General features: G+C 53.9%; 6 protein-coding genes across 13 annotated transcripts; 4 read left to right on the top strand and 2 right to left on the bottom strand.

Annotated features, from left to right (window-relative positions):
- Window positions 1-9,132: 9,132 nt before the first annotated feature.
- Window positions 9,133-23,534, top strand: LOC117022990 (ubiquitin-like protein 7). Of its 7 annotated transcripts, XM_033107339.1 has the most exons (12): window positions 9,173-9,224; window positions 10,377-10,382; window positions 10,670-10,882; window positions 12,606-12,725; window positions 16,922-17,004; window positions 18,025-18,109; window positions 18,636-18,693; window positions 19,436-19,569; window positions 19,825-19,874; window positions 20,082-20,249; window positions 20,833-20,955; window positions 23,289-23,527. In XM_033107339.1, the coding sequence occupies exons 3-12, from the start codon at window positions 10,699-10,701 to the stop codon at window positions 23,424-23,426; spliced, it is 1,143 nt and encodes a 380-aa protein (XP_032963230.1). In that variant the 5' UTR covers window positions 9,173-9,224; window positions 10,377-10,382; window positions 10,670-10,698; the 3' UTR covers window positions 23,427-23,527. The 7 variants fall into 7 exon arrangements, with proteins under 7 accessions (XP_032963228.1, XP_032963227.1, XP_032963230.1 ...); XM_033107337.1 differs by lacking the exon at window positions 10,377-10,382 and having other exon boundaries at window positions 9,133-9,224; XM_033107336.1 differs by lacking the exon at window positions 10,377-10,382 and having other exon boundaries at window positions 9,149-9,174.
- Window positions 23,535-34,084: 10,550 nt separating this feature from the next.
- LOC117022989 (semaphorin-7A) lies at window positions 34,085-56,444 on the top strand. The gene is made up of 14 exons (XM_033107334.1): window positions 34,085-34,324; window positions 47,974-48,125; window positions 48,590-48,631; window positions 48,863-48,955; window positions 49,109-49,193; window positions 49,341-49,451; window positions 50,027-50,166; window positions 50,718-50,902; window positions 51,797-51,905; window positions 51,981-52,179; window positions 54,621-54,748; window positions 54,934-55,088; window positions 55,299-55,360; window positions 55,680-56,444. The coding sequence occupies exons 1-14, from the start codon at window positions 34,153-34,155 to the stop codon at window positions 56,039-56,041; spliced, it is 1,995 nt and encodes a 664-aa protein (XP_032963225.1). The 5' UTR covers window positions 34,085-34,152; the 3' UTR covers window positions 56,042-56,444.
- A 23,477-nt stretch (window positions 56,445-79,921) lies between these two features.
- On the top strand, window positions 79,922-119,499 carry LOC117022918 (cholesterol side-chain cleavage enzyme, mitochondrial). Of its 2 annotated transcripts, none has more exons than XM_033107145.1 (9): window positions 79,922-80,111; window positions 110,630-110,785; window positions 112,685-112,884; window positions 113,884-114,087; window positions 114,840-114,997; window positions 117,609-117,775; window positions 118,065-118,143; window positions 118,631-118,828; window positions 119,203-119,499. In XM_033107145.1, exons 1-9 carry the CDS (start codon window positions 80,044-80,046, stop codon window positions 119,332-119,334), a joined length of 1,362 nt encoding a protein of 453 aa, XP_032963036.1. In that variant the 5' UTR covers window positions 79,922-80,043; the 3' UTR covers window positions 119,335-119,499. The 2 variants fall into 2 exon arrangements, with proteins under 2 accessions (XP_032963036.1, XP_032963035.1); XM_033107144.1 differs by lacking the exon at window positions 79,922-80,111 and adding an exon at window positions 105,957-106,247.
- A 1,164-nt stretch (window positions 119,500-120,663) lies between these two features.
- Window positions 120,664-224,492, bottom strand: CCDC33 (coiled-coil domain containing 33). Its single transcript, XM_033108774.1, is given in 21 exon segments — window positions 120,664-121,275; window positions 122,082-122,195; window positions 122,755-122,841; window positions 123,874-124,040; window positions 125,022-125,112; window positions 125,207-125,338; window positions 125,560-125,648; window positions 125,905-126,070; window positions 158,466-158,660; window positions 170,661-170,732; window positions 171,660-171,793; window positions 172,351-172,480; window positions 177,787-177,898; window positions 179,083-179,183; window positions 182,272-182,388; window positions 183,898-184,007; window positions 188,144-188,277; window positions 201,458-201,605; window positions 222,988-223,316; window positions 224,186-224,282; window positions 224,285-224,492. Coding segments are annotated over 21 exon segments (2,841 nt in total). The 3' UTR covers window positions 120,664-121,167.
- A 7,176-nt stretch (window positions 224,493-231,668) lies between these two features.
- On the top strand, window positions 231,669-258,355 carry STRA6 (signaling receptor and transporter of retinol STRA6). Its single transcript, XM_033107659.1, has 19 exons — window positions 231,669-231,794; window positions 237,523-237,697; window positions 241,923-241,989; window positions 242,317-242,402; window positions 243,504-243,643; window positions 244,273-244,296; window positions 244,477-244,643; window positions 245,996-246,118; window positions 248,246-248,313; window positions 248,462-248,538; window positions 248,812-248,873; window positions 249,800-249,962; window positions 253,455-253,530; window positions 254,139-254,272; window positions 255,287-255,404; window positions 255,487-255,588; window positions 256,290-256,453; window positions 256,657-256,857; window positions 257,516-258,355. The coding sequence occupies exons 1-19, from the start codon at window positions 231,779-231,781 to the stop codon at window positions 257,683-257,685; spliced, it is 2,133 nt and encodes a 710-aa protein (XP_032963550.1). The 5' UTR covers window positions 231,669-231,778; the 3' UTR covers window positions 257,686-258,355.
- Window positions 258,356-260,733: 2,378 nt separating this feature from the next.
- Window positions 260,734-263,776, bottom strand: ISLR (immunoglobulin superfamily containing leucine rich repeat). The gene is made up of 2 exons (XM_033107037.1): window positions 263,526-263,776; window positions 260,734-262,712 (listed from the first exon to the last, which is right to left on the bottom strand). The coding sequence occupies exon 2, from the start codon at window positions 262,702-262,704 to the stop codon at window positions 261,415-261,417; it is 1,290 nt and encodes a 429-aa protein (XP_032962928.1). The 5' UTR covers window positions 262,705-262,712; window positions 263,526-263,776; the 3' UTR covers window positions 260,734-261,414.
- Window positions 263,777-280,598: the final 16,822 nt, after the last annotated feature.

Below are 280,598 nucleotides of genomic sequence, written 5' to 3'. Positions count from 1 at the left end.
TTTTTGCTTCTGTTGCCCTTGCCCAAAGAGATTTTTTTTTTAATGTAAAAATTTGTAGCTCTAAAATTTCCCTTTAGCATCACTTTTGCTGCAGCCCATAAGTTTTGGTATGTTGTGTTTTTGTTTCATTTGTCTCTAAGTATTTTCTAATTTCCCTTGTGATTTTTTTCTTTCATCCACTCGTTTGAAAGTGGTTTAATTTCCACAATTTTGTGCATTTTCCATTTTTGCTTGTTAATTGATTTCTAACTTCATCCCATTGAGGTCAGAGAAGATACTTTGTATGATACTAATTTTTAAAAATCTACTGAGAATTTGTGGCCTAACATACATTTTATCCTGGGAAAATATCCCATGTGCATTTGAGAAAAATATCTATACTATTGTTATTGGGTAGAGTGTTCTGTGCATACCTATTAGTTGGTTTATTCTGTTTTTGTATTTATTAACCAAATTTGTTGGTTTATTATGTTAAGTCCTCTATTTTCTTACTCATATTTTGTATGGATGTGAGAGTCAGATATTGAAGTCTCCAACTATGACTGTAGAGCTGTCTATTTCTCCCTTTGATTTTGTCAACTTTTCTTATATTTTGATAGTCTGCCATTGGATACGTAAATGTTTACAGTAATCATATGTTCTTGTTGGTTGGCCCTTTTATTAATTTATAATGTTCTTCTTTTGTGTCTTGTAAACTTTTTAAATTTAAAGTCTATTTTGCCTGATATTAGTATAGCCATGCCTGTTCCCTTTTGGTTTCTATTTGCATGCATTGTTTTTCTATCCTTTCACTTTAAATCTATTTGTGTCTTTGGACCTAAAATGGATCTCTTGTAGATAGTATATGGTTGGATTCTACCAATTTCTGTCTTTTGATTGGAGAGTTTAATCCACGTACATTTAATTACTGATATGAGGGGCCTGTCATTTTATGTTTTTATAGTCCTTATAACTTTTTTCCCCTCAGTTACTGCTTTATTGTTTTCTGTTTAGTTGATTTTTTGTAGTGAAACATTTAAGTTCTTTCTCATTTCCTTTAAAAATATTCTGTAGCTATTTTCTTTGTGGTTAACTTGAATTTATAGCAGCTTAACTTCAATAACATACAAAAACTCTGCTCCTTTATAGCCCTTCCCCACTCCTTTGTTGACGTCACAAGTTTACATCTTTATATCTTCTGTGCTCCAAAATATAAATCTTTAAAATGCATTAGTCTCTTAAATCATGTAGATAACAACAGGTAAGTTACAAACCAAAGTTATAACTACTAGTTTTTAATCTAATGATTTATAAAAATTAAGTCTCTTAAATTATGTGGAAAACAAAAAGTGGAGTTATAACTACTGTTACTATAATACTAGCTTTTATAATTGCCCATGTATTAAGCTTTACTGAGATCTTAGCATTTCCTGAAGGGCGGGTCTAGGGGTAACAAACTCTCTTGGAATGTCTTAATTTCTTTCTCACTTTTGAAGGACAGTTTTACTGAATATGGGATTCTTGGTTGACAGCTGTTTTCTTTTAGCAGTTTGAATATATTGGCCCACTGCCTTCTGGCCTCCAAAGTTTCTATTGAGAAATCTGCTGATAATCTTATTGAGTACCTCTAGTTTGTGATGACTTGTTTCTCTTACTCTTTTGAAAATTCCTTTATCTTTCAGTTTTGAAAATTTGATTATAACACATCTTCCTGTGGGTCTCTTTTGAAATAATCTCATTTGGAGTTAGTTGAGCTTCTTGGATGTTTATATTCATGTATTTAATCAAATTTGGGACGTTTTCAGCTGTTGTTTCTTCAAGTATTCTCTCTGCCCCTTTCTCTCTTCTCCTCTGGGTCTCCCACAATGTGCATGTTGTTTCTCTTAATGGTGTCCCACAGGTCCCTTAGGCTCTGTTTGCTTCAATCTTTTTTCTTTTTGTTCCTTGGATGTGATAGGTTGTCTCTTTGACAACACTTAACCTGAAGTGTAGGATTAAGATCTTTCATTTTCCTATTTTCAAGTTTGTTGATTCTTTTGCACCCTCAAATCTGCTTTCGAATCCCTGTAGTGACTTTTCTTTTTTTTCAATTTCAGTTATTGTACTTTTGAGCTCCAGAATTTCTCTTGGGTTTTTTTCAGGTTTTCTATCTCTTTATTGGTACTTCTATTTTCATCATATATTGTTTTCTTGATTTTCTTTACAGATTCCTCAGTTCTTTAAACATCTTTGACAGTTGTTTTTAAAGTCTTTGTCTAGTAGATTGGCCACCTTGTCTTTTTTCAGGGAATTTCTGTTGATGCATTTTTTTCCTTTGAATGGGCCATACATTCCTGTTTTTATATGCCTCATGATTTTCTTTGTTGAAATTTGGAAGTTTGAGTCTAATAATGTGGTATCTCTTCAAATCAGATTCTCCCCCTTTTGTACCACTTGCTGTTTTATTGTTATTGTTATTTTTTATTCTTGTCGGTTGTTTCTTTGCCAATGCGTAACCTGAAATGTAAGATTAAGATCTTTTCAGTTGTTTTCCAATCTTGTGCCTTTCCTTGGACATACATGGTCACTTTCTATTTTCCTTACATATGCAGTTGCTTTTGAATGTCATCGTCTTTAATGTCTGGCTCCCAAGAGGGGAAAAAAGAAAAAATCGAGGAAGGAGGGAAAGGGCGCTGGCATTTATTTATTTATTTATTTACTTTATGAGGGAAGGGGAACAGGACTTGATTGGGGAACAGTGTACACCTCCAGGATTTTTTCCAAGTCAAGTTGTTGTCCTTTCAGTCTTAGTTGTGGAGGGTGCAGCTCAGCTCCAGGTCCAGTTGCTGTTGTTAGTTGCAGGGGGCGCAGCCCACCATCCCTTGCAGGAGTCAAGGAGTCAAACCGGCAACCTTGTGGTTGAGAGCCCACTGGCCCATGTGGGAATCAAACCAGCAGCCTCTGGCGTTAGGAGCACAGAGCTCCAACTGCCTGAGCCACTGGGCCGGCCCCAGGGTGCTGGCTTTTAAAATCCTCTGAAAGTCAGTCACTTCAGCCAGAAGCTGAAGGACTTGCAACAATGGGAGTGGCTGTCCTCCTTGCCTGTACTTATGTAATCAGAAGAAACAATCAGTGATCGGAACACAGATCCCCAATACTTGTAGCACAGCGTCCTTTTAGCCCACCCTGGCTCCAGCAAGCTGTGTGCAAGCTGCTCCTGGAATACATGCACAGCTGCCTGCCAAGGGGCCATGCGTGGGGCCATGCGTTCAGCTCTACTGTGCTAAGAGCTGAACTTCACTCATATAAACTGAAATTTGCCACCCCAGCCTCCTTGTTGAACTTGCTAGCCTTTAATACACTTCAGAGTTCATAACAGTTATGTCAGACAAATTCGGCCAGTGCAATTGTCTTGGTGGAGACAAATTCCTGGCTCTTCCTACTTTACGATCTTCTTGAAATTCTCCACACCTCCTTTTAAAAGTTCAGGAAAAGTAATTCCATGCAAAAATGAACAACAGAAAAAAAAAACAAAGTCAAATCTCATATAAGGAAGGTTATTATGAAAAAAAAGAGAATAAGGAGAATTACATTCCTATAGACAATAAAAGCATAAGAATAAGACATGAGCAAGAAAGAGATAAAACTATAAGCATTTATTTCAAATGAATGAAAAGATTTTAAGAAAATGGTGTAAGACTTGAAAGCACAACATCAATTAGAACTAGGAAAATTCAGAAATGAGGTGACAGGACTGAGGATAGAAAATTACAAAAATAATATACAAAATGAAGTCTAAACCAAAAGAAGGAATCAATACAACAGATAATGGTAGAAGAGAAATATAAGGTGAAAAGGAGGAACATTTTTTTGTTTAAAAACTTTTTAAAAATTAGTTTCAGGTGTACCAAACAACATAGTGATTAGACATTTATACACCTCACATAGTGATAACCCCAGTAAGTCTATTACCCATCTGACAACATACATAGTTTTGACTATGAATATTCCCTATGTTGTACTTTATATCCCCATGATTATTTTTTTAATAGTTGACATTCAGTATTATTTTATATATTTCAGGAGTAACATCTAAAAGATAAAAAGCCTATTAATTAGACATTTATATAATTAAGTGATCCCCCGATGAGTCTAGTACTCATCAGTTGCCACGCAGCACCTTAACATCCCCACGCAACAGCTTAACCGTTTGTTTCCTTGAACCTGCCCCCCAAAGAAAGGAGAGTCTGTAAGACAGATCCTTTCAGGGACTTTGCTAAACCTTTGTGTTTGCACCTTATGCCTCCCTGTTTGGTCCCAGAAAGATGACTGGACAGTCAATGACGAGGAAGATTCCTCACGGAAGGAACAACTCAAGCCAGACGCAGTCGCGTGGTGACCAACAGGAGAACCCACGGGGTTCACAGAGGTGGGCACAGCCCCCTACCTTCCTCAGGCTAAGGAAAGTCTCAGCCTGTGTGGCTGCATTCCTTCCCAAAACCTGCAAGGGAAGTGATTCAATGAGGTGTTTCCCATCTATTCATATGCATATAGGTTTTGTCCCTTGGGGAAGTTGAGACTTATGGTCCAGCTGCCTGCAGGCAAAGGTGATTGACTCCAATCAATCCGTTTTCTATCATGATGTATAGGATTCAGAGATTTTGAGATTAACAAGCTTTATCTCCTTTACTTCCCCACCAAACTAATAAAAGCTATTGCACAGGCCTGATTAGGTGCCACAGCCCAGACCTTGAGGCTGCTGGTCCCTTGGCCTCCACACTTAAACTCTATTCATGACTACTGTCTTTTCTTAACCCTGCGCCGCCCTCCTCGCTCCCCAGAACTCTTGTCGCACGTGGGACGCGACAATCAGATATGATAGTTTTTGCAATATTGTTGACTATATTCTCCATACTGTACTGTACACCCCCGTGACTATTTTGTGACTACCAATTGTATTTCTTAATCCCTTCACTGTTCTCACCCAGCCCCCCAAATCCCTTCCCTCTAGTAACCATCAATTTGTTCTCTGTATCTATTAGTCTGTTTCTGTTGTGTTTATTTTGTTCTTTAGATTCCACATATAAGTGAGATCATATGGTATTTGTCTTTCTCGGTCTGACTTATTTCCCTTAGCATAAAACCTTTAGGTCCACACATGTTGTTGTACAGAAGGAACATCTAAAAGATAAAAAAGAAATGAAGAGAGAAGAGACTTGAGAAAAAGTGACAAATATTAAAAAGAAACAATTAAGATCCAATATATGACTAGCAAGAGTACTCTTAAGAAGCAAACCAAAGCAAGAGAACACAAAAGCTTTCCTGAAATAAAAAAGAATTGAACCTGTATTTTGAAAGAGCACACTACATGCCTGAGACTACTGAATTAGAACAAACAACACCAAGGAATAATCTGGTAAAATTACTGGACTTTATTAAAAAAAATTTTTTTTTTGGTAACTAGGCAAAAAAAGCAAGTAACTTGTAAGGGGAAAAATAGGTTTTGATCATCAGAAGAAAATGAAAAAAATCTCAAGGAAAGAAAATCTGAGCGAAGGATTTTATATTTAGAAAACTGATTTTCAAGTGTAAAGACCACAAACTGCTATTAATATGGAATATTTTTAGGAAATATTCTAGCCCTTTCTGAGAAATCTAGTAGAGAATTGGTATCAATTATTAAAAAACTAGTGGTGAGCATTAATACAGGATTCTTTGGAGAATTCAAAGGGTTAAAAAGAAGAAAGTAATAGGGTATAGATTCAGATAATGTGTAATATATCTGTTAAAAATGGAAAGTAGAGGGGGTAGAATGAGAAGAATAATATGAAAAAAATTTAAATTCTTCTCAATAGTTATACTGGTGATAGTGGTATTAGTATTGTGATTCTGGAGAATGTTGTGTAGTTAATGTGGAATAAAGTAAATGAGTACTTGTGGAATTTTCAAATTCCGTCATTGCCTATGTTCTTGAGAACTAAGATTCTCAGTGTGGAAGGAAATAAACATGTAAATATCAAAGGTTACATAAACCCCTATAGTCTTGAATTTGAAGTAGCAGTATAAATTATCTCTATTTCTATCTCCATGGACATAGATCTAGATCTCTCCCTAGTTCGTCCACTAAAGCACCTTAGAAATAATGATCAGTCCAGTAACATTCATCAACAAGGATCTTTAGTGCCCAGATTGTGGTCGTGAAATACAATTTCCCACTAAAAACCATGTGAGCTTCTTGAAGAAATGGCTCATTCTTGTGTCTGGGGTGGGAAATGTAAAAGATGATCCTGGAACACTTGTCATGCCAGATAGTAAGGAAACGTATAGGGTTATACAAGTGTGATAAAAAAATATGGTGAATGTTAAAAAAAAAATTTATTACAGTAAAAGACACATTGCCATCAATCCCCCTCAAAATACTCCCCCTCGCTTGGAACACACTCATCCCATTGTTCTTGCCACTTTCTGAAGCAGTTCTGAAAGTCCTCTTTCCTGAGTGTCCTTACCTGTGCTGCTGTGGCTGCCTCAATGCCCAGAATCATTTTGACTTTGGGGTATAGCCAGAAGTCATATGGTGCCAGATCTGGTGAATAAGGTGGATGAGGACACACCGTATATTTTTATTTGACAGAAATTGCCCTACCAGAAGCGATGTGTGACACGGAGAGTTGTCATGATGGAGGATGATTTACGGCACACTTTAAAACACACCTCCTCTCAACTATAGCTCAGACCCTACAGACAGCACCAAAGAAGTTGAAACTTGTTACTTAGGTTCCACGCGCCGCTTCCCGTATTGAAGATCCCTGCCTTTCTGTTGGATGGCACTCGGCAGCAGCATTCACCGTAGTTTTTGATCACAACTGAAAGGCTTCATGTGACACATTGCTTCTGGTATAGCAATTTCTGTCAAATAAAAACATTACAGTGTGTCCTCATCCACCTTATTCACCGGATCTGGCCCCATGCAACTTCTGGCTCTTCAAAATGACCATGAAAGGTAAAAATTTTGAATTGATTTGTTTTGAATAGTCAGTTTCGATTTCTGAGGGGCCCAGCCAGTGCTTTTGGTGTTAAAGACAAAAATCTCCACGCAAGGTTTCCAGGACCACTAATCTCTCTGGAGAGGTTTTCATCAGCTTTCAAGATCACTGCTTTTTTCCAATTATCCCTTCATTTCTGGCATCTGAGGGGTTCTCATTTTTCCTGTGACCACAGCTATATGATTTTTTTTATATGATTTTTAAGACATGTATTATTTTATACATTTGTTTGTAGCAGGAATATTTACAGGTGATTTTCATTTGTTATCTTGTAAGACCCAGATATCTACATATTTTATTAACAGAAAAAAGTTATTTAAAAAATGAAAATGTGCATTCTTATAATTTGTTTTCCAGTGGTTACTTATTGGCCTGAATAATCTCTTGAAGGTTTCGTGCATAATTGTCCACCACTGTCTCATAGCAAGTTGGTGAGAGTATCAATGTGTCCAAATGTGGACTGGCTAAAGAACAGGGCCTGGCCACTTTTCTTCTTACCACCTCTCTGGTCATCCATCTTTGTCTTGTGTCCAGGCTTCTAGTTTTCTATAGAATCTGACCCTTGCTCTGGGCACAGCACCTGCTTGGTAACTTGGTGCTCAAAGAACCTATTTGATACTGAGTTATTCCTTCCTTCATTTGCTCATTTAGTAATTTATCATCACAATGTTTCTGAACATTATAATGATTCAGAATTTAGACTTACCTGCTCTCCTGGGAGCAACAAGTTATACAGTAAGACAGCCACATTTGGTCGATAGCTTTGACCTGAATTATTCATTCAACACATTTATTACTCACATACCACTATGTGCCTGGTCCTGGTGAACTGCTGAAGATGGAGTACAAGATAGTCATTGCCCATTCTCCTACAGAGATTATAACAAAATCAATCAAAACAAGAAATCATGAACACCTAGTATTTCAGATCCACTTCAAGGAGAATGAAATGAAGACAGGGTCCCTGCTTTTTCCTGGAGGCAGTTAAGGCACAATATTGAACAGTTGAACAAAACACTAAACTATGTGGTTCAGGTTGCCAGTACCTTAGTAGATAGGAGAGCAGGGAGCCTAAAGAGGGCTGGATAGTTAGGAAGGATTTCTGAAAGGGAGGGTACACCTGAAGGTTTTAGGTGGGGAAGGGGGCACTTTGAGGACAGCCATGAGGTACCTGGACGTGAGCCAGGTACCAGCCCTTGTGAAACTCTCCACATAGTATAACAGCAGAGGGGTGATTGGCATCCAGTGTTAGGTCCCCTGAGACCTGCAGTTTGTCTGCGCTCCTCAGTCAAGCTCTCCTGCTTAGGTGCTGCTCAGTCCCAGGTGGTACACTGAGATGTTCCTGAATTACACTTTTACTTTTGCACACACAGGATCAGCCTTTAGCTGCAGCGATCTACTTCATTATTTTCTCATATTCCCGCTTTGTCTTTCTTTCCTTGAATTAATTCTGTGAGTAGAGTTCAATCAGAAGTAGCCCCTCTTCAACATTTTAGCGAATCCTAACTTCTCTGCAAACATAATCCAATTCTAACCAGGCAGCTAAAATTGATATGTAGTTTCAGAGGAAATCCCCCTCCCCAAACTGACTGTATGAATGACTGTTACATAGACATCACCACCCGACTTATAACTCCCCTCAATGAACCCAGTTTTGGAGGGAGTCATCCTTTGGTTCCTGATCTGCCCCATAGGTGGGTTCTCCGCGAGAAGTCTGTGGCGAGGAGACAAGAGGCTGACTTCACCCGAAGGCACCCGATTTCCTGGTGAGGATCGCAGGGAACATTGGGGCGTGTCTGGAGAAGCCGCCAGGGAAAGGGCACTCAAGGACAGAAGGGTAGGAGCGGGAGGGGTAGGGTCCGCGGTCTGGCCAAGGGCCCCGCAGCCCGCGTTCCCACCCGGCGTGACCGACCGACTCTCCACGCTTCCCAGGACGGCGCGGAAGTCACAGGGCTGTACATGGTGGAACACGTCCAGGAAATAGGACTCAACGGCGACTGCAACCCGGAACGCGCGTAATTTCAAATAGCCCACAAACCACGCCCTCCCAGGAACCGGAAGTTTGCGGCTAGCGCCACTTGCTGGCCGACTATTTATCAGGGGCGGGGGACTGCGGGAACTGCAACTCCCAGAATGCAGAGCGGAGCTTCCGGTTTCCGGCAACAGGACCGGAGTGAGTGTTTACACCGGCGGCTCTGCGGCCGGGTTCCTTCCGCGGGACGGGTGAGGGCGCTGGGCCCCGGGCTTTGCGGGCTCGACTCGTGTCCACTACTTAGCTGGTCCCATGGGAGTGGTGGGGTCGTCGCCAAAGAGGTAGTGTCCCTCCCCACTACGAGCTGTCTGTGACCCTGGGCCAGTGACGTCACCTTTCTGAGTCTCGGTTCCCTGGTGTGTCATGTGTGCGTGATCATGCCGGCCTTAGGGAACGATTGTGAGGATTAAATGAGATGTGGTATATTAAAAGACGTATTCCTTCCCCTGTCATGGACCTGGGCGTGGGCGTTACCTTGAGGGTGGCTAGGGTCCATTGGGCAGCCTCTCAACTTCACAACCTTTTCTGTCTTTGTCCCTACGAGAGGCCTCTTTGGAAGCAAGGGCTTGATTATAACAAGGGCTTGCCTTACAAGATTCTTCCACCCTCAGAATTTCTGATTCATTTTTTGGGCACCCACTGGGAACAAAGGCAAAAAATTCTAGTCTGTGCTTTCAAGAGCTTCCAAGAATGGGATGGGTTGAGATTGGAAAGTCAATAGTTACTTGTAATCCTTTGCCCTGAAGGAATGTGGGAACAACAAAGGGAGGGACCAGAGGAAGTGGTATTTGGGTTGGTTTTGGTAGGAGTTTGCTAAATTTTGCTAGGAGGCCAATGAGTGAAGAGGAATTACAAGCAGAGTTAGATGAGCAGGAGTGTAAACTGGGGGAGCTTTGTTTTGAATGGAGGCTTAGTGGGGCGGATTTAAGTATTGGGGAGGGTGGGACAGAGTTCTTTTGGCAGGAAGGCTGGCAGAGGGAACAGACGTGAATGTATTTGTGAGCCAGGTTGTGTTTAGACTTTTTCGTAGAGGTGGTTTCGAGTTATTGGAGGAGTTCTAAGCAGAGAAGTGACTTGATCAATCTGTGTTTTAAAATGATGAGTTGGGTGGCAGCATGGCTGTTTGATAGGGAAAGGCAAGAGTCAGGAAACTTGTTATAAAGCTTTTGTAATAGTTCAGGCAAGAGTTGATGAAGACAATCAGAAATGGAGAGTGTACAGAAGGGAGGGGGTGGATAATCTCATTTGAACCTCACAACATTCCTATTAGCTGGATGGTATTTTTATGTCTATTTTTTTTCAGATTTTTATTAAAATGTAGCTAACATACAATATTATATTAGTTTCAGGTGTACATCATAGTCATTCAACAGTACCCATCTGGCACTAACAGAGTTATCACCATATTTATGTCTACTTTAAAGATGGGGAAACTGAGGCCTAAAGAGCTGAAGCTCCTTCCTGTCCATCATTGGATGAGTAAAGAGAGGACCCCAGATTGTAGTTCTGGGGCCTGATGCGGCATCCTGTGCTTTTCCTGAAGAGTCACACTGAAGTCATTCAGCCCCTTGGTGGGGTGGGGGTGGAGTAGGGTGGTGATCTATCTTTTAACCACTAAGGCTCTGTTGCTTTACAGGGAGAAAGAGAGAGCGCGAAAGAGAGAGGATGTCTCTCTCAGATTGGCACCTGGCGGTGAAACTGGCGGACCAGCCACTTGCCCCAAAGTCTATTCTTCGTTTGCCCGAGACAGAGCTGGGAGAGTCCTCGCTGGGGGGCTATAGTATTTCATTTCTGAAGCAGCTCATTGCTGGCCAACTCCAGGAATCAGTTCCGGACCCGGAGCTGATTGGTGAGCCTGTGTGCACGGGGATGGGCTGCTGCTCTGACCTCTTTTGGGGGAGGATGCATCTGGAATTACAAGGGTAACTTAAGCATTTGGGATTTGTTGCCCTAATGTTAACACTCCAGGGAAGTGAGTGGTGGTGATGAAAAGAAACACAGATCGTGTAGAACTATTGGTTGCCATTTCAGTTGTGCGTTACATTGAACTGCTTTATCACAGAGTTTCTTAACTGTGACGTTGTTGATTTCTTTTTCTGAAAGAGCAAGAATTTGGGGTGGGATAGGGAAGGAGGAGCTGGTCCAGGAAAGCCCCGCAAGTATATCGCATTTTGAGGTGGACCTTAAGGGATGATTAAACGGATTTTTGGTTGGTTGGTTAGAGGGAAGGCAGGAAAAAAGGAAAGGAAGATGGCAAGGGCATTCTAGGTGGAGGAAGAAGGAATTAAATATAACAAATTATATTATAAAGGTAATTTATAATAGCTAAGGTATCCAACTGGCAAAAAGTGTGTTTTCATTCATAACACTGAGTTCGTCCTTTCTTGTCGTTGTATTTTCCCTTTCATTTAAATTGATCAGTCTTCACAATACGAAGGTGTAGAGCTTTCTTGTACATAGATTCTGTATTTTATGAGTTAGTACTTGCTAACAGTTGTTATTAAAATGTATTAAATAAGAGTGCTTTTTAAAGCATGTATTGTTCTGGCATGGAATTAACCCCTGGTCGTTCGCAAAAGGTGAAAGCATTCACAGACGCTACAAAGTAGGAGAGCGAAGGACATTTTTATTAAAGTTAGGGCAGAGAGAAAATGCCCGTGGCAGTGTCCAAAGATGGCCGCAGCTGTGGGTTGTAAGGCGAGAAATACCGGGTGTGTGTGTGTGTGTTTTTTTTTGCAGGGCAGAGTCCAGAGTCTTAGAGTGGACAGCTGCCCCTAACTACAGGTTAGCTTTTACTTATATAGGAAAGGGGAGTTGGTCAGGCAGGTCTGGGGGCTGACATCCATCCTGGGGTCTGGTCTGTTTGAAGACGATGTTATCTCTAGACTTAGACTCGGTCACCGAGGGCTGGGACTACTGTGTTTCCAAAAAATAAGACTGGGTCTTATATTAATTATTGCTCCAAAAGAGGCATTAGGGCATATTTTCAGGGGATGTCTTATTTTTTCATGTACAACAATCTACATTTATTCAAATACAGTCATGTCATCTTCCTCTGGAATATACTTACTAAATGCGTCATAACTTACTAAATGCGTCATCTGACTCTCTTAACTGGGGCTTATTTTCGGAGAAACACGGTATGTGTCACCAGTAAAAACTGCAAGGGAGTTAGTTGTAAATTGGATTCCGGTGTCCGGGCGTCTGAGGATTAAGAAATTGCTCTTTTCAGGTTAAGATGTTGTTAATTACCGAGGTATGGGTAGCCTTTAGAAAGGGAACAGAGTTCTTCAGTTAGTCAGTGAGGGGAGAAGCAAAGAGAAAACTGAGTATCAGGGTGGATCAAACTGCAAACAAACTTAAGTCTAATTACAGGTGGCTAGATAGTGAGCTGTGCGGTGAGTCAGACTGCAAACTAGCTAAGTATAACCGCGTTATTGATTCCCTGAATTTCACCCTTACATGTATCATTCTCCAGCTATCTGTCCAATCAAAATAAGGTTCCTAGGGGACAGAAACCATCTAAATTATTTTGAGGAGCAAACTATCAACGGCCAGTTCTTTCTTTTTAGATCTGATCTACTGTGGCCGGAAGCTGAAAGATGACCAGACCCTGGACTTCTATGGCATTCAGCCTGGATCCACAGTCTATGTTCTACGCAAGTCCTGGCCCGAGCCCGACCAGAAACCAGGCAAGTGAGGCTTGGCCCGGAGTCAGACAGGCAGAGCTTCTGTAGTACCTGTGAGGGACGGGTCTGCGGGTGTTTGAGGTACAGGCTTGGATGGATGGGACAAGGGAGTGATTTACTGAGTGGTAACAGAGGATATCTTTATTACTCACTGGGTTAGACCACATTGATAATGTAATTTTGATCTTCTCACTGCCAACACCACTAAGGGAAGGGAACTTTTCCCCTCTACTTTTTTTTTTTTTAAATTAAAAAAATTTATTGTAGTAAAAGATATATTGCCATTAATCCCCCTCAATATACTCCCTCTCACTTTGAACACATTTATCCCACAATTCTTGCCACTTTCTGAAGCAGTTCCAGAAGTCCTCTTTCGTGAGTGTCTTTAGTTGCGCTGTCATGGCTTCCTCTATGTCCTGAATCATTTTGACTTTGGGGAAGAGCCAGAAGTTGCAGGGTGTCAGATCTGGTGAATAAGGTGGATGAAGACACACTGTAATGTTTTTTTTTTTTTTTTTTAATTTATTTTTAATTTATTGGGGTGACAATTGTTAGTAAAATTACATAGATTTCAGGTGTGCAATTCTGTATCACATCATCCATAAATCACACTGTGTGTTCACCACCCAGAGTCAGCTTCCCTTCCATCACCATACATTTGATCCCCCTCACCCTCATCCCCCACCCCCCAACCCCTTTACCTTCTGGTAACCACCAAATTACGTTCCCCAGATTAATTTTCAAGCCCGTGGCCATCCTATGTCCCCTCTACTTTTTAAGTTCATTATCCACTGTTTTAATGGGGTGGGAACTGTGTGTCTACTTAAACTCCTTTAGGTTAACAGTTTATTTCTCAGTGAACTTTGTATCTTTTTGTTATTCTCATTAGGGAAAAAAAGCTGCAAACTCCTTGCAGTCCTCTAATGCTGTAGTTCTTGTTTACAAATCTTCCGGGCGAACTGCCTCAGGTGGTGACTTGTTCAGTCAACTCATTCCTCCTGCTCTACAGGTGATTTATTCTCCTGGAGCTTGAAAGTATTCGAACAGGATTAAAGTAGCTCTTGGAGAAAACATACAAAGCCTCTAATGCCTTTTGGATTTATTGGTAAAAGGTGCTGCTTGGAATTCATAATGTAAATTTTGCATCTGTGTTTTAAAAGCCTCCCCAAGGGTAAAGCTAGGCTATATAAAAAAGATTAGCTTTGTCGAACTGGCAGTTTGACATTTTTATAATGTTAATGATTGCTATGACTGATTATCAGCTTACAATTTATCCTCTTTTCAATTCTAAACATAACAAAAAGATCTTTTGTACTCTGATGAGAAGTGAGAAAGAGAAACCCCGATATCCAGGAGTTGGCTTGGCCCTCAGCTTGGCCTTGGAACATGCACAGTTTCACACATCACCATCTACAAGGCCACTCAGAGACCATAATGAATCAAGACAAAAACCACAGAGCCCTCTCATTTCCAAACAGAGAAAAAACCCTGAACATTGTCCAAACCACAAGAAAGACCAAGTATTCCTCTCTCCTGGCTATTATGAGTGCTGCTTCTTTCCAATTACACCTTTGCCTTGCTCTAGTTTTCCTTCCTTCTAGGTGGAATTATTAAGACACCCAATCATAAAATCACCTCCACTTCCTGACAGCATCCAATCCAAAGCAAAACCCCACTTCCTTAAACTTCCCCCCAAATCACCCAGCCGAAGCCCAAATCCTATAATAAATCCTTTCTAACATCCTCTTATTGAGATGCCCTGCTAAATCTGTGGTGTGTGTTCTCCTCTAAGGAGCAGGAAATCCAACTTGTGCACCTGCACATGAGCCCCTCTGGTCTTTGGCTGGAGGGCACTGACAGAAGGGAAGTAACATTTGTGGCTTCTTGCAGCCAGATTGTTTCTCCTTGATATCTCATTTAGTCATGAGAGTGGCCCTGCAGGATAGGTAACAACATTAGCATTTTATAGATGAAGGAAAAGAGGGTTTAGAAAGGTATTTATTCAAGGTCACCTACCACCTACTTAGAAAATGAATGCAAGGGCTGGGATACGAATCCAGGTTTTCCTGGCTCAAGAGCCCATGTTTTTTTCCCTGGGCTGGCTGCCTCCCACTTCCAAAGCGTGAGATGAGCTCAGAGACGATATAGACACAACAATAACTCTTAGCTGATGATCGGCTAAGAATCCTTTTCCTCCCCTCTTCTTCCTGGACATTTATTTTTGAAACAAATGTATGTTTTATTGGGAGGTAAAAATAAACTTTGAGATATTTTGTCCTTGAGTGCTCTTCCAAAGGAAGCACATTTCTTTTTATTTTTTTTTATTGGGAAATATTGAGGAATAGTGTGTTTTTCCAGGACCCATCAGCTCCAAGTCAAGTCATTGTTTTCAATCTAGTTGTGGAGGGTACAGCTCACTGGCCCATGTGGGAATTGAACTGGCGACTTTGGTGTTATGAGCACTGAGCTCTAACCAATTGAGCCAACCGGTTGCCCAGGAAGCATATTTCTTGACCACACTAGATTAGCGCCTGTAGAAGGAGAATCTGTCAACTTCCCTTCCCACCTGGATCCCTTGGTGGTTCTCCGTGGAGCATTGCAAATCCCTTCAGGTCTCCCAAAGCCTGCAATTTGAGCAGGGGTGTGTACCCCAAGCTCCAGCCACAAAAAACACTTGCTGTTCCTTTCAAGCACCTCATTTTATTCTATGCTTTTACACATGTTCTCTCATAAGCTTCTCTCCCTAATAAACATCTACTCTCCCTTAAATACTGTCTCAAATGGTCTCCCCGGGAGACAGCTCTGTGTCCTAACCGTCCCTTTCAGTAATGGCTGTCTGCCTCCTGTTCCTGTCGCTCTAGCTGGGGTCCACGCCTCTGCTGAGGGCCTCAGGAGGGTATTTTGGAATCCTATGGTTTGTATGTGGTCTAGTCTTGTTTCTCCTGCTGTCCTAAGAGTTCCTTGATGTCAGGGAATCATTTTGTACATTCCTGTGCCTTGACCCAAATCAGGCATGGAGTAAATGCTTAGTACATGTTTGTTGACTGGATAAATTTGGTAACTTGCTTAACATAAATATTTTTCAAGAGCCCACCCTCACAATGAGAACTGCTGGTAAGGATGTGGTTCCATATGGAGCCACAGGGGTCCGTTGACTGCTTTGGGAATGACGCTCCTGGCTGTGGGCAGTATGCAGTGGGCATAATCACAAGTGGCTGTCTGAGGTGGGGGTGACCCAGGGGAACTTCCTGCTTACTCCCACTTCGTTTACCCGCATTTCTTCACCTATGAAATGGGCCGATGTCCTAAGTAGTAAAGCAACCAAGTCAAACTAAGACAACTGTTAAACTTTCCCATATGTACAAATCAGTGTCCAAAGATGAAAAAGAAACTTTGAATCTCATTGAAATACTTGCGACCAAGCATGTGACGAAAATTTGTTAAGAACCCTAAAAGTACAGTGTGTGTTTTTATTGGTCCCTCTCATATTTTTTTTTTTTTATAATTCAAAATAATATTAAGGAAGCCTGAAAGAAAATATCAAGCATGTGACAAAAGTTTGTTAAGAACCCTAAAAGTACAGTGTGTGTTTTTATTGGTCCCTCTCATATTTTTTTTTTTTTATAATTCAAAATAATATTAAGGAAGCCTGAAAGAAAATATCAAAGACAAGCAGTTAACCCAGATCCTGTCGCCCTACCAAGTGCTGTTCTTTCCCTTGCCCTGGACCACATGCACGCTGACACGTTTTGTGTAGTTTCACTAGAGAAAGTGCATACAACGTTGTGTTCTGCTTCTCTTAACATACTGTGGCAATGTAGCTCCATATTTTTCAGACGGCTTGCAGCACTTAGTATTTTAAATTACTGCATAAAAATCAACAGAGTTGGTTTTATGTTCCTTCTTTTCAAATGTAAGAAGTCTAGAATTCCTGCAGTGGGAGATTGATCCGAGCAGTCTCTTGCATGTGGTAAGATTCCCCTCTGCTGGCACTTGACTTTGATTATCTGTTGAGGACGCTTAAGAGTGCAGTTTTCACATCTGTATCATGAAGGGGTTTTTCTGAATGGCGCTCACTTTCTCAGGGTGATGAGGGAGGGGAACCTGCACACCAAGCTGCCCCTGGACATGTGCTGAAATGATATTCTGCATCTGTGTGAGGGGCAGGGCTCCGAGGTAACTGAGTGTCTTGTCCGCAGAACCTGTGGACAAAGTGGCCGCCCTGAGGGAGTTCCGGGTCCTGCACACTGCCCTGCACAGCAGCTCCTCCTACAGGGAGGCGGTGAGTGTGTGCTGCGGCCCCTGCCCAAGATTCTGGCCAGGTCTGCAAGAGTGAGTGTGAACGCTGCAGGGTGGTGTAGAGGAGGAGCAGGGAGCCCGTTGCCATGGCTACCAAGAGTTCCTCAGGGAGCTTTTGTCATGCCTGTGGGTCTCCCCCCAAAGAGGCTGTATCAGCTAGGTATTGTTGATTTTCCTCTAACGATAATGATACAACCTCTCCTGATATATCCTGACCTCACAGAATGAATATGATTACAGCCAAAGAGCCCATACAGTGTTTCTGCTGGGCTTCATTCTTTAAGTTTGGCTGACCTGCCTGCCTGCCCACTGCTCCTTACCTAGAGTTCCTCACTGGGAAATGCACTGATGTCTTTCTATAGGAGAGTTGACAAGCAAAATTAACACAGCTGTGAACTTCCCAGTATACAGAGGATGCCAACAAAATGTATACACATTTTAAGAAAGGAAGAAATATTAAAATTGTAATACTCGATATATACCAATAACAGAAGATGAATACAAGTCACGTTTGACTTCTCCAATTACAAGAGGTGCTCAAAGTGGTTCCCATCAGCGTCCAGATACTTCTGATTATGGTGAACTACTGCTTGGGAATGTTGACCATCTCTTAAAATGTGTATACATTTGTTTGGCACCCCTGGTATATGAATATGAAATGATAATTGTATGGAGATTGAAAAGGACTTCTGGGATCTAGAGAAACCTTTGTTATTGGCTTGTAATGAGAGCTTTTATTTTGGAAGCATTAGAACTGGGGAAAGGACCAGAGATTGAAGGTTTCGTGTGATATTGCTCTTTTTTGTTTTTAAGTTGTTTGTTTCCCCTCCAGTAAGCCCTGACCTCAGTGAAGAAAGAGGTTCATCTGTTTCCTGGGGCTTTTGTCCCACTGTGGAGCTATATGTGCAGGCACTTAGAGGGGGGACGTACTTGAGCAGAATGTGGGTACTTTTTGAGTGGATCGAGCTGCTTGGATGTTCGGCCCTCCTCATTTCTCCTGCAGGTCTTTAAGATGCTCAGCAATAAGGAATCTTTGGATCAGATCATTGTGGCCACCCCAGGCCTCAGCAGTGACCCCATTGCTCTTGGTAAGTGCAGGACTGAACTGGAGGAAATAGTAAGCATTGGAGAAGGAGAATCCAGAAGAAGGCGATCCTAAAGAAACTGACCACCTTTTGAAGAATTGTAGGGGAAGGGAGAACCAAGATATGTTCCACTTACCCAGCTTTCCAAGAGCTGAAAACTCGTGGCCTACTAACATCATAAATGAGACTGAGGGTGTCCGGTGAGGGCAGCGATTAGCCCAAACCACAACAATCAGGGAAGATTTCCTGCACTCTTTGAGAGATAAGGGAAGAACCCAGAGCTAGAGGGAAAGGCTGGCATGCTGGTACATAGTATGTGACTGACTTGCATGGTGAAATGGCGAGCAGGGGACAAAATGGAGAGCACGTGGTGCTGCTGCTTGGTGCTTTGCTTCCTCTGCTTTTCACAAGGGCTGCTTTGTGGTCCTGTGTCCCTGTTGAGCCGGTTGCTCTGAGGTCTAAAGCTTAGCTCTTCTCTCTTCTGGATGTGGCTAGATTTCCAGTCTAAGGTGAGCTCTGTTCTCCTTAGGGGTTCTCCAGGACAAGGACCTCTTCTCTGTCTTCGCTGATCCCAACATGCTTGATACGTAAGTATGCCCATCTTATTAAAGGGGCCCCTATCTCTCCTCCTGTGGTCGGGCCAGAAGCCTAATGGTCACCCTGGATTCTGCTCTTGGAGCCAAAGTCCTGCCTTCCCCAAGTCTACCTTTTAAATATGTCAGGAGGTGAGAAAGCAGGGTGCTGTGGGGGAACGACAAGCCCAAGGGCAGGGGCACGCGGAGCTGTGGAGGTGAAGCAGGGCCTGAGGGAGGTGGCTTTGCCTGCCCGGCTCAGCTCAGCTCTCGTTCAGTAGCTGTGAAGGAGCCTTGGAAAGATGTGAAGATGGGGAAGGAAGCAGGTGTCCAGATCCCTATGGATTAGAGCCGGAAGGGACAGCTCTAGTAAGAGGTTATAGCTGTTTTGCATGTGAAGAACACAGTTTGCCCCCCGGGAAGGGACCTGTCAGAGGTGGTCCCCAAATAGTGCCGGAGGCCAGACCAGACCTCTGAGCCTCCCATCATGCCGAGGGGGACGTGAGGCGTCCTCAGCAGATCCCAGAGGGGCAGGTCAGGCATCACCAGTAGATCCAAGAACGGGTGGCCTTGCCAATGTTGCTGGGGGCCGAACAGCAAGAGGACAAAGCCCACTGGAGGGAGGTGCTGAACACTGAGGGATTTAAGGGCAGTCGCTGGTGGCTTGATAGTTGCGAGGGGCACCCAGGCTCCTGTCATGGTGAGGGCGCCCTTTCCTTCTTGTTCACCCTTGGGTTTCTTCCTGCCCGTGTCCCAGGTTGGTACCTGCTCACCCAGCCCTAGTCAATGCCATTGTCCTGGTTCTGCACTCGGTGGCAGGCAGCACTCCACTACCGGGGACTGAGTCCTCTTCCCGAAGCATGCCCTCCAGCTCGTACCGGGACATGCCAGGTGAGTCCCAAGAGAGCGTAATGCAGGTCCCTCAGGACCCAGCATGGCCCAGGAAATGCTTTGCTCAGCAGCTATGTATAGCGCTGGCAGAGTGTGTTCCTCTGAAACTCAGTTTGAGTCAGGGAGTGAGTGCATCTGTCCTGTAATTTTCCAAGGGGAGAGATGAAAATATGAATTTGGAGAGTGAGCTGAGATTCTGGAGCTCCGCCTGTGCCTTTCCGTTCCTCCTCCTGAAATCTGTTCTCCCTCCTCCAGGTGGCTTCCTGTTTGAGGGGCTCTCTGATGAAGAGGATGACTTTCACCCAGTAAGCGGCCTGGCTGCCTGCCCTTTGGGGACACGGTGCCAGGGACGAGCCCCACCCGGGGCCCTGGCGTGCCCAAGCTGGGAGGTGGTCACAGGCCGTGTCACACTATTGCTGTCGGGACCTGGCAAGAACTGTACCCGGGTGGGGGTGAGGCCATCTGGGTCCATCAAAGGCCGCTTCCCTGATTCTGGGGCCTCCCTTCTCCAGAGCACCAGGTCCACGCCCTCTAGCAGCACACCCAGCTCCCGCCCAGCCTCCCTGGGGTACAGTGGAGCTGCCGGACCCAGGCCCATCACCCAGAGCGAACTGGCCACCGCCCTGGCCCTGGCCAGCACTCCTGAGAGCAGCTCTCACACCCCCACCCCTGGCACCCAGGTATGGAGACAGGGTGGGAAGGCGGTTCTGGGCCCCCAGGGGAGAAGCCCCCCAGCGGTGGAGTGGGTTTCCCTGTCGACCCCGGTGCTAGATCTGGTTTGAGCTGAACTCTGCCTGGGCCCTGCTGGGTCTCTCCCTGCGGCGGGGCTGGGGCGCCCCCTCTTATTTGCCTCCAGGGCTCAGAAGTCCGGGTGCAGCACTGTCCTGATTGATTCCGGCCCTAGTAGTTCAGGAGAACCCCACGTCACATAACGTGCGCGTCCTCCTCCCCGACAGGGCCCAGCCCTCACTGGCTGAAGTATTCCTCGTGACGGCCACTAGCTTCCGAGGCGGTGGCCCCCGGTGCTGGGGTCCTCGTCTAGGTGGGGGGCTCCATTCCACTTCCCTGATGCAGAGGAGAATGGGGCCTTTCCTGCCCACGTAGTGAGCTTTTAGGAACCTCTGTGTGGTTGACTCACGCAGGCCCCTGTGGGAGGCAGTAGCGGGGCCCCCGGGAGCACCGTGGGGCGATGTGACAGCAGTGGGTGTGTGCTGGGAGACTGAGGTGGCTCTGCGGTAGCCCTGACCACTGGTTTGTCTCCAGGGCCATTCGTCAGGGACCTCCCCAATGTCCTCCGGCATGCAGTCAGGGACTCCCATCACCAATGATCTCTTCAGCCAAGCCCTGCAGCATGCCCTACAGGCCTCTGGACAGCCCAGCCTGCAGGTCAGTCTTGCCCACTGCTGGTATCTGTGCGGCTTTCCTGGTTACTCGGGATACGGAGCCTTTTTCTGCTCTCTGAGGGCCTTCCCACTTGGCATGTTCAGTCCTGGAACAGCAGGATGCCCCCCACCTGCACCCGCCGCAAGGGCAGCTGTCCCTGTGGCTTCCACTCCTGCACGCCGTGACCATGGCCTGACTCCACTGACTGCCTGGCTTGGGTACCTGTGGCAGCTTGGCTCAGTTCATTCATTCCGTGAGCGCTGACTGAGCACTGAGCATGTATATACCGGGCTGGGTCCGGGGCCTGAGGTAGAGACAAGCCGCCCTCATTCCTGCCACAGACGGGCATCAGGCAGTCACTGAACTGGGGGAGCGACAGGGCGAGAAGCCCTGGCCAGGCTTGAGGGAAGGGCCTAGGTCAGGCCAAACCCCTTCTGAAGAAGGGGTGTTTACGCTGACCGGCACAGAATTCGTTAGAGGTTATTCAGGCAGGGAGGCGGGTGAGCGGGCTGGGAGTGGGGGATCCAGGGAGAGGCCTACCTGTTTGAGCGAATGTGTAGAGGGACATGGGACGTAGTCAGAACCACAAGGCCCGAAGGAGTGTCCTCATGAAGGAGATCCCGAGATGGAGCCAGAGAAAAGGGGGCAGGAGCCTGAGTGTGAGGGCCAAGCGTGCCTGGGTGAGGAGATTAGACTTGATCCAGCAGTCAGTTGGGAGCCATGGGAGGTTCCAAGCAGGGAGAGTGGCACCTCTGGTCACCTTAGCAGCTAAGTGGAAGGCCCAGGGATCAGGTTTCAGAGCGTCTCTGCGCACAGCTTTCTGCCTCACTGTGTCCTCTGCTCCTCACAGGGAGCCTGAGGGCAGCGTCGTTTCTGGAACGCGTTCAGGGTCAGTAAGCCAGTGCGTGGTAGAGATGGGGGTCAAGCCTTGTGGCTCTGTGTACCCCATATGGCCCCCATGGACAGTGAGGGGGCGGGAGCAGGACCCGTGGACGGCTTGTCTTTTCTGCTCCTCTATGTCCCCAGCTAGGAGCCTGCCTGTTCCCCCTGCTGTACAGGTCAGGAGCTTTCCCTCACTCCACCTGGCCTGTAAACTGAGTCCCAGTTGGTTCGTGTGGTTTTTCCAGCCCGCCCCAGCCTCACCCTTGCCGCTTGCCTCTGTGCATTTGCCTCCTTCCCACTGCCTTCCCCTCCCACAGTGTGAACACATGACTCCATAAGTTGTGCACTTACCTCCTTCCTGAGAGAGAGGTATTAATGAAGCTTTGAATGTACTAAGAGAAAATGTGGGTTAAGTTCTTTAAACCCTGCCAGTTGAAAAGGCCTTTTATAACTGAAATTCAAAATCCAGGAGCCATTATATAACGAGCAATGCATTTTGAGTTCATAAAAGTGAAAATTTATGCTTACCAAACCAAACAAAAAAAATCAGGCAAAGTCTGCATGCTAACAACAAACTGGGAAAAAATCTGTAACATATCAGACCACGGGAAAAACGTCCCTAATGTAGAGGTTTTAGTAACTTAGGACCAACAACTCCATAGAAATATGAGCGCAGGCCATGAACAGACTATTCATGGAAAGGAAGTACAGATGGCCCCTAAGCCATGTAATTCCTCAGTCCCACTTCTCGGAATTTATCCTGGAGATGTATATGTGTGAAGAAAGTGACATTTGTACAGTCAGTTCCTGCAGCGTTGTTCCAACAGCAAAAGATTGAAAATAGCCCAATTATGGTACATTTCAGGACTTCCCCTTGTTGGAATATTACATGGTTATTAAAAATGTCTTTATGTCCTGGCATAGATAGATCTCCAGGATGCACTGAGCATGTTAAAAAAAGAAGAGAGGGGTGGATATAGACGGGAATAAGGAAAAGGTAAAGATAGGAGTACGTGTGTGTCTCGGAATGAAGTCGGTTATCTGGGGTGAGGATGAGAGTGGATGAAAGGAAGACTCTCCACTATTTGTTATGCTAAAAAACAAAACTAACATTAAAATTTATCCCTCTCGCCCCTTTTGTGTGTGTATGTCTGTACATATAGCAGGAGAAAGAAAGAAACTTAATGTTTTGAACTTTAGACATTGACTAATATGTGTTTGTTTTTTTTATCCTTATGTTAAAAATTTCCTGTTTTTATTGGATAAACTTTTAATGTGGTCTCTAAATCTCCCGCCTTCTTGTAGTCCTCCTGGAAGCCCTGTGTTCTGTGGAGCTTCACATCTGTGGCTTTGCTGTAGGAACCCGCCTTTTTTTCTCCCCAGAAAGGACAGAGCTAAGCGAGTCTTGGTAGGATCTCAACTAACAGCTTCTGCCTGGTCCTGTCTTTCTGCAGAGCCAGTGGCAGCCCCAGCTGCAGCAGCTGCGTGACATGGGCATTCAGGACGATGAGCTGAGCCTGCGGGCCCTGCAGGCCACTGGGGGGGACATCCAAGCGGCCCTGGAGCTCATCTTTGCCGGGGGAGCCCCATGAACTCCCTGCTGCTCCCGAAAGCCCAGCAGACTGCCAAGGCGGCTGCCCCAGGAGGCGCCCGAAAGGCGCCCCATCTCCTCTCCCAATACACCTGATTGGTCGATGTCACTTGGTTCAGTGCTTGGCCTTTTTGGCTGACCCGCGTGGTGGAGGCAATGGGGCGAGCATGGTGGGTGGGTCTTGCTTGGTGCTGTGACCTCAGAGCACAGCTGGGTTTGCTTCTGGGCCTGGGGGGAGAATTTCAGACACACATTCTCTTGCGGGAGAAGTTTCCAGTGATAGTCCCCAGAGCCCTTGGTGCTTTGGGGTGTGGCATCCTCAGGACATGCCCAAGGCTGGAGCAAGACTGCTGGGTCCCAATTATGGCCAGAAGCGGCTTCAGGTGGACTTTGAGAAGAGCAGGTAGGGGCACTTCCCTTCCACATGTTCCCTCCCCGAAGGCTTCCAAAAGGCTCCTTGTCCCTCCCCCAGCCCAGTCTCACTGGCATTCTTTGAAGCCTATTCTGTCATTTAGGTGCCAGGATCGAAGCCTCAGAGCTGTGCCAGGAGGCACGGCCCTCTTCTCTGTCCGAAGGCGTAAAATACAAGAGCAGTTAAATAACAATCCTAAACAGCACCAACAGGAACAGGGCTCAGCTTTCATATTGAAGAGAGGGCAGCAACCCCAAGCTGCTGCTCCATCTGCCCGAGCTCTCGTTCGCCTTGGCACGGCGCTCCCTGCCGCGGTGCAGACGTGTCCAAGTTGAGCGAGTGGGTTTCCTGTGCCTTGAATATTCTGTCAGGAGACAAATCCTTCCCTTCAGATGGTTTCAGTAGAGAGGTGCTCAGCGGTCTGCCCTGTGCTGTGTTTTGGGCAGATGTTCCATCCCAGCATCTGCAGTCGTGGTCATTTGGCCTCTGCTTGTCCCCTGGGACCAAAGGTTGGCCACTTCTGAGGACTGCCACTCTGCCCTTTGTTGGCCAGCCCCTTGCTGGCCGTGGGAGCACACAGAGCGAGCCTGCTCCCTTTGTCCCACTAGCCCAGCTTCAGTTACGGAGGCGAGTGTGAGGTGCTTGCCCTGGACCTGTCATCTGGTTTTGGTCCCCGCACACCCTGGGCTTCTCTCTGGATGACCTCCAGCGTATCAGTGACACTCCTAAAGGGAGCTGCTCAGGAGGAACCACTATTCCAGAAATGGCCCGAACCGCACAGTGTTCTTTCCTTCCTCCAGAAAATGGGGAGTCTCCACATTTCCCTGTCAATCCCAGAATTAACGTCGAGAGGGGTTTGCACTGGCTGAGAAGACTCAGACTGAACCCACCATGTTTCTTGGGGCCAGGCCTCAGCAGCTCCCTGGAGCCCAGCTGCCTCCATATGGTTGGGGCAAGGACCGGAAGCCCTGTCTTTGAAGCCCAAGTCCCTGGCTCGGTGGTGGTGGGAACAGGCCGGTTCCATCTTCCCCTTCTTGTTCCACAGCCCTTCTTGTGCCCACGGTACTGCCGGCCTAGAGCCGGTTTCCATTCCGGGGCAACTCCCACCGGCCCCAGGGACTGCCTTCAAAGGCATGGGCTCCTTAGCTCTCCCACCCCATTGCGCTTGGAACATTTGGGTAACCCTGCCCTGTCCCTGGAACTGGCCCCCAAATAGCAGTTACACTGCTTCCCAGAATTGAGCCGTTCCTACGATTTCCCTTTCCCTTCTTTGTCAGCTCTTTCCTCCAGGGTCTTAGCAAGTTGACTTTGCTTCCTGTGACCAGGTTGTAAATAATATATGTTGAGTCCGATACGTGCCCCACTGAGCCTGGGGCTTTCCAGGGGCCAAGGACGCCTTCCCCACCATTGTCTCCTTCACTCTCTCAACAAACACTGAGCCTGTGCTCTGTGCCAGGTAAACATGTTGGGTCCCTGCTCTCACAGAACCATGTTATTGTTCAGGCAGACAAACCGATGTGTATGCTCCCTGCTGAGACCGACCAGGCACACCCAGTGGGCGGGGGGCTCAGAGGGAGGGGGGCTAACTTGGGTTGAGGTGGGGGTATGTGTGTGTGTGAAGGAGAGCTTGGAGAAAGCGGTATCTAAGCTGAGGCCTGAAGCGTGAGCAGGGATTGGGCAGGAAGGTGTATGTGCTGGCCGGTCTGCGTGGGGACAGCACGGCCTCTGCAGCCCGGTGTCAGGCTGGGGCGCCAGGTAGACAGAGGCTGGATCATTAGAAGCCATGGAAGGAGTTTGGGCTTACCCTAAGGACAGTGGGGAGCCACAGGAGAATTGAAATGAGGGAGAGAGTCAGGTTTACACTTTAGAAAGGTCACTGGCTGCTGTGTGAATAGATGGGGAGTGGGCCAAGTCTGAGGGAGGGAGACCAGTGAAGAAGCTGTGATCCACTGGAACCGATGGTGGGCTGACCTGGCCGTGTGGGAGGAGAGAGACTGGGGATCAGCGATGTCACGTCTTGGGGAAGCTGTGTACTGTTAGCTCCATTTATCAGATGGGGATGCTGAGGTGGAGAGGTGAGATCACCTGTCTGCAGTCTCATGGTCACGCGTGAACAAGTAGGCCTTAGAAACTCAGGTCTGTCTTAGGCCAAAGCCGGTACGCTTCCCATTGCTGCCCATGGCCTCGGAGTGTGTGTGTGGGGGGGGGGGCGGGGGGGGCCGGGGGGGTGGTACAGGGTCTGATCAGGCTGAGGAGCTTGGGCTTTGTCTTGAGGGCAAAGAGCACCCCATGATGGCTTTAGGCATGGCAGCGGGGGACCAGACGCATGTGTGAGACAATCTGACAGCTGTGTGGAGGCTGGATTTGTGGGAGGTGAGGCAGGGAGGCTAGCTAGGATGCTCGCTGCCTCCAGATGGGGCATGGTTGGACCCTGGGCTAGAGCTGCAGCAGGGGAGCTGGGAGGAGGGGAGGAGGGTGGGATGTGAGATGTGAAAGACACACTAGATCTGGGGGGAGAGGGAAAGGGAGGAGGCAGGCAAGATGTGAGTGGGTAGATGGTGCAGCAAGAGCAAGGGACGGCTGGGAATTTGGAATGCAACCCCAGTTTTGGACACATTGAGCTTGAAGTGCTGTGGACAGCCATGTGGGGTGCCTTGTAGACAGTTGGATGTTTCTAGGCTGGAGATAATGATCAGGAAGTTTTAAATTGAAGACTGGGCCCATGTCATGTGGGAAGGGAATTCAACTTTTCAGGGAAAGGTAAAGGAAAAGGGACGCCCACTAAGGAGTTAGGCTTTATAGGAAATGGTGAGTGATGGACATGGAAAACGGGAGGGGGTGGGATCTGCTGCCTCCGGGAAGGCAAGAGCAGGAGTCATCTAAGCTGACGGAGCGGAAGGAACTGGACAGAGGACATGGTCAGTGGTGTGAGATGCCACAGGGAAACCTAGTAATAGAAGGTTTGACCTTGGACTCGCTGACTTGAGCCATGGTGACCTTGGAGAGATGCTGCTGTGGAACCAGAGCCCAACTGTAGGGGTTGAGGCCTGAATAGGTGGGGGCAGGGAGTGTTGAGAACTGGAGAAGCTCGCTGGTGAGAGGGCGGGTGGAGGGAGATGGTAGTTGGAAGAGGGGGGACTGAGGGAGCTTTCGTGGTTAAGCAGAGGTGAAGTTGGAATTGATCACGAGAACTTTCCTAGGAAGCTAAGGGGAAAAAAAGGAAGAGACCCCGAAATAGAATATGCAAATATGTAGAGACTGGTGAGTTTTCTGAACAGATCCCTTCTCTTGATATAACTCAAATTTGGCTGGGCTGGCACAGCTTGTTAGGCACATGGGCCCGAGTTCTGCTCCTTGCCTCAGCCTCATCTGGCCTGGGCCCCAGACCAAGCTCTCAGAGCTCTGCTCGGAGGTGGCCTCTTCGTGCCTCTGCCACAGGCCTTGGCAGTAACTGTTCAGTGAGGGTGTTGGGGGGTGGGGGGTATTATTTAGGCCTCCCTCTGCTTATCCAGCCTCTCCAAGCCCCCTCTAGCCCTGGTCTGGGGTTAGGTCAGCTTGGCCGTGCCCCTCGCTTCCCAGGGCCCAGCCTTATCTGGCTCCTGTGGCTCTGCAGTTGCCGGTAACAGGATTGAGCTTCCTCTGTGCTTGAAATGCCTTTTGCAGAGACCCAGGCACTGCGCTGCTCTACCTTGGCAAAGTGGCTAGCAGCAGTGCAGTCGGTACGCAAGTGCTCATTTATCAGGCACCCTCTCTGTGCCAGTCGAGCCAGGTGCTCACATACGCCATCTCCGTGGATCCTGAGAAGTAGATACTGTTATTTCCATTTACAGTGAGTGCTGCCCGTTAACAGGACGTGGCTGCCGGGAAACTGACCTTTCCAGGACTTGGGGGGTGGGGGTGGGGACGGTATCAGCACAGCCCCATCAGGGCACCCACCTGGGGCCTGGGGCTGGCAGGCAGGCCTGGGAGCCACTCAGGGCCTGGAGGGTCTGCTCTCCACTCATCCTCCTGAAGTGGCAGCTTGGGTCTTAGTGGGGAATCAGGCTGCTGCATCTGACTGAGGTTTAGGTCACTTCCATACACAGCCTGACCTCTTGGAGCCTCAGTTGGGTCCTGTTTGAAATTTCCCTCAACTTACATAAGTGGATATTGATCATTTTTACACCAAAGATGCCAGGGCACTCAGAGCTGGACTGGTGAATGTTCTAGAAGACCGACAGGATCCTGACAATGAGGCCGCCCTAATGAGGGCCAGGAACAGGGACAATCCAAGGTCCTGTGATGGGATCAGAAAACCACTTGCTCTCACGCAGGGTGGGGTCTCATTTCTTCTCCTGGGCCCAGATTCAAACTCACCGTCTTTCTCAACCAGTATCCCAGAAAGCCACTACTGATGGGTGGCAGTTGGCCCAAGGATGACCCTGGGCTAAGAGATCAGGATTTAAGAGCCTGTTATCTCAGCTCAGTGAGGCAGTGCGTGGGGGGTTGTCATCAGGAGCAAGGCCTGTCATTCCAGCCCTTCACTGTTCTGCCTCTCCTCTGGGTGTTACACTCTGAGCTGGCACCAGGCCTGGAAGGAGGTGCCTGGAAAGCTGAATGCCTGGCACCTCGGAGGGCCTCAGTGGAAGTTGAAGTGGCTGACTGAGGTCCTAGGGATCAACCAGGAGCAGTGAGACCCAGCAGAGCCCCACGAGGGCCCTAGTTGAACCGGGTATTTACCCTGAAAAAGTACATTTAGAAGGGCATGAAATAAATCCCTGAAGGGCTCCATTCCAGGAAGCGGGATTAGACATGGTCTGTGGCCTTGGAGGACAGCTTTAGGACCACCGGGATGGGGGTGTGTGTGTGTGGGGGGGGTGAGGTCTTCCCCTGGCGGGGGAGAGGCTTTGTGTCAGCGCTAAACAAGATGGGTAAGGCTCTCGTGGGGAGAGCTCATCATCAGCAGGAGTATGTAAGCAGAGGCTGCGTGACTGCCGTAAAGCTGTTGTAACGGGCTCCCAGGTTGGACTGAATGACTTCTGAGACTTCTAATATCAAGAATTGGGCTTCTTGTATCACTGTATCCATGAAAGAAAGATATTTGTGGGAGACTGCATGCATTTATCGTCTCACTCCGGCCCCAGCAGGCCCCAGGATTACATCAGCGCTGGAGAGCCCTGGGACACCTTCTGTCCTGCGGAGATAGTTTTCAAAGCATATTTATTTCAACCTCCAAACAAGGAAATGCAGGAGGTAGAAGGAGAAAGCTTTGTCTGTTTCTGGTCTAGGTAGAGGAGATAGATCGGAAGGACTGTTTCAGCTCCTCTTTCTCAGTTTGTAAACACGAAGTGGAGGCCTGGGCTGGGGCAGGGCCTTGCTTCACTTGGGTCAGCCAAGCTGGAACTGCATTTCTGGCCTCCCAGCCATAACTAGTCAGGAGACTTGGTTCGTCTAGATGGGCTCCACGTGAGTCCCACAAGATCCTGCTCTGCCTCAGGCCTTGGGCACTGAAAATGAAGGCTCAGAGATGGATTTGGGGGGTGGGGGTGAGGGTGCAGAGGGAGGAGTGTCTACAGAACGGCTTGGGAGTATGTATGCCTGTATGGTACAGCTACACTCTGCTAAGACGCTGCGCTGTATGGAGTGGCCACCAGGTGGCGCTTCTGCCACGAGCTCATTGTCAGGTGGGCCGAGTTTTGGGGCTGAGGATGCTGGACTGCCCTTGGAAGCCATGGGTGGACCTGTCTTGTTTTTAGGTGAGCTGAGTGCCCTGATGGAAGGTGCAAAGGGCTGTCTCTTCTCTGCCAATCTTCTGTCTATCACTGAATATCCTCCTTTGGATTTTTACTTTTTGTCTCCCACCTTGGCTGGCCAGGCTCCAATCTTAGCAATTTTAGGGTAGGGCCAATGAAATAATGCATCTAGAATGACCAGGGCAGACAGCAGAGAGATGCAGGAATGGGGTGCTGCTGGGAAGTGTTGACCCTCAGGGCTAAGAGGGGGGTGGAAATTCTGAGAAGTTTTCCGTTTAGGGTAGGTATTGGGAGGTGGTGGCTCAGAGCTGGCCCAGAAGGAAGAGGCAGGTGTGGATAGATGGCGAGGGCAGGCACTCGAGGGGAACCTCCTCAGAGGTTTAGGGGTGGGCAGTGCACTGCGGGAAGGCAGTACCAGGGCTGCGCAGGCCAAGGAGGTGTCAATGTAAGAAACGTCCAAATCTGTCGAGAGTTTTTATGCATTTACTTGAGCCATACTGATGACAATTGCTGGGAAGCAAAATCTCAACTGATTTAAGAAAATGCTCTGGGGAATGGCAGCTTTGCAGCTTATTTTAAACATTAAAATCAAAGGAGGAGGGTTACATGAAATCCATGGGTGGTAGATTAAGGGGGTGGGAGAAAGCAAAGCTGGGAAATCTCTGGGATTGGATAAAAAGTCAAATGGAGACACTTCTTTTACATTGGTGGGTACAGGATAGTTAATAACATTTACAGTACAGAGAGATGGTGTTTGGGGAACAAGATAACAATGAGGGGTTCTGCAGTCTGGGGCTCCGGTGTAGTGGAAGGTTTCCTGACGGGTCTGGAAAAAGGGGATGGGATGACTGACGTTTCAAAGGTATGTTATCTTAGATGTAAAAAGACAGCAGACAGGCTCACTTAAGGTAAAGATTGATTGATCTTTGTCAAGGAAGCTACAGGCCAAGGACGTGACTACCGGCCATGACCCACTTTTAGGAATTTCATGTTCAGACCATCCTGCGTGGTTACGTTCGGTCTCTGAGTTTGTAGGGCCTGCCATGCTGTCTCCCCTGAGCTCGTCAGCTTCAGTCTGTGGCCCCTTCTTCGTCCACAGGGTTTCCTCTGTGTGCCTGCGCCCTGATGTGACATCCAAGTGCAGTGGTAGCGAAGGGCGCCGTGGCCATGCGTGTGCCTGTGAGACAGTCCAGTGAGCACGTGGTGAGGTGGGACTCCCAGATGTGGCCCGTACACCCACAAACATCTTACTTTTGGTTATTTGCCTGTATTTTAAAACTGGGAATTTCCACAAAAGCTCAATTTTCAGTTTCTCTTGAAAAGTCAACTACCTGTCACACTGGGTATACTTTTCATGGCCCCCGTGGGCTGGAGCTGAGTAGCAGCTGCCCTGTAGATAGGGCTGTGCCCTCCCAGAGCTCTGCAGCCATACCCACCTGCTTCACTAGTCTCCAGACCTCCCCGTCTCTGCCACTGCAGTGGCAGGGGGGCAGTGTTCATTGCTGTTGGCAGTAGCCAGAAGGCCTTGGTGGGCACCAAGCTCTGGGGCCTCACAGCAGGGATGGATGTAGCAGGAAGGGCTGCGCGGGCTTGGGCTCCTTACCTCCATCCTTCCCCCTCCCACAGGCCTCTTGTTAGGGGTGGGTCACTCCTTTGAAGACCAAGTGCAGCCATGGAATCAGGGCTGAGCAGGAGTCAGAGGGGGCTTGGGGAGTGGAGGAAGTCTCTGAAGAGGGCCCTGGAAGCCTTTGCTTGGAAGGCTGGGGAGGGCTCCCAGGGCCTCTGCTGCTGCCTCGGGGCTGTGTGTGTCCGTCTCTCAGATTCCCCGCGGCGCCTTGCATTTGGCTGCGCCTTAGCTGCCCTACAGGGAAGACCCCCCGCAAGGCGTTCTTCTCATAGGAGCCCCCACATCTTTTCGCTCAGTCTCCTTGCTGCACTCCCCCGTGTGTGGAATTACGGGGGAGGGGAGGACAGGAATGTGTCTCCCCCCAGGCCTGTGAGCATCCACATCTGTTGCTTCCTCTCCTGGTCCCCTTCCTGTCATTGTCTGTGAATGGGGATTGTGCCCTGTCCTCCGATGAGGCAGTGTCCTGTCACCACTGGCACCGTTCTTATGTGATTTCCCTGTGCCGCCTCAGCCCGGGAGTCCACACCCAAACACTGGTCCTGTGCTCTGCCCACTCCGTAGGGGGGTACCGCTCCCCCTATGCCCAGAGTCTAGCTGTCTCTCTCTCTGTGAAGCAACTGCCCAAATCGTGCGCCTGGTTCTCACCTCCCCTGGCTGCCATCTGGCCCTGGCCCTTTGCCCCTAGCTTGGCTGGCTCGGGGGTGCCTGTTGGTGGTGAAGCAGGTGCTGAGCCGGGCGTGGAGGAGTCCAGCCAGAGGCCCACCCTGGGACACGAGGTGGGATGGTCTTTAGCACTAGCCCCTCACCCCTGGCATCTGCCCCAGTTTCCATATGCTACCCTGTTGCTGAGCCTAGCCCCTGGCCTGCCCTCCTGCCCAACACCCGGTAACCTGGGCCCTGTCTGAGTCTTTCCGGGGATCATTCTGATCCAGACGCCAGCCTATAGGAGGCAGCAGCAAAAGGGTGCATTGCATTGAGAGCATTGTGATGTAGAAGGTAAAGTGTAGGCCCCAGAGACACTGCCTGAGCTTTAATCCCAGCCCTTCTCTAGCGAGCTGTGACCTTGGGGACATCACATTCCCTCTCTGTACCTTGGTTTCCTTGTTTGCAAAAGGAGCCAAATAGTAGCACCTCCCTCTAAGATAAGTGAAAATGAAGCTATGAAATGTGCACAGCACCTAGTAACCTCAGGGTTAGCTGTTACCATCGGAGTCAGAAAACACACGCTCCCAGCTTGGCTCCACCAGCTGACCAAGAGCAGATCCCTCTCCCTCCCTGTGCCTCCGTGTCCATCTCTAATATGGGGTTATGCTCTCACTGAGGGAGGGAATGTAGGCGGAAGTGGGTTCTGTGCTGTGAGTTGCTGTGCACACTGACGGTATTATCATTAATTCTGAACTCTCAATTCTTAAAGGCCGGGGCAGGCGACTTCTTAATGTGCTTACCTTTGCAGAGGGCAAACACTACAGTTCAGCAGAGGAGACCCTGCGCTGGAAACTGTCAGTCTTGGAGGCTAGCCTAGGTCAGGACATGCTGCTGGCTTCAGGGCCACGGTGTGGGTGCAGGCCTGGGAGGGGCTCTTGGGCTGTCCGTTGCCTCCTTTACTTTGGGGCAGTGTACCTCTGCGCACCATGGAGCTCTAGCCCCACAGTGTCTGCCAGGAGCCTGGTCCTGCACTCTCTGGAGGCATCTTGATTTCACCTTTGGGCCTGTTGGGGTATCTTGGGACTCACAGGGAAGAAGGAGAGGGTAGCTGGAAACAAAACTTGGAATAATAAAGCAAAACTTCCTGGTAACAATACCTTTTTGGCTGTGGATCAGGGTGGAGGGCCAGGCAGACGGCCCCCTATCTTAGCTGGTGTCTGCAGTGTGTGAATCAAGTCCAGCGAGGTGTGTGGGCTCTGGATGCCCACATGCATCTCTGCCACCTCCTCCCCCCCGTCTCAGTGCAGTCCACCTGGGGGGAGGCATCCCATAAGCGCCGGATAAGTGGATTTCCCATCCACAGCTCCCTCAGGCACAAGCCACGGCGGAGGGGCTGGCCCTCGGGCAGAGCAGAGGGACTGGACCTAGATCCTGCACGGGGTCACACAGGGTCACCAGGTCGCCTGCAGGAGCTCAGTCCTGTGCACCTGATGGGCAGAGACCTCCTAAAGCTGGTGTGACCTGGCCTCGGCACAGTGAGTCCTGGGCACGCAGGAGGCTTCCCTCTTTCTGCTTGGGTAAGGGGCCTTCTTAATTATATCCCCCTCCACTCACGTGGAAATGAGTTTGGATTTTCTGAGCACACACCAGCTGGCTGGGGGGAGGCAGCCCAGAAGGCTGGGGAAGGGGGAGAAGAGAGAAGGGAGGGGAGGGAGCCAGGCCAAGAGGAAAAATTATCAGTGTTCCCACAGCAGAGCAATGACGGGGCTCTCAGTGCTCCCCACAGCCTACCCTCTGCCCCACTTCTCCCTTGAGAGAAAACACCTTGCCCTTGCTTATAGGCTGGGAGTGGTCACCACTCAGGCCAGCCTGTCCTCTGAGAACCACAGCCTCCATGGTCCAAACCCCTGAGCTGGCCATTAGTGAGGTTGCTTAACGGTAGACTTGTTGGCACCCTCTGAGGGGTCCTCCCGGACTCCTAGGCCAACCCTCATGGGCTGGGTGGAGTGGAGTGGGTCTGAGGCTCTGAGAGGGGACCGGGACCGCCGCGGATGACAGAAGACCACCAGGCGGCCTTGTGCCTGTCCGCCCGGGTTCCCCCGTGGAATTGCCCGGGAAGGGATGGCGAAGGTTCCCCTTGCGGCGGGCACTGCGCCCCCCTTGGGCAGCCAGGAGGCGAGAGGCTGCGAGGGGCGGGGGAGGGGCGGGGTGGGGTCAGGCGTTTGACTCCGCCTCTTCGTGCTGGTATCAACCCCGCGGTCGGTGCTGGCTCAGTCTCTGCTGCTCGCCGCTGTCGCTCCGGGGCTGCGGGATGACACCGCCTCCGCCTGGATGCGCCGCCCTCGGCATCCCGCGCGCCCGCGTACCCAGCCCGCCGGCTCGTTCTGGGCTCCTGCTGCGGCTGCTACTGCTGCTGCTCGGGGTGGCCGCCACCACCCAAGGCCACCCGAGGAACGGACCTCGTATCTCCACTGTCTGGAAAGGTAGGTGGCGCCGCGCAGCTGGCGGGGCGCGGAGCGGGTGCGGAGTGTGGGGCACCGGAGGGAGTGCGTGCGAGCGGCTCTGGGGGTCCCGGGCTGTCCTTGCAAGACGCGTGCGGGTCTGGGTGAGTGTGAGCGTGCGCCCTGGCACGCGGAGCGGCTGGAACGCTGCGGGGAGCGAGCGCGGGGCCGGAGCCCCGGCTAAGTCGCTTCAAGTCCGCCCGCAGCCGGGAGCCGCAGCGCTGGGGTGCAGGGAAGGGAGCGGGCCCCTCTCTCCACCCAGAGGCGCTCTCGGTCCTCCGGCGCCAGGTTCCTCCGTACAGGACCCTGTCTCCCGCCGGGACCCCTATCCACAGCCCCCTTCCTGAGCTGTGGGCTCCGTTGTAGCGCGGGGCGCAGCCTGGGCCGGAGAGGGGGGCGCGGACCTCTTGCCGCCGCTGCTGCGCTCGGGCTGCGGGAACAAAGACCCCGCTGCCTGCCCCCGCCCCCGCCCCAGCCCAGAGCACGGGCCGGGTAAGGGGTGGGCACCCTGTGGCGAGCTGGGACTTGGTACAGTGCGGAGGCTTGGGGCACCTGGGCGCTGCCTCTGCAATGCCGGTACCGGCCGCTCCCCCCTCCCCCCCCCCGGTCCGCACGTGGCAGTTTTCACCAGGAATCGGCGCCAGCGTGGGGGGCAGTGCCCGTTGGGTGGGGCGCGGCGGTTGGGACGCCCCCCGCCCTGCGGGTGGCGGATCTGGGGCGGAGGTGCAGCTTTTAGGATGTGCATCTGTGAAGGACCGAAGTCTCCCCCAGGGTCACCTCAGTTTAAATCCCTGTACAATGGGTCAGAAAGCCGGCAAGGTGGGGTTTGAAGCTTTCTGCGGCGAGGGACTGAGCTCCCCTCCCCTACATTGCACACAAATGCTTCCCGCCCCCTGGGACTGGTTTGTTTCCCAAAATTTGGTGGCGCTGCAGCCCCCTGTGGTGGTGGTGGACTCGCGGTGGGGGTTGGGGGGACTTGTCTGTCCCTGCAGGAGCCCTTTGATGCCTGAGGCGGTTTGCAGGGATTGCCAGAGCCTGAGCATATCTGGGGCAGGTATTCTTAGCAGAGAGGGAGAGGGAGAGAGAGAGAGAGAACCCACACAAAACCAGTGGCCCCCGAACTGCAGCTGCACTGGAGGGAATATGACTCTCCCAAGGTCACTGGGCAGTGTGTGAGCTCACAGTGCAGACAGGACTCAGTTCTGGCAGAGGACCAGTGCGGGTACTGGGTGAGGGAGGGGAGAAGGATTTCGGCAGTTTCTTGGCCTTGAAGGAGGACTTGGGAGCTGACTCTGTTCCCCAGCCCCTGGCGTTCCTGGTGGGAGTGGAGGAGGCAGCTGGGCCCACTGGTGCACCCCTCCAGCCCAGGCTTCCACCTTCCCAGCGTTTTTTGCCTTGCCTCCACCCCTCCCTTGGCTGTCCTGGACAGCACAGCATTGGGGCCTCCGAAGGGGACAAATGGCCATATCTGAGTGTTCTAGAGTCTCCTCCTGCACCAAACCCCTTGCATTTGGTTCTGTTTGCCCCCACCCCACAAGTCTTCCCAAGACTCCTCCCCCACCTGCTCAGTGCACACCCATTTCTAGCACTTAATGTGTACCTCCCCGGCACTTAGTCTCCACCCTGAGGCTGTTTAAAGCTGCTTGCAGTTCTTGTACCCACTTTTCAAAGCTCGCTGCCCAGCTCCACCTCTCTTTCGCCTGCATGCGGTTTACTCCTGCCTCCACGCTGGCTGTGCCCTCTGCTTGGAAGACTAATGACTCCTGCTGGGGTCCGCCAGCCCCTCGCCTGTCTTGTCCAAGGGCAGTCTGTAGTCTTCTTCACTAGTGCCAGACACCCCCCCCCCCCCCGGGCTAGACAGCCCCTGCCATCCGCCTGTCCCCCAGGACCACCAGCTGGTGATGGTATGCCTGGCTGACAGCTGCCTTGTATTTCCTGTGGGGTGACACATGGCAATCGGGTAGGAATGGGCTTGGCAGGGCAAACCCAAGAGTGGGGTGAGAGGACCACCCTCCCGGCCTTACTGTAGCTAGTGTAGGCCTAGGTCCCTGTCACCAGTGGGTGGGGGAAGTGCGGGTGGCCTTCAGGAACAACTAGATCAAGGATGGGGGTGCTTCTGGAATCACTTCTCTAATGAGGCCCAGGTCGGGCTTTTAGTTTTAAGCTAAGACAGGTGCGGGCACTGAAATCGGTATGGAAGGTTCTTCTTCGTCACTTGTTTTCTGCTTCTTGGATCCCTACACCCTAGGGAAACATTAGATCAGGGAGTCCTGGGAAGGTCCCCGCCTGCACTTGTCTGGGGAGGTTGAGGCTTCTTCAGCCTGTTGAGTCCTGGCCCAGAGCAGCTGTGAGCGTAGAAGGATGTGCCAGCACTGACCTGCTGGGTGCCCTTGAGGTCCGCACCTGTCTCTGGCTCTCAGAGCTTGCCAGAGCTTGAAGGGCTCTGGAGATTGTCCGCTGAGGGCCGTCACTGACACATGGGCCAGTCAAGGATGTAACGGCCTGACCCCCCGCAAGCAGGGGTTGGAGAGGAGTGGGTTACTGGTGAAGCAGGAGGTTGGCATGCCTGGAAGCTGTGCACAGTTCCCATTCCATCCTCGGTTGGAGGAGATAGAGAAGCTCAGGGAGGTCCTGACCCCCAAGGTCAGAGGTGAGTCAGCCTGTCCCCATGAGAAACAGCCCTGTCTTTCGTCTCCACCTGCCCAGCCTGTTCTGCTTCTCCCTTGTCCAATTAGACACCAGGATGTTGTTGTTGACTTGGAGGCTGCTGGGGGAGCCCTTATGGAGCTGCTCCCCAAGGCTGGGGTGTTGTCACCTCCTCCAGGGGATGAGGTCACTGCTGGGGCTCCCTCAGCATCAGCATTTCCAGTGGAAATCCTTGCCCTGTGGGGACTTGGATGTGCTCCTCACCTTCAAGGTGAACCCCCTCGCAGAACAGGGGCGGCAATTCCCAGGAGGAGAGGGGGTGTCCTCAGCTGGGAGGGATGAGAGAGATGCTCGGTGACATCACCGGCAGCTTCTTGCCAAGCTCCTGGCCCCTCTGTCCTGGACAGTGAAGGTTCTGAGAGCTGGCTGGGCTGGGTGGGTGCTGGCACGGGCCCAGGATGGCCGTGGTCTGGGGGAAAGATGGCAGGCTGGGAGCCTGTTTCTAGTCCCAGCACTGGCCTGAGTTTCTGTGTGATCTGGACAAGGCCTTCCTTTTTTTGAGCCTTAGTTTCCTCAAATGTCTAAACGGGCTGGAGGGAGGAGTTTATACTTATCACAGTACGAATCCGCTGGAATTGCTACCTCTCTGGCATTGGCAGCGGGTGTGGTGGCCCATTCAAGTCTTAGCTGTGAGGAGAAACTGGAGACCTGGAAAGTTAGGGGAAATCTTTGAGTTTCGTGTTCTTTTCTATCTTGGTCTTTCATGAGCCGAAGGCTGAGAATCAGCAGGAGGAAGTGGCTTATTAGTCTGTGGCCTCAAGGGTGGACATAGTAATTCAGCATTTTTGACATTTGCTGTGGCCAACCTTGTACTGGTCCTGGGGCTGTGCTTGGGGGTCCAGGGATGAGAAATTAGACAAGTCTGTAGACTTCTTAGTATAGATGGGGATACCAGCAGGTCAACCTGCCGTTACAGTGAAATGTGGCAGATCCTATAAGAGAGGGCAGCTGGGGGCGTTGAGGAGGTTCTTAACCCAGTCAGGAAGGGCTTCCTGGAAGAGGTGGTAAGCCAGGATGGCAAGAGCAGCAGGAGCCAGCTGGGGGAGAGGAGGGAACAGGAAGAAGCACCTGATTTGACAGGATTTCAGACCCAAAAACTTGCGATTAGGACCAGGGAGAGGAGGCGGCAGTGAGTGGGGAACCCCAAGAGGGGGAGGCATTGAGTCCGCTTTGGCCCCCAGGTTCCAGGAAGGTTTCTTGTAGGAGGGGACACTTGAACTCGGCCACCTGACCTTCCACAACCAGCCCAGCATTGGGAGGAAGGATCATGGCTGTCAGGGAAGGCCAGTGTCCCAGCGCCCTGATGGGAAGCTGGAGCTGGGTCTGGGAGACCAGGGCTTGCAGTGGCGCCTGACTCCTGACCGTGGGGGTTCTCCAGGTGAGGAGGCCTGTTCCTCAGAGATTCTATGTGAGAGTGGAGCGCCAGCCGGCCCTGCTGGAGGGAGGCGGGCAGAAGCATTCCTCTGACCAGGTTCCCCTTCCAGGAACCTCCACCTCCTTCGTGGGGGCAGATCACTCTCCGGGCTGGGAGGAGGAGGGAGAGCTGGGCATCCTAGGAGGAGGCCCGGTCTTTAATGGGCAGATGGAAGCAGAGGCTCCGCCCACTTTCCCTGGGTCCAGCCGCCAGCAGGGAGCAGTGGTGGGAGTGAGGGGCCCTCAGGTTGACAGCTGGGTCCCCAGCTGACTTCCTGTTTCCCTTTAACCTCATGTCACTCATTTTAGCCACTGCAGGGCCTCTGGCTATGTCACAGGAGAATGACCCACTTCCCTGCTCTGGTTGGCAGCTCTGGGGCTGGAAAGCTTCCCCTCTTGGTTTCCTTTTTTGGACATGGCCTGGCTGCCTCAGAAGCCTCCTCTCTTTCAGGGTGGAGGAGGAAGGGGTCTTCCTAGAGCATAGAGGACTGTGTCCCCTTGTTGGTGCCCTGCTCAGAGAATCTGAGCGGCCCCCTTTCCTAGCCAGCCCAGGCCCTGAGGGACCAGGAGATCCGACCCTCCAGCCCGCCCCCCCTGCCGTCAGCCTCCAAGCTCTTTCCTGCCCCCCTTGGCTCTGGCCCTGCTTTGTCTCCAGGACTGTGCCCTGGTCTCTGTGAGGCCCCCATCCCTCTGCGTCACCGTCACCGTATTGAGCGTTCCTCCTAGGACACACTGCGACAGAGAGATAAGGTGGGCTGGCCCCCCTTCTGCCTTATCGCCCACACTTCTTCCCTCACCACTCGCCAGCTCCCCATGTTCCCCTTTTCAGGGCCGTTGTCCTGCTCACCATTCCTCCCCGCTTCCCATTCACCCTCTTTTCTGCCCGTGCGGTCGCACTCCTCCAGGAAACTTCTTGGATAACTTCAACCCACATAGCCTGATGGGACAGAGTTTAGGACAGCAGAAAAAAATGTCAGCGATCAGCTGGTCCAACCAGATGGGGAAACAAGGACTGGCCCCGGTCACCCAGTAAGACAGGCACAGCGGGGCGGAGCTGTGTCTCCCCGAGCCTGCTCCTGGCCTCAGCCTGCCCTCCCTCCATGCGTCTGCCTTCATGCTCTGCCCCCAGGCGTGGGGCTCCCTGAGCCCAATCCTCCTCGGACAGATCAGCTGAGCCCAGACTCTTCCTGCCTCGACCTGTCTATTCCCAGGAGCCCCACTGGCCATGACCTTCCTCCCTTCAGGACCTTAGATTTGGGCCAGCTTGACACTTCTCTTCTGGCTTTTTCCTCAGGGCAGCTGGGCCTCGGGGGTCTCGGGGGCAGGTTGATCTGTCCATGGCTTGGGCTAATCTGGGTTTAACCCTCGTGGCAGCCTGGGATTAGGCTGATCCTGTGTGCCTCCTGTACCGCCTGCTTCTAGCACCCCCAGGGCAGCCCTCATTTTGGAGGCAGCTAGCCCCTGCCTCTGTGCCGGGGACTGCCCCAGAGGAGCACACAGGTGTCCGGAGAGGTGGACCTGCCGCCTAGGACTAGAGAGGCACCTGGGGAGGTGAGGAAGGACAAGTAGGTACAGCCAAGCACTGTGATGGGTTAAGAGCAGGAAAGGTCAGTGTGGGGTCATCCAACTGGGGAGACCTCCTGGGAGAGGGCGAAGAGCCAGGCCGGGGCCGGGCGCCCGGGCGTGGGGAGGGGGCAGGTGGCACAGAGAGCTGCTCTTGTTTGTCTGCTCGGCCTGGGTGAGGAAGGGAGGTCACATGATGAGCTCAGCACCCTGTCTTAAGGTGTCTCCTCATTGGACAGGGGGCTTTGGCCTGCCCCTCCCTGCTATCTCATCGCTGTCACTTGGCCAGCGCTGGCCTTGGCTTGGCCTGGGACCGTGGCGTGAGAAGAGACCCGGCCTCACCTTCAGGTCTCCACACACGACATTGTGATCTGAAAGAAGATGGTGTGTGCCAGCCAGGTGGTGTAGCAAGCACAAGGTCAGATGGGGCACGGAGCAGTGAGGGGTGGAGTGGTCTAGAACTTCCTGGAGCCAGGAGGACTGAGACTAGATCTGGACAGGTAAGACCACATGCACAGGCAGAAGGGGAGAGGGCAATGAGGGGAAGAAAGGACACGAGCACAGGTGTGGAGACGGGAAGGAGCGTGGCAGGGGTGAGCAGACGTGGGTGGGCCTCGACTGCCAGCTAGAGGAGCTGGGTCCTGCCGGTGCGGGCAGTTGGGAGCCGCAGTGGGGTCTTGAGCTGACGAGCCAGGGGTGGAGGCAAGTGTTGTGTGGTTTTTTTAAATATTTTTAATTTTAAAATGTTTGCAATTATAGTTGACGTTCAATATTACATTAGTTTCAGGTGTACAGCGTAGTGCTTAGACATTTATGTAATTTACGAAGTGATTGCCCCGAGAAGTCTAGTGCCCACCTACACCGTACAGCGTTATTACCATGTCATTGACTGTACTCCCCGTGCGGTACTTCACATCCCGCGACTGTTTTGTAACTGCCCATCTGTGCTTCTGAATCCCGTCACCTTTTCCACCCATCCCATCCCCCCAACCTGCCTACCATCTGACAACCATGAGTTTGCTCGTTGGAGTTTCTTTCTGTTGTATTTGTTCATCTCTTTTGTTTTTTAGATTCCATATATAAATGAAATGGTATGGTATTTGTCTTTCTCAGTCTGACTTATTTCACTGAGCATAATACCCTCTAGGTCCATCCATGTTGTTGCAAATGGTAAGATTTCATTCTTTTTATGGCAGAGTAATACTCCATTGTGTATGTGTACTACATCTTCTTTATCCATTTGGCTATCAGTGAATGCTTAGGTTGCTTCCATATCTTCACTATTGTAAATAGTGCTGCAATAAACATAGGGGTGTATATATCTTTCTGAATTAGTGATTTGGGTTTTTTCGGATAAATACCTAGAAGTGGGATTGCTCGGTCACATGGTAGTTCTATTTTTAATGTTTTGAGGAACCTCCATACTGTTTTCCACAGTGGCTGCACCAGTTTGCAATCCCACCAGCAGTGCGCGAGGGTTCCCTTTCCCCCACATCCAGGAGGTCAGTGTCTGAGTGTTTTGGTCCATTTGCTGGCTGGGTAGGAACCTTGTGGGGTGGATGTTAAAGAAGGGCTTTCAGTACCTCCTGCCCGTCCGTCACTGCGGCCTGCCCCAGACCACAGAGTGCGTTCTATTTCTGGGCAGAGACCTTGTAAGACTTCTCTTCCCGGTTAGTCATGCTGCTTGGCACTCAGGGCTGCGCCGCACGCCACGTCGGGCCTGCACACCCACGCTTCCTCACACACACTCCTTAGGGCATCATGGATAGAGGTCAGGCCTCTCTCCAGCCTGTCATTTGTGTGGGAGGGGCAGCCTGGAAGCTTCTAAGGGCCCATCTATGGAGCATTACAAGCAGATCCCAGAATCAGCCTGCCTGAGAGTCAGCCTTCACTCCACCCCTTCAAAGCTGTGTGGTCCTGGGCAGGTAACTCACCGTCTCTGCGTCTCACTGCCCTCATCTGTAAAGTGAGGACAGTGAGAGAACCCACCTCACGAGAGCGCAGTGATGATTAAGTGAGTTAATATACCCACAAATCACTGAGAATCGTGCCCGGCACACAGTAAGCGCCATGGAACCAGTAGGGGGTAGGGTGCCAGTGTCGGCATCGTCCTCCTCGTCCTCGGCAGCTCTGACTTCTGAGATGCAGCCCTGGCAGCCCGGCCCCTGCCAGCTCCCTGGCTGCCCTTGTACTGCCCTCCCCCCGCCCCCGCGGCCCAGGCTAAGGCTGAGCTGCGGAACCTTCTGTTCCTCACCAGTCTTCCCATCCTGCCTCTCTCCCTGCACCTGGGGTGGTCTGGCGTCTTCTGTCCTCTCCCCCACCCCTACCCTGGCTCTGGGCCCAAGGCAGGCCCGCCATCTCTGTCCATCCTTTCAAGGAACCACCAGCCGACCTTGGCCTCACTCTGGGGCTTTTAGAACCTGCTGGGCTGAGGAATGGGTGGAAGGTGGACCTGCCATGATGTTCCTCCTGGGTTTCCTGCCTGCCCTGGGCCTAGAGCCTCCTCTCTGCGCCAGCTGGGCCTCTGTGCCAGCCTTCCCTTCCTGAGCCCTGGCGTGGTTCAGTCCCCCACAGCTTGCTCTCCGGCTGCCCCTTTCCCCCAAGCCTTTGCTGGTCTCCCCACCAGCCAAGCCTTCTGGTCCTTTGAGCACAGTGGCTCAGTGCAGAGAACACACAACCCTTGTTGGCTTGGAAGGGCCTTAGTTTTCCTGTTTATAAAATGGGGATGCAGACCCTTGTCCTGCCTCCTTTACAAGGTGGTTAGGGAATTTGTTGGGTGAGTTCATGGAGGCAGATGAGGATGTGACTTCTGCTGCTGCCTCCACCTCCAAATAGCCATCCCTGACTTGGCTAGCCCTCCCAATCCCTTTCCAACAATGACTCATGACCTTAACCCTGATAGTTTTGTGATTTGTTCCGAGAACCATGGTGGGTCATAAAACCTACACCTTAGCAAGTACCAGCCCCTCCAATCCACAGAGTAGGAAACAGCTCCAGAAGGCGCAGCCCGTGGTCACAGTCACAGCTAACCAGCCAGCTGCCCAGCTGCCAGATGGAGCACAAGGCTTCTCGGAGTCAGGGCTGAGCCTACTCGTGAGATATGCTCCCCACCAACAGCTGACCTTGGTGGGCGGGAGCAAACGCCCCTCAGCCCGGCACACAGCTCCCTGTTCCCTGAGTGATAAAGAGAGGCAGACCTCTCAGTCCCCTTGAGCTAAGTACTGTATCAAGGGCCCACCATGTGCCCAGCGCATGGCTCTGCCCCTGCCAGGCAGCTACCTGGAACCCTGTCCTGTCGCATGTCATTGGCACCTCAGCAGCCCCTCCTTAGCACAGGCCGGTGCCACCTGGAAACTTGCTTCTGGGTATGAGTCATGGCTTCTCACACCCTTGAGCCTGTATTGATGCATTTGTTCCTTTGCCTCCACCCCAGTGGAAAGGTTTCCCATGACACATCGTTGAGTTGTACCGTTAGTCAGTCCTTTGGATGTGAGACCCTTGCAGATGAGGGCCCCACCTGGAAGGTAGGTGGGTAGGTGATTCCCATCGGTTATCAGGTTAGTGACTTACCACCTAGTAGGGAGCAGGAGGGTGGAGAGCAGATGACACAGGGAAGTGGAGAGAAGGTGATATACAACATTTTGCAAACCTAGAGGCTCTCAAATAAGTGTAGGCTGTGGTCCCAGAGGGCTGGAGCTGGGTGCTTGGGTACCAGAAACCTTGAGCTGTGGCCTGGCCCTGCCCCCGTCTCCTTTGCTGTGTGCCTTGGGCCGGGGCACAGCCTCTCTGGCCGCCATGCCCCCGTAGTTCAATGACTGTTCAGATCCCCTCCCTACCACCTTGACCTGTGGGTGTGGGTTCCAAAGGGTAGAGAGGCTACTGATTCCTGGACCTCACATGGGCCCCCCCTCTTCAGTCTGCCAGCTGTGTGGGAGGCGAGCGTGGGAGGCGGGCCTGGTGGTTCAGGGTGGGGTGCTGCTGTGAGAGAAGGCGCCTGCCTGTGCCCGGCCTCTCTGACCGCCTGACTCAGGCATTCCCTGCTGGGAATGCTGGCTATCCAAATGCCTGCCATTCTCAGAGCCCGCCTCAGTGCCCACTGTCAAAGGACGCCTAGAGGTTAGCATTCAAGGCCTGTTGGGTCAGTGGGTCAGGTTGGAAGCCTCTCCCTGCCCTGACCAGGCCACGGGGGCCAGTCCTTTGTTACTCTCTTCAGGGACAACAACAACCCGCCCCCTAATTCCAGCCCACTCCACCCTCCCCTTGGGCTGCCCTCTTTCATAAGCAATGAGAATGTGGGGACAGCAGTGACCCGACAGAGACAGCACCCAGAGAATCTGAGGAGGACCGGTGTCATACCAGGTGGCCTGCTTTGGAGAATCTCCCTGTGGAAGCCCAGACTGGCCTCGGGCACTTGTCCTCTGGACAGTGGTGGGAGGGTGGGGGGCACGAAAGGAATCAGCTTTGGTTGGTTCCAACAGGATCAGAGTCCCGTGGAGCCCAACTGGGGGGCTGTGCCTGAGGGTGACCCTCCCACACCCGCCAGGCTCCTGACCCTCATCCCGGCCTGATGCTGTGGGGAGGGCGGGGCCTCAGACAGGGCCCTGGAGGCCTGCAGGGAACCAGCCGCCTGCGTGTGCTCTTCCCTGGTCCAGAAGGAGCGAGGATTGGCTCAGAATTACATGGGGCTGTGGGGAGAGGTCTCATGCCAAGCTGCCTCTGGGGCCATGCCTGCCCGTGTGCCCCTAGCCCCCTCCCCTGCCTGAACCCCTGGTTATTCTGGGAGCTTTTAGCTGCCACTTAGTCAGCCACTAATGCGTCAGGCTGGGGAGTGAGGGGGAGACACGGTGCCAGACGGTGCTCCTTTTAGAAATCCAGGATGGGAGCAGAGGGGGCTGGGCCCGCAGGGAGCAGGGAGGAGCGGGTGCTGGCCCTGCTCCTAGGAGGAGGGGCAGCACTGCAGAGGATGGGCAGCGGGTCAGTGCATCCCTGGGTGGCAGCACCTCCCCTCCCCCTCGTGCAGGGCCTCAGACTACCTTCCCGACCTGTAGTTAGGGCTCTGTCCCAGCACACAGTTAGCTTTCCCACCTTTGCTGGGGCTCTTTGCCCTACCTGGAATTCTCTGCCTGCCTGTTCCTGACCTATCTAGCTTTGATCTGTCTCCCCCATCTCTTTGGACTCATAAGGAAGCAAAAACACACATTTAGGTATGTTGCACTTACTCCCATGGCAGGGCCTTTTTAGGGGCAGACCCTGGCCTTGCTCAGCCCCTGCATGGGCAGAGCCGTAACGGTCACCCCCTCCTGCCTGGCCTGTCTCTTTCTGTTTTGGGGCCACAGATTCTGGCCCTGAGGCTTGGTGGTGCTCCAGGCAGCCCTCCTGCCCCGGAGCCCCCAGCCCCCCACTCCTGCTGACCTGAACAAAGCTTCCTTTCATGTATTCATCGAGCTGCCGCTCAGACACTTCCCCTGCACAATCAGGCTCTTTGAGGGTGTGGGAGCAGGGCTGGGGCTGGGGTGGAGAATGGGCCAAGGCCAGGTCCTGGGGCTGGGCTGGTGCCACCCCCTCATCCACACCACCAGGCGCAGAGCCCCGAGGGGCAGGACCTGGGGGGTCAGGGGAGGCAATGCTCCTGGCTCCTGTTTGTTCTTCTGCAAAATGGGGCCAGCAGTCCTTGCCTGCCCCGCACCCAGGCACCTGCAGCCAGGATTTGCGGGGCATGGGGCTCAGGCTTGCAATTCTGTGCAGGACTGTCCTAGCCTTGGTGTGGCAGCCCCACCCTCCCTGCCCTCTCAGAAATTACTTGTGAGCAGCCCTGGGGCTGCCCCGACGCAGTTGTACTGAGCATTGTGGAGGTTTCCTTCCACGTGGCTGTCGTACTCTGCTGACTGGATTCAGGGGTAGGATGGTGTCCCCCTCACACCTTGTTCTCAGGCCAGGCCACTGCCTCTCCCATAGGCTTGACGCCCCAGGCAGGACTGCGACCCCTAGACAGGGTCTCCGTCAGCCCCCTCCGGGCTCCTTCCCAGGCACTCTGCACTGGCGGTGGCTTCTTGCTGGGGTGCTGGTGAGGTGACCAGTGGAGGTAGCCAGTATGCTTGAGGGCTGGGGCTCCTGCCCTTTGGCCTCGGGGGAGGGTTCAGATCTCTTGCCCAGCCGGCATCTCCAGGTGCACAGCTTTTCCTGGCCCCTGGCTGCCTGACGGCGTGGGAGGGGGCAGGCACTGCTGCCTGGAGCCCGGGCTGTGGGTGAAAGGGGAGCTGTGGAAGCTGAGTCAGGAAGGCCTGTGTCTTCGGGCTGCTGACCCCAGCACTCCAATTTTGCCCCAGCTGGAAAGGAGGGGGAACTGGGGCCCCAGCCTTGACCATCACCCCTACCGCCAGCACCCAGCACAGAGCTGGGCCCCTGCCCTGCACAGCTGGGGCTGAAGGGCAGTGAGCCTCGGGGTGCAGGGAGAGTACTTGGGCTGCTCGTGGGGCACCCGAGGAGAGCCAGGTAAACCGGGCAGTGAGCTCAGCACTTCTCTGGGTCTCACCGTGCTGGCGTCTCCCTGAATGCTCCTGAGAACCAGTACTCACTCTGGACGAGGCAGTCTGTCCTGCCTCCTAGTGTGACCTTGGGCTGGCATGTTCCCCAGGGGCCCTCAGTTTCCACCTCTGCAGTGAAGCAGGCCACAGCTGAGGTGAAGACTGCGATACCCCACTTCCGGGGTGACTTGGCCATTCAGGGCTTATCTTAAGGAAAGGGAAAGAAGGTGTGGGTTGCACAGTGTCGTGCTCCTTGCCCTGCTAAATGCAGAATCAGTAGGAATGGCTCAAATGGCAGCAAGAGGGATTTGGGGCAGACTCAGGAAATGGCAGTTCTTTTCTGTCTGGGCTGGAGTGTGTCCTGCCTGGGTGTCACTGCTAAACTGGCTGGCCCTGAGTTTGCTGCAGCTGAGTAAACAGTGGTCAGGCTGAGTTTTGGGTGCGGCCCAGGCTGGTCAGATGTAGGAAGATGGAGCTGCTGTGGGTGATTGCTGGGGGCGTAGCCACAGACTGTCCGTCCCTGTAATTGAGTCCTGCCACTGGGACAACCTCAGCAATGTCACCGGAGATGAGACATCTTCTCTCTGGAGGCGGTGACTGCAGGCAGTTTCCTTTTTGGGTAAAATTGTCCGGGTCAGCCTTTCTGTTTCAAGGCCCAGACTGTGCTCTGTGAAGAGCTCTGTGTTCTGGAGTTGCTGGTGGGAGGAACCGACCAGAGTGGGCCAGGCAGGAGTCCAGTTGCGGCAGGAGCTTGGGCTCTGGTTCAGGGCCTGCTGCTGACCGTGTGACCTTGTACTGCCCCTCTTTGGACCTTTGTTTTCCCATCTGTGAAATGGGAGAGAATGGACCTTTAGATTTCTTTCCAGCTCTGATTTAAGCTGACCTGCTCACTGAGGGGCTGGGTGGACCAGGAGGGGTTGGAGAGGGCTTCCTGAAGGAGACGATGGGGTCCTGAGCAAAGTAATTCCTAAGAACTTGGACTCAAAGTGGGGCGCTTAGAGGGCTTGCTACCTGCAGGAGATGGAGGTGGCCACTTGCTCCGTCCTGGGCAGCAGAGAGCCTGACAGAGCAGGGCTGTAGGCCCTGGTCCCTCCTGCCTGAGCCCAGCCCTTTAGAAAAGCTGTGTGTGTGTGTGTGTGTGTGTGTGTCGGGGGGGTGCTGTTCTCCTCAGGGGTCCCTAAATCATGCCCCCACCCTGAAGTGACACATACTATAGGGTAGGGGACATGGCTTTGGGGCGAGGACAGCTGTTTGCTGTACTCTACCAGGGGACCCCTTACTTCTGTCCACGGCTCTCAGTCCTGGCACTGGCCCCAGCCCAGGCCCCAGCTCTGGTTGCCAGGCAGGTGCAGGTGTGCTTGAGAGTGGGGGCACAATCTTCGTGCCCAGGACCCAGCTTCAAGTTTCTGCCAATTGCCTCCTCAGGTCGCACAGGAAAGGACCAGGTGGACTTTGGCTTGGCAGAGCCTCACACTGTGCTTTTCCATGAGCCAGGCAGCGATTTTGTCTGGGTGGGTGGACGTGGCAAGGTCTATCTGTTCAGCTTCCCCGAAGGCCAGAACGCTTCTGTGCACACGGTGAGCCTGGGGTGCACCCCGCCGTCCCTCCATGTCTCTCCTTACCTCTCCTCTGGCCGTGGTGAGGGAACCCGGGGAACCTGGGGCAGGGTGCTGGCATCTCTTCCTAAACTGACCCACCCCTCATTGTATCCCGTAAATGGTCCCTGGGGGAGGCGCCCTAAAGGTAGTCCAGATGGGCCAGGTGGGTAGTGCTGACGGGGGCGGTCCGCTCAGGAAGCGGGGCTCCAGAACCCCATGGCCCCGGTCTTCTGAGATCTCCAGGCTGGCCCCTGAGCTCTGCGCTTGGTCTGGGTATCAGAGCAGCCTGTGTGATCTTGGGTGAATCACTCACCCTCTCAGAGCCCTAGTCACTCACATACAATATAAAATGAGGTTGTCCTGAGGTAGCATAGAAAGCACTTACGGGGCATCTGGCCTCCGGCAGAGTGGACTGAGGCTTCCCCTTCCCTCCTTCCCCCCAGGTGAATATTGGCTCCACGAAGGGGTCCTGCGTGGACAAGCGGGTGAGTGGGGAGAGGGGGTGCAGAGGGGAGGCTGGGCTCCTTGGAAAAGGGATGGGAGTACCTGAGAGTCTGAGGAAGGAGGTGTGACCCTGCTTTGGGGTTCCCAGTCTGAGGGGAGACACAGTCCTTCTTCTGTTCCTGGGGGGTTGGATCAGCGGCACCCTTTCTGGGCTCTCCTTGGAGGCTGCCTCCGTGCTCAGCCTCCTGAGGCCTTTTTCCCCTTCTGGGCAGGACTGTGAGAACTACATCACGCTCCTGGAGAAGCAGGGCCAGGGCCTGCTGGTCTGCGGCACCAATGCCCGGCGCCCCAGCTGCTGGACCCTGGTGAGAAGGCCCTTCCCATGTGCCCGGTCTGGGTGGACTTCTGCCCCCCCAGGTGGGATGGAGGTGGGGGGAACTCAAAGGCTGGGGGATGTGGTCCCTGGCTGGGAAGCTGGCGCCCATGGGAGGCTGTCTGAACCCCTTGGTGTCCCACAGGTGAATGGCACTGTGGAGTCGCTTGGTGAGAGGAGAGGCTATGCCCCCTTCAGCCCGGATGAGAACTCCCTGGTTCTGTTCGATGGTAGGGCTATAGCTGGAGCAGGAAGGGCCCCGGAGGCTGCTGCCCTGGGCTGGGGGAGGGGGTCAGCTCCATGGCCAGTGGCCCAGGCTCGGGGGGGGGGCTTCCAGGAGCTGTCTGCCTTACCCATGCCTCTCCCACTGTGCCCAGGGGAAGAGGTGTACTCCACAATCCGGAAGCAGGAGTACAACGGAAAGATACCTCGTTTCCGCCGCATCCAGGGTGAGATCGAGCTGTACACCAGTGACACTGTCATGCAGAGTGAGTCAGGCTCCAGCGGGGCTGGGCTGGGCCGGGGGCTGTGGATGCCCAGGGCGGCAGCGGAGCCTCATGTTCCCTGAGAGGCTCCCAGGGCTGCTGGGGGCATCGTCCAGCCAGGACAGTGGGAGCTGGGGACAGGCCTGAGCAGCCAGAGCTGGGAAGGTTGGCCTGGCAGGAAGCAGGGGAACAGCAGAGGCAGGATGGGCCCAACACACTCTGGGAACCAAACCGAGGAAACCCCAGACCCAGAGTGGGGTCCCCTGGAGCCATGGGAGCTACACCGCCTCCCTCCTCATTAGGACTCTGCCAATTAGGCAGCAGGGACATAAAGGTCCCCAGACACCTTCCACCAGTCCCCAGGCATGAAGTCATTGCTCCTGGGGCCATGACATCTTTGTAGGGGGAGAGCAGCACAGGTGTGGGTGGGGGTGCAGTCGCAGGTCCCTTGGGGTGTTAGGCCTGACATTTTGAGTTTATTCCAGGTTTGATTTGCCCTGGGTTTGTTTGTGCAGACTTGGGGGGTCGCCCTGAGCAGGCTCCCCGGCCTCACCCCAATTTCAATGTGCCCCTGCCAGACCCGCAGTTCATTAAGGCCACCATTGTGCGCCAGGACCGGAGCTACGATGACAAGATCTACTACTTCTTCCGGGAGGACAATCCCGACAAGAATCCTGAGGCGCCTCTCAACGTGTCCCGCGTGGCCCAGCTGTGCAGGGTGAGGCGTGTGGGCCTGTGTGCGGCCCCGCGTGGCCCAGCTGTGCTGGATGAGGCATGCGTGCCTGTGTGTGGCGTGTGTGAGACGTGCGTGTAAACCGGGTGTAGGACTGTGGGAGTCAGCGTGTGCACAGGAGTGTGCTTGTGTCTGCAAATGGGATGGTGTTTGGGCTCGTGCACAGGTGTGTGTCATCATGGGAGAGTGTGTCTGGGTGTGTGTGTGTGTATGAAAGTGTTGGCCTGTGCGTTTCACCGCCGTGACGGTGCCAGGGTGTGTGCGTGTGCTACCTGTTGAGTATGCATGTGTGAGCATGAGCGCGCACATGTGTGTCGGCCCACATGCTCTGTGAGGACAGCCTGTGGGTCCCCACCCTTCGCCCCAGGCCTTTTGATGGGAGCCCGGCCTCAGTCACGGGACGCCCCTGCCTGGGCCCCTCACAGGACCCGCTCCTTTCAGAGCTTCCTTTCCTCTTCTGAAGCCTGGGTGGTGGCATTCCTGGCAGCAGGTGCCTGTGGGTGCTGAGGGGCCTCGTCTGCTCTCCACCCTTCCAGGGGGACCAGGGCGGTGAGAGTTCGCTGTCCGTCTCCAAGTGGAACACCTTCCTGAAGGCCATGCTGGTGTGCAGTGACCCCACCACCAACAGGAACTTCAACAGGCTGCAGGACGTCTTCCTGCTCCCCGACCCCAGTGGCCAGTGGAGGGACACGAGGGTCTATGGCGTTTTCTCCAACCCCTGGTGAGCGACCCTCGTTCTGGGCTGGGGCTGCCATTGCTTACATGTCCAGTAGGGATTGGCGGTTTGAGCCCTGCTGAGGGGACGGCTGATGTGGCATGAGCAGAGGCTCCAGGCTCAAGGGACAGGGCTGTGGCTGGGCCTGGGCGGGGGACAGCCGTGCTCAGGGGGATGTATGTGCTGGTGTGTCTGGGAGTCTGTGTACACAGCTGTGAATGCGTGTACAACGTGCACGCTCATGGCAGTGCCTGTGCCTGTGTGTCCACCAGCTTTGTGCCCAGAGTGGGTGCTGGGCTTGGGAAAAGTGCCCCTGAGGCCTCTGGGACACTGGGTGTGGGGTGTTGTCACACTTGCTCAGGCACTGCCTGCGCCTGATAATTCACACCTCTAATCACTCTCACTGATTGAAAACAAGGCAGGTGAAAGTACTGGGGGGGTGTGCGGAGAGGAGGGGGACGGTGAGGAAGCCAAGACCCTGCTCTTGGTCCTGTGTGGGTGAGTCCAGCTGGGCTGGGGAGGGGACGGGTCTGGCCTCCTGGGGTACCAGCATCCGGCAGCTGTGCCCAGAGCTGCGGGAGAATTGCCACAGGGATGCACGTGGGGGGGTCCTCCTGCCCGGGGCTGGCCTCCGAACTCAGTGATTCCGTGAAGAGCACAGGCTGTAGATTGCAGCAGGAAGAAATGAGGTGGAACTTCCCTGCCCTCAGTGGTAGCTGACAACTCTTATTTTAGGCACTGGGCTTGGCCCCCAGGATAGCCCCGCCTTCATGGAGCTCACAGGCCGGGGAGCTTGATTGGAAGGCGGTGGTTGTGCCGTGTGTGGTGCTGGGCTGGCCTGGGTGAGTGGAGGCGGGTGGGTCCTGGGCCCCCCACTGAAGTGGTTTCTGTGACCCCCAGGAACTACTCAGCTGTCTGTGTGTATTCCCTCGGCGACATTGACAAGGTCTTCCGTACTTCTTCGCTCAAGGGCTACCACACAGGCCTTCCCACCCCTCGGCCTGGCAAGGTGAGCCCACGCCCGAGCCTTCCCCTCCCCCTGCCTCCTAGCTACCCCCTGACCTGGGCCTGCTCTCCTTGCCAGTGCCTCCCAGACCGGCAGCCGATACCCACGGAGACCTTCCAGGTGGCCGACAGTCACCCTGAGGTGGCGCAGAGGGTGGAGCCCACAGGACCTCAGAAGACACCGCTATTTCACTCTAAATCCCACTACCAGAAAGTAGTTGTCCATCGCATGAACTCCAGCCACGGGGAGACTTTCCACGTGCTTTACCTAACCACAGGTGAGGGGCTACCCCGCGACCCCCTTGGCCTGCTTTGTAAAAGTGGGTATGAAAGGTATAAAGAAGAAAAATGTAATTAACATCTGGTCGGATATTTTCCCTGGAAGGAAGAATTGAGTGACTAAGAGCTGTCTGAGGTTAGTTTGTGTAGCTGTAGAAGAGTCAGGCAGGGAGGGCTCTCTGGAGGAGGTAGGGGCAGAGGGAGGAGGGGAAGTCATCCTAGGATGGGAGAGGAGCAGGTCTCAGGACTGAGAGGCAGAAATGCGGTGAGTCTGAGCAAAGCCAGGTGCAGCTTTGGTCCAGTGGTCTGACTCATGAAGGGGGTAGGAAGAGATGTGTAAGTCAGGAGGATCTGGGCACTGGGTATCCTGTGGATGAGGAAACCGGACCCTCTCCCTGTCTTTGGGATTATGCAGGTGAGAGGAAACATTTGACATGGGATGCAAAGAATTTAGTCCGACGACTAAATTGCTGACTTCCAGACAGCAGAGCTTTTGGAGTCTTGCAGAGGACTAAGGGCACCTCCTCTTCCCTGGAGGGGACTCCTCTGGGGAGCAAGGTCTTGCTGGCCCCAGAAGCTGGCAGAATGCCCTGGGAGATGCCCCTGCATTTCAGGAAGCCACTGGCCATGGAGGAGCCAGCCCTGAACTGGGTTTGTGGCAGTTTCGTGGTGCCAGCTATGGGCAAAGCGGGGTTCCTGGGAGCAGGTGTGGAGACCAGTGTGGGCGAGACATAGGTTTTTCTTGACATCGGGCAGTGGTGCCATCAGAAAGGGCAGTGTCTCCCTCAGATGCCTGGCACCTCTGGGGCCACGCAGCCCGGGCCTCAGGTACCCACCCTTCCGCCATGGGACTTCCTGCTATTGCTTCACCTTGAGGTTATCTCAGGGCCACGGCAGCCTCATCAGTTTCCACAGCACAGGGCCTGGTTTCTGGGTCCCAAAGCCATACTCCTTCATCCTCCATTCATCCTGGCCACACCCATGGGCCCCTGTCCTTGCTCTGTCCCAGCAGTGGCTGGCCTAGCTGTTGCAGTCAGCCAGGGGACAGCAGGGCACTGGGGTGCAGGAGAGGGGGCCCACATGAAGGGGAACTGGGAGCAGGAGTTAGGACAGGGCACCGTGGGCCCCCTTCCTGCAAACCTTGGAGGCGAGCACATTTGAATGAGGAGGGCAGTTGTCTCTTCTCCCTGGGGGCCTTTGGAGAGACACCATTTGGGAGCATGCAGCAGGAAGAATTGGGGCCAGATAAGAAACAGAGCTTTCTGAGCCCTCTGCAGAGAATGGAGGCTCTCACAGCTGAGATAAGCTGTGGGCAGCGTCAGCAGACTGCTGTGGAAGGAGGTGAAGGGCAGTGACGGGCAGGCAGCTTGTCAGGCCAGAGAAGCAGCGGCCCCGTCCCAGAGCCTGGGGGGTGTCATAGAATCAAAGGCAACATCCTAGGCAGGCGACCAGACCATCATCCGACTGGGTTTTTGGGGCAAGCGATACCCCGGGGAACTGGGAAGAAGGGACAGGGAGGTAAGTTATTATAGAAACTGGGACAGTGGGTGATGTGGGGTTGGAAGGACAGGGTCAGGGTGCCCGTTAGTCCCCAGAAGGTGTGAATGGAGGGAGCATTGGCCTTGGAAGCAGGCAACCTCATATGTGACCTTGGGAATCCCTATGTGGAATCTAAGGTTCTTTTCAGATCTAAGATTTTATAAAAAATTAAAAATCCCCATAGACTAATTGCAATGTGGAGTCCTGGATTGGATCTTGGGTCAGACAATGGACACTAGTGGAAAAACCCATGCAATCCCAGTAAAGTCTGCTCAGTTGTGACAAATGTGCCAGTTACATAAGATGGTACCATTAGGGGAAACTGGGTGAAGGGTGTACGGGAACTCTCTGTGCTATCTTTGCATTTTTCTGTAAATCTGAAATTATTACAAAAGAAGTTTATTTAAAGAAAGCATATCCCTGCAGAGTCCTGGAGCCAGGGGGTTTATGGAAGAAGCTGAGGGAGGGGTGGGGTTCTGATAGCTCTGGGTGGCAGTCACCAGCTGTGTGACCTTGAACAGGTTGCTTAGTCTTTCTGAGCCTCATGTCCTTATCTGCGAAGTGGGGGAGACACCACCCACAAGCGGGGCTGTGGAGGATGGAAGGAGGAGCTGGTTTGGTGCAGCACTTGGGCACTGCTCCTTCCGTGCTTCACGATGCAGCTTCCGCGGAGCCGCGCAGAGTCCTGGGCCAGTCTGGAAACTTCCTGGCTGCCCTTCGGTGCCCACGACCCTCCCAGGCACCCTCTCCTTGCCCACTTCTCCCAGTCCTGTGACCCTCGCCCGGGCCATGACTTCCCAGCCCTCCCCGACCCATGTCCTCCCTGGTTGGTCCAGCCTCAAGGGATGCTGCCTGGCTCCAAGGTGGGACCCTGCCCGCTAACCCTCTGCCTACCATCCAGACAGGGGCACCATCCACAAGGTGGTAGAGTCAAGGGAGGTGGAACACAGCCTCGTTTTCAACATCATAGAGATCCAACCCTTCCGCCGTGCGGCCACCATCCAAGCCATGTCACTGGACGCTGAGCGGGTGAGCCTCCCCACCCCACCCCTGCCCTATGGGGCTACCCCGTGATGGCCAGCTGGGGACAGGCCTCCTTTGCATGCTATTCGCCTGTCCTTTGCAGAGCCTGTAGCCAGTGGCCAGGGCCTGGGGGCTAGAACGTAGTGTTGGGGGTGGGGGCCCTGCCTGACCTAGTTCTTCTCTCCTTCCAGCGGAAACTGTATGTGAGCTCCCAGTGGGAGGTGAGCCAGGTGCCCCTGGACCTGTGTGACGTCTATGTGGGGGGCTGCCATGGCTGCCTCATGGCCCGAGACCCCTACTGTGGCTGGGACCAGGGCCACTGTGTTTCCATCTACAGCTCCCCGAGGTATGTTGTTGCCAGGGTTCCCTGTCCCTGGGAGAAGGTGGGCACGGGAATTGGGGTGGTGTGGATGGGCTGCTGGAGGCGTTGGTGCTGGGTGCTGGGTGCTGGGTGCTGGGTGCTGGGCCGCTCTGGTGGATGCTGGGAGGGGGATGAGGGCAGGGAAGGGCCGGGTCTTTGATCTGGTGTACTTAGCTGCTGTCCTCCCAACTCTAGGCAAGTGCTGCAGTCCATTCGCCCAACCGAGCCACACACACAGTGCCCCAGCCCAAAGCCAGGTATGGAGTCTGGCCCTGCCTGAGGCCCTAGTTCGATGAGGGTTGTACGGCCATCCCCCCACCGCCCTGCCTGGGGGAAATATGGTCTGGTACCAGGGCCCCAGGCCGATGGGGCAGGACGGTCCTGGGGAGGGAGCCTCTTGGTGCGCGGGAGGTTGTGAGGGGTAGGGTGGGGGGGGCAGGGGAGAGGAAGGCGGCTGGGCCCCATTTCCCCTTGTTCACTGGGAGCCCTGGCCGTGCAGGCCTGGGGAGTGGGGGCGGGCACAGCTTGCCCTGGGAGCCCGAGGCCCTCCTCACGGGGCCTTTCCATCCCCCCCAGAGGAGGCCCCTGTGCAGAAGGTCTCCCTGGCCCGGAACTCTCGCTACTACCTGAGCTGCCCCATGGAGTCCCGCCACGCCACCTACTGGTGGCGCCACGGGCAGAAGGTGGAGCAGAGGTGCGAGCCCGGCCACCAGAGCCCCAACTGCATCCTGTTCATCGAGAACCTCACGGACGGCCACTACGGCCACTATTACTGCGAGGCCCAGGAGGGCTCCTACCTCCGCAAGGCTCAGCACTGGCAGCTGCTGTCCGAGGCCGAGGCCAAGGCCGAGCTCCTGCTGGGCCACGCCCACGCCCACGCGGCCTCCCTCTGGCTGGGGGTCCTGCCCACACTCACTCTGGGCCTGCTGGTCCATTAGGGCCCCCGGGACTGGGGAAGTCCCCCGCAGAGCCGCCGGCCCGGGACTTCTATGCCTGCCGCTGCCCCCAGGGGGCCTGCACAGCCCCGTGGGGGACACCAGGCCCGGAGGTGGGCAGGAGCAGGCAGCTTTTGGGCCCGGGAGGGGCGAGGGCAGCGGAGGCTGGAGAATGAAGGCGTCGACTGTGAAACGGGCATCAGTGACCCAAGACTTTACCGTCTGTAGACTTATTTTTCAAAAATCCCTCCTCAAACTTGACTAAGTGCAGTAATGCTCCCGGCCCAAGAGGCTGTGGGCCTGAGGAGGGTGGGAAAGGAGGGCTGGCTCCGTCTCCCGACCCTCAGGCTCAGGTCTGAGTCTTTTCTGGGTTCTCTGTATCCAAACTGCCCCTCAGCCGCCCTCCCGCAGGCCCAGGGCTGCCGTCTGTGGGCCCCTCACCAGCCCTGGGTCCCACTGAGGCAGCCCCCTTGCATGTTTATTGAAGGATGTTTGCTTTCCGGACGGAAGGACGGAAAAAGCTCTATTTTTATGTTAGGCTTATTTCATGTATAGCTATTTCCGACTGCATCTGTATGAAAATACCAAAACTACATGCTGGGGGTGGGGTGGGGTGGGGTGGGGTGGGGTGGGAGGTGCCGGGGAGACATGGGTTGTATGGGGTCCCAGTCTGAGGCTCCGGGGATGGAATGAGACCAGGGACGTGGTGGCGTGAGTTCAAGGAGATGGCATGAGCTGGCTCTGCCCTGGGAGCTCAGGCTGAGGGGGACATTGTCCAGCCCCCTGTGTGTGGGGGGTGGTAATGGGAGGGGGTGGGGAGGGGGAGACAGGGGAGAATGAAGGAGAAAACTGAGCCCTAGTTTCACACATTCACTTAGAAGGAGTTGGGTCCTCAGGGGAGGTTCCAGGCCTCTGCCCTTGGCATTGGGGGTGGGGGTGGGGGTGCTGTCCCCTCCTCCAGGCCCCTCCCCCAGGGGCTGTGCTTCCATGCTCCTAGCCTCCCACCTTCAGCTCAGGACATGTTATAACTTAGGCTAAACTGTGAATTCCAGTGGGGACAAGCTCTCCAGGTGGGTGGCTCTGCCCCCACCCTGTCCGTGGATTTCAGCAGAGAGCTGGGCCTTCTCTGGCATGTCTGGCCAGCCCAGGGCAGGGCCTGCAGCCAGCGGCCTTCCAGCTTTGGCCCCTGCATCTCTTCTCAATGCACTTTAATGACGTAATATATTACTAATAAACAACCTATTTATTTACTTGTGCCTGTTCCTTCCCTTCAAAGCCGTTCTGGTCAGGGGAGGAGGGTGCGGGCCCCTGTTTATGACTCCACTTCCTGCCCGTGTGAGCATCACGCATCCTCTCACTGGCCCTGTCCTTAGAGCCTTGGAGAGGAGGACATGCTCAGCAGGGCGCCCTGCTCCTGAGGCAGGAGTGGGGTCTGAACCCATAGCTGCCCGCCCAGACAGCTCCTGCACCCCACCTCCTCTCCTCACTCTCTCTCCTCACCTCCTGCTGGCCTTCCCCGTCCCAGCCTCCGCCTCCCATACTTCCCTGGAGGCTTGGCCTGGTGTGGCCATGCTAGGAACAGCCTTACGCCTCCCTGCCTTCAAGGGGCCCGTTCTGGGGGGAGAGCTAATCAAATAAGACCCCATGGGGTAGACCTGTGGGGATAGAAGTGTGTACAGGAGGCTAGAGGGCCATGGCAGGGGGTGCCGTACCCCAGGTGGGTCCCAGCAGGCAGGGCAGAGCAGACAGCCGCAGGGTTTGTGTGTTAGCCTGGAGCTTGGCCTTTCCACCCCAGGGCAGTGACAGGTCTGGAGTGGGATGTGTGCCTTAGAAACTCTTGCATTCTCTCAAATATAAAGCAAATAGATTTGAGAACCCAGAAGGATGTGTGAAAAGGGACCCCTGAAGCTGGGGTGGGAGGTGGGGAGGGCAGTTAGAGGCTGTCCCGGGGAGATGGGTGGGCAGGACTAGGGATGAAGGGTGGGGCCAGTGGGGAAATGTGGAGAGGAACCCAGATGTCCCCAGAAGCCTCCCCCATCTACTCCCCTTCCCTTCTCACCTGCGCTTATCCCCTTCTTGCAGCAGGGACCCATGCCTTTTGAGGTTTGCTGGGAGATTTTCCTGAGCAGTAACTGCTGGACAGTGGAACTCGGGACAGCCCCCCTCTCTGAGTCTGAGCCCAGCTCCTGAGCAGCTCTGGCAGATCCCAGAATGCAGGAGCAGCCCCCACCCACTGCATTCCCCTGGGCCAGCCCCATGCTGAAGATTCTGCCTGGTTTTTTCTCACATCCAGCCTTCCTAGGGTGACTAAGGTGGCAGCAGGCGCTGGGCCAGGACTCGGGAGTTTGGGGGACCCAAATGAGCTCTGGGCTGGGGGCAGAGACTCTGGGCGACCACCACCTTTCGTGATCCTGGGCAGACCTCACCTTTGCTGAGCCTTATTCTCATGTATGTGAAAGAGGAAGGCGCTAGACCAGGGCTTCTGGGTGGCCCCTGCTTGCACACTGTTCTGGGTTCTAAGACCAACTGGCTTTGTCTTGGAAGGAGCTCAGAGTCCATGTCTTGGCCACACTTGTCTGTTTTCCCAGCTCATAGCCAAGCAGCAGAGCAGCAGCACAGGGCTTCCCGGGCTCCCCCCACCCTCTGCAGCCAGCCCCTCAAAAGAGAAAGGGCAGAAGAAGTGGGTTCTAAGAGCAGTTAGTGGAGAAAGTGTGGGCTCAAGCCCTTGGCCCACATAGATTGCTGGGCTACCTCCTGTGAGGTACCAGCCTTCTCTGGACCTCAGCAGGCCCCCTCTTTCCTGAGGGGATGCTCTTGGTGCCCCATGGCCCTATGGCAGAGGACTTGAGGGATGGTACACACTCCTTTGTCTCTACGGAAGCATGAGAAGGGCAGATGGGCAAGAAGCCGTGTGCGTGGAGGCACGCAATGCGCCCATGTAAATGCATATAAATGAGCTGGTGAGAAAAGCAGGCCAGAGGCACAAGCCTCTCTCCCTCTGGCTTTCCCCTGATGGACAAGCAGCACAGCAGGCTTTGGGCAGTGTTGGGTGCAGGACCTTTAGGCTGGGCCCTGGGGACATGGAGATCTAGACAATATGGCACCAATACCAGTTTCTTGGGGGCCAGGCTGGGGCCAGGGTCCAGGCCCAGCCTTCTGCCCTCTGGCTTGTGTCTCCTCCCCAGGGAGGAGTGAGTGTGGAAAAGGAGCAAGACTGTGAAAAACTAAAGCTCAGCTCTCCTGGGCAAGTCGTCAGGGACTGGGGGCCTCCTTTAGGTCTCCCTGCCCCTCATGAATCAAAAGGGCCTGTGAGGTTTACCTAGGCTAGGCCCATGTCCTGCCATCCTAGCTTCCCTGGGGAAAGCCACAGCCTTCTCTCTCTCCCCACTGTGTGAAACCTTCCAACAGTTCCCTCCACGTGTGGACCTAATGTCCTGATCCAGCAATGACAGCCCTGCACACCCCGACTTCTCCATCCTGTCCGCCTCACTCCTCCACCTACCTTTGCTGGAAACACTGTGCCCTTGTTCCTGTGAATCTTTCCCCTGGAATGCCAGGAGTAGGATGATCCCAGGGAGAGGTTCCAGATGACCTCGAATCTTCAGAGGAGTCCTGGATCCCGCCACCCACCCCCCATGTCTCTCCGGCTCAGTCCTGAGCTGGGGGCAGATGGAGCTTTAGGGCTGGTGCACTTGGATTCAGGCCCTGGGGTCCTGGCAAGGGTGAGCACGGCCCCTGCCCTCAAGACCCTCACAGCCTGGTGGGGGGCAGGTGTGGGGCTGTATGGCAGCCATCTGTGTGGGGATCCTAGGTGCGAGGGTACCTCAGGGTAGGTCAGGGCAAGCTCTGGTGGGCTTTGCAGGGTGGGTAGAAATCCCCAGGTGGGGAACTCACTGAGCATAGCAGAGGGAATAGCAATGCCAAGGCCGGGAGGGGTGTTGGGGCTCGGCCGGCCAGGGCAGTGTGAGCTGGAGAACAGCAGATTCTCTTCAGTTTGGTCACAGCTGCATGTCCAGCACAGAGAACAGTGCCTGCAACACATTCTCGTTGAATGAATGAATACGATGAAAGAAGGGAGAGTATCTGGAAGTGCAACCTGAACACGTCTGTCCGTGCCAGCTTCTGGCAACTGAGGCCCTGCATTTTTTTATCCTGCAGGTTCTAGGGAGCCATTGAAGAGTTTTGAGCAGCAGGTGGGTGATGGCGGTGATAATGACAATAAGAGTGAGGGCGTCTGAAATCCAGTTCTTCTCACACCTCATCCCGCCGGTCTCACTCCAAACTCACCCCTCCCGCCATCCCCAGACACTTCCGGCTGCCTGCAGAACCCGCTTTTAGCCTCATTGTCTGGAAAAACAAGTGGAGAGTCTGGGCTGGGTCATCCCAGCCAGGAGGTCTGCGGATGTGGGCTGGTGGAATGGGGCTGGAAAGGCTAACTTGAGGCTCAGGAAACACTTTTATGTTGTTATTGGTTAACTTTGGGAGGAAGAGGCCTTGGGAGAAAAACAAAAACAAAGCCCACATTCCCAGGGGGGAAGGAAAGAACACAGGACCACACCCAGGAGGCACTCGCCCTGTTAGTGAGGTGACTTTCTGGAGGGTGGGGCCAAGGCCTGAACGCTGGACCCTACCTGATTAAAGTCCCAGAAGTCAGATGGGCTGCTTTTTCAGGCTGAGCAAAATGAACCTCAATAGTGCCTGGCACAGAGTCGGTATTCAGTAAGTATTTGTGGAATAAGTGGATAAATCCTCATCAACACTGCTCTCCAGGGAGTCCCCACCAACGGGTCAAATGGACCGTATTTGCTACCCTGAGACTAAGCGGTAGCTCCTGCCTGGTGCTAAGATTGCCCCACGGTGCTTGCTGATTTTCGAGGTGGTATCACCCTCTTGGGACTCTCCCGATACCCAGGAAGGGCAGCTGCAGGTGGACGCAGGTGAACGCTCTGCTTCCCTGGGGGTCCTCTGAAAGGGAACTTTCTGTTCCTTCTGATGAGGAAGCAGGGCAGTGTGCAAATGATATGGAAATGCCCTCTCACGGCCTTTGCATAGCTGATGGAACTGGGGGTGCTTCCAGGTCACATCCTGACCCCACCCCTGGTGCCGAGTGACAAACGAGGAGGCTCTGGAGACCTTGAGCTCCAGAGGGAACCAAGGCCACCTTCGTTTTTCCTCAGTGCGCACGGGTTGTAGCCCAGAGCATCCCTGTGTCTCCCATCCAGCAGGAGCCTAAAACAGTCTGCAGCGCCAGCCTCCTCCACTGCTGCCCTCGCCAAGCCGGGCCCTGTGCCGCCAGCTCCTCCGCAGCCCAGACTGTCTGCATGGTCCGCCCCCGCCACTGACCGCCGACTCCAAGCCCTCTGTCCCCTCCTGGTCCCTGGGGACCCTGAGCTCAGCGCTCCTGCTGTCAGGCCTGCTGAGGGTCAGCTTACTGCCCGGCTTTCCCAAGCAGGCTGGGCCCTGACCCCCTGGACCCGCAAACCCCATTTTCTTCCTACTACCCATTCTTGGTGCGATGCTAGCCAGACAGGGAGGGAGGGTGAAGGAGTTCCAGGCAGCGGAGCCAGTACATGCCAAACCACGGGTGGTGACAGACCACAGCATGTGGGACAGGGGGAGCAGTCTGAAAGGCTGCTTGAACAAGATGGAGTGGTAGGGCCAGGCACAGGCTGAAGGCAGCAGGTCTGCTGGCTCCCATCCCACACAGGGGCCCTCCACAGGTCCCTGTGCTGCCTCACAGGGAGGGGCTGCCCCTTTCAGATCTGCCCCAACTCTCAGGCTGTGGCCATTCTATCCACACCGTGTGTGGAGCCCAGGGGGAGCTCTCAGGGCCAGGGCTCCCCGGTTTGGGCCTTCCACAGCTCTGGCCTGTGGGAAGCCCTGCTTGCAGATCTGAACTTTGGGGCTTCCTGTCTGCTCATCAGAGTGGTGCGGGTGTGGGGGGGCAGGGCAGGCAGGCAGGCAGGGCTCCCCACTGAGGCCCAGAGAGAGAAAGTCCTCAAGGCAACACAGAGCTTCTGGCAGAGGTGGGTCCAGAACCTCTAAATCCCAGCCCATCTGGGACCCATCCCCCACCCAGAGGGGGGGCACATCCTGGTCTGAGCGAAGAATGAGGTTTAGGGGCCCACGCTGTGGAGGGCCTTCCTGGTGGCAAGAGTGAGTGTGCAGGTGACACTGTTGGCCCATGACGGTTTTCCCACTCTGAGCTGAGCAGGGTCCCAGCTGCAGAAGTGGGGGCAGCGGAAGTCACACTTTCGTCTTCTGAGGGGCGACTTTGGAGGAAATGCTGAGCTCATGGGTGGTTCTTTCCACAGCTGGTGCTGGGAATCCTCTTATCAAAGCCCCTTCTGGCCGCAGCATCTCCTGGTAGCCTGGTTAGAGCTCTTGGGGGCAGAGTGCCTTATTGTCCCCCAGCAGACAGAAGGGGGATGAGGCCAGGGTGGGGGAGCTTCTTGCCCAGAGCCACCTGGCCCATTGGAGCTTAGCCCAGAGCCAGGACCCTTGCCTCTTTCCGCCCCCACAGAGCACCCTCCCCCAAGGAAGCACGGGTGGCTTCTCGGTGGACGTGGAGGTGTTCGGGGAGGTTTGTAGACTCGAGGTTTTTCTCACCCTCGTTTCCCAGCAGAGGGGAGCTCTCCTCAGTGTGCACGTTGGCCACGTGAGGTGTAGGTCTCACCTCAGCCAAGACATTGGTGTCTGGCTCTGGGCCTGTCAGAGGTGCTCCTCTCCCCAGCCACCTAAAAGCTCAGAGGCACCTAGAGCTCTCTGTACCCTGGATAACACCCTTGTGAACCTAGACTCATTTCTCAGCTTGAGAGAACTCCAGCCCTTGGAGAAAAGCCAGACTGGCCCCGTGAGTGAGGAGGTGTGGGGGGCCTGTTGACATCCTCGACCTGACCGAGCTCCACCTGCTCCTTACTTACCTCCTCTGGAGACCCATCCCAAGCATGAATAGAAACAGTGGAATGACGGGACAGCCCTAAGTCCTGGCAGCCCGCACCAGGGAAGAGGGAATTGCGGGGTTCTCTCTGTGTCTCAGTCTCATTCCTTCTCTGTTGGTTTCCCTGTCTGTCCATGTCCCTCCTGATTCTGTTGGTGAATTGTTCTCTTGCGTTCACTCCCATAGAATAAGCATGTATACACATGGCATGCAGGCACATGGGACCACACACATGACCTGCTCACACATACATACATGCAGACATGCATGTCTGTAGACATGTGCACCCATCCTCGAGTCCTGTCCACATACTCAGAAAAGAGGGGCCACGAAACTCTCTTGTCCTGTGTGCACAGACTCAGGGCAAACCCACAGCTGATGTCCAGACTGTCCCTGCCTCTCTGGCACTGGGAACTTGAAGACCTAACTGGGAGCCCCACTGATCTCTGGGGAATCTAGTGAGGTCACTGGGCCAACATGGCCTACAGAGAGAGAGAAAAAGTCCCTGCAAGTGAGCAGAGAGCGGGAGCATGGGGAAGGATGTGGAGTTAGTGCCGCACTGGCGCAGAGGATCTCCAGCCCGTCCCATCTGCTGCCCATTCCCTGTGGTCCTGCTGAGATGCCCCATGACTCACCTGGGAGCTGGGACAGGACAACGAGGCCACGGAAAGCCCCAGGGTGAGGTGGCTGCAGGGAGGAAGTCTGAGCGAACATGAACCCCACCCACAGAGAGCTGGGGGCTCCATGTCCCTGGGGGAGGTCATGGTGACAGAGGCCTGTTTCTGTCCTTTCAGGACAATGGGCCGGATGAAGCCCCATCAGGTGCCTGGATTTCCTGGAATGCCCAACCTTCCTGGTTTCCCAGGGTCAGTGATTCCCACTGGGACAGGGGGGTGGGGTTGTGCAGGCAGGAAGCCCCTGGAGTCACCTCACCAAGGAGCTGCCTTGCCCTGACATCTGGGCTCGGTGGTCCCAGAGCCCACCCTTAGCTCTCTGTCCAGATCAGGCCGTTTACTGAGCACCTATTAAGTGTAGGTTCTGCGTGGAGGATGCTTGAGATGGGCAGAAGGAGCCAGGGCTGGGCACCTGGGAAAGGGGCACCTCTCACGGCTGGGGCAGAAGCTAAAGCCCCTCCAGGGACTGAGGCTGACCCAGCAGGAGCCGAGATCTTTCTGGAAGGTGTCACTTATCTCCACCTTCTTTGCCAGAGGAGGGGGCATTGATCAGCCTGGCTCTGCTTCAGTAGGCAAGGTGCCTGTACTGCGTGTGTCACCTGCATGCTGGGACTCTTCTAGATGTTTGACATGGATTATTTTGGTTAATTTCCTCACCAGCCCTATGAGGTTGTTACTTTTCCTTTTATAGTTAAAGAAACTGAAGCCCAGAGAGCCTAATCCGTTTACCAAAATTTTGCCGCAAAAAGATACATCTAATCTCTGTCCTCAAGAAATGGGCATGTGGGGCTGTTGCATCTGATCACACTCACTCATTCTGCGGTTCTCTATGAAGCACCTCCTCTTTGCTGGGTTCACGGTTTACAGCTGGGGGGATATATGTACATAGCAGAGCTGAGCAGATGGCAGGGGCACTCTGGCAAAATGAAAACGGTTGGGCGTGGGGCTCCTCACACACCATCCACTTGGACCTCATGCTCAGACCTCAGAGGAAGATGATGGGATCACCCGTTCCAAGAGGCTGAGACAGGGTAGGGCCGCCTGCCAATCAATCCTCTTAGTGATCTGAGGCTGGTTGGGAAGCCCCTCTGCTCTGGCTGGATGGCGGGGGTGGGGGTGCGGGGGGGTGGAGGGGCGGGGAGAGTGGAGGCGGCCTTGTCCTTCCCTGGCTCCTACTAGAACTGTCTCAGAGAGCAGATGTTTTGTGGGTTGGAGGGAACCCACATCCTGCTCCATCACCATGAAGCAAGCATCTAAGAGTGAGGACGCCCATGGGGGCCTGAAGCTGAGTAAGGCTGAATCAGGCTGATGCTGTGGAAGCTTCAGCCCACCACTGTCTCCAGACCAGATACTGGAGTCAGAGCAAAGGAAGAGTTTCCCAACTGTTGGTCCATATACTGCTAGAATGCTTGGGAGAGCACCCCAGTTCCCAGGCTCTGTGAGACACACTGCTGATGGAGAAACTGAAGGAGGGGATAGGACCTGTGCCAGAGCCGAGATCACAGACGGACCTCAAGTCCCCTGGTCATGGGGGCACCTGCCCTGAAGCTGGGGATAAAAAGGGAGGCTTCACCCCTCTCCAAGGCCCACTGGGTTTCTTTGGGGGCCCCTCCCCTCCCACATATTCCTCACAGGCTGACTCTGGAAGCAGGACTGGGACCTCCCCAGGACAAACAACAATGGCCTGTGTAGGGTGGTGTTTTCAGAGAAACAGAAAGATAAGCAAACCAACCGGCAAGATGGGTTTGGCCTTCCAACTCTTCCCTCGAGGGAGGTAGTTTTTCTTTCTTTATTGAGATAAAAATCACCATTTTAAAGTGTACAGTCCAGTGGTATTGAGTATATGCTCAGTCACCACTATCTCATTACAGAACATTCTATCCCCAGAAGAAACTCCGTACCTGTTAGCGGTCACACGCTCTTCCCTCTGTCCCCACAAATTTACTTTCTTCTCTATGGATTTGCCCATTCTGGCACCTTACCCCCCCACCCAGGGACATAGGTGCTGAGAAGGGGGCAAGGGCAGGGACTGGGGACCACAGTGGCTTTTGTGTCTGGTTTTCTTTCACTTACCGTAATGTTTCCAAGGTTGATCCATGTTGGAGCATGTCAGTTCTTCCAGGTTTATTGCAGAATAACATTCCATTGTGTGGATACGCCGTATTTTGTTTACCCACTCACCGTTCATGGACACTGGGGTTGTTTTCACATTTTGGCTCCTGTGAATAATGCTGTATAAACATGGTGCACATATTTTTGTGTGGACATGTTTTTTCAATTCTGTTGGGTATGTATCTACCTGGGAGTGGAATTGTGGACTCATATGGTAATTTTACACTTAATTCTGGAGGAACCACCACACTGCTTTCCACAGTGGTCGTATCGTTTGACATTTCCACCACTGAGCACGTGGTTCCAATTTCTCCACCTCTTCACCAACACTTGTTATTTTCTGAGCCTTTATTCTTTCACCACACATTTTGTTGAGTACCTACTTGGTTCAAGGCCCGTGCTTGGGGCTAAGACTAAAACTCAGGCTGCTCTGGCAGGGTCAGGGGACGCAGGCAGGCAACAGTGGCAGCTGGTGATGAGTGGAGTGAAGGATGGCTGACGGGGGTCCTCCCCGACAGGGATGCAAAGCAGGTTTCAGAGGAAGCACCATTTATGCTGTGGTCCCCAGTCCCTGCCCTTGCCCCCTTCTCAGCACCTATGTCCCTGGGTGGGGGGGTAAGGTGCCAAATGTTGCCATCTGAGAAGTCCCATCCTTGCCCGAAATCCACGCATTAGAGCCTGTTCCTTTGTGCTGAGTCCTCACCTCCAGATCACATGCCAGCAGCCAAGCCAGACGAGGAAACAGGCTCAGCGGGGGAATGATTTGCCAAAGGTCACTCTAGAAGGCCGCAGCCCGGATTGCCGGACCCCAGCCTGGGTCCTTTTAATTCTGATGGGTGAGGCCTGGGGTAGCATGAGTCTGGGATAGCATGAATGGGAGGTAGCAGGAGGCTAAAAGGGGGGTCCAGGTAGGAGGAAGACAAGCTTCAAAGATTTTCCCAGGCCTAGGGGAAGGGGCTCTGGGCAGGGTGTATGTGGGGGAGGGGTGAGCAGTAGAGGTCCCTGGGGCCTGCTGGCCAATTTCTCTTCTTCCAGTTTCAGTTCTGCCTCACTTGCCCCCTGAGACCCTGGGGGTAGGAGTCGGTTCGGTGGGGGTGGGATGACTCGCAGTCAAACCCATCTTGATCCCTAGGGGGTAGGTGTGGGGAGACGAGCCCAATACCAGTCAATGAGCCACCTCCTTCAGCCTGCACTGCTGTTCCCGCCAGGTCCCGCAGTCTGAGGGAGGAGGCTAGAGGCCTGCAGGGCCCGTCCGCAGTGGATGGGGGTGAGCTAAGAGCCTGGCCGGCCGGCAATGTCGATGGCCTTTCCTGCTTTCGTTTCTCAGAGCTTGGAGCTTCCAGCGAGTGGTGACTGGCCACGAAAGGAGGCTTGGGGAGTGTTTGTTCAATGAACTCATAGTTTATCGCACTAGTTGAAATGTGCTCACCCCCTTACTCACACTCTGTGAGTGATTCACAGGGCCCCAGGGTAAGTCCCTGGCCAAATCAGGTGCTATGCTGTGTAGGGACAGGATGTGGATACAGCCACGTCCTCCTGGACAGTAGAGGGGCCCTGGTCTACCTGTGACCCGTGTGCTCAGGGTACTGGACAAGATAGTGGCGCTGGCGCCAGTGGGGGTACAGAGAGCAGGGAGAAAACTGGGCTGGGTGCTCAGGGGGTGGCTGGCAGCCCCAGGCCCTGCCTGAGCCTGGAAAGATACTTATCTAACCATGGGACGTGAGCTCAGAGATTTACCAAAGATGGTCCCAATTCGAGGCCTTGGACCACCTTTGGGCTCGTCAGGGGCCTTTGTGGCCCTGTGGGGGAGGTGTCTGGGGCTGCTTCCGTGTCTTTGGTTCTCTCCAGGATTGGGGTATATCCTTCAGGGGCTCTGGACACTGGCAGAGAGACCTCAGGCCTGCCTTGGTCTCTCCCCTTGCCCACCCTTGCCCAGGAGGCTCCTTCTAGGGGCCCTGGCAGGTCGATGGCTCTGGGAGCCACACGTCTCGCAAGCCCGCCCCGCCCTCCTGTCTCCCACCTCCCCCATCTCCTCATCTCCTCATCTCAGGGCTCAGCTCACTCGGGCTGACGTTATTTCTGACCTTGCTCCCTGGCAGCCCCCAGGCCTGTCCCAGCAGCTGCTGGGAAGAAACGCGAGTAAAACTGGAGTGTGGATGGGTACAGAGGGTGTTTCCTGGGGGAAGCCCAGGACAGAGTCCTCGGAATGCCTCGTGCCACCATGGTCTCCCACAGTCCTCACTTCCCCATCACGGAGCTCCCGTGGGGCTTTGGGGCGCAATTTTTAGATCTTTAGCAAAGGACGTCTGAGGGACTGGCTTTTCCTTGGGGCTGCCCTGGTGCTGTGACAGTGCAGGGTGGGGGATTTTGGCAACACCAGGGGCTCAGTATGGCTGAAACTCCCTGGGACAGCTTAGTTGCCGAAGTATAAGCCACTGTGCTGTCCCAGCCAGCCCGGCCTGTGCCACTGTGAGGACAGACATCAGGACATCGTCCATACCTTTGGGATGAAGCCAGGGAGGGTGGCATTAAAACCAATGAGGTACTGTTAGTACAGCAGGTACTGCCTTAGCTGGCCAAAGGGGTTCTTGCATTCCGTCTTTGTGAGGAAGTAGGAGCTAGCTGAGCAAAGAAGGGGGCAAGGGAGACTGCATGGTCAGAGGCACAGAGGTAGGGGAACCGCAAGTGTTTCCGTATGCCTGACTGGAGAGCAGAGGATGGGCAGAGCGGCTCACAACGCACTCGGAGGGCTCAGGCAAGGAGCAAGAACTTCCCTGAAGCCTGCCGTGGGGTGGGGAGCTGGGACCCTCCTGAGCCCCGAACATCTGTGCCTCCTGCACAAAGCTAGCGTAGGCAGCTCCCCAGCCCCGCCAGAGCCTGATGGCAGCTGACCCAGCTCTGCCTCTGTAAGGGCTGGTAGGAGGCAGCCCTCATGAGCCATTGTGCAGCGGTGGAACCTGGGCTGGCTCCTTGGGGCTTCCCCTGGCCCCTCCACAGGCTCGGGCCCTATTTCTGAGGGAGGCAGGTTGGGCGTGGATTTGGAGTCCCCCAGCCCTGGGTCCAGATCCTGACTGCTGGGGCGCACACCTGGTCGGCGAGGCCGTGGGAAGCGGCACACACCGTGCTCGTTACCATAGACCCTGTAACCCCACTTCTGGGTGTCTGCCCTACAGCGACACTGCATGCATGTGACATATGTACAAGATTATTCACAGCTGTGACAGCAAAGCCTGGAAACACCCTCTGTAGTCACCCGCACGGGGCTGGCTTCATCTATGGTATGTCCCCGTAATGAAACGCTACCCAGCAGTAAAAAAGAATGTGGAAACTTTCTATGTATGAATGAGCAAAAAGCTCTGGGGTTTTTGTCAAGTCAAAAAGCAAGAACAAGTCACAAAAAGCAGAGTGTGGCTCATGCCCAGACCAGTTCGGAGCCGCGTGATGTGCTCAATACCCGGGAGAGTTAAGTGACTGGAACGAAGGAACAGGCCAGGTGAGTAAGATAGAGACCAGCTCGGGAGGGGCCTTGGGCTCACAGAAGAAACTGAAAACTACCGGGACCAAGTGACAGTGTTTAGCAGGTGTTGATCCACTTTGCGTGGTCACAGAATCCGGCAACTGTAAAGCCATAGCCACATGTATACTACACTTGATGTGTGTTGTCTCATTAATGCTCTCAACAACTCCAAACCCAGTGAGGGAGGTGCTTTCATCATCCTGAATTTACAAATGAGGGAATGGAGCACAGAGAGGTTAGGGAACCAGTACAAAGTCACACAGCTGGTAAATGGAGGAGCCAGAGAAAATGCATCTGAATCCACACCTCAATCACTTTGCTCTCCTGCCTTTCAGGTGGTGCCTGGAGGCGGGTATCCTAGAGAGGCCAGCTGGAGGCAAGGGGATAACAGGAGACTTACAACAACCCAGACAAGAAGTAATGTGGGCCCGAAGGGAAAGCAGTGGCTTCCAGGATGAGGGAGGACTCCAGTGTGGAAGCGACAGCTCTTAAGGAGGTGGAAACAAGCCCTGGTGGGCAGTGGGGAGTGGCTGCTATACAGGAGAGGAGCCCTAGATCCATTCATGCATGCAAGCTTTCACTCAGGTAGCAAAATCCCTGAGGGCCTGCTGGACGCCACACACTGTTCCAGGACCTGGGCTCACCTCAGTCACCAAGACAGACAGAAATCTCTGCCCTTCAGGAGCTTCTATTCTAGCTGGTGGAGACAGACAATAAATAAACACAATAGATATGTAAATTACCTAGCCTGTTAGAACTGTAGAAACAAACTAAAGGTAAGAATGATTGGGGGTCCTGGTCATGGAGCCTCTTAAGTTTCCAACAGGGTGGTCAGGGTAAGCTTCACCAGGAAGGTGACTGAGTGAAGACCGGAAGGCGAGGGGTGACTCTTGCAGGTGCTTGGGAAGGGCATTCAGGCCGTGGAGCAGGAGCTGGAGCATCTGAAGTATTTGTGAGATGTTAGGGGAAGAGCGGCCAGCTGAGGAGAGGGGCTGGCAAGGTGCATGTTTGGGTGTTGACAGTATAGAAGGCATTTAATGCCTTGAGACTGGTGAGATCGGGAGGGAGAGAGTGAAAGGTGGTGCTTAGTTTCAGCATCTGGGCCCACGATGAGGGAGAGAAAAGGGAGGGCAGTTTTTTGGGAGGTGACAAGTTGAGTGCCCAAGGGTCACCTTGGAGGTGGTGTCCAGCAGGTGCAAAGATTCTCTGGTCTGGAGCTCAGGAGAGGAACCAGAGGGCTGGAGCCTTGAGGACACAGGACGAGGGAAAGCTGGCGGTGGGAGAGGCGTGTCTCCCTGGGAAGACGGGAGCCAAAGGAAAAGACTCAGGACAGAGCTCTGGGTGAGGGCTCATTGAAGGTGGCGTCAGGAGGAGGAGCGAGAACCAAGAAGGGCTAGTAGGAGGGGCAGTCAGGGAAGTAGGTGGAAGTCTGGGTCTGAGCATCGGGAGCCTGGAGGGCATGTTTTAGGAAGAGAGAGTGAGGGGTCAGTGGTATGGCACAATGCTGAGGAGTTGTGTCACATGTGGGCAGAGCAGTGCCCCAGAGGAGAAGTACCAACAGAGAGCTTGGTGGAGTGTTGGGCGGTAGTCAGATCTCAGAAGTTAAGGGGAGGTGGGTGGTGATGGAGGCAGTGAGTGGAGGCGATGCTTTCAAGAGCTGCTGGGCAGAGGCTGGAGGTGGGGGTACGGGGCTGCCGGGAGGCGTCCTGCAGGATGGGACGGGCGACAGCAGCAGTGGCGCTGACGCTATGAGGCAGAAGCAGGAGGCTGGGACGCAGGAGGTGAGACGGGACGAACGTCACCAAGTTGCCCGGAACCTCTCTGGGACCAGGCTGAGGTGACCTCCGCCTGCCCCACTCTGGCTCGAGTCCTGAGGAGGGAAGGGGGACAACTGGAGGGGAACAAGGCCAGAGTGAAGGGAGGGGCGAAGGCAGAGTGGACAGAAGTTATCTTTTACAGATAACATGACGGTTGTTTCCACTGTGGTAAGACCATAAAGAAAATCTGCGAGGGCAGGGGTGTCTTTTGAAAAAATTTCCCGAACATGAGGGGGCAGGCCTCTCTCCCACCCTGGCCCTGACTTCAGGCCTAAACCCGGGTGCCCTCGGAAAGCCCCCAAACAGAACGGCTTCCAGGAGGGGCAACCCTGCAGAAACAGAGGTGGGAGAAGGAGGGTGGGTAGGGCAGAAGGGCAGCCTAGGCAGACAAGGTGGCAGGAAGCCTTGTGTTATCTGGGACCAGCTGACCACGTAGGAGCTCTCGGCGCTGCTCAGCATGCTGTGCGTGAGCTGACCCGAGATGGCCCCTGCTTGGGGGGGCCTCCAGGTGCTCAGTGCCCTCTCCAGGGCCTGGGTCAAGGTCCAGGAGGGAACGGACGTCTGGAGTGGAGGCAGAGGTGGGGCCAGGGGTGGAGGGCCCAGAATTCAGGGGACAGGTGCTGGTTTTGATAGCTCCAGTCTAGTCACTCCTTCCCTTTCTGGGTATATGTGGACCTCACCTACTGAATCATTAGAGCTAGATACTCGTGTGGGGGTGGACCTTCCCCTCTGGTCTAGTTTCTCAGGAATCCACCTAACTTCCTCTTTCCTGAATAGAAACTACCTTTGTTAAATTCAGGAACTAACTTTTGTTGATCGCTCTCCCTCTCCCCCAACCCCCATACAAGGTGTGAGCAAGTGCCAGGCCCAGAGCTGGTCCTTCCCCACCTGGTGTGACCCTCATAAAGCCTCACGGAGAGGATACTGTTGTCCCCACTGAACAAGTAGGAAAGCTGAGGCTGTGGGAAGCGCAGTGACTCACCCAACACTAGGCTGTGTGGTGAGTGTAGTGAGCTCACTGATACGAGCCGGCCGTGGAGCGGCTTACTGATGGCATCAGGCCGGAGCACAGGGCTGGCCAATGCCCCATGGGGCTGGGTGAACTCCTGATCTTCTGCATGGCTCAGTGCTCATTCCCTGGATGCCTGGCGCTCACAGACGTGAGAGCTCCTCCATCTGTGGGGACAGGCACTCAGGGCCTGAGAGGCTCCAAGGGGACACTCAGTCCGCAGTCGCTTCCCAGTCCCTAGGGCACCCCACTGAGAAGGCTGGCAGCCGGAGCATGGGGTCCATGCATGGTGGCTGGACCTGGTCCCCCGGCTGTGACCCCCAGAGTCCTGCTCCCTGCTTGTCCCCAGCCTGCCGCAAATGCCCCACACTTCTTTCTGACTGCTCAAGTGCAAAGAGCACAGGCTCTGGGCTCAGAGATGAGGCTTCAAAACCACCTGTGTGAGCTTGGGCAGGTCCTATAAATTCACCTGCAAATCAGGGGTGCTAGCAATAACACTGTCCCCAGAGGGTTCCTGAGAACCAGGGGAGACTGTTAGAGCCTGGCTCACAGGAGGTGCTCAGAAAGTATTACTTCCTTTCCCTCAGGTCCCCAACCTCCTGGGACCACCCCCACTATCAGCTGTTTGGTGTCAGGACTGCCAGCTCCGAAAGGAACTGGGGACTGAAGTTTTAGGACTCGGCCCCTGATTCAGGGAGCTGATGGTCCAGTCTGGGTGCTTTGGGGTTCATGTCCCTTCCAGGGCCTCATGGAGGAAGGAAGCCACAAACTTCAGAGCAAAAATGAGACAGCACTTGTGGGGTGGGGCCCTGTATCAGGTGCTTCTGAGAGGCTCACCCCTAACACTTGTGAGGCTCAGGAGACGTACAACTGGGGGCCCACACACGAGGGCTGACAATGAAGTTCCCGAACTTGGTGCAACGATGTTGCTAACCTTTTTGATATCAGAGGGATTATTCATTATGAATTTGTACCAAGTGGACAAACAGTTAGCCAAGTTTACTATTTGGAAATGCTGAAAAGGCTGCGTGAAAAAGTTAGACGAAAACAACCTGAACGTTTCGCCAATTCATGGCTCTTGCATCACAACAATGCACCAGCTCACACGACACTGTGTGTGAGGGAGTTTTTAGCCAGTAAACAAATCACTGTATTGCAACACCCTCCCTGCTCACCTGATCTGGCCCCCAATGACTTCTTTCTTTACCCGAAGATAAAGGAAATATTGAAAGGAAGACATTTTGATGACATTCAGGACATCAAGGGTAATACGATGACAGCTCTGATGGCCATTCCAGAAAAAGAGTTCCAAAATTGCTTTGAAGGGTGGACTAGGCACTGGCATCGGTGCATAGCTTCCCAAGGGGAGGACTTCGAAGGTGACCGTAGTGATATTCAGCAATGAGGTATGGAGCACTTTTTCTAGGATGAGTTTGCGAACTTAACTGTCCGATCCTCGTAGCACATGTCTAAATATTTAAGTTATAGATCAAGCTAGTAAACTGCTAAATAAAATATGTTCTAGCCTCCTACGTTGACAAATACACGTTCACAAAACCTAGAAGGCCAGTTGCATTTAGAACTCTTGGTCTTCTGGAGTCTGGTGCTGGAACGTGTCCCCTTCCCTAGCCCCAACCTTGGGAAGCGTATGTGGCCATCCTAGGCCATCGCCCATGGTTCACCCACATCCTTGCAACAGCCGCCCTTGGCCACCCCGTAGCCTGGGGTGTGCACACCAGCCACAGGCCCAAGCAGACTGAGGAACTGGGCTCTGGGCCTATGGGCAGGGAATTCTGAGGTCCGGCCCGGGCCTGGGTGGGCATGTCCCCTTGGCTCATGAACTTTTAGCCACTCTGTGGGAGGGGATGAGGCCAGAGAAGGGCCAGAGAGGGTTGCTCCAGAGTGCGGGGCCCAGGGCAGGGGCCCGTCTTTCCTGGGTCTAAGTTCCATGCTGCCCTTGGGGTACTGCCAGGACCTGCCTGGTTCCAGGGTGAATGTCCCCACCCTGCTATCCTGGCACTTGAGCCCGACTTGGCCCTGGTGACGCAGGCCACATGCCTTGCTGAGCTCACAGTCTGAGGAGTTAGATCTCCCTCTCCTCCTCTCCAGCACCAGCCCCTCCCTTCCTACCCAGCGCCCCCCTTTCCTCAGGCAGGATGGGGGAGGGTGCCTGCTGTCACCTGCCCGCCCCTCTCTGGGACCCTGATATTACACTGCCTAGTCTGACTCTGTGGAGGGGCCGTGGCCAGCCCACCCTAGCTCGTGCCAGGAAAGTGGGGCACCAACTCTCGTTTAGCCAATGTTTCTCGCTCACTTGGCTGAAAAGCTACAGCTTCCTAACCCTCAGGCTCCCACCCCTCATGGGGTGCTGAAGCTGTGTGACAGGCCGACGCCACGGTTCCTGCACCTGCCCTGCTACTGCCCTCCCTCATGCATGGGGGCAGAACATCTGCCGCAAGGCTATCCGTGTCTACAAGCCCTCCTCATTTCTGGGCTCCCTGTTACCACCCTGGGGCTGGGGAGGGCCAAGGGCGGTGGGGATGGTGAGCAGACCGTGCTGTCAGGGTTGAGAGGGAATTCAGAGACCGTTTCCATTGAGACAGGAGGGCCCCGGGCCCTGGGTTGGGGGGTGACAGGGATTTCCGGGGAAGGCTGAAGTGTGCCCCAAGCTTGGGCCTTGACGGGGGCTGTACCACTATGTGATCAGGAACATTCTGGACTGAACACCCAGGACAAGATGACCTGCCTCCTCCCTCAGCCACAAGCTGTGGTGCAGGCGGCCCTCAGGACCGGCTCCTGCCGACGCTTCCCCTGCCTCTCTGCTCACCAAGGGCCTCCTTCTTGCTGTGTCAGCAACACTGCTGTCTTCTGTCAGGTGTGGCCACTGTCTTTCAGCCACCACAGATTTGCCTGGGGTGGGGGCTCCCTGTTGGTGGGGACCAGGTCTGGGACACAGTGAGGGGGTGCCCACCACGTCCTGCCAGGTAAAAGGAGGGAGAGCACCTGTCACCCTCTGGGAAGCAGACCACCCTGGGTGGCCTCTCCTACTCCTTCCTCATTGGACAGTCCTCGTCTCCATCCTGGCAAGCTGCCCCCAACCCCCATGGCCCAACAGGGAGCAGTAGCCCGACTTCGCTGTCAGTGAAGAGACTCTGGGACTGGGGGCAGTGCCCAGGGCAGTAACCACATGCGGGGGCCCATTCAGGCCAAACCTGTGGCAGGCCCCCAGCCCAGGCTCGTCCCCTGTGGATCAGCCTACCCGGCTGGGGTGGGACAGGCCAGGGTACTGATCCACAGGACACTGCGGAGCTCCTCCCCCAACACCCTTGCACATGCTGTGCCCACCGACCGCAATGCTGTTTTCCCTCCTCACTGCCCCGAGCACCACCCCCAGGCCCCTTTCTGAGAAGCCCTCCCAGCTCCCCAGCCAGGGTCTGGGGGGAGGACCCAGCACAGGTCTTTGTGAGTTCAGACTCCTGGGAAGTGGCCCAGGTACCCCCTGGTCTTACCCTACCACCCTCCTTGGCAGGCGCTGGGCCTGTGGGGCTTGGCGCAGGTCCTTTAGAGAGGTGAAGGGCTCATGCTGCCCCAGCACTCAGGCCTGTGCCTCAGTGGCCCACTGAGCACCAGGAGCTCTGTCACACCCTGCCCCGCCCTGCCCTGTCCCTGACACAACAGCCCAGCTGCTTCCTAATGGGAAGTACCTCCCTCCTCTGGGAAGGGCTCAGGAAGCAATCGAGGATCTGACCTCATGTTTGTGTCTGTCTGGCTCTGTTGGTGCCACCAGATATCCCAGAAGCTTCCAGGGAGGGGGCAGGGGGCAGGAGATGGGGCTGCAGGATGGAGGCTGGACCTGGCCCAAGCCTCTCCTGGGATGAAGCGACCTTCCATTCTAACTGGGGTCCCGAGTGGAGGGGCTGCCCAGGCTACACAGCTAGGCTGCCAGGCCCCCTGGTCAGAACTGCCCTGGCACGTGCTGGAGACTTGCAGGGAAAAGCACCAGCACATACCGGGCCTCGAGGCCGCCTGGGGCTCAGGGGCTGCAAGTGGCAGGCTTGCGGCTGTCGGGGACACGGAGGGGCCAGAGGCTGATTTCAGCTTGGTGGGGTGGGGGGCCCTTTGAGGAAAGCACACCACCTGAGTGAGAGGCTGGAGCCAGGCCCCGGAGGGGAGCCTCTGGGACACTGTCCCTCTGGAATGTTGCTGAGCTGCGAGGTGCTGGAGACGCGTCACTTCCTCTCTCTGGATCATACCCTTGAGTGACAGCACCTCCTACATCACGGCTTGGCCACCTGGCTGTTGCAGGATCAAATAAGGTGATGAAGAGACTACAAAGCATAAAGGTGGTATTATTAGCAGGAATCATATTTGACTTGCTAATCAGCTCCCTAAAAATAGCCACGCTTATTGTAGTGCAGGGAGAACCCTAAACTGAAGCCTGTTCCCTGGATTCTTGGGGTGGCTCTCTGGCAATCTTGCTGTGTGAATGTGGGCTGGGCCCTGATCCTCTCTGGGCCTCTGGTTCCAGCTGGAGCCTGGATAGCCCCTGAGGACCACCAGCTCCGAGTGAAACAGTAGTCAGACGCCAACTCAGGGAGGGCGCCTCCTGTCTGGCACTGGTTTCTGGAGGCCTGGCCTCCTCTGAGTCACTAGGTCAGAGCAATTGGTGTCACTGAGGCGATCCTTGGCACCTGCTAGGGCATTTATAGCCGTCTTGAGTCTGGCCTTGATCTTGGAGTCTGGGGGCAGGCTGCGCACATCCCACCAGAGCCCAGCCATTAGCAGGCTCCAGAGACTGCAGATAAGAAGGCTCACAGAGAGGAGTGGGCCTGGCGGGCCGGGGCTGAGGGCCAGGAGGAGTGGGGCTGCAGACCCACAGTGGGACGTCCAGTCGGCTGGGGAATCCTTTCCCTCAGTGCACGTGTATTGCGCACTTACTATGTGCCAGCTACTGTGCCACATGCTTTGGAGACAATGGAGGGCAAATTAGATCCGGTTCCAGTCTAGTGGGGGGGGGCAGGCACTCATGACTAAGCATGCCACAAAATGAATACAACTGTGACAAGGGCATGCACGGTGCCAGGGGCACAGGCAATGGGGGATTTGACTGAATGGGGAGGTCAGGGAAGGCCTCCTGGAGGAAGTGATGTGGGGTGGAACCTTAAGGATGAGTAGGCACTGCCTACGCCAAGAAGGAGGTGAGAGGGGAATTCCAGGCGGAGGGAACAGGCATAGCAGGTGGTGAGCAGGTGGGTAGAAGGGGCCGAGGCAGCGCTGAGGAAGGGCTGGGGTGGCTGGAGCAGAGACAGGGCCCCAGGAGCCTGCTTTACTTTCACAGGATGAAAGCCCCAGCAGAGGGAGGAGACACACCACTAGAAGAAGCCTTACCAGGGTGGTGGTGGGGATGGGACAGGGTGGGGACTCAGACTGTAAGACCGAGAGCACTCGAACAGAACCACACTCAGATGTCAGAGGGAGGCAGCGAGAGGGGCCATGTTGACTCAGAAATGCTGACCTGGAAACACACCTGGGAGGACAGACACGCAGGATGGAATATTCCTCCCTCCCTCGCTTCCCTGTCTGGTTTCACTGTTGGGAGGAAATGCCTCCTCTGTTGGTTCTCGTGAGTCATCAGCACCAGCCCCAAACCCTTCAGGATGCCGTTCTACCTATGTCTCCATCTCCTTGTCTCTTTGTCCCCAGGGTGCCTGCTCTTACTCCCCAGCCCTCTGCCGCCCACCTCTGCTCTCTGGCACGAGGAGCCAGGCAGTTGTGAGAATTGAAGGGTTAATTGGGACAACTGGCCCTTACAGAAGACTGTCCCACAGACGGTGCCTGGACTTTGGTTTATGCTGACATCGATGGGAACCCAAGGAGCGTGAAGAAAGGGGCCCCTGGGAGACCATCTTGTTCGGCCCCCAGGGGGTACATTCAGGCCGGGTGCTAAGGACTAGGGAGGGTAGGACTTACCACAGCAGAACACAGCGCACCTGCATGACGACCCTGCTCTCCTGGGCATTTCCAATATTTGGAGAGGCAGGGCTGGGGGGTGTTTCTGGCCTGGGGCCCCCAATATCCTCAATGCCCCAGATCTTGCACTGCCTCTTGCCCTGGGACTTCTGCCTCTAGAAGTTGGCCTTCTGGGACTTTGAAGAGAGGCCTGTGGAGACAGTGAGTTCCTAGTCAGAGCAAGGACACCCCCTGGGGCCAGATTCTAGAAGACTGGTTACAGGAAACCTCACCAGTGGGCAGGCTCTTAGGGATCTGGGGGTGACATGGAGCCCCCCACCTTCGGAGGCCAGCTTCCCTGTACTGGGACGTTTCCTGGGGCCTGGAGGAACGTTCCTGGGACGTTTCCTTGGCGGTCCTGGGAAAAATTCTCTCCCCTCTCTCCTAATGGAGGTGCGAGGTAACAGGAGACATCCAGCCCCTCTCACCCACGCAGCCTGACCATCCTCTTAGGCCAAAGGACCATCCCGATCCATCAGGGACACTCAGTGTGAAGACGTCAGGGAGTTTCTGTGCAGGGCTGCAGCCTAGGATGCAATCTCTTTTCTAGCCCACAGAGGTTCGATGGTCATTTCCCAAATGTCCTCTAAGCTGCTGGGCATGTAAGGAGCGGGTAAGGGCTTGTTTCCTCCAGTGCTCAGGTGGGGAAACTGGACCCTGAGGGAAGAGGGAACTGGCCTCAGGACAGGGCCCGGGAGTCCTGCGTGCTCCTTCCTCCCCTTCCCCATACCTTCAGTACCGCCCCCCACGCACCTGGGAGTTGGGTGTCATTATGTATTTTACTATGGGCAGGGCAAACTGAATGTTGTGGGCCCATTACATAGCCATCAGGAGGGTTAGTGCCTGGGTGGGAAGAAGGATGAGGGCTGCTCCTTAAACCAGCTGGGCCAGCCAGGACCACTGCAGAATGGGGACCAAATGTGGAGCTCCTGAAGGCGGGAGGAAGGTCAGAGAGAGGTGGAGGGAGTGTGGGTGTGCTTCTAGTGAGGTCTTCCAGAGCTGGGGCTGCCAAACACCCCGGAGAGAGAGGTTACGAGGGGCCAGGAGAACAGGGATGGGCCGAGAGTCAGCCCGAGAGAGGGCTGCGAAGCTGAGCCCCACCCCCCATCCCTGGACCTTGGGATACACCCTCAGGGAGTGGTAAGGTGGGGCACTTTCCCTCCTTGGCAGCACTGCTCCCTGATGGCCACCCAGAGGGGCTAGAAGTTTCATCTGGTCCCCACTGGTCAGCCCAGTGTGCCCCGGGACCCGGCCTCAGCCTGGCCTCCATGTCCATCAGGACATACTGACAGTGGACATCGAGCCTTGGAACACGTGCCAGCTTGGCCTCTGGCGGGCGGAGCAACTTTAGGCGAGTTTCTATTCCTGCATGGGTCTGTTTCCCCGTCTGTACAATGAGCAGGGTGACTCAGGGAGGCTTCGCCCAGACCTCAGCTTCGCAGCCCTCTCTCGGGCTGACTCTCGGCCCATCCCTGTTCTCCTGGCCCCTCGTAACCTCTCTCTCTGGGGTGTTTGGCAGCCCCAGCTCTGGAAGACCTCACTAGAAGCACACCCACACTCCCTCCACCTCTCTCTGACCTTCCTCCCGCCTTCAGGAGCTTCACATTTGGTCCCCATTCTGCAGTGGTCCTGGCTGGCCCAGCTGGTTTAAGGAGCAGCCCTCATCCTTCTTCCCACCCAGGCACTAACCCTTCTGAGCAGGCTCCTGATGGCTATGTAATGGGCCCACAACATTCAGTTTGCCCTGCCCGTAGTAAAATACATAATGACACCCAACTCCCACAGCTGTTATGAGGATTAAACAAGCTAATAACATATTTGCGAAAGAGCTTTGCATGTGGTGGGTCTGTGTCAGACGAGGGGTGGGAACTTGTAGAGGCCTCAGCTGCTGGTCCCTGAGGCCACCCAGACCCCTGCCTGCAGGACCATGCCAGCACAAGTGGCACTCGCGGGCCAAGCCAGTGCCTGGCCAAGCCCATCTGACCTGGAATTCAGGTCAGACCTTGCTTGTTCAGTCCTGGTCCCCTGTGGTGAGAGGTCTGCAGTGTTGTGAGATAAGAGGACAGCTCCTTTACCTACTGGGACTAGAACGGATGTGGGGGCTAGTGGGGGTTGGAGCCAGGCTCCCCTGTACCGGGAAAAGCCTTGGGAACTGCAAATCAGGGGCCGCTCAGACACTGTGGGGACTGAGGAAACAGACAAGGTGCGGGGGCCTGACGCCTGCCTGGGAGAGGAGCAGTGAGCAGCAGGGTCCCCCCACTGGTGCCCCCAGGACAGAGGGAACAGTAGCCCCAGAAGGCTGAGATGAGACCTGTGGGTCGGGGTTACATAGAGGGAGGCTTCTCTTGGGTTGAGGAAGAACTTTGTCATAAATGGAGCCTCCAAAGATAATATAGGCTTTTTCTTGGGATCCTAAGCTCATGTCCCAGGGGCTATGAGACAGGCTGGGTGGCCCCTCTGTGGCGGAGGCGCTGGGGCTGAAGGGATTTTTGCAGTGAGTGGTGATAGGCCAGAGAACCTGCACCTAGTGTGGGTCAGGTGGAGGGGGGACAGCATTGCTTCCTAAACATTGAACAGCACCCCGTTCCTTGTTCCTTGGCTGCCCAACATACCTGCTCTGTAAATAGAGGCCCACGGCCTCCCCAGAGAAAGACCCTCCCCAGGTCGCAAGCCTCTCTTCTTGGGGCACTTCCCCTGCCTCCCTTCACCCTGTGCCCACTCCAGGGCAGGTCTCAGAACAAGGGACTCGGGCCTGGCTGGTCTCCTGCGAGCTGGGAGGCTCAGCAGCCGCAGCCAGGCCCCTCCCCCAACACACAACATTCTGGTTGGCCTGGGGGCTGCAGCTGACAGGCTGGCCCTGGGGAAGGGTTCCTAAGATGTTTCCTTATTCATGTAATTGGAATTGCATGGCTTCGTAATTAGGAGAGATAGCACACTGTTCTATAAAGGACTGCAATTACAGCTACTTTCTACCGCCAAACCAGGAGTTTCGGGGATCACCTGGGGGAACTGGGTGAAAGGCGGAGGGGAAGAGAGGTGAAGACGTGGAGGTCTGCTGTGGGCTCTACTAGACTCATTAGACCCTCCACAGACACCTGGTGGCTGGAACTCCAACAGGCCTGGAGACCGTCTGACAGAAGGGAGATGCCTGCAGAAGGGAGAGCACTTGTCCCAAGAGACAGAGGCATCGACAGCATAACCTGCACTGGGACTCAGCCTTCCCCTCAGCCGCACTGAGTCTGGGCGACGCAGTCTGGTTTTGGGTCCACGCCACGCGCTTTCTCCTTTCATGGTCTTTCCCCAGCGCTCCCTTCAGCCTTAGCCTTGCACACTCCCTACCTGCTCTCTGGGATACTTTTATTCTTCCCTCAGTCTGTGTAACACCACCTCCTCCAGGAAGCCTTCCTGGAACCTCTGGGTAGGTCAAGGTCTCCTCAGGGTCTCCATGGCCCCAGTGTTGTCCTTCTGTCCCCTACCGATGACTCCACTCTGCATGGGCCTTAGAGAGTGTAGTCTTGAGGTCATGGACCACATTCAATTCCCAGTGGGGGCTGGCGCTGGCTTGTACGGGCGTGCAGAACAGACGGTTACATGTGCAGGAATTCTGTGAACTTGGTGTTAAGTGCAGCCATCGTTAACAATCAAATTACATAAATTTACAATTAACTATATTTTATTAACAAAGGAAACGCACACTAAAAACTCATCACTTCCTAATTATTTTACTGTTACCTATGTCATAAGGTTATTTATATTTATGGGAGCTGGTCTGACAATGAAGTTCGTGCACTTGTTGCAACAATGTTGCTAACCTCTTTTGATATCAGAGGGATTATTCATTATGAATTTGTACCGGGGAACAAACAAGTTAACCAAGTTTACTACTTGGAAGTGCTGAAAAGTCTGCGTGAAAAAGTTAGATGACCTGAACTTTTCGCCAACAATTCATGGCTCTTGCATCACGACAATGCTCCAGCTCACACGGCACTGTCTGTGAAGGAGTTTTTAGCCAGGAAACAAATAATTGTGTTGGAACACCCTCCCTACTCACCTGATCTTGCCCCCAATGGCTTCTTTCTTCACCCAAAGATAAAGGAAATATTGAAAGGAAGACATTTTGATGACATTCAGCACATCAGGGGTAATACGATGAGAGGTCTGATGGCCATTCCAGAAAAAGAGTTCCAAAATTGCTTTGAAGGGTGGACTAGGTGCTGGCATGGGTGCATAATAGCTTCCCAAGGGGAGCACTTGGAAGGTGACCATAGTGATATTCAGCAATGAGGTACGTAGCACTTTTTCTAGGATGAGTTCGCGGTCTTAATTGTCATACCCTCGTATAATGGTGTGAACCAACTCAGCATTCACGGACATCACACTGGTGGCTTAAACTTGCCATGGTAGGAATACTGACACCACAGAAATGGGCAAATGCCACAAATCAGGGCTCCTTACTGCATCCCGGAGAGCTGGTTGCTAAACACTTTTCAGCGTACCACTAAATGCAGGCATTGCCTTGGGAAGTGGGGTTATCTGTTATCTGCTGGTCGGGCCCCTGCCCACTTTTCCCAGTTCTCAGTGGGGCATAGGTAAGGCCGATGGCTGGGGTTTGTGTCTGCAGGCACTGGGGTGGAGGGGAGCCACCTTTCCCAGGCCAGAACTGAGGGGCCCCAGAGAGTCGGCAGATGTAGGCGGCCTTGGCAGGGCGCACAGGGAGCTGGGCCCAGGAGGCCCTGCCGTTTCCTCTCCCATGGCAGTGTGCTATCTTCCTGCACCTCCCACAGCCTGGCCACAGTAGGAGGGTGGGCAGAAAGGCCATTGGCCTTGGCTGGCTTCAGAAAGGGTGCCTAAAGGCCCCCCTCATAGATCTTTGGGTGAAAAATGGCCCTTTCAAGTTCTTCCCTCTTGTGGGTAGCAGATCCTACACAATCCCAGAAGTTCAGGGCTAAGAAAGGAGAGGGAGGCTGAGCACTTTCTACCCAATGCCTCATTTAACAGTCACCACGCACAAGGCAACCTTGCTCTCCCTTCATTCTACAGAGGGCCACACTGGTGAACTTTCAGTTCCCCTAGCGCAGGGGGTCCCTACAGCTCGTTTACAATGGTTCACAACCAGGGGTAAAACTGGCAATGTCCTGAGACAGGCTTTTATTGTCACAACTAGAAGGGGGTGCTAGTAGGTATGCAGTGTATGTGTGTGTGTCTCACTGTATGTAGTACGTGTCTCGCTGTGTGCAGTGCGTGTGTCTCACTGTGTGCAGTGTCTCACTGTGTGCAGTGTCTTACTGTGAGCAGTGTGTGACTGTATGCAGTGTGTGTCTCTCACTGCACACTGCCTACAGTGAGACACACTGCCTACAGTGAGGCACACACGCACCACACACAGTGAGGCACACTGCACACAGTGAGACATGCACTGCAAACAGCGAGACACACTCTGCATAGTGGGACACACACTGCATACAGTGAGACACACACTGCATAGTGGGACACACACTGCATACAGTGGAACAAACACTGCATACAGTGAGACACACTCTGCATACAGTGGCACACTCACACACTCTGCATACAGTGGCACACTCACACACACTGCATACAGTGGCACACTCACACACACTGCATACAGTGAGACACATACACTGCATACAGTGAGACACACGCACGCACACAATTTCAGTGCCGAGTTGAGAGTGCCTGGTTTCGAACCTCTTAATCTACAGAAGACGCACTGTGGGCAGGGGAGGCCCTTGCTTGTTCAGGGTCACCCGGCAAGGCCTCCTCGCCCCCAGTGCCATCAGCAGAGTGCCGGCAGAGTGCCAGAGGAAACCAAGACAAGACTGGGCTCTGACCGGAACCTCCTTTCCAAGTTTCCCTGGACGGGATCCCCACCAATGTCCTCTTGGTCCTCATGGGACCCCAACCTCTCAGCAGCAGTAGCTGCTCCTGACTAGCCCCAGTGAGGGGGAGGAGGCTGGGGGCTGCCTCGTGGTCAAGGGAGAGGGTGGGTTGAAGCCAACTCCACACATTTAAGCCAGAAAGGCCACAATGGTTGGAAGGATACACCATGGCAGTGGGCACCCAGGGGCACCAGAGGGCTGGGTCCAGTTCCAGGTGGTGATGGCGTGCCACCTCCCCATGGCCATATCCCTACTAGGTGTGTGGGGTGTATTTGCAGGAAGCTCCGATTTTCTGACCTTCCTTGACAGATGACCCAAGGTCCTTGATTAGCTAGAAAACCTTGTCTGGTACCTGCTTTCAGAACTGGCCTTGGAGAGCCCACCAGGGTTATGTCTGTGGGGACCTCAACTGCCTCCTCCATTCTCTATCCTTCTTGCCCTCTTCATAGGAAGCAGAATTGCATATAGTGAGCCACGCAGACTCTACAGCTCTACTCCAGGATTCATATCCGGGATTTATTTTGTACTAGCTGTGTGACCTTAGGCAAGTTACTCAACCTCTCTGTTTCATCATCTGTGGAATGGGGTTAACATAATTGTACCCACCTCATAGGGTTGGTGGGAGGATCAAATTAGGTAATTTTTAATAAAGCACTTAGAAGGATTCCTGGCCTAGAGTAATCACTCAATAAATATGAACTATTATTGCTATTGTTTTTACTGGGCTCCTCACACCCTCTGGGGGGAGTGGGAACTAACCAAGGCTCTTCCAGCATCTCTCTGCTTCCCTCTAGTGGACCCTGGCTGCACTGTCCTGAGGACACACAGTTAACTTTTGTCCACAGAGGTAATTTCTTTCTTTAGGTTTTAAAGGAAGTTTGCCATTTAAGGAAAACTTAGGGTTGATTTTTGGATAGAATCAAACAACTAATTTTTCTCCCTTCTGCCCAAACAGAACTCACTTGTGGGTTGGCATTTGCATATTGGTTTTCTTGAAGCAGCACCCTGCTATAGTGGAAAGACAAGAAGGGGGCAATTTTTCTTTTTGACATTCATGATAATTGACCATTTTCAGTTTTTACAGGTGCAATGACCTTTAACCCCAACAAATTCCTGCAAACCTCTTTACCTCCCGTTTAAGCCAAACGTTGCCCATTCACAGTCCCAGCGTGGGGGTAACTTGCCAGTTTCCTCAACTTCTGTCTTTCTCCCTCTTAGTACTACTGTTTGGTGTGAAAACTGGTAACAGCAGAGATTGTTGTCTGTTTTGCTTCCAGCTCTGTCGCTGGTGCCCATCATTGGGTCTGGCACTGTGGGGACAGAGCCAGGAGTGCAGTTTCCAGGCTCTCGGCCTCACGTGGAAAGGTGCTCACTCGGGTAGTAAATGGCCATCAGCTGTGATTGGATGGCCATCAGCTGTGGCTAGTTGGCCGTCAGCTGTAACCAGTGAGCCGTTGGCCACTGATATAACTGCTGTGGCTACGCTAGCAGCAAATGGGGGCTAGCAAGAAGGTGGTGGCTGAGCTAGCAAGCGCGGATTGCAGTTAGCACTGCGGGTTGCGGACAGTGTGGCTCCTGCTGCTTGTGTCTCCAACCCAGCCGCCAGCAAGACTATAGTGGTACGACTCCCCCATCTATGGCTCCCTTGGTGTTCCTATTTGGTCTCACCGTGTCCTGCGTTCTTATGTGCGGAGTGGGACCAGAGACCCTGCCTGACACCCTGCATGACAGGCACATAGTAGGTTAGGTGCTCCATACATGGCTTTGGAATGAGTGCTGCACTCCGAGCATCCAGGTGGCCATGTGGCCCTGTCCTCCCCTCTACAGACAATAAGAAGTGAAAGGACAACCACCGCAGAAGGGGGAGGGGCATCTACTGAGGCAGTGCTGGGTGGGGGCTTTGTGCTGAACACTGGCTGTGCAAAGCTAAGTGTGATGCAACGTGGACTCTGGGAGAGAGTTTTGAAAAGGGAAAGATCAAGGTGGGGGGGGTATGGCTGCTGGTAAGAAGGGGTGGGCAGGACTGGAGAAAGTCTGGACGCCTACCTGGTTCCTCTGCTGGGAGGTCAAAGAGAGCACGGGGCGGGGCAGGCCAGGGTCCTGGATTCACATTGTACCGGGCCCTCGGACTGGGGACACTGAGTTCTGGCAGTGATAAGGCTACCTGAGGGAGCTTGGGGCTTCATCTGTCGCCGCTCACCTGTGCCTAGGACAACAGGGCTGATGCTCACCCCAGATGCCCGGTCCGCTAGCTCAGGCCCTGGCTTCCAAGAGACGCGCGAAGTCTGCGCCTCCTCCGCATACTTCCTTTTTCCAGGTTTTCACGGCTCTCAGCCCCGCTCTTGGTCCCGCCCTCTCTGCCTTAGCCAATCCGAGAATCCCAGCAACCCTCACGTCCAATGCGGAGCTTCTGGGCCCGCCCCCACCTGCAGCCGCGGCGGGAGGACGCTTTAGGATTGCGGTCACCTGCGCTGTTTGGCCGGAGTTGCGACCTGCACCCCGCCCTGCGCCCCCTCTGCTGGTGCAGGAGGGGACGTCAGCCCCGACGCTGTGCGGGTCGTAGGCCGGGGGGCCAAGCGTGTACCCGGCAGTACCCGCTCCCGGGATCACCCCTTCTGGAGGCGGCACCTTCTTCACATGCGCCCTCTTGGGCAGGGCCTGGGTTCCTTGAGTGGTGAGAAGGAGCCGTGGTGCCTTGCTCTGGCCTCCGCCCTGTCCTGGCTCCCCTTCACCCCCTCGCAGGGCGTCAGGCTCCTCATCTGATAAATGGGGGTTTGCGGCTGCCGGGGTCCGCTCTGGGGCCATTTAGCCTTTTCTGCTAGGGCAGACAGAATAGACCTTGTAGGCCAAGTAAGTCCACATTGGGCTGGGGCTGAGTGTCCCAGCCCCTTCCCGGGCCTCTCGGTAGGGCCAGACTGGGCCCCTCTTCCCCAGTAAGCTGCCTCCCATTCTCCTAAACCCCAGGCGGCCGGGGAGACCCAGCCTGCCGCTGTTGCCATGGGCTTTGGCTCCACCTAGTGGCACATGCTCTGGCTGAGGCTCTGGGCTAGGCAGTGGATGCAGTGGATACCTGGTACCTCAGAGAGATCGGAGCAAGGACAAAGTGGCGGTTCTCTGCCTCAGCCCACCCGCTCTCTCTGATTCTAAGGGAGGCTGGGGTAATGCGGGTGGGAGTGGGGGTTGCTACCAAGCACAGATGCCCCTCCAGACCCCTCTGCCTCTGCCTCCAGAAGGCTGAAGTGACATCACAAGGACTCTCAGAGGAACTAGTGCCCCTGCTAGTCCCCGCCACCCCCACCCCTGGCCTGGCCTGACACCCTGCTGCTGCTGCTGTCCAAGGGCCACCACAACCCTGGGAAATCTAGTTTCCCTTCCCCTATGTACTGGAACACAAACCGGCTCTCTCCCCGCCTTTCTCCTGCCCTCACTCAAGCTGCTTTTCAGCTACTTGCTTTCCCTACCCCCTTCCTCTTCTCTTAGCACCACCACCCCCTCTTCTGTCTGACTGTATGTCTGTCTGTGTCTCTGTGTCACCCATTCCATGTCCTCCTCTCCTCCTCATGGGGCACTGCCCTGGTGCCACAGAGAAGCCTCTCACAGCCCTCTAGCCCTGAGGTCCACCTGCCTGGAAGATAGAGGTTGTAACCCCCCCACCCCCCAAATAGGTTCAGGAAGATGCTCTGTGGCTGACTGTGAAAAGCAGGGCAAGTGGTACCCACCTTGCCCAAGAGGGAAGACGTGCCCATGCCAACCTCGGAAGCTGGCTTGTATCAGCCTCTGTGCCCTTAGCAGTTCCAGCCACTGTTTGTAGTAAGGAAGCCCTTTCGGACATGACATGAGATGAGATGACATGACATGACATGCTTCCATCCCTGCTTTTAAGTGGCCCCACCGTCTTCCTCATCTGGAGTTAGACTCTGCCTCCACAGTCCAGCCACGATGATGTTTTGGCTGTGTTTGTGTGTTTGTGTGTGTACAGAGGTGTACAAGCTCAGACAATTAACCTTGCGAACTCCTCCTAGAAAAACTTCTACATACCTCATTGATGAATATCACTACGGTCACCTTCGAAGTCCTCCCCTTGGGAAGCTATGCACCGACGCCAACACCTAGTCCACCCTTCAAAGCCATTTTGGAACTCTTTTTCTGGAATGGCCATCAGAGCTGTCATCTTATTACCCTTAATGTCCTGAATGTCATCAAAATGTCTTCCTTTCAATATTTCCTTTATCTTCGGGTAAAGAAAGAAGTCATTGGGGGCCAGATCAGGAGCAGGGAGGGTGTTCCAATACAGTTATTTGTTTACTGGCTAAAAACACCCTCACAGACAGTGCCGTGTGAGCTGGTGCATTGTCGTGATGCAAGAGCCATGAATTGTTGGCGTAAAGTTCAGGTCGTCTAAGGTTTTCACGCAGCCTTTTCAACACTTCCAAATAGTAAACTTGGTTAACTGTGTGTCCAGTTGGCACAAATTCATAATGAATAATCCCTCTGATATTAAAAAAAGGTTAGCAATATTGTTGCTACAAGTTCATGAACTTAATTGTCAGACTTGTATGTTTTGTGAGGAGGGTAGGGAAGACCTATTGGCCCAGGTTACTTACGTGTTGCCCACTGGAGAAGCCCGTGGCTGGGGGGCCTCCATAGGGACCCATTTGAACATTTGACAGCTGAAAAAAGAATTACTGGCTCTAAAATAAGAATACTGCAGAATCGAATCAATAAATTCTTAATAAAATGTCAACTGTAACATTATATCAACCTCATTAATTGTTAAATTTAGTATTCATAAAAATTTCATTACATTTGAAAGAATGTGTGGGCTAGGTTTTTCTCATTTTACAAGAATTCCCCATTGTAATTTAAATCAGTACCCCTAGCCCAATGGTTTCAAGAGCAAAATTATAAATATCCTTTCAAAAATTTTACAGCAGATTTTTAATATTTTAGTATGTTTGCACTGATGTGGGGTAAAGCTGTCAAAAATATAATTGCCAGGGCTTACAGAGGTCCTAAAGCAGCCCTTTGTCTCAGGGTGCGGCAGAAGCAGGAATCACTGAGGCTGCTGGGATGGGGTGGGAGATGGGACACAGATGTGTCTCAAGGGACAGGTGGGGACAGTGGTGGTGATAGGGAGTGCTCTGGGCTACTCAGTCACCCCTCAAGTGGGGGTTCAGGGGCTCTTTTGGACTTGGGTATGGAAGATAAAAGGGTTCTACGGAAAGTAACCTCAGGGTGATCTGATCATAAATTCCTAACTGGGCAGGTCACGGTGGGGAGTCGTGCCTGAGACATATAACTTCTTTAGGTTTATCTTTTGCCTTAAGCAAGTCCTGCCCGTTGTTTCTGTGCATCTCATAGGTTAACATACCTTTGAAATGCCTCTTTTTAGACCCCTCAGAAGAGAAACCACCCTCAAGAGAGCATATAATCTTAACCGTCCTGTAATCCAATCCCTGCCTTGCTTTTTCCCACCTCCATGTAATCTTCCTTATGTTCCCTGCTTAATTTCAAATGCATGAAAGAAACTGCAAAACTGTTATTCTCTGGAACATTTGAGATGGCATATGTCATCAGTTTGGCTGAAATAAACTCATAAAAATTCTGTTTCTTACATTGCCATTTACTTGGTGTAGTTTGGCAGGCTTCTGAAGAGGCCTACCCAGGATCAGCCACCCTGTGGATTCAGACCCCATGATAGGTACAGACAAGGGCCCATTGTGCACCATTGGCTTCCTGCTTCACATCGGTGAACTTGGATTAGTTTTCTTTCAGAATTCTGGGCCTCCTCACTTTATGTAGCAGGCCATTTGAGCTGTTCTTAGAAAATTCTTGAAGTGGATTAGGGTTCAGATAACCCAGGAAAAGGAAAACAAAAAGGGGTTGCATTGCTGCTTTTAATTGGATTGTTTACGGAGAGTCTGAACAAAATGTTTGCTGGTTAAATGAGAGACTGAACTCTCTTTAGTTCCGAAAGAGAAAGGACGCTTGCTTCCGCCACCTGAATCATCAGTGGAATGACTACAGTGGTGCAGATTCCCCAATGTGGAGCAGCAGAGATGGGCATCGAGAGGCATCCAGAGTGGTAGTGCAGCCAGTCCTGGAGAAATCAGTGGGAGCCCCAGGGAGAAGGGCAGAAATGGGTTTACCCCGAGAGAGGTGCTTGAGAGAGGGGCCCATGCCTTGAGAAGCGTCCAGGTTCCAGCAGTATCCGGTAAGCTCTCGCTGGCCTTTGCTCAGATATTCTTAGGTAACTAAGAATGTAGGATTACTGAGGAAAAATTTCCTATAGGATGTGAAGCAGTCCTATAAAGACATCCACGGCATTTGGTTCATCTAGAGACATGCATGTAAAGGCTGGTTTTCTCTAGAAGTTTCTTCAGACTCCACAGACCTCAAAATTAACATGGAACACCATGTCTCGCAGGCTGACAAGACCCATGAAGTGACAGCCTCCCATTAATACTCAGGCAAGAAGATGGCTGAGACAAAGGTCTTTTGATACTTCTAAATTAATCTTTTGCCCTCAGAGTTAAGAAAGCTGTCTATGAAATTAGGCAGAATGAATGTAAAGAAAATTATTAGAGACTGTTTCAGAACTTAAAAAGGCCTTCTCTCCTAAGCTAAAATGAAACTACGTAAAAGGATTTACAAGGGAAAAAAGAGAGAGATAAAGTGTTTAGATAAATGGATCAACTTACGAGTTTAGGTGTCAACCCAATTCTTTGAGGTATTAAAAATGGCTGTCCTTATATTACAAGAGGAAGGTCATTTGGAACTTGACTTGTCAAGGACAGATATAAATTGTAAATTCCTTCTAAACAAAAATTGGATCTACCTGTGCTCTATTTGTCTGTTTGTGTATGTCTATATGTTGTAATTGTGAGATAATTTTCTACCTCTTGATGGTATTATTAAAATTAATTTAAAGGAAAGCACTTGTAAGGCTTGGGCATTCTAAAATTCTCAGAAATATAAAAACGAACTCAAATGCTTTTCAAGTTCACGTGATCTAAGGTTAATCCTTAGTAAATAAAAGCTAGCTTAAGTTTGTTGGTTTAAATAAAACAGACAGGTTTCTAGGTTACCTAGCTTTTACAAAAATAAGTCCATGTTAATAATTGACTTTGATGTAGATGAAGTATGTTTCTAGAGGTTATAAATGTCTTCATAAATTTGCCACGCTAAAGAATGCTAATGGCTTACTTCTTAGTTTTCACTAGAAATTGCAGTTTTAAGGGTTAAAAATCTCAGTATATATAGGAATAACTTTGTGGTATTCTAGAAGGGCCTCTAGAACATCTCAAAAGACTGTCTTTTATGTTAAATTGCATGGGAAGCGTTGTAAAATTAGTGATGAAAAACTTCAGGGGTACATTGTGTGTGTAAACAGTGGTTGTAAATTAAACGAATAGTTGGGGTTATGGGAAAACCAGGATGGCGCTTGGTTTTCCCCAGCTCCCTGGCATCATCACAGCGCATTTAAGTTGAACTTAGATGAAGGAAATTATGAGCTGACGCAATTGACAGGAGACGTCTTAGACTATGGCCAAGGTTTGATAAAGTCACTTCAAGAAAATGTCAAATAAGTAACTGCTTTCACAGCGAACTCCCAGGAGACAAAGGCTTCAGTTTTGTTTACTGGAAAGGACATCAAATAAAAGACTTTCCAACCTCATTGGTAGAGACCTTATCAGGTGCCTATCATAAGTGGACATCTACCCCTGTTTCTGACACTCGCTTCTGTCTACAGTGGACATCAAAGACTCCTCAAGGACAAGAAGCTGCTATCCCAAGGCCTCATCGTGGCCTGTATGCCTGTGAGTTAATGTTTAACTCAGAAACCAATTGTGTGATTGTCTTTATCTCTCTGCTAATGACATTGGTCATAAAAATAGTTATTCTTTGGGTTTTTCTATATAGTCTAACTGTTTATGGTTACTAAAGATGTATAAGATAGCTATTAATACTCTTTCTGTGGATTATGTACATGTTCTACATGCCAAATACAGAAAAATGAGACAGACGACAAAACTTAGGTCATGATAGTTCACAGGATAGAAATGATCCAGAGTGGGTTTTTTTTTTTTTTTTTTGCAATGAAGGCCATAAGACCTGACTGCCTTCCATTTACCTGCCCTTCCCTTTCTGGGAAAATTCGGACTGAACTCAGCTCCCATGGTTACAGTATTGCCACATCCCCAGTAGTCCTCTGTGTCAGCAAGATGATGTCAATACTGAGACTTCCTGAAAATGAGCCTTATGAGACCACACTGTCCAACCAAAAGGCTGGTCATCAATGCATCCTTCAGACGGATTTATGACCAAAAGGTGGAAACTGCGGACAAAGAAAAGGGGGCTATGGAAAGTAACCTCACATTTATGGTCTGATCATAAATTCCTCACTGGGCAGGTCATGGTGGGTAGACATGCCCCAAGCATATAACTTCTTTGGTGAAAGGCTTATATTTGCCTTAAGCAAGTCCTGTCCACTGTTTCTGTGCATTTAGGTTAACACACCTTTGAAATACCTCTTTTTAGACCCCTCAGAATCAAACCACCCTCAAGAGAACACATAACTATCCTGTAATCCAATCCCCACCTTGCTTTTCCCCACCTCCATGTAATCTTCCTTACATTCAATCCTCCTTAATTCCAAATGCATAAAAGAAACAGCAAAACTCATTCTCTGGAGCATTTGAGATGTTCCCTGGCATCCTATGTCTTCAGTTTGGCTCAAACTCTTACAACATTTCTCTCTGTTTCTTACTTCGACAAAGGTGGAAGGGGCCCACGGGGTAACTGAGTGAAGATGAGATGTGGGGCTTGTTCTTACCCCATGGGAAAGTCTGGCCCAAGTGGAGTACGTTCTCATAGGAGGGCTTCATGGCTGGGGCCTGGAGCCAGCCCTCAGAACTGCCTTTTGCAGGGGCCACCAAACCTGAAGGCTTGGGGGGGCCCTTGGCTTCCAGGTCCCACGTTCTCCCCTCCCCCACCCCGTTTTACTTCCTCCCCAAAAGTTCTGTCAACTCTGTCCCATATTTCCCTTCATTTCACTCTCTGGCCAGAAGGAATAGCCCAGGATCCATTACAAGAAACAGTTTCCAAAGCGGGGTCCCCTTTCCTCCAGGATACAAGCATTCAGTCTTTACAAACCTTGGATATAGGTAGGAAGGAAAGTCTCCCGACCTTTAAAGGGCCACATGACCCCTCTCAGCGCTCCCACTAGCCCCCAAAAGAAAGAAAAGAACAATGAACAGCAAAAGGAATTTAGTGTTAATTTAATAATAATAAAAATGTTTTAAGAGTCACACTCTGTTACTTACGATTAGAAATGTCACAACCTTGAGGCTTGTCTCCAGAGCTGGTTTCTCTCTCCAAACATCCCTGGGTCCTTCCCAAGCCCCAACCCAGATTCTTTAAACTCTTAAGAGTCAGGTGAGATGAGAACACAGAAGAAACCCACTCTGAGGAAGGAATAGGGGAGGAACGGGATTGCAGTTTGACTTAGTGACAGTATAACACAGCCTGGAGTTAGCTGTGCCTGTAAGAAGAAACAGGAAAAGAAACACATAATTTTCATATGTGGTATATACACAAGAGGGTGGTAGAATGGTATTAAATGAAGTGAAGTTAGGAATTTTCTAAGTGCTTTATTATTTTACTTAATCTTTGCCACAATCCTGAAAAACAGGTGCGATTACTCTCATTTTAAAGATGAAAACATTGAGCCTCCAGTAGCTCACCCAAGGCCAATGACGACGCATTGCATGACCCAGGACTTGAACCCACGTCCATCTGGCTCCAAAGCCTTTGCTTGTTTCACAAGGCAAAACTGTATTATTACGTCTTTGGTCTGCACAGTACCTCCCTGCATTTGGAGACCGCCTTTCCCCCATCCTGTGGTTCCGGAGGTCCCATCCATCACAGGGGCTGCTAGTCCCTGGCTGCAGGGCTGGGTGCTGGCAGGCCTGGCATAGCCCTGTCCACTATGAGTGAAAGGGGTGGGCATGTGGCCCAGGCTGTCTGATCAGAGTTCCTCTGCAAGATCTGTGGATATTGGAGCAGGGGACCCTCTACCTCTGGGAGCATGAGCTGCCGGGACCACTGAGTCTGGAGCTGCCCTGGCTTCTTTCTTGCCATGTGCAGGTGGCTGCAGGAAGACACAGCCAACGTGCGAGAAACAAGAATCAAGAGACAGGGAAAGAATTGCAGAGAGAACACGCGGGCCTCAAAACACCATTAGGTCACCAGTTTCTGCCCTGACTTTTTTCAAATTTATGTCAATGAATTTTATTTATTTATGTATTTATTTTTGTTTAAGCTAATTTGAGCTGAATTTCTGCCACTTGCTACTGGAAGAATTCTGATGAATTCTATTCTCTAATGAAAGCTCTTCCCTTTTGGGGAGGGACAGGTAACTGGAGTAATCACAGTTCTTGATGGCAAGTGACAGAAACCTAGCTGGAATTGGGTGATGCAGACTGGGGTTTACCAGAAAGACAGAGTTATAGCTGGGCCTCTGGGGCTCTGGGAATAAAAACAAGGTCCTAGCCATGACCTGTGCTCAGAGCTCTTCTCTGAGCTTCTTCAGCTTCCTTCTCTCCATTGGCTTCCTCCTTCCGGGTAGCTAGGACACAGCCTTGCCCTCACCACCTGACCACCAGAGAAGCACTGTTGCTTTTTCCTCACATGAAGTTTAGAAAGTTCTGGAAGGGAGTGCACATGGCCCAGTCTGGGTCAGTTGACACTCAAATAGAACTGTGTGTCATCTGTGGCCAGAGGGAAGAGTTACTTGAGACCCACCTCTGTGTTTTGGGGTCTTTCTCAAAGAAGAGGGGTTTATCGTGAGACGGAGAATGACCCCAAATGGAAGCTGTGGTCGTCTGTTCTGTGCCAGGCACTGAGCCAGATGCTGGGCGGCTTCTTTGCTTCCAGGCAAATCCCTCCCCGCTGCAAATTCTGCAGTGATTTGAGCAATAGACCCAGATGTCAGACAGGGTGAGATTCTCAGCTTTCCTCTTCGATGGAAGAACCAGGCTTCCTTCCCATTCTCTCCTTACTTGTCCTAACTTACTGTGGCCAAGCCTGCTAGTTGGGCATGTTGCCACCAAATAAAAACTACATTTCCCAGCCTCCATGTAGCTAGGTGCAATCATGCTTCTGTATTGTGTGGGACCTAGCAGAAGGCTGCTTCAACGGGGTCAGCAGGGAGGCCCCTTTTATCTTCTTTAACTCTTCTTCCTTCTTCCAGCCAGCAGCACAGCTAGGGTTTTAGCAGCATTTTGGGGACGTGATTGGGGGTGTGCAAACCAAGTGCTAGCATGCTTGATATACATATGTATATACCGTATTTTCCCGAAAATAAGATCTAGCCGGACAATCATCAGTAATTTGTCTTTTGGAGCAAAAATTAACATAAGACCTGGTCTTATTTTACTATAATATAAGACTGGGTCTTTATAATATAATAAATATAATATAATATAATGTAATATAATATAATATAATACCGGCTCTTATATTAATTTTTGCTCCCAAAGACGCATTAGAGCTGATTATCCGTCTAGGTCTTATTTTCAGGGAAACATGGTATAATATGAATAAGAAATACATATAAGATGGAGCCTGGGTTTTCCATGGAACTGACTCACTAGCCCTGGCCCGCCCAGTCTGGTTCCCTTAGCGAGAATGTGCAGGCTGGTGATTTGGATCTTCTGTTTATCCATCCAAATCTGATCCCAGTCAGTGTATCACCTTCTCGATCACAGGCCACATTTTAGATGGAGCCCAATCTGTACGACCTTCACCCTGAGAACTGCAGGGTAGTTACAGAGTGCAGGAGGCAGGAGAGGGGGAGTGTGCACGGGCTTTGCAGCACTGGCCAGCCCTCCCAAGAGACCCAAGAAGGGCTCAGCGGCTCAGCATGCCTGCTCACTCGTCCAGCCACACCCGCCAGAGAATTCACTATCCCATTGCAAAGGGCTTCGTGACAGCGGACCCTAACTTCTGATCACTTTTAAGAAGGAGAAAGTTTCAGTTTGGGCACTGACAGGAACATAGGGAAAGGGAGAAAAAAATTACATGCTATACATTTGTGCACGTCTATGTATTTATAAGAAATGCACGTATGATTTTATTACTTCCTGCAATAGTCTAGTGAGGTGGGTACTAATTCTCTGTGAGCAGATGAGGAAACCAAACATCTGCCAGGGGCCCCACCTGGTGAGTAGTGGATATAAAACTCAATCTCATATTTGCCACACTCTTAAAATTGTCTATGGTTTTCCCACCTCACACAGGTGTTTAACTGTCTGAGTTGGAGGCCGAAGGCATAGAGAGGAATCTCCACAACAACCTTAGGGAGTTTAGAGGGTGTAGGACCCATCAAGACCAAGTGCACGGACCTGGTCTCACTACTGGGACCCCCACGAATGGATCTCCTGGGTTTTGGTTTTGATCTAAAAAAATCTAGCATATGAGCATTCTGTCTGGGAAAATGATGAGAAAATGCCAGATGTGTGAGTGTCCCAGACTTTCTTCTAAACGGAGTTTCCTCCTCAGAAGGAGGGTACTTCTCAGCTGATTGTCACTTAGGTAAGAGCCCACCATCCCCTGTGCACAGAAGAGGTGGGGTTGCCCTTAAAACATGCCATGATGTTGGACCATGTGACTGCTGTTTTCTTCATTCCTACAAGGGGATCCGAAGACATTTGATTCCAAGCAGTAGAAATCCCGACGTAAACTGGCTGAAACTCTAAAGAGGATTTGTTGGCTCATGTTACTAGAAAGTCTCAAAGAAGACCTGGTTTAGGGCTGGTTTCATCCAGCATCTTTCCAGTGCCCGAGTTTCTTTACATCTTTCTATAATAAAAACTGGTTTCTCTTTGTAATTACAAGATGACTGCCAGAAATCTCTGGGGCTGCAAGCTTCATCAGTGCAGGTTAAAATGTCCATGAATGAATTCCTTGAGCCTTTACAAAGTGGAGCCCAATTTTCTTCTCCTTGAGTGTGGGCTGGACTTAGTGCTTAGCTACTAACAAATAGAAAAAAGCAGAAGTGCTGGTGTGTAACTTCAGAGACTAGGGGCACAAAAGAGAATGTAGCTTTCTGCTTGCTCTCGCTCAGATCACTGGTTTGGGGGAAAGCCAGCTGCCACGTTGTGAGCACATTCAAGCAGTTCTGGGAGAGGCCCGTGAGGTGGAAGAATGAGGCCTCCATTCGACAGCCAGGGAGGACTGAGGCCCCTGACAACAGCGGTTTTGGAGTAGGGCTGGTTTAAGCTGGTGAGTTGGGAAGCTGGTCTTCAGCCTTGGCCAAACCTCAGGTGACAGCTGACCCTCATGAGAAATCTGAGCTACAGCCACCCTGCAAAGCTGCTCCTAGATTCCTGGCCTGCAGAAACTGTGAGGCAACAACATTTGTTGTTTTAAGCCACTAAGTTTTGGGGTAATTTGTGAAGCAGCAATAGATAACTAACGTATTCAGCCTCATCCAAGGAGAACTATGTGCTTCTAGAAGTTCTTTCAGAAAAGTGAAGAAGCTTCTCTCCCAGAAGTCTTCAGCAAACCCTTCCTCACGTCTCGTTGGCCCAGACTAACTATAGGCCTATCCTTCAACCAATGACTGGCCAGTGGGTAGGATGGGGCCGATAACCTCCTGCCTGGGCCACACCTGGTTGTCCATGCCCCAGACACATGGGCTGACCAGGAGGTGTGGCAGCCTGACTAAAGCTGGGGTGCTGCCAAAAAGAGGACCACAGGTCTTCCAGGCCACACATCAGAGCTCCTTCCAGGAGGAATGTGGACCACTTAAAACAAAGGGACTGGCTTTAAATCAGGAATTTATAAATGTCACCTTGGTTCTGAGATTCTGTGAAGGAAAACAAATTCACCGCTTTTCCTTGTAGAAGCTCCTTGTCTCAGTGCTTCCTGTGAAACATGGCCTTCCCTGGCTGATGTCATTCCAGGCTCGAGGTCATCAGTGAGGCAAAACGGCCTCCTTCCAAACTCTCTTTATCAGAAAGTCCATCCCTGGGGGCGAGCAGCAGCCACTGTCCTAAGGAGAATAGCAAGCACTCTTGAGAAGTGCAAGTATTTATTTTATTTTGTGTTTTTTTTTTTTGCTAAAAATCTGCTGCTCTACATTTGTATTGGAATCCTGGGTCAAGTGGCTGTGTAGGGACAACTTTCATTGTCATGAGTAATCTACTGGCTGAGAAAAACAACAGAAGCAGTCAACAGGACATTAGCTTATGCACGCATGTGTGTGTGTGTGGGGGAGGGCAGCTTTATTGAGCTATAATTCACATACCACACTATTTACCCATTTACAGTGTACAATTCAATGGTTTTCAGTATATCCCCAGAGTTGTATAATGATCACTACAATCAGTTTTGAACATTTTCACGTTCATCACCCCTTAAAAAGAAACTCCATACCCTTTAAATATCATCCCTTCAGCCTAAAGCAACTGTCACTCTGCTTTCTACTTTTTTTTTTTGCCTTTGTGTGTTTTAAATACATCTTTTGTTTGCCAGCAGGTAATATTTTGGGAAAAAAATGTAGTCATATACCTTAAAACATAAGGTATAGTGTAGAATGTTGTCATGGCATGTTTTACATGGCATGTGTGTGCTTTCTGATATATGCAGTTTTACCAAGTGGGCTGTAGTTTGTTGAAACTATTGATGGATTCTGTTTTCTGGGAAGGTGGTGGGTGCAGGGAGGGTTGGGTATGGGCAGGGAGCCCCGCTGAGGTGGGTCTGGGTGTGGTATGGTGGCGGGGGTTGTGCAGGCAGATCAGACAGCCAGTGTGTTGGCAGGGCAGAGTTCACATCCTGGGGTGCATGGTAACCCATTTTGTTAAGATCTTGGAGTGAGTTCAGAGTGGTCTGACTGCAGACCTCAGTTCAAGGGACCCAGGGCTCCTTCTGAGTCAGCCATACTGAATCATAGCCCCAGATCAGAGTCAGCTGGGGAGGGATGACGAAGATTGGGGTTCAAGGTGAAATTCCTTTGTTTCTTCAAGTTCTTCAAGGGCTAAGGGCTGAAGGCCTTCTCATTACCCCTACTTCCTCCTCTGGCCTTCCCCTCTGTCCTCAGCGAGGCGTCTACTGTGTGCAAGGCTGCAGTGGCCTCACACAGAGCCAGCTGCTACTCCTTTCTGGACCTCAGTCTTCCTATCTATTTAACGGAAGACCAAAGAAATGATACCTAAGGGCCTTTCCAGGTCTCACAGCCTGTGACGCTTAGTCCAGTCGTCACTTTACAATTTGTAGGGTGTTTCACAGTTGCTCCTTCTACCATACTGTGCCACTTCTTCCAGGTATGGAAGTGGAGAAGCAGGATCTCCTTGATGTTCCCAAATCCAGGTGCTTGGGAGGTGGGCCCAGGCTCCCCAACCTGGGCCTCCCACAAGCACACCTCAGCCTGGCAGCACACATCCTTATTTCCACCAAGCACTGGTCTGGTTTGCTGTCAAGAGGCTGTGGATGATTCTGGAGCCTTGGGCCAGGAGTCCAGGGTGATACACGGGTACGGGTGGCCTGTGGGGTGAGCTTCCAGCAGCTGGACAAGGCCATGTCCTGCTCCCTGGGCGCTGAATTATTCACTCTTGGAGGGGTGCAGTGAGGTGAGGGCAGGGCCCTAGGGGTTCACTTCCTGTCTTGCAGTCTGTTTGTCCCCTCCCTCATCCCGAGCCCCGCTCATCACTGCCTGACATGGTGTCACCCAGAAGTGACTTTCTCTGGAGCTGATTGTCTTTCTGTCCCCACTGGCTTTGCCCCCACCCGTTGTGTCCTCCTGCGCCTGGGCTCAGGCCTTCCTCCTACCTGGCGTCTCCTTTTCCCCTCTGCTGCCCTCTACCTGCGTAGGTTCCCTTATTTTTCCCTTAAGAATGAAATTAAAAGGCATTTGACTCAACCTGTCTGCCCCGTCCAGGTACTCCAGGTTCCTTCCCCCATCATGTGCCCCTCCAAGGGAAGGTCCACACCATGACTCTGGAGTACAAGGCCTGTGTGGGGACAGAGCCCCAAAAAGCAGTTTCCAGGCTCTCGGCCTCACATAGAAAGGTGCTGGCTCAGGTAGTAAATGGCCGTCGACTGTGATCAAATGGCCATCAGCTGTGGCTAGTTGGCCGTCAGCTGTAACCAGTGAGCCATTGGGCACTAATATAACTGCCGTGGCTAGGCTAGCAGCAAAAAGGGGAGCTAGCAAGAAGGTGGTGGCTGAGCCTGCAAGCGGCGCAGTGAGGGTTGAGAATTGTGTGGCTCCTGGTTCCTGTGTCTCCAACCCAGCCGCCAGTGAGAGTATAGTGGTGTGACTCCCCTACCTACGGCTCCGTGGGTGTTCCTGTTTGGCCTCATCATGTCCTGCGTTTTTGTGTGGGGAGCGGGACCAGAGACCCTGCCGGACACCCCGCACGACAGCCTGTGTGTGGGGGGGGGGGAGGGGGGTTTGGAGGACAGTGTTCTCTGACTCCCGGTGGCCCTGTGGGTAACTCATTTGCCAGAGGTGGACATTCACTTTCAGGGAAGAATGGGAACATTTTTCAAGGTTACCACCTGGTAAGAGGCAGAGCCGTAGCCATAACTGGTTGGTTTGAATACAAGTTATGACTAAACGCCTCCATTTCACGGCCTCCCATTCCCTTCTCACTTGTTCTACGGAGTTGATCCTTCACCTGTTGCCTTGGCGAGGGGGAAACCAGCAGGCTGTGCATAGTAATTTTTAACTGAGGCAAACCCTGCCCTGATGTAGCCCTCCAAATAGCAGCCCGGTATTCAGGACACAAACGCACAGGAATGAAAAATTCCCACAGGCCTCAGTTAAGTTTGACAAACTCATGCCCTCTCCCCTGAAACTCGGGCCTCTGGGCTCTCTCCTGGTTCTCTCCTGCCTTCTCCAACTGCTTTTCCTTTGTCCTCTGGGAGGGATTCTCATCTTCTCCCACTCCCACCATGGGGAACAGCAAGCCTCAGCCCAGAAACCCACTTCCTCCCTCTCCATGGAGGCTGGAATCCTTCTAGCCTCGCTGACTCATGGCTTTCCACCACCTGCCCCCACATGGTGCCCTTCCTGAGGGCAAGGCCTAGGTGTCTTGGACCTCTTCTCTCTGCTTTCACCTGGCCCCGTGCCTGGAACACAGGTGTGCAAGGCCGCAGGTGTGGGAATAAACACATGCACCTGCCCCCCAGGGTTGCTACCCTACATGGTCTAGCCCTACTTACCCACCCAAGCTGACCTCTGATCCTCAGAGTTTTGAACTTAAAATACTAAGGCACAGATAACCTCACTCACAGAATGTGATGCAGGTTTTCCAAGGGATAGTTCAGGAGCTTTTAATAATAAATGGGAAATGCTTACAACAATTTGGGTGAAAACACAGCAGAACACAAAACTGTGTGAACGCAATGACCATAGCTGTGTGCACAGAACCCCCGGAGGGCTTCTGGAAAAATGTGGTGAGCTTTCCTCTCTGGATTCATGGCACCAAGAAGGCTCTGGACCCGGGAACGTAAGCCACAGTGAGGCAAGTGAGCGGTCCTGTACTGAAAACGTAGAAGATGCTTCCTTAGGGAAGACGACCGGCCTAACTGGAAGTCATATAGCCACTGACACTCGGGACCTATCAGACTCCTCCCTGATCCCTGTCCCAGATCCACAGCTGGACAAGCTCCGCTTACATGCTCCAAACTGGACAGATGTTTGGATCCTGACTCTTAAATTTGGAGTCCAGGCACGACTCCTAATGGACTGCCCCAAATTAGTAGACATTTGAGGAAACTTCTAACATGAAATGCAGGGACGAAAACAAATAGAAAAAGGAACTCAGAGGAAACAGGGACAATACAGAGAGCAAAAGAAAACCAAAATAATAATAATAATAATAAATAAATAAAATAAACCAACAACAACTAGAAAACAACTCTATGACTTATATCTTCAGAGAAGCTACCATGTCCATATTATGTCTACATGCAGCTATAGGAAAAGTTCCTAGGAAATTGAAAAACAGATAGTGGAAATAAAAATTACAACAGAGGGATTAGAAGTTGAAGTAGAGAATCTCTCATTAGGTGGAATGAAAAGACAAATGTAATATGGGAAAGAGAAGAAAAAGTAAATAAAAGATAAAGCCAGGAAATTCACAAATGAATAATAGGAGTTTCAGAAACAGAGAAAAGATAAATGGACGGGAGAAATTATTAAATAAAATATACAAGTAAATGTCCAGAATTCTGAGGATATGAGTTTCTAGACTGAAAGAGTTTACCAAGTCCCCAGCCCAAGGGCAGATGTGGCAAGATGCATTGTGAAATCTGAAGCAGCCACACCAGTAGGAGGTCCTGAGTGAGGAGAGGGGACCACGCAGGGCTTCCGGAATCAGAACGGCTTTGGACTTCTCAACAGCAGTGCCAGGAAATGGAAGACAATGGAACTATGCTTTCAAACATTATTTTAAAAAATGGAAAATTATTTCCGATCTAGAATTCTATATCCAGCCAACCTCTCAATCAAGCATGAGGGCAGAATAAAGATATTGCCAGATAAGTAAGGTCCGAACATTTTACCTGTTACGTACTCTTTCTAAGGAAAATACTGAAAATAGGAGACATGGGATCCAGGAAACTGGATAGAGAAAAGGGAAATTTCCAAGGTGACAGTGAAGGGAGATCCCCGGATGACAGCTGTTCATAAGCTCAGAAATTAGCAGCATGGAATAGGGAACGTGAATGGGTGGAAGGTCCCCAAAACAGACTTCCTATGAACCTGATGCGCTTGATTGTGTCGAAGAGAGATTTCCATTCCCCTCTGGCAAGAGGCATCAAGAGTGTGGAGGTTTGGAGCAGACAGATTGCTGTTTGTCTTTATAAGCATGGTAGTGCTGTGATGGTCAGTTTTACATGTCAGTTTGGCTAGGCTATCATCCCCAGTTGTTCCATCAAACACTAATCTAGGTGTTGCTGTGCAGGCAGTTTGTAGATATGATTCAAGGCCGTAATCAATTGACCTTAAGTAAAGGAGATGATCCCAGACAACCTGTGTGGGTCTGATTCAATCAGCTGAAAGGCCTTAAGAGCAGAACTGAGATTTCCCTGAAGGAGAAGAAATTCCGCCTGTGGACTGCAGCTTCCGTTTGTGCTGGAAAGTTCCAGCTTACCCTTACTGAGCCCCTGACCTGTGGATTTCGGACTTGCAAAGCCAGTCTCACGATTGCGTAAAGTAATTCCTTGCAACAAAACTATTAATACATATCTCCTGCTAGTTCTGCTTCTCTGCTTGAAACTGGACTGATACGTTTCAGATTTTTAAAGTATCTACATAAATTATTTGGATAAAACTATTCATTGTAGTAAAAAAAATAAAATTTCAACCACTCAGAAAAAGAAAACAAAATAATTAATTAGAAAAGGACTGGAAGGAAATATATCAAAATGTTGTTTAGCAGGGCGGAGGAACCCCAGGTATTACAATGGCAGTCCCCATAACAAACCTTTCTGCCACCCTTTTTTCATCAAATACCACCTGTCATGAGGTTTTCTTTCTGGTTCTTAGAATGTCCCCTTAATGAGTTAAAGCTTATGAGGCATAAATTAAAAATAGAATGAAACAAAATGACTTAGCTGTATTAATTTAGATGCAAACAATGTTTTAAGTGTAGGAGTGTGATGGACTCTTTTCGATATAATTAGTTGTTTGCTGTAAACAATATTAGAAACAGAGCCACTTTAAAATGGAGCCGGTGCTACCAACCCAGAGGAACTGCCTTGCACATCTTACACCTCAAACCTTGGAATGTTAAAAACAGGGCGAAACACCCTTTGGTCTGGGCCTAGGTCGACACTGTGTCCCAAAGAACTATTTGCAAAAGATAAGAAAGCAGTTGACTACCAGACTGATGACAACTGGACTGAAAATGAACAATACTGTTTAGACTTAACACCACTATGTTTTATGACCTGCACCAATAGAAATGCCTTCCTTCTATTCATGTCACTGTTCCCCTTCCCGTTCTCAAAAGTACCCACTGCCTTTGTCTCCTAATCGCAACACTATGTGGGCTTCTGCCTAAATCAATGGGTTCAGAATAGCTATTCTTATTGATCTCAGTAAGTGCTGGTTGCCTCTCACTTTGAAAGGCCTTTTATTTTTAGATTAACATTACTGTAATATCATTTAGAGTTTTTAGTTGTCAAGAACAGAATTCACTCCAGCTATTTTGCAAGGAAGGGATTTATCAAGGGATACGATGCAGTCCCCCCAAATCTGCAGGAGGGTGGATGGTCAGGCTTGGATGCCTGCCACGGTGTCAGGAATATCACCCACATTACAACCCAGGGCTGCCGGGGTGGCCGTTCACTGAGCCCCACAGAGCTTCCGTCCTGCAGCAGGCCCAGGCTGGAGGTCTCTCCATCACATGGTGCCTGCTTCCTCTCCAGGGATGCTGGGAAAGAGCGTTTGAAAGTTCTCTTTTAGAAAAAGATGATTTTAAAAAAATTTTTTTTGAATTGTTACTGGGATAACTTATTTGAGCCAGAGAATACACCTAGAAGCAAGATCTCAACAGACTGAGAAAAATGCTTCGTAGAGTGGCAGTTTGCAGCTTCTTTTATGCATTTGGAATTAAGGAAGGAAATAAGGGAGACCATATTTTCCTGAAAATAAAACCTAGCCAGACAATCAGCTCTAATGCATCTTTTGGAGCAAAAATTAATATAAGACTCGGTATTATATTATATTATACCTGGTATTATATTATATTATATTATATTATTCCTGGTCTTATATTATAGTAAAATAAGACTGGGTCTTATATTAATTTTTGCTCCAAAAGATGCATTAGAGCTGATTGTCCGGCTAGGTCCTATTTTCAGGGAAACCCAGGATTACATGGAGGTGGGAGAAAGCAAGGTGGGATTGGATTACAGGATAATTAACAACATTACGTGCTCTCTTCTGAAAAGAGGCATTTCAAAGGTATGTTAACCTATGAGATGCACAGAAACAATGGACAGGGCTTGCTTAAGGCAAAGATAAACCTTTTGCTAAAGAAGTTACAGGCCTGGGGGACGACTACCTGCATGACCTACCCAGCGAGGAACGTATGATCAGATCACCCTCCGAGGGGACTTTCTGTAGAACCCCTTTTCAGCCACAAGTTTGTATCTGGCTTCTTTCACCCAGCATTAAAGATTCAGGAGATTATAATTTTTATTATTTGTCCTTTTCCTCAGCGCTCTACAATGAGTAAAATTAGTTTATTTTTATAATCAGTAGTATCTTTAAAAATAGTAATAGCAATACCTGCCAATTACAACATTTTCAGAAAATGGTATTTTTTTGGCAAGCAGAAATCATTTATATATACTACATTATATATATAAATTATATATATATTGCAAATATATAGAATATGGTGCTGCTTCCTCACCAGGGATGCTAGGAAAGCATATGTCTGCATATATATGATATATATACGTATATAATGGAGTTGCAATTAAGATGTTTGCTGCCCCAAAGCTGAGTTGTCTCTAACCTTCTCTCAGGCCCCCCACCATTACCCCCAAACCCAGGCTGTTGGCACACCCTGGTAGACGTCTGCCAGCAGCAGGGTGTCACTGCAGGGGTCAGCAGGGGCCCGAGCCGAGGAAAGGCACAAACCTGTATGATTTCTGTACCATTTCAAGGGCCTGTTGGGGCTGGCCCTGAGGACAGAGACAGAAGGATCTCCTTGTGTTTCTGCGAACGTCTCTGGCTGCAGCAATTCCAGACTGAGCCTTGGTACCCCCTTCTGGGAGGGGCTGCGTGTAAGCAGGAGCCAACAGGAGACGAGGGCAGATGACTGCATTGTCAGCTTCTCCCTTAACCTTGAGCTGGAGGTTATAAGCTGGGCCCCAGGGGACCAGGGCCAAAGTCCCCTGTCAGGTCCTGCTGCAGTGGGAGTTGTGGGGACAACATGCTGGCCAGGCCACTTCCTCTGCGCTCAGTCCTGGGCAAAGGCTGCCAACCCCTCTTGAGTGCCCCACAGGACAGCCCGGGGCATTCCAGGGTGCCCACTGGAAAGGGAGCCCGCATCTCCACTCGTGTGCCTCGCCCTGTCAGTGAGATCCCCTCCCCTGGTGACAATGGCTGGCTAAATCTGTACCATTTCTGGAGGGAGAAGGGCACACAGAATTTCCACTATCACCAAGTCCAGAACTTCCAGAAATATGGCCCCATTTACAGGTAAGCCTGGCGGAGGGTGGGGGCTGAGGGATAGGGAGGTTGAGGGGCCTGGGCAGCCTTGCTGTGCTCCCCCCCCCCAAGTGGTCTGCTTGCCCATCGCAGGCTCTTGTCTGCCGTTTGACTTTATTTTTTCCATGCCTGGGGATGGTGGCAGGACAAGGGAAGAGGCTTCCCAGACAGCGGGTTCAGTCCCCAGCTCCAAGGCCTCAACCCTTCCCAGGTCCTACACCCTTTGAAACTTTATGGGGGGGGTAACGGGGGGATGGTAAAGAACAAGCCCTGTTAACTGTCTCCCTATATTCATTACCCTCAGGACCCCTCGGGAGGTAAATTTTATCATCCCCATTGTCAAAAGGGACTGAAGCTCAGAGAGGTTAGGATTCTTGCCCTGGTCACCCAGCTAGATCCCTGTCCTGCTGGATGCTGGCCTCGTCCCTCAGCCCTGTGCGGCTCTGGAGGAGCTGAGTTTGTCCCTTCCACTTGGCCTGACTGGAGCCCCTCTTCTCCAAGCATCTGCCTTGCTTTCCTGCCAGGAATAAGGGACTTTGGTCTCTAGGCCTTTGAGTTCTGCCACTTCTGGGGTGGGGGGGCCCGGGTACAGGTATCTGAGGGCTGCGCCTGGTGGCAGGCTTTGTGTGTTCTGGTTTAGCAGTTTCTAAGGAAGGTCGCCTTCAGGCCACACCTGGGTTCTTTTCTGAGAGCAGAGCTGAGGGGGATGGGAGGTGGTGGAGGTGGTAGCTGGGGCAGGGAGAGAACATGAGGATGGACAGTGCATTTTCCTGTGAGTGAAATGGTAAGATGGGGAAAGGGCATCAGAGGACATGTTGGGGCTGGCTGGCTGGGTCGGGTGCGGGCAGGAGGGCAGGTTTGGTTGTGTACTGGTCAGGGGTCCAGCTGCTCATTTAATAGGGTCACGTCCTCCCTCTCCCACCACTCCTTTGGAAGTCTAACATGCCCTTTCCCCAGCTGGTTTGGAGGCAGGGAGGCCCCAGTCTGTGTCAGGCTTAGGAGAGGTAGCTCCTGAGATTCTCTTCTCTCTTCTCTCCCGTAGGCCTGTCAGTGTCTCTCTCCCCATCCTCACTTCACGGTGTGATCTCCCGCTGTTTCCTGCTTCCTATCCTCCAGCAGGAACTCTTTATTTTATCAAACCCCTTTCTGTTTTCTGAATCACTTTCACCTGAGCCTTGCAGCATGCCCTTGAAGTTGGTTATAATCCCCATTTTACAGATGAGAAAACTGAGGCCCAGGGAGGACAAGGGTCTTGCCAAAGGTCTCACAGCTCATCAGGACAAAGCCAGGACTGGAACTCCAATTGTCTGACTTCCAGTTCAGCGTGGCGCCATTATATGTTAACGGATAGCCTGAAAATGATAACTTTCTGAATAAACATGAGGAATTTAAACTATAACTTTCATAGGTTTTTCTTAATACAAAGGCTGTTCCTGTTCATATTTATTGAAGAATTTGGAAAATATAGACAAACAAAAAATTGAAATCAGAATCTCAATTTTGATGATTTTTATGTACCATTAGGACTGTGACTATATTATATATGCTGTTTGGTGTTGTCCCATAGCAATATATCGAGGACTCTTTTCCTCTTTAATATGATTTAAAAAGGCAGTGTCATAGGCATAGTATGCACAGGCCATATTAGCCAGTTTTTAAAGTGGACACTTAGCCCACTCCGGGTTTTTCTGCTACTAGACATGATGACATGGTAAACCTCGTCATCCATCAGGCATCATGCCCCACGTCTGGCCATTGTCTGCGCCCGATTCCCAGAAGTGGAGTTGATAATAACAGCAGGTTCAAGGACTTTGCTGAGCCAGGGTGGGGGTATGGAGCCAGTGGTGTGAGGACATGTGGTAGCTGGAAAAACACTGGGGTTTTCTGAGAGGCTCAGGGTTTATAGGTCAGCAGTTAAAGCAGTGCTCGCTTTCTCCCCCTCCGCCCCGCCCTCCTCCCAGTTCTTTCTTCAGAGAGGGAAGCAGGGGAGGGAGGACAGGGGAAGGGGGAAGAAGGAGGAAGAGGGAGGGAGGAGGGAGGGAGAGAGAACTCAGCTCGTACCTGTGTGTATTTCTAATATTTTGCCTTAAAGTGTATATTGAATTAACTTTCTTATGCAAAAGACATACATACGTAAGTGAGAAGTGGGATTTTCTGTGGTTTCCCAATTATTGTATTTTATTATTATTATTTTTTAAGATTTTTATTAAAAATATAGCAAACATACAATATTATATTAGTTTCAGGTGTGCACCATAGTTATTCAACATTTACATACCTAAAGAAGTGACCACCAAGATAAGTCCAGCCACCATCTGACACCGCACCACGCCGTCACAGTATTATTGACTCTATTCTATGCTGTACGTTACATCCCCGTGACTTATTTGTTTTATACCTGGACATTTGGACCACTGTTGCCCTTCACATTCCCTCCCCTTTTTAATTTTTCAATTACAGTTAGCATTCAATATTATTTTATATTAACTTCAGGTGTACAGCATATGGTTAGACATTATATAATGTAAGAAGTGACCCCCCGACTAGTCCAGTGTCATAGTTATTACCACATTACTGACTATATTCCCTATGCTGTACTTTACATCCCCGTGACTGTCCAACATTTGCATTTTAAAGGAGGCTGTTTACAAAGTGTTTTGTGAGGTTTATCTTTGGACTAAAAAAGAGTCTACGGAAAAGAACCTCGCAGGGCGATCTGCTCATAAATTCCTAACTGGGCAGGTCATGGCGAATAGTCCTGCTGCAGGCATATAACTTCTTGAATGAAAGGTTTTTGTTTTGTTTTGTTTTGTAAAGGAGGGTGCAGCTCACAGTGGCCCATGTGGGGATCGAACCGTCAACCTTGGTGTTATTAGCATCACGCCCTAACCAACTGAGCTAACCGGCCACCCCGAATGAAAGGTTTTTAGGCAAGTCCTGTGCAACTAGGTCAGCACACCTTTGAAATGCCTCTTTCAGAGCCCACCTTCGAATGTGTGACCACCCTCAAGAGAGCACAATCTTAGCAATCTTTAATACAACCCTCACCTTGGAATCTTCCTTTCATTCCCTCCTTAATTTCAAATGCATAAAAGAAACTGCAAAACTGTCGTTCTCTGGAATCATTTTAGATCTTGATTACTGGCAATTGTCCTCAGTTTTAGCTAAAATAAACTCTTATAAAAATTCTCCACAAAACAAAAAAGGAAAGAAAAGAAAGATTAAAAAAAAATTCAGGCTGGCCTGGTGGCTCAGATGGAGCACCGTGCTCCTTATGCCTAGGTTGCCGGTTCGATTCCCACATGGGCCAGTGAGCTGCGCCCTCTACAGCTAAGATTGTGAACAACAGCTCTCCCTGGAGCTGGGCTGCCGTGAGCAGCTGGAGGTTGGCGTGAGCTGCCATGAGCTGCTGTGTGCTGCTGTGGGCTACCGTGTGCTGCCATGAGTGGTGAGTGGCCAGTGTGAGTGGTGGGCAGCCAGTGTGAGTGGCCGGCAGCTGGCGAGAGCTGCTGTGAGCTGCCAAGCGACCGACTTCCTCAGCCGGGGGAGCACAAGGCTCATAATACCGCATGGGCCAGGGAGCTGTGTCCTACACAACTAGACTGAGAAACAATGGCTTGAACTGGAGTGGCAGTGGTGGTGGGGGGAGGGGTGGAAGAAGGGGAATAAAATTCTCTACAGGTTTGGACATTTCTTACATCGACCATCTGTACCTGGGGCAATGTTGTTCTAATAGAGACAAAGTGCTTTGTTAGGCCTATGACTCTTGGAGGCAGGGTGGCCGCGCCCAGAATTTGAATTCTAGAGCCTAGAAGGGATTGACTGGCCCGGTGTATGACCTGCTGAGCAAGCAGTCCAGGGTCACTCCAACAGCGACATGAAGGAGCCATGTTTCTGAGCCATACAGTGGGTGAGAGGGCGCTGAGGGTGTGAACACACAGGAAGAATGTGCACAGGACGAGCATGGGACGGAGGACTGGATGGCCCGCGAGGCCGGGCGGGGAGCAGGCCAGGTCCTGGGGGACACGCTGTGGTACAGCGGCAGCCAGCATGGTAAGATGAGGAGCATATAGCTGTCACTTATAGAACGCTTAACAGGAGTCATAGACATAGACGCCATGTCTTCCTATCCTCTGGCAACCCTGTGAGACAGGCACTGTATTTTTCTCCATTTTATAAAAGAGGAAACTGAGACTCAGAGGGGTGAGAACCAGCGAGAAGGTGTGGAAACGATCCACTTCCAGGGCAGCTGGCTCTGCATTCTCAGCCCTGAGGTGATTACAAAGAAGCTGAGACCCCTGTCCTGATAGCACAAGGTCTGCACCGCTCTCCTCGAATCCTTATGTCATAACCCTTCTCCTCCTCCCCTCCAGGGAGAAGCTTGGCAACATGGAGTCAGTTTTTATCATTGACCCTGAAGATGTGGCCCTTCTCTTTAAGTTCGAGGGTTCCACACCAGAACGATATTGCATCCCACCCTGGGTCGCCTATCACCAGCATTACCAGAGACCCATCGGGGTCCTGTTCAAGTGAGTCCTCGGTCGTCTCCCGGGGGCTGGAGGGAGATGATGGCAGCTGTGGCAAGGGCAGAGGCTGGGTGAGGGGCTGGGGCATGCTTGCCCTGCCCTTTCTGGCTGGGGCTCTAGGCAAATCCCTGTCATCTTCCTGCCTCTATAAAAGAGAGAATGGTGATGGTGAACTGCTATGGCAACCATCAGGGAAATGATCAGGCTGAAAGCTCAATGAGTAATTGAAGACCTCGAGAAGTTTCCATTGGTTCATTCACTAAGTCCCATCTTATTGAGCACCTACTATGTGCCAGGCCTTCTGCCAGGCTCTGGGGGTTCAGTGACAAGAAGGGCAGGGCCCCGCTTCTCTGAGTCCCTCACAGTCTGAACGGGCAGTTAAAGACGTGACAAATCGATATATTTAAATGTAGTGGATATTGTTTTCCACCAAATTACTCATCACAAATTTAAAATGTGACCATATCAAGTGTTGGTTAGGATGTGGAGCAACTGGAACTCTCATAGGTTGCTAGTGGGAGTGAAAACTGGGGCCACCACTTCGGAAAATGGTCGGATGTGACCTCCTGCAGTTGAATACTCACATACCTATGATACAGCAGTTCTGCTCTCAGGGATATACTCCAGAGAACATTCCGTGAGGAGGAAGTTACTAGAATATTGGCAGCAGTGCCATTCATAAGTGCAAACCCCAGGAAAACACCTAAATGCCCAACAGGGGCGTGAATGTGTGAGTGGTGGCATATGCCACTCAGAATGAACAAATGCAGTGACCCCCAACAATACAGATGATACGTAGATAAAATTGAGCGAAAAAAGCAAACCCCTCAAGTCATGACAGCTTTTTTACATGAAGTTGAAAATAAGCACACATTTTAAGAAAGTACATTTTAGAAATAACATGTCAATCAGATGAAACTACACAAAAGCAAGCAAGGGAGTCAGGCTGGTGGTCCTCTCAGCCGGGGCTAGGGTTTCCGGGCGGGAATTCCTGCCCTTTCTCAGGAATTTTTTTCGCTTTCCCGTTCCTGAATCCCGAGATATAAACTGTTTTCTGTTCTCCACAATGAATCGTTTGCACAAAGTGACGGCCGATACTACCAACTACCTGGGTTCAAGGAGCCGATTTTCCCGATTTCCCGACCAACTTTTTTCAGGATTCGGGTATGGGAAAGCAAAAAAAGTTCCTGAGAATGGGCAGGAAATTCCCGCCTGGTAACCCTAGCTGGGGAGGCCCACTTGGGCACACGTAAGTGACTGTCAAGTTCCTGGTTTTCCTATTGGGCGGTGAGTTTGTAATATCATTCTTATAAGCAAACAAAGCCCCCAAAGTACAGAGGGTTTTGCAGGGATCTAGCTGTCAGACGTTTCCAGAGTGGGCCATACGCTGATAAATTGGGTTTATCATTAACCCAATTCTGCGCACCTGAGATTCCCCACCACTGTGAATAATGGGACATTCTAGGGGTGCAATGGAGAGGTTGGTCAATTGTGTCAGAGGAAGTGACACACTGGGGCCCTTGAATGGCAGGAGGTGAGTGTCCTGCATGAGGAAGGAGAAGTGGCAGGGAAGGCATGCCTGCAGCTGAGGTGAACACTAGAGGGCTTGAAAGAATCTTAAAGTCTCTAAGACTGAGTTCTGGGCTCACAGCAGTGGGGGGTGATGGTGGCCAGGTTTTGTTCTCCTTTACCCGGTTTTTCCTGTCTCCTCCCTCAGGCCCCGCAGAAGCAGGGCGCTGGTGCAAGGCAGAGGGTGTTGGGAGGAGGTGAGGGCAGGTGCTGGATGTGGGTGCTGGACTCTGAGCTGTGGCTCAGCCTCTGGAAGAAGCCCATCAGCCCCCTCTGTGTTTGCGAAGCCTGGAGTTTGTCACCGTGAGGGCCCAAGGGCCTGTGTTTCCTCAGGAAGTCGGGAGCCTGGAAGAAAGACCGGCTGGCCCTGAACCAGGAGGTGATGGCTCCAGAAGCCATGAAGAACTTCATACCCCTGCTGAACGTGGTGTCCCAGGACTTCGTCAGCCTCCTGCACAGGCGCATCCAGCAGCAGCGCTCTGGGAAGTTCTCAGGGGACATCAGTGATGACCTGTTTCGCTTTGCCTTCGAGTGTAAGGGGCTTGCACCTCCCTGGCAGCAGTCTTGGGGGTGGGAAAACCCAGTGTCCCACTTTGAGACCCAGCATGGACTCTGAGGACGCGTTGGGATTGGCTTTGGGATGCGCTGCTGAACACACCCTGTCACAGCTAAGCAGGGGGAACTGCACACTCTCATCTGGCATTAGCGCTATGGGGCAAGGGTCTCCACGGTGTAGGTCCCCATTGCCACCACCTTCCAAAGCCAGAGCGTGGCTCAGCCCTCCATTCTGCAAATCGCTCCTGGACATAGACCTTGGAGGTCTGGGAGGGGAAAGGAGGATTGGGTCATTGATCTGAATTGGTTATTCAAGGGTGCAAAGGAGTCATTCGATGGGATATGGAGGTTGGGTGGTCCAGGCAGAGGGAACAGCACGTGCAAAGGACCTATGTCTGCGTGGGGATCATGTGACCACTGCAGGAGATTTGGGAGGCTCAGAGCTCGGTATGAAATCAACGTTCAAATTCCTGAGCCCAGAGGCAGAAATAACTTGGGGTTGTTATAACTTCCTAGGTCCACCAGAGTGGGTCCTGTATGGCCAATTGACGGGGTTTTATGTCTCCCATTCTCCCATCCAGCCTGTTTCAGGAAGTATTTGGCCAATTCGCTCAATTATAGATGAGAAATCTCTCTTCCCAGAGGCAGCTTGGGGTGTTGTTGGAAGGGTGGGTGGGGAAATTTCATCCCAGCCTGGGCCGCTTCCAGCTCTGCTATAGATTGCTTCCCGTCTAAGTGACGCCTTTCCAGGGCCTTCCACTCGCCCTCTGAAGGACCTGAGTGGTTGTCAGAAGGGCACTTTTTCTCTGCCTGTAGTTGCAGCCCTATGGGCCTCAGGCCGCAGTTTCTTCACTGAAGGAGACTGAGGTCAGGTGCTGGAGACCCCATGTGCTGGCAAGGGCGGGGGCGGGGTTCCTGGGAGCTGCGCTGCAGATGGCCGGCTTGGAAAGGGCTCCTCAGACTGCTTATCCCTGCAGCCATCACGAATGTCATATTTGGGGAGCGCTTAGGGATGCTGGAGGAGGTAGTGGACCCTGAGGCCCAGCGGTTCATCGATGCCGTCTACCAGATGTTTCACACGAGCGTCCCCATGCTCATGCTGCCCCCAGACCTGTTCCGTCTGTTCAGGACCAAGATATGGCGGGAACATGCGGCTGCATGGGATGTGATTTTCAATAAAGGTGAGGATTCCTCTGGCTGTTCCTTGGGCAGCTCAGTCTGGGGGCCGGGAAAGCCCTGTCTACCTCAGGGGGTGGGAAACCCAGGCGGGGGGGGGAGGGGGAGAGACAGAGAGCTGGAAGCCCCAGGCCTCAGCCTGCCTCTTTGTCTCCACATTATGTCAATGGGCAGTGAGTTGTCTTATAAGAAACCCTCACTATGGTGGGCAAGGACGGGCATCAGGAAGGCCCTGGAAGCCCTGGAAATGGTGGCTTGAGGTCAGCTGTTGGACATGATTAGATTTTTATGGAGAAGAAGATTGAAGATGTCCACCATTTTCCTCCAAGGAGCCCATGAGCCCCGTCACGGGTTAAGGACTAGTGTTTCAGATCTGGCTATGGTGATAGGTTGGGATTTGGGTGAGAGACATTAACCAAGTAAGGGAGAGAAGACTGACTGAAGTGCGGCAATGATGCCAGACCTGGAGTCAGATCCTGCCTCTGCCCCGACGCCACCTGACCTTAGGCAAGTCACTACCCTCTGTGGGCTTTGGTTTCCTTACCTGTAAAATGGGGATGATATCGCTTACCCCACAGAGTCGTGGTCAAGAAGTAAATGAAGAAACAGATAGGAAAGGCTTAGCAGATAATACATGCTCAGTAAAACGGCAGTCTAGAGAGTGTAGGGTTTCAGAATCCCCAAGCTCTTGGTGCTACCTCTTACCAAGGCTCCGTTCCTTCACTCATTTTTTTCTTTCCTCCTGCCTGCCCCACAGCTGAAAAATACACCCAGAACTTCTACTTGGACCTGAGGCAGAAAAGAGACTTCGACAAATACCCGGGCATCCTCTACCGCCTCCTGGGAAATAACAAGCTGCTCTTCGAGGACGTCAAGGCCAATGTTACAGAGATGTTGGCAGGGGGCGTGGACACGGTGAGGTGGCCTCAGGGGCACCCCGTCCCCCCATGGCCTGTGCCCCTGCTGCACCAGCCTGGCTCATTGGAAACCCTGCCCATGTGGGGTAGACCTCCCTTTCCTGACTCCATTTCCTAAATACTCATCTCCTAGGCGGGTAAGGTCAAGTCCGTCGCCCACAGAGCATGCTTGAGGTTGACCCATCATTTTTTCTTTGCTTACGAGAAGGGAGTGATGAGGCATAGGTGGCAAGCCCATGCGATCTGTAGAGGACACGTCCTCCAGTCACAGGTGGCAGACACAGCTCACTAGATTCAGGAGGGCAGGCAAAACCTCAGAAAAGCTGGGAGCCGGTGGAGTCGCCCTGGGCTCTGCCTTGCACGGTCTTTTCTGCCTCTCCACAGGCAGCACAATACCACAGAGAATTCTTTTCTTGAACATCAAAACCTGTCTTCCTGTGTACCATCCCCTTCTCCAATATCTTAACCTTTCTCAGGCTGACATGATAGGGAGGGTTAATTATTTAGTGTTTATTGATGGTTAGTTATGATTCCGGCACTGAGACCGTAGAGATGAATACAATAGACTCCACATGTTTCCAATAGCTCAGGGAGGTGGAGGATATTAGTTTGCCAAGGCTGCTGGTACCGCACATGAGGTGGCTTAAATAACAGGCATTTATTTTCTCACTGTTCTGGAGCTGGAAGTCCAAGATCAAGGCGTCAGCAGGGTTGGTTTCTTCTGAGGCCCCTCTCCTTGGCATGTAGATGCCATGTTCACCCTGTGTCTTCACGTGGTCCTTCCTCCATGTATGTGCGCATCATAATTGCCTCTTCTTATAAGGACACCAGTCCTATTAGATTAGGGCCACCTCGTTGTACCTTCTTACCTCTTTAAACACGCTGTCTCCAAATAAAGTCACATTGTGAGGACTCCCATGTATGAATTAGGGGGTGAGGACACAGGCCAGCCCTGACAAGGAGGCAGTAGTGCGCACAGCATGGTGTAGGGCTGGACGGGCAGGCGTGTAGCGGGTATTGACAATGCTGGGAAGAGGGGAGCGACCCCCATGGCCTGGTGGGTCAGGGAAAGCACTCCATAGAAGAGCTCCAATTCAGCTCATGTCTTGAAGGCTGTTACCAGGAGGCGAGAGGAGGAAGAGCATTTCAGGACTAGGGAGAAGCCTGCGTCAGCACCTTGGGTGGACAACTATTTCTAGGTATCTTAGTATTGGGGTGCTGTAATGGAGGACTTTCAGTCCCTGTGACAGGCGGCAGGTGGAGCCTTTGAGCGTATTTTAAGACGAGATCTCAAAAAAAAAAAAACAAACAAAAGAAAACGGTCACCCACACCAAAACAGCTATTATTGTTAGGTAACATTTATTCAGCCTGTATTACTCATATGGCAGGCAGAGTCCTAAGCTTTGGACATGTATTAACTCACTTAGTATTCACAAACAAAACTCTGAGGTATGTTGCTATGATCCCCCTTTTTCAGATGAGAAAACTGGGGCACATAGTGGTTAAATAACTTAGTTAAGGTCACACAGCTAGAAACTTAGTTACTACCTTTGTACACAAGTATTTCCTGAGTAGCCACTCTGTGGGGCTTGGAGAAGTAGTATAGACTGGCTTCTTAGGCTGGGAAGGGAATTCTAGGAAGAAGAAACAGCATGGGAAAGATTTCTGGGCTTCAGGAGCTGGTAGCTCAGTGCAACTGAAGTATTAGGTGCATGTTGGAGAGAGGTTGGGGGAGGGGCTGCGAGCAGCAAGCAGGTATTGGTCAGGCCAGAGCCTCTGGACTTGATCTGGGAGATCCAGGGAGCCAGGCAAGGATTTCAAACTAGGAAATGACTGGGTGTCACTTTTTCCATGATTGCTCCTTCTGGAAGGAAGAAGGAGGGTGTCCAAACTTCTTGGACAGAAATATGATCCTCGGTAAGATAACCTTCGACCTGCTTCTTAGCTCTGGGAGAGGGGGCTGCGCCAGCTGGGGGTCCCGCCCTGAGGAGACCTGGGACTGTGGGCTTGATGAGGGCCACTTATACCCCAGGGAAGCGCTAACGGTCACAACCAGGTAACATTGGGATTAACTGGTTCATCGCAGTATATACCACAAGCTAACTGTTACAGGGACAAGAGCCAGATCTGGTTGTCCTGGTTTCAGTATCTGTGAGCTTTCCTTCCACTTTGCTGCAATAGGTAAATGTGAAGGTTTGGGCAAGTTCTGTTGGGGCGAGGGCTGCCTGTTCAACTGGTATTGCAAAAGGAACGGCAGTCAGTCGGGACAACTGTTAGACCTGGGCTTTGGCCTGTGTAGGCCCCTGCAGTCCTCTGGAGGAAGGCATTGGCTGTGTGGGCGCCCTCTACTGGCTGGGGCGATGGTGGGCTCTGGCAACAGGAGGGCCAAGTACAGAGAAAAGCGCTGCCCCAAACATTCCTGCCTGGGCGGGAGGAAGACTTCGTGGACATTTGCCTTTTGAGCTGGGCTTTGCTTTTGTGGATGATGGTCTCTGGACACTGGGACAGGGTGGGGAGAGGTTCTCGGAAATGAAAATTTAGCATGGATCTGGGTGCCTCAGGAGTGACAGGCCTTCCTGGTCTTCTGTACCCCCACACTCCCTGCCAGACATCCATGACCCTGCAGTGGCACTTGTACGAGATGGCACGCAGCCTGAGGGTGCAGGAGATGCTGCGGGAGGAGGTCCTGGCTGCCCGGCGCCAGGCTGGGGAAGACATGGGCAAGATGCTGCAGCTGGTGCCACTACTGAAAGCTAGCATCAAGGAGACACTGAGGCAAGCCCCCCCCCCATGCACCCCCCCCAAATCCTGGGCAGGGCCAGTGTGGTACCTGGGCTGGTGGAGGAGACTAGTAGCAGGAAGTGAGAAGTCTGAGGGAGACAGCTGGGAGTGGGGAGGAAGAAATAGAGCCCAGGTCCTGCCTCCAGATACCCCTGTCCTATCCCATCCACCTCCCCCACCCCCACCCCCACCTGTGCTGCACTGGGGGCTGATATGCCATGCTGGGTGGGGGCTTTGTCCCCGCCGCTGTGGGCATTAGCTTCTGAATGCCTTCCTCTGGCAGACTCCACCCCATCTCCGTGACCCTGCAGAGATATGTGGCAAACGATTTGATTCTTCGAGATTACATGATCCCCGCCAAGGTAGGTACAGCAAGAGGGCTGCAGGTCCTGTCAGTCAGACAGAGGCAGGGGCAGACCTGCAACTGCATGCAGAGGCCTCCAGATGGTGGTGATAAGGGCTTCCGTCCTGCCTCTTCCTGGAGCTGGTTGGTGGGCACCTGGCAGCCACAAAGTTTGAATGAAGGGCAGAGTGATTATCTCTGGACTGCTGCTCAAGCCCAGGGTTAGGAGGGACATCCCCCAGGCTGCCTGGGTCTCGGGGACTCTTGGGGGCTGAGGAAAGGGTAGGACAATCCCTTGGGCCCTCCTTGCCCTAGCAGTTTCAGTCCTGCTTGTTGGAAGGGGATGCTCAGGGAGGGGTGGGGTCTTACTCAAGGTCACACAGGGGGCAGTGTCCGTGCTGGACCACTGGGCAGCCAGGCTGGGGAGCAGGAGTGGAGAAGCTGGGTTGTGCTCCCGGCTCTGAGGAGGAGAGGCCTACTCAAATCTCTGTTCACCTTGTCTCCAGACATTGGTGCAGGTGTCTGTCTACGCCATGGGCCAGGACCCCACCTTCTTCCTCAATCCGGGTAAATTTGACCCCACCCGATGGCTGAGTAAAAACAAGGACCTCATCCACTTCCGGAACCTGGGCTTTGGCTGGGGTGTTAGGCAGTGCGTGGGCCGCCGGATCGCTGAGCTTGAGATGACCCTCTTCCTCATCCATGTGAGTCTGGCCTTGGTCTTAATAAAGGACCAACCCTCCCACTCCCATCTCTGTCCAGAGTCCTCTCATACAGTCCCCGCTGCTTCCCATTTTAGGCTAATCCACTTTGGTGCCCCGCCATCTGGTCCCCCACAGTGGTGATGAGATGGGGGTGGGGTGGGAAGGTACCTTGTGGAAGGTAAAGTGAAAGCCCGAATCAAGGAGGCAGCAGTAGTGGTGCTTCCAGCCACTGTGAGGGGTTTACTGGGAGCTGGCGTGGGCCCTTGGGGCTCCTCAAATCACACTCAGCAGGCACTGCCTATAGGTGAATGAGCCTGGCCGGGGAGACGGACCCTCCCCACCTCTCCCCTAAGCCCACCACCCCTCTTTTGCAGATTCTGGAGAACTTCAGAGTTGAAATCCAACATCTCAGTGACGTGGGCACAGCATTCAACCTCATTCTGATGCCCGACAAGCCCATCTTCTTCACCTTCCGGCCCTTCACCCAGGACCAGCCCCCAGTGTGATCAGAGAGAGTGGTGTGGGAGGATGGCCTGAGGGGTGTGGCCCATGGAGGTCCCGGCGGCCTCAGCCCTTGGTTCCCAACTCCTGTCCTTTCTGCCCCAGCTCAGCTGAAGCACTCCTTTTTCACCCAACTCTTCCCCCTCTTCGCCTACCCCATAAAGTCAATAAAGAGCTGAACTATGTGAAGTGTTTTGATTTCCACCTGGCCCCGAAGGTATCCATCGCTCCTGTGGAAATGCTCCCTGACTGGGTCAACAGCTGGATCTGAGCATGAATGGGGGACCTGAAGCAGCCACGCCTGGAGCCATGTCTGCTGAGATCCACACACGTACAGCAGCTCAGGAGCCAGCAGGATCAAAGCCCTCTGCGGCCTGGGGTTGGGGGTGAGGTAGAGCTGATGGAAGACCGTTGCTACTGTGCTGGAGGCAGCAGACGGAGGGGCAGAGAGCCTGGTGGAGCTCTGCTGAGAGAACAGGGCAGCCTGAGAGGTGTGCGTCAATTGTGGCTTCCGGCACATGCGCCCCTCTCAGGGGTGAGGCTCGTGCAGGGTTCTGCTTAGCTGAGCCCTGGGTGGGAGTTCCCAGTGGGGTCGTGACTTCCTGCCAAGGTCCAGCCAGAGTCTTGGCATGGCCAGGGTTGAGGCCTGTGGGCGAGGGGCTGGTGTGAGGTGACTGACCCTGGGGACGAAAGGCCAGTATGCTTCCTCTACCTGACCTGACCCTTCTCTGGGCTTCCCCGGGCCTCAACTTCCTGTAGGGGGACGTGCCAACTTCTCCAAGTTCTAGGCGGAAGGCAGCGTTTTTGGTCCATTATTTGAACTGCCCGACACTGGTCTCAATTTCGGCCCCTTCACCCGCTCTGAGTCCCGTGACTCCTGCCCTGAGCAGGTGCCTGATCCTTCCTGGCCCTTGGCTGTCTGAGTCTAAGTCCCGCAGGCAGACAGCGGAGCTAGTCCCGCTCGGGACAGCAGCCCCGCTGGCCTGAAGTTTTCTACAAGGACCTGTAGGTTCAGAGCCCACTCTTGGAGCTTTCTGTTTCTCCCCATCACAACCCTTTTCCTTGTCTGTCTCCTTCCAGCTTCCTTTCTCTTCTGGCCTGAGTCATATTTTACTCAGAAATGTTAAAGCTGGAAAGGGACTTACGATCAAAGACGGCAAGCTCTACGTGGGATAGATGGGGAACAGAAACCTCGAAAGGTTGCTGAGTCACCCGACGTCACGCAGCTCGTAGCTAGAAGCCAGGGCTCCTGACTCAGTGGAGACTCCTGACCCTCGTCCCATCTGCTTTCCTGCCGCCGGCTCCACTGGGTACAGTGTGGCAGGCTCAGCCTAGCCCTGATCTTTGGGGTATTTCACACTTAACATGTAATCGATGGCCACAGGCAGGCTTCAAGTCTTCCCCTTCCCAAGAAACAGATTAAACCAAACTTAAAAGAAGGGATTTCGGTTAAGATGGATGTTTGGGGGCAGGTGGAAAGTCCCATCCTCCCTCCCATCTCCCAGCAGAGTTGCCTCTGGTGATCTCACTTCTTCCAGAGGTCTGGAAGGAGCTTGTCGCCCTGACTCCTGCTTTGGAAGGACTCTTCTCCCTAGCCTGCCAGGTCCACCATGCCTTTTGGCTCTCCAGAGATGGTAGGTAGCTCCTAGAACAGGCTGTAGAACTGCCGCAGAGGGCCAGGCCCAGAATGGGGTCTGAGAGGAGGAAGCTGGGCCCCCAGGGTGCCCTGCTCCAGGAAAGACGCGAATGCTCCGTGATTTACAGCATTTCATGAAGTCATTTTTTGGGGGGTGGGGATGAGACGCCCCTGCACACAGAAGGGGAGGCTGCTCCAGTACTCAGGCCTGCTGGGAGTCTGAGGGCTTGTTGATCTTAGTCTCCGAGCTGGGCATCAGGGGGTCCAGCTTTGAGGGTCGCCCGTAGTCCTTGGAGTGGGTTGAGGGGTTCTGCATTGTGCAAAGCAAAATAAGGTGAGTCTACTCTTGCCCCCCAAATTCAAATGCATGTTGCCTTTCAAGCCATGTCGCAGAGGGCCATGACTTCTCAGATTTCCAAACCCATTTAACCACAGCAGATCATATCCAATTTCTCCCAAAGTCCCCAGGGTTTAGCAGGTGAGTTTGCAAAGGTAGCCCTGTGTTCCCTGTCAGCGCCCCCATATTTTTCGCCTGGAAGTGAGCTGAGTACTGATGGCTCTGGAGTAGGCTTTTGCTTTGGGGGCTGGGTGGCCCGGGCTGAGCTTGAGGGCAGTTGTGAGTAGGTCTATTTGTTCTTGGGAAGCTGGCAGTATTTCTCTCTGACAACGTGCTCCCATCCCCGGCAGGTGTGCAGTGTTGCAGTTTCCCGAGAAGGGTATGCTCATGGGACAATCTTGGGCACTGTGGAGTTGGGTGGTGGCCACGCTACTCTGCCTATCAGCAAATCCAGTCCTAAAGTAGAGCCAGTGCCAGAGCATTCAGGAAGTGCCTGCCCGGGCAACGCTTCATCCACAGCCATCTCCTTGATTCTGACTGCCACCGTGTGGGAGGGGGCAGTTTGGGCAGGGTTTTCTACGCCCCTTAGACAAGTGGGGCACTGAGACAAGGCAAGGGCTTCTGTCGGCAACAGAGTAGAAGCTGAGCCCAGGTCCTGTGACTTCCAGCTGGGAAGCGGGGCCCCCTGAACAGTTTTTCTCAAGACCCAGGGACTTGGGGTGGGGGTTGCCAGCTCTACCACCCAAACCCCAGGGAAGTCCTCCAGAGAGATCACTCACAGGAAGATTTGTGATGATGGCGTTTGAGGGGGGCTGCAAGCCGTACTCTTGCTCCTGCAGCCAGGTGGCCAAGTCCTGCTTCTCTCGTCCCCAGCGTCGAGCTGAGTCCTCCAACTGCCAACATGGAGAGGGACAGACAGGGAGACACTAGACAGCAGGGCCCATCCCTGAGATCTGGGACAACCAAAGCTTCAGCCTACTATCTGGGCAGAAAGCAAAACCCTGGACAACGTGAGCTTGCTGCCTTCCCAAGAGACCTCAGGGGAGGTAGAGGTGGGTAGAGATGGGCCAAGTGACAGTTCACTGAGACACAGATGGACCTTCTCTTAATTCCAACAACACACTGAACCCCGACCCTGCTCACACGCTGAGCCCCGACCCTGCTCACACTGAGCCCCGACCCCGCTCACACTGAACCCCGACCCTGCTCACACACTGAGCCCCGACCCCGCTCACACACTGAGCCCCGACCCTGCTCACACACTGAGCCCCGACCCTGCTCACACACTGAACCCCGACCCCGCTCACACTGAACCCCGACCCCGCTCACATGCTGAGCCCCGACCCTGCTCACACACTGAGCCCCGACCCTGCTCACACGCCGAGCCCCGACCCTGCTCACACGCTGAGCCGTGAACCTGCCCAGTCTGACCACTTCCTGTGCCTCACCTACCTGACTTTCCAGGGACAGGATCCGGCTCTGAGCTCGTTCCAGCTTAGCCAGGAGGTTAAACTTATCTGAAGTATTGGCAAGGAGATCCTGTGGGCAAAGCAGAAACTCACATATGGCCCCAGTTGTGTGCTGTGGCCTAGTGAGCTCAGAAGGCCAGGAGCTGCTGAGGGAGGAAAAAGCCAGGTCTGAGTTCCAAACTCCGCTCCCAGTACAGAGCCTGAGACCTAGGGCTGAACCCTCTTCCTGAAGTTCAGACCTGACATGGCATGTGCTTTTTTTCATAGTTGTTCTCCACAGACTTAGGGTATATGAAGTTTTTGCACATGAATTTTTAAATGTAAAATGCACAAGCAAGTGCCTGTTAATGCACAGAAAGGAGTCTTGAACTGGGAGTCTTTTTGTAAAGTGAAGCAAGGGCTCCCACGGTCCCCGGTACTTTACCTGGATGTCCATGCATTAGGTGTGCTTTTAAACAGAACTCACTTCCTTTAAGTCCTTAGATGTACAGAAAAACTCTCCTGTGCCCTGGGCCACACCTCTTCAGTAATTCCACTGTCCTGTCTTTGGGTTTGCAAAAATCAGGGGTACCTGTAGCAGCCTCAGAAGTGGAACAGGGCCAAGGCATGCTTGGGGCCTGGGGCACCCACCTGTACAGGCTGGGTTTCTGTGCACCTGGAATGGCCTGGGCCATCTGTTTTTCGCAGCCTCTCTGCCAGCTCTCCTGTTCCCAACTCCCCGGGGTCCACCTGGGATGGGGGAAAAGGGCTCTCCATGGCTGTACTAATCCCAGGAAATGCTCCAGACCACAGTTTCTGAGAGGCCTGTGTAGAGTCCAAGTGCAGGCCAGCCAAGGGTCAGGGGTCAAGGACAAGTTAGGGGCTTTCTTTCTCCCAGGATGCTAGATAAGGGTCAAGGTGAAGCGTTTAGATCCATGTGTGTTTCCCAGAAGAAATAGCAAGGCCTGAGAGCTGGCACTCCAGGAGATGCCAGGCACAGTGGAGACGCTGAGAAGCCTGGCGCCTGGTCTTGGTCTTCAACTTGGATCGTGCTGAATAATGGCTGCGCACCTGGGGACCTGCATGGGCAGGGCCAGGCCACGCCTGTGCCAGCGGCTCTTACCGGCAGGGCCTGTTGCTGCAGAATGATGGGGGCTGACAGGTGGCAGCTCTTATCCAGCTCTGCCCGCAGCCTCGAGTTCTCTGCCAGCAGCACTGAGTAAAGGTCCACAGACTGGTTCTCTCCTGTAGGCCCGGGAGGAAGGCCAGAGGCTGAGAGCATGGGGAAGGCTGCAGAATGGCCACAGATGTTTGTGAGATGGGCTCTCCTGCCTGCACGTCCCTGGCCTGAGCTACCCCAGCATTTTACTCCATTCCACCCCTCCTCTACTCCCAAACACTCACTGGTTCCCCACTGCCAGGCGGATCAGGTCCACACAACTCAGGCCATCGTTCTTGGCTCTTTAGAATCTGACCTCAGCGCTCTCCTAACCGTTCCCTAGCCATTTGTCCTGGGTGTTGCAGCTCTTCATCTCTCTTTCCTCCCTTCTCTGCTCTTGGCATGGTCACTCCATGGGCCTTTGCCCTGGCTGATTCTCCTCCCCTCCCCAGGTTGCCTTCTTGTCTCTCAGCCCACTCCTGGATGATCTCAGGGTTTTTGAAAGGTGGCCCCTACTTTCATTGTTTTCTAAAGGCCTTCAGAAACGCCCCGCCCACCCCCAGCGCAGGCAGTGAAGGCTGAGTGCAGGTGGGCACGCAGGGGTCCCTGGTGAGGCTGCAGATGGGCTCGGGGAAATCCTCTGCCTGGGCAGGCCTGACGTGGTGTGACCTGGTTCTCTCCTGCTTGTGGCAGCCACTTCTGAATGGCAGCTCTAATATCAGTGGAGAAAACAAACCATTGATTTAACCGAAGTATTTTGTGTGTGTGTGTTTTGTAGAAGCAAAGGTATAGGAGATGAGGAAATAACCTGAAGGACCCTAGAGTTTAGAAGTCGGAAGTTTCCCTGGTAGCCCTTTCTGCTTGCTCTAGTCTGCAGGGCCTCTCCCATTCAGGTCCTACCTCTTTCTAGTGTGGCTCATACACTGTCCCATGTCCTGCGGGGCCCCCTGGGAGGAAAAGGGAGCGCACAGGACCTCTGGAAGAGCTCAGAGCCTAAATGATAGAGGAGTACGACACTCTGCCCCGCCCCGACTGGAAGGTGTTCCTGGAACTGGGAAGCTCCAGGAAGGCAGGACCTCGTGGAGGGGAAAAAAGCAGGGGAGCAGCCTCACCCACACGGGGCTTTCCCTGCAGCCTGTTCAGCAGGGGCTCGTTCTTCTCCCGAAGCTTGTCCTCCAGCACCCGCTCCATCTTCTTGATCACCTGGAGGGCAGAGCACAGAGGCTGGGCTGGGCTGGGGGCGCCACACCTCCCCTCTGTGGCTCGACCCTGGCGGCCTGGCCCCTCTGGCCCCTGCCTTCTCCTGTTGCTGCACGATCTCCTCCAGCGCCTTCATCTTCTGCAGCTTTTCCTGGTACCGCTTCAGCAGTGCAGCCTGTGGCTGCTGAGCCTGGTACAGGAGAAGCAGCTCCTTCTCTCGATCATTCTTCTGGTGTGGGGGAGGGAGGAGGACAGGAGAGAGAGGGGGTACCGGGTGTTACTCTTGGCCTAGAGGGTCCGCTCCGCTCGGCTCCTCTGCTGAGTCCTGTGCAGCCCGCCCGCCCCCTCGAGGCCCCTCTCCCTTCTGTTCCCTGACACTTCTCTGCACACCCTCACCCCAGCTCCCTTCCTTCGGCTCCCCATGCCCACTGTCCCCCAAGCCCAGCTCACCCGAATCAGCTCATTCTGCAGAAGCTGCACCTTGTCCCTCAGTTGCTTCATGTCCAGCTCACTCAGCAGCAGTTTCTGCTTCATGGACACTGGTAGGGGTGCAGGGAGAGCTGGCTCAGGCAGGAGGCGCCTCCCAGCTCATATCATATAGCTGGGGGATCGGGGCAGGTATGTCTCAGCCCTGGGACTTGAGACAGGACTGGATTCTCCGTTTCCCACTCTGGAGAGGGCCCAGCCAGCTCCTACCAGGCTCTGTCCAGTAGCATGCCCATCTGGGAAAAGTTCCCCGCCACCCTGTGCCCAAATCCAGACCCAGGGCTCAGGTGGGCGCCTGTGTGCCCTCACCCAGCTTCTGCATGTTGTTGGCGTTGTCCTGCTCCTCGTCCATCTCCTCCTGGGTCACACGGCTCATCAGCATGTGGTTCTCTGCCTCCAGGATGCTGGCCTGTTTCCGCAGCGACAGGATGTCCTTGGCCATCTTCTGCATGGCCTGCCGGTAGTTGTTCATCTCCTGTGGATCCCAGCACTCAGAGTTGAGCCTCTAGGTCATATTTGCACCCACACTGAGAAATCCATGGGTCACCCCCAAAGGCCAACGAACAGAATGAACCCTAAGCTACGCCCTTAAGTCTTAGTTCCTCAGAAGGGTGGCTATGACTTGGTCTGCACCCCTCCTGGCCATGTGAGAGATGGCACACTAAGGTTCTCTGCCAGGGCCATATTTTTTCCTCTCATGCCAAATGGGGGGACTCAGGGCTCAGATACCAGCTGAGGAAGCCCGTGAGATACAGAGACTTGAAAGGACCTGGAGCCAGGTTTCTAGGGTCACCTCTCTGCCTTTTCCTGCTCTTTTTCCACTTTTCTAATCCCTCTTCTTCCTCATGTCACTGAGAACCCGGGGAAGAACCTCTCAGAAACCCCACTGAATGGCATTTGGGAGCAAACCCCAGGGACCAGGTGCCCCCTTTCCCAACCAGCCTAGAGGGCAGGAAGGGACACAAAGTAGGCTGGAGAGAGCCAAATAAGGACCCAGTGTTGGGATCCAGCTACAAGATCTGGGGTGTGAGGTGGGCCAGGAAGCCAGGCTCTGTCACTAGGTTAAGAGTACCAATAATCCTAGTACTTGGTGTTCACTGAGCATTTACTATGTTCCAGGTCAGGAGGGGGGCTTCCCTCATTTAGTCCTTATAACGAGCCTGTGAAGGCCAGTACTATTATCACCCTCATGTTACCAGCAAGGAACCAAGGCCCAGAGAGGTGAGGAACTTGTTCAGTCACAAAGCTGAGTGACAGAGCCAGGGTCTGAAAGCCAGGCCTGCTGGCACTTGAGTCTGTCCCCAGGCACCGTGCATTCCTGCCACAATGCCCCCGTACCTGGAGACATCACAATATGCTGAGACGTGATAAAACAGGCTACTAAAAAGAATTATCAATGGGATCTGAATCTGGGGGAAGAATTCATGCTGTCCTCAGGTGTGCACAGGAGAATGAACAGGCCATACGAGTATTCACATGCATTGGTTTCATAATCAGAAATTCCCTCCTGTAATTTAGGAAAAGTTTCGTAAAAGGAGTTTCTTAAATCTAAACAGCGCAAGCTGTAAGAGGGACCCAAAATGTGAAGGCAAAATAGTCCCGAGAGGGGGAGGCAGTGGCGCTGGTTCGGGCAGGAGGGCGGTGAGGCCAGCGGGAGTGTGCTAAGCCCGGTGCCTTGGCCTTCCTGCGGCTGTGGGGGCTCCTAGGACAGCCGGGCTCCCAAGTCTCTGAAGTAGAGCTCTGCCCCCAACTCCCACCTGGGCCTTATGCCGACTGGGGATGTGGCCTGGCTCCTAGCCACTGCCACCAACCTGCTGCAGGGTGGCCCCTGGCTTTTGGGGGAGGGGCTCCCAGACAGCAGGGGTTCATCAGACCCCACTTGTCACCTGCTGCTGTCCAGCCTTCTGGCTGGACTCCCTGTAACCAGTCTGTCTCCCCAGCACCCGCCCTAGTTGAGTTCCAGGTCTTGGCTCCCCCAGATCTGCCCATCTGGTGTCCCCAGACAGCCCTGTTAACTAGGGGCCAGCCCAGACCACACACACGCGCGCACACACACACAGCGCTTTGTGCGCAGGCCCCGGTCACAGTCCAGCTTGCCCACTGACTTGCTGAGTGTGTGCAGACAGGCCCTTCCGTCTTCTGAGCCTCAGATTCCTCACACGGGATAAGCATGGGCTGCTCGGGGTTCACAGTCAGTGCGTGTGGTGGCTCAGGGCCCTGCCAGGGCAGCCAGGGCCTGGAGGTAGCTGTTCTCATCCCACCCCATTTCTGTTCAGAGGCCGCTTTGTCAGCAGGTCAGACCCCTTCCTCTTTCTCCTGGCTGCCATCACTCAACACTTAGGAGAACAGCTTGGATACTGGCTACTATTAAAGTTGAATGTCTGCAGAGCCTGAGTATATGCGCCATAAACACACAAGTGTGACTGCATCAAGAAGCAGAGGATAGGACATTGCTATCAGCCTTATCTGTAAAAGTCCCAGACTTTTGTGTGGAAACAACACAAATGCCCATCACGGTAGAATGGTGAGGGTCTTACAGTGGAATATCACACAGCAGCAAAAACAAGCCAATACCAGCTCCATGGAACCACAGGGAGGAAGTTCTCAAACAGTTGGACACAAAATACCCACTCCACGATTCCATACAGATTTGGTTCAAAAACAGGCAAACTCAAGCAGTGAAGTTAGAAGTCGGGTGCGGGCTCCGTGCGGGGAGATGGAGGGGTGTGAGGTCTGGGAGGCACCGGCCAGCTGCAGGGGTGCCAGCAATGCCACGCCTTTGACCTTCCCTGAGCACTTACCGTGCACTTTGTAATGACTCATCACAGTGAGTACACTTAGGTTTTGTGCAATTGTCTGAATGGGGGCTGTACTTCACGTAAACAAGTGAAAACCGCTGAACGAATACAAAGTACATGAAAGCTTGGCTCTAGTTTGGTTAAGTACACGGAGGCCCCACATTGCTCCCCTCCTGTGGGGACCCTCCCAGCTCCAGCAACACTGGGTTCTTCCTGCCCAGCTGTGGGTGATCCCGTGGGTCCTGCTCCTAGGCCCCCAGCGCACGCCTGCGTCCTGTGAGGCCCCAGCAGTCCTCGCCTGGAGGGTCGGGCAGGTTCAGCTGGGCCTCCCTGCAGGGCCCTCTGATCCTGGTCATGAGCTGACACGATGCCTCAGAACAGCCGGTGAGATTCAGAGCGGTTCAGTGAAGTAAGGTGTCGCTGCCTGCAAACGGGGGCTAGCACTGGAACCCAGCCTCGGCTCCCCAACTGCTCTGGGCACCTACTCGACTGAGGAAGTTGGGGACCTTACCCAGATGCAAGAATAGCTTGACTTTGAGCTGAATCTGTCCACAGAAATGAAGGGGCTCTGATGGGGGAGGTGGTCAGCAAAGGTCCCTGTCATGCAGGGTGTCACGCAGGGCCTCAGCTCCCGCTCCCCACATAAGAACGCAGGACACGGTGAGGCCAAAAAGGAACACCCACGGAGCCATAGATGGGGGAGTCACACCACTACAGTCTCGCTGGCGGCTGGGTTGGAGACACAGGAAGCAGGAGCCACACTGTCCACAAACTGCTGTCCACTTTGCCAACCAACCTCACTTGCTAGCTGCAATCCGTTCTTGCTAGCTCAGCCACCACCTTCTTGCTAGCCCCCATTTGCTGCTAGCGTAGCCACAGCAGTTATATTAGTGGCCAATGGCTCACTGGTTACAGCTGACGGCCAACTAGCCACAGCAGATGGCCATCCCATCACAGTTGATGGCCATTTACTACCCGAGCCAGCACTTTCCCACGTGAGGCCGAGAGCCTGGAAACTGCACTCCTGGCTCTGTCCCCACAGTCCCTCTGATGTCCTGAGGCCTCATTCTGCCCTTCGTCCTTGAGGACAAGGCCGCCTTGGGGTAGAGGTGGAAGGAGGGGCTCCCCTGTCTGCTCCTCGAGGAGCTAGACTTGCCCAGGCCTCCCTATGTCAGGAGAGCTGAACGTGTAGCTCATCTCACAGGCCCGCCCCACCTGGCCCAGCACGAGGCGAAAACAGCAGATTCAGATTTGAATAAACCAGCCTGATCCCATTGCTGGCGCACCAGCTTCTCCTTCAGATGGGGCCTGTCCAAGGTAGGGGTGGGGGGCGAGGGGCCTTGGGCAAGGAAGAACACTGCTGTATGCTGGAGCTCATGTGTGTGTGGCTGGATGGCTGAGATCTTCACAGCTATTGTTCAGAGTGAGCTCCTCAGGTTTGGACCAGATGCAAACTAAGTCCTGGCATGCAAGGCCTCTCACAAGCTGCCACCCGCCCCATGCACACCAGCCCAGCCCTTCTCCTCCAGCACATGCTCTTATTCCTCCCCTCACACCTCCACTCGTACTGAACTATCTGCAAAGAACCCTCCTCTCCCATTCCTACCGTCTAGCCTGTCGTTTTATAGTCCATGCAGCAAGTTTTACTCCTATGAGGACTGATAGTGCGTGTGTGTGAGTGTCTGTGTGCATGTGTGCACACATGCACAGGCAAGGAAGGAGTCCCAGGGAAAGAGGCTGTCAGCCCCTCAGCCGACCCCATGGGTCTGTTCACCTCCTCTTCTCCGTCAGGGCTCATCCTTTCTAGGATTCCATTGTTCTTCATCCCAGCAGTCCCAGGAGTGTGCAAAGCTCTGTTTTTAACACCCCCTTTGACAGACAAAGAAAGCTGTGCCCAGATGAAGTGGGTGCCTGCCTCAGCCCGCTGGCCCCTGCTGGAGGAAGGGTCATGGCCTCTTCAGGACTCCACCCCTCGGAGATTAGGCCTATAGCCCTTCCCCGGGCCCCTAGCCACCCCAGCCTGGCTGCTCTCTGAGCATGAGGTCTGCCCAGGGGAATGGAGAAAGACCCTTGCCCTGGCTTACCCCTCTCATTCTCTTCCCTGGCCACTGCCCTCTGCCCATGAGATTCAGAGAGGTGGCACCCTGGCGGGTCTGCCTTCCCTCTTCAGTTTTGCCCACCCCCACAGCTAAGCGGCAACCTTGGGCAGCACAGCTGGGCTGGGAGGCTGCAGCCTGACCTATCCCTGCAGCCTGGGCTGGGCCCCCGCTCAGGGACATGGTCTGCGTCACAGTCCAGCCTTCAGAACACACAGGTCACCATGTCTCAGATTCCTGTTGTGATCCTGCTCCTCTGCCTGCTCTCTCCCTTCCCAGTTCCCAGCCTGTTTGGGCTAGCACATCCTCTAGCACACCTGTGCCTGACCCGGGGTGCCCACTGCACCCCCTCACCCCCTGACAGCCCACTAGGACCCCAGCTCTCAGGTGAGAAGCATCAGGTGACCCCAGGTTCAAATCAAGCCCTGCCACTGAGTGTTGGCAGCTTTTGCTGCACCAACGCTTCCTCTCTGGCTCTGGAAGAGTGGCAGCTGTGCTTTGAGCCTCGGCATCCTCACCTGTGGGAGGGGAAGTCGTCCCACGTCAGGGTGACTGTGGAGTGAGGGCACGTGAGGAGAGGCAGCTGGACCCTGGTACCCAGGGTGTCTGTAGATGAACCCAATGGTGAAAAGCTGAGAGCTTTTGCTCTGCGATCAGGAACAAGACAAGGATATTGACTTTCACCACTTTTATTCAACACAGTATTGGAAGGCCTGGCCACAGCAATCAGGCAAGGAAAAGAAATAAAAGACATTCAAATTAGGAAGAAAGAAGTAAAACTGTCATTATTTACAGATGGCGTGATACTCCGTATAGAGAACCCTAAAGATTCCACCAAAAAAACTATGAGAACTAATAAATGAATTCAGTAAAGTAGCAAAATACAAAATTAATATTCAGAAATAAGTTGCATTTTTATATACCAACAACAAACTATCGGAAAGAGAAATTAAGAAAACACTCCCATTTATAATTGCATCAAAAATAATAAAATGCCTAGGAATAAATTTAACCCAGGAGGTAAAAAATCTGTACTTGAAAACTATGACATTGAAGAAAGAAACTGAAGAAGATACAAATAAATGGAAACATATACTGTGCTCATGGACAGGAAGAATTAATATCATGAAAATGTCCATCCTACCCAAAGCAATCTACAAATTTAATGCAACCCTTATCAAAATACAATGGAATTTTTCACAGAACTATAATAGAACAAATAGTCCTAAAATGTATATGGAACCACAGACCCAGAATAACCAAAACAGTCTTGATAAAGAAGAACAAAGTCGGAGGCATCACACTACCTGATATCCTACTACAGTACAAGGCTATAGTAATCAAAACAGCATGGTACTGGCATAAAAACAGACACAGAGGTCAGTGGAACACAATAGAGAGCCCAGAAACAATCCTATGCCTATGTGGTCAATTAATCTATGACAAAGGAGGCAAGAATATGCAATGGGGTAAAGACAGTCTCTTCAATAAATAGTGCTGGGAAAACTGTACAGATATATGCACAACAATGAAACTGAACCGCTTTCTTATACCATATACAAAAATAAACTCAAAATGGATTAAAGACCTGAAACCATAAAACTCCTAGAAGAAAACAAAGGCAGTAAACTTTGACATCTCTTTGAGTAATGTTTCTTTTGGATACATCTCCTCAGGCAAGGGAAACAAAAGAAAAATAAACAAATGGGACATCAATTAAAAATTTTCCCATAGCAAAGGAAACCATCAATAAATGAAAAGACAACCTTCGGAACACAAGAAGATATTCTCTAATAATACATCCGATAAGGGGTTCATATCCAAAATACATAAGGAACTCATACAACAACACCAGAAAAACAAACAATCTGGTTAAAAAATAGGCAGAGGACATGAACAGACGTTTCTCCAAAGAGGACATACAATGGCCAACAGACATATAAAAAGATGCTCAATGTCACTAATCATCAGAGAAATGCAAATGAAAACCACAATGAGATCACTTCATTTCTGTCAGAATGGCCATCATCAATAAATCCACAAATAAGGTTTGGCAGGATGTGGAGAAAAGGGAACCCTTGTGCACTGTTGGTGGGATTGCAGATTGGTGCAGCCACTATGGAAAACAGTATGGAGATTCCTCAAAAACTTAAAAATGGAACTACCATATGACCCAACAACTCCACTGCTGGGTAATTATCCCAAGAAATCCAAAATACTAATTTAAAAAGATATATGTACCTCTATGTTCACTGCAGCACTATTTACAATGGCCAAGATACAGAAGCAACCTAAGCGCCCATCGATGGATGAATGGATAAAGATGTAGTACTGGTAATTAAGTTCTGACAGTTAAGTTCTCGAACTCATCCTAGAGAAAGTGCTACGTACCTCATTGCTGAATATCACTACGGTCACCTGCGAAGTACTCCCCTTGGGAAGCTATGCACCGACGCCAACACCTAGTCCACCCTTCAAAGCCATTTTGGAACTCTTTTTCTGGAATGGCCAGCAGAGCTGTTGTTGTATTACCCTTCATGTCCTGAATGTCATCAAAATGTCTTCCTTTCAATGTTTCCTTTATCTTCAGGGAAAGAAAGAAGTCACTGGGGGCCAGATCAGGTGAGTAGGGAGGGTGTCCCTACACAGGTATTTGTTTGCTGGCTAAAAACTCCCTTACAGAGTGAGGTGTGTGAGCTGGTGCATTGTCGTGATGCAAAAGCCATGAATTATTGGCAAAAAGTTCAGGTCTAACTTTTTCATGCAGCCTTTTCAGCACTTCCAAATAGTAAACTTGGTTAACTGTTTGTCCAGTTGGTGCAAATTCATAATGAATCATCTCTTTGATATCAAAACAGGTTAGCAACATCATTGCAACAAGTTGGTGAACTTAATTGTCCGTGTGTGTGTGTCTGTGTGATGGAATAAAGAATGAAGCCATAAAGAATGAAACCTTGCCATTTGTGACAGCATGGCTAAACCTAGAGAGTATTGTGCTAAGTGAAATAAGTCAGACAGAGAAAGACAAATACCATATGACTTCACTCATATGTGAAATCTAAAAATAAGCAAACAAAACAGAAACAAATTCATAGATACAGAGAATAAATTGATGGTTGCCAGATGGGAGGGGGTTGGGGGCCGGTGAAAAAAGTGAAGGGATTAAGAAGTATGAATTGCCAGTTATAAAAACAGTTACAGGAATATAAAGTACAGCACAGGGAATATAGTCAATAATGTTGTAATTAACTATGTATGGTGTCAGGTGGGTACTAGACTTACTGTGGTGATCACTTCGTAAGTTATATACATGTCTAATCACTATATTGTACATTTATACAACATAATATCGGATGTCAACTGTAATTGAAAAACTAAAAAAAAAAAAAAATTAAGACAAAAGGAGAGAAGGCTTAAGAGCATTCAAATCTTGGGAGAGAGCCTCTGGGTGTGAGGAGGTGGCCCTGGTGACTTTGGCCAGTACTCTGGATGCCGGGGTGCAGGAGAGAAAGGACTGAGGGGGACAGTGAGGCTGTCAGGGGGTAGAGGCAGCTGGGGCACAGGGTGGAGGAGAGGCGTGGGGGTGGAGAGAGAGGATTTTCCCGGAGACTGGTGGGGAGGGGTGTATAGGGAGGGTGGGGCTGGAGCAGAGGGGTGGAACGGGTCGGGAGGGGCTTCACTCTCTGAGAGAAAGGAAGGATGCCCTGGGCAGGTCTGGATCAGAGGCCGCGTGGGTGGTAGAGCTCCAGTGGGTGGAGTGGGTGGGAAGCGAGGCTGAGCCAGGGCAGCCGGTTTATTGGGCCCTTCCGTCCTTTGCTGGGTCCCCAGGTTCCAAGGATAGGTTGCTGGCAGGCCCAGGCTACCTGCTATGTGGTTTGCCTTTATAGCCAGCAGAGGGCAGCTCCCTCCCACAGACGCTCCACCTTCAGCCTGTAGCAGGAATGAGACCAGACTTGGGAGCCTCACCGCTCTCGACAAGAGAGGGGGCATGAACTGGGGACTTGCTGTCCAGCCCCAGGCAAACATATCTCCCCTCCAGATGGTCCAGCCTGCCTTCCTATACCTCCTGACCCCAAACTTCCAGCTCTGAGGCTCTGATGGGTCCCTTCTGTTGAGAAACACCTATGGAGTCCAGAGAGGTGCAGTGACTTGCCCGAGGTCACACAGCAAATCCTGAACCTCAACTAGGGCCTCTGCCATGAGCCGCTTGGTTGAATAGCCATCTCAAGGCACCGAAGTGATCTCATCTGAAGTGACACCTGCACAGCTTCAGACACTTGAGGCCCACATTTGTGCACAAGGACAGTTGAGAGGGACTTGGATACAGTTTATAGAATAACACACACACACACACACACACACACACACACACACACACCTCAATACCTAAATCTTTGCAAATCAGACAAAATTCTTTGACACACTTGGGAAGACATAGTGTGGACACCCAGCCCGGGTAGGGCTTGTAGGGTCCCTAATGACAGCAGGGGTCCCTTCTTTTACTGAATGCCCACTATTGGCCAGGCCCTTTGTCCACTTTGTCTCTAACCTGAGCAATGAGTCTGCAGGGAGGCCTTTTCGTTCCCAGGTCCTCAAGAAGGAAGCTGAGGCCCAGAGCAGAAGGGTTGGGTGATGTGTTTAAAGTCGCCCCACTGCCAGGGGCAAAGCTGTTGCACTTGGGTCTCTCAGAGCGTTGGTGAGGGTGTGTGCTGCTATCAGCCCCCACACACAAGCCTGGGGGGGCTCGGAGCTACTGTCTCCAAGGAGACAGGGTGAGATGCTACCCTGCCCTCAACCATCCCCTTGCACCAGGGACTGGGGCCATTTCTGTGGGGGAAGAGGAGGTACACACATCAAGCAGGTCCATCCCATACCCTTCAGGCAGGGAGGTGCTCCTAGGGCCCAGAGGGGCTGCCTTTCTGATCAGGAACAGAAAGATCCCTGTCTCCCTGGGCCTGGCTAGGCCTGTTTCCTGGTCCCCTGGACCCCTGACCAAGGCAAAGAGGGGCCAGTTCTATTCAGGACACCCCTCTGCCCCTGAGAAGACTTCTAATACTGTAATGTACCCACCCTCCCCCAGGGATTTCTTCCACTCAGGGGGCATCTCCTGATTGCAGGAAGTGCCCAGGCCCCTCCCACTGTTCCTGGCTGTATAGCCTCCTCCTTTAAGCCGGCCTCCTGGTTCTCCGCCTCTCATATGGAGGGCTTTCTTTGTGCTGCCTCAAAACACAGCCTTCCTCTCTGGTAGATAAGAAAAGATGACTGAAAAGCTGCACTGGGGCGGCGGGGTGGCTCAGTTGGTTAGAGTGCAAGCTCTGAACAACAGGGTTGCTGGTTCGATGCCCACATGGGCCAGTGAGCTGCGCCCTCCACAGCTAGATTGAAGACAACGAGCTGCCGCTGAACCCCCCGAGGGGCGTCCAGATGGCTCAGTTGGTAAGACCACAAGCTCTCAGCAACAAGGTTATTGGTTCAATTCCTACATGGGATGGTGGGCTGTGCCCCCTGCAACTAGATTGAAAATGGTGACCGGACTTGGAGCTGAGCTGCGCCCTCCACAACTAGATTGATGGACAGCGACTTGGAGCTGATGGGCCCTGGAGAAACACACTGTTCCCCAATATTCCCCGATAAAATTTATATATGTAAAAAAGCTGCACGACTCTCTCACTGAGGGGTGACTGAGAGGTGGGAAGTGGGCTCTAATTCCCCTCGAGACGCAGAACGCAGCGTTGCAATGTTCGGGGCCTTCTGGGCCAGGTCATCAGAAGCCTTGCAGCTGCCGCGTTTCCTCTGGGAACACTTGCCGTTCCCCTGATATAAGTGTCCTACCCTGAGATTGCCATGCTGCCAGGAAGCCCAAACCGACAGTGTGGGGGGCAGGCGTGTCCCCCGAGCCCCAGCAGCTCCAGCCCCCCCAGGTGGGCCAGCCCAGCTGAAGACCCAGGCTCCAGCTGCGATGGAGACCAGACCTGCCTGCTGTGCCTCGGCTGAGCTCCTGATCCACAGAACTGCGAGCTAGAATAATCAATGAAAACACGATTACCCTGAGTCACACAGTTCCGCGGTGATTTGTTGTGCTGCAGTAGATAACTGGAAGAGCCCCTCTGGCCTCCCAGAGCCCTTCAGTGGCTCCAACATGCCCTCATGATAAACTTCCAACTCTGAATTTCAAGGCCGTCCATCCCAGCAATAGACCCCCTTTCGGAAGTTAGCTCTGGTCACTCTGCTCAGGAGTCAGCCTGGGCCTCCTTCTATCCTCAAAGCCTCACCTACCTCTGCCAAGAAGCCATCCCTGACCTACCCTAGCCCAGCACCCCCGTCCCAGCAGGGACACCTGCACACTTTCTTTCCCTCCGGCTCCCAGGACATCCTAACAGGGAGGAAGGGCTGCCCCTCCCCTCTGCAGCTTCTGGTTGTCTCCTGAGTTGAGGAAGCAGGGCCAACCAGACTATTCCAGGAATGATCTTTCTTGTGCCAGATTTGCCATCATTTGAGTACAGGTCCCTCAGAATGTTCCAGAGACCCCTCGTGGCTAATCTAAGTTATCTAATACTGTTAACAGGAATTAACCACATTTCTTGAAAACGGAAACACTCAGCTTATGCAAAGTGGTGTGGCCTCCCCCAGTCCCCAGATCTGAGCTCTGAGTAGGGGGCTGTGTCTGGGAGGGGAAGCGTGGGAGGGGATGGAGGTTGTGCTGAAGGTCTGGTGAAAGAGAACGGGTACTTCCTGGGGGGAGGGCTCACGATAGCTAATAGCCCCTTGCTCCCAGGTACACCCAGCCTGACACCTCTGCATCCATGGCCCCTCTGCCCTTGGCCACTGCCCACCCAGCCCAGCTCCCTTCCAGCCTGCCTGGGACAGTGTGACAACAGAACCTCTCGGTCGTGAGAACAAACCTTGTCCTTTTCCTCATACATGTTCTTTTCTCTCTCTCTCTCTCTCTCTCTCTCTCTCTCTCTCTCTCTCTCTCTCTCTCTCCCCCTCTCTCTTGGTCTCTCTCACTCTCTCTTGCTCTCTCTTTCTCCCTCCTCTCTCCACCCTCCCTCTCTGTCTCTGTCTTTCTCTTCCTCATCACCACCAGAGGGCAGGCCAGGGAGGCCTGTGAGCACCACCGCCAGTGTGGGTGTGAGGCCCAGGGCTGGCCGTCCAGAGGTCAGATAATAAGGACAAGGGCATATCGGAGCAAGAGAGGTTACACTCCAGGACACACTGCAGGCCAGGGCACGGCAGAGGACAGGCAGAGGACAGGCAGTCTCTGTGGTGGGAGCCTGGAGGGTCACTTTACCACCAGCCATGGCTCATGAGGCCAAGCCCAAGAGCTCTGCTTCTGCCCTGAAGGCAGTCCAGAGCCACAGAGGTCCTAGAGCCAGGGCCCAGCTCACCCCATCCCTGCTCCAGGGTCCCCTTGAATGTCATCTGAGCCTACCAACCGCAAGCAAATCTGTGCAAATTGCTATTTAAAACAGTCTTCCTGAGGGGGAGGCAGTTGCTTTGGTTCAGCCCAAGGTTATAGCAAAGAAACAAAAGGAGTAAATTTCCCTTTCTTCTTTCTTTTCCTTCCTGCTGCAGCAGAGAAGGTGCCTAGCAAGCTTTTGTACTTAGCCTGGTGAATGTGAACGTAAAGCGCCAAGGGGTGGTGAAACCTTGGCCACTGACCCCAGTGCCGGCCTAATTGGCCCCTGCAGGAGCCAGGACTGCTAATTGGGCTGTGGTGCCTGGACAATGGGGCTGGGGGTGGGGCTGGCTTGGGGGAGGGGCTTCCCGGAAGATATTCTGTCTTGCCATTTCATTCTCCTTCCAGGCCTTCCAGAACCCTGCTGGACCTTCAAGTCTCCACTCTGGGCCCTCCTCCTCCAGGAAGACCCCCTGGGCCACCCCAAGCCCAGCCATCAGTCACTCGTCCTCGGGTTTGTGGCTCAGTGTCCTGCCTCTCCTGGATTCAACTTGGAGCTGGCCCTTGCCCCAGCTCAAGGACGTATAGGCCAGTCACTCGGGACTGGTGAGCGGCAGACCCGAGCCCTGGCCTCACAGGCGCTGCTTACTCTCCCATGAAGAACCTTACCCGCCGACTGGTCATCGACAGCCAGAGTCACCCGGTTAGAGCTTTGCTGCTCTGAATGCCCCTGTGAGGTGTGCAGCCCTGGCTGGGGTCCAGAACCTTGGTTCTAATCCAGCCTCTGCTGACATGTGCTGTGAGACCCAAAGCAAGGCCCTTGCCCGCTCTTTGCTTCTTCATCTGCAAGCTGGGAGCTGATCTCTGTTGGGGTGTGCTCTGGGGTTCTTGCCACAGTGGAAAAGCAAATGCTTTGGCAATTGGGGTTCGAATGAGAAGGTTGTTGTCACTAAAGCAGGCACTGCCAGCCCTCTGGCCTGGGTGTGATGTACCTGCCCGAGGATGCCCCCATCTGCCTCATCCCCGCTCCCTCCCAGTTCTGTGTGAGCCTGCACTGCCTTCAAGACCTTCCAGCCTGAGTCCCCAGGCTAGCCCAGGCACAGCTCCTTTCTGGAATATAGAGCTGGACCTCTAACAGGTTAGAGCCGGGCCTGGGTTAGCAGGAGACAAGGGCCACTTTCAGGGATTTTCCCAGAAGCCCTTCTCTCTTCCCTTCTGGGTGCCTGGGTGTGGGCTCAGGGGGTCCGGGCAGGGGCTGCAAGTGCCACAGAAGGTTCCTGTGACCATGGGCACCTGGGGCCAATGGCCACAGGCCTGAGCTTCTTGTCCTTCTCTCCACCTTGCTCTGGGAACACCTCTACTGGTTGCCAGGCAACACACCCGAACACACCTGCCTGCTAGGTGAGCAAACCCATCATTTCAGAACCATTGGGTGTGGGGGCAGACTTACAGAGCAGCTGTCAAGGGGGCCTGCGGCAGCACTGGAGGGGGTCAGGGCATCTGGCTCCCCCATTCTTTCTGTTAGCAGTCCTGTTCCCCAGGATGGCTCTCCAGAGACTGTTGCTACAACAAGTACCTGCCTGGTAACGGAGCCCAGCCCTGAGCTGGAAGCAGGCAGGCCCATGGGAATACTTCCTCTTTGTACCAGGGTGGGAGGTATCTGGGTGGGGTGGCTGAAATCAGGCTGTACTCATTTCTTGGCCTGCACTCATTTCTTAGGGAACTCTAAGGAGATGCAGGGCCTGAGGGGGCTCCAGGAAAGGGACCTATGCCCTGCAGGGCTGTGGCCTTCTGTCCCCCCACCCCCGCCTCAGCACCCTTCCTCTCTTGACCTGCCCTCTAGCTGCAAGTCAGGCTCCCCTCCGTCCCTTCCATCTCCACTTTCTCTGCCCTGTGTCACCCCTCCTCCCCCTCTGCCTTGCCCTTCCCCCTCAGGTCCCCCTTACTCCTACCCCGCACTGTCCCCTTCCGCTTCTCCTCCATCGCCCCCTCAGCAATGCCCCTTCAGCAGCCTGGCTCCTCCCACGCCGGCCCCGGGCCTGCCCATCTCGGCTTTCTTGATGGTCTGAACGAATTCCTTTCCCTTTAGTTCAGTGCAGACATGGGTGGATGTTTTTCAAAGGAACTCACTGGGAAGCAAAGGGAAAACAAACCCAAACAAGGCAGCCCACCACCTAGAAACGGCCCTGGTCACTAAGGCGGGTCCATCTGCTTTAACTGTTGTCATGCAGGGAGTCACGCAGGGTCTCTGGTCCTGCTCCCCCCATAAGAGCGCAGGATATGGTGAGGCCAAAAAGGAACACCCACGGAGCCATAGGTAGGGGAGTCATACCATTATACTCTCACTGGCGGCTGGGCTGGAGACACAGGAGGCAGGAGCCACAGAATCTGCAATCCACTCTGCGCCACACTCCGCCGTGCTAGCTGCAATCCGCGCTTGTTAGCCCAGCCACCTTCTTGCTAGCCCCCATTTGCTGCTAGCGTAGCCACGGCAGTTATATTAGTGGCCAATGGCTCACTGGTTACAGCTGACGGCCAACTAGCCACAGCTGATGGCCATCCGATCACAGTTGATGGCCATTTACTACCGGAGCCAGCACCTTTCCACGTGAGGCCGAGGGCCTGGAAACTGCACTCCTGGCTCTGTCCCTACAACTGTCCTGGGCCTGGGACACAGAGACCCCCTCCTAGGGCCTAGCGGGGTCTGTCTGCCTTTTTCTCAACTAAGTCTGTCCCAGGCCAGCTTGGCCCCAAAGCCTTTCCTGACGGCACCCCCATCGGCACTGAGCAAGGTGCCTGCACAGAGCTGGGGCTCCATAAATAGTTGTTCACCTGTTTAATGAACAGGTGGATGAATGTTGGGGGTCTCTAATGGCATAATAATAATGTTCCCTGATTATTCCAGGACAGACAGCTCGACCTGTTTCAAAAGCTCCACCCCTAAGGCACGCCTAGCTCTGGCTGGTGAATGCTAGCTCAGGACTCTGCATGGGGGTGGGGGCTCTGGCCTCTGTCAGTGTTGCAGGGGAGCCCTTACGCTTCTCATTTGCAGCTCTACTATTTCACTGAATTCACTTTGAGACCTAGGAGAGCTCACTTTTTCTGACTGGGGTTTGTTTCTTCCTCTGTATAAAAAGGACGGGGCAGGGGGGCTGGACTGGACTGACCCCACATTGCTCCCTGGCTCACGTTTGAGCTGGCCAGGAGCCGGGGACAGGCCGTGGGTCGTGAGTTTGCTCAGTGCTGGCTGCGAGTCCTTGCTCTCCTGCTAACTGTGTGTGTGACCGTGGACAGAGCAGTCACTGGTCTCTCTGAGCCTCAGTGTCCTGTACTGTAAGCTGGAGAGCATGACCAGGCTCATATCCTGTTGGGGTATAATGAGATTGTCAGTATAAAGCTCCAAGCAGAATGCCTGGCACGTGAGTGGCTCTGGAAATGTTACTCCCTCCTCTGTGTGACCCATGGGGGCACTGGAGGGTCTAACATTCCTCTAGGGAAACGGACATGAGACTCGTGATAGAGATGCCTTCCTCTCTGGATGGCACAGCCCCCTAGATGGCATCCCAGATGTGGGCCTTCCTGATCCTGCCACTCAGCTTCCCCATCGGGGAAATGGGCTCCGCCGTCTGCTGTGTGTGCCCCTCCCATCCCAAGACCCTGGGCCAGAAGCCTGGGATACAGGCACAGCCAGACTGGTGCCCCTCCCAGCCCGGTCTTCCACCGCCCCTCGCTGACAGGGGCCCTGCGCTCCTACGCCCGCTGCACTGCCAATCGATCGAGTCTGCTCCCATCCTCGGGCGTGCCATGAATTTTTCATCAAAGGCCTGTAGACTTTGGGAAACGTACAATTAGAAGCCCCATCAATAATGCACCACGCGGAGCCACCGTCTGTGCTCAGCCAGGCCCCAGACGTGGCTGTCTTCCAGCCCTGCTCTGGCGGGAGGCAGGAGGGGCACCGAGTGGGCTCCTTCGGGGTCCTCACTGTACATAGAGCAAGAAGGGGATGCTGAGAGGGAAGGGAAACATACCCAATGAGTTCAGCCTGCTCCTTGAAGCCCTAGTGGGACCTGTGGGGTCTCCCGTGCTTTATCTATAAAATGGTGCTAAGGAGCCCCCCCTCTTTAAGTGTGGTGAGACATAGCAGAGAGCTGCTATGTGGAAACCAGGGTCTTTGTGGGGCTAGGGGCAGTCCTTCTTCCATGGGGTCCCAGGAAGCAAAGTGAGCACTAGGCTGGGGTGGGGAGGACGAGGAAGGGAGCACAGAGATGCCTGGTGGCATTGGGGGGCTTTATTAACCGAGCTTGGTGGTCAAGGTCCCCTGAGGCCCGACCCCGTTGCTCTCCAGCCTCAGCACAGCTCCCCTCTACATGTGTCCACTTGCTGCAGCCTCACAGCTTTGGGGAAGGACAGAGGTTCTCTGTCCTGTCTCTGACGGAGGTGCCCTTACCCTGTGTCTGTGTCTGCTGACCCATTCTCTAGAGAATGGATCAAAGCTGTTCCCACCTGAGAAAACCTTTTCCCACCTTCCTTGGCTAGAAGGGATGGCCTCCAGAATTTTCTGAATTTCTAGAGCCTGAACCTGGCAGATAGTAACCACAAGTGCTCACCACGGTGAGTAATGTTCTAAACACGTTATATGGATCAATCTAACTTCATCCCCCCAGTGACTGAACAAGGCAGTCCATTCTACAGAGGGGAAGAGTGAGAGGCAGGATGGGCTCAGGGCTTTTGTCCCAGCGTGGGAGCTGCTTCCAGAGTCTGCACTGTTAACCGACCCTGGCGCTGGCTCTCCTGTCCTCAGCGGGCCTTAAGAGTCCACGAGAACAGGGCTGATACTCCCCACTTCCTCACTCACTAGGGCTGAAGTCTCCCCCCTGCAGGGCCTGGGGCTCCCCTGCCCCCAGTTCAGGGAAACGCAGGCTGCTGATATCCATGGCTGTCTGCCCTCCCACCCCTCAGGCTCCAGGTCTGGCTCCTGCGTGCTGAGGCTGCTCCTCCCTGCAGTACGGCCAGGAAGGAGAAGAGGGGACCGGGGCTCGGGTGCTTTGTACCATTACTTCTGTCTTTGGACCCTGTCTAGCGGTGGGCCTCTGCTCTAGCCTGTGAGGGGGCTCGTGGGCACCCAGGGTTCTGTGTCCCTGTTCGTGGGCCTGTCATGTCATGGAGGGGCACCTGGAGGCCTGGCATTTGCCAAGGAGGCATAGGCCTCTAACTCTCTCCTGGTAGAAATGCCACCAGGGGGCCACCAGGGGGCCGTGACCAGTCCCCTTCCCCCTCCCCTCCCTGGCCAAATCCCAGCCCAGTGCCCCTGCAGGGCTCCTGCAGCAGAGGGCTCCTACAACTCCAGCAGGCTCCCACAGGGCACTGGGATGGGCCCCGGCGTGGGGAGAAGTTGGGGGGTTGTGGGCAGGAAGCCGGGTGCCTCCCCACTTGGACACTGCCTTTGGCCCTAACGCATTCACTGTCTGCCCCTAAGACCTCCGTGACCCGATCAGTGGGCAGCCAGGGTGGCAGGAGGAGCATCGCCTTCCATCTACGGGGCATGGTGAGCACTGCCTTTCCCCTAACCCAGGCAAAGGGCTCTAGGGTCCATCCAGTGCAGTGCACTCTCTCTGGCAGCCACACTTGACCACGCCCTGTACTGGGAGCTGGGGAAACAGATGAAACAAGGCTTAGTCTCTGTCCCTGGGGACCTTGTATTCTAGTGGATATGACAGCAAGCACAGTACAGCCCTCGGCCACCCCCCTCAACACAGTGGGGTGCAGGCAGTGGTGTAAGGAAGGGCATCTCAGAGCCGAAATGGGTTTTGAAGAGTGCATAGGAGTTTGTCAGGTGATGAAAGTGTGAGGAAGGGGTGCATTCCTGGCAGAGGGAACAGGAAGAGCAAAGGTGTGAGGTAAGCAGCAGCCTGGCCCAGGGGCACAGTGGTGAGTGTGGTGAGGAGGGTGGAGGGAGAGGAGGCCGGCATGGCTGCAGGGCAGTCCCTGGGCCTTGAATGCCAGGCCAAGGCCCGATGAGGAGCCTGTTATAGTCAGGTGAAGTGTGCTGAGCTGGGCCACATGCTGGCACCAAGCAGGACTCTGAAGGCCCTCCCAGGGTAAGGCCTGTTGCCTTGTAAACGCGCCCAATGTGCTTTGCAGGACACCAGAGCCCAGAGAGAGCAGGAGGTTGCCCCGCTCCCACTGCACCTTTGTGGCAGAGCCAGCTCAGATTCACATCCTGCAGGGCCATGAAAGCCAGACCGTCTGGGGAATCTGTGCTGAGGGTGGCAACACAGTCTGTCAGAGCTAGAAGGGGCCGAGACCTTCTGGAGGGAAGAGTGGCCCCCAGTGGGGTAGGTTGGGATGTTAACCTCCAGGAAACTTGGGTGGGGAGACAGCCACGGGCAGTGACGTCAGGATGCCGTCCTTTCTCAGTTCTTAGGCAGGTGGCATCCTGCAGCCACCAAGCCATTCCCACCCCTCCCTGGGAGGTGGTCTGAGTCTAGATTCCTGTGTCACCCTTCACTCACATTGTGCGAGGGAAACAGACCTGGCAGTGGCTTCTCATCCCCCTCCGACCTTGTGACTGTATGATGTCACATGTTCTTGGAGGAGGAGCCAGAGTTGGGACTGGAAACGGAGCCCTGCCTCTCAGCCCCCTCCAGGGGATGGCTTGGTGTGGGACTGGGGGTTTCCTCTGGGCGGCTGAGGCTGGGGTCAGGCTCAGAGGGGGCCTGCGTGACTCTCCAGGGTGCGGGGCTGGGGGTGGGGGGAGGGAGATGAAGGAAGAGGAAGACTTGGCTCCATCTTCAGGAGTCCTAGACCGAGGGAGGAGCCCCAGTCTGAGAGGGGAGACATGGTTCTGTTCTGGGAGCTCTGGGTTGAGGGGGGTGCCATGTCCCTGCTCTGGAGAACAGCTGAAGAGGAGGCAGGGCCCACACACTTTCGATAAGGACACATGAAAAGAACAGATGGTGACAAGTGCAAATTAATTGAGCGAAACCTGTGTACATAGGCGCCGTGAACAGGCGGGCTGACAGGCCAGGGAGGGGTTGGTAGGGGCAGAACAGGGAGCAGGAGAAGCTGTAACGAGCACTTATCGATGTCTCGCTGGATCTGCAGCCCCGAGCACAGTTATTGACAAAGCCTGTCTATAAATCTCCCGGCCACGTCTCCAGAAACCTTAATTACGGGGCCTCATTACCCTTCACACCTCTAGGCACAGGGGACCAGCGTGAACCAGAGCGGCTGCTGACACTGCGGCTGGCCTGTGACAGTCAGGCACAGTCCCTGCAGAAAGATGCCCAGCTGGGATGCCTTCGGGGGACACAATTTCGGGTCCTGTGCCCCCCGGAGTGAGACTGGATGGAGGCTCAGCCTCCAGGCCAACGATAGGCGTGAGGGTGGAAGGGACTTAGGAGGCAGGGAGCTCAAGGTTTACATTCGATTGGCAGTTACTTGTGACTCTGACGAGCGCTTTGCCTCTCTGAGCCTCAGTTTCGTCATCTGTACAGTGGGGAGAGGGTGGTGGTGAAGATTAAGTAGGCAAAGTCTGTCTAGGGTTGAGCACAGCGCCTGGCACTGGTGCGTGTGTAACGCGTGCCCCTTCTCTCTCCTCTGTCACTCTGCCTGAAGCTGGCGAGAGAGCAAAAAGGTGGCCAGGGCCTGGCCTGCACGCACAGCTAGACCTTGCTGTTCTCCTGTGGAACATTCCCTCACAGCATCCCACAAGACCTCTCTCTGACTATGACGGAGCCAGACAAAAACACGACCACTCCGTCATCAGGTCTGAACACAGAGGAAACATGAATGTTATCCAAACCGCAAAAACAACCGCACAGCCGCTTTCCCTGAGCGCCTGCTCTGCGTTACCAAGGAAGTTTCAGCCTCGTCTCATTCCTCCTGCCTTCTGGATAAGAATCACTACAACTCCCTGTCACAAAATTATCATGCGTCCCGAGAGCGTACCACCAGAGCAAAGCCCTGTGTGCTTGAACTCCCCTCAGCCGAATCCTCTCTGTCCTTTCCCACACACTCAGTCCGATGGCCCCACTCCCCATCGTGGGCAGCCCCTTGGCTGCAGTGAGATAATAAACCCAACTTGCTTCAGTTGTAGGTGTGTTCCTGGTTGGCTTTGGCTGAAGGGAACTGCAATTCTGTGAGCGCATCCTCTCTCAGAGTCGTGTGCTCTCCAGGCCTGGATTCCAGGCTCTCCTTTCCTCCTTCCAATTGCATTACTTCTGTGAAGGTACGGGAAACTGCTTCCTATTCATTGTCCCCTCCCCAGGCCAGGAGAAAACCGCCCTCAAGCAGGCCCGTTGCAGGGAGAGGTCCTGGTGCCTGCTAAGTCTCTGGTATAGGGGCAGGAGCCCCAGGCTGGACATCTGGGCCTCTTGGGGGATCCAGGGAGGCATAGAAGATGGGGGGTGGGCCTGGGGTCATGGGGGAGCTAAACGTGGGGCCTCCCTTCCCTCTGCCCCAGGCTTATCTTAGCCTCTGGAAAGGCAGCCCTGGGAGGGCCAATGGAGCGGGCGAGGTCTTCTGCTCCAAATGCCCCGTCCTGGTGGAAACTTGGGGGTGGGAACGTGAAGGCTGCCACCCCTGGGAGCTCACCTACCTCGTCTCTGCCTCTCAGGCCCTATCTGGAGTCTTTTTTGGGGCCGTTATAGCCTCTGCCCCATCCTCAGTGGACTCTTCCTGGCTGGTTCACCCCTCTTGCCTCCAGCCCAGGCCACTACATTCTCCCCACTCCATTTCTGCTGGGCTCCAGGCTCATCCTGGGGCTGTGTAAAGTGTATGCGCTTTCAGACTCCGGTGCAATGCTTCTGGAAATCCATGTGTCTCACTTTGCCTTTGGAGGCCTGAGTCTCATGAGAGTTGGTGCCTACAGAGCCCCTTCTCACCTGGCTGGTCACCGCGCTCTTTCGGCCATTTTCCCCTTTATGACTCGCCCTCCCCCAGGAATCCTCCTGGGCCCAGGCCCTTACAGACCCCGGCAGCAATGAGGAAGGGGGCTTTATGGGGGTGCTCCGTTGTCTTGGGGCGCTCTCCCTGCCCAGGCCCTCAGTATGCCCATGCCCGCCCACCTCAGGGTCAGTGTCATAATGCAAATGCTGAGTAGCAGAGCTTTTGCACCAAGTCCGTCCATCGCCAGTCCTGCCTCAGGGGCACCCTCCCACTTTTAAGGTGCGGGCCCCAGGCCCCTCCTGCTGAGATGGCAGTGAACTCCGGGAGGGGCAGAAGCCTTGGGGGGTTGTGAGGCGTTAGGCCGAGGCCCACACGGAGTGGAGGAATGATTCCCGGCGTAGTGGCTGATGGTTGTCTGATCTGAGGGTCTTGGAGGGGCTGCGGGAGATCAACCTGGTCTCTAAGCCTGTCATCCACCCCCACTCTCCCACGCTGTCCTCTCCCCTGCTGTGGGTGACAAGGCACGGAGGCTCTTCCTGGCTGACAGAGCACTCTCTGGGCACCTCGGGAATTTTGTAGCCAGCCTGCGGGGTAAGGGTTCCCATTATCCCCACTTCACAGCTGAGGTTCCTGTAGGCGTTGGCCGGGAGAAGCAAACGTCCCCTCTCTGACGTCTGTCATCCCCTCAGGCCATGTGGTTGCTTAGGGAGGGGCACCTTCTGCTTTCGCTGGACTCATTCACTGAGCACCTACTGTGGGTGGGGTCCCTGGGCTGCGGTGGGGAAGGGATATAAAAGCAGAGGAGCAAAGGCCAGGAGCTGGGAGTACCACCAGGGTTGGGTATGGGTAGAATATTCTGGGTTGGCCACAGGCTTCAGATGTCACAGGGGCCATCAGGCCGAGGGGCTCATGGTACAGGTGAGGGAGCCATGGAAGAGTCCAGAGCAGGGGCAATGTACCTGTCAGCTGTGTTGTAGGGTGGGGGGGTCAGGTGGGCAAGAGGGCCCCATCTGGACTGTCAGCCCCTGGACCCTGAGAGAGCCCCTCTGGCTCGTCATGGGAGCCCCCCACCCACAGAAAGGAGAAGGTGGGAGGGAGGGGCCTTCATCTGGGCCTCCACAAGATTCTGCCCCGCAGGTGAAACAAGGCTCCGAGTGGCCTCCCACGCAGCCAGAGGAGGGAGGGTGGGATGGCTCCAGCTTCCCACGGTAGTCCTAGGAGCCGGCTAGCGCCCAGGCCCTTGCCCCTGCTGGCCCTTCCAAATCCCTGCCCAGGGTCCACCATGCTGAGGTGCATTTGCATATCTGAGAGTAAAAATAATTCTGAGCAGAAGCCTAGCGCCATCAGGGCTGCAAAGACCCCTTTTGTCTGTTTGAGTAAGAGCTGGCTAAAGGCTGAAGAATAATTAGTCCCCCATGGGCTACGCTGCCCCCCTCCTTAAAGATTTAAAGGCACAGCCACCCTACTCAACCCACTTCTCCTCAGCGCCCACGGTTCCCACTCATTCCCAGCCCCTCTCCTGCAGCCACCCCCACCCACTCACCCACCCTCTGTCCTGGGGGCGTGGAGGAGGAGCCGGCAGCCTCTGGCAGGAGCCGATGAATGGGCATTTTATCTGATTAAACTGGGAGTGAACTGGCCTGTCTCTATTATCTTTGGACCTGATTGGATATTTAACACCAAATGTAGTGTGCGTGTGTGTGTGTGTGTGTGTTTGCCACTTGCGTGCACAAACATTTGCACACGGGCTAAGCTTTTCTAGTCCATGTCAGGAGGAAATTGGATTGTACTGAAAAGCATTTAATCTAAGCTCAGGAGTCCGCACTAATAGAGTTACAGAACTGGGGGAGGGAGGGTTCTGCCCTTAGCCCTGGACAAGCAGAGTCCCTGCCCTGGCCCACGGTGCTAGAAGGTCCTGCTCTGGCCCTCGTAGGGCCGAAACCCTCCCCATGGGATGAGGACGTGCTGGGCCAAGGGGACGTGCCCTTCTACACCACAGCCCTGCCACCTGGGCCCCTGGAATTCCCGCCTGCTTCCAGAACCTGTCCTCCTGAAGGTGAAGGTGTCCTCTTATGTACCTTATGTGAAAGGTCTCCATGGTCATTAGGGTCATGAGGGTGTGGGACTGGAACTGAGCCAGGTGAGGAGGGGACAGGTGGGGGCCAGGGGTAGCGGCTGGGATCTGCTCTTCCCATGTTGCCAGGGTCTGATGTGAACTCTGATAATTCTCTGGGGGAAGGTGTGTTTGTCAAGGTGGAAGAATAGACCATATTTAACAGCTTGTTAGCTACAGCTTGATTTATAACTTTTCATTATTTGGAGGTTAGACATTTGGTGTGTAGGTCTCTGCGTGAATTCTCAAAGGTTTGGGGTGGGCCTAGGAGGGGACCTGTAGTCACAGAGCCCTGTTTTTATGTTTACTAGGAAACTGAGGCAGCCCCTCCACCCAGATGGGTGGGGAAGACGGTGAGTCAAGCTCACCAGGCTCATGACTTCCGATCACAAGGTGTGGCCAGGGCAGCTGCAGGGGCAGGCCCCAGCCTGGAGACCCCAGGCCTGCGTTGGACCAGGGCCCTCTCTGTTTGTCTTGCCCCATGGCCCGGGAGGGCTTCTGTGCTACCAGCAGTCTCCCTACCTGTAAAATGGGGATGATAGTTGTGCATGCTTCATCAGACTGATGCGGGGATGAAATGAGATTATGATGACAGTTCTGGGAGCAGAGAAGGAGCTCAATAACGACTGATGGATATAATTGGTGCTATTAAAAGGAGGGCTCAGCTGACAGTTTGCAGAAGCGGTAAGCCCCATCTCCCAGGCTGGCGGTCTCTCCCAGTCACCCCTCGTTCTACAGACCCTCCCTCCCTCACCAATCGATGACGCAAACCCTCAGCAATTTATGGCCGCATCAGCCTGGCTTTATTTACTGGGAGCGCTGCACCCCGGCCCGCCCACCCGCCGTTTAATCAAGGAACTGCGATGGACAGCAATACGGGCAGCCGACATCTTGTTAAGGAGCAGAACCAGGAGGCCGTCCCACCTCTGCCTGCCTCATTTGCCAGCATGAAAGAGAAAATCATCAAGACCAGGCCCCTCACTGCACGGAGGGGGAGACTGAGGCCCAGGGTGGGTGTGGGGGGCAGCCAGGGTGAGGTCTCCTGGTGCCCCTGCAATCCCCTGCTCTCTCAGCTATTACTTTTCTCCTCTCCGGGGCGGGGGAGGGGCTCTCCTCCAGTGGCCCTCTCCTCCACACCTCTTCTGAGCCCCATCTTTTGGGGACTTGGAGGTAGGCCCTGATTTGGCCAATCCACTGTCACACTTCCTCAGTGCTCTCCTCCACATCCCTAGGACTTTCTCATCCCTCTCTGGAAGGAGGCATTCTCCCCATTTTACAGATAAAGAAACTGAGGGCCAGAGAGAGAATGGTTCACCTGAGGGCCCCACAGTACCTCTCCGTGGGAGAGAGATATGGAGACACACACACGTAATTTTCACTCAACAGACTCCTCCGGCAGGACCAAGCTCATCTACCTTTGCTTCTGTTCTACCAGTAAGTAAAAGATCTATCATGGTTTTTATACGAACAACCACTGACGACAGTGACATCTGTGGACCACCCCCTGGCATTCTGTATAAAGTGCTGCTCTGCCCGGGGTCGGGGGGAGGGTTAAGTAACTATCCTACTATCCTGCGCTTTTCCACAATCCCCTGAGCAGACTGCACCCCGGTCCCAAACACACGCTTCTCCGTGATTCCTGATGTGTCTTTTCCGCTGAACAGAGCTTCCTGAGTGTAGGGACCTTTGCAGGGGGGTTATCTTTATGTTACTATCACTTTGCTTTGGAGAAGGGGGAGGCCTGGGCAAGTCGTGCTGCTCTCTCTCCCTCAGTCTGAAAGGGAGCCTCCTGCAAAGTGAAAAGCCCTTCACAGTTTCCAAGGCACTGCCATCCACTTGCTTTAATCCTCAAGAGTCAGGTAAGGGAGAGTATTCCCTCCACTTAACAGATGAGATAGACTCAGAGAAGGGGAGTGATTTATCCAAGGTCACACAGCTCTTGAGTGGTGGAGATGGGACTCAAACCTGCTATGAGTAGAAATGAGTACAGGTGTCTGAAGGAGGAGATAACGGGGCTTGGCACATAGTAGATTCTCAAAAGGCTGGCACATGAACGTGTGAATGACTGTGCATGTGCCAGACTGCAAAGTCAACAAGGAGAGAGGCAGCCCGGGGTCCGCGGGGGTGGGAAGCACTTGACATTTTTGTTCCCTGGGCCCACTTGGCTCCTCAAACACTGCTCACACATGGGCAGAGCTCTTCCACCTTCCCAGCCTTTGGGGCTGGCGGCCCTTGCTCACCAGCCTGTCTTTCTTTCCTTGGCCGCTGCAGGCTCCTGGCCAGTTAGGCTGGAGCTTTCTCCATGGAAGTGTGCCTCCTCTTCTCCATCTCTACCCCCTAATATCTATAGGGCCCAGGACAAGAGCAAAACTGGAGGCTCCCAGCCTGTGCCCTCACCAACAGCCATCCCCTGGGCCTCGGGTGTAACCACCTGAAAGTATTCAACGCTTGGGAGGATGGAGTTCAGTTTCAGTGGGGCGTCTACACAGTCCTCAGAAGCAGGCTCAGGCCCATTTGGGCAGCGAATTCTGGGGTCTTGGATACCCAGAGAATGGTCTAGAATTGTGGAGTTGGGGCTCTGGGGCACATTTACCTGGCCCCGTGGCCCTCTGCTCTGTGGGAGACATGAGGCTGGAGGATACCCAGAAAGTACCCTCTAAATCATCTAAGGATGGCCCCTCCTATCTGTCTAATACCTGGTTCCATGGGGCCCTTTCCTGGGTCACTTGTGTTTCTGGGCAAGTCAGTCAGGAAGACATGTCCCCCTCCAGTGGCCGGTGGCTTTCCCTGGGCTGGGCAACACCAGGCTCCCCACCAGCTCCACCGACTGGGTAGGGTGGGGTGGCATGGGGGTGAGGAGCCCACCAGGCAGTGTGTGTGGAGTGCGGGAGGGGCTGGTCTGCAGGGGGCTTTGCTCAGCCGCTCATACATACCAAGAGACAATAAATCGACAAACACTTAATCTCTTTGCAAATTGAAACGGAGCCGTAAATATCTGCTATACCCCAGCAGCTGAGTTATGAGTCTCGTTTATTAATCTCTTTAGTCCCAGGTGATGGATGGAGGAGGAGAACGGCCCACCAGGGAGACTCCGGGATGAGGGGAAGGAGGGAGGAGAAATGGGTCAAGGGTCTGAGAACAGCCCTCTGGAGAAGGGGTCAGAGGGGGAGGGTGGGGATTTGGCTTCCTCCCTTTTATTCTCAGTCTGAAAGGGCCCCGTGAGCACAGCGACTATTAATAAGTGTCCTGCAAAGTAGACAGCCCCTCACAGTTTCCAAGGCACTGCCATCCGCTCATTGTTCACCCTCCCCACAGCCTCGAGAGGTGGGCATGGGGGAGTATTCCCTCCACTTTTCTGTAAGGAGATAGTCCCAGAGAGGGGGATTGGTTTATCCAAGGTCACACAGCTCTTGAGTGGCAGAGATGGGCTCAAACCTGCTAGAGCCACACGGAGGAGAGGTGGGGGGACGAGGGGTTTGCAGGGGAGATAACAGGACACATGTAGCATGAATTCTTATCTTTTCCTTTCCACCTTTCTCCTTTTCCTCCCTCCTCCCTTCCTTTCTCCAATGCTTGGTAAATGTTCTCTCTCTCTTTCTGTCTGGAGGAACTGCAGGAGAAAGAGAAGGACAGAGATGGGAGAGGAAGAAGAGGAAGAGGAGGGGAGCTGGTGAAGGTTTATAGCAGAGCCCAGGATCTGTGACTATTGCAACCTCACAAGATTTATTTTTAGAACGCCCCTTCCCCAGTGCCAGCTTGCAGGGCTTACAGCTTAGGGGCACCAGTGCAGGGGAGGAGCCGAGGAGAGCTAAGAGCACTCCTGCCTGCAGGAGCGGGGCCTGGGAGGGGGCAAGAGTTTGATATGGTGCTCCTGTGTGATGAACACATGCTCTTACGGAGGCCTTGCAGCCAGGTGGACAGGACGGGGTGTTGTAGAGGTGACCGGGAGGAAGACTGACCTGGCAAAGTGGGGCCACGAGGGCTACAGAGACAGAGCTGTTGGAGCAGGAGGGATGGGGTGACTGGCGTTCTGGGAACTCGTCTGGTGGTTTATGTAGGTGGCCTGCAGGGGACGCTGAGTCAGGGGCATCTGACTGGGGGCTGTTGCGGCGGGGACCAGATGGTTGTGCTTTCTTTGTCTCTGTCTCACTCTGTTTCTCCTCTATTTTCTCTGCCTCTCCAAAGGCTGTGGGTCCCCGACTGGGGCTCTGGCTCTCAGGACCCAAGTGATCTGCCTCCCAGGTTGGGCTCGGTGGCACTCAGTCTGCCTTGTAGGAACCAACCTCAGGCTCCTGGGCCTTGTGATTCTGTGACCCTGGGCTCATGGTCTTGCTAATAATTGCCACTGATGTGGGCAGTGCGCATACTCAGGTGGCTACTGCCGGTGCTGCCCGAGGCTCCTGCTTAGACTCATTACCTGCCACCAGGTGGTGCCAAGGGAACTGAGACCAGGTCTAAGCCTCAGCCTCACCTGTCTGCAGACCTCATCTTGGGCCGGGGGCCAGGGGCTGGGACCAAGGCTCCAGTCACAGCTCAGGAGCCCCAGGGGACTGCGGAACATGTGCTCCAACCTTCTCCGCAGACAGACGAAGGAACTGGGGTCTAGGATGGGGAAGGGAGTTCAAGGTCACTTCAAGGAGCTGGTAGGAGCACTGAGTGCAGGGGACAGTGTGGAGCTGGGCTGGTGGGCGAGGGTACGTGGCCTGTGTCTGTGGGTGCAGCAAACTTGAATGGAGCAGGGCAGGGGCAGGGGAGAGCCACGCCATGTAGAGTGACCCCTGTCCCAATTTACCTGGGACTATCTTGGTTTTAGCACCACTAAACCTCTCAGTTCTGGGCAAACAAGGATGGCTGGTCATCCTAGAGCCATGCCAGGCAGACACAGAGGCAGGTAGGGCAGGGCAACATCCTGTACCTGTATTACAGATGGAAGAATCACGGCCCAGGACACAAAGTGCTCCAGGTCGCCCTGGGAAGGTGTGGCAGAGCCAGTCCCTCTTCACCTTCCTAGGAGGGAAGTGGGGCCTGGGCTAGGAGGCTCGCCCTTCTGGGGCCCAGACCCCACGTACCCTGCTCTGTGACCTGCGAGGAGCCACAGCTCCTCTGGCCTTCCTTCCTCTCTTAGCCCATGCCATGAGGCCCCTTTTCTTAGGGAAACGGTGTCCAGAGGGGCTAAAGTCAACTTACCACCCTTAGGAGCAGGTTAAATGGAGGGGGGAGGGGGGTGGGGGGGCTAGGGAAATGGACATAAAGAAGCCGGGGAACCAAGGGATCATTCTGGGGTTGGCAGACTCAAGAAAGGAAGAGAAACAAAAGCAATATGCTCTGAGGGGGGTGGCACATGGGGACCAGGATAGGGAGAGATGGAGGGAGGGGGAAGGCTTTCAAAGAGAGAATGAAAGAAATGAGTTATTCCAGTATGGTGAGGTTGGAGAAACTCCACTGAATCTTTAAACAACCCTTGTCAATTATTCATCTGCTGGTGTGAAGGCCCTCTGGTCTGCCACAAATCTCTGAGCAGCGGAGAGGAGGGAGGGAAACAGAGAGCGGAGGGGCAGAGCCTGTGCTGGAATTTCTGCACTGGAAACAACACTGAATACACACTTCTTAAAGAGCAACTGAGTACCTCTGCCTCTATGCAAAGCATAGCCCGCCTCCTCCACGAAGCCTTCCTTGCTCCACTCTCTCTTTACCGAGGGCTCACCAGGGATGCCCAGCAATGCTTAAGATACTTCAGAAGATACATTGTCCCAGCCACGCCCCCTTGCCATTCATCCCTCACCAAATATTTACTGTGCTCTGCTCTGTGTCACCCTGTCTCCCGAGGTTTGGCTCTCTCCTGCTGGCTGGGGAAACTCCAAGAGCTCAGGGCCTTGGCCTCTTACTTCCCTCAGCCCGCGCCTGTCTTCGCTCCTTGCACAGCTGGACAGAGTTGGTCGCCTGGCAGGGGTGGGAGTTCCAAGTTTTTGGGCTGGTTGGAGGCTTGCTGATGGGGCTGCTGGGGCCGGGGGAGCCGGGCGCATGGCGGGTGTTTCATAAGCCCTGTGAGTACAGAGCTGGGCCTGTCTGCACACAGCACGAAGCCCCTCATGTTACCTGCTGTCCCCTGGTGCCGGGGCTATACTGGCTGGCTCAGCAGGAGGTGGGCAGGGGGCGTCTAGGTGTGAAGGAGACACTTGCAAGTTGTTCCTGTTGGGAGCGCTGTCATGTTCAGGATGACTCTACCCCACTCAAAGCCCGCCTCTTTCAAAAGACTTCCGGGGCTGCTCAGAAGGGAGCTGAACGCTTCCCTAGCTCTGCCCAGGCCTTACACTTAGCTCAGGATCATACCCACGAGATCCTGACCCCAGAGGTCCACTCAGGACAGGAACATTGCATCACATGGACAACATGGCACTTGAAAGGCCTGTGTCAAAACCAAGTGTTCCGAGATGGAAAAGTTGTCTGGATTGCAACCTGGGAAGAAAGATGGATCCTAGGGCACAGTGTGGGGAGGGGCGGCCCGGAAGGGCTTGATGGGTCTGTGGGTGTGGGACTGGCAGGCCAGGCAGCAGGGAGCATGCATGGCACCCTCCTGAAGAGGGGGTACAGACCTGTGTGCCCTCCATTCCCTTCTCCATTCCCAAGGCTCCCCTTTCTCCAGAAAATGTTCAATTTCCCATTAAGCAGAGTAGGCTCTGGAGGGAATGAGACGCAAAATTGTTTGTTGGGCTCTGGGGAATATGCTAAAACACTAGACATAGACAAATGCACTCTGGGAGTCAGGGGACGCCGAGGCTTTGCGCCTGCACAGAGCGGCCGAACGCCCAGGGAGGCGGTTTCCTCCTGTGCTCACCACACTGCCACGTCACTGGGGCCCACGGCTACCCCCGACTCCCTGACTGCACGTCAGGAGTCACGCACCTTACGACCATGCCGCTGCCACCAGGTCTGTTCTCGTGCTGGTCTGGTAGCTGAGACTCTGACAGTCTTACAAGCATGTTCTACGCCCATGGTTGTGTCCAGTGCTGTGCCTGTAAGAGCTGTGTGCAAGCACATGGCGGGGATCTATTGCTAAGCAACTGCACTCCACTGCTCCCTGTCTGCAAGCTCTTGCTGGTCACTGCGTCTCATGATTGCCTGAGCTCGTCCACTGCCATGTAATTTTGCTCTGTTGCTACGGAACAGAGACCCATTGCTACATGGCTGCTTGTGATTGTCACGGACCTGCCCACCCAGGTTCTGTTGCTGGTGTAGCTCCCTGCTACACCATTGCTGCCCACCCAGGTTCTGTTGCTTGTGGCTGGGCTCTACTGGCCACGTGAATGTTTGTCTAGGTCCTACCTTTGTCCTTCCAGGCTCTGACTAGTAAGTAGGATCTGGAGCCGGGTGTCCAGGACCCAGTGAGGACGAAGACTTAGGGAGAGAGAGAGGCCTGGATGCCTAGCCCTGGACCCACTGGGTCCCTCAGACACTCACACAGTCTTCAGGGCAGTGGGCCTGCGCCTCCCCACATCCCAGCCTGTCCCAGGCCCCTATCCTGCTCCCTCCTTATTTCTGACTCCTGACGCCATTTCACTATTTCTTGGGCTCTGGGGAGTGTGCTGAAAGACCCATCCCTGCCTTCAGTCCTCCGACTCATCGTTCCTCTGCAGCCATCTGGTACGCACTAGGCTTTATGCTAGGCTACACGGGCGGACAGGGTCAGGAAGGCTTGAGCAGGCCCGTCCCACCTCTGGGCTTCCTCGTTGCCATCCTTTGTACAGTTAGAAGCTCAGACTAGATGCCTTCGAAGTTCTTTCTGCTGCACTTCCTGTCCAGCCAGGGGGTCTACCACCTGACCCAATAAGCATTTCCCTACATCCGTGTTGGGCCAGGTCTGAGCTGGGCTCTGGAGCCCAGAGATGAGGAAGCCAGTGTCCTCTTAGTTCAAGGGCTGGATGGTGGTGGCTGAGTGGACCTGACCCCGCAGCAAACCAGGGAGAAGAGCCAGTGCTTGGGGTCCTGCCAGGTACTCCGCGAGCGGGGTAGAGGGGTTCGCCCACTGAGGGGCATGCTGGAGGATGCTCGGAGGGCGTGCTCGAGTCAGCTCTGCCCCGGACCCACGCACGTCTCTGACAGCCTGTGGGCATCGGGCAGCGCGGAGCGCCTTGCCTGCACTCAGAGCCTCGCAGAATCCTGTCTGAATGCCAACAGGCCACTTATTTCTCCTTGCCTCTGTTACTCACAATGGTTACTCAACCTCTTACTTCAAAACCGTGCTGTCTATGGCTAACCCTGACTCCTCAAGCTGCAGTCTCATCCCACCTCTCATGATTGAACTCTTAAGAGAAGATCAAGACTAACTGCAGGCGGGGCAGCCAGATGGCTCAGTTGGTTAGAGCGCGAGCTCTCAACAACAAGGTTGCCAGTTCAATTCCCGCATGGGATGCTGGGCTGCGCCCCCTGCGACTAAAGACTGAAAATGGCGACTGGACTTGGAGCTGAACTGCACTTTCCACAACTAGATTGAAGGACAACGACTTGGAGCTGATGGGCCCTGGAGAAACACACTATTCCCCCAATAAAATTTAAAAAAGTAAAAAAGACTAACTGCAGGCATTGGTTCATTCATGCTTTTCAAAGTCTCCAGACACAGAGTCTGAATCTTTATTTCCAACCCAACCGACGCCTGAGCTGGGAGTCACACCTGAGGGCTGCTTTCCCCAAAGGCACAGGTGACAGGAGGGGTGTAGAGGTGGCCTGTGAGAGCTCTGGGCTGGGCAGGGAGCATCGTGGCCACACCCAGCAGATAGCAACCCTTCCTACTCATCTGATGGGTGCAGAAAGGTGCAGAAATGCCAGGGGAAGATGCGGAGGCTGTCGGGACAGGGGCGGGTCCCGAGAGGAGAGAGCCCGGGGCTTCCTCATGGGCCCATGGCCTCGGCTGGGGCCGTTTCTCAGAATCTTCCAGAGCAGCATTCCCCATGGGATCCGCTGTGGGAGAAGGGAGGGCACCACACTTGAGTTCAGCCGTGGTTGCTGGGTGGTACCTCAGTTAGGGACTTTGCCTGGGCTGTCTTTTTGGCAGCCTTCACTTGAGCGCGGCGTCAAGGGACAGGGACTCAGCACTGGCCCCTCCCAAATTAAGGCTCCACCTTGGCCACCTTTGCCCCCCCTTGCCCAGCATCTGGCCAGTTCCCATGATCAAAAACACAGACTCTGACCAAAGATGCTGTCCTCTTTTCTCAATTTCCTTTTTCAGAAGCTCAGACTCATCTCTCTGGGTGGCTTCCAATACCCAGTGTTCCTGAGCAAGGCCTGGGGGGATGACTACTTAAGCGGGTAGAACCAGGTCATTCATACGAGTGTTGCAGGGTTTGATGTGGAAGCAATCATACAGAAGTTCCATTCCGAAGGTAAAGAAGCCGGTGAAATGAAGAACCCACCCCTTCCACAAGTTTTGGCTTTGTGGTAACTCACATGCAGAGTGTGCCCAAGGGGAGGTCTACTTGCCACTGGAGGCGTTAACCAGGCCCCCAGAGGGCAGTCAGCCTCTGATGTGGCACCCGTCACAGCTCCAGCCGCCCACCCCCACCCAGGGGGAAGACACTCACCATTTCACGGGCCTTCAGTGGCCTCAGAGGCTCTTCCTCTGCTTCCTGAGAGGTGGACGTGCTGAAATCCCTCGTGGAGCTGACTGTAGCCTTGGACCAGGACTCACGGATGGAACCCAGCTTCTCATCTAAGATCTTGGGGTCCAGGATGGGCAGAAGCTTGCTGCTGTTTGGTGTTAAGAAGTTTTCTGGTCTCTGGGAAGAGAAGATGCGGAGAAATGCTCTGTGCCTCTCTCCACAAGGGCACCTTCCACACTCCGGGCTTCTCCTCCTCGTGGCTCAGGACGCCCTGCACGTCTGGCCCGCCTACCGCCTGCCACCTGCCCTCCTGCTCCCTGGGCCCTGACCACTCTGTTCTGACGTTCCTCTCACGGCCACGCCTTTCATGCCTCAAGGCCTTTGCGTCTGCTGTTCTCTCTACCCTGAGAGCCTCACGGGTCTTTACCTAGCTGTTCTCTTCTCTTCACTCAGGTCTCAGCCCAAATGTGGTTTCCTCAGAGAGGCCCTGCCCTTTGAGACAGAGGCCCATCCTATCGAAAGTGACCCCGGCTCCAATATACTCTCTATTCACATACCTTTTTACGGTGTTCATAGTACTTCCTGCACTAGAAAATTAACTTTCCAACAATGTGTTCACTTGTTTCCTATCTGCCTCCTTCCTCCAATCCCCACAGAATGTGAGTTACATGGAAGCAAGGACCTGCTCATCCTTCATTGTAGATGCTCAATAAATACTTGTTGAAAGAATAAACCGTACCATCTGTGACCTCCACACTCCGTGCAGTCACAACAGCTTCTGAAACCTCCACACGCCCGTGACGCCCTTTGCTGTGTAGGCTTATTTTCCATTCCATCTCCTCTGTCACTTGCTCCTCTTGTCACCCATTAAGCTCTCGTCTCATCTCTCTGATAATCCTCCTCCCTCCATGTCCCTTCCCCTCGTCTCTTCTTCCCCTCCTGGCACAACTATCACTCTCATCTCTGCTTGTCTAGAAATCGACCCCACTCAAATACAGTCCCTCCAGGAAGCCTAATGGCTCTGCCCACACTTGCTCGAAGCTTTTCGGCGTTCTTCCAGCCCAGCGGCTGGCTCTCTCCGCTCACACTGGTCTCTAATTCCAGGACTGTTTGCCAGTTTTGTTTTTCTAACAACCCTTTCAGTTCCTTGGACTCGGGCACATGTCTTATGCTCCCCTTGGGCAGAGGTTACTTTAAAGCTCTGTTGAAAATCCACAGTAAGCCCTAAAAAGTGCTCATTGTTCGAAGAATTACGCAGTATCACATTTGTAGGGACCTCAAAGGTGACCCACTTCCACCCTCCATCAGCTGACGGAATTTGGTCTTGGCCACTCAGCAGACATTTATGCCACTGTCTAGAGTGTTGTGTTAGAGACAAACAGAACAACGGACACAGTGCCAACCGGAACAGATGTGTCCAGTGCTAGAGGTGCCTGAATGTCTGAGCTGTAATCAACAGGTGGGAAGGAATGCAGCTGGGCCCCTCTTTAAGTGGATACTCTGTGGGAAGACACACACATATGAACCAGATAAGTTGGGACAATGACCCTTCATTTTACCATTGGGATCCTTTAAATGATTCCTTTATGCCCTTTAAAAGTCACATTTGGTGTGCAGAAATTCATTAACACGAAGCCTTTTCAGGCTTGTGTCAGGAGAGTAAGGGACAGTCACTTGCACGAGTACAGAGGTACCCAGTCTGCCTGGGCCTCGTTTTACAGCCTTCCTCCACCCGCAGTCAAATAAGTACAAGGATAGATAATTCCAAAGAGAAAGCAGCTATGTGAAGACTCTAGGGATGGGAAGACGGAAGCGCTGGACAGCCCTGAGGCTGATTACAGCACCTCATGTACTTCGTAATCAAGATTTTGGGCCTGTTTTGTCCCTGGGCACTAGGCCTGGCTGCCTCTCTCACCTGCTCTTCTCAGTAACTATGGTTCAGGGAGGGGAAGAGTCACTTGGAGGCTACCCACTGAACACCCCCAGCGCCTCTGTGTAGCACCTGAGTCAGAAGGTTTGGGGGTTTTGGGTTTTCTGTGTGTTTTATGTAGGAAAAAGCACCACATCTCTCTCTTGGTCAGAACAGCTGAACACCAGACTGGTTGCAGAGGGAGAACAACAGAAAGCATATTGGATGGATGGATGGACGGATGGATGGATGGACGGAAGGACGGACGGACGGATGGATAGATGGATGGATGGATGGATGCAGGAGAGAATGAAAGAAAGAGTAACCAGCCAGGGCAAAGACTAACTCCCCATTGATGATGTGGCCCCTGGGGCTGGGGTGAGATGCTGAATCAGGACCTGTAATGACATTTCTCCTCATTTCTAGGCAGAAAGCCAATTTTGATGCCCTGGATTTCATAGACTGCCATCTAATCCAGTTAGAGGAGGAAGTAGGGGTAATGGAATCAAGGGAGAGGCCCCCAGAGGTGCCTCAGCACTTCTGAAAGCAGGGACACATGGCTGAGGAAGTCCCCTTTCCCACTGCCTGTCTCCTTGCTATCCACCCTGTGTGGCCCCAGCACCAGCTGAGTGACCCAGAGCTGACATTTACAGGGCCAGAGTGGAGCTGAGCACTCACCTGGTAATTTTATGTGGATTCTGAAATTTACTATGTATAATTCATTTAATTTCATCACAAAAGTAAAATGAAAAGGAGACTGACCCGTCCGTCCAGCCTGGTGCTTTCACCTCATCAGCCTAGGGTGTTCTGAGAAGGAAGAAAGGAAAGGCAGACCATCTATGGGCTGCCTGTCCCCTGTTCCTGAACCGCCCCCCCGCCCCCCCTCACCCCGTCAGACTCAGTGGTTCTGCTCTGCTCTGCCCTCTCTGTGGGTGGCCCTGACCTGTATCTGCTCCCACAGCTGTTTCATGCCAGCACCTCCCCATCCAACACCAACCCTGCAGGTCTCCTGCCAACATTTCCAATTAATTTTGCCAAGATTTACCTTGGCCTGGGGGTTGGGAGCAAGGTGGATGGGTGACTTTTGTAGAAAAGTCTTTAGAGCTGCACACAGCACAGGCCCCGCAGGGAAGGCCAGAGGCAGCTGCTCGTCCACATGTCTCACTTTAGGGAAGAGCCTAAATTCTCCCTAATAGTCCCCTTTCTTTAGGGCCGACATTACCTCTTCAGGCTCCCTGGCTTCAACTTGCCCACGATTTGGGGATTGCGCTCCTCATGAGGAAGGAGCTTGTCTAAGACGGCAGGGAAGGGCCATGCTGCTGGAAGTGGAGGATGGGGGGGCCAATGCTAAAGTGGGGATGGGAGCGAGAGTGGAGCCTTGGAGACTAACTCCTCCCTATTCAGGCCCAGCCTTGCATGGCTCTTCCCGTGTCCTCCAGGTGGGGGCTGCTGGCCCACCCCACAAGCCTGCCTACTTGTTTTTCTATTTGGCAGGCCCTGCCCTGTCTGCTGAGGCAGCTTGGGGCTGACAAGTGGCCCCTTGCTCTGTGGCTCCAGGGCTGCAGCGCGTCCTGCTTCATTAGGGCTGTAATTGGACACCTACTTTGAAAGCACAAAGTGATGCACAGACATGCACTGGCTCAGGCTCGGAGCACAGCCCGCTGCTCCTTGCCTGCCGCAGCTGCCCCACACCACGAGACGGACGTGGTGGGGAGAAGACACCCCTTCCTCATGTCTCGCAGCCCTCACTGTTGCCTGCAGGAGGGTCTGTTGAGACAGACCAGACCAATAGTACCACAAGCTCAAGGCTTCTTGGGTCGTCTGTTTCCCTTCCACCGCTAACATCTTCTGCTTCCCTCCTGCCCATTCCATTCCCCAGGTCCCTGGTCATGCAAAATGCAGCAGTTCCAGCCTGCTCTGGCAATTAGACTAGCCAGGTTGCAGCTGCTGTCCTTGGTGCTGAAAGTGCCCACCTTCCGGCCTCCCTGCCGCTCGCCCCGCCCTGAGCCTTCCCGCTGGAGCGCACATGCTCTTAATTCAATTAGCTGGCCCTGAACCCTCCCCAGGGAGCCTGGAGCGGAAACTGACAAATTCTGTTTAACAAAGACATTTGTCCCCCGCCCCACCGGCTTTGGGCTCTGCCCGCCTGTATCCTGCTCATTAGGTATCTAACAAAGTGCATCCCAAGAAATCTGCTTCCAATCGCTAGTAATTCAGGAGGCCTGATGCAATTTTCTCCCTGATAAGGGTGTCTCGCCCGCTGGCAAGCACCGTAATGAGCCCTGTGCTGCGGCTCCCCGATCAGTCATTGCTTTGTCATTTCCTGTGGCCACAGTTGTAGGTTCTTATCTCTTCAGCTGAAGGCGAGTCTCAGACAACAGGCCCCTCCAAGAGGGCTTGCTGCCTTCCTGCATACTGCAAGCCTCATTGGTGGCATTCTGCGCGGTCTTGCAGCTGCGGCGGGGTTTGAAGCTCCAAGTCTGTCTGCCAGCCAAGAAGGGCCCAAGTGTTAATCCTCACTGGGGCCATGATTCTTTCTCCAGCAAATGGTGTCAGAGGGTTAATCTAAAAGTAAGTTGTGGGGCCAGGGGAGGGGAGCCAGTGATAAGGATTTTTTAAAATTCTGGCAGGGATTTTAGAACTGGAGCTCTGTCTGTGGTTCAGTGGATAGGCTGTGGGCTCACTTTCGTAAGCCTGAAACCTGGTCTTTCTACATTTATTTTTTCCTTTGCATTCCTCCTGTTCACATCTAGAGAGACCTTTCCAACATATAGGTCAGATCATATCCTACCACTGCTCTAACACCTTCCTTAGCTTCTCATCACTTTGTGACAAAGTCTAAACTCTGTCATCCAGGCCCTCCAAAATCCTGGCCCCATCTAACTCTCCAGTGTCACTGCTCACAGCAGCTTCCCTATGTCCCATGCACTCAGACACTGTCATGCCTCCACGGCTTTGCACTTGTGGTTCCTTCTGCCTGAAGCAACCTTGCCTTGCCTGAAGCAACCTTGCCTTGCCAATTTCTATGCGACTCTTTGAGGCAGAGCTCACCATGTTTCTCTGTGACTCTTCCCCTGACCTTTGGATGTTCAATGCACCTACCTCAGCACCTACCTTAGCAAGACGGGTGGTGATGATCTGTGGGGGTGCTCACACAGGTGAGCTTAGCACAGGTTAGGGATCTACTTCTAGTTTGGCTGAAGGGAGGTCTAGGCTATGGCAGTCTGGCTTTGATATGGGGAGAAACCCAAGAGCACCCCCCATTTCTGAGAAGTGTGGTCTGGAAGCTTTCGCCCTGTCTCTCTTCCTCTCCTCCCCCTTCTTCCATCCACCAATTATGTATTTGGTTCATGGGACAGCAGAGCAAGCCAGTTTCCTCAGCCAGCCCTGCATTCTGACTCAGTACACTCCATCTGTGGCTGGGAGTCACAGGCTCCATTCTCAAAGCAGCACAGGATCTGCGGTTGGTGAGGTATTGGCGATGAGCCGGCAGTGTGGCTCTTGGTGCAACCCTGTCCACCCTGGGAGCTCACAGGCCAGGAAGCAGGTCTTTGCTTTCTTCATCTCCTTTCTAGCCCCCAGGGTACACTTGGGACTCTAGCAAGTCTAGTCTCTGGAGAGATGATTGTCTCTTCTCCATTCTTTGAAAAACTGCTGTGAAGTCAGCGTGCTACTGGTGACGCTTATCTTCAGCACTTGACAAGGCTTCCTTATGGATGTGACTCTGGTGGAGCGGCTGTCGTGAGGGCGGGACCAAGTGGCGGGTTAGTGGGTTCTACGTCCCCTCCCCAGAGAGCTCTGTCCTCATCCCTGATGAGTCCACCTCATTTGTCAGCAGCCTGGGTGACCAAGCACTTCCTGCACTGGGTGTAGGCAAGACACAGCCGGGCACTTACACACACTCCTTCACTCAATTTCACTACGTTTCTGGCTGGTAGGGGTCACAACCCCCTCCCATAGATGAGGACCGTGAATCTCAGAGTGGCTCAGATGAAGTGGGAGGTCCAGGAGTGAACACTTTTTAGTGGGCATCACAGCACTGGAAATGTCCTGACCACCTCCACAGAGGAGCTGGAGGCTGGGGTGAGGCTGGAAGTGGCACTGTGAATACGATATGTGATAAAATCCGGGTCCAGAATGATCTCAAGCCCAGAGGACGGGCTGAGACGAAGAAGGTGAAACATCACAGGGAAGAGAAACCCTGCCTAAGTTCAAAATAGAGCAGCAGAAGTTCAAGGTGAAGACGTGCTGCCTGATAATGGCTCATGGGCCAGATTGGACTCACAGGCTCTACACGAACCCCTATAGCCTTGGTAAGTAATAAAATAAAGCAAATGATAGATTTTGGCTACACCAAAGGAGAGAATGTGTTTGGACAAAGGGGGTGATGGCCCTATTCTATCCTCTAATGTTGATCCAGCCCCACAGTTTTGGGGGTACACTGTAAGAGGAATCTTGTCAAGAGGAGACACGCAGGAAGATGAGAAGCAGAAACCAAGTGTGACAAAAAGCAGTCAGGGAAGGAGAGCTGGTCAGGCGGGAGATGACATCATAAGTCTGCAGACATCAGCAGGGCTCATGTGGCCATGGCATCTGCCTTCTCCCGAGCTGGCCTCAGGAATGAAAAGGCGGGGCCAGGGGAGGGACTGGAGAGAGGCAAAAGGGAGACCTTGACATAGGAGCTGACAGAGGCTGGAGAGAGCTTCCTGGGAGGTAATGAGCCCGGCACAAGAAGTTAGCCAATAGTCTATAGAACGCTGTGTGTTAGAGGGAGTGTCAATTCCCTCCCTGAGTGGGGAGAATGGGGGGAACTGTATGAAAACCAAGAGACTGTGGGGGAGCAATATTTATCCCCACGACATGGAACACTACTGGGAAGGGTTCACCATTGTGAGAAGCAGGCAGGAGCCTCCTGTGGTGGGACGGGGAGCCCCACCCCAACGCTGGGTATCTCATCTGTGAGCCAAGGGCCAGGCTGGACCTGGAAAAGAGCAGGCTCTCACCCATGAGTCCCCAGCTTCCTTGGGGTTGGATTGGACCTAGACTCTGAGCAGGTGGGGGAAAGGGTACCTGTGAGCTGGGGAGGGCTAGGCCTGTTCCAGCCACCTGTCACCCGGCCTGGGAGAGTGAGAGGACAGGGGTGGTAGAGTTTGGCGGTAGAAGCAAAGACAGGCAGGGGTATTGCAAGGTTGTGGGAGGGAAAAGCTTCTCTCTCTGGATCCATCATTGTCCTTACGGTGGTTGCTTCAGAGCTGGAGTGTTGGGGGTGGGGATATAACCTTCCATAGGACAGAACCAGCCAATGAGGCTGCTGTGCCATCCTAGACCCTCGGCTTTCCTGGCAGCTGTGCTTGTGAGGAAATGGAGGCAGGCTGGTGTTGGGGCTTCTCTGAGGACCAGCCTATGGCTGTCATGTGTGCCTTTCAGAGAAATTCCTAAAAATGCATCAAAAGCCAGCAGCCTGTCCCCTGCCCTCCCATGCACATTTTCTAAACAGCCACTTGTCCCCACTCTGGGTGGGGCTCCACAGAGAGTTTTGTAACTGGTTTGAATTAAAACACCAGGGCAGCCTTTTGCCTGGCACAGAAGACCCACGCGTCCCTTTCAGTGAGGGGAACAGGGAGGAAGAGGGTCAGACGGACTTGGGAGCTGCTCCTTCCCCCATTCAGCAAGTGCCCCGTCCTCCTTTCCTCAAATGCACCCTCCCTGTGCCTACATCCAAGGAAGCCAGTAGATTTCAAGTCCTGCCAGCATCTCTCAGGGCTGTGGGCTAAGGAGGGGTGGCCACCCATCCGAGAGTCCCTACCTCTGCCTGGTGCTCTGGCACCTGCCTAGGCAAGACTCTGGAGCCCACCCCAGCCCTGCGGGGAAGTGCTGCTGACCCCCCATGTGACCGTGTGGACTTGACCCCCCTCCCGGGAAGCCGGGACCTACACAAGGAGCGCCGACTGTGTGTGCGCCAGGCTCCGGTCTTGGATTGGCCTAGGAGACTGGTCTGTATGGGCCTCACTTCAAAGAGGCTGTCTGCCAGCTGGAGGGCACCCAGGATGCTGCAGTGTCTTGAAACCAGTTCATTAAAAGAGAAGGCTGCTTAGCCTGGAGAAGTGGAGACTCCCAGGGGACCAGATCACACTCTTCAAAGAGAAGAGGCCAACATCAGAGAGGGAGTGGAGGAGACCAAAGGTCTATTCGTGTCTGTGTCTGTGGAGTAGCCACAGGCTCGGGGATTCTTAGAGCCTAGGGATCTCCAAGGTCAAGCCCCACAGAGTGTGCAATAAGGGGACGTTTTCTATGTGTCTGTGTGTAGTTATACGCATACTCATCAACACACACAGTCCAGCTTAGAGGGTCACCGGAAGCAGCAGGTGCCATAGAGAAGTCCCGCCAGAGGAAAAAGCTTCGTTCATCACCAACAGAACCAGCTTCACGCACAATACCGTCAACCAGGAGACCAGCCTTTCTGCCATTCACTGAGGCTGCAGGCTTTGTTGGCTAGTCTGCCTGCCAGCATGCTCGTCGCCTGACCATGTGCCAGAGTCTCCAGAACCGGCACAGGAAGCTTGCACTGTAGCCCCAGAGGGCAGAGCCAGGAGCCTGGGGCAGAGGGAGGGCTCTGGGAGGCAGAGCGGGCTCAATGTCAGGTGAGTGTTTCTGTCACTTGTAGCCACTGCGGCATGGGATGTGTTGCTTCTAGAGGTGGCGAGCTCCCTCTCATGGCAGAGCACGAGGAGAGGCTGAACGCCCATAGTGGATATCGTCAAGGAGAGTCCTACCCAGGGTGGGCTGCTGAGACCCCGCTGGGGTCTCCAGCGGTTTGGGAATGCCACAGCACTCTTGTTCCTAGAGCGCTGCGTGATGTGGAAGCAGTGGGCATGGCGAGCCTGTTCCCCAAAGTGTCAATTAACCAGGACGGCCTGTCTGTGGAGCTTCACCGGAAACGAGGCTGTCTTCAAGTGGGAGGGACCCACATAGGGCACGTGTATCATTTTTCTGGAGGTATTTCCTCTCTGTAGCACATCTGACTATGAGCGAGAAGCTGCCCCTGAGACGGAACTGTTAGCCACACAGATGAGGGGTCCCCAAGGGCCCATCATCGCACCCCTGCAGCTGGAGTGTCCACAGGACACTCTAAGGCCTCCAGACTGTGGCTCATAGAGCTTTGAACAGCGTTTGATTTAAATGATGGAAAAACTGATGGTTGTGGTCCCACAGGCTGGACTGCAAGGATGAAGGCCAGGTACTTTCCACCATGAACTTGCAGGCGATACCTTAGGTGGAACAATAAGATGGAAGGAAGCTGGTCTTTTTGTCACAGCAAAATCCACAGAGCCTGTCTGAGCGCTCTGTCATGTCACCTTGTTTGGTTTCATCAGGCCTCTTCTCAGAAGCTGACATCTGCTGATGAACTGATTGCTCATTGTCTGGTCCATACTCCTTGCTCTCTAAGAATGCAAGCTTTATGAAGGCAGGGCCTTTTTCTCGTCTTCTTCAACGTAAGATCCCTGAAACCAGGACGTATCTGCTACAAAGCAGGCGCTTAGCAACTGTTTGCAGTTGCATGGAGAACACTGGTGGTAGGCCTGTGAAGGTGAGGGTGAGGCACAGAGCTGGGTACGGGTCTTCACACGGAGCTGCAATACTATGTGGCCTGTTCCTTAGTTCCCAACACTGGGTCTCCAATCCAGCGGGAGGAGGGCACCAAAAGTGTTCAGACGCTAGCAGAGAGCCATGTCCAAGCCTGATGAGGGTGAATTCAAGGCAGATGGGTTCCATGGCTGCTGGTCCCCCCCCACCCCGTCCTCATTGCAGTCCACAAGGGCAACCCAAATTCTAGTCCTCGTTAAATATATGCAGAGTGAAAGAATGAATGGATGGGTGCTATGGGTGCAAGAACCTTACGCCAAACCTTCCACCTACTCTAGCACTTCACCCCTAGGCTCCTAGATTGGACTTCAAGATTCTAGAATCAAAGTGAGTTGGAACCAATTCTCAGATAGGTTCACCAATAAATCGGTTAGCCACAAAGAGATTTAGCTTCTGTGTGTGCCAACGTGGGCGTGAAAACATTTGTGCATGAGTTTGCATGTGTGCGGGAGCCTGTATATATACATTAGGTGTGTGTACTGTTGCAAAGGGGTGTGTGTGCATGTGTGTTTGTGTACGTTAGTGCACATGTGACTGTCCACGTGTGGGTATTCAGATGGCATTGTGTGAGGCAGTGTGTATGTGTAGAGCTGTGTGTATGAATTCTTGGCTGCAGAATCTGAATTTCCTCTAGTAATATTTTCCTGGTACACACCCAATCTCGGTCCTCTTTCTTTTTCTTTCTTCTCAGAAATCCATTACTGAGAGGTTTTTACCCGCCTCCAGGGGGAGGGGATTGGGGGAAGGGGAAGCTAAAATCACAAGGCCCAGATCAAAACACTCAGCAGCTCAATGAATTCACAGCGTTTTCCCGCATGGCTTGGAGGGATAATTTAGTGAGGTCGCCAGCTGGAAGGAAAGGGATTAATTCTGCACTTAGCACAGCTCGTGTGAATAATTCATCACTGAGACCTTTGTGCCCAGCCCCTGGGCAACTGGGAAATTGTCCTGCCCACCTGCCTGTTGCCTGCCTGGGTCCCCCAGTGCCCTGACCAGGGCACTTGATGCTCTTCTCAGTCCTCAGAACACATGTGTTCCAGTGAAGGGGCAGGAGCAAAGGGAGGTAAGGAAGGAAGGAGCGGACAGCGGCCTGGCCGACTCTAGGTCCTGAGAAGAGGGCGTAAAGCGTCGAGTTCAATCTGGGACATTTTTCTCCAGCGACTTTCCTTTCCTTTTGGGGGGTATTTTGCTGCTTCTGTGTCCTCTCTTCTCAGTACCTTCTTGGTCCTTTACCTGGTTTGGTGGTGGGGAGATGTCAGGTTGTTATCTAACAAACTCTCTCACTAGGAATTAGAGGAAGCTCTACAAGGCAATGCAGGATGTCACACAGCGGGGCGCGCTACTGGGAAGTCTCTTGTGGGGAGACACTGGCTGACTGACACCTTCCCAGATAGACACCTCTTCCCCACACCATGGGATTCCCTGTGTTCTTCATGCGTAAGGTCACAGGGCCACGTATTACCCCAGAACTATGGTTAGTTTTCCTGGCAGAAGAAGCTGGAAGGAGTGAGCTGCCCTGCTCACCAGCCTGCCATCACTTCTTGGACTCATGGTCCTAAACTGCCTGCATCCCAGCTTCACGCCTCCTGTCCCAGCACCACAAGAAGACACTGGAAAAACTCCTGGTGCCTGCCAGGTGTGCTGGGGCCAAATGACCAGGGTCCAGTCTGGACTAGAGCCCAGGTATAGCTGGCTGTAAGAAGAGACCCCATCCATCAGGCAGGGCTCTGGTATCTTTCCACTGGGATCAACCCAGCTGTGGCAGGCAGCATTCCAACAATGCGCCCCCAAGAGCCCACACCCGAATCCCTGGAACCTGTGGGCATGCTGAGCTGTCACTCCTGTGCTTGTCATACGGCACAGTGGACCTTAGGATGGGGACATATCAGAGTGGGTCTGACCTAATCACACAAGACCTTTAAAAGCAGAGTGTTTTCTCTGGCTGCTGACAGAGGAGGAAGTCAGAGTTTGGAAGTGCAAGGGGGATGTGATGTGCCTGTGGCTTGAAGGTGGGAGAGGCCATTGTGAGAAGGAAGGTGGGAACCTTCAGGAGCTGAGAGGGGCCCCGGCCAGGAAACAGCGACCTCAGGCCTACAACTACCGGGAACTGGATTCTGATGGCAACCTAAATGAGCCTGGAAGCTCACTCTTCCTAGACCTTCCAGAAAGGAATGCGGCCCTGCCGACACCCGGATTTCAGCCATGCTCTGTAGGACTGCATTGCCTACTGGTTTGAGCTCATAAATCGGTGTTGTTTTAGCTGCTAAGTTTGCAGTAGTTTGCTATGCAGCCACAGAAGCTGATTGCCTAGTTCACCCTCGTAGAACCTCAATCGCAGTGAGCCAGGCTTGGCATGGGCCAGGTTAGAGGTTCACTCCCAGGTCTGGGTGGCCCTCTGCTCCAACTCTGCTCTTTCTAATCTCAGCTCTCTCTTTCTGGTTTCCTGGAGCCTCAAGTCACCCTCAGACATTTCCATGCAAAGCAGCAGTTCCCTCCTCCCAGAAGCTCCTGAGCCCAGCCCTGAATAGGGCCGGCAACTGTGAAGGAGGTTGGAAGCCACTGAGGGTCTACAGGAGGGGGCACATGGTTGCAGGTCCTGACTTTCCCCTGATCTGCAGCCTTACCTCAGAGGAAAGCAGCTGAAAGGAGAGATCCACCGTGGGGGCCACACGATTCATGGTTTTCAGCTTGGTGTCCTGGGGAGAGAAGAAGGGAGCAGACCATGGTGTCCTGGGCAGCTTCTGCTCTGCCCCGCCCACTGTCCTGGATTCCCCGAAAGGTGCCTGCTGAGGGCTGTGCCCCTAGAGCGGGAGGGAGGCGGGCACTGCTCTGCTGTTGCTCAGCCTCACCACCTCTGCACCGCCCTTCCCACCTGCAGTGGAGGTGACTGTCACCTCCAGACTCGCCTCCTGCAAAGTGGGGAAGTGCCCATTTGCTGAGGTCTATTCGGACCGGACCGTATGGCCAGAAGTGGTGTTTAGGGAAAAGGTGGCATAGAAATAGACAATGATGATACTATATTAATTCTCATTGAGAACTTACTGTGTCCTAAGTGCTTTACAGGTATTTATCCCCCAAATCTCACAGCAACCCTATGAGAAAAGTACTATAACTATGAACCCAGTTCATAGACAAGGAAGCTGAGGCACTGAGACTTTACATAATTTTCCCATGGTCATGTAAGCTGGTAAGTGGTAGAACCAGAATTTGAACCCAGAGAGTCTGGCTCTGGAGCCCGGGCTCTTGACTCTTGTTAAACATAGAGATGGTGCACAACCATGTGCCCATTTTAGAGATGGGTGCTCTGAGGTTCAGAGAGGTCCAGTAACTTGCCCCAGCTTCTACAGCGAGGACTAGGGCAAGTGAGAAATTAAATTAAGGTCTGGCTGACTAAAGGCCTGAGCTCTTGCTTCTATCCCAGGAGGCCTCCCGGCGCCTCTCCCCAGGTTGGTCTGGGGCAAGGCTGACTTTCGGTGTTGGGGGAACTCCTCACCCCCGACAGTGGTCAGCTTCCATGGTGGGGGGCCCTGCTGGAAGCTGCTGGAGAAGCCACACGCACCTGTGTTGGTGAGGAGCAGTGGGACCTGGTGGGCCTGCCAGGGGCCCGGCCCGGGGGGACTCACGGTGATAGGGAGCCTCTCCACGCGCAGCCCATCCAGGCCTTTCCCCGTCAGCATCTGGCGGTACAGGCGGCTCTTCAGTGGCAACACGGAGATGCCCAGGGGCTTGCGGAGGGCCCCCAACTCGCTGCCTTTCACTGTGGGGGAAGGAGCGCTGAGGCTCCCAGCAAAGCCGCCACCAGGCCTCTCAGATCCCAGCAGCCGAGGCCCAGCGGCCCATCCTCGGTCCTCAGCACCGAGCCCTCCCTCCCTCCCCACCCACCTGTCCCTGTGCCTCGCTCTTTGCTGGCACACGTATCCTCCTTGTTCTCCTCTCGTCAGGGCTTGCCGAGTTCAAGGGCAGCTCTAACCACACTCCCGTTCTGGGTTTCTGCATGGATGTCCCTTGTCCCTTCAGCCTTAGAGTGTGGATCTGAGACTGCGTCAGCTCGTCTCTGCCTCCTGTCCGCTCCCAGGCTGTGAGTCCTGGGGGCCCCACCCGGAGCAATAAAAGCACATGGATCCAGTACGGAAACAGGGCTGCCATGTGGGCAAGGAGGGCAGCCTGGTGCCCCCCACCTGTCTGTATACACTGGGAGATGGTCCTGGAACCAGACCCCTTACCCATCCCCGCGGGGCAGAGACAGCTGGCCTGAACACGCTTATATGCGTGTCCTGGTGCATGGCTGCCCTGGCCTGGCACCAGGAGACCTACTCGAAGTCGAGGCGTAGTACTCCAGCACCAGCGCCGTGTCATCTGAGAAGCTGGTGGCTCCATCTCGGCCTTGGAAGAGGAAGGACTGATTCCACAGGGGCAGCTCCGGGGGTCCCCCAGGCTTGGACAGCTGGAAGGAGAAGGTGAGAGTAGGTGGCGGGGCCACAGTTTCTCCCAAAACAAGCGATGTCTGGACATTTGGTTATGTGTATGTCTATATATGTCACAAATGTTTGTCCTAATTATAAAAGCAACACACAATGAATAAATTTGGGAAATACAGAAAAGTAGAAAGATGGAAAAAAAAACCCTTAAATTCCTATACTAAAGACAATTGTTCATAAGACAGTATGGTTCTTTCTAGTTCTTTCCTATGCCTATTTTGCATATAATTGTCCTAACATCCTTCCTCTTTCATTTACCATGAAAACCCAAGCGTATGCATAGTGAGAAGTAACACTTGTTACTGAGAATTTCAGTAGCTGGATAGTCTACCATGTACAAGTGCCCTGGTTTCTGCCTTCCTATTTTTTTCTATAACAGCACGGCATTGAACGTTCTTTGACACATATCTCTGTACCTCAGATGATTTCCTTAGTACCCAAATGGAAATGCTGAGTTGAAGGAAACACATATTTTAAGGCACTGGATGCACCATGAGTAGACTGTTTTCCTAAACAGCTGCACCAGCGTCCACCCGCGGCTGGTGGGGTCATGGATGCCAAATTAGACATGACCTCTACCCTAGTCCCCAGCCCCTCTCTGCCCCACACAGGTTCCCCAGCCCCTCGCAGAGGCCATGACAGGTCTTCCGCAGGCAGCAGGGGACTTGATGGCACGCTATGCCAGTAGCTGGAGCACCACATGGGTACTATTTAAACAATGAAACAAGACAGCATTGGCTATAGCCCTCACCTAAGGGGCTATATGAGACATTCCGTGGGTGGTCAGAAAAGCCATCCTATAGGAAAATGGACCAAAGGAAGGCTCTGAAGGAAGAGCCTTGGCAGGGTAAGAAAGGGAGGGAGGTCTTCTGGGTGGGAAACAGTCCAAGCACAGATGTAGAAGTGGCACCAAGCATGGCACGGGCAGAGAATGCCTGGGACAAGAGGGACCCCAGATGGCAGTCCCTCTGCAAAGGCAGGGAGGCAGGGGGTGGAACATGGAGCATCAGTCTGTAACCCCAGCAGGCCGTCCTGCACATCCCAGCACAGGGAGGGGCGTGGGGTCATTGGCGCAGGCTCTGTGAGCGGCTGCCTTGCCTCTGCTCCCAGCCAGGGGCTGTCAGCAACTGTGGCAGCCACTCGCACCCCCAACTCCCCTGTGGGAATCAGTCATCACTTGAAAGGTCAGCACAAATGCACCACTGGCTCCAGGAGCTATCAATGCAGGATCTTGACAAATCAGTATGGGGCCACTCCCCCCCCTCCCCCCGCGGTGGCAGGGTCCTGAAGCCTGTCACACTAATGTGCCTGCTCTGGCTCCCTGAGGCTCAGCTGTGTCTGCCCCTGTCCCTACCCCTGGAGACACAGGATGCAGTCACTTGGGGGCCTGAACACAGGGACAGTGACTGGGGTAGGGGGAGCGCCCCTGAGAGCAGGCTGTGGTGGCAGCTCAGGGACAGCCACTTGGCCATCAGGTCAGGCCAGAGAAGCTGGTCTGGGTTCAGTGGCGCTTGGGAGTGACCCTTCAGGATCGATGCACACACCATGCCCATCCCAGAGCCACCCCATTCTCCTGGGTGCCAGAAGGGCATCCACATAGCCTGGGCCAACTGCCAGGCCCTGGGGATCTCAAGGACCTGTGTCTCAGTCTGCTGCTGCCCCGTCCCTTGCTCCCACCCTGAGAGGGGTATTTAATGAATGCCGGCTGTCCTCTCTAGGATCTATTCATGTGTCTCACTGACGTCTCCAAGAAATGGTGTCTACCTGCCCAGTACGGATAGCTCCTTCCCTGGACGGTCTCCCAGGATGAGTCCCCAGAAAAGATCCCTTCAGACCTAGGATTGGAGAGGCAGGGTCTCTTGTGTGTGTGTGGTGGGCACAGGGAATGGAGCAAGGCATCAAGGGAGGACTCGAGGTTAAACCACCTTCAGAGTCTGATGCCACGGCCCTGGTGAAGGTGCTCGATGGCAGGTGTATGTGGGGTGGGGCAGGGTGAGGGGGATGCCATGGCCCACAGATGCTAATAGAGACGGCCATGGACTTGTGGAATTACGGAATGAGATTAACCTTCAGCTGTGATCTTCAGCAAAGCCATTAACCCCCAGCCACTGAGGCAGACCTGCCTTCCCTGGGGACAGTCTTGATTACATGGCCCATAGGCCCTCCTTCCCTTTCCTGGGGCCCATCACACCTACACCCACACCCACGGCTGCCTGCTCTGCCCAGGTGTGTGGCTGCCATCCTGGAAAGAGTAGCTGCCAATAGCTCATGCTGGGTGGGGCATGGAGGGGCTGCAATGCCTTGGCTCGGGGCCCGGTCTGCCTCCGCCTTGCTGTGTGACCTTCGGCAAGTCCCTTCCCCTCTCTGGAACCTGGTGGTGTTCACTGTCCAATGTCTGATACTCCATGCCTTGAAAGACTGTTGTGAAGGTTGAAGGAGATAATAGATATTTTGCTGTGAAATTGAACTCTGCAAATATTGACTGGAGGTTTCTCCAGGCAAGATGCCTCAGGGGTGCTACAGGGCATATGGGGGAGCTTGAGCCAGAGCCTGCTCCCCTCTGGAGCTCATCGTCTTCCAAGGGGATAGGACACACACACACACACACACCCCCTAAGATCCATGAGACGCCTAAGCAAGTTGTGGGAGCTAGGATGTCACAGGAGAAAGCTCTGACTTCTGACCGGGGGCAGGGAGGACCTCAGACTGTGTGGTAGGTTAAGTAGGAGAAAGGCTGTCCCAGTCTGAGAGCAAGCAGAGGCAAAGACTCACTGGGAGGAGAGAGGGGACAGCATAGCTGGTACACAGAATAGCCAGTCACCCAGTGGGGCTAGAGAATGCCTGTGAGAACTGGAACCGCAAGCCAGGAGGCTGGAGAGAATGAGTCCTGTGTACCTGGCTGAGAGTGAGGGCTTTGTTCTGTCAGGGACAGGGACAGGGGACCAGGAGAAGGGCAGAGCCCTGGGTAGAGGGTCGCTGTGGCTGCCTCTCACCACTAATGGGAGGGGCCCGAGTGGAGGCTGCAGCAATGGTCCAGGCAGGAGAAGACCCGACCAGCACTGGGGCGGGGTCGGTGGGTTGGAAAGAGGCCCCATGGGAGCTTGGGTACAAATTGGCCAAGACAGGAGACATGCTGGTCGTCGACACCTTTTCTCACCACTGCCGGTTTCATTGGCCCCAGGTCTGCCTCAGCTCTGGAGGAGGCCAGGCTAACAGGAGCAGCCCGTTGGCAATGCCCCGCCTGCTTCAAAGGTGTGGGGTTCAGGGTGGGTGGAAATACTAAGGCTCACACTGTGCTGGGTCCAGCAGGCTGGGTCCCGCCGACCGATCCCCTAACGCGTCAGAGCTCAGGTTCTGCATCACCACCGGGCTCTACGAGGGGCAGCTCTGAAAGGGGCAGAATCCATGGAGCTTCCACCCTGGGCTCGGTTGCTTTGCACGGGTGAGCCCTGTAGATTCTCCTAACAGCCCAGCTGGTAGGAATCAGTAGGTCTGGAGAAACTGAGCAGCTTGCCACAGGTCACCCAGTTAGTCAGTCACAGAGCTGCGGTCACACCCAGGCCTGCCAGCCTTAAACCCCTGCCACAGTGCTTTGGCATGGTGGGCACTGGTGAGAAATCACAGCACTCCAAGATATCAGAGAAGCAGGTCCTAGAATTACCTAGTCCAATCCCCACCCCCAACTATAGCGATGAGGGGACTGAAGTTCAGAGCGGGGGTGGGGCAGGGGTCTGTGTGAGCTCTGAGCCCAGGCTTCTGACTGGTGCCCCTTCCAGGTGGGGCTCTGCCCACCTCCCCTCCACCTTGTACCACAGAAGCCTGGCCCTGCCCCTCACTGATGGCACCTGGGCACCTCTGTGCTGGCTGCCAGTGGGCTCTCAACTCGTCCCAACTGCCATGGTGCCAAGTGACTTTCAACAAGTGTCCTGCCATCGCTGGATCTCTGGCCTTGAGTCCCACACATGCAAGAGGGTCTGAGGGCAAGCCTCTGTGGGGAGGGGCACCCCACCCCCACACTAGTTAGGCAGTAAAGGAGCCAGAGAGGCCTGGGGGTGGGGAGGGGCTCGTTCATTAAAGCAGCCAGCGCCTCCGGTCCCTCGGGACTGCCTGCTGATTGGTTCATAATTTTCTGGGCAAATGCAGGGCCATGTGTAAGATGACTCTGGGGAAATCAGGGCAAGGATGGGTTTGGGTTTGAAGCCTCTGTCCCCAGGGCTCCCCGTCGTCCCACCCCTCCCTGCGACCATCACTCTTGTCCGGGTCTGAACCTTCTTCAAAAGTCTTTGCCTTTAAATGAAGGTTGGGGCTCCAAAGGGGTGCCGCCTTCTATATTTACCATGTCAGACATGAACAGTGGTGGTCAGACAACAAGAAGGACTCCCAGGCGCCCCGTCTCCTTTAAGGCCCCTAGGAATGCCGGGACCATCACTCGGCAAGCTGGCACTGAAGTGCAGACTGTGGGAAAAGATGAGCAAGCCACTCACAGGGACCCGGCCACAGTCTGCACCCCTCCCCCACACACTCAGGCACACTGGCCCCTCGGCGGCCCGGAGGGCATCCCCACCGTCACACCTGTACAAACCCTCCCCTACTTTTTCGTGGGGCCCAGGTGGTGTGGGCAAGGAGGGCAGGGAGGGCAGAGGATGGACGAGGGAGAGACTAGAAACCTGTCCTCGCCAGTCCTGTGCCTGGATGCCCGCCCTAATTACCTTCACGTTCCTCTCTCCTCTGATTAAAAACATTGTTGTGTGTGTGGTAAAATACACATAACATAAAATGTACTGTTTTAACCGTTTTTAAGTGTACAATTTGGTAGCATGAAGTACATTCCCAATGTGTGTGACCATCACCACCATCGAGTTCAACACCCCAGGCAGAAACTCTGCCTATTAAGTAACAGCTCCCCTCCCCCAGCCCCTGGCAGCCGCCGGTCTTCTTTCTGTCTTTCTGATTGCCTGTTCTTGGTACCACATATAAGTAGAATCATACACCATTTGTCCATTTCTGTCTTCTCTCCTCTGATTTTTATAGCTCTGACGGTCCCTCCTACTCATTAGATTATACACGACCTTGTGTTGACCTTGAACTTGTCATGTGTGACTTCACCAGAGCTCCGCATGGGCAGCTTTCCCCAGCACCGACTCACCGCCCTGGGTCCGCGGAGGGATGCAGTGAACTTTTTCTCAATAGTCAGGTGACCGGTGACTGGCTGGGCGGGTCAATTATGAGAAGTGTGAAGCAGTGAGAGACGGCAGGAGGGAAGGAGCCGTACCTGAGGGCACCCGTGCTGGCTGGCCCGAGGTACATCAAAGTTCATCATGGAGGGGGCAGGGAAGGAGAGTGGGGTGATGGGTAGCCCCAGGGAGTCCGGGTCACGGTTCATCCTGGGGAGGAAAGGAGACAGGGCTCAGGACGCGAGTGTTTGGGTGGCCAGCACTCAACACTGTGTCCAAGCCTGGGAGCCAAGGGCTCCCAAGGGGACTCTGGATTAATACGAAGGAGGAGAGTGCAGTGACCCTACTAGTTCAGGCCTGGACGAGGGAATGGACCTGGGTCCTTCTGATCACTAACCAGAGCTTTGGGAAAGCTCCTCTTGGTCAGGAGATTGGCTGCAGCTCCCAGGTGCCCTTCCCCACAACTCACTGTGGCCTTGGCCACATTCCAATGCCTCAGCTGCCCCGTCTTGCATTCTTGCCTCACCTTTGGAAGACCTTGCCAGAAGGACCCACTTTCATGGTGGGAATCCCCGTCTAGGCTTTGGGGGCATGGAAGCTGCAGGAATGGGATTCAGGGTGTATGTGTGTATGTGTGTGTGCACACGTGTGTGTGTGCGTGTGTGAGTGTGCGTGTGTGTGTTTGTGTGCGTGCACATGTGCCCTGAGCTCCTAGGAAGGCTGAGAGCAAGCACATCAGAAAGAAGATCAGCAATCTTCTTTCCTCCAACCAGCAAGGGGGGCTCATAGGTCATCAGACAGGTGAATCAAGGGGTCCTCCGGGCCATCAGAGTCAGTGGAGGTGACAGAGGCAGACAGCTGAGCCCAGGAGATGGTGCCGTCACAGGGGGCACATGTTCAGTGTGGGGAACCCCCCACACTGCAGCCTCCAGGGTCTGAACTAGCCTGAATCCCCTCCTGAGGACTGTGAATCCACCAACCCTAAAAAGAGGTCTGGGGGTGCTGGGGCCAGGGAGACCTCTAGGAGGGCAAGGGAAGGGACCCCCGAGGCAAGGCTCAAGGTCATAAAGTTCTGAGATGGCCCTTAGGCTGCCTCCTTTGGGGACAACCACCGACTGGTGAACTCGAGTGGGAGGGGTACTGTGGGTGTGGTGGGTGTGAGATGGGGAGGTCGGGTAGGAGGGCCGAGGATCCCCTCCCCTCCTCCACACACTGGCCCCCCCAGCCTGCTCTCAGGAGGGGTCTGAGCTGCCCCTTTCCAGGGGTTGTGGGCAGCTTGTGGGGACCTCAGTCCCACAGGGGAGGCTGAAGGGCCTTGTGGGGAGGGCAGGTGTCTAGCCTCACCCCCTCCGTCCTCTGCCCCCCCCCTCCCACCTTGCCCACACCACCTGGGCCGCGCTCACCTAAACTCCTTGTAGCTGGGAACCACTCTGGCAATGACCACCATGGGGCTGGGGCTGTTGACCAGGGGATCGTTGACTCCCCGGAGAAAGACCTGGGGGAGAGAGAAGGCAAGTGAGTCCCGAGTGGCTTTGGGCGCGCTCAGGGACATGGCTGGCCAGCCTCCCTGCCATCTTTCTTTTGTTCCAACAGTGGGCTCACGCCTGCCTCCACACGTCTGCACCTGCTCCTGCCTCACGAGGGTCTTTCTCTGCTCAAGGCTGCCCTCTTTCAGGCTCTGTGCCAGGCACCAGACAGGCCAGGGAAGACACGGATTCTGCCCACGTCCCCCCACTGCCAGGCCAAGCAGCTCCTGACTTGGCTCCGGATCCTCACCCCTTGTTCCCAATTGGCTCCCATTCTCCCCTGAATACGTACCCAGCTCCCCCCGGCTGACATTCCTGTGCTTCCTTTACTTCTCTGACCCCTCACTGGCCTCTGCTTCTACTCCTACCCCCAACCCATCCCCTTTCCCAGGCAATTTGATACATGCCAGCAAAAACTGCCTTCTTAAGAATGAATTGGACCATGTCATTCCCTTGCTTGAGACCCTGCAATGACCGCTGCCCACCACCACTGCCCTGAGAAGGAACTCCATGTTTCCTACCACGATGGCCAAGGCCTGCATGTGTGGGCCGTTCTGCTCCTTGGCCCCCGTCTCCTGCCAGCCCCCGTGCTCCTCTTTTTGCCCCAGCCTCTTTTGTGTCACCCTTCAACATGCCCCACTTTTTTCTGCCTTAGGGTCTTTGCACGTGCAGATCCGTCCACCTAGGCTCCCTGCCCCCACCCCAGCCCCACCAACTCAGTGGCTGGCTCTTTCTCTTCCTTTAGAGCTTAAATGTCACCACTCTTCTGTGACCACTCTACTAAAGCAGCCCACCTCATTCTCTTAGCCCCTGCATGGCCTCCTCCATAGCACTCATCGCAGCTTGTGTTTATTCTAATTTCTGTCTTGTTTATTTTCTGTGCATTTGACTAGAACCCAGGCTGCACAGGGGCAGGGACCATTCCCTGCTGTATTCCTGGGTTTTAGCAAAGGCGTGTGCAGGAGCCCCTGTGTGTCTGTGGGATAAGTGAGTGCCCCTAGTGGAGGAGAAAAGGCAAGGAGGAGAGGGGAGGGAGGGGCTGACTATTTTTGAGGGTGGGAGAGACAGAAGCACAGAGAAGGGGAGGAGACTGCAGTGGCCTCAGGGAGGGGCTGGGGTGGGGATCCCAGTTACAGGTGCTGATAGCAGAGAGCAGGCCGGGGCCACGTCTGAGGGGCCATGCCTCAGGCACCCCTCAGGACGGGCAGAGGCTCCTGCCAGATCCAAACCAGCTCAGCCACTCATTCCAGCTGGGTCACTAGGAAACCGTGGCCAGTCCCTGATCGGTTTTGGGCCTCAGTTTCCCAACTTGCACACTGAGGGATTGACTGTACTCTCCCTGGTCCTTCTAAGTCTGACCTTCAATGGGAGGAGAGGGCCTGGGAGTCGGGGCTTATTCTGGATCTCGCTTCCTTTTCTCCTCCCCGCCCCCAACCCCTAGCCCCCTCTGCTAAGCCCCCGTCCAGGACCCATCTCAGCTGGCTGCCAGCTAAGGCCACGTAGGTGTGAGCTGACAAGGGTTTAAATAGCGCTCAGGGCCTTTCCGCCGCCACTGGGGCCTCTGGAGACTGAACCCCTTCAAATTCAAAAGACAGAATCGTTGGTGATGGTGTGTCAAGCTTTGGATGGGGGTGGGGTCTGGGCCTGAGGGATTTCACTGGAACACGGTCAGGCTCTATTTCTCACATGTGTAAGGGCTGAGAGGGGGGCCGGAGAAGTGTGTGTGGGGGCTAATTTACAACTGTTCTGCGCCCAGTGGTCAGGTGTGAATGAGACAGCTGCCCGAGCACACCTGCTCCTGACAGCCCCGTGAGAAATTGGAACGATTTCTTCTCCCTCTGTGCTGTCTGGTCTGCCATCAGGAGCAGACAGGGAGGACATCTGTGCTGGGCAGGGCAGTGGGCAGGGTGCTGGGCGGCCGAGGGGCCCATACGCTACAGGGTGTGTATGGGGCAGGTATGCAGTGGGCCCCTGCAGGCCCCGGAGTTCCGGGAGTGGGCACTGGTACAAAACATCCTCAGAAGGGGTGGGGTGGGGGCAGAGGGCAGCTACAGGTCTGACACATGCTGGCCGCCATGGGGTGGCTGCGGAGAAGCAGATGTGTGTGTCAGGGCTCAGGGCTCCCGTACAGACCCCCACGGGGCTCGGTGTCCCCAGCTGCAAAATGGGGCTAAAAAACACTTCTTGCCCTGCCAGCTCATGGTTCTATGGGGTGGATCCGATCAGCCCTGCTGGGGCATGGGGAGCCCCGAAGCTTGGGCCCCCTGGCCCCACCCTGATCCTCTGCAGGCCATGCGGGATTTGTCATTCCTAGGCATTTTGAAGGCTGGGGAAAGGAAGGGCGAGGGGCTAGGTCCCCGGACCACACCTTCCTGAAGCCCCCTGTCCTCCTGAGACTGTGAAAGCCCTCGGGGCAGAAGGCAATGTTAGGGTGTGTGTGGAAGCAGCGCTGGCCCTGGTCTGGCTAATGGAAGAGGCTCCGTAAATAGGCGTCGAGTGAGTGAATGAATTGATGGATGGATGAATGAATGAATGAATGGATACCTAATTAGAAGACCAGCTAAACCTCTTCAGAAACAGCACTCAAGGAAGGGTGGGGCGGCTCTAAAATTTTCACTTTGGGATGTAGGCCCTAGGTCAGGGGTCACTAGTCCAGGAGGGACAGAATAGGAGAGAAGCGGCCAGGGAACGTGGGCCAAGGTCAGGTGGGGGGTGCTTCTCCTCCTCCCATGACAGTCGGGCTTTGGGAGCCTCCTGTCCTGGCAGCACTGCTGGCGTGGTGTGTGAGGAGCAGAGCAAGGGAAGGTGAGGTTAGGGCAGGGCTCCATGCCTGAAAATTGCTAGAAAAGATAGGCACCACTTATCGTCCTCTCCAGCCCACCATCCCTGCCATCCCAGGGCTGTTCCTCACAAACCACTTCAGCTATTTTGAAAAGCCTCATTGCTTTCTCCCTTCTTGGTTTCTGCCCCACACACCCCTGCCCCAAAAGGGCAGATCCTGAGGCCTGGGAAAGCTTGCACCTTCCCCCCACCCTCACCAGGGGCCCCATCTGGCACCTCCAGAGCCGTGTGGTTGCAGCCAATATAGCGGGGAATGAAGCTGCCCTTCCGGACGACTGTCGCATACAGTTGGGTCTTGGCAGTGGCTTCATTGGCGTTCCCAGACTGGGTGGGCTGGAGACAGGGTGGAGGGGAAGAGGACACACAAAAAGGGGGCTGACTAAGGGACAGACCCTGGCCATCAATCCAGCCCTCATCAGACGACCACTGGCATTGCTCCACCGAGGTGCCGAGCTGATAATTAACGCTCCTGGTCCCTGCGAGCCCTTCCAAGGAGATCAATATAATAAATCTTCCCTTTTCTATTTGAATATCATCACCCTCTGCCTGCCTGCTCTCTGTGTAAAGATGCGATAACAAGGCCTGGACGGAGAGGCAGGGGGCTTGGGTGATGCCCCCAGAACTGCAGCGGAAGTGCTGAGGCCCCAGGTGAGTCACTAATCTCGGGGCTTCGCTTCTCTGCCTTCCCCTGGAGCCTGGTCTTGGAAAGGTGCAGACCCCTGAGGCCACGGTTGAGGAGTCGCTTGGAAAAGAGGTCAGCACCGGGGCCTGGGGAAAGGAGGAATGAGGGAACTAGGCTGCATGAGCACCTACTATGTGCTTTATGCCCGTCATTGAACTTAATCCTCCAAAGGGTCATGGTAGGAGGTATATTGTCTTAGTTTTGCTGAGGAGAGATGGAGGCCTGGGGTTAAGCTGCTGCCTCCGGGTATGTAGCTAGCAAGCAGCACACCTGGGATAGAAACCCAGACAAGCCAGCTTCACATCCTTCTTTACTCTAAGGTACTGTAGAGGCCTGAGTGCACACCGGAAGGAGGGAAGTGATGCTTCTGCTCATCTCTGGCCCAGTGCCTAGCACACAGTAGGTGCTTAACAAGTACTTGAGCAATCAGAGAGTGAATTCTCCTCTCCACCAACCAGCGCTGGGGAGAGGGGGCGGGCAGGGGAGCTGGCTTGGGAGATTCAGACCACGGATTGAGGGCCCTGAGCCCCACTAGATGGGTGCATTTCAGGGAACACTTTCTCTCCCAAATACCCCACTTGTCCTGGGGCTTCATCCTGCCAAGGTAGCATGTGGAGGCAGCACAGAGAGAACTGTGCCAAGCTTGGGAGATGGTGTGGCCTGGGTTCACCCTCGAGTCTGCTCCTCACTTGCTCTGTGACCCAGGAGGAGAGGATTGCACTCTCCTGAGCCCCAGTCCTCTGTCTGCAAAGCATAACTCACCTTGAAGATTAGAGATGGTGTGTCTAGTGTCTGACCTGGAACATAGCAGGTATTCCATAGATACTGTATTGCTTTGATTTTTACATACATTCCCACCCTTCCAACATACTTGTACCTAAAATCAGAATACATCTTTAGTTGGTGTATTCATTTAATGTGGTAGATGTTCTGTGCCAGTTGGGCTGTTTGATAGAGATGAATTTGGAGAATTCCAAATTCTTATGGAAATCATTCCTGTCTACCTGCCAAGAGCTGTGTTTCCTGAGACCCATGGTCCTAGACTTGTCATAGTGCAGGATGGGCATGGATGCCCAGGGCTGCTCTGAGGGAATAGCTGGGGGTCCTCCCGCTGCCTCTGCCAGGCCTGTGTGGGCCCAGAGCCCAGGGCTCTGACTCACCATCACCAGCTCAAAGTGATAGGGGTGGAAGACACGCAGGTACTTGATGGGGATTTGATATGACAACAACTCTTCTTTCTTTTTGTTGTCCACCACTTTGAGGACCACATCTGGGGAGAGAAAAAGTGAGTACAGGGTCAGGACCAGGCTCAGCTGACCACCACCCCGCCAACTGAAGTGAGAGACATTGCTGAGAGTAGGGGAGCAGGGGTCACAGGGAGGAATCCACACGCATGCACACATGTACCACACACACAGGCACACTTCACACGCACTGTCTGAACCCCTGCACAGGACAAGGCTGTGTACTAGGTGCTGCTAGGACCCAAAGATGCATTGTCTTCCATGGTCTAGAAACTCCCATCCCCTGGATAGACACGCAGAACTGGGTCACACCCTCCTTGGCAACAGACACACATGTGCATGCACAGAGACGCGCAAGCAAGCCGGAATAAAGCTCCTTCCTTTGGTTACAAACACTCTCACTGCTCCTCAGGCAGGAATTATCTCTCACATGTTGCAGATAGGGAAACTGAGGCTCAGTAAGGAAAAGAGATCTGCTCAAGAAATCTTTCAACACAGAGCGGCCAAATGGCTCAGTTGGTTAAAGTGCAAACTTAACAACAGGGTTGCCAGTTTGACTCCCGCATGGGATGCTGGGCTGCGCCCCCTGCAACTAAAGATTGAAAATGGTGACTGGACTTGGAGCTGAGCTGCGCCCTCCACAACTAGATTAAAGAACAATGACTTGACTTGGAGCTGATGGGCCCTGGAAAAACACACTGTTCCCCAACATTTCCCAATTAAAAAAAAAGAAATCTTTCAATACAAACACCAATAAAAGTTTACTCCAAGTAAATGCAAACTAGTCTAAACACTAAAAATAATGCACCACTTAGAAAACTCTCTCCAAAGAGACATTTTGTCATCAAATGCATGAACTTTGGGATAAACTCTAAGGAGAACACCAATGACCTGGAAAGAATCATGGCAGTACTACTTAGTGAGCACCTACTAGGTGCCAGGCATGGGGATGCGTGTTAAGTGTTTTGGGGACTTTATATCCTTCTCCCTCACTCCTCCACCCTTCTCCTCCTTTCCTCCTTCCCCATGTCCTCTTCCTTCTCAAATCATAGACTTCGAGAGTGGAAGATGGCTCAAGAGTCACCAGTCCAACCTCTGTGTGATGTTGATCAAGTTATATAACCTCTATGAGCCCCACTGTCCACATTTTAAAAACAGAGACTGGCTTTCTGCTCTTTGTGAGGTGGACGAGAAATTCTAAGTCCCTGGTGAGGTTTCAAAGGGAGAAGTGAAGCCCGTCCTCTGAGGGAAGGACCGCCTGCCAGTGTTCCCGAGCCATTATTCCAACAAATCCCCACCACAACCCCTTAAGTAGGAATCACCATCTCTGTTTTTAAAATGTGGACACTGGGGCTCATAGAGGTTATATAACTTGATCAACATCACACAGAGGTTGCACTGGTGACTCTTGAGCCATCTTCCACTCTCTAAGTCTATGATATGGAAGAGGACATGGGGAAGGAGGAAAGGAAAAGGGTGGAAGAATGAGGGAGAAGGAGATAAAAGAGAGATCTAGAAGCGAATGGGAAAGAAAGGATTGAGGTAGACAGATATACCTAAGGGAGACTCTTGGGTAGCCTCTTGCTCTCTGCCTGCCTTCCTGCGACAATGGCATTTCAGCACCAGGGACAGCTGCTGGCTCTGTGGGCTGAGCAGGCTGGGAGCCCAGCGCTGCTGGGTCATTTGGAGCTGGGGTGGGTCATTTGGATGAGGGGATGGAGGAGGAAGCTGAAGGTTTTGCTGACTACTCTTGCTTTCTTCCTCCTCCTCACAGGACACGTAGAGGGTAAGGCACTTGCTAAAGTCCCTCAAAGCTGGCCATATGGGGTCCGTGCTCAAAGGAAAGTGGGAAAAATGGACACCAACAGGATTTGAGTCTGCCTTGAAGAAAGCAGAGTAAGGCAAAGGAGTTGAAGTCAGGAGACCTGGGTTCTAGTACCACCACACCAAGTTGCTCTGTGACATTTAGCCAGTCACTTAACCTCTCTGAGCTTCCTTTCCTGCTCTGCAAAATGTTAAAACTTTAGAAAAGAAACACCCTGTCCCTCTCTTAATCTTGTGATAAGGAGGGGAATGTGTTTTCAAGCTATAAAATTCTAAGCAAATGCTTTTTGTAGCTGTTACTATTTTTCTCCTCATTATCCATCTGTAAAATTCCAAATACTCACCCAGCCCTGAGCAGACTGAAAAGCCTCAGCTGGGGGATTCCATGCTTTCCAGCTGAAGCTACAACAGTAGCTGTGGAGGCCACTGAGTCCCCAAATCCCCTGAGTCCCCAAATCCAGTTGGAATTTGCTGAGGCCAAATAAGGTTGAATGTCCTGCCTTCCCCCCCGCTACCCCCAATATCTGGAGCTCTGTGTGGGCAGCCAGCAGATGAGCTGTAAGTGGGGAATGGACAGCCGTCCCTCCATGTTCCTGTCTCCATGCTACAGACACGCTTCATCAGCTTCTTCCCTGGGCACTGTGCCCCTCAGCCTCCCACTGGTTCCTTTGTGTGGCCAACAAGCCCTTTCTGCCGCCTGCCTATTTTGGCCCAACCACAGGGTCTGCAACTCCCCCTTGCTTTTCATTAACACATCCTTGAGCTACCTCCTGCCCTTCCCCCACCTCTTGGCCTGGTCCCCTTCTTCCCCACCCCCCACTGCAGATGTCACCACAGCAACCGGTTTCAACCAGGTTCCAACAAGCATCCAGCTACTTCGATCTGCAAAGCGGCACTTGCCAATATTCTCTGCCTGCCCGAGAGGCTCCCTCCCACAGTGAGTCCCGCTCCCTGCTCTGCTGCACAGATGGGCTCAAGGCCACTGGCTCATCATACCCTTTCCTGTAGAGCCCAGGGCAGGATTCCAGCCCAAGTTCACTCACCACAACTCTGAACTTCCCACCAGCCACATAGATGCATGCACACACACACACACACACACACACACACACGACACAGACATGCCTGCCTACAGGCAGTCCCTAGCACATACTCACACACACAAGCCAGCATCATGCAGACATTCACAAAGACAGGCACACACGTGCCTTTGCATGAAATCCTAGATCAATTTTTCCTCCTTTTTCATGTTCTCTCATATCCTCCCAACAGCCCCACCCATCCCTTTATGGCAGAAAAAATATCCTCTGGCTTGACCCAGAACTAGCCTCTTTTCCTTTTATTGACGTTCCCTCCTCCCCCTTTTCCTCCCTCCCCTGCCACTGTCTTCAGCCACTGGCTTTCTGCTCTTTGTGAGGTGGACAGGGAATTCTAAGTCCCTGGTGAGGTTTCAAAGGGAGAAGTAAAGCCCGTCCTCTGAGGGAAGGCCACCGGCAAGATGGGAGCCTGAGGTTTTCTGACCAGATAAGACCAGACGTCATGGGCACCTGCGGGTCTGCGCTGACAGTGCCCATGCCGTGCCCTCAGCGGTCCCGCCATCAGCCAGCCAGCACTCCCGCGTGTCCGCCTCAACTCCCGCCCGAGAGCCTCAGTGTGGAAAACACAAGCGTGCACACATATGCGTGTACACTGACTGGTGCCTTAACTTGCCTGCAGTTAGAATTTGCCAAGACATGTGGGCTGGAGGACCTCCAGGGGTGGAGGAGTGAGAACCATGAGAGTGGACCCCAACCCTTGGAAGCATGGGGATGCTGCTGTGTGCCCGTGGGCAGTGCCCGGGAGGATGAGGCAGAACAAGAAGCCACGCTAGGAAAGCAGCTGGAATGCTGGCCCGCAGTGAGCGCATATAATGCTGAGTCCTCTGTCCTCCGCTTACTGACGACTTGACCTTGAGCCAGTTACTTAAGTTTCCTGAACCTCACCATTCTCACCTAAGCAATGGGCAGGGTGACTCCTCCGAGCGACTCGTGGGGGCGTGCCAGGAAGCTATAACGTGCCGTTTCGGTGAGAGAGGTGGTGATAACCACCATGAAAATAATAACAACGGTCATAAAGAAGATAAGCTTTCATTGTCTGGAAAATTCATTTATGTAGAACAACTCATTTTTCGCGCAGGCTGGTGAAATGAGGCATGACAGTATTATGATTTTTTTTTCTTTAAAGTGCTTTTAACTGAGCCCAAGGAAGTGTTCAGGGGGCACCCAGCTGAGCTGAGAGGGACCCTGCTCCTGCCTTCCGGCCCCTCCCCCACACACAGGCCCCCCAGCCCCCGCCTCACCTTCTCGCCCCACATCCTCAGCTTGGATCTCCACTTTGACTGTGTCCCCCCAGATGGGGGCTTTGGTGGGCTCCGTGGTCACAGACGTGACTGCCTTGGAGTTCTGGTCCTTCGCTTCCTCAGACGTGGTTTTCCTGGGGAGGGGAGGGCCAGGTTGACTCAGAGGGAGGGTGTCCTGCCTGCTGCTCACCCCTCCTGCACTACACCACCCCTGAATCTGAGCGGAGTGGACAGAGCATGAAAGCTCCCTCCCAGGCAGACACCCGTGTCACCTCAGGCCAGGGGACACCAGGTCTATCTCTGAGGCTGCCCTGCCTGCTCAGGTGAACACACCATCTTGCTGGCCACTGCTGAGGCCCTCACAGGACTCGGGCACCAGAGTGCAGAGTGGGGGTGAGAGTGGGGGAGACGCCTTGCGGGGCTGATTGCTGCCCCTGCTAGCACAGGGCTCCCAGCAGGCGCCTACATACTTGACTCCTGTCTCTTGACCTTTTTCTCTAGGCCTGTTTGGTGGGCAGGGCGGCTGTGTGGTGCTGCCTGCCTGGCCTTCCCTTTGCTCTTCACTTCCCTCACCTTCTGGGCCAGATTCCCCAGGCTCAGCTGGGCTCCCACAGCTCTGAACCCCTTCAGTGGAAAACACGCATGCTCCTGCCTCCTGGAGCACCCACTGTGTGCAGGGCCCGGGGCTGCACAACCGGAGCTGGGCACGGGGCAGGCCAGGGTGAGGGCTCTGAGGCCGTCAAACACTCCCAGCTGGTGCAGTGCCAAGCTGCCCAAACTAAGATGGGAGCCGCCGACCTCTGCACCCCAGGGCATCACACAGGTCCCTGGGGTAAGTGTCCCTGAGATCCTGAAGCACCAAGCAGCTCAGTGAGAGTCAGTACTTCTCCTGTTGAGGCGGTTTTTATCTTGGGGCTATAGATGGTGCTGCTCCATTAAGTGGAGCCATCACAGGGAAGGGAACGTCGGAGAGCCTCACACGCACTCGTGCACAAACTACCTCAGGGTCAAAGCTGCCCTGGCCCCACCCTCAGAGGCCCCCACAGGGAGTGTGGGGCAGCTGAGTCCCACCAGAAGCTCAGAGCCCATCTGCGCCCTGTGTTAGCAGCACCAGCCTGCGGTCCTCCCCAGCCGGCTTTTTCCTCTCCTGCAGGAAGCCACCTGGGCCCCTGGCCCGTACTGCTCCCTTGGTCCTCTGGACTTGAGTGACACAGTGGCCTGGCTCCTTGGTCCCCACTGGTCACAGCCCCACTCCTGTGGATAACTGTTCTTGTGGGGGTCCGTCTCAAAGCTCCAGGGGTCAGCTGAGGATTCCTTATTCTGCTTTGATGGAGAGGGAGCGTGGCATGGTAAGGACAACACGGTCCCTGATTCAGACCGTCTGGGTTCCAAATCCCAGCTCTGTACTTTACTGGCTGTGTGACTCTGGGCAAAGCATGCAACCTTGCTGTGCCTGACTTCCTTCATCTGTGAAATGGGGATGACACAGGGCTGTTGAGAGTATGAAGAGAACGACTATGTGTAAAGTACCTGCCACATTGTTAAACACCACAAAAGTGTTATTATTAATAATAGCCCCCAGTCTGCTGTGACCCCAACTCTGATATACAAGTGGGGTCACTGGCTGCTGTGAAGTCCTAGAAAGGGCACAGGCTTCGGCTACACACAGAACTGGGTTTGGAGCCCAGGTACCCCCTAACCGGGTCATCTCCCTCCTCTCTAAGGGGTGCCGCCCCTCCCTCCGAGGGTGGCTGTAGGGGCTGGAAAGAACGGGGTGATGTTCCTGCATGCAGAAGGGCCGGTTCAGGCTATTCCTTCATTTGTGATATAAAACAACCTGGGTGTTTCTCACAGGGACCTGAGGGCAACATGAAGGGGAGAACGAAGCACCGAGGGAGGGCTGAGATGAGAAGGGTGGGTCTCCCCGAGAGCTGGAGCCTCCTCAGACTCAGGACGCACCCAGATGCATCGCTGCCCACCCTGCTGCCCGGCTGGAGAGAAGGCATCAAAGCCGGTGGGCACAGCTCAGCCGCCTCACCACACAGGTCCTTCCTTTGGTTCTATGAGCTCTGCTGGCTGAAGGGTGCAATCCGCACCCCGCCTCCTGCGGCTCTGGGCCCTGGTTCTCCCTGCCAACAGCTGCCCCCAAGTCAGAGCCTCAGCTCTCAGCAGCCATCACCCCTGATTTTGCCTGCTCTGTGCATTCCCACCTGTGGAGGTGGTGGTGTTCCCCTCCACTCCAGGGGGCGGTTCCAGGGCGGTGTGTAAGGAGGAAGCCAGTCCTCTACGCCCCAAACGTCAAAGCTGCTCCTGCACCACTCGTAGTATTTTGTACCCTCAGGGGCCTCCCAGTGAGCCAAGAAGACAGAACTAAGGGTGAGTGCGGGCCTGTGTCACAAGCAGTGCAGTGGCAGAATCAGCTTGTCACCCGTCACCCACACAGCCTGTCTTCCACCCTCCTGATATCTTTGCCCCCTCCCCTTCTCTCCACAAACTGCTAGGTGTCTGGCAGGAGGAATTCTGGGTGGAGAAAGACAGGAAGGACCCTGGGCAAGGCCAAGGGCGCCTACGCCCAGTGCTGACTTAGCTCAGGCGTGGGAAGAGTTAAGCAAGCATCTCTCCCTCCTTCCCTCAAACACAGGGGAGAAGTGTCAGGGCTACGTGAGTGGGCATGAGGCCCCAGGGGAAGGCGGGAGCTTTTAGCAGATGGAGGGAGCCTGTCAGGGTAATGGCTTTTCCTGGCACAGTTGACTCCTCTGGGCCTTGATGCTATTCTAGAAACTGCAGGGCTAGAGGGGGCCTCTGATTCCATAGAGAATTGGAGAAAGGGACCGGCTCACTCCCTGCTCCCAGCCCCGACTCAGCTGGGCACCCGGGGGTTGGGTTCTAGGACCCTCAGGCCCCTGAGGGAGCCAGGTCTCCCAGTGCAGTGTCAGAGCCCAGGGGGCTCTCCAGGACCCGCTTGCACATAGCCATCTGCGAGACTGAGACCCTCCGTCCCTGTCCCCAGACCCCAGGGTGCACCTGCTGTCCTGGGCCTCAGACGTAAGCCAGCCATGGTGGGGAGGGCAGCCATGGTGGGGAGGGCAGCCGTGGTGGGGAGGGCAGCCGTGGTGGGGAGGGCAGCCGTGGTGGGGGGGGCAGCCGTGGTGGGGAGGGCAGCCGTGGTGGGGAGGGCAGCCACTTCAGGATGGGACTGGGGTTGGGTTCGGAGGCACAGTGCAGCCGTCCTGGGTCGCAGGCCCCCGGGAAATGTGCCCACCCCCAGCCTGGCCCGACCCCAGGGCGCTGGAGGGATATGTGTGTGCCTGAGAAATGCCAGCCAGTGGCCCTGTGGGGGCCAGGCCCAAGCACAGCCGTGAGAGGGAGGGAAGGAGAAGGACTCTGCTTTCCTTCTGTGAGGCCCTACCTACGGCAAGAGCGTGGTCTGGTTCCCAGGGGCTGCTGCTGTGGGCGGAGGCGAGTGGGGGAAGAGCGTGCCCAAGCTCCAGAGCACCCCAACCCTGCACTGTCCTCTGAATGCCCTCCAGGGCACACACCTCGGGGGCAGAACCTGTGTGCCACTGTCCCTGCCTCCGGAAGTCTCCCCTGACCAGCCATTCTCTTTGATGTCCCTACTTCAACACCAGCACGTGTGCGCGCGCGCACAGGCATGCTGGGGGGCGCACGCGCACACACACACACACACACACACACACACACACACACAGGCTGCCCCAGAGAGGTCTGTGTGCCCCACTGTACCCGATCTCCATCCCCCACACCCAGCGGCCAGCCTTCAAGCTGCCTCTGAGGTCTCCACGCTCAGCTCCCGCAGCTGCCCAGCCTGTCCTCTTGGTCTCCCTCCTCCTCAAAGCCTCAGAACATGAACAGTTATCAAACCCTGGCCCCATCCTGGAGAGGGCTTTGGAAGCTCAGGATGCAGGCCATCTGGCTTGTCCTGAGTGCCAATCCCAGGGCAGCTCCAGGGGGACAAGGAACATGGGAGAGCCCCAGTTCAGCTCTGTTCTGGCTGCGGGGTCCTCGCTGGGCAGTGCCCCGAGTCCTGAAGCTCCTGGGGACGGAGGTGGAGGAAGAGGGAGGCTGGGCAGAACTTTTAGATGGGTGTGTGGTAAAATGAGAGGTCTTGAGACCCTTTGACCTCATCCGCCATAGCCCTGTTTCTCGCTAACCTGGGAAACTTGGAGATGGGGAAACAGGTTCAGATTAAGTTTGCTCCAGGCTAGATGCCAGGTGTGCCACGATGGGGCCTCATTTCTGTCCTGAGAAGGCAGGGCTAGTCCCCTCTACCTGCACCCTCTGTGCCTGCCTGAGTCAGGATGGCCAGCCTCCCCCAGCCTCCTGAAGGCCAAGAGGCAGCCAGACCCCCAGACCGCAGGCCTACCCCCATCCCTGGAAGGCACAGAAAAACCAGTGACTGCTCCTCAGCTGGGAGCCCAACATCCTGCAGCAGGGACAGCGTGCGAGAGTCGGCCTCGGCGGGGTGGTCACCTGAGCAGGACGAGCAAAGGCTGGATTCTTGTGTTTCTGAGCCTCCCTCCACTGGACCCAGAAGGGAAGGTTTCCTGGAGGAGGCAGGGCTTGAGTAGACAGACATTCCCAAGTAGAAGATACCGTGTTTCCCTGAAAATAAGACCTAGCCAGTCAATGAGTCTTTTGGAGCAAAAATTAATATAAGACCCAGTATTATTTTACTAATATAATATTAGACTAATTACTAATATAATATAAGACCGGGTCTTATATTAATTTTTCCTCCAGAAGACACCTGAGAGCTGATTGTCCGGCTAGGTCTTATTTTCGGCAAAACACGGTAGAGTCTGAGGCTGGGAGGGGCCGTGAGCTGGCTGGTGGGCAGGGCTGGGGAGAGGTTGGCTGGCTGATCCAGGTCTGTGGTTGGGAACACGGGGTTGGGTGGTCAGAGAGGAAGAGAGCAAGGCTTGTGGTCCTCTCTGACCTTGCTCTCTCTCCAGCCCCCTTCTGTCCACGCCCATGTGCGGTGTCCTCCGAGGCCAGACAGTCAGGAGGGAAAACCACTGGGCCTCACAACGTCTGGCCCTGGCCAACAGGAACCACTCAGAGGAGGAGGCAGATAGTACCTGGTCTGACGCCCGCTTCTCTCCCTCTCCCACTTCACCAGACAACAGCACATCAACGACACCCCCACTCCATGCCTGCCCCTCCCCCCGCCCCCAGGGCAACTGGTCCTTGTGGGTTTTGAGCTTTTTGGAGGTTCCCACTTAAGGCATGAACAGAGCTGTTATTCTCAGCAAAGCGATGGCCTCTCATCCTGGGTTTCATTTATTAATTGGACTCGAATGAACCATCGTTAATTGCCGATGGAGCTACACCACGACAGGTGGACCTCGATTTAAAGAATGACTGACTGGAGCAAGGGGGCTATAAGCTGGAGACCAGCCAACTCCCCACCCACAGGGGCGTGTCTCTCGCGCACTTTCCTGCAGGGAGTGGGGACTGCTCTGGAAGTCAGAAATGGGACATCGTAAGGAGCTCTGAGCTGAGCGCTCTGCCAAAGGGAAACATCTTTCTATAGAACAAGATTGCTGCTTCCCACCTGCCCCCACACACTTTATCTGAAATAGCCCCTCTGATGTCGGGCAGACCCTCATGGGCACCGCGCACGCCCCATGGCAGCTCCTGGAGGAACAGCAGGGGTATTCTTTCCTCTGACCCAGGGGAAAGCCACAGCCCACAGAGCTGTAAACAGTGCAAACTCGGGCTCCAGCCCTGGTCTGAGGGACACTGTCACACCCTCTTCTCTCCTGGTGGGATTTCCTCGTTCAGAGACATTGTTTTTCTCTGTTGAGGCAGGAGACGATGCAAAGCCAAGAAGGACCCCTGCCTGCACCACCTGCCTGCCAGCCTGTGGAGAGTGCAGCAGTAGTGTGCCCGTGGCCAGCTGGATGAGGGCCCTGGGAGCCATCGTCTTAGGACAGGGGGAGAGCCAGCTGACAGGCAGCACAGCGGCTCCAGGGGACGGAACGACAGGCTCCTTGGCAAGGTGCTGGCCTGGGTGAGACAGCCCTGGAAGGCCTCGCCATGACTTGGGATCGTTCTCAACGGGTCGCCTGGTCATCCACTCTTCTGTGTATCCCCTTCCTCATGGATGCAGCCTCAGAGCAGGAGAAACGGGGGCAGACATATGGGTGAACTTCCTAACCTCACAAGAATCACCTGAATCACTCTGATTCTGGTTTCTGGCCTTGCTTGCGTGGTGTTTAGTTGAAGATCTGAAGTCGGGGGTATCTTAGACACACAGCCCTGCCTCCTGCCCCCTTCGCCAAAGACCAGCTTCCTGAGGGGTCCTGCTACCCAAGTGCAGAGGCCTGGACCCCGCTAACCACCGTCCACCTTGGGAGACTGTGGGCAAAGCATGAGTGAGGGAGATTTACCTGTGTACTCGCCACTACCACCACCCCCAGCTAGCCTGAGCTCCTCGAGGACAGGGGCCAGCCTCGACACTGCTGGGTCTGGTCCCAGCCCCCAGCCTGGGCACAGGGGGCCCCACAAGTGTTTGTGAATGAAGGAGGGGGTCACAGACCCTTGGAAAGTCCCATGGAGACAGGTAGCCCCTCTGCTCCAGCTCTGCTAGGCCTGCCCCGGCCCAGACGGCTGGACCCTGCTGTACACCGCCCTAGAAGCAGCTCTTGGGCTGGGGGGGGGATCCAGGTACCCTCCAAAAGAAAAGAAGGGGTACCTCTCAGACACGTATAGAGGACATGCATCATGGGGAAGTCACTGGCCCCTGGGAGAAGAGGACAGTTGGTGAAACTGGAGGGGGAGGTTGAGTCTGAGTGGGTTGGGGGAGGTGATGAAGAGAGGTCCAGAGATCCTAACTGAGCAGAGGTGATTGGTCTTCCTGTAAAAGCTGGCCAGTCTCACACCCGCTGTTTGGATTTCTGGCCTCTCTTGAAAATTTGAGAGAGCTGACAACCTAAGCTTGCATTACTCCAAGGCAGAAATGGGTGTGGGGTGGCTCGGGGCTGCTCCTTAAAATGGCCTGTGTGCTCTCGAGTTTGCCACAATCACTGCTCCTCTGCTGCGTCACACACCTGGCTGGCTGCCATATTTCTGCAACTGGCTTGAGCCCTGAAGGCACGGACTTTGCCATCCTTGGTGCCATTCCTTCTGACAGAAGCTCACTGTGTGTGTAGGGACCACAGGTGACAGAAACGGGGAGACCACAAGCAGGGGGAGCTGAGCTGGAACCCAGGTCCCAGCTCCCTGCCCGGTGGCCTCCCCCACTCTTCCACAGATGCTGGACTGTGTAGCACTTGACCCTGAAGCCCATGGGGGCCAGGCAAGGGCAGAAGGAAGCCAGACACCATAACTCCTGGCTGCCCAGGTGTCCTGGGGGGCAGGAGGAGCCCTGCTGGCAGCTTTGCCCTCGCTCAGAAACAGGCTGGCAGCCTGTGCAGAAGGCCCCCACTGGCCTGCCTCGCTGCCTGAGGTCTCCCCAGGCGTACTTGCTTCTCTGGGAAAGCACTGCCTTCCGGGGCTGCTTCTCCAGGAGCAGTGCCCCTGGGGAGACCTCGTGCTTTTTGGGTCTGAATAAGTGCTTCGGGCATGAGAAGACCTCAGGGACCCTGGGCAACAGTGATAGGGGAACATCTGGAAAGAATCCTTGTGGCTTCAGTCTGCCTGGGGGGTCACAGGCCAACCATCCTTAACCACTGACACTAGCTGTGTTTACAACTGTGGGATGCAGGAATATTCTCACCGAACAACAATTCTGAGGCTCTGAGACTTGAGACGTCATGGGAGCAGGTGTGGGTAGACCCCGGCTCCCCAGGTCCTACCAGGGCCATCTCCCTGCCCACATGCTTTTCCCCACAGGCGTTTTGCTGGGAGGGAAGGAGCCTTGACCTCTGGCCCGATGAGGATGGTCACCTTCATATGCTCCATTCCCCCTGGACAGCCATGTGACCTCAGAACAGTCCCTTCCCTGTCCTGGGCCTCGGCCTCCTGGGCTATCACGTGGAGCCAATGCCACCTGCTTCCAGGGCCTGCTGGGTGAGCGTCAGGGTGTGGAGAACCAAGCTTTGAGTGCGGCATGGCACATCAGCAGCAGTGCGGCCGCTTTCTTCCTGGGACCATCCCATGATCACTGTCACTGTCACTGGGAATATCACTGGGTTCACTGAGCCCATCCCTCCGGCTGCTGACACAACTCTGGGGTCACCTGTGTGCCAGGCCTCCACCCACGCCACCCAAATCCCTGCCCTCTGGAGCCCTTTGCCAAAACCGTAGCCAGACGGGGTAAGGTGTGCGCAGTCCACACCTGGGAGAGCTCTGCAGGCTGCTCCCTAGATCTTCTCTGGAAAGCTGGCTTAGGGAGCTGATGCCCACAGTCCGCTTCCGAGAGGGCGACTGAGGCACGAGGATTAAGGCGGGATGAGGTGGAAAGAACTCGGATTTGGGAAGCCTGGGTCCCGGCTTGGGAACTTACTAGTTCTGGGACTTTGGCCAAGTCCCAGAAATGCTCTGAGCCTCAAAAACCTCATCTGTAAAATGAGGATAGTACTTTACCTAGCTCACAGGACTAAGCAATGATTAAATTATGTCTCACACACAGACACACACACCACATACACACTTAGCACATTTGCCAAGTGTATGGTAGGCACTGGATAAATATAACCTTCTTTAACCTTCCTTCTTCGTCTTTTACCAGGGCCTTAGACAATTGTCCCACTTTCAATAACTTCTTCAAGTAACCACCAGGATCAGGGCTCAGTCTGTGACCAAGGTCAGTCCCAGTTCTGTGGCCAGAGCTCGGTCTGTGATCAGGGTCAGGACTCAGGGTGTGATCGAGGTCGGTCTCCGTCTGGGGCCAGGGTCAGGGCTCTTACGCTTATCCAAGAAAACCAAAGACTTCTGAGTATGACTAAACGGCCTGGCTCTGTACCCTGCCCCTCCCGCCAGGGTCTGGGCCCAGCTTGCTCCACGTACACAGAAGGAGCAGCCCTCTTGCTCTCAGCATTGGCTATGTCCATGCTCATTAGCTCCGGGCAGCAAGCAGGCAGAGAAGCAGCTGCCAACTGGCAGCTCAGCCATCAGCTTTTGGCCAGTGGTCAGAACCCCACAGGCCATCTCCTGGCTGGCCCCTTCCCCATACCCTGCCCACTGGGCACCCCCACCTGTCAGGGCCACTGCCTTCCTGGTCCCTGCCGTGCTCTGATTGTCAGGTCTCTCTGTGCCAGGCTGGGAGGCAGGTGCCGGGCACTGCTCAGGCCCCAGGGCCTTGAGCCAGGCACACAGACCAGTCAGGGAAGAACCCGGGCCTGGGCACTGGCCCAGCAGACCCGGGTGTAGAATCTATCTTGGGTGGTACAGCTGAGGCTCTTGTTGCTTCTAAAGAACTGAGACTATTTCCCAGGCCAGAGCACAAACACAGCAAGCTTGGAACAGTGTGGAGGCCAAAGCATACATCCTGGCCACGGGAAGACGGAGACTCGGACGGGGCAGGGACTGGCCTGAGGTCACACAGAGAGTCGGGGCCGTGGCCGACTCTGGGCTTTCCTGATTCCATCCTGGCTTCTCTCCACTGCCCTGTGCCTCTCTTCTGATAGGTCTCCGGGCCCACTGTGGGTACTGCTAAGGCTACCCCTCACCCCGCCCCCGGCCCCTGCATCATGATTTACCTGGCAGCATCTCTCCCTGTCTGGCTCCACCATCTCTGCAGCCCTTTGAAGCAGGTTCCCAGGTAAAGTATTCAGGCATTGAGAGGTGAAGTAACTTTCCCAAAGTCACAAAGTAAGCTAGAAATGGGGCGGATTCATCCATTCATTCATCCATTCATTCATTCATTCATTTATTCATTCAATAATTACTTATTGACAGCTTCTTACATTCCAGATACTGTGTTGAATAGCAGGGATCGGATGGTGAGCAAAAGATACCTGGTGGTCGTTCGTGACACTAGTGGGGCACAGAGGAGGGTGGCACTGAAGAGGAGGAAACCAGGAATTACATAAACGCACACAAAGCATGTGAACGTGCAGCTGCAACACTGGAGAAGCACAGAGCCCCGCAGTGGGAAGCATGTCATGGAAGAGGAGGTAGCTGGGTCTAGGAGGTCTTGGAGGGTTTCCTTGAGGAGGTGATGACTGAGCTGAGATCCAAAGAGGGGAGGGAGAGTGTGCAAAGGCCTGGAGTGGGAGGGAACAGGGTCTGTTCAGAGAATAGAGAGCTGTCCGCTGTGGCTGGAGCAAAGAGAAGGGTTTGTGTTGCCAGGGAGCTGGAGGGGCCGGCAAAGACCCAGCTGTGCTGGGCCTGGAATCCTCTTTACTCTGGGAGCAATGAGAAGCCATTGGATGATTCAAAGAACCGGTTCCTTTGGCAAGACGGTACCATGGTGTCAAACAGTAGCCTGATTTTGAAGGGGGCAAGATCAGAGGTACCAAGAGCAGAAGCGAAAGGTGGTGGAGCTGGTGGAGAGAAGCAGCCAAATCCCAGACGGGAGAGAAATTGACATGGCTTGGTGATGGGTTGAACGGGGGTGAAAGAACGTGATCACTGATGCCAGGGTGGGCATGAGCTCATGAGGAGAGGATGGAGAAAGAACAAACGACGGTCGAAACCTGGACAAGCCAACATTTAATGCCAGGTGGAAGAGATAAAGGGGTGCCCAGGGAGGAAAATAAGAGAGTGGGGCATTTGGAAGCCAGGAAAAGAAAGGGCTTCAAACAGAATGAGTGGTCATGAGGGGCGGAGAGATTGCAAATGAGATGACTGTTGGATGTAAGGCCAGGCAAGGCGATTGCTGGTGACTTTGAAGCTATTTCGGTGGAGAGGTGGGTCAGATTGGAAGCAGGTCAGTGGCTCAGATGCAAAGAGACAGAACCACAAGATGAGCCAAATGGACGTGTGGGCCTGGGGTGGTGGCTACTGGAGGATGCACCCTGTTACTAGACTGGCTCAAGGCTGGAGCCTGCATGGGCTGAAGGGGTCACACTCCAAACTAGGGAGGCGCATCTTTGCCCCTGAACCCTCTCCAGGTCCCCACTAATGGGCTCAGAGAGTGAATGGCTTCGGGGCACTCCCTGGTGCTGCAACCCCCACGCCCACCACCATGGGTCTGCCTGCTGGGGAAGCAACAAACCCAGAGAGGAGGGCAGAGCTGGCAGACGCAGGAATCCCCAGGGTCCCACCTCCAATCAGAGGTGAAACACCGTGGCCTGGCAGAGAGCAGGAAATTAGGCCAGGAGACCAAGCTGGGAGAAGCGGAAAACACAGGCAACAGAAAGAGGAGAAACAATATTTTGAAAGAATATGACATTATATACTCATATATTTAATACATATTATTTAATGTACTATTTAATAGTATTTAATGTACCTAACATATATGTAATATTGATTTTAAGCATCAAAATATTCATGGTGAGAAAAACGAAAACTTTAGTGGACTTCTTATGCCCATTGTATGTCTTCTTACTGAGCATTTGGAATCAGACATACGGGTGACATCATGTTCTTCCCAGGGCTTAGGTCTTCAGAGAGCCGTGGTCCTCCCTCTGGGGTTCCTGCCTGGGGCTGGGGGCTCGCACTAAAAGCCCCTTTCAGGTCCCACCAGCTGGGCCTGCCTTTTCAGAAGCCCTCCCTTCTGCTTTCATTTGCATCTCATTAGCACCACCTTGGGCTGGTGGCAGCTCAGCCTCCCGGAGCCCGGAACGCAGGCTGCAGCCTCGCCCGGGCCCCTCTCCCTGCTTCCTCCCTAGGTGGAGATGGGTGCGGCGATGAGCTCCCCCCGCCCCCACACCCTTCACCCGGGCTCGGGCCGGCTTGGCTCCAACTGAGCGTTCCCATGGCAACCGGGTGATGGCGCAGGTCGCGACGCCTGCCGAGGAGCAGCGCGGGGCCCCCAGCTCCCCGCCCGCCGCCAGGCTGGATTGGTGATAGGCAGGGCCTCAATCTCCCGAGATGATGGGCGATAATTGGTTTATGGAAATAGCTGAGCGGGGAAGGCGAGCTCCCTGACAAGCCCGCTCTCCGCCACCTGTCCTTCCTCACTGCAGAAATGGAGCTGGGGGAGGGGAGGACCCGCGAGCTGGGCGAGTGGAAACGGCGCCTTGGACACAAGCAAGTGTTACACCTGTTGGTCTCCAGCATACCGTCTATCCTCGTTTCACTCTGTGGGGGGTTCAGGGGTTGTTGTCATAGTAACCTAGTGTTCCTGGGGCCCTAAGTCTGTGCTCAGGCCTATGCTGGGAGCCCTGTAGGGGGAAATGGAGACGAGACCTGGACCTGTACTGGGGAGCCCCATTTTTGGGGACAGAGGTGCAGCACATAATTTATATGAAGTGCATCTGACCAGTGTAGCCACTGCTGCCAGACTCCAGAGGAGGAAGGGCTCAACTCTGGTGGCTGCCTGGAGGCGGGGGCAGTATGAACGGGCTTTGAAGGTGGGATTTCAGCAACTGTTGGGGAGAGGGCTGGATGGGGCATGCACTCCCCAAAAGAAAATGTAGGGGAAAGCCTGGAGGCAGGCACTGTATGATGCCGTTATTGGTGGAGGAGGGGAGGTGTAAGGAAGTGGGGGGGGGCTGGTGGCTCCCACTGTCCACAGAAGGGGCTAAGGGAGGACGAGCTTATGGGAGGGGCCACTGCACAGGGCTTTATAATCAAGATTGAGCGGATGTCCAACATCCACGTGGAAGGCTGGCCGGATGGAGACTCTGCTGCCCTTTGATGCCTTTCTGGGAAAAGTGAAGTCTGTGAGGCAGTCAGCAGACGTGGCCTGGCTGGCCCCACTCGGATACCAGGCTGACTTCAGCTAGCTGGAGGGGGCACGTGGGGTACATTCAAGGACCAGAACTAGGGAAGCCCCCGTGATAGACAGGACTGGAGCAGTGGTGGGGGCCAAAGAGGAGCATGGCGTGAGCACCTTACCCCAGAACTGCACATGGTGGAATGAGGCCCCCCACCCAGGCCAGCCGCGGCAGGCCCCAGGTCTTCTCCTTCCTTTGACAACCCCCAGACAGGCCTCCTCCCCAGGCACCCTGCCTCCTGAGGCCAGGCTGTTTGTGGCCAAGCCCTGCCCAGAGGGCGTTGGATTCAAGGAGTGGCCCTTCCTTCTTTCCCCAGCCCTGGTGAGCAGCTTCCACACAGCAAGAGGGGGCCAGGCCTCGCATTTGCAGATCCCTCAGCCCCGTGTGATTCACACTTGGCTTTCCCCTGGGTATCAAGGCCCAGCCCCGAACCTTTGGGTGCTCATATTCCAAACATTCCTACTTTGGTTTCTGCTCCAGCTGACACCAGCCCCCACCCCACTCTCAGGCAGCTACTTACACTACCACGTAGGGCCATGGCTCAGAGCCATCCTTGCAGGCAGGGAGGTTGGTGGCCCCATGGAGAGTGACGACGATGGTCTCCTTATTACAGGGACACAGGTGGCTCATGACAGATTCCACACTCAGGGAGGTGTTCCGGGGGTCCTCTGGGCCTTCAGCGACCTGTGGCGAGAGCAGCGGATAAGTGGCCTCTTCTGCTGTGCCTCCCTCCCACTGCCTCCCTGTAACTCGAATCCTCTCATAATGGTACTTCCTCTCCAAGTGTTTCCCTCTGTCAGGCCCCAACCCAGTCTAGAACTACAGGTCCCAAAGGTGCAGTCACTGTCGGCCCCATTTTCTCCTGACCTCTATCCCACACCCCACATCTGTCCTAGTCTCTCTCGTGCCTCTCCCCTCATCCTGGATCCATCACTTCCTGCAGAATGAGCTAGGCTCCCTCACCATTCAAGTCCAGTCCCACCGTTAAGCCTTTACTTTCGCAGATACTCTTGGCTGTGATTCCCAACTCTTGCCTGCTTTTGACGCCCTAGCAATTGGCCTTCCTTTGCTCTCCTGTAACCTCATCCCAGGTCCCCCGTGCACACCACTTTACAGTTTACAAAGCTTATCCAGGGAGTCACCAGTGCATTAATGGAGATAAATGAATATGTCTGTTCTAGATGCCTCATCCATGTTCTACCCAGAGAACTCTGCAGGCCAGGGAGGAGGAGAGAGAGGTGCCTGCCCACACATGGGGCCTCCTAGGCTGGTTGTCCCAAGCAGACTCACGTGCAGGGGCTCAACAACTCAATAATTTGGGGATTCGTGGCCCAAAGGGCCATGGTGATGGGAGTTGCTGAGAGGAGACAGAAGCCATTGCTGGGGCAGTCAGGGAAGGCAGCTGGGAGGAGGAGGCCTTAAAGGGTTGGGAGAACATGTGTGGGTGGAGCAGGGAGGACAGGCTGGAAAGCAGAACTGGAGTGGAGATGCAGAGCGGAAAGGGGCGGGAGCTTCCAGAGGCCAGGGGCAGGCCCAGGCTGTCTCTAGAGGCGGTGGGGAGTCAGTGGGGTTGTAGAGATGGAGGTTGTGGTGAGTGAAACACTGGGGTGGGGAGTGTGTGGACATAGGGCTGCTGTGACTTGGGGTGTCCTGGTCCTGCCTCTGCACTGGCCCGCTGACTCTCACTCTCAGTGCCTGGAATGACATCGACACAGTTGACCCAGATTAACCTGGCAGGAAGCCACCCCCACGCTTTGTCCTTCCGGCTGATTGACAATGGCTGATGTGAGGGGCAACAGAGGGGCCCTCCTGGCCCTGGAAGGGGAGCAGTGGACCTTTCAGGTTGGACATGGGGCCCTGAAGGAGCCACTGGGGGCTGACCCTCTTCTCTGCAAAGCTCAGCCTGTCGGACTCTGCATTCTAGGCCAGGCCCTAGTAAGGGTGGGCGGTCCTTAGAGCGGGAAGGGTCCATGGGGACCATTGAGAACGATGTCCCAGTATGCAAAGGGGAGACCAAGGCCCAGAGAGGAGTGAGGACATGGTCCTGGCAGGCTATGGACTGGTGGTAGCCCCAGCAGGCTGGGTCCCCTGGCTCAATCCTGAAGAGTGTCAGGAGAGCTGGATTTCAACCTGAAGCCAGTCGTGCTCTGAGAGTCATTTTCCCCAAGGGGACGATGAGGGCTTGGACCATTCTGTCTGGAACCCTCCCTGCTGCTGTGTGACAGCGCTGGTTCCCCACACACTGCCTGCTCCCACCTTGAGCCTGGGGGTCGTAGCACAGTGGCTCCTGGCTCCTGGAAGCCTCCAAGCAGAGGGAAAGGGAAGGGCTGCTCTTTCATTCAGTTCTCATGACAGTGGTGTGGGGTGACCATAGATATGAGCCCCATGCGACTCTAATCCGTCAGCATGTCCTGCCAGCCCTGCCTTCAAACCATGTCTAGAATCTGACCCTTTTTCACCGTCTCTCAGCACGAGCGTCGAGACACCAGATTTCTGCACTTGATAACTATTTGCTTTCCTGTTTCCCTCTGGCTCTCCGTCCACCCTGCCCCCCTCACAGAGCAGCGGGAGTGAACCTTCATAAATTTCAAGCGTACCATATTACATATTACTCTGCTCAAATCCTGCAGCAGCTCCTCATTTCACTCAGAGCCTCACAATGCCGTAACGACCAGCGTGCTCTGGCCCAGGAGACTGAGCTCACCTCATCCCTAGGCCCCTTGCTGGCTGGCCCCCGCCCCCCGGGCCTCCGAGCGGTGTCTCCCACACACCAGGCTGGCTCCCGCCTCGGCCTGTGCCTTCTGCCTGGCCTGCTCTTCCCTACATATACGTCCCTGTGGCTTGTCCCCGGACTTCCTGCAGGTCCGACTCATTATCAGAAAGGCCTTCGTGGTACAAGCTGTGGTTCTTGTCTAACCAAGTGACTAATTAGGAGGTGAGAACCCAGGCCCAGCGCCAGAAGTGCCAGCACTACAGAGACTCCTCTCCTTCTGACTGAGCAGCACCCCACCCCCCACCTCAGGACCCTGTCACCATGTACAGAGGGGGTGAGTCACCCCTCCCTGTCTCTGCCAGGCCAGGGTGGCAGGAGGGGAGGCAGGTCAGCAGAAGGAGCCCCCGCCAGGCGGCAGGGAAGGAGGGGAAAGGAGCCACAGAGCCCGCTCCACCCCCCATAGTCAGAGACGCGGCCTTTTCAATGTCCCACCCGCACTGCACACCCCACAGCCCACCCCACCCCCCAGCATGTCTGGTCTCCTTGTTTGGTGGTATGGGAGCAAGAGTAAAAGCCTGGGGGTCCAAGACCTAGAGTTCAGCCCAGCTCTGCCCCCAACTCTCTGTGTGTCCTCTCTGAGCCTTCCTTGTCCCACCTGGTCAACGGGGATATCTGCAGTGGTTTACAGTCAGTCTTCCCAATAATTGGCCTAAGGTTCCTGCAGTGAGGTCAGAGGAGTTGACTAATGTCCCTCCTACCCCCAGATTCCCAGGAGATAGTGGGCCCAGCTCCTGCACTGCTGTGAGGGCACAGGGCCTGTCACGAGCCCCTAGGGCCCCAGAAGTGAGGGCCCAGCACACAGCAGTTTGCCCAAGAGCTCTCACGACTCCCTGGCAGCCCTGGAGCCCTGCCAGGCATTTTGCGGACCAGACCGTAGTTGTGCCCCCTCTCTGTCCTCTACCTCCTCTGCCTCCTCTGTGCCTCCCCTATGGGCAGCTTTCCAGGAAATAAAGCTTGCAGGGGTGTTGGAGAGAACTGCTTGTGCTCCACTCTGGGCGTGAGGCCAGGTGCCAGGCTGGCGATTCCTGGTGTGGTCTGAAGGCATGTGCCCGCTGGGCAGGCTGGGCCCTGGGACCAAGTGGGAGGCCAGGAGGGGCTTCGGTGGACCCACTTTTCTGCCTTCCCCTCTTTCCTGCATAACTTGCCCAAATGACTGATCAGCTTTCTGGATGGAATCTGCAGGCTTCCCTCAGAGACATGCCTGGATCAGTTCCAATGTCCTCTCTCCACTCCACCCTCCCCGGCCTGCGTTGGAGAAATTATCAGGGAACAGAAAATACATGTGCTGGGTTACATGTGGGGGAGCAAACTGTGGGTGATGGCAAAACTCCCCTAAGTCCGAGGTCCCACAGACCCATCTGTGGGGCTGAGATGAACCCTGGATGGTGGTGGGAGTTCATGTTCCTGAATACACTTCCTGCCAGCCAGCAACAGAGCCGAGTACTCACTCACCATTGGCTTCTTTCCGTTCATTAGCCCACCCAACACTGCTGGGGTGCCGACTTTGGTGGGCAATGTTTTCAGGTAGGGGCTTGAACGGCCCCCAAAGCAGCTCTCTCAGCTCCTGTACTGTGGTCTGGCGCATGGCAGGCTCAGATGTTGCTAAGTCCGGTGTCTTTACCCTCTGACAGTTGGCCTTGCCCTCAATAAGCCAGGATTAGCCAGCAGATGTCCCGAGGGCCCTGGGCTGCCTATCACTTAGGGTGTTTTGGGATGTATGTGCTGGGGGAGAGGACAAGGGTGGGGGTGAGAGATTTGACCAGCAGTGAGAGAGTACATGGCCCATTACTTCAGCTGCCAGGGCTGGGGCTTAAACTTGTTCTGGTGGCAGGAGGGATGGAGGACACAGACGCCACCTCTCCCTCAAAACCCTGTCCCCTGGCCCCTGCTGCCCCAGAAATCTGGGAGGCCATGGAAAGCAAGAAAGCCCAGTTCCCCCTCCAGAAGCACTACAGGAGGGCCGTGGCCTATGGGGCAGGCCCCTGATTAATCACTTGGGCAAGTTGTTAGACTCGGGCGGCCTCAGTTTCCCAGCTGCACCACGAGGGCTTTTGAGTTAACAATGGTCCCTCATGTTCCTTCTAGCTTCAGCTTCTAAATTTGCCTGGGAGGCCCTTTTGTAGGTGAGGAAACAGGCTCAGGGACAAAGCTCTTGCACTTGCCCCAGGGCACACAGCCTAGCTGGCAGGGCAGAGCTGGGAGTGGAACCAGGATCTATATGCCTCCACTCTGGTCTCCCGCCTCCTTTGGATGTGACCTGCTTTCTCTGGGCCACAATGTTACACCTTCAGGCTCATAACCCAAGCAGCCAGAACGCAGGTGCCAGCGAGGAGTTGTGGTGTTTGAAGCAGGAGACGCTTTTCAAAAGATTACACAAAAGTTACAAATCATAACGAGAAAGACTTACAGATTTGATAACTAAAAAAAATCTCTCCCCACTTCTACAATGGTCCAAAATTCACTACGATACAAAGACAAACAGGAGAAAATACTTGCAATCTATATAAATGGATGAATACCGCTATGTGTGTACAGAGAGCACTGAAATCAATAAACATCACCACAAGAAAGAGATGTGAGTGGAGGATTCTCCAAAGAAGAAATAGGCACGTGTAATACAATATACACATTATGAACATACGTTTTCTGTTTCCCGGAGCTATGAATCAAATAAATCAGACTCCTCCTCAGGGCTCCCACACGCACTCCCGGGATCCCCCCAACCAGCTTGGGGGGCAGGTGGCAATAAGTTTCAGGAGCCAGCTGGCAGATTAGGGCCCCCCAGTCAGGCCAGCCAGGTACCTGGTCCCCAGTGTGTGACTTACCAGAAGAAGGCTTAATGGGGGAGGGTAGAATCAAGGGGAGGAGCCCACAGACACCCAAGTCCAGGGTAATATAGCAGAACCCACATTGGGGCCTGGTACCCTTAGCTATTTGGTTTATTTGACCTATGAGCATAACTGCAAAGAGGCTGTTCCCAAGTCAGCAAGTAGCTGTGTGTCCTTGGTCTTAGCTGTTTCTGCCATCCTTGTTGGTAAGTGGCACAGTCGAGGGCATGGGTTCAACTTTGCCAGTTAGCAGAACGTAGGGGACCCCTGGCATGGAACTGTTTGCCTTTAATTGCACTGATATTCTAGTCCACGCAAGGTTGTTCTGTGCCCACAGCTATGTGTTAAGCACCTACTCTGTGTCAGGCACTATTGTGAGTGCTGGAGATATGGCAGTGATGAAAACAGACAAAAATCCCTTCTTTCCAAGCGCTGGAGCCCATGTGGCTGGGGCAGAAGCTGGGCCAGGGCCGGGAGGGTGTGGGGCAGTGGGTGTGGCACTGCCAGGGCAGAAGCCCGGGAAACTCCTGGAAGGCCTTGGAGGGTGACGGCGAGCCATCTCCATGGGCTCTCTCCGCCTCTTTGACCCCAGCAATAAGAAGGCAGAAACTCCTTTCCAGGCTGTGGGGATGCGACACCAAGTTGAAGCTACACCCCTGTCTGGGTCACGGAGAGACCGGCAGAAATCAGCAGGTCAAGGTCGTAGGAGTTGATAACACCTGTGAGCCCATGTGGTCCGAGAGTATAGGACACCTAACTTGGAAGAGACACACAGATCACCTCGGTCCCCATTTCACAGCTGTGGAAACTGAGCCAGAGAAGGAAAGCTCCATCATGCTTTGGGGGCAATCATACATGGACTCGGAAGGAGAGCTGAGTCCACGCGGTGCACGGCGCATGCCCCCACGCCTCACCTTCTTCTGTTTCCGGCCCATCCTCCTGGGGGCGCAGTGTTTGGTCTCGTCTAACACTCTCCGGGGCCAGTACCTCGTACTGGTGGGGAATTAGGCATCAGTCCTGTCCAGACAGCTGGCCTGGGCACCCTGGAGTCTTTGGAGTGGTGAAGAGTGTGACGTCAGTGTGGTCTCAGGGGTGCCATACACAGGCTCTGGGACCTGAACAGGGTAAAGGGAAGGTGGGGTAGGTGGGGGCAGGGGAGCGTTCTCAGCAGCCAGACATTCTGTGAGTGAAGATGCTGGGGGGGGTGGAATCTAGGCCAAGGCCAACTGGGCAATTGGCTCCGCACCCCCAGGGGGGAAAGACAGGGTGGTCCTCTCTCTGCCCAGAGCTGGAAAAGCAGGGAGCTTTCCAGCCAGCTGGGTCACCTGGGCAACACTGTGTGATGTCACAGGGCAAGGCAGAGGTCACACGACACCTATCCAGGTGCAGGGGGGAATCAGGAGCCCTTCTCCCTGTTCCTGGAGCTGTGTCCTGACTGCTCTCCAGAACTCAGTCCTTACTCTCCCTGCCCCTGGTGCCCCAAGCTGCCCATCCCCCAAGGTTCGCCAGTGCCCTGTGCCCAGCCCCCTGCTGGTCACACTGCAGGGAAGGGGGAGAGGCTGCCTGCAAGGAAGTTACAACTCGGTTGGTAAAATAGCTGTTTCTCTTCAGGAATCTGAGCCACCCTGCCTCTTTGGGTGCCTAGAGCCTTTTATTTGTTTAATAATAAAAAAACACAAAGTTCAAGAGAACGGTTTTCTCTTGGAGTGTGGGTGGGAAGATGCGGGAGAGAATGGAGAAGAAGCGGAGCTGTTAGTGTAATGTTGTCTCTTAGATTGGGTGGTCGGCTAATTGTTGGAAAGAAGTTATAAATAACTTAAAAGGGCCACTTATGGGTCAACAGTGGTTTAGGGTGTGGACCAAAGATTATGACTAATCCAATTCTGAGCTCCACAAGCGACTATTACAAAGATACCTCTTTTTACTGAGCACTCAACTATATGCCAGGCACAGTTCTAAGTGCTTTATGTGTGGTGAGATGGCGGCATAAGGAGAGACTGGCCCCCGGCCTGGGGTGGGGTCTGTTCCGTGGGGGGCGAGGTTTGAACTGGGTCTCAAAGGATGATTAAGAATCCTGGGTGGCACTGAGAGGTGTCTGGGAGAGTCCTGTGGCCTGACTCATTCTTCTGCCAGCTGTTTTAGACTCCATGTTGAGGGTTCTTCCCATCTTCCTTGGTTTGGGGACAGAGCAGGCCCACCCCGGCAGCAGGAGGCAGGAGGCCTCCCAGCTTCTCCCTCCACTTCTCTACTCTAGAGAAAGAGAAGCAGGGAGGAAGTAGTTCTTCCCAATATAGAGACAGAAAAACTTAGGCTTCACCTTTGATTAGAACCAAAGGACCAGCCAAGGTCACCCAGATGGTTGGGGATGGAAGCCGAGAGGCATTTCCAGTTTTCTCCCATTCTATGCCTTCAAACGATGGTTTCCCTGGCTCCTGGGCCAACACTGTCACAACCCAGGATGCACAGAGAGAGTCTCTGTGGATCCTTCTCCAGTACCCCCAGAGTGCCTCCCCCTTCCTTTGTCTGGAAGCCTGTGGCAGCAGGTTGGGCTGGGGTGGCAGGGTGGGGGTGACCGGTGCTGCCCCAGGGCCATGCAGCAGGGCTGGGAGAGGCCAGCAGGGCACTTAGGGAGCCAGCTTTAAGAAGACACAGCTCTCAGGGCTATGCCAGTGCACCTGCCACCACGCCTCCTTAAATTCTGTACCCTAGCCACCTTGCCTGCCTACGGTGGCTCCTGCCCTGCCCGCAGCTCCTCCCAGCGCCTAAGCAGCCTCTCTCTAGGGCCGCCCCTGGGCTCCCGGCTCTCACCCGCTGCCCTACTTAGTATCTGAGCTTTCTGCTGCTGCAGCCCCCCGCCTATGGGCCTTCCCGCCTGGGAGGAAGATAATGCAATTGGGAGACGGTTCCAGGCCGTCTGGCTCCAGAGCTCTAGCAAGCCCTGCATACTCAGCAGCCACCGGAAGGAGGACCTTCCTACCACCTCACTCACTGGCTACCCGGCTCCCTGGACCATGGGCCCCTAGGACATTCGCTTCCGGGCTGTACTATCCTTCCCCCAGAACTGCTTTCTCTTCACTAGTGGGAGGGCTGGCAGCCTAGGGGCTGGGTGTGGCTTTCCTGCTTAACCCCCAGCTACTCTACCTGCCTCCCAGCTATTCTATTTGCCTCATTCTCCGCTCTGCCTCCCTCAGCCAAGGGAAATGAGCCTGTTCCCCAAATGTCCAGAGGAAATTTCTGCTCCCCTGCCCAGGGCCCACCCGAAAGCTTTGATGACTCAGGGAGGTCCCGCGTGAGGGGAAGCAGGTAGTGATTGATGTCACAGCTAATAGGTAAGCCTGCCCCTCCCCGCGCCCCGCCCCGAGGAGAGAGCTCTTGGAGCTGCATCATTTGGTGGGGCCAGGGGTTAAACACAGTCATTAGAGAGCACACAGCTGCGGAAAGGCCCTAGAGAGAGGCTGCTTAGGCGCTGGGAGGAGCTGCAGGCAGGGCAGGAGCCACCGTAGGCAGGCAAGGTGGCTAGGGTACAGAATATAAGGAGGCGAGGTGGCAGGTGCACTGGCATAGCCCTGAGAGCGGTGTCTTCTTAAAGCTGGCTCCCTAAGTGCCCTGCTGGCCTCTCCCAGCCCTGCCTGGATCTGAGGCAGGGAGGGGTCCTGTTTCCTCGCTGGCTTTGCCCTGGGCTTGCTGGGCAGACCTGTGGTTCGCAGTTGTCCACACTCCCTCACACTGCAGCCGAGGGCCTAGCTTCTGAGCGGGCAGCGCTTTGGCCTAACTGTCCCTGCAGTGCGTCCCAGGGAAGTGTGTCTCCCTGAGCTCACAAACCTGGCCTTCCTTGCCCCTTGGTCCTGTCTCACAACCTATGAGCGCCCCCCACCACCCCTCCCTCACTCTTACACACACACACACACACACACACACACACACACCATCACTTTCTCTCCATTTCTTTTGGGCAGCTGAATTGGGAAAGGGAAGGGATGGATGAGGAGGGTTTAGTGTGATTTTGTAACAGATGGCAGCTCACGGCTGTGTGTTCTTGGTTCAGAATGCGACCCCTCCCTGAGCTTTGATCCCCTCCCTCATACAGTGGGGAGATCAGTGCTGCTCTGAGGACTGAATGAGGAAAGGCAGGAAAAACACTTAGCACGCACTAATATTCAGTTACGTACTCGCTCTTTTTCCTGCTAAGCAACCTTGGCCTTGGCAGGTTCTCCTCGGCAGAAATGGGCCTAAGAAGCAAGAACATGTGCCGCGTGCAGCCTGCACATCTCCACCCAGCACCTGAGCCTTCAGACCACCCCTGATATCCCAGCCCCTCTTCCTCTCTTCCCCAGACCCACTCAGTCCCCGGCTTCCAGGCCCATCCCGACAGCCACACTTTCCTCCAGGTGGCTGGCTCGCCAGAAAGGTCTCCTCCTTTCCTGTCTAAATCCAGTTTGAACTTAGGGTCCAGCTCAAGGCACTTCATCCGGAAGCCTTCCTGACCCACCCTTTGTCTTAGGTAGTGCTCTTTGCCCGTGGTGACACCTGCTGAGTTCACTCCCAGTAAGGGACAAACCTGAGGTGGGGTGGGACCTGGCCAAGTCCCTGCCCCTCTCTGGTTTTTGACAGTTGCCAACTGAGGCAGTTCTCTTGGGGGTGGGGGTTCTATGCTCCCAATGCCACTCTCCCTCAGTCCCAGTGGTGTATATAGAGCAGGGGCTTGCTTGTTGGCTGAAGGATGGCAGACTGCAGGAAGGTCCCCAATTCTGACAGTGGTGAATGCACAGCCTGCATGGCTAGAACCTTCGGGGCTGCTGTGACCTCACATCAGCTGTGAGGCTCTACCTGGAAGTTTCTGCAGAGAGATCTGGGGAGCTGGTTCTGCCTCATGCGTTAAATACGGCTCCCACTGGGTCCCCCCAGGGGTCAGTTCACACCCTACTCCTTAAGGTACTGGGTTGTGTTTGAGCTGAAGTCACTGCAACCAGAGCTGGAGGGGGCGGGCGAGGGGCCCTCTAAGCCCCTGTGTGTGGATCTGCCCCTCCGACCTGTCCTCCTTTTGGTCCTGAGTCCCTCCCACGCCAAAACAGCAGCCAAGGACTGACTGACTGCTTCCCTGAGAGAGTTCTAACTGGAAGCAGTGAGTGTGGCTGCAGGGTCCAGCTGAGTCTTCTCTCCTCTCCCCAGGAGCTGGGTGTCTCCCATTTGTACCACAGATCATTCTCCTTCTTCTCCACCCTGCCCTGGGTCCCAGGAGGCGGACTATACGCATATATCAGGGGGTTCTGGTTGGGTTGGGTTCAGAGAGGGCTGCAGGGATCTAGGAGGCTCCCTCCTAGCTGCTTCTCAGGGATGGCTGGTCCCTCTACCCAAGGCCACCCTGCCCGGCCGGCAGCACTCTCCATGCAGTTGCCCCTTGGGTGGTGGTCATCGCTCCTCCTCCTGCCTGTTCAGGGTGGTGAGGGCTTCTCTCCCGAGCGCCCAGGGCACAGCACTCTCCTCCTGGTTTTTTCTAAGCTTCACCGTCAGCTTTGCAGAGTCCCTATGTTACACTCCCCTCAGATGACCCAGTTTGAATGCCTTCTTCTTCCTACCAGGGCCCTGACTGATGAACCTGCTGTCTGAACCCCTCTGCGGGCCTGAGCTCTCACCTGATATCCTGTGTGCCATCATCACCACCACCACCACCGGCACCTTCACACCCCGCTAACATTTAGTGAGCACTTCCTATGTGCCACGTGCCGCACCCAAAGTTTTACCTGCACTGTCTCGTTTAATCCTCACGTGCATGTTCCCCAGGAGCCATTGTTTCTCCACGTTAGGATGAGGAAACAGATGCTCTGAGCAATGAAGGGACATGCCCAAGCTTTGAAGCTTGGGATTTGAATCCAGGTCTGCTGGCTCCAAAGCCTGTGATCACAACCACCAAAGTATATTTCCTTTTCCTTTAATTCCAGGGGAAGGAGTCACATCTCTCCTTCCTTTACTCCTGAAACTGGGGCAACATGGAGAAAGGTCAAGTCCAGAGATGTAAACACCTGGCCTTTTGAATGACGCTCTGTGACAGTGCAATCCACAGACACTGGAGTCAACAAAGAGGGAGGGGGAGTCTCCTGGAGGTGCTGCTGACCCAGGTGGGCCAGGCTCCTGTAACGCAGGCAGAGTTGGTGTCAGGAAGAGGCTGTTCTGTCCTGCACACACGAGTGGCTGGTGGTTTGGTGGGGTCAAGGCACCCGGGGCTATGAGTGGGATCACCAATGCGAGCTTGCTCCCAGTCCCACCGAGCCCCTGTATGCAGACTGCCTGCAGGCTGTGTGGGCCATGGAGGGGTACAGGGGGTGCTGGGGGGTTGCCCTTCTGACCTTCCTCTGGTCCCTTAGAGGTGACCTGCTCAGCTACTGGGCTACATGCATGTGCCTCCACGTTTTGTCATGTGTACTTGATAGTCCCGACCCTGTCACCCAGACAGAGTTCTTGTGGGCTCTCCTGGGACGGACCAGCCTGGCCCAGTACCACTATGTTGGGGAGCAAAAAGGCATGACCTCCTGAAATGCCCCAGGCCCCACAGCAAGCATCTGAGCAAGTCCTTTGACCCTTCGGGGTTCAACTCCTCATCTGCAAAGCAGAGAGGATGATCCCACCTGCAGGGGCATGGGGATCAGGTGAGAGAACAGGTAGCCGGCTCGTGGCAGGTGGCACAGAAACAAACTCCCCACGTTTATGTCAGTTTGTGCCCATCTGGAGCCACTATGGCCCAGTTTTGCGATGGGAGACTTGGGTGACTATTAATGGACTGTTCTCTTCGTTAGCTGACAGTGTGCCCATTTATTTGCTCAGCAGTCACGTTCACTGGTCGCCATGTGGAAGGAGTTGCCTCAGTGTTTGGTAACCAGAGCTCTCGTTTGCAGCCGCCCAGGGCCCGTCATCCTGTCATGAATCACTTTGCTAAAGATGCAACGTGGCTTTTGGGCGTTTTTCTTTTGGAAAATCCATAACTAATTAACAAGGGACTGAATAAAGGGGTTAGCGATGACAGCCCCCTGTCATCCTGTCCATGGGGGTGGGGTGGAAGCAGGGCCCTGCCAAGGTCCACTCGGTGCATAGAGGTCTGGTCAGGCAGTAGGCTCCCCAGTTCCCTCGCCCTGACTCTTCCAACTCGCAAATCTGACTAAGTTGCTCCTCTGCTTCAATAAACACTTCAGTGGGCCCCACTGTTCCCAGGAGAGACGCTAATGCTCTCGGGGGATTCCTGCAGGCCTCACGGTCTGCTCGCCCAGGCCCTCCCGCCTCAGCCGGCACAGCCGATCCCGGCCTCACACCCACCATCCAGCCACACGCCACGCCTGCCGTCCCCTGAACGGGTCTGGTCTCTCGAGCCTCTGGCCTTCGTATATGCTGTTCCCTCTGCCTGGACTGGCCTTCTCCCTCTGCCAACCTGAATAATTCATGGTGTTTCAGGACACAAATGGAACAAGTGGCAAATCTTCCCTGAGACCTCCCCCTGCTGCCCTCACCCCACCCGGGAGCATCAGAGCCACAGCACCTGGGCCTCCCCTTGCCCTGGCTCATGACCCACTACTGACTTTTCTGGGAGAGGGTCTGTCTCCTCTGAGGGCAGGGTCTGTGCCTGGTGACGCTCTGTTCCCAGGGCCCAGGCTGTTGCCTGGCGCAGGGTTGGTGCCAGGCGGCTGCACCCCGAATGAGCGAGGTATATTAGCATTGGATGCCTTCCTCCCTGCCAGTCCCCCAGATGCCCCCACTTCAGCCTGATGTCTGCTCCCCAAATAGCCTTCTCTCCTCCAGAGTCCAAGCCATCAGGTGCCTTCTCCCCCCACTAGGGCGTGAAGAGTTGGTGTGTGAACCTCATGGTAGAAGCTAACAACGAACGCTTGTCATGTGCCAGGTATTACTGTATGCATTTTACATGTTAACTCAATCCTCACAACTACATCTGAGGTAGGTGCCACTGCATTCCCCGTGTTACAGATGAGAAAACAGAGGCAGAACCAGGAGCAGAAGAACCAAGCTTTGGACCCATGCCACACAGCTGCAGAGCCTGCGTTTGTAATCACAGCCCTCTCCCTTACTGCGGTTTCTTATGGGGAGGGAGTTCGGGGGTGGGAGAGACAGCCCAGAGCACCCCATTCCCCAGACAAGGGCCTCCAGGCAGGCTCTGCAGCTGGGAAGAGCCAGCAGCTCTGAGGAGCTCCAGTTACAGGAAACTGCTTACTCAGGCCTGGGATCCCTGGATCCCCTCCCTTTCAGATTCCCGGCTCAGCTAGGCTCCTGCCCACACCGCCCACCTTTCCACCAGAGAGCAGAGCCTCTGGCCCTAATCTCATTTGCGGCCATGAAATCACATTTGCAATGTATTAATGCAGCATGGAGCTGGCCTGGTCCTGCCTGTCTCCTGGAGGAGAGGAGCCTAGAAAGCAATCTCACCCGGAGATGTCTCCCGGAACACCCGCCCGACAAAAAGCAATTATGTTTTAAGAGGAAGATGAAAATAATATCCACCCCACCATGCCCACCCGAAGGGCTTAGCTCCACTGGGCCCCCACTGCCTCCTAACAGGCTTCCTGCTGCGGTGAGTGTTGGGGACAGGCTTTGCCCTGTCTCTCCAATGGGCTTTGCAGGTTCCCACTTTGTCAGCCTCGCTCAGAGCAGCCTGGGCAAATGGCATGGCGGAGGGCCCCGAGCTGTGGAGCTGGCACCGACCCTCTATTCCCTTGGCATCCCCTGCAACTCCCCATCCCACAAAAATGCTCTCTCCATGTCATCCTTCTGCCTTACTTGCCGTTCCCTCACACACACCCCCATTTCTGCTTCCACATCATTGTCACACTGTCCTCACCACCTGCAAACCACTCTGCTCAATCTCTACTGGACCCTCACCCAGTCCTTTAAGCGGGGATCGGATGTCCGCCCTGACATTTGTGAGGTGGGTTTTAATGAACCAAGCAATTTCCGAGCATCTTGCTAAGCTGAACCTCACACTCTCCCTGTTGGTAGCTACTACTCTGCCCATTGTACAGATGAGGAACTTGAGGCCCAGGGAGGTAAGTGATTTGCTCCAAGTCAGATAGCTCGTATATAACTGTGACATGGGATCCTAAACCAAGGTCTTTTGAACTGGTTTTCTGTAGCTGAGTCTGTGGTGACACAGCTCATGCCCATCACACCTCCCGTCCTCACAGTCAGCTTGGAAAGTCGTCGCCTTCCAACTCCTCCTACTTCCTCTCCCCACCCAGCGTGGCAGCTCCCCAAGGGCTGGGGATACAGCTACCTTGTTTAGTGCTGGGGGAGTGGATGGATGGATGGACAGATGACCGCCCTGGGCCAAGAGAGGTTGGACCATTGGACCCCAAGGCAGGTCGTCCAATCCAGATCAAGGACGGATATCCCCCATTCATCCTCCATCTATCCTGAGAAAGGAGCCGATCCCTGTGGGCCTCAGCTGCTCCTGAGCCCAGGGACTCTGCAGAACCAGCCCCAGGACCCAGGCTGGGGTGTGTTGGCTGACTCCTGACGGGCCAAGCCCTCACCAGGGCCAGAGCTGGCCACTGGGTGCTGTCAGCCTTCATTCCCTGTTGCCCTCCCCTATCTGCTCTTAGAGTTTTATTAAAGATCAATTATTGAAGATTGGTTTTGCATAGGGTTCTAATTTCATCTCATACATCACACATGCCACGTCCCCAAAGCCTCTTTTTCTTCTGGTAAAGGGTGTTTTGCAGGGGGCTGTACAGGGATGAAGCCAGAAGGGTCCCAAGGAGGTGCCGGCCTGTGTGGGGAGGATGTGCGCCCCACGTGTGTCCAGTGGTGAGCCTGTGTGATGAGGTGGGGGACCTCTGCAGGAGCAGGACGTGGTGGCTGTGTGTACATCGCACGCGTGTCCGCACGTTTCCGCACTTCCGTCAGGGTGACCGTGTTCTGTAGTACCCCTTGGGGCTAATCAACCTTCCAGTGGAGTATGTGAAGAAGAAAACAGGGAGACGGCGACGAGTCCGTGGAAACCAGGCCCTCCCACCACCCCCTCCTCCTTTCACCGGGAGGCTAATTTCTGGAGACGAGAAGGCCACCACAGTTTCCTCCCCTGAAGCCCTTCAGCTGCTCACTGGAGCGGGGCTTGGACTGGCTGGGAGGACCACAGATGCGGAGAGCCTTTTCCTCCTCATCCTCCTCACCCTCTCCCCCCCCCCCCGCCCCCCTCCACGGCCTCCAGGAGGTGTGAGTGGGGGAAGGGCAGCAGGGCCATCTGCTGTGTTCAGTTACAACAATCTGCTAACGGAGACTCTTCCCAGAGTAGCACCCAGCCTGAGCTAGCCTCCTCCACCTGAAACCCGGCACCGGAGCCCCAGAGACAGTGGGGCTCACACTGTCCCAATAGCTCTCCCCTGGGAGGCCGGGTAAGTAAGAAGGAGCAGCGCTATTTTCTAGATGCAGACACTGAGGCCCAGACCCACCTGCTTTGCCCAGTGTAGACATCCCGCCTCATTACTAGAATGGCAAGCACTTATTATTACACGCTTCCTGTAGGGCAGGGCTAACCCGACGCCAGCTCATTTCATCTTCCTAGCAGTAGAAGACACAGGACACTTGCTCTCCCCCATTGTACAGATGGGGAAATGGAGGCTGAGGGAAGTTATACAACCTGCACAAGGGCACATAGCTACTAAATATATGCCAGAGACCGATCTGAACCCAGGTCCATCTGACCCCGGGCACCTGCCTCTCACTGTAAGCTGGCTGAACCCCAAAGCTCTCCTATACCCCACTGGCTGAGCTCCAGGCACCGACCCCACTAGGATTCCAAAGGCATCTGGTGATGACTTGGAAATAAGGCAGGGTGGGGGGTGAAGGGACAGGCTTGGGCAAGGACGGAAATGTGGGATCCCCCACTTAGGTACTTTCAGGTCTTACCCCCTAGTCCAGGGACCTCTGAGGTCTCCTGCAGAGGCCCCTGCATGCAGAGAGTCTGTCAATGCCACCGAGGAGGCAGAGGGCACAGTAGGAGGCCTGCAGGGTAATTGGGCAACTTTAGCGCTGGCCTTGATCTTCCTGGGGCGGCAGGCCGTATCCCCCACCCCACCCTCCCTGGGGCCGGCACCAGCCAGCCCCCCTCAGCCCTCTGCAGCCCTCCCTGCATGGGTGACAGCCTCTCTGGACTGCCTTGACAGTGCTTTTGTTCCCCTGAAATAAAAGAAAACCGAGCTACAAAGGGAAACCTCAGGTAGCTTTTAACGGGGCTCAGCTGCCTGGGGCAGAGTGTGTTTAAGCTGGAGGCAGTTGTCACGGGAGCAGAAGGGGGAGCTGCCCGCCCGCAGTCCCCCCGCCTTCTCCCCCGTCACCCGCGTGATTGAGTTTACTCAAGGAAACGGCTCTTCCAAATAGCGGCAAAGAAGAAAATCAATGAAAATTGATAGAGAAATGTAAAGCAGCTGTTCCTCGCGCGCACGTGAGAGAGTATGTGTGAGTGTGTGTGTGTGGTATATTTTGTTGGGCACAGCAAAAGCATGCTGCCTGGACCCAGGCTGACCCGCTCAGGGCTGAGGCAAGGAGGGTGGGGAAGGGAGGGAGCTGGCACGTGGTAGTGGAGGGGTTGCTGGTGGCTGGGGGAGGGGCAGCAGCCTAGTCTCTCTCTCAGTTAAGAGAGAGATTAATACATTCAATCCGCTCAGGGTAATTGAGGGAACAATTGGAGTGTTTTTCTAAAGCCCATAAAACTGCCTCATTGGAAGGGAGGAGCTGACCTGTTCATATCCTCTGTATCTGACACAGGACGGGAGGAGGAAGGGTCCCAAAGCAGAGGGACTGAGGCATCAGCCTGGGAGGGGGCTAGCAGTCCTGGCCTCCCTGTTCTCACCTATCCCGCCTCTCACCACTTAGTTGGTAGCAATCCAAGCACTGCCTCCAGAGTCTCTGTTTCCCCACCTGTGAAATGGGCCAGCGACATTCCCCTCTACCAGGGATCTACAGAAGGCGGGGGCAACACAAGACGGGGAGCAGACACCCACCCAGAAGTCAGGCACTGAGCAAAGAGGTGCCCAGGTGCCCAGCTCTCCACCCCCACGCTGAGGTGGACAGGGCAGTCAAGTTAATGAAATCCACACTGTGTGCCTGTCCCTGCTCACACCCTTCCAGTCTCCAGGGCACTAGAAATTGTGGATATAATAGGAAGCAATAAAAGGCACAATGCTTTTAAAAGCAGAGCAAAGAGAGGAGAGGGAAGACCTGCAGTGCATTGGGCCTAAGGCAGAAGGATGCCTGCGGCTGGGAGAGTGCAGCCCTGGAGCTCTAGCCAGAACTGGAACCACAGAGAATCAGAGAAGAGGGTGGGAGAGGGAGAGAGGGAGAAGGAGAGGGAGGAGGACGGAGGGAACAAAGGGAGAGAGACTCAGAGACAAAGGTTTAGGGACAGAGGGCAGAGGGGTGCTAGGCAAGCCACTGACTGCTCCATTCCCCTCCTCTTCCCCTTAATGAAAACCCCCAGCCTGTTGGTGCCAAAGCCACAGTCAGAATTCACAGGCTTAGCGTTTGGTGATTGCTTTATTAGCTTTTTCTTCTCTTTCTTTTTTTCCCTTCCAGGGTAAAAAAAAAAACACAACAAAAAACCCCACGTGTTTTAAATTGAAAGAATAAAAAAAAAAAAAAGAAAAACCCAACCTTGAAAGCGTCATTTAAAAGGCTCCTGGGGAACGGAATCATTTCCAAGAAACAAAAGTGCGATTGTTTGGAAGAGGTAAATGCTGGGAGGGAGTGGGGGAGGGGGCCCACTGTACCCCTTCCTTTTCCTCCCTCTCCCGCTCCTCTGTGTGTGGGAGGAAGGTTCAGGGCCAGGCCTAGGGTGAAGGAGCCCCCAGGGCGGCCCCCAGAGCTACAAGCAAGGAATTTTTAAGATCATCTTTCCAGAAATTTCATCACTGGGATTTTCCAGCCCCAAAGTTTCCCTCTGAAATAGCTCTCTGCCTGTGGGAGGTTGTCCTTAAACCTTTGGGATCACTTAGAGAGGTGAGTTAGGTTCTAAAAGGGATGGAGCTCCAGGCCCAGGGCTCTTGTGGCCCCTTTTGCCCCCTGCCCTCCCGCAGCGGGAGTCACCCCAGTGGGCCCAGGAGCCAGACTGGTCAGTACCTTGCTGCTTCCCTCACTCTCTGGGACCCACTCTGCCCAGCACTGGACAGGCCACCCTTATTCTGGCCAGATAAACTCCTTCTTTCCTGGGAAGGAGGGCCTCAGGGGTGCTGGGTGGGGCAGCCATGTGGTCTCAAACCTGCCAGAAGCTGAAGGAGGCAGCATTAGGGCACAGGATGAGTCTTGTGGAGCTCTGCAGGGAAAGGAAGCCGCTGTGTACCCTGTGCAGCTGGCAGGAAACGGGGAGCTGGTTCCCCCCATGCAGGGCAAGCTGCCCTCTGCAGCCCCTGCAGCATGCCCAGTCCCCCATTCATGGGAGATGTACCCTTCCCCAGCTGCCCTCCACGCCGCAACACACACACACACACACACACACACACACACACACACACACACACGAGGAAACTTGGGGACTGGAGAAGGGAAGGGAAGGTGTTCCCTGTCCGTACATTGTTAGCCCGGGGGAATGGATCGTCCTGGAGAGCGGAGTCTCCAGGACGCAGGGGAGGCTGTGACCCACATTGCTGCGACCGTTTACAGCTCGGTAAGCTGTGGCCATGGCTAAGAAGCACTGTGATTCAGATTCCAAATCAGTCACCCGAGCTCCCACTGAGCCCTGCCTTCTGCTCCCCACTCGCTCTGGACCACTGCATTCCTAACCCCTGCCCTCTGCCCCCTTGCTCCACCCTTACCATCTCTCAGCCCAGGACCATCAGCAGTTCTGGTTTAGAACAATGACACACAAGTTGAAGAACAACTGGTGAGCTTGCAGTAATGTTCTAAACTGAAGAGATTCCATGGTTGAAATGTCTGATACCGACAGGACAGGCTAGTTTAGAAGGGACAAAATCAGTTCAGGGAAGGCTTCCTGGAGAAGGTGGCCTTGAGCCTATTCATTTGCATCTGGAACCTGAAGTCCATTCCTGGCCTTGAACTGAATATGACTGAAGTTGGGCTCCACTCAAGAATTCTCTGCCCTCCTCTCCATCCTTCCTACTCGATGCCTTTTCTTCCCTTTCCTCCACCCCCCACCCATTTTCAGCTCCCTTTCTCCTCCTCAGTTGGGAACTAAAGAGGACTGGGTTAAGTCCTTTCCTCCTGGGCTTCATTTTCCCATCTACAAAGAGGGAAGGGAGGATGGTTTCAAGGGTCCCTGTTCTAGGCCACATCCACTTTCCCAGGGATCTGGCCCCAAGGATGGTCTGTGTCCCTCCTCCCACTGAGAACCAGGTCTTGGTTTTGCTGCCATCTGCATGTCACAGCCCCAGAAAGACAGACGCCTTCCTCAGGTGGAACCAGGGGATGAGTCCACCTGAACTGAAAGAAGCAACTTCTGTCTTCTCTGAAGGACCCCTCCCTCTCCATTGTCTGTCCCCCACCAGCTGTCTGGCCCTGTTATCACGGTTGTGATTGCTGACCACCCCCACCCTCCCAGGAGGGAAGCGATTTTTCTCTCCCTTAAAGCCATTTTCTTGTCTTGCTAGGAGCAGACATCTGACACTTTAAGAGGGAGAATGGCAGGGAAATGATGGCATTAAGTCACAGAAATTAGAGCTGCCTGGGATGGTTCAGCCATCTCGTGCCCCCTCCTCCCTCAGTCCCACCCCTCCCTCACTTGCGCACACAAAGCTTTGGCCTTCAAAGCACTGTCCCACATGGCCTCAGGCCAGGGCATGCTGAGACCTGGAGAGCAGGCAACTGCTTCTCCCTGAGCTCTGAGCCTCTTGCATACCTAGTCCTGTGACAAACGCTAGGAGAGGGCCAGGGCTCAGGGAGCTTACAGTCTGAAGGAACAGAATGGCATGGAGGAACCCAGGTCTCATGCAGCTCACTCAGCAGCTCACCACTGTGTCCTCAGCACCCAGCAGAGAGTAGGGGATATACCGGTAGTAGGTCGCTGATTGACGAATGAATGAATGAACAGAGGCCAAAATGGTCCAAATAACAGGCCATGTAACCTGGGCAAGAGCAGCTGATCCCTGGGTCCCTGGTCCATCCTTCCAGTTCTCTTGGCACATGCTGCCAGACCATTCTGTCTAAACCACAGCTCAGATCCCGTTTTTCTCCTGCACAAACACTTCCGGTGGTCCCCCCATTGCCTCCTGAATTGAATATCCACCTTGCTCTTTTGCCACTGTACCCTGATTCCCTCCACTTTTTCCCATCTACCCTCCCTCTCCCAGCCTAACTTAGCTTACCACCCCGGGCTCCACTTCAGCCCCAGACCACTGAGCTGCTGGGAGACAGACATTGCAGGACAGCCAGCCTCCATTGGCTGGAAAATTTTGGTTCCAACCTCAGCTCTTTCTCCTGCTGCCACCCAAACCCTTCCCTTCTCCTCAACCAGCCTATTCTGGTCTCTGCTCCTGGACTACTCTCCCCAAAGCCCAGAATTGCCATCCCAAACGGGATCTGACAAAGTCGGCACTTAAATGTTGGATGGATGAATCAATGGTTAAGTGAGCAAATGAATGAATGACTGAATTCATCTCAAATGATATCTCTTTTGAGAAGCCTTCCCTATGTTCCAAAATCAGACATGCACATCCCCCCATCAGAGCTCTCCTAGCACATGCCTTATAGGAACATACGACGCCCACATTCTGTCTGACTGTCTTCAAGCCAAGTGGCACCTGAGCCCTGAGACTGGCCCCTAGCTTTGGATTCCATGAGCTTTTGTGCACTAAGGTCCCCAGGAAATGGTAGCATTAAATGGAATCAAGCGTCCTTGGGGATGATCCTCAGTTTCTCCACCTCTAAAATGGGCTGTTACTTGCCCCCACCTGTACTGGCTCTGACGCCCACCAGACACACACCTGGCTGCAGAACGCAGCCACATTGGGAATCCCTCCTACAGCCCGGACAAGAATCAGACTCCCTTACCTGGGTCTGAGGCCGTCAGGGTCCTGGTTCAGGGCCGAGTCCCTCATGGTCGTAGTGAGAGCTAGATGGGCTTGAGGATAGGCACACAGAGGCTTCCATCTTGGGGCTACACGGGGCTTCCCTCAAAACCTGCTGAGAATGTATGAGATTGAGTTGGGGACACTCACCTACTGGGCAAGAGAAACACCAGCCAGCGGTGTCCTTGCTCTTCTCTTTGGGGCCTCTGCTCCATTTTCTGTCTCCCCCTTCAGACTGGGACTCCCTGTCTCCATCCTCAGACTGCAGGTTCTCCAGAATTGACGGAGGCAACGTTGAGGAGTTCTGCTGCTCTGCTCAGTGAGGGATCGGGGACCGTCAGGCTTCTCAGAGATACTGGGTCTCCTAACTGTGATGCTAGATCCTGAGCTGGAACCCAGGGAACACCCACCTGCAGCCTGGGTAGCTGGGGCTCTGGGCTCGGTGACATCAGTTCTGACTGGCTGGCCTCCAGAGGGCAGTTGGACTGAGGGTCCCGGTGCACATAGAAAGTTATACTGTAGGCCAATCCCCCACAGTGGCGGGCAGTGGGGCCCGCGCTGGCCCTGAGCAGAGCCAGGTTGCCGCAGTAGCGGTATAGGTCCTCGTGCAGCCTCGCAGAGAGGTTCATGGGGAGCTGGTCTGGGCACGGGTAGATGGGGAAGATGACCTTGCCCACCTGCTGGGCCACCTGGCCCGAGGCCCCGCCCAGCCTCAGCTCCTCCACCTGCAGCTGCGTGTCCTGCTGCCTGTTGTTCTTGCAGAAACCCAGGTGGGGAACATGGGGCTCAGGGACACCTCTGGGGTCTCTCAGCCTGAGGACAAGCAGGAGCCTCAGGAAACTTGGGTACCCACCCAGACTTTGAGTTGAAGCTAAGATTCCGTGTGGGTGACCTCCTCTCAGGACCTACCCATGGCTCCTTTCTTTACTGAAAGCCAGTCCAAGTCCACGGGGGCCGAGTGCGGTGGGGATGGTTCTAGCCTGTGAGACGGTCCTGGGTCCTACCACCACCCTGGGGGAAGAGATCAACCTGCTTCTGATTGCTGGCCACCGGAAGGCCTGGTTTTCCCATTCCCTCACATCCCTCCTCCTCCAGGAAGCCTGTCTAGATGGACTCACGGTCAGGACATGGACCTTCCGCTCTTTCCAGATTACTTAGCTATCCTCTGTTTGGGATTCCTGCCTTTCCACCCGATCTGGAAACTTCCTGAAGGCAGGGCCCTGGTCTCCACCTCTCTGTCCACTCCCATACCCCCAGGCCCGTGGTGCTTATGGCCAGGCACTCAGGGTGCTGGCTGTAATGTCACTCACTGTGCCATCCACTGCCAGAACTGGCCCCAAACCTGCTGTGTGCTCAGCTCTTGTAAATGCACAAAGCCATTTCCCATTAGTCCGTTCATCTCCTCCTCACCTGACCCTGTGTGACCAGCATTAGTGTCCCCACGTCACACTGAAAGACGCAGGGGGCTCACAGAGGGCCAGCATTTACCTCAGGTCCCACAGGCAGGGCTTCAGGATTCTGCAGAGAGCTCTGACCGTGCCCCTCACAGTTCCCCCGAGGCTCCCTGGGGTCACTGACGGGGGCAGGGGCAGGAGTTGCAGGGTCTTCCCCCCAATCCTCGCCCTTACTTCATTCCTTTGGGCAAAGTAAAGACAAGCTTGTTCCTGGGAAGGCTGAGTCTCGGGCCAGGATGCTGCTGCTCAAGGACATCAGTGACAGCAGAGCAGGCAGGGAGGGGTCTCCATCGTTCAGCTGCACCTGTACCCCAGCCCCAGAGCTGGCCTGCAAGGGGTTCTCAGCTGACAGCCACAGGGCATGTCTGCCCTCCTAACTGAACCCCATGCTCAAGACCTGGAACTCCAGGTCCAGGCTCTTCTCCTCGGCCTTCAGCCCCTGGCTCGGCAGGAATGCAGAGACCCAGGGTTCGGGCCCCCTGAAAGCCATGGCCACGTCAGGGACTCCATCTGGCCTCAAGCCCGGCGGGGCCCAGCCTGAAAGTCTGCATGCTGGACATTCACCCCACCCCTTTCTGTTTTTTTTTTTTTTTTTGAGAAACCAGGTAACAAGCCAGGAAGCTGGGCCTGTCCCAGGGAACAAAGGCAGCCATCGATCCTTCCCTTTCAGCATTTATTCATTTAACAAATATTTATTGAGCATCTACTGTGTGCCAGGCACTATTTTAGGCATTTGGAATACAGCAGTGAACCAAACAAAGATTTCTGCTCTCCTGAAGCTTATCTTCTAGTGGGGGACGGACATGGAGACAGACAAAAATAAACATAGAAAATAAGTAAATTCTATTGTCTGCTAGAAGATGATAAATTCTACAGAAAAAGTTAGAGTAGGGTCCGGACAAGGAGTACTGGTGTCAGGAACACTTGGGTATGGGGTAATCAGGACTTCCCGTTTCAGAGCGCCTGACTCCACATGCCTATTCATTCCCAAGAGTTCTTGACTTACAGGGAAAGGGCTTCCTTGGGAGCATGCCCTTAGCACCTTCTTTGGAACCAGTTTACTTTCTTAATAAAAAGTCACAATATGAGGCACAGCTTCACTTTACAGAGACTCCAGAGCTTCTCACACCAGAGTCAAGTTTGAACTGATCCTCCCTGATCTGGGGTCTTTCTGATACCCAATGGGAGAGGGGAATTCTGGACATTCCTCTGTAACAAACGTCTCTACCATCACCATCTTACCATCACCACCACTGCTATCACCACCACTACCATCATCACCACCACCACTATGACTATCATCACCACCACTATCACCACCATCACCATCATCACCACCATCACCACCACTACCATCACCACCACCACCAACACCACCACCACCACTTTCACCACCATTACCATCATCACTATCACCACCACCACCACCACCACCACCATCACCATCACCACCATCACCATCACCACCATCACTATCACCACCATCACCATCACCATCACCACCACCACCACCACCATCACCATCACCACCACCACCACCACCATCACCACCATCACCATCACCACCACCACCACCACCACCACCACCACCACCACCATCACCACCACCATCACCACCATCACTATCACCACCATCACCATCACCATCACCACCACCACCACCACCATCACCACCATCACCATCACCACCACCACCACCAACACCATCACCACCACCACTATCACCACCATCACCACCACCACCACCACCATCACCACCATCACCATCACCACCATCACCACCACTATCACCATTACTACCACCTTACCATCACCACCACCACCATCACTACCACCATCACCACCATCACCAGCATCACCATCACCACCACCATCACCACTACCACTATCACGACCATCACCATCACCACCATCACCACCACCACCACCATCACCACATCACCACCATCACCACCACCACCATCACTACCACCATCATCACCACTCCTATCACCATCATCACTTTCACCACTACCACCACTACCATCACTAGTATCGCTTCCATCATCATCTCCATCATCATCATTCTCATCATTAACCAATATATCATCATTATTTACAATGCTCTTCATTGAGCAGCTATGGGTACCAGGCATTCTGCGTGGCTTTGTGAGATAGATATAATTATCCCCATTTTACAGATGAAAAATCTGAGGCTGAATTTTAGAAGCAGAACCAAGATCTGAACCTAGAGATTCTATCTACAGTTTCCCCTACTAAACACGTCATAGGACTGGCTCAAAGATTTAAATTCATTCTATTAGATACTTCTGAACTCTAAAACTGTAGAAGTACAGTTCTGAGTCTAAAGAGCACATTTATGGACAACATAGATTTCATTCAAAAGAATTCATTTGAAGTCACCTTGACTGGAATGCATCATTTTCATACAGTGAAAGGTAACCAGTCTAAAGATGCTATTGGCCGGCCCAGCTAAGGGTCCCAGTGTTTGTGGTAGGTAGGCTTCCTCTACAATGATTAAAATTCATTTTCTTCAGGTCCCCCAAGGAGAAGCTGAGGCAAAGAGGGTTTAGAAGACCAGAGTTCTAGTCACCTGACTTGCAGCTGAACTTGGGCATATCCCTTCCCCTCTCAGGGTGTCAGTGACCCGAACTGTATACTGAGTGGGAGTCAGGTGGATGTCTGCCCACAGCTATGCCAGTCTGAAACTCTGTAAGTCATATTGGGAAAGGCCACAGTCTGGCTATTTGGGGGACAGGGTAGGTGGCAGAGGCTACATGGAAACCTGAGTCTCAGCAGCTGGGCTCGGCTAACCAGTCTAGGTTCATGCGTCGCCTCTGCTAGCACTTGGAGATTCAGCGATTCGGTAGTAACGGCTCTCTTTCCCTGCATGTTTGAGGTGACCCCCAGGATGTTGTATGATGGGAGTCATTCCCTCCTGCCCTATGTATTGCAAGCAGGCCCCATGCACACAATGGGTCATCCCTCAACACTTCCCTCTTCCCACCTTCCTCTCCTCTGCCTCCCTCCAACCTTCTACAAAGGGTCTGAGGTGACTGGGTTGGCCTCAGCATGGTTTGAGGGCCCTCCACATCTGACCCCCACCCTTGCACTCCTGGCCCCCCCACCCCCACTCAGTCTCTGGGGCATTTTTTTGGTGTGTGTATGGTTGCTTTTTAAAAAAATTGTGGTAAAATGCACAGCATAACATTTACCATCTCAACCATTTTTGATTGTGCCGTTCAGTAGTTAAGTATATTTACATGGTTGTACAACCAAGCTCCAGAACTCTTTTCTCTTGTAAAACTGCAACTCTACACCCATTAAAGAACAAGTCGGCATTTCCCTTCCCCCACCCCCGCCCCGGTAACCAGTATTCTGTTTTCGTGACTATGAATGTGACTGCTTTAGACATGTCCTGTAAGTGGGATCACACAGTATTGGCCTTTTGTGAGGCTTGGTTCACTCCGCATATATCCTGGGGAGGCTGCAGGCCACATCTGCCCTGTCTCCCCGCCCTGCTTTTGCTGGCGCTGTTTCCTCTGCGCACTGACATCACCCTACTCATCCTGCAGACTGCCTAAAAGACTTTCTCTGGAGCTGAGCGAATGACTCCCTCCTCTGCAACACTCTGCACCTTCCTGTCTTGTCTCAAATGATGACTAGCCTGCACGCTACTGACCATCCTTCAGGGGTCACGCCTGTGTGCTGGACAGGCCTGGACAAAGGGAAGGTGCCTAGGGACCGTTAAAGCATTCTAGAATGAGTGAATGAATGAATGGAAGGATAAATGAATTAATGGACAAACCTGACCCAGCTTCTGCTTGTGTAGAAAATAATTTAAAAAATGCTTCTTTCGGCTGTTTCATCTGGACTCCATCTGCGAGAAGCAAAGACCATCTGGGGCTCTGACCCACACCTGGACTCAGGGATGCATCCTGGTGCCCAGGAGGGAGGGCAGCAGCGTGGGGTAAGCGGCAGGCTGGAGGTAGGCGCTCCTAGTGCTCAGGCTTCTCCCAGCCTGCCCTCAGCTCCATGGAGCAGGTCTGGAAACCTCAATGAATTTTAGCAGCTCAGGGCTGGATAGCACTCCTGTTTCTACAGATGGAGAAACTGAGCCCAGGAGAGCGGAGCAGGACCAGATATCCTTCCCAGGAGTCTGTCTACTCCCAGGTGCCTCCTGTGGTTTTCAAAATGTTCAAACTCCAGGCAGAGGCCTGGCTCTGAAGAAGTCAGTAGGGGGTAGCAGTAGGAGGTGGGGGTGAGCCGGGGAGGCAACGGTGCTGACTTCCAGTCCTCTTCCTTCCGCAGCCCCGGCATGAAAGGCTTTAATGGGGCCTCCAGCCTTCTTTCTTCCCCGGAAGAATGGCTACTCAGAGGACTTTGGCTTTGTCTGAAAGAACGGGGCCTGTGATTAGTCCACCCCGGAGGGCCTCCTTCCTGCTTCACACAATGGCTCCTTTGAGCCTTCCCCACTGACACCTCCTGTGACTCCTGTGGGTCCTCAGACCCCCATGTGAAGGCCCACCTCCAACTGCCCTCACCCCACCCCACTCTTGGCCTCTGCTCAGAGCTGCATCCTCCCTGAAGGGACATCTGTGAGTTCACTGGACCTTCCCAAGGGCCTGGGGGCTGGGGCTATTATCCCCTTGTACAGATGGTAAGACGGAGGCGCAGCGAGACCAGGTGGGGGAGTGGAAGGATGGATCTTGCCCTCAGACCTCCTGATTCCAGGCCAGAGTGATCATGTGGCCATCACTGCTCTACACCGGGACTTCAGTACCCAGCCCCCTCCCCACAATGGAACTGTCCCAGGCCCACATCCCACACCCTCCAAGTCCACAGTGTCAGAGCCTCATGGGGCTGATAGAATCATAGACTTAGACTGGCCAAGTGGAGCAGAGCAGCCAGCCTCTCCCCATTGTGTAGATGGGAAAACTGAGGCCCAGAGCAGGAATGGGCCTTGTTTATGGTCACTCAGCTAATAAGTGGTAAAGGCAAAACTAGAAGCCTAGTGTCTTTACTCCACTGATTATGGTGGTTACGGCCAGGGTCTGGCCACCTTGACAATCTCCCATCTGAGTGGTAACTCTGATCCAGTCCCCATGCTTTCAGACCCACAGTTTGCATACCTTTCCCTCCTGGCCTCCCGCTCCAGGCTCCAGCACAGAGCACTGTCAGGAGAGTCTTGGGTCAGCGGAGCAGAGCTCGCCGTGAAAGCCCCCCTATGTCATCCTGGGCTTGGAAAGGATGAAGTTCCTGGGGTGGCAGGAGAGAGAGTGCATGCCTCTATGGCGGCACTGACATTTGTCTTCCATGTGCACAGTCACCTAGCTGCTCCACTGTCTCCAAGGATGCACACCTCTGCTGGGAAGCCCTGCACAACCTGGGGTCCTGAGACCAGCACCAGTTCTACTGTAGCATCGGGGACAGACAGAGAGGATAGGGGGCAGGGGCAGGAGCTGGCAGGGGCAGTACCAAACATACAGCGACCCAAGGAAAACCTTTAGGAGGGGAGACCAACTTCACACCAGGCTCAGAGAGAGGGAGACAGAGAGAAACAAAACAAAGAGCAGGAGAGAGACAGAGAGGAGAAAGACACACAGAGATCGACACAGAGAGAATGAGGCAGAGACAGAGAGAGGAGAGACAGAAAGATAGGAGACAGGCGGACTGAGTCAGACAGCGAGAGGGTGGGAGGGAGAGCTAATAATAGGGATGGATGGACTGGGACAGACAGGTAGACAGGAAGACGAAGAGAGAGAGAGAAAAGCCAAACAGGAGATACTGACAGACAGACCTACCAGTGGCAGCAGTGGGCAGACGTTCTGCTATGTTCTCATCAAACAGAATGCCGAGAGGTGTCTCAGGCCTGCCACTTAACCAGCTCTGGGGGTCTTTGCCCAGCCCCAGGGACTAGGCCTCTGGCCACAGAATGGAGCAGCATCCAAGCTCTGGAAAGGGAGGTTTCTGGAGAAAGAGTCATGTGGGTGGGAGGTGATGGTGGTGGGGACTCTGGCAAAACATCTCCTAGCTCAGTTACTGCCCCTGGAAAATCGTGTGGCCTTTCTGGGCCTTGTTTCCTCTGGATGTAATGGTGAGTATGGGTAGAGCAGGGGTCTCTGAGGTCTCCTCCAGTCCTAAGATCTGCCCTTAGCTTAGCTCTGTCTTCGTAGCTAACTTACTGCTCTATCCTATTTAATGCCTGACCTTCACCTCCTTGTCCAAGAGGGCTGCTTGAGATCCAGCCATCACAACTGCTTTTCAAGTAACTGAAAGGAAGAAAAGGGTAAAGAAAATACCTCTCTTTTAAAGAACACTTCATTTGGAAGTTATGCTAAACATTTCTTTTTCCATCTCATTGGCCAATACTTAGTCTCCGGGCTGCATGTAGTTCAAGGGAGGCTGGGGAATGCACACTTTCAGGCTGTGGACTGGCCATTTTACACAGCTCTGTGATGCCTTCACGGGCTTTCCTCGCAGGAGGCTTCCACCCAGCCTCCTGGTGTTTTCCTTTTGCTTACTACCTAGAGAGACAGATTTTAAGTGTACATTTAAAACAAGTGAAAATTCCCCTTCTTTTTCCCAAACTTATTCCTTCCCCAAATATGACCGCTGCGAACAATGTGCTCTGTGTCTGCAGATTCATTTTTTATGTATTTATACACACGCGTGTATACCTAGTTTACAGGAACGTAAAATGGGATTGCGATTCACGTATTGTTCAGCAACTTGCATTCGTGGTTATGGTTACTTGGCACCATGCCTTGGAGGTTCTGCCATGCCAGTCCACAAGGAGGTGCCCCCTTCTTTGTGTCAGCTGAGTGGTACCTTGACATATTGATGCATCAAAGCTTCCTGATGGATATTGGACTTGGTGACAAACCGCCTTGGGCATCTTCTCTTTATAATGCAAGTGTTCCTTGGCGATAGATTCCTGAAAATGGGCCAAAGTTTAATTCCCTTTGTGTTGTGGGTTCAACTCTTTCTGTGTAAAAACCCTTCTCGCTGGGGAAGACAGTTCATCAGGTCAGAGCTAGCAGACCCCTTCCAACTTGGCTTGGGCTGGGCCCTCTCCCCGCCTCTCCCACTGAGCGGCCCTGGCTCCGTCCTTGTTGCTACGCCTGTTATTCAGGGGTCCTCACCATCATTGGAAGCCCGTCCCCCTCCTAAAGCCTGTGCTCGTTGGGCTGCCCCACCATTTTATGGACTGCACCCCCCTTCTCCTTACAGGAGGATGAAGACCATTTTCCAGCTGTCCTGGGCATTTAGGGGCCCGCCTTTATCCCTTCCTACCCTCCCTGCTTGTCTCAGCACCAAGTTTTGGCACCTTCTGAGCCTTTTCTCCTCCCCAGTCTTGTTCGCAGCCCTTCAGGAAGGGGAAGAGGGAGCATGGTGTGCCCAAGCCCACCCCCTCCTCAGCAGTGGGGATCTGGGGACAGTCCATGTGGTTTCGGGGCTGCAGGTTTCGGGGACAGACACACAGCTGCCCCCGAGCTCCAGCCGTTTTCTGGGGAGAGACCAGGCTATGAGGGCTTGAGGAGAAAGCTCTCTGAGTGGGCCTTTTGAGTCTCCCCTTGGAATGGATCATAACTGAAATTTGAGCCCCAAAGCCCATGAAAATGTGGCAAACTCCTCCCTTCCCCTGGTCAGGGCCCTCAGCCCAGCTGGGCAGCAGCAGGACGCCAGGCCAGCCGCTCACGTTATTAAAAGCTTAGCTGGTGGTTCCCCTCCAGCTTGGTGCAATCCTTCCAGCCCTCCCCTCCCCTGTGATGGATGGTGACAAATGAGGGTAGGTAGGGGGTTCCTGAGCTCATCGGGGCCACAGCTGGGGAAGTCAGCCATCAAAGCCCTGAGCAGGCTTCTCCACCGAGGTGACTCCGAGGGCCAAGGAGATCAAGTTTCGGGCAAATGGTTGGGGGTGGAGAGTCTCCTGCAGAGACAAGCTGTCCTGTGTGTGGTGTGGGGCCCCAGCCAGCTGGGGGCCTGAGCAGGAGAGGTGGGGGTGGCGTGGGCTTCTCCGGTTCTGGAATCGCAGGCAGGAGGCCTGGGGGCTGGAGGAGGGGCCTGGCCAGAGTTGGTGGGAAGGAGGGAGTGCCTTTCTGGGAGGAGAGATCAAACACCTTGGAAAGCAGGTGCTGAGGACGTTGCTCGTTGCTGTTGCTCGGGGCCAAGTGCTGAGACTGCACAGAGAGTCAGCCCTCTGGGATCCCAGCCAGTGCTGCTGCTGGAGCTCAGAGGAGGAGGTGCGAGTTTTGGGGGAGCACCCTGTCTGCCTGGAGGGACAGGACTCCCCAGGGTGATCAATAAGGAGAGGAAGAGATACAGAAGGGAGAGGTCGAGAGAACGCCTGGTGGAGGTGGGCCAGGTAGGACTGGAACAAGTGGGGGAGCAGGGAGAGGGCGCGCTGGGGGAAGAGGACCAACACAGGCTTGGAGGCAGGAGTGAGCAATTCGGAGGGACGAAGTTGGGGACCTGCAGAGGCTGCACTGGGGGTGGGGAGCACTGGGGAGCTAGTGTGAGCTCCAGTAGGCAGGGAGACGGCAGAAGAGTCTTGTCTGAGTAGGGTCTGCTGGTGGGCAAGAGATTGATGGAGTGCCCTGTCCTCTGGGAACAACAAGAGAGCTCTCAGGGGACCTGGCCAGCAGCCAGTGTCCTCAGTGAGGAAGGAGGGCAGCACAAAGCCTCCATGTCAAGGCCAGACCACGGTGGCACCACCCCAAGGAGGATGTGCTGGGAAGGGAGAATCCAGGACTCTTGTCATGGCCTGCGGGCCAGGCCTCCTCTGAAGGCAGGCAACCTTCTGTAACATCTTGATCTTACAAGTGTCTACTTGATTGGCCCCCCAATGGGGGGCTCACTACTCTGTGAGAGTAGAAAAGCTACCTTTGTCCTGAGCTGAAATCTGTCTCTCCACCTTTCCTCCTCTGAGTCAGGTCTAGCCTCGTCCCCTGGGAGAGAAGAGCACGCTGCTCCCCTGGGACAGCAGGCTACCCTTCTCCTCTTCTCCAGCTTCCACATGCACACCAGAGCAGTGTGGCCCTGCTGGTGCTGTCGCTGAGGGAGCGGGAGGGTTCCAGGAAGGGAATGTCACAGGACGCTTCTGAGGCTCCCACATGGCATGGGGGCAGGAGGTACAGAGCCACCACTGTCTCTTGTCATGAGCTCAGCAGCCAACAGCACTGCCTTCCGGGCACTGAATGGGGTCAGGGGTGGACACCTGTGTGTGCCAGGGAGAGTTCCATGCGTGTGGAGGGCACTGTGGGCCCCGAGCTCTCTGGCTTGCATGGGGTTGAATGCACCTTGGGCCCTTATTCACCGGCTCACAGAGGGGCCAGGCTGCACAAGCAGGCAATGGGGCAGCCCCCCTTCCTGAACCAGAGCACCCCTTGAGAATTCTCTGACGCTGTACTGAGGCTCTGGGTGGTGTAGAACTTTTGAGGGGTACAGTTGCACTCAGAGAGCCAAGGGCTGGGATGGGAGGATGGTGAGCAATGGGGGTCCCTAGGTTTCTGCAGCCCTCACACCACAGTTTTGACCATCTTGCCCCAAGGGTCCTGGGAATGTGGCTGAGGTTCTGACGTATGTTCTGGTATGTTCATGAATATCTGAGGGTTCATGGAGGTGATACTGAGTTTCCAGGGTTCTTGTGCGGTTACAGAATTCTGGGCATGTTGCTGAGATTCTGGAGATGCTCCAGGGAGTCTGGGCATCCTTGGGGGTGTTTCTGCGTTCTGGGGCTGCTGCTGGCCTTCCCCATTCATCCCAGCTCACTCCTTTTAAGCTTGGCACTTTGCCCTTTGAGGATTCTGAAAACCACAGGCCAAGGAGGGCAGGCACGCATGTGGGCCTGTGACTCTGGATGCAAAAATTCCTCAGATTTAATCAACTTGAAGAAAAACATGAGGAGGAAGGAAGCCCTGTCCCAAGGCCTTCGTGGGCCAGCTCCAGCTGGAGGGGCAGGCCAGACGGCCTTTGTCTGCTCAGAGCCGGAAGCTTTTCGGGACCCCTCCCACAGTGAGCAGGGCTTAGCCATCCCAGTCTGTGTCCAGCTGGGAGCCCGGCTGCCGGGGCTGCTCCTGGAATGTGGCTTCAGCCTCATCTAAATGGGCTCACGCAGGCCACCGCTGGGCAGCCCTCACACCTGCCTTGCTGTCTCCTTACCTCTCAGACTCCCCTCTCAGCTCTCCTAAAAAACTGACACCTCATTCCAGCTACCACTGCTGACCCTGTCTGATCTTAGGGCCCTGCTCCAGGCCTCCTCCTCCAGGAAGACTTCAAAACTGCCCAAGCCATCTCCTCCCCGCCCCGCGCCAGCTTCTGCAGTCTCTCTCCCAAGTACATGCATTCTCTGGCCCCTGTTCTGATGGCAGGTGCTGGTCTCCTACTCTTTCAGGTGAGTCCTCCTATAAAGCCAGCTCCAGAGGGCAGCCCTTGGACTTTGCTGCCAGGCCTTCGGACAAATTCTTCAGGAGCACCTCATGACCACCTTTCTCTTCCCATTTCTTTTCCTTGCCAGCTTGCAGGCCCTGACACCTCAGAGTTAACCCTCCCATTTTGCAGATGTGAGCTCCAAGCTGTTCTATCTCCAAGCTGAGGACATACTTTGGGCTTAAGTAGTGGGGTCCCCCTCCTAGCCTGAGACATGTGGCCACCTAGTATCCATGGATATGCTATCCAACCTGCCTCCCTGCCCCCTGGAAGAGCAGATGGGGGAGTTGGGGGCCAGGAGTGTGGGTGTAAGGCAATGGGAAACGCCTGGCTAGTCATCGCAGTTCTCCGTGGCTTTGACCTTGCTACAACCTAGTGTACTGGCTCTACATTCCTGGGCCATGAAGTCACTGAGGGCAGGGAGTGGGAACCTGGGGCAGAGGGGAGCCCACAATCAGAGTCTCTGGGCTGGATGATCCACCCCTCCTGAGACAGAGGCAGGGCTGAGGCCTAGAGAAGCGAAGGGACTCACTCAGGGTCACAGGGGCAGCCCAGGGCTCAAACCCAGGTAGGCTGTCCCCCAACCAGGGCATGCCCCACTGCCATCTAGAAACCCTGCTCCTACCTCCTGGACCTGCCCCTGCCTGTTCCCCACCCTGCGCTGACCCTGAGCGTGGTACTGGGCACAAGACTGCCCTCTGGCCCCTGTGCCCACACCCGGAGACCCCAGGAGACCAGAGAAGTTCACTTCTTTCTCCCCTCTGCATGTCCCCAGGGAGGAGGGAGGGCATCTCATGGGTGCTGGGCTATCCCGGGAGGGGCGGTACGTCGCTTTAGAGCTGAGTTTGGTTCACACCTCTGCCTTGTATAAGAAGAGTGCTCCCTGTCACAGACTGAATTCTAGTTGTTAGCGGTATCATGAGGGAGATTTAAAATCAAGTACGAGTTGCTTGCTCCCTAAGCTATGGGTCTGAGACGCATGAGCAGCGAAGGGGATGTTCGGCTCTGGCAAGCCCGGCTGGGGACCCAGGGCGCAACCCTCGCTTGCACAGGGCAGGCCCACGGAGGAGCGACTGATGGTCGCCAGAAAGAGCATGGCTTTGCCAAACCTGGGTAAAAAGTCCCTCTGACCCAAGCCCTGTGCCCCCGGGGAAGGAGGGAGGTGGAGAAGAGTCAGAGCTGTGCTCTCAGGAGCTCACAGCCAGGCCTGGGAGGCAAGACGCACCCTGAATCCCTGAGATCGGACGAGCAGTGTGGGCTCCTGCCCATCGGATAAAGTTCAGGCTCAACTCCGAGACACTGACATCTCTTTAGTGGGGGAACGGGAGGTCAGAGCCCTCTTCTTGGAAGAGGGGCCACTTGGGCAAGAGGGGGAGGAACCAAGGCCACCATAGCACTCAGGTCTTCATTCTGGAAAGCCTTGTATGGTGTTTGGGTGGGGGGCCGTTAGGATTTCAAGCCCTATCTTCTCTGAGCCTTCACCTGTGCGGTTCCCTCTGCTGGGAACACGCTTCCCCACACCCCTACTCCTCAACCCCACCCTCTGCTTAGCTGACTTTCCTGCCCTCGGATCTTCACTCAAAGGTTCCTTTCTTCAGAAAACACCCCATTCTCTTGGACCAAATGCAGTTTCCCATGGTACATGTCAGGGCATCCAGCCTTCTTCCCTTTATGACCCTCTGACACCTGAGCTCATTTACCTGCTTGTCTGTGTCCCCTGAACTGTAAATGCTCACATTCCAGGGTCTAGAACAGTGCTGGCACTTAGTAGGTGTTCAATGAATTTACGTTAAAAGAATAAATGGATGAATGTCTTTTAAAAACCTTGTTGAACGAATGCCTAAGCTGGGTAGGGCGGTGGCCAGGCCCCCTCTGGGGTACTGGAAGGACGTGGACCTTCAGAGCTTCAGGGTTCCTGACTCCCACCCAGGCTAGAGGCCTGAGAACGTGCTCTCTGCCTTCCTCTGCATTTTGCTTCACCCCCAACCCATCTGGGCTTGAACAAAGAGGGGGAGCAGAATGGGCTGGCAAGGAGAGGGGGGCGCAGGGGTGGGGGAGGCAGCTTCTCAGGGGAGGCAGGATGGAGAGGAACCCCAGCCCCTGCTCAGGCGCAGCCTTCCTTATCATCACCCGCACCCTGGAAGGAGCAGGAAGCGGGCGGTGTTCTTGCCTACTTGTGGGTCTGGTTCATGTTTAAAGGACTAATTTGTGCCTTGTGGGGGTGAGTTATCTCCTTGTGAAATCAAGTTGGAGAAACACAAATGTTTTACCAGTGAGATACATGCTGCCTCCTTCATGGAAACCCAGGAGAAGCGATGGACAGGCCCCGTGCCTGCCTTTGCCCAGCCCCCGCTGTCTCCTTGGGTTGCCAGAATGAGTGTGGGGCACTGCAGATGTCGTGGGCAAGGTCCACAGCTTTGAGGCAGGCACTGAAGGCAGGTATGCACACCCCGCCAGGGGTAGGCCCCGTGGAGCTGGGCCCTCCTGGGGGGGTGAGCGGGGAGAGGACCTGGTGTGTTCCCACCATTGAGGTCCCAAAGGGGTGGTCTCAAGGGAGCTTGAACAAAGAGGGGGATTGGGCTGGAGGGTCTCGGGTTCAGCTGGGAGGGCCCGGCAAAGTGCTAAGCCCGCCCTGCAGCCCGCCCACCCTTTCATCTCTGCAGCTCCTTCCTCCCTGGCGCTTCCTTGAGTGTGTGTCTGTGGGTCTGTCTGAGTGGGTTTGGGGAGGGGGAAACAAGGAGGGGGTGTTTCTGTGGGCAGCTCGGATTGGACAAACCTTCTTTGAAAATGGTCCTTTGAGCAAAGGCCTGCTGGTGGGCAGTCAGACAGATAGACACACAGGTACTCCAGCATGAGCCCAAAGACCCCAGGGGAACACTACCCCTAGAGGGAGAGCTACCTCCTGCAGCACCCAGAGAGGACAGAGACGCCCTGCCCCTTCTCCCAACCCCCTCTTCCCGTGCCAGCGGGATCAGGCCTTCACTCCCAGACAGACTTTTCCCAGAGAGCTAAAAGCAAGAAAATAACCTTTAGTATTAAAGAGAAACATTTCTTTGTTTGGGTTCCTTTCTTTCTATTTTTTTCCTAAGCCTCTTTTCACATCGGTAGTGGCTCTTTTCCTCTTGTCTGGGAGTCAAAGAAGAAGGGTCCGAGAATGTCCAGCGCAGCCGGGAACCAGACCACCTCAGGGGACACAGACGACTATTCCTATGGCAGCTGGTACATCGACGAGCCCCCGGGTGGCCAGGAGCTCCAGCCCGAGGGGTAAGTGGAAGCCTTGGCTCCGTGGCCAGCAGAGTGGGGTGTGGCAGAGGTTACTGGTGGGGGGAAGAGAAGACCCTGGGCAAGGGCTGCTGAGATGGGCCCTGTCACTCGTTTGTAGTGTGACCCTCGGCGAGTGACAGCCCCTCAGGGCATCAGTCTCCTCATCCACTGTGGGAGACCACAGCCCACGCCCAGGCGGTTGCCTAAACAGCACCTGTGTGGTGTGTTTAAAATATAGATTCCCGGGCCCCATTCTTAAAATGGGCGACTCTGGCCCGTAGTCAAGATGGAGAGTGCTGGGTGAGCGGTTGAGGAAGTCTCACAAGCTGTCAGCGGGTTCCTGGCCCCTGTGGTGACTGTCTGGGGGGTGGTATTAGCAAGTGTCAGGTTCTCGGGACAGCTGGGGGCAGGGGAAGGCAGAGAACCAAGGAAGAGAGCCTGGTAGGGGAGTCTCTGTAAGATGAGGAGGTCCTGTTTCCTTTTGCAGTTGTGCTCGGGCCGGCTGGGAGCGAGGTGGCCTTCGCCCCCCACCGTGTGCCCTGAGGACTCAGGCCACAGCGGCCTTTGGCCTTTGCCCAGACCGGTTCTATCTTTGTTTCATCTGGGCACCCTGGCAGAGTAGTTGGGCCACACTGTGCCCCCACATGCTGCCAAGGACGCCTAGCTGTGAGGTCCCCAGAGCCCAGTTCTCCCCTCATCGTACTTAGTTTCGGCCCTGGCCCCACTCCCCTCCTCCCTGCTCTGTCTGAGGCTTGGGAGAACTGGTAAGGTGAGGTGGGGAGTTGCCAAGCCAGATGTGTACACATCTGTTCTCCATCATCAAGAAACTGGAGAAGGAGAAATGCTCGCATGCCTCCCCAGGGGCTGGGGCTCTGGCTTGGCCAGACTTGGGTCACTCTGCTGGGACAGAGGCCCCACCCAGGCCTGGGGGGAGGAACTGCTGTTTGCAGGGCTCTGACCATCTGAAAAGCAGCCCCTTCCCTGGCTGACCCTGCCTCGTGTACGGAGTGGGAGGAGCAGCAGAATGGGGGTGGGGAGGCCCAGGAGCCCCAGGAGGACACGGATGGGGACCCTGAGCCCAAAGCTGAAGCTGTGTCCTTAGGCGCCTCAGGGTCTGCTCATTGGCTGGGGTAAGGCCCTGCAGCCAGCTCTGTGGTGAGGGCATTTAGATAGGGCCCTAGAATAAAGCTGGGTAGGTGGCAGGCACTGGGTCGTGGGGAGTCCTACCTCTAATGTGGGTGGCATCTAGAACTGGCAGTTCCTTTATTCCACTGCAGGGAAGAATGAAGAGGTTTGTTTGAACCTACTTACTTAGCCAAACCAAGTGGAGCCCGCCCCCTCAAAGGTGGGTGTGGGAAGCAGGGAGCCCAGGTGAATTCCAGAGGGGAGTTTGGGCTCCTCTCGCCCTGTGTGAGTCAGACCCCTCAGCGAGGTGGGACGCCAGAGCTTTGCAGAGCCCTGTCAGTGGTCCCCCTCTGGGCCTCAGGGTACCCCAGCAGGCCTGGGAGTTGGGACTGGTGGGCACTGGTGACAGCTGGGATGGACTCAGTCTCCTGGTCACATTTATTCATGTGTCCCTGTAGTGCCAGGACCTGGTTGAACAGTTTGGGGGCCGAGTCTGATGGGGACGGGGTGTCATCTGGGGTTTTGCATGCGCATGGGATTGATCTGCATAAGCCGAGCTGGCTCTTTCCACCCCCTGAGTCTCCTCTGGCCAGTTATGTGCCCAGCTCGATACGTGCCCATGTGCTATCCACCCACCATCAATACTGAGCTTCCCGGCCAGAGCCTGTGGACACAAACCTCTTCCCTCATAGACTTCTTACTTCTCATCTCCCAGTCAGATGCAGGCCTGGGAGACAGACTACCTCAGTTTGAGTCCTGGCTCTGCCACTTTACTAGCTGTGTGATTTGGGCAAGATACTTAGCCTCTCTGAGCCATGGTTTCCTTCTCTACACAAGGGGGATACGAATAGTGCACACCTTGTGGGTAATAACTGAGTTACTACATGGAAAAAACAGTGCCTGGCACCTAGTCAGTGTCTAGTAAGTACAAGCTACTGCTGTCGTTATTATTCAAATCTAGCCACAGAAATCTCCTAAAATCCCAAATACTGCCCTGCTCAAACACCCTCCGTGGCTCCCCAGTGCCCCCCATGCCTGCTGTAACCTGCTCTCAGCATACCTTCTGGGCTGCAATCAAGCTGCAAGCCTTGCCTGTCCCCAGCCACACAGCCTACTGCCCGTCACTCTGCTTCCCCACGCTCTTCCCTCTCCATGGAGCTCCCTTTCCCCTTCTTTGCTTAAAGAGATGCTAACCATCTTTCAAAGTAAAGCAAATGCCCCTGGCTCCGATGCCTTGCCCCAGGGTTCTCTCCCTCCTCTGCAACCTTTAGCACATGCTTATGCCTCTTCCAGGATCAAGCTCCCCACCCTCCCTGAGGTGGTGCTGTGTCTGTCATTCTGTGTATCCCACAGCACAAAGCACGAGTCTATGAGCCATTAGCCAAATTTCTCTTGCTCAGACCACAAACATCTGGAGCTCCGTGAGCCTCAGCCAAGCTGAGTAAGAGGTAAATGGGGCCACCAGGTGGTACAGAGTGGGCCACAGGTGCCCCCAGACAGGGCCCTGGAGAGGATCCATGCTGGTGGCGGTCTCCTGGTTTGGGGTGAGTGGGAAAAGGGTCAGGCTTCTCCAGGGACAGTTTGCTGAGACCCCACCCTGGCTGGCCTGGGGGACTGAAGGGACAGGACCTAGTCAGGTGAGGAGGTGCGTAGTGAGAGGGCCTAGACAGGTGGCTCTCAGCTCGTGGCGCTGAGAGGCCCTGCCAGCCCAGCCCCAGCCCCCTGCTGGAGTAAGAGGCCGCAGGGTTGGAAGCCGGGACTCTGAGGCCTGAGCTCAGACAGAGGGAACCTGATCCCCCAGTGGCTGCGACCCTACCCATGAGCACAATTCCACTTTCGGGAGAGGCCAGCTCTGCCCTGGCCAAGGCGGTGTACAGGACAGACGTATTCTGTCCCTCCTCCCCAAGGACCAGCCCAGGTGACCAGGTTCTTTCGTGCTTCTCTCTCTCTGGGATTTGCTGAGAGAAAGCAAGCTCCGGGGAGACTGGGCTTCCAGCAGAGTCCTCGGGCTCTGCGCTCACCCTGCAGATGAGGCCATGGGCGTCCTCTTTATCACGCAGCAGGAGGGTGCCCAGGGGGTGGGAGAGCCTAGGCAGGGAGGCCCAGCTGCAGCGCAGAGCTTCCTCTGATGCCTTCCCGCCTAGTATCCTCCCTCTGACACCCTCAGGCTTCACCTGGGCAAACCCAGAAGTCTCCCTCTCCCAAGGGACCCAGTCCTGTCTGCTCCTCCAGGTCCAGGTCCAGGTCCAGCTCTGAACTCAGGGCTCCCACCCCTTTCTCTGCCACGTGACCAGTCGCGGAAGTTTCCGGGGAAGTTGACGTTTCCGTTGTGCTCATTGATCTCTTTATCTCCACCATGGGCCTACGTCTGTGCTCAGCTATGTCTAGAGCAGGACCTCCGCCAGGCCATAGGGAGCCTTTGGTAATTAGAGTAAGGGACCCCCATTTAGATGTATGCAGCTCAGGAGGAGCAAGGCTTGATGAGCCGTGTGGCCTGGATTTCAGACCACACTCATTTCCCTGGCTGAGCGTCCTTGTGCAGTGTGCAACCTGTCCAGCTGTACATGGAAGGCCTTCATGAAAGGGGAATGGGAAGAGACATAAGTCCTAGAAGACCAGTACAGTCAGACACAGGCCAAATTCAGATACCAGTGAGGGGAGGACAAATCGTAGGGCCAAACGCCTCACTGTTCGACCCAGGCAGTATCTCAGCCATAGTTGTGAGGAAAGTGTGGGGCCTGGAGCAATCAGGAAGGCATCCTGGAGGAGGGAGGGATAAAGTGGACCTTGAAGGATAGGAAGGATCTGGGTGAGAAAGAAAAGAGGTTAAGGCCGAGCTGGCCCACTCTGTTTTTCCTGTGTCCTCCCCTGGGAGTCCCCTGTCTCCTTCAGCCCTGGAACCTCGAGTTGGCACAAAATCAACACCCCATAGAGGCATGAGAGCCCCAGAAGGACCTTGAGAAGGTGGAACTGGGCAGGCTTGTGTAGGAGACCTCAGAGAGGTGAGGGAGTAGAGCCCCAGTGGACAGCCTGGAGCCACACCCCGGCTGCACACCCTGGGGACCTCCACTCCCTGACCCAGCCTTCACTCACTCTGCAGAATGGTACCCTCCTGCCACCCCAGTGTGGCCCCTGGCCTTCTCCATGCCTGCCTGGCCGTGCTGTCGGTGAGTCTAACCTGAGTCCAAACTGGCTTGCAGCCTGCTACCAGCCTGGGCAGGGGCAGTTATGTTCCCTGCTGGGGCTGGCGAAGGGGGCCCCTGAGAGCCCAAAATGTTGGAGGGGGTTATCCCAGAGTGGGAACCCAAACCAGGATCAGACCAAGTCCAACCTCTCAGACTTGTCACCACTTGGCCAGTCCCAAGATACCACGAGTGTACATGGGGGCGGAAGGGTGAGTGGGGGGTTTCCTGGGGCCTGAGGCCAAGCGCTCCGACAGCCCCCCTGGGAAGGCCTGGGCCCCCATGCCCTCCCTCCACTGTGCTCCCCTTCAGGTCCTTGTGTTGCTGCTGCTGGCCATGTTGGTGAGGCGCCGCCAGCTCTGGCCCCACTGCGGACATGGCAGGCCCGGGCTGCCCAGGTTGGTGCCCTGGCTTGGTCACCCCCACTCAGGGGGTACCTAAAAGCCAGTTCTGGCCTTAGGGATCACCCTAGGGTTCTCCCCATCCCCACTCAGATCTCCAGCTTTAGTCGAGGACCCCCAGAGGGAGGGGGAGGGACCCACTCAGGTCCACCTGCTCCTGTTCCAAACCCTAAGGACCCAGAGCCCAACAGGGCCCAGCTCCAGGACATGCCTCATCAGCCAGCCTGTGGTCTGCACAGGCCATGACCACGCCATGCCATCGTGACCAGCGTTTTTCCTGAGGGTCTCACCTGGACCCTGATGTTGATGGCAGATTTCTGAGGGACTTCCCACCCTGACTCCTCAGCCCTGCGGTCCTAGAGCCTGGGATGAGGATGACCCTGAGGAGACGAGACAGGGCAGAGTTGTGTGGCAAAGAGCACAGGGTTGGGGGAGGTGGTGGGTAGAGCCCCATGGTAGGCGGCCTTGCAGCCTAGACCTGGGCTGAGCACCAAGGTGAGTCCTGCTGGCTTCGTGGGGAACTAGCCTGGGGTTCTGCCCTGCCTGGAGCAGGGCTTGGGGAGGAGTGAAGCCGGATGGCCCTGTCAGGGCATGAGGGCAAGCTGGACCGCAGAAGCAGAGGGTCTGAGCAGCTTGCCCTAAGCCCTAAGCCCAGAGCTGTGCGGCGATGCCTGGGACAGCTGTGTCCGCCGTCTGCCCTCTGCACTGGGCCACACCCAGGCCAGGGCGGCAGCTGTTGTGCAAGGATGTTGTGACTCTCTGAGCTCTCTGAAGGTCTGCCAACCCAGACAGAGCAATTAGTGCGGGGGCTGTTGTTTCCTGAAGCTTCCAGGGGAGCGGGAGGGGGCCGTGCCCAGGAGTGTGTGTGTGTGTGCACGTGCATGTGCGCATTGGGGGTGTGTTACCCGGTCACTCTGCCACAGGGCCCAGAACCTGATACACAGGAGGCACCCCATAAATATCTGTGGAATGAGTAATGAGGGGCCTCCGTTTCCCCATGTGGGAAGTGGGCCTGACTCAGCCTCCCTGGTTTATGGAACATGACATGACGTAATGGCAGTGCAACTCCCTTCTGCCCTGTCCCTGCCCCTGCACCAGCCCTGTAGATTTCTCGGCTGGGGACGGGCCCTGGACCGTGCCCGCGGCTATCTTCATGGTCCTCTTCAGTTCCCTGTGCCTGCTGCTGCCTGCCGAGGCCTCGCTGCCCTTCCTGACCCTGGCCTCACCTCTCAGCCCAGGTACCCCGTACAGCTGAGACCTGGGCCTGGATGGATGGGTGGGGTGGGGCGGGAACCTGGAGCCTCAGGGCAGCGCTCTTGTGTGGTGACCCAAAGAGCTCCCCACCCCAGGCGTGGGCCGCCACTGAGAACACAGTCCCCTTACCCTCCCCAGTGTCCCTCCACAATGCCGAATCCTCCCTCTTGTTGGTCCCAACCCTTGGGTCAAAACTGCCCTCTCTGCTTCCTCTGTTCTTGTGCAAACCCCACTCCCAGGAGGGAGGGCACTCTTGTTGTTCACGGGCACAGGCTGAGTTCCCCGCCAGCCCAGCCCTGCGTGAGAATGAAGGAGGATGGGCAGGGGGCCAGAGGGGTCCTGGAGAATTGAGCTGGGCTCAAGGAGGTGACGGTAACAAGCACAGCTACCACCGAGAGGAGCCACTGTCCTGTGACATGACCTCCATGATAATCCAGTCCTCACGAGTCCACAGTTACGGACCTTAGCCCCACTTTACAGGGCCAGGGGAGGAGATGATAAGAAAGCAGGGACTTGATGTGCTGGGGACTAACTTAGGCATCGTGCTAAGTACTGTTCACATACCCTCTCATTTGGTCTTTGCTAACTTAGTACTTTTATTTCCACTTTACAGATGGGGAAACTGAGACTCCAAGAGGTAACTGGCCCAAGATCAAAGAGCTGATACTAGTCAGAGCCTGGATTTGAACGTAGGGCTCTTGCCCACTGAGCCAGCTGAGGGGCTTGGAAGATGGAGACAGGAGAGAGGGCTGGGTGGGTGGGACTCAGCCCACACCTGCCCCTCCATCATTTTCTCTCTGCCTGTCTTGCTTTCCAGGGTCCTGGAAGATGCTGGCCCTGCTCTATTACCCTGCCCTCTACTACCCACTGGCTGCCTGTGCCACAGTCAGGCATGGAGCCTCACATCTGCTTGGCACCGTGCTTTCCTGGGCTCACTTTGGGGTCCAGGTCTGGCAGAGGGCAGAGTGTCCCCAGGCGCCCAAGGTAACCACTGATTTATAATGGCCTGGGGCAGAGAACATGGGGGGCTGCTTACACCAGCGTGATTCCTTTCATCTCTGTATGCTGGTCTTTCCTACAACCTTCTGCTGTGTACAGGGTTCCACTCCTCTAAACATGTGCCGTTCCATGTGGCCCCTCTATGAAACAAGGCAGCTGGGCCAGCCCTCAGAGGCTTCCAGTCTGGAGGGGGCAGGAAGGGGGCAGGGGCAGAGGAGGAGGAAAAGGAAGCCTGAAGTCCCCCCGGCACCCCTTAGTGAGTTCCCTAGCCTTCCCTTGGCCAGGCTGGAGTGGAAGTGAAGACAGATGGAGGATGGCAGGCAATGAGTCAGAGTATGGTCTCAGAGGGCTAAAAAGAGAATTCCAGAACCTCATCTGGTTCACTGGCTGCTGGCTGGGGGTGTGAAGCTGCCCAGTCTAGAGCCCAAAGGGTTGGGGTGTAGACTTCGGAGCCAGACAAGCCAAGTTTGAATCCAGCTTCCTTCCTCCATCCATCCATCAAACATTGGAAGCACATATCTGTATCAGGGACATTTTCAGACGCTGGAATACAGCTGTGAACAAGGCACACGAGGTCCCTGGCATCCCAAGAGCTGCCATTCCAGTAGGGGAGACACGATGAACAAGGAAACACAAATGTGCAAGATGATGCCAGGGGCTGCTGAGTGCTTTGAGGAGAGTGTGTCGCCTTCCTGAGACGCTGTTTCCCTGTTGATGAAGTTGGTGTCACCAGTCCCTCGGGGAAGAGCTGAAGATAAGCTGGTTTCTTTAAGAGCAGGGACTTGATCGATCTTTTCACTACCCAGAAACTGGCCCATACTAGGCCCTCAATACAAATGTGTCGAATAACAAATAAATGGGTGAACGTATAAGAGCCCAGCCGCAGGACTTCAGGGACAAAGACCTCAATGCCAGGAGGTAGGGCATGTCCTCCCCTAACGCCAGGTGGCAAATCGTACATAGACAAACTCAGGCCTTTGTCTGATTCTCAGGGGCCTGTGTCCAAGTGCCAGGAATATAGGGACACAGAACATGGGGGTCCCTGCTTCAGGCCGTTTCAGGCCATACTGCAACCTGCTGGGCTACATGACCTCCTCCCTTTGGCCACGGGAGCCCAGAGGCCTAGCGGAGGGGCAGGCACCTCTGCAGGGCCCCAGAAGGGGAAGTGGGAGTGGTGGTCCTGAGTGGCCCAGGTTGGAGTGGGGTGACAGGACCACAAGCCTTCCCATGGCCCCCAGACTACCCTCAGGCCCGGGCGTGAGGTGGGAAGGGAAATGGACCCTGGCCTTTGGTTGGAGGACGGAGGCAGACGGCAGGTGTGTCTGATGTTTGTCCAGATCTACAAGTACTACTCCCTGCTGGCCTCCCTGCCTCTCCTTCTGGGCCTTGGATTCCTGAGCCTGTGGTACCCGGTGCAGCTGGTGAGAAGCTTCAGCCATAGGACTGGAGTAGGCTCTGAGGTAAAGGGGGTGGGCTGGGCTCCCCGTCTGTTGGTCCCGTATCTGTCGCCATGCTTGGTGGAGGGCCCAGCACACACTGCACGTGCTCTGAAAGGTTTGTTGAGTCACCGTGTGACTGGTTAGTCCTCCCTTTTTAGGCAAAGGCTAGGGCAGGCCCTTAGCTGGCACCCAGGTTATCCAGGGCACCAAATTGTGGGCACAGAAGGGACTCAACAAAGGAGAAGTAGGCCAGAGCCAGTAAGTCATAGCTCTGGTCTGAACCACTGGGGCCTTGTGCCTGATGGGGGTGGGGCGCTCCAGATGCTAACACGGGCCTGGAAGCACTCAGGGTAGAACTACATTATGAACCAACTCTCGCTGGATGTCAGATAAAGGGGAGGGCTTCCTGGAGGAGGCAGACTTGAGCAGAGGGCTGAAGGACAGGGAGCATCTGGAATGGGGAGAGAATAAGGAGAAGACCTTGCAGGCACAGGAAAGAGCATGAGTAAAGGGGCAGAGATGGGTTGCTTCTGTTCATGCCTGATTTGCAGCACCTGGCAAGTGTTAGAATGTGATAGACACTCAGCAAAATATTTCTGAAGTTTTGCATAGATGGATCGGTACATCTTGTCAAGAGAGAAGTCTTATAAGATATGGCAATCTTATGAAGAAGCCTTCTGAGCACCAGCCAAGTGCCAGTCCTGGGCGAGGTGCTGTGGACTCAGCCGATTAGCTGTGTCTGGCCGCCAGGAGTTCCCAGTGCGCTAGGGGAGATGGACACAGCAACATATATTTACAGCAATGTCCAAAGTGCAACAGGAGCTCGTCCAAGTGCCATGGGAGCTCCCATGGAGGGGGGGTCAAGTACTCCTGGTGAGAGAGGAAGAAGAGGAAATGTCCGCACAGGCCCTCGAGAAAGGCTGAGGACACAGGCAAAGGGCTGGTTACTCTCAGCTGGGGAAGGTGAAGGAAAGGCTGGAAGGGCGCGTGTGGGACGGACAGCAGGGAGGTGGTGCTGCCACGTGGAGTGCTAGATGAGGCCAAACAATGCACAGTTGTGAGTGTGTGGCGTTTAAGGGTCTGGTGGGCCGTTGGCTCGTGGGCCTGGAGCTCCGGGGAAGGGATGGCACCGAAGCCCAGAAAGAAGTGAGGTCCCCAAGGAGAAATGGAGGGCGAGGGGAGAAAAGGCTCAGGTTCTCCAGGGTCTGCCCTGGGTCCCCATGGACCCACCTGATTCTGGGTTTGGTTCTCATATAGTAGCAGTAGGGTTCTGAGTATTTGTCACCACTGCCTCCTGATCCTCTGGGGAAGCCTGTTGTTCCCTCATTTTTACAGCTGGCTCAGAAGAGGGGAGCAGCTCCCCAGGATATACAATACATCAGGCACTGCTCTGCCTCAAGGAATCCCTTTCCCTCCTCTTCTAGGCACCTTCTCTGCCTTGCCTCTCCCCCATTGCATGTCTTTCCTGTTGAGAAGTCTTGGGGGAAATAAATCCTCTTTGGCCCTTAGTCAAAGAGGTTGAAGCCTCAAAGGACACAGTCAAGCTTTGGGCTAACCCACACCTGCCCTGGATCCCAAGATTGCCATAGCAACAGATGACAATGGACTATATTCTCCTAATGATGGGGGCAGGGTCCACCCCTGCTTCTCATGGGTTCCTGTCATTTGGCAGTCAGCTTAAGGCCTGGAATGTGGCTTAGAGAAATCTGGTCACCCTTGTGACCTCCCTGGAGTAGACAGGAGGCCTGGTGGGTCTGACCTGGAATAGCCCCATCCCGTGTCACGGTCAGGGGGGTGCGCTTGGGACACAGGCTCCCTTCTGCCCCAGGCTCAGTTAGCAGAGGCCCGAGGGCCACGAGGGCAGCAGTGACGAGGTGTGACTGAGTAAAGCAGGAAAGGACTGGAGCTCGACCTTAGGGAGAACGTCCCAGCATTGAGTGTCCTTAGATGGCAACCCATTAGTCTCAGATTTGTGGAGGAAGAAAGGGAAGCGTTGGGGGCCTGGGCCTCGTGCCCTAGGCCTGCCGTTCTCTGCACTCCACCACAACCGAGAGGCTTTACAGAGCACCTACTGCGAGCCCACTCAAACACTCGGAGCCGGGGCCCCAGGGACGGCTCAAGGCAGCTCTCATCCGTCTCTCCCCACAGGGGCGGCAGAGCAGATACGCTGAGGAATATCTGAGGACCCTCCTTTGTCGGAAGAAGCTGGGAAGCAGGTGAGGTCCTAGGCAGTGGGCAGGCTTCTCTGGGGGGCTGGCACTAGGCAGCCTGGTGGGGCAGAGATGAGCAATGAACCCAACTCTGCGGCTCAGGGCACGGGCTTCTCCTGAGTCCCGACCCCCACCGCCTTGGGTCTTTCTGCAGCTCCCATACCTCCAAGCATGGCTTCCTGTCCCGGGCCTGGATCTGCTTCAGACACTGCATCTATACTCCACAGCCAGGTATGGGAGGAGAGCTGAGGTCGGGAGTGGCAGGTCACCTCCCCAGTCCTGTTCACAGGACAGCTAGAAGGCCAGGCCCTCCTACCTTAGAACCCTGTCATCAGGAGGAGCAACCAGCTTGGACACGGGCAAGCCCCTGGCCTGGGCTGACCTTGGGTTTAAAGTCGGGGTTCTGTGAACCCTGGCCTTTTTCCTGGGCCCCTGGGGAGGGATGGGGGCTCCTGGGCCTGGGTGGTACTAGGCTCACCATGCCCCTCCTTTTCGGGACTGCAGGCTTCCGACTCCCCCTGAAGCTCGTGCTTTCCGCCACCCTGACAGGGACGGCCATCTATCAGGTACGTCCTGCTTTTGCAGTGCCATTTGCCTCTGGACCCCTGAGCCCAACCCCCAAACGTGGATGGCTCTGGCCCTGCTCAGCTCTCCAAGAGCCCACAACCCCAACCAGCTGCTTGTGGTGTCTGGGGAACACGGCCTACCCAGAGGGAGGGGTGGTAACTGCTGGGCTCACAAAGAGTCAGTGCATGAGTTTTGGAGTCACATAAACATGGCTTTAAATCTCAGCTCTATTATTTACCTCCTGTATGACCTTGGGCAAGTTACTCAATGTCCCTGAGCCCATTAGCTCAGCTGGAAAAGGAGGAAATAGAATTACCTTTCTCTTTGGGTAGTTGGGAAGATTTAGTGAAGCAATGCTTGACAAATCCTCACCACTCTTCTACCATCACCACTACCCCAAACAAACAAACAAACAGGCCCAAATCCTGGCAGGCAGGTATGATTTTTCTCCATTTTACAGACGGGGGAAATTGAGGCTGAGAGAGGTGGATTTGACTTGGCCAAGTTTCCACAGCTAATATCTCAGGGCAGCCAGTATCTGAATCCAGGTCTGTTCACCGTCAATGCTGGTGCTCATTTATAGAACACTTTGGTGTCTCCACCTGGGGAATATTGAAAGCTTTATATTCTGAGGTTTAGATAGCTGATTGACAGACAGGGGTAGGTAGACAGTTGTGCTGCCTGAAATCATACCTGTGGCCTATTAGACTAAAACTGGTTCTGCTTTTAACGTGCTGACCAGAGACATGAGGACACTGCTCGTGGGGGCAGGTCAGAACACCAGTGGGTGCGGGGGTGGGGCACGGGGAGGCGGCCAGTGTGCTGCCCAAGTTTCTCCCCTGATGTCTCCCTGTGGCTTCCTGGGATGGCAGTACCTGGTTTGGTACAGCCAGGCCCCAGCGCCCTTATTCTGGGGCTCTTCCAGGTGGCCCTGCTGTTGTTGGTGGGCGTGGTACCCACCATTCAGAAGGTGAGGGCAGGGATCACCACGGATGTCTCCTACCTGCTGGCCGGCTTTGGGATCCAGCTCTCTGAGGACAAGCAGGAGGTAGTGGAGCTGGTGAAGCACCACCTGTGGGCGCTAGAAGGTGAGGCCCTGGGGGTCCCTGAGGGTCCACAGCGGGGCTGTGAGCTGGGTGGGATACCTGAGCTGGCTGCCCTTGGGTACGTCCCTTCCCCTCTCTGGGTCTCAATTGCCTCATCTCCAAATTGGGGCGGTTGGAACTTCCAGTCCCAAGTCTCTGAAATCTGAAGGGGTCTTCTCAGCAGCTCCTCGTCTGCTTGTGTGTTGTCTACTGCCCTCACGCCCAGTGTGTGCCCAGCTCTGCAGGCTGGAGACGGGGAAGGTCGTGTGTGTGTGTGTGTGTGTGTGTGTGTGTGTGTGTGTGTGATGAGAGGATAGCCCTGGGGCCTGTGCTGAGGGTGGGGGAGGAGGAGAGGAGCAAAGGTGTGGGATGGAGGCCAGGATTATGAGCTCATCCTCATGGCAGGCAGGTGAGGTCGAGCAGGACACATGCTCTCTCTTACCCGGTCCCTGTCCTCCCAGGCCACCTCCTTGACAATGAGCCCCCCCATACCAACCTCCCCTTGTGGGGCCGGTGGCTTTGACAGGCTCTAGCCCTGGTACCCACCTCCCAACTCCAGGCCCTCCCAACAGCCCTGTGGAGGACGCTGAGAAGTGTCCCCACTTGACACATGGGGAAGGACGACCTTGAGGTTGTACAATCAGGCACACATGGAACCAAGAGAAGAAGGCAATCTCCTGACACCTCGCTGGGGCTGTCACCACCACTTCGAGATAAAGCCTGGTGGTTCAGGATCACGGGGCCTGCACTCTGTGCTGACCTGGGAGCCCCTGGCTACCTAGGCTGCCAGGATTGCAGGTGGAGGTGCGACTGCTCTACAGCTGTTCCTGACGGCTGATGTCCTCATCCGCAGACCAGGCACGCTGGGAGTGGGGAGGGGCAGGGGGTGGAATGGGCACACATGAGCACGTGCCGGCTTCCTTCCCGATGCCACTCACACCACCTTCCTCATTGCCTTTGCTCCCACACCATAGGCTGCCTTGGAACTGCGGCTGAGGCCCACAAGCTGGACAGGTGACAAGTTCTGGGTGGGCTGACATGACATCTCCAGGGAGATTTTCCAATCTAGGCCACAGGCAGGAGTAGACACAGCCCTCATTCGCCCACATTCAAGCTAAGACCTCACTCACAGCAGCCCTGTTAGGTCAGACACCTCTTGGAGCATGAAATCAGGGGTCAGAGGCAGAAAGTGACATGTCCCAGACAATGGATTCTTCTTCTACTCATCACACCTGCCATTTATAATCAATCACATGCTACACTTCCAAGCCCAAAAGTTTCCACTCTGGATCTTAGATGCAGGTGTAAACAAAAAGCAGTGTTTACTCTCCTAGTTCACAGGTGAAGAAAACAGAGGCGCAGGGGCGTTAGCGAGATGTCCAAAGCAGTCAGAGAGCCAGCGTGGGACTCAGGCTGGGGCTGGGCTTGGGGCCCTGTTGTTAGCCTAAGGAGCTAATGCCTTCTGAGCTCTGGGGCCTGTTTTAGGGCTGCCCCTGCCCCCAGCACCTGAGCCGTTAGCCTGGCAGCATTCAGAGAACACTCACTCTGAGTCAGGCAGACTAGATTAGGATTCCTGCTCCATCCCTTACTAGCTGTATGACCTTGGGCAAGGCACTTTATTTCTCTGGATCTCAATGTCCCTAGCTGCAAAATGCGTGCTGAAGCAACCAAGGCGACCTTGTCCTTGAGGCCCTGGATCTGGGGCGGGGAAGACCTTCACCAAGCAGGTCCCAGAAGGGGGCAGGTGCAAGGTCTCCGAGGAGGCAAAGCACAGGATATGAGCGCCAGGATTGGGCGGGACCCAAGTTTGGAACCAACTGGAGAGAGAGAGGAGCAGAAAGTAGACAGACGTAGATTCAAAGCCAGGCCTGGCCCAAGGGGCCTTGCTACCCCTCCATCCCACATCCACCTATTCACTCACCTGGGTCAACTCAGCAGGCGGGCTCCTGTTCTGGCAGAAACGTCTACATGCACCCGCTCTGGCGCGGAGCTGGCTCCCGCTGGGCAGATGGAGCAGGGCAGAGCGGCGCATGTCCAGAGCTTTCTCCCAGGCTTACTTTTCAGAAAAGTGCCCCCTCCTGCCACTGGAGAAGTAAGCCCAGGGCAGGCAGGGAGACCGGGTTTCTGGAGCAGTCAGAATTACCTGTTAACTTTAAAAATCCCAAGTCTCAAGCCCCAGGCCTGACTTTAGAAACCCTGACGCTGGGACCCAGCCTCTGATCGAATAAACCCTCCAGGTGATTCTGAGGGAAGCCACTGCGCCGTCGCTCTATACCTGTCAGTTGGTTAGTTGATTTCAATCAGTTGCTCATTGAAGGAAACCATTAAGTCTCTGTCTTTGGAAAGCCCAGCGTAGCAGTTCTCAGCACTGGCAGCGGCCGGAATCTCCGGGGTTGCTTTCACAAAAGCTAAGGCCTGGGTCCCAGCCAGAAACTGATTTCATTGGTCAGGAGTGCAGCCTGGGCTACGGGGATTTTAACAGCCCCAGGTGATCCTAACGGGCTGCAGTGCCACTGCTCCGGCACCTGGGCTACGTGCAACTGGTGCTTGCCTTTCCCACGTGTGCTTGCTCCCCGAGTGTCTGGTGGGGACACAGTGACCGGGAACACTTCCCTGGGCTGGCTGAGATCAGGGTGCTGGCGCCCTGGGCTCGTGCTGGGTCCGCTTGGAATGGTAGCACATCTGGCTCTATTCTTTCCTAGCATGTGGCTAGCAGGTCAGACCCTGTGAGCCGCAGCTTTTTCCTCGGTCCCATGTCTTCCTGTGCCTGTGCTGTAGGGCAGGGTGAGGCTGGGTGTAGGTGTAGGGTGGAAAGGGCACAGCCCGCAGCCCTGCTTTGCTTAAGCACCAGGCTTGTTCAAACACCATGCATTCTCCTCCAGCTGCTGGTGAGACAGCAAACTCGTGATCTGCGTGCATGGTCGGGGTGGGCTGGGAGCCGGGGACGAGAGGCCACGCCCAGAGGAGACGGGCAGCAGTGGCCACCTCCCCTCATTCTGATGGACTCAGGCTACACTGAAGTGCACTTGCATCCTCTGTTCCCTGAACAAAGGCCATTGACATGGGCCTAGAGGAGGTTCTATGGCTCATGTCATGCTGGGAGATGGGCAGAATAGCAGCATGACAGCTGGGCGATGAAGTGACTGCCTGAAGTCCACACGGCCAGGGAGCCAAGGAGCTGGAGGCAGATGGAGGAGGTTGGATGGAGTCTCTGGCTAGGGGTCACACAGCAATGGATGCAGCAGACCCGGCCGGATCTGCAGCCTCAGATGTGGCCTTTCCCCGTCTTGGCCACTGTGTTACCGGCAGAATAGGCTGGCTGTGGCTGTCAACTTACACTGGGTCTGAGAACGGGGAATGTGGAAAGAGGCCTCTGCTCAGAGTGGGGTGTGGGGCGGGGTACCTCCCACCCAGGCACACCCTGGCAACAGTTCAGAGGCTCCCAGGAGACCCTCAAAGCTCAGTCTCCCTCTTTGCTCCCTCTCTGCCCTCTAGTTTGCTACATCTCGGCCTTGGTCCTGTCTTGCCTACTCACCTTCTTCGTGCTGATCCGCTCCCTGGTGACACACAGGTTAGTGGCAGGCTCAGTGCAGACGTGGGGAGAAGCAGAGTGTGATGGGCCTGTAGGACCCCCAACCCAGAGCGTCTGTGGGGAAAGCCTGGGGCTGCAGGGAGGGAGGGTCTCCGCAGGCCGGTTGTCCCTGAGCCCTGCTGCCCAGCTGCCTCGAGGTCCTGCCCAGGGACCTTTTCTCACAGGCTTGGCCCCACTTAGAATGGTAGTCAAGGCCCCCAAGCCTCTGCCTGCCTGGAACCTTGCCTCCAGTCTGGTGTCCGAGCTGTGAGCCACTTTCCATTTTTTCCTGTTGCTTCTCACTTTCCTGACTTGGCTCAGGATTCACCTTCTGCCTGAATTTGTCTCCCTTGATCCCTACCCTGCCCCCAGCAGCTTACTCTTATTCAGCCTTTAAAACTGTACTCAGTCCTCACCTCCTCTGTGAAGCCCTCCCTGACCCCAGGCTGGGTTAGTAGCCCCTACTGGGCTCCCACAGCCCTGGGCTTCCCTACCATGGGACGTAAACATGGCCATGGGACGTAAACTGGGAGTTCAGCCAGAGGCTGCCCCACAGGAGGAATTTCGGGAGCTCCCTGAGATCCCTGCCGTTCTTACCCCCACCCCAGGGCCAACCTGCAAGCTCTGCACCGAGGGGCTGCGCTGCGCCTGGGCCCCCTGCCTCAGAGCCGCCATCCCTCCCGCCAGGCCATATTCTGTTGGATGAACTTCAGCGCCTACCAGACTGCTTTTACCTGCCTTGGTGAGCCCCACTAGCCCGCTCTCCTCGGCCTCTCCTGGCCCAACAGTGGCCCCAGTGAGGGAAGCGAGAGTGCGCTGCAGGCTTTGACTGCCCCTGGGTGTCTGCCTGTGCTGGGCAAGCTCAGGGACTAGATGAGAAGAGGGAACCCCTCAGGCCTTCCCTGCCCTTGGAAGCTCACTCAGGGGGGATCTGGGGGGCACAGGAGCCCTTGGAGAAAGGATACTCCTCATATAAGGATGGCCCCTCGGTGCCACCAGGTGTTTACACAGGGAGTAGACCCAGGGCTGGAAGGTAGGAAGTTCAAAGAGGCACATTCCTGCTTGTCTGAGGGAGGCTATGCCCTGACGGGCTGCCTCGGGGGTAGTGAGATCCCCGTTACTGGGGACATGCAAGCAGGCTTTCATGGCTATAGATGGGGTCTGTGAACGGGGTCCTGCCTTGAGGCAGGAGGGCTACATTAAGTTTCAGGCCCCTCCAGCTCTAATTTTCTGATTCTTCCCTTGGGCGTTGCAGTGACTAAAGCCCTCTGAAATGTGGAGGGCTGGGGCCAGTGTTACAGAAGCAAGGGCCTGATTTCTCCCCCTGCTGGTTCCTTCAGTTCTCACCCCATCCCCTGGTGGGAGGAGGAGAAAGAGAAGTCATAATTCCTCATCTCGGTGGACTCTATTGCTCCCAAGCCCTCCTGTACCCGGATTCCATGTAAACAATTAGCCAGTGCTTTAACAGACAACTGTCAGGCATCTACCGTGTGCCAGACTCTGGCTAGCAGGAAAGCAAACATTAATTTAAAATGCAGTCTTGTTCCCAAGGACTCAAGAGGGATTGGGAGAAAATAACGTTTAGAACGCAGTTGGTGGTTTTCAGAGCTGCCACAGACATGATCTCATTGGGTCCTCACGATAGGTGTTCCAGGTAGAGCAGGGCTCTTTCAAAGCCCTCGGGTTCCTGGGAGTGGCAGGGGTGGGCTGGGCAGAGTGGCAGAGGCTGATGCTCGTCCCCTCCCCATCCCGACAGGGCTCCTGGTACAGCAGGTCATCTTCTTCCTGGGGACCGTGGCTCTGGCTTTCCTGGTGTTCATGCCCGTGTTCCACGGCAGGAACCTCCTACTCCTTCGATCGCTGGAGTCCTCGTGGTAAGAGAGGCAAGGGGCTGAGGGTTGTGGGACCCCTTCCCGGAGGGCCACTAACAGTGACACCCTCCCACCCCTCCCGCAGGCCCTTCTGGCTGACCTTGGCCCTGGCTGTGATCCTGCAGAACATGGCAGCTCACTGGATCTTCCTGGAGACTCACCATGGACGGGCAGAGCTCACTAACCGGTGAGGCAGCTGCTGGGCTTGTGGCCGTCTCGGGCCCCCAGCCTCTTCTCCTCCTGTGCCTCTCTTGTTGCGCCCTTCTCCCTCCAAGGCCATCTCTCCCCTTTCTGTCTCCGGGAGCCCAGCGGGCAGTAAGGAGAGCTGGCTTCACCCATAGAGAAAGGGGACTGCAGCCCCGCCTAGCCCACACACCTTTCTGTTTAGCTGTCATGGTGCCAGAAATATCCCAGGAGCCTTTTCTGCTTTGGGGATCAGCAGTACCCCCTTCTGGATCCTCTGTGCCCTCAAAACCATGCACCTCCCTCTTTGTAGGAAGGAGGTTAGCAGAAAGACCATTTCTGGGTTAGATGGGAAGGCTGTGGGAGGACCTTGGCCCCAGGCGGGACCCAGAGGAGGGAGGTGGGAGACTCCAGGGTCACAGAAAGATGCAGGTAGACCTGGACTTGAACTTCAGCCCTGCCGCTGAGCAGGCGGCAGCCTCAGCTCAGCCACCCGCTCTCCCTGCACCTCAGGGAGGTGCCCTTTCTATAGAAGGGTAACACTGCATGTCTCCAGGGTGGTGGGGAGGACCGGCTGGTTGAGAGAGTGGGCCCAGAGCGGGCGGGGTGCATACCAGGTTTACTCAGGAAATACACAGCAGCTGAGCCTGACCCTGAGGAAGGGGCTGCGTGGGGACCTGCCTCAGTCTTTCCCCTCCACCCCAGGCGCATGCTGTACGCGGCCACCTTCTTTTTCTTCCCCATCAACGTGCTGGTGGGTGCCGTGGTAGCCGGCTGGCGAGTGCTCCTCTCTGCCCTCTACAATGCCGTCCACTTTGGCCAGATGGACCTCAGTCTGCTGCCACCTAGAGCCGCCACTCTTGACCCAGGTAAGGCCACAGGCCAGGGCCGAGGAGGGCTGGGTTGCTCAGGCAGCCGGAGCAATAAGGGAGGGTCTGCGGGGACCTGGTCTATGTGCAAATCTGTTCACAGAGGGGGGCTGGGACCACCATGTAGTGTGTGTGGCCGGCCCATGTGCTCAGGTGTCCATGTGCAACCACGTAGGGTGCCCAGGGCACCCCGTGTGTTTCAGGGCCTGTCTGGGGCCCTTCTACCCAGCACTGCCATCTCTCACCCACCCCAGGCTACCACACATACTGCAACTTCTTGAAGATTGAGGTCAGCCAGGCGCATCCAGCCATGATAGCCTTTTGTGCCCTGCTCCTGCGAACACAGAAGCCCCGGCCTCCCGGGACCCCCCAGGATGGCCTCAGACTCAGGGCGGAAGAAGAAGGTGTGCCTTCCCCGGGGGATGGGAGAACTGAACCCACCTAGCTTCTCCCAGGAAGGAGGCACGCCCCCCTTCCCCCAACACGCACCACTGAGTGGGTGCCCGGAAAATGCTCACTTCCTTTGTTCCTGGCCTGTCTGTAGGAGAGAGGAAGTGAGAGTTTTCCTGGCCCATTCTGGTAACTTTCTCTCTCTCTCTCTCTCTCTCTCTCTCTCACACACACACACACACACACACACTCACGCTCAATCCACATGCGTGCACACACACACCCTGTCACACAGAAAATGAGATGGCCATTTTGCCCCCTCCCCAGGCCACCGCCAGCTCTCTCTCAGGTGGTAGTTCTCCTTCTCCCCCTTCCACCCTGCCTGAGAAGTGTGCAGGAGGGAGGGGGACACCAAGCTGTCTCTAAGCCCTTGTCCCAGCCCCACCTCCAGTCCCTTTACAGAGCTCAGCCTCCCCCTCTTCTGTCTGCCACCTGCAGGGTGACATCCTAAGCCTTTACAAGCAGCCGCACACTTCTCCTGACACCTGGAAACCCAGCCTCAGCAGCCTTCCCACATACACTGGGGTCTCTCAGACTCTGCTCAGATCTGGGTGGGGGTGGGGCAATGGTCTGGGCTTGCCGAGTGACTCACAGGAGGTCTCCCCCTTTCAGGGATGCAGTTGCTACAGACCAAGGACCCTGTGGCCAAGGGAACAGGGCCCAGGGCCCCCCAAGGCAGGGCCCGCTGGGCTCTGGCCTACACACTGCTGCACAACCCAGCCCTACAGGCCTTCCGGAAGCGGGCCCTGTCAGGTCCCCAGGCCACTGGCGCCCAGTCCTGAGCGTGAGAGAGGCCCAGCCACACGCTCCCATCTGCACGGAGTGCTCCCCCAGCCCCTCCCTCCCAGCTCTCCCAGCGTCACCCTGCCGTGTCAGCCTCTCTGCTTAGTACCAGCTCTGCCAGCAGGTCCCCTGGACGAGGACCCCAGTGGCCAGCCCCAGAGACTGGAGGTCACCCTGGTTGGGTGGAGGCCTGTCCACACTACAAGTCTCAGGTGGGCTCTAGTCTGCCCCCTTGGTCTTGGAAGCCAGAGGGGGCTCTGGAGAAAGTAACTGGTGGTTTAGGCCCTTGGTCCAGGAGCCAGTGGAACCAGGGCGGAAACATCTAGGCCTCTCCCCACGCTGGCTCTGCTGCCAGCCTCCAGGGCACACTGAAGCCTTGGGCACACTGAGGTTGGTGATTCCGTCTGGGACAGCTTCTTGCTCCAGCTCAGCCCCGCCTCAGCCTTGGACCTCAGCACCTCTCTCCTGCAGCGTCCGCCTCTCCGTTCTGGGGCCTCGGGGCCTGCAGGGCAGCCGGGGAGGAAACCAATGGGTTCCTACAGCAACAGAGTCACGGCTCACACCTGGCCCCACGTGGAGCTGCCCACACTTGAGAGCCTGATATTTTTGTAGTTGGTATGCCTTTAGATACTATGAAAGAGGTTAGTGTATTCCCTGTAATAAACTTGTCCCTGAGAAACAGTCCTCCTTAGGGGAGGGACACGTGGGAAAAACCGTCCAAACAGTCCATAAATCAACACAGGGTTTGTAGGGCTTGGGTGGGGGTGCGGTATTCTGGCCACATGCTGGGTGGGGCCCCCTGGGTGGAAGGGGCCGAGGAGACCCCCACAGCCACATCCCTTTGGGTGGTGGAGGGCCTGGGGACCCTATGATGCCACCCCTGAACCGTTTGGGCATTGGCTTTGGAAGTAAGACTTATTCTGGGTCCTCAAAAACAGGCAGGACTTGGGGAGCAGGAGAGATTTTAGGAAGATGGGGGAGTAGTGTGAATAAAGGTGCAGTAAAGGAGCTATCCCGATGGGAGCAGCGCGAGGGTGCAGAGGGCACAGGCACCTGGGGGTCCCTTCTCCTGCTGGGGACTGGTGGAGGCTGTGTGAGCAAGGCTGTGGGGTTCCCTGTGGGGCTGGGGGCGACAGAGGGGGAGGAAAGTGTGGCCACCCCATAGATCTGGATCAGTGGGGCCTCGAGCAACGTCTGCGCAGTTAGTGGAGACCAAACCCCGCCCGTTCTTTACTTCCCCCACCCCCACTACAGCCTCAAACACACATGACGCCAGGGGTAGGGCCAGGGAGCTATGTCATCCTGGCCCTGTGCTGGTGACTGACAGGGTCACAGGGATGAGAAGGCAGATCGGTCTTAGCCCTTAATGAGGAAATAGTCACAATAGAGAATGATCAGGCTGGGACACTGGACGCCCAGGACTATGTAAGACAGAGGAGGGGGCCTAGTCTAAATTGGGGCAGTGGACAGAGCATCCAGGAAGGCTTTCTGGAGGAGGTGGTACCTGAGCAATCTGAGACTGACTTAACCAAGTAAGGAGCAGGGGAAGGGTGTCCAGACCGAGGGAACAGCATGAGTAAAGGTGCAGAGCGTGACCCACCACAGAACATTAAGAGAACAACGAATTAGCAGTTCTAAGAGAAGTGGGCCACGTGGGAGAGCTAGGCAGAGGGGCCATGGCTGGCTGGCTGGGGAACTCAGCGCTTTCCTCCAGGGCGGTGGGGCCATGGATAACTTTAAAGTAGGGGACTAGCTAGTTCATTCAGAATACAGCTGTTCCCCAGCCACCCTGACTCAGGTCTTCGGCCCATGTCCAAGAAGCCAGGCCTGCTTAGCTGTGAATGGAGCCAGAGATGTCAGGGGTCCAAGTCAGGTCAGGATTACCAAGCCTTAGTAATCAGAGTCCACTAGACCCTTAAGCATTACCATGTCTTACCTCGTGCTTTGTTTTCTAAGGAAGCTGAAGCCCAGAGATGGGCAGTGATTTACTTAAGGTGACACAGCACAGAGGCTCAGCTCCTGCTGCTTTCCACCAGATGTGCAGTCATCCTTGACTTGTGCTGCTGGTGACATCTGTTCTGTGGGAGCTGCAAGCTGATGAGGCGGGTGGAGAGGTGCCGTATTCTGACCAGGAGAAGGGGCGGGGGCTGGCCAGCCTCCAAAGCTCACAGCTGCTACCCCAGGCTCCTTGGTCTCCCTGCTTCGCTTTGCTGGGCTCAGCAATCCCGAGGGTTCTGGGCAGAGGCGGCAGAGCCTCTCCCATGGGGTCTTGTCCTGTGTGTAACATCCTTCGATCTGGAAAGTGAAAGGGACGGAGGCGGTGGGGAGACGCATCTGAGCCAGCACAGAGCTGGGGTCTCCAGTCCCCAGGTCCGACCCCTACCACACAGTCCTCGTCCTGAGACCCTCATCCTCCAAGCCAGCTGTTGGTCCATCTGCTCTGTGGGTAAAGACTCCTACTGAAGGACTTTCCTTCTGCAATGTCATTTCCTCTTACTGAAAAGGTGAGAGGAAGTACCTCCATTTCCTCTGGCTTCTCCCTCAAATCTGTCCTGTCAGTCTCCCTGCGTGTTCCTCCCTCCCTCCTCTCACCCCTGCGTCCTCTGTCCCGTCTCCTTCCTGCTCCCCTCCATCTTGCCTTGCCTGGCCCCCTTCCCTCTCTGTCCCCTAACATCTCCTCCATGGACAGGACGGGGAAGGAGCCACAACCCGGAGCTTCCATTTCCCTCACCCCCCACACACAATGAATCCTCAGGCCCCTGCTTGCTTAAAGCCCACTCAGGGACCCCAGGGAAGCCTCTCTAGTTGTTGTCAGGCTAGTGCCCTCATTTGTCCCATGGGCTAGTTTGGGGGAAAGGAACGTCTGCAGCTCAGTTCACCTGGGCCAGCCTCCCATGCCACCTGCCTACCACACAGTCTGTATGTCTCACAGGCCCTGTCCCATGGGCCGGCAGGCTGGACATCTTGGCTGTCCAACCAGTCCTATCCCCCACCGGATGGCTCCTAGGTCAGACAACACTCCAGGCAGGCACAGGGGAGCATGGGAAAGGCCGTTTATTTCTCTGCTGCCCCCAGCCTGGCTGGCCTCTTCGGAGTGGCAGGCTATCGATGTATACTTGGAGAGAAAGGCAGGATAGGTGTCCAGGATGGAGGGGCGCAGGCTGAGGGAGGAAGGGTGAGAGGAGAGGAAGGCCATCCTGAACCCTCAGTCCTGCCTGAGATGAGGGCAGAGACTCCGGAGCCCCGAGCCATCAGAGAGCACCAAGAGGCAGCAGGAGCTCAAGCCGGTCTCTGAGAGCCTCGGGCCACCGAGTCACTGCCCCGCCACCCATCCCTCTCTCCTGTGCCCTGTGTGCTGCAGGCTACCTCCCCGCCAGGCCCCAAGCCCTAGCCTTCGCCGCTGGTCAGTCCGGTGCCTGGAATCCCATCAGTGAGGCTTTGCCCGGTGGTTTGGGCGCCGCCCTGTTAGCAGCTGCCCCCGTAGGGGAGCACAGGCAACGTGGTGAGTTACGGGATCAGGTCTGTCCTCGTCACTAGCTTTGAGCAAATCTGAAGTTGGGGTGGTGAGTGTTCCAGAAGAGATGAGAAGGGGAGGTAGGAAGATGTGTCTGTCCCCCACGCAGGCCTCGGAAGTCGCCCCCCAGCAGGCCCCTGCAGGGACATCACAGGTCAGGGGAGGAGTCAGGGAGGCCCTGGGGCTACTCCAGCCCAGCTGGGTAGGGCGGGGGCTAGAAGGAGGTGAGGAAGAGGAGCAGGAGGCTCTGGCCCAGCAGGAGCAGGCGCACGGACTGCTGCCCTGCCGCCCGGTGCCCCACGGCTGCCGCCTGCGGGCCCTTGGTCCGGCCGAGATAGATGATGACCACGTCGTCCTCGGGGCCTGGCGGCCGTACCTCGTTGTCCACTGTATAGCAGCCCGTGCCCTTGGCCGCTTTGTCGCGGAACCTGCGTCCCAGGGCGTCCTCACCACCCTGGCCCGGCGTGGCCAGTGCCACGTTCACTGAGCTCTCCGCACTGCCCAGCTCGTTGGTGGCCAGGCAGCTGTAGGTGCCTTCCTCCAGCTTGCCAAAGTCGGGGATGAGCAGGCTGCCGTTGGCAAAGGCTTGGAAACGCGGCCAGCTGCTGGCTGCCGGAGAGCCAGGCAGGGCACGCCCATCGGCACCCACGTTGGGGCTGGCGATCTCCACCGTGCCGCCAGGCGTCTGGATGTGCCAGTGAAGCTGGGGCGCCGGCTGCCCCTCCACGTCACAGTGGAGCGCCAGCACGAAGCCAGGTTGCAGCTCAGCACCGTCCTGGCTGGGCTGGTAGGTGAGCTGCACCAGCGGCGCCGAGCACGGCAGTGGCAGCAGGCGGTTCAGCGGTGTGCCCTTGAGCAGGTGGGGCGATGCGCAGGTGATTTTGTCCTGCTCTGAGATGGACACAGTCGTCGTGGTCAGGGCCCACGTTTTGAACCACATGATGCCGCACGTACAGTCGAAAGGGTTGTCGTTGATCTGCAGGTGGGACAGCAAGGTGAGCGGCACGAAGGTGCCCTCGGCCAGCGTGTGCAAGCGGTTGTGGTTGAGCTGCAGCGAGCGCAGGGCACGCAGGCTGCGGAAGGCATCGCGAGGGACGAAGGTCAGCTCGTTGCTGTCCATCTTGAGCAACTGGAGGGCGCTGAGGTTGTGCAGGTCATTCCAGGCAAAGTCAGAGATGAGGTTGTGGCTGAGGTCCAGGTTCTTGAGCTGGCCCAGAGAGGCCAGGGCGCCGGCGGCCACCGTTCGGATCTCGTTGTGTGCCAGCCACAGCGACTGCAGCTGGGGTACCTCCCTGAAGGCGCCCTCCGGCAAGTGGAGCAGCCGGTTGGCCGACAGGCTCAGTGTGGTCACATTGGCCGGGAAGCCGGGCGGCACAGCCTCCAGGTCACGGTAGGAACAGTCGATGATCTGGAAGCCACACTTTTCCCTACAGTCGCAGGGCCCAGGGCAGGCCTGGCCCAGGCCCAGGAGGACCGCCCAGCACAGCAGATGCAGCTCCTGCATCCCACCTCCTGCAGAGAAGGACATGTCACCGAGGTGACCCCCAAGGACCCACGGGAGGTAGTCAGCCCTCTCCGGACCCCAGCCCAGAGCACTTCCTCATGAGAAGGCTCTGCCCCAAATAATCCAGCTAAGACCCAACATCACCTAACCCACCAACCCTATTCTCCAGGAGGGGAAACTGAAGCCCCTAGATGGGCCAGGACTTGCCAGAGGTCATGCAGCCAGGAGGTGTGAAGACAGGATGGAAGAGGACCCCAGCTCTTCTTCCAAAAGGAGCGCTCTCCTTGCCTCGGCCAGCTCCTAGCTGACTTTATGACTCGAAATCTGTTTTCCAGCCGCCCGTCCCCCAGCACTCGGCAGAACCTCCCTCCTGCCCTCCCACATCCTGGCCACAGTCCCTCCCACTGGAGCCCCTATAGGTATGCTTTGCCCTGGCCCAGACAAGGCCCCTTGTGCAGTGCACACCACCCCCATCCGCCCCACACGCCCCCTCCTGCTTCTACATGACCACAGCAGACACCAGACCCTTTCTACAGAATCACCTCCATGGCCTGTTGTGTTCAAACTACGCCAGGCAGCTGCCTAGATAAACCCCATCAGAACCTCTGAGCTGGCTTGCAGGAGGCCAACAGCTCAACCCAAATGCTGCTGGGATTTCCAGGGCTGCGGTTGTTCGAGGGGCAGATACCCTCTGGACAGGTCCAAACAAGGGATTGTCCCAAGCACTTTGAGCCAACAGGAAAGTGCCCAGGGGGGCCCTGGGCCCAGCAGACCTCCCCCTCCTCCCGCTGGCCCTTGGAGCCCTCTTCCTGCTGGCTTACCTTCAAACTACTCAGTCAAGTGGAGCCTCTCCTAAAATGGAACCAGAAAACAACAAAGGCTGGAGTTAGCGCAGGACAGTCTGCAGGGCCAACGGGGGAAGAAGAGGTGGCTGGAGGACTGACGAGGCAGCCTGGTCCTTGCCCCACCTTCAGTTTGCACCCCGGGCCCGCCCTTTCCCTACGGGTGCCTGGGACCAGCTGCTGAGAGGACTCTGCAGGAAGGGAGCCCAGGCCCTCCCTTCCAGCGAATCAGCCGCTTCTCTACAGCAACAGGACCTGTGTTGCATAAGTGACACCAGAAACTTAAGGGGGAAAAGATGCCAAAAAAACTTTTTTTCCCCTCTCTCTCACTCACTTTTAGCAGCTTCAGCTTCCTTAAAGGAACAGCACTAGATGGACAGGACCCAGGAAAAGATGGGGCAGAAGGATTTTTATGATGGGAAGGGTGAGAAATGGGATCTCAAGGAAGATGGGAAATTTCTAACCTCACTTCAAACAAGAACAAAAGGGGGGCATGCTTCAGGCTGGGGCCACATGAGCATTCATGTGTGTACTTGTGTGTGTGTGAGTGTGGATGTGGCATCTCTATGTGTGGATGAATTTGTACGTGTGTTTGTGTGGATAGGTGTGAGACCGTGTGTGTGAATCTGCGTGTGTTGGGGAATGTTTGAGTGCGTGTGTGTTTGAGTAGGTGTGAGGCTGTCTTGGTGTGCGTGTATGTGTGTGTCTGTGTGGGTGTGTGAGTTTGTATGTATACTTCGGTGTGTGTGTGTGTTTCTGTGTAGAAGTGAGTATGTGTTTTTTCACTCACATGTCTGTGGGTGTGTGAGAATTTGTGTATGTGGGCGTGTGTGTGTGTGTGTGTTTGAGTAGAGTATGTGTTTCTGTGTCCACATGTCTGTGTGGGTATATGAGATCTTGGATGTGTATTTGGGCAGGTGTGTGTGTGTTCGTGTGTAGAAGTATGATGTCTGCATCCATGTGCGTGTGGGTATGATAATACTTCTCACTAATTCAATTCCCAGCTCTCTCCCAGTTGGGTAAATCTCCTCTGGGAAGAAGTAAATACATCAAGTCGTCCCATCAGTTTTGTCTCCTGGAAGAACTCTGTGTGTGCGCCTTCCGACCTGCTCAGTGTGGTTTCTTAAGAGGCCCACCTGCATTACTCAGGCCCCTGTCACCCTTCTTGGGTTGGATCTCTTGCTTCCTGGATCCCACATCATCCCCTCCTTACTTTACCCGTTTTGGCAGTGGGGCAAAGCTGTAATGGCCACCACAATGAGAAGGTATCTTTTTCTTTTTTAAGATTTTTATTAAAATATAGCTGACATACAATATTCTATTAGTTTCAGGTGTACTTCATAGTTATCACCATATCATTGATTATATTCCCCGTGCTTTACATCCCCATGGCTATTTTATAACTACCAATTTGTATTTCTTAATCCCTTCACCTTTTCCACCCCGCCCCCCACCCCCTCTCTCATCACCCCAATAGATTTAGTCCCCATCTGGCACCATATATAGTTATTACAATATTATTGACTATATTCCTTATGCTGTGCCCTACATCCCCATGGCTACTGTGTAACAACCAATTTGTACTACTTAATCCCTTCCCCTTTTTCATCAACCCCCAAGCCCCATCTCATCTGGCAACCATCAAAATGTTCTCTATTTCTATGACTTTTTTATTTGTTTTTTTTTGTTCCACATATTAGTGAAATAATATGATATTTGTCTTTCACTGTCTGACTTACTACACTCTGCACAATACCCTCTAGGCTCATCCATGTTGTCGCAGAGGGCAAGATTTCATTCTTTTTTACGGCTGAGTAATATTCCATTGTGTATATGTACCACCTCTTCTTTATCCATCCACCCATTCACAGACACACAGGTTGCCTTCATGTCTTGGCCATTGTAAATAATGGTGCAGTGAACATATGGATGACCACCTCCCCTCAAAGTAGCATTTTGGGTTTGTTTGGATAAATACCCAGAGTGGGATTACTAGGTCCTTCTTTGTTTCTTGTTATAGCCTTTGATATAAAGCCTATTTTGTCTGGTATAAGTATGACTACTCCAGCTTTCTGTTTGTTTGTCTGTTCTTTTTCCATCCCTTTACTTTCAGTCTGTGTGTGTCTTTGGATCTGAAATGAGTCTCTTATTGGGGCAGCTCAGATTATTCTCCACTACATTCACCTGTTAGTGTACTTTTTTAATAGTATAACTCAGGTACTAATGATTGACAAGACAAAGGGACAAAGAATGCAGTAGCGCCAGGGACCATACCTTCTGGTGGTCTTGTGATAGAGGATTGTTTATAATCTGTACTATCATTAGTTTGATATTTATCTTGGTTGTCATGCCATTCTGGGCTGTTACTATTAAACATATTTATGGCTACATTTTAAAGAACACAGATACTCATCAACTTGACAGCTTCGATAGGTTTGCTAAGGACAGTGAAGTGGTTTTGTGCACATCTACATCTGTACAACATTCTCCAATAGCGTCCAGAAAAGGTGCATGGGAGATACTCGTACATGTCTTGGATCTTGCACATCTGACAACTCTTCCAATCTGTCCTAAATCTTGATTAATAGTCTGACTGGGCACAGAAATTCAGATGGAGATCTTTCTCCCCCAGAATTTTAAAGGGGGCCCTCCCTCTAATGCCATTGTTTTAATGTTGCTCACAGTGCTGGTATTGGGGGGGGGGGGGCGTCACCAGTTCTCTGACATCAATTCTGTGCATGGTACCTGGAGGTTTTCTTCCTAGAACCTGTAGGACCTTCTTTTTCTCCCATGTTCTGACGATTCACTGTGCTGAGCCTTGGAGAGGGCTTGTCCCTTCAAATGGAAAGTTCATGTTTTTCAGTTCTGGAAAAGGTTTTGATTTGCTCCTTTATGATTTCCTGACCTTCATTTTCTCTGTTCTCTCTTTCTGGAACGTCAGTCACCAGATGTGCTCCACAGAGGGGCCTCAACTTCCTTATCCTCTTTCGTTCCATCTCTTTATCTTTTTGTCTTTCGATCTCAATGTTACCATTTTGACTTCTGCTTTATAAATTTAAATTTTTAAAGATTACTTTTCATTTGCTGAATGTTTTCTTCAAACTATATTGCGTGGTAACTAGAGTTGATTTAAAAATAAAATATATTGCATCCCATTATTGTTTCACGGGTATATATTTTATTTCTCTGAGGATAATAATGGCCCTTTTATTATTTTTTTTAAAGTTTCCTTCTATCTGCATTGTCTGCTTTCTTCAATCTTCATTTTTTTCCCTGTTTGCTTACTGGTTTGGGACTGTCTTTCCCATCAGAGTTGTCCTCAGTTAACTCACTAAGCAGAAATGTGTTCCCGTGTGTTTAATGTGAGCCCCTCTAGTAGAGAGGAAGCCTATTGAAGGCGGGGGGCTCAACCTCCCAGTTGTGGCTAATCCCTGGCACAGAGAAGGCGATCAATAAATATCCCTTGACTCGCTGAATGGGTGAGTTAGATGGGCATCAGATGCCAGCAATGAAAGCACTTTAGAGGTCACCTTCTCCACATCCTCATTTTACAGGTAGGTGTTCTGGGCACCGAGTGGAGAAGGGATGTGTCCAAGGTTACACACTTCCTTAGGACAGGACATTTTAGGACTATTTCATACAATGTGAGAGGCCCACACTCTGGGAGGTGGGTGAGTTTGTTACCAGCCTTCCTGGGGGAGGGGTGCCTGTTCCCCATCCTCAAAGACCTTGATGGCTGCCCTCAGAATCCCCCTGTGGGACCGCCGTGGGGACCTGAGGGCAGGAGAAGTGAGAGGGACCTGCCTAGCTCGGCGGAGCTGAGTCTGCACATATAAGTCAGTGACTGCTCTGGGCACGCAGGGATGTCTGTGCAGACACCATCTCCATCGGGAAGGACAAGGGACAGGGCCCCAAGGCCCAGAGGGCCTCAGCTAAGAAGGACGTCGTGCTCCACAGGGGGACACGCAGGGCCCCCCTGCTGGGCCTAAGGAGTGGGTGTGTATACCTTCGAGGATGGGGCTTATTACCTCCCAGGCAGCCCCTCTATTCTCAGTGGCCGAAAGTTCTTCCTGAAAAGCCCATCCCACAGGAAACAAGCCAGAGGTCAGCTCCCCTTCTTCCTCCCAGCCCAGGAGTTCCTTGGGGGTTGTCAGGCTCCCCCAAGCTGGGCTCAGGCCTGGAGATGGGGGCCTCCTGGAGTGTGTGGATGCCTTGATTGTCCCCTGATCACAGATGGAGGCCTAGAGGCCCGTCCACCATCCCTGGGTCCTCAGCAGCCCCACAAGAGTAGAAGGGAAATTGGGGCAGGGGGACTCCCTTCTGCCAGCCCCACCCTGTCGCCTGTGGGCCTCAGTGGGGAGTGGCCAGCTATTCCGGTTTCCTAGGCTTGAGGGTTTTCGAAGGCCAAACCTGAACAGCTGCTCACCCTAGCAGGGCAGGTGTGGCTCACTTTCCCCACAGGCTTTTCTTTCCTGTTCCCTCTCCCCAAGCCTTCCCTGTCCAAAAGAGGCCCAGCCCTTTCTCCTCCCATTTCTCCCACCCCGCCCTCCCACCAATCCCTCTCCAGCTGCCACTGCTCAGCCTGACGCCCCCACCCCAAAGAGGCCCCACTCCTGATGACATGGGGGCTGCTGGAGGCCGTGTCAGTTTTTCCTGGAAGGCAAAGAAAGGTCCTGGAGAAGAGAGAAAATAGAATGAGAGGAACAGAGCCCAGCAGAGAGACTGAGGAGAACTGAGAGATGGAGAAATAAGAGAAAGAAAGCAAAGAATCACTGACAGCCAGGGTTAGACCTGAAGATAGAGAGAGGAAGCAAGACTCAGAAAGGGAGATGGAGAAAGAGGATCTGATGGGCCCTGAAATAAGTTCTGAGAGGAAGACAGTGGCGCTCAGATGTGTGGCCGGCCAGCGGCGATCATGGCGCTGCTGCCATCAGGCCAAGCGGGCAGTCAGTCCTGATCCCAAGCCCACGTTCCCTCCACACAGCTTGTTGGAATGATTGGGAGGACGTCCAGCCACTCAGGGAGGGACTTGTTTAAGCCTGTGTGTCTCCTGGAAGGGAGAGGCTGGCCTGGGCCCTTGAAAATATCAGGCTATGAAAGGAGCTCTGCTGGGGTGTGTGAGCGTGTGTGTGTGTGTGTGTGTGTGTGTGTGTGTGTGTGTGTGTGTGTGTGTGTTCATTGGCGGGGGCGGATATTGAGATCTGCCTAGACCACCCAATTAGAGACTTGAGAAAGTCCTTCCCTTTCCGGCACCTCGTCTTCTCTGTCCTGTGTGGAAGTTGGATGAGAGGGCCGAATGACCTTCAGCCCGGATGTTCTGCCATTCTAGAATTTCTAATGAACGTCTGCACGTACATGAGGAGTCTGCCTGCATGCATGTGTTTGTGCCCAATCATGTCTATTTGCACACATAGGAGAATGTGCTGGTTTTCCATATGTTTGTTGGTGGGTGCATAGCTGTGGGTATATGGGGTAGAGTGAGCATAAACTCACTGCGTGGGCACCTGAGGCTGTGGGCAGGGGCGGCAGGGCAGGCCCCATCTTCCCTCCTGCCTCAGCCTCAGCCCAAACCGCAAGCCCAGGCAGAGCTGACCTGGCCCCAGGCTGATCTCACAGCAGGTGGACTCACCTGTTCCCTTTTCCACCCTCCACTTTCCTCTTCACACCCCTTCTCCAAGGTGTGAGGGCTTCTCCCCTTCTCTCTGGGTCTCAATCCTCAGACATGGCCATGGTGGTCTGCTCCTACTTCTCTGGCCTCACCTCCTCCTGCACCCCGAGACCAACCCACACATCACCTGCTCCACCTTGGAGCCGCTGCTCTTACTCTTTTCTCAGACTGGACTCTATCCCCATGTATTTGCAGGGCTCATTTCCTCTTGTCTATGGAGACTTCAAATGCCAGCCTCCCAGAAAGGGTTTCCCCGACAACCTTATACGAAACAGGCTTTGTCCCTCTTGTCCCCTCCTGCTGCTCTATTTGTCCCTCTTCCTAACATTTACCCCTGACATGTCTGTGAGCGTATTTCTTGCCCATCTCCCTATTACGACTGTACGCTCCACGTGGGTGGGTACTTGGTTTACTGCTTCACCCCCAGCCCCCAAAGGGCTCGCCACTAGGTGGGCAGTCAGTACATCGTTTGTTAAGTGAACGCAGAATGGGCTCCAGCAGGAAGCCTCTGCCTCTCAGCCTCATCTGCCCAAGGACTCGCCACCCCTCCTTTCTGGTGGCACTGCCCTCCCTCTCACTGGACCCCCTCCTAGTACCATCCTCTCTGCCCTCTCATGACCTTCTCTTACTCCACAGGGACTATTTCAGCAGCAGCACTAACTGGGGCGTGTTTGTAGAAATTATTTTTGTTCTTTCCAGGCTGATCCCACAATTCCCAGGCACCCAGACCTTGGCCACGCACCCAGTGCACATAGCAGATCTCCAGTTTCAGCTCCGGCCTCTCCCACAGGTCAGGTCTGGGACTGGGGAATGTTATGAATGAGAGCGAGTTTGAATTAAGTTCTAACCTGGGGCCAGAGTTACAAGGTCAGGATCCCAGACCCTGTGTTAGTTGTGGGGCGCTAGAAAAGGGCCAAGGCCCTTTAGGGATCAGTTTGAAAGGCTAGGATTACATGTGGGTGCGGGTTTGGTGGGTGGGGCAGAGTGGTTTAATCCCATGTGAGGAAGCTGGGTCGGGGGTCTGGAATGGGAGAGTAACAATGGTCCCCATGCCCTGTAGGGAAAGTGGAATCAAGGCAGTAGGCAGAAGATGAGAGTAATGGGGAGAGAGAGAGAGAGAGAGAGAGAGAGAGAGAGAGAGAGAGAGAGAGAAAGGGAGAAATGGGAGATGGGGCAGACAGAGGGGAGAGGGCAGAGGAGGACAGGAAGAGAACAGGGATGGGAAAGGCGGGGACAGCCGGGAGGAAGGCGGGCATCACGCTGACAGCAGAAACATTTGGCAAAGCGGACACCTGCTTTTAATCAACAGGTCAGGCTGCAGTGCAGTTTCCATGCAACGCTGCTCCAAACCAACCACCAGAAAGAGGCTGCAGGCAGGCTTCCAGGCTCTTCTCCCACCCTGAGGGGCTGAGGAGGGGATGCAAGTGCGAGCCCCAGTAGGAGATGGAGCGGGGAGAGGAGCTCCAGCAGAGGCTGCTGACCTCGGTGAGGGGCAGGGCAACAGGCCGTGCTGACTTCAGCCCACGGCAACCTCTCAGTGGAAAAGGGCAGCCAGTCTGCCTGGGGATGGGGCATTGGCTGCAGAGGTCTCAGGGAAAGCCACCCAGGCAGGACAGACTGCAGCGCAGTGCCAAGGGCTGCAGAAATCCTGAGAAGGGAGGGAAGAGCTGGGGACCAGGAAGAGTTGAGGCAGGAGCTGGGAACTCGAACAATTTTCCTAACAGAGTAAAGAATGAGAATGGTCTGACCGAATCAAAATGACAGAGAGGCTTACAACAAAGTGCTGCGGTTCTCTGACCCCCATCTTCCCCTTCCCCATCCATCCACCAGGGGCACCAAGTTGGGATGGGTTTCTGTTTTTAGTTTTACTGTGGTCACACACATCAGGCCTGCCTATAACATGGACAGGGCCTGGGGCGAGGGTACATTTTGAGGTGCACATACCATGTTTCTAAGTATTTAGAAGTTATCAATCCTACAAACTACGCAATATGTTCTATACTCCTACCTTGACAAACGTACCTTCATAACCACCTGAAGGTCAAGCGCAAATTGAGAATTCTTGGACTCCTCAGAGTCCATCACCAGAATGAGACCAGCAGACAGAGCCACACCTCCAGCCTGCAGCTGTCCCGTCTCTCCTCCCCACCCAGGCTCCGTCCTACACCACAGGAGCCCCAGGTATGCATAGGGAGACACCCCAGCCCTCACACCCAAGCTCTATCCATATCCCGCTCCTCCCCAAACTGACTCAGGCCCTAGGGGTGTAACACCTCGGTCTAGTCCTCCCGGGGGAGGAGTGGTCAGGGTGAAAAGACCTACAGAGGCCCTGGAAGCAGGCTCAGGCCATTTCATTTGGGTAGAGAATTCCAGGGTCCCAGTCCTGGAAGCTTGGTCTGGACGCGGGGATGCAGGCTTTGGGTGGAAAGGGCCCCCTGGAAAGGCATGGCCAGCGAAGTCCTGCCAGATAAAATAAAGGACACCCAGTTAGATTTGAATTTCAGATAAACAACAATAATTGTGGTATAAGTATGTCCTGAATATTACAATGGGCATATTTATGCTAAAACAACAACAACAACAGCAAAAAGCTATTCACTGTTTGTCTGAAATCTCCCAACCTGGCAACTCTAGGCCAGAGGGTAGAGCTCTCTAAAGCATGGGCAGGGGCCCTCACCTGCACTAACGTGACATTGACCTGCAAACACCTAATTACATGTCTTAACATAGAATCTTTAGACCATATCTAATGATTCCCTTTTATGGTTGAATTGTATTCCTCCAAGAACTATGTTGACATCCTCACCACCACTACCTCAGAATACGACCTTATTGGAAATAGGATCTTTCAGAGGTCATCAAGTTAACATGAAGTCATTAGAGTGGGCCCTAATTTAATATAATTGGTGTCCTTATAAAAAAGAAACACAGAGGAACACAATGCTGAGACACGGAGGTATGCCTTGTGAAGATGGGCAGACACTGGAGTCAGGAAACACCGCCAAAGACTGCCAGCAACCCCCAGAACGTGGAGAGAGACGGAGCAGGTCCTCCTTCCCGGCCTCAGAAGGAACCAGCCCGCCATCACCCTCGATTTAGACTTCTGGCCTCCAGACCTGCGTGACTGTCAATTTCTGTTGTTGAAGTCGCCCAGTTTGGGTACTTTGTAAAGGCAGCCCTAGGAAATGAACACACTCTTCTATGACAAATAAGCTTTTACTCACTTATATGTTCCATTCTTTCTTCCCTACTCCTCCTGGGTTTTTGCTAGTTAGAATAGTCCTGGCTCTCCTATTGGTTACATCTGTGCTCTGAACAATACCTAACTTGCACTCCACAGGGTGGAGATACAATCGAATGGCTTCCCACAGTAGAAAGTGAGAAAATGCCCCTCGCCTCTCTCCTCTTCCCCTCCCCACTCTTTTAGTTCTCAACCTATCTGTAATTGTCTTACTTTTACATTTTAAAAGATGATAATATTTAAATACTGTTTTGAAGTCATAATTATGACAGTTGCCTTTTGTCCATAGACTTTAAAGGCTTTTTAAAAATCAATAAACCAGTATCATGCTCACGCCAGTATGAGCCGAGCTGGCTGCTGAGCCAGAGCGCACACACGAGCATACGTGTCCTCCCTTCCCCATCTAACACCATGATGCCCAGGCTACTCAAAGGGTGGCTTCAAAACACATCAAGGCCCAAGGCCTCCATTTCCTTAGGCGGCACCATCGATCGCTCAAAGGCATGCCACATTTCTTTTGCTTTATATTTAGGCGATGGCTTTTATGTACACCTTTGATTTTCCTGGAGTTTCTAATTACTTTATTTATTTATATATTTAAAATTTTTATTGGGTAACATTGTGTTTTTCCCAGAACCCATCAGTTCCAACTCAAGCATTGTCCTTCAATCTAGTTGTGGAGGGCGCAGCTCAGCTCCAAGTCCAGTGGCTGTTTTCAGTCTTTAGTTGCAGGGGGCGCAGCCCACCATCTCATGTGGGAATTGAACCGGCAACCTTGTTGTTGAGAGCTCGCGCTCTAACCCACTGAGCCATCCAGCCGTCCCTACTTTCTTTATTTTTATTTTCAAAAGAATAATGTGCCTTCACCAAATACTGCAATGTCATAGACATCAACGTCCTCAATGTCATAGACAGGTTCTTGGAAACTGCGATTTTAAGTGAAACAACATATAAGGAAGCCAATTTGACCACAGGCTAATTGATAGAAACAAGAGTTAAGCTCCTAGAACACATTTCTGGTCACAAAAACGTCACCAAACTCCTAAAGACAGACACCAAATACCTCTAATGTTAAACACTGACATAAATGTGAGCTATACATACATTTAAGAAAGATGAATAAAAAGAAGAGGATGATTTTCCATTATTCCAGGTCAGGGTTGCAGGTGGCTGGAGCCTCTCCCAGCAGCTCAGGACACCAGGTGGACCCACCCTGGACAGGGGACAGGAAGCCCTTCCACCGCAAGGCTACTCGCACCCACCCACACTCAGATTGGGACAATGGAGACACGCCAGTTCACCTCACGTGCCCAGCTTTGGGATGTGGGAGAAAACCAGAGTCCCCGGAGAAAACCCACACAGCCGTGGGGAGAAGGTGCAGACTCCACACAGACAGTGGCCCAGCGGGGAATCAGGGTGTTTTCTCATCACCACTATAATGATGCCACATCATTTAAAGACCTGCTGTACAGTGACTCAGTGACTCAGTTTTGTATGTATCTCCTTGTGCTGACATTCCCTGGTAGTAAAAGCCCCTACTTTCCTTAATCCCTTGCTTTATTGACATATGAGTGTTTTCTGTTTATTTCTGAAGCATATGGAAGCCCTTTGAAACATCCAGACCTTCTCAGCTGTAGAACCCAGAATGAGGCCAGGGTGTGAGAGGACAGATAATGAAAGATCCCATGCAAAGCTTCACACTCCTCACTGATACTCAGTCATAATGTTCCTTCTAGAACACCATCAGTGCTGGGGAAACTTCTACTGCAAGGAGGCCTTCACTTTGGAGAACTTCTAAGGGTCCCCTCCTTGGAAGAACTCCCACCATCATTAATCGTTTCTGGCTCCCATCCCCACCCCCACCCTCTGCCCAGTCCCAGCTCAGGGATTCTCCCCAGGGAGCTGCTAGTGAGGGACCATGTTCTGTTGGTTTATCTCTACCTTCTTCCTTCAAGAAGCACACTCATGAGGGGACCAGCTGCCCACACTGGAGAATGGGAGTTCTCCCTCACTGGCCATACCTCCTACTGTCTGTGGAAGGAAGTTTGGGGGAGCATCTGGAGTGACCAGCTTCTCTTCAGGAGTGTGGGCCATTAGGCTGAGGTACCCCAAATGCCAGTGTGACGGGACTTCAGGCAGCAGCACCCACAGCTGAACCTCTATCTCTCCCAGGCAGTTCTTCTGATGGTGATAAGGAAGAATCCTCGATTGGGTCTGGGAGGGGATCAGAAAAAAAATTAATCATACCCGTTTTTAACCTTTCTTCCTTACTTACTCAAGGCAGGAATTACCAAAAATCGTATCTATCATTCTTTAAATACCTAGTATGTGCCAGACCCTTTATATATACCATCTCCTTCCAACCACACAAAAGGGAGGTGTTTATAGTGTCCATTCTGGAGAAGGAAACTGTGAAGTTCAGGTTAAGCCATTTGTCAAAGTCCCCTTGGTTAGGAAATAAGGGGACTGTGGTTCAAACCTACGTCTGTCTGATTCTCGAGGGGCCTTACTGGCTGGATAGGACGTGGCTTCAGCAGGAAAGGGCAGGATGAAAGACGCGAAGGTGGAATTTAACCCAAATCCCAACCCCACAGAGGGCTGGGATGCAGGAACGGAGCCAGGGCCGAGCTGCCCATTGGCACCTAGGAGCCAGTGCGGGTGCTTGGGTGTGAGAGGCAGGACCAGACCCGGGATTTATGAATTCAGCATCTAGTGCAGACAAGATAAATCAGAGAGTTGTTACGAGGCTGTGTCGGTCGCCAGAGGACAAGCAGCAGTAAGGGAGGCGCAGTGGGATGGAGGGGTGTGAGAGGCCCTGGGGAAACACCAGGTGGGGCCTAGGGGGAGCAAAGGGAGCTCCCCCCATGCTGGGGGGGTGCATTTACTGCTCTGGGTGATGATCACAAAGGGATGGACGGGGGGGGGGGGGGGGCGGGGGGGGGGGAGCCACGTTGATTAGGGACACTCATTCGTTCATCCCACAGTGCCTCCTGGGCTCCAGTTAGGGGGTAGGCCGTGAGCAGGGGGCCAGACTGACAGCAGGCTGCCCTCTGACGGTGACCTTTCTGAGAAAGGAGTTTGAGAGATCTGCTTCTACATGATGTAGCTCTCTCAGAAAAGTAACTTAAAATTCCCCTCCCTTCCTTCTCCTCTTCTCTCCCTCCCTTCCCCTCCCCTCCTTTTCTCTCCCTCCCTTCTCCTTGCCTCTCCTCCCTCCTCCCCCCCCCCCCCTTTTCTCTCCTTCCCTCCTTACCCCTGTCTTCCCCTCCCCTCTCCTCTTCTCACATCCCCTCAACTCTTTCTTTCCTTTGAGGAACATTTTGGGCTGTGGGTGGGAGCTTCTGGGAGAGGCGAAAGTCTGGTTGATCACTCCTCCCACTCTCCCTCGGCCAAACGCTGATTCCTTACCCAGAACCCGCTCAAACTCACACATATATCCCAGGAGCTTTTCCACACCTGCCCCATCCTTCAGTTTCATAGGAGGAATTGTCTTTCTTCATGTTTTCTTTTTGTCTCAGTTCCATTTGAGGCAGTTGTGAATGTCCATCAAAATGGCTGCTGTGAAATTTTAAAATAATGAAATACCACTATATATCTATCAGAATGGTGGAGAAAGAAAAAGCCTTTAAACTCTGAAGTTATCAAGGCTAGCTAGGTTCCAGAGCAACTCATACACTGCTGTGGGAATGCCAATGGCACAGCCACCTTGGAAAACAATTTGGGAATTTCTGACAAAGTGAAACACACATTCACCATCCAACCTATCAATTCCACTCTTAGGTAGTTACTGGAGAAAATAAACACATATATCCATACAAAAACCTATATGCAAATGTTTATAATAACTTTATTCATAATCACCAAAAACTAGAAACAACATGAATGGATTAAAAAAACAACTGTTAGTGAATGGATTAAAAAACCAACAGCGGTACATCCCTACCATGGAACACCACTCAACAATACAAGGATTGAACTGCTGACACAGCCTGGATGAATCTCAGGAGAATTATGCTGAGTGAGAAAAAGATGACCTACGTTTTAGAAAGACGACCCAAGACATGGCTGTGCCTTACCAGAACCCCCCCCAAAACCCATAATATTAAATATAATAAATTATTATGCACATATATGCTATTACTTTTAAAATATTATTACACAAATATGAAAATAAGTTTACATAAAATTTTACATATTACTCCGTATTGTTTACATTGTTACAGAAATGCCATTATTTAAACTATGCAGCATTTAGTTAAACAATGGCAATTAGTACTAAGTAATAGTAGGACTAACTAAACATATGTGGGAGAAAAATATATAAGAATAATTTTATACTCTTTCTATCCTCCAATATGGCAATCTATTTTAACTTTTTAAACTCTATTGGATATTTACATTGCAGAGACTAATATTGTATATTCTTAAGATACATAAATGTATAAGACTTCTAAAAAGAAAAATGTAAATATAATATTAATTAAACAGATATTACTTATATTTAATTTTAAAATGGCATGTTTCCTTCTGTCCAAGGCTACTGTAGAATATTTTTACTTGCAGCGTCCTTTCCTAATAATACTTCTCTGAATTGCCTGCAGCCTTTAGAACACCCTTCTTCTCTTTAGTGGTAAAACTGAATAGACCAAAGTAAAATTCAGTTTGACTTGTAGCTCTGCTTTTCTCAAGCCCACATTACACTTTCCTAGAGTCAGTTCAATATGATGACACCAAGCTAAAAGCTACTTAGCTTTTGCTAGATATCCTCTCAGCAAACGTGTTTGACCATGGAATCCTTTGGATTTTACTTACTAGTAGCATCAGCAGCTTTTTAGACTTATAGAATTGTCAACAGATGGACAATGGTGCCAATTCAGCACCCAAAAAAAAAAAAATCCCGAATTTGAGGTGAGGTGAAGAAGGAAACTATATTCAGTGCAAACAGCTCAATACTGGTACAGCTCAATTAAGAGACAGCATGGCTATGGAACAGTACAGCTACAAGGAGGCCCTGGGGCCCCTCCCAGGCTAGACAGCTCTGCTCTGCTCTGCTCCACCTGCTCTTCTCTGGGAACCGGGCTTCGATGTTTCATTTTTGGTGGTTTAGCTCCAGCCAGGGAAATGCAATCTACTGTCTTTAGTGGAAAGGAAAAGTACATTCTCCAAGCCAAAGGGAAACTGATTTATATAGACAGAAGTCCCCACTCTGTCCCTGATTGGTCTGTTTGCATGCAAATGAGGACTCCAAATCCTTGAAGTTTGATTGGTCCAAAAGGCACTGTCCTGATTGGTCAGAATGAAGCTGTTCAGATGCTGATTGGGGAGTGGGGGCAGGGTGGGGGGTGGAATATAGATTCCCAGCTTCAATTGGATAAGGAAGTCCTAGGTCCTAATGGTTAAAATATGGTTCCAGGACCTCCTTTATAAGGGCTGGCTCAGATGTCAGAAACACAGTGCAGGCAGGCAGTTTAGTGCAGGCTTCTCCCTGAAGTACTCTTTGTGTGAGAGGCCCTTGTTTAGAAAGAGCTGCTAGGCTCTGCTTTTAAATTTGAGCCCAGTTATCCACCAGGAGCCTTCTCCGTCATATCTTCTTTCTTAGCGTTCACAGAATTAATTTCCACTTCTCCTTTGTATCTAAAGGCTTGTTTTGGTAGACGAGCTGTTTTTCAGTCAGGTCCTTTGCATCCATAAATTTATCATAGATATTCTCCATGTCTAAAATTTCCATCATTTTAAAATATCTCAAAGTGCTTCAAATGTTATCACATATTAAACCTCTTTTCTCACGAAAAATGGTTTTAAAGCACAGAGGTTATTTGAACTTGTGAAACTGGAGTTCATGAGTTATAGTTTTAATAAAGAAATTCAGAAAGTCCTGTTTAACTCAATTGTCCTTAACTGGTGATTTTTTTTATTTCTGAAGCAGTCTTATTTCCAAGAAATGTCATTTTATTCACTGGATGAGTTTTTGTCACAGCCTAAATGAAACTAGTCAGGTGCACTTTACCTTTCTCTATGGTTTCTTCAAAGATCATCAGTTTTGAAAAACAGCATAAAATTCTCCACTTTATCATAACCGCTTTCTCCATTCTCATCCTCAATACTTTTCCAAATTAAAGAAGTTTTCACACTTTGAAAATATTACTTTATAGCAGGTCAATGTTTTCACGTCTTTTCTACCAGACATCGTGTACACATATGTCTAAGGAGGCTATCTCCTTCCACTTCTATAATAAAAACATCTCAGTAAGTGCATCTGCAGGCTTTCAGCAAACTGACAAGTTTCGTTATGAAAGTCTTAGTACCACAGGTAATCACACCTGTTTTTAGCAGTGCTATGTAAAGTTGTGCGGGACACTTAGCAGGTAAGATTTAAAATGTTTTCTTTGGTAAGAAGTTCATAGACTGAATGAAATTTTCCAAATTTATATTTGTACCACTTGTAAATATGCAGATAGATGAGCAAAGTCTAGTTTGCATTTGGACAAGATATCAACAATCTTTTGTTTCATATATTCTTCAATTTCATTGAGATCTTCATAGAAATGAGGAAAACAATTTGAAACTGCATTTTTCAAATCAAAATACGTAAGCGCTAAGGAGAACATGTTTTTGTTGCCATGTTCAACACACTACTTGATACATTGCAGAATGTATGCTTTTTGGAATCACAGAATCAGCTCTGCACTGTGAAGGGTGGACCCTCTGTTAGCAAATGTCTCCTGTTTGTTTCTCAACAGAACATTTTAGCTGCAACCTCTGAACCAGGAAACAACTTTACTCAGTTTCATAAAGCAACCAAGGAAACAATACAATGACAAGAGTTCATTTGTGTGATAGGCCCAGGCTAATCCAGTGGCTGCTATGTTCAACTCAGCACTAGTGTCTTTTTGGGAGATGAAAAATCTGATTAATTTAGAAACACCGTCTTATTCTGGACTTGGGAGATTCAGCCTCCATATGTGGTGAACAGATCCCTCCCTCCCCAGCCAGGCTGCTGCTCACAGCCCAGCAGGTACTCTCCCCACTGCAAGGACAGCTGAACCACATCTCTTGGAACAAAACAAGAGTGTGTCACCGCCTCAGACTAGCGCTGGTTTTCAGGGTGACTTTTCTAGACTGATGCACAACTCATCAACTGTGTAGATGGAAAGGCAGGAGGTGATATTGTAACCATCATTACTGCTTCAAGGTCTGACACGTGACTGAGAGCAGTGGGGGCAGGTTTGGCGCTGTGAGTGACGGGAGGATGTCACTAACACGACATCCTCAGTTCTGTGCGTTGAGGAGGGGGTTGGGGAGAGTGAGCCGGTGCAGGTCTTCGGGTGCAGCCCACATTCATGATGAGGAAGTACATTGGGTGCCCAGATTGGGGACACGTTTGTCACCAGTTATCCTTGGGCAGTGCTCTGCTCCATTCGCCCCCCCCCCCGCCCCCCGGGGAACAGAAGGTGCTCTGTCAGGTTGGGATGGAATGGAGAGGTCAGCTGGTTGAAAGATTCCTGGGAAACAGAGGGTTAGACCTGACCACAGGTTAGTACAAACATTGTCTGTAGGAGGAGAAAAGTGAGCCTGCACCAGCACCCTGCGCACCAGGCAGCACCCACCAGATGCAGGGGAAACGTCACTTGCTATTGGATGATTACATTGTTTCTAGCTCGTGGCCATACCAGACAGCCCGGAGAAGGAATAATCAGCTAAAAATAAATTTTAAGTAAAAGGAAGAAAGAAAAATCCATCAAAATTAAAATCAGACCATAAAAATGCTTCAAGATGGGTAAGTGTTTGTACAACTTCTGCATGGTGAGAACAAGTGACTGGTGCATTCAGTGACTGGGGACATTCATGTGTGCCCAATTGCTTTTGACGAGTCAATTTTTTGCCACAGTGAGATGCTGATTCTGTTGGACAATGTCGTTTTTCCATGCCTGTCAAAGTCATAGACTCCAGGAAGCTGGCAGAAATGTGGGACTTGTCAGAGGACAGATATGGGATCCAGAAATAGTCCAGAGCCAGTCAAGAGCGATGAAAAGATAAACGAGAGGCCCAGCCAAGCCGCCAGTGGGTGGGACGCGCCTTAGCAACAGCTTGGGGGAAGGGTGAACAGATTCCAGTTGACCTGCTTTGTCAAGAGCAACTGACT

Source organism: Rhinolophus ferrumequinum, chromosome 6, assembly GCF_004115265.2.
Source record: "Rhinolophus ferrumequinum isolate MPI-CBG mRhiFer1 chromosome 6, mRhiFer1_v1.p, whole genome shotgun sequence".
Lineage (NCBI taxonomy): Eukaryota > Metazoa > Chordata > Mammalia > Chiroptera > Rhinolophidae > Rhinolophus > Rhinolophus ferrumequinum.
Note: the sequence above shows the minus strand (reverse complement) of the source record. Positions and strands in the feature narration are given on the sequence as shown.

What these genes read in the sequence shown, in the direction of transcription:
- LOC117022990 (XM_033107335.1), top strand. An exon ending in GATCCCAACATGCTTGATAC is followed by an intron (nt 18,694 to 19,435) that starts GTAAGTATGCCC and finishes CCCGTGTCCCAG; the next exon opens with GTTGGTACCTGCTCACCCAG. An exon ending in CTCGTACCGGGACATGCCAG is followed by an intron (nt 19,570 to 19,824) that starts GTGAGTCCCAAG and finishes TCCCTCCTCCAG; the next exon opens with GTGGCTTCCTGTTTGAGGGG.
- LOC117022989 (XM_033107334.1), top strand. Translation starts at nt 34,153, where the DNA reads ATGACACCGCCTCCGCCTGGATGCGCCGCCCTCGGCATCCCGCGCGCC. An exon ending in CTCCCTGGTTCTGTTCGATG is followed by an intron (nt 49,194 to 49,340) that starts GTAGGGCTATAG and finishes CACTGTGCCCAG; the next exon opens with GGGAAGAGGTGTACTCCACA. An exon ending in GGCGTTTTCTCCAACCCCTG is followed by an intron (nt 50,903 to 51,796) that starts GTGAGCGACCCT and finishes TGTGACCCCCAG; the next exon opens with GAACTACTCAGCTGTCTGTG.
- LOC117022918 (XM_033107144.1), top strand. Translation starts at nt 105,979, where the DNA reads ATGCTGGCCAGGCCACTTCCTCTGCGCTCAGTCCTGGGCAAAGGCTGC. An exon ending in AAATATGGCCCCATTTACAG is followed by an intron (nt 106,248 to 110,629) that starts GTAAGCCTGGCG and finishes CCTCCCCTCCAG; the next exon opens with GGAGAAGCTTGGCAACATGG. An exon ending in TGGCAGGGGGCGTGGACACG is followed by an intron (nt 114,998 to 117,608) that starts GTGAGGTGGCCT and finishes ACTCCCTGCCAG; the next exon opens with ACATCCATGACCCTGCAGTG.
- STRA6 (XM_033107659.1), top strand. An exon ending in CGGGCAGAGCTCACTAACCG is followed by an intron (nt 255,589 to 256,289) that starts GTGAGGCAGCTG and finishes CCTCCACCCCAG; the next exon opens with GCGCATGCTGTACGCGGCCA. An exon ending in AGCCGCCACTCTTGACCCAG is followed by an intron (nt 256,454 to 256,656) that starts GTAAGGCCACAG and finishes CGTGTGTTTCAG; the next exon opens with GGCCTGTCTGGGGCCCTTCT.
- ISLR (XM_033107037.1), bottom strand. Translation starts at nt 262,704, where the DNA reads ATGCAGGAGCTGCATCTGCTGTGCTGGGCGGTCCTCCTGGGCCTGGGC.